The sequence below is a fragment of the Bos javanicus genome, chromosome 7, assembly GCF_032452875.1.
Source record: "Bos javanicus breed banteng chromosome 7, ARS-OSU_banteng_1.0, whole genome shotgun sequence".
Lineage (NCBI taxonomy): Eukaryota > Metazoa > Chordata > Mammalia > Artiodactyla > Bovidae > Bos > Bos javanicus.
The window spans coordinates 30,402,439-30,626,517 of record NC_083874.1 but is presented as its reverse complement, the minus strand read 5'-3'; the positions used below and the strand labels follow the sequence as shown (position 1 = coordinate 30,626,517).

General features: G+C 41.3%; 2 protein-coding genes across 3 annotated transcripts; one reads left to right on the top strand and one right to left on the bottom strand.

Annotated features, from left to right (window-relative positions):
* The first annotated feature begins 11,470 nt into the window (after positions 1-11,470).
* Positions 11,471-182,249, top strand: SNX24 (sorting nexin 24). Of its 2 annotated transcripts, none has more exons than XM_061422955.1 (7): positions 11,471-11,615; positions 105,620-105,703; positions 123,501-123,605; positions 174,027-174,121; positions 175,823-175,855; positions 176,372-176,436; positions 180,701-182,249. In XM_061422955.1, exons 1-7 carry the CDS (start codon positions 11,556-11,558, stop codon positions 180,766-180,768), a joined length of 510 nt encoding a protein of 169 aa, XP_061278939.1. In that variant the 5' UTR covers positions 11,471-11,555; the 3' UTR covers positions 180,769-182,249. The 2 variants fall into 2 exon arrangements, with proteins under 2 accessions (XP_061278939.1, XP_061278940.1); XM_061422956.1 differs by lacking the exon at positions 11,471-11,615 and adding an exon at positions 88,939-89,167.
* Positions 182,250-195,094: 12,845 nt separating this feature from the next.
* PPIC (peptidylprolyl isomerase C) lies at positions 195,095-209,477 on the bottom strand. The gene is made up of 5 exons (XM_061422954.1): positions 209,258-209,477; positions 204,001-204,114; positions 203,163-203,256; positions 200,269-200,453; positions 195,095-195,832 (listed from the first exon to the last, which is right to left on the bottom strand). The coding sequence occupies exons 1-5, from the start codon at positions 209,372-209,374 to the stop codon at positions 195,704-195,706; spliced, it is 639 nt and encodes a 212-aa protein (XP_061278938.1). The 5' UTR covers positions 209,375-209,477; the 3' UTR covers positions 195,095-195,703.
* Positions 209,478-224,079: the final 14,602 nt, after the last annotated feature.

Below are 224,079 nucleotides of genomic sequence, written 5' to 3'. Positions count from 1 at the left end.
CTTACCCAACAGGGTCCTTAGGGACAGAATAATCTGTCCCTAAGATCTGCTCTTAGAGCCCTGAGGCTAAGGATCAGGGATGGAGGGGAAGAAGGCTTGCAGACAAAATCCGTTTTTTTTCTTTTTTCAGCCAGCAAAAGCTTAGATCTACCCCCACGACAAAGATGCTGTAGTTAAATGAATCTTGTCAGAAAACTAGAGACTTTTAAAGAAGCTTGGGGACAAATGAAGGGTGAGAGAGAAGTGGGGCAGTTGCTTAGGGAGAGTTTGTTTCCACACAGAAACACATCGAAGAACCTTAAATATGTTGTAGATTAAGGGAAGTAGTAATCAATGGAGAAAAAAGGAGAGAAAAGATCTTGACAGCAATTGTTGGAACAGTAATCATACAGACAACTGGTGAGGGCATGACACTGCAGTGGTAGCCATAAGGGAGATAGGGGGATGGTAAGGGGCCAGCATCACTCGTTCACTCATGTAGTATTTGTTCAGTCTCTGCTGTATCAGGCACGGAAGTAATGGATTGATTATCCGGGAAGAACAAGAAGGTTGTCTAGAATGATGCCTTGATTTCTGGCTTTGATGACTTAGGATACTTCTGCTTTGAATAACTGAGATAGTATGGGAGAGTTCTAGGCATGTTATATTGTTTCCACCATAGTTTATCACAGGATAGTGATAGAGTTCCCTGTGCTGTACATGCAGTAGGACTGTGTGTATCCATTCTGCATGTAATAGTTTGCATCTGCTAACCTCAGGCTCCCAATCCATCCCTGTCCCACCCACCATGTTTTTGATGTACCTTTGGGCATCCAAGATGAAAATACATGAAAACATAAGTCAGGACTAGATGTTGTGTCATCAAGTTAGAATGTGAACATGCTCTGTTCCTTAAAACCATGATTATTAATGAATGCCTTTGCTGAGGACAAAATATCACATACAAGTAACATCTAAGGGAAGAATGGAGGTGAGTAAGTCAGGTAAGTGCAAAGAGCCTCAGAAAAAAGGGGGAGTTTCTTCCTCTGAACAAAAAGGAAGGGAAAGAAGGCATTTGCATTATTGGGAAATAATGCCTGAATGCTTTTATTTTCTCAGTGAAATAGAAAATTAAACCATCATTAGGGAATACCAGCAGAAAAGCCAAAGAAAAGGGTGGGGGAGTGGGCACGGGGCACAGGAAAGTGGTAGGTGGCTAGAAAACAGAAACCGAGAAGAGTCAGAGCTATGGAAGAGTACCCACTTTCAAATAAGTTTGGAAATCATGAATTTAAAATGGAGTCAACCAAAATATCCATTTTTTTAAGCCATGAGAAAGCAAGACAAAGTCTGATTTATTCAAGATTAGGGATTGTTGGTGTATGTAAGAAAGCGAAGTGGGGGAGGATTTTGAATGATTTAAAAGACCAAAAAGATGAAGGTAAGTGAGGTGACAGGCACAGATTGGGGAACGTAGCTATGATGAGGTGAAAGAATAGTTTGGTAAGACGAAACAAGTCAAGAAAGCAGTCAAAGGAAACCTGCGTTTAAGAAACGACATTAATTGGTGTATTGCCACCTTTTTAAAAGAATAACTTCAATATGACAGCTGCATAGAGCTCTTACTGCAAAGCATAGAGCTCATAGTGCGGCAAAGGTTATTTCTGTGGGTTCTTCAAATTTACTTTTTGGTTTGCTAAAGTATTGAAAGCTTTTTGCATGTCAGCAGATAAAAATTGACTTTAGTCTTTTGAATTTTAAGTTAATGTCTATCTCATCAAATCACTCCATGTACATAGTCTGAAAACCAAACTAGCATCGGAAACACATAAGACACAGTGGTGCCCTGCCCCACAAACCACGATTTCCCTGGTCCTTTACCTCAAAGATAACCTCTTTCTACACTGTTTCTTCTGCCATTTAAATACCTTCACATTTCTAAGTAGAATGCATATCCTGCTGCCGTTTGAATCATCACTTTTAGACATCAGCCACATCTTTTTTATGGCAAATGAGAGTTTTTCTTTTATGCTACCATCCGTCTGCTTCATAACACTCGTCTCCCAGTGTAAAGTTTTTGGTTAAATCAGTATTCAGTATTTTCATTTTTAACGCCTTACAAATGTTCACTGCTGAAAGTTTTAGTATATTTAATTGTGATTGTCTTTAAAAAAAAAACTTTTTAGAACAATACTAGAATTACGTAAAAACTGAGGGTAGTACACTTGGAGTTATATGCTGTATACCTTGCTTCTCTTATTATTAACATGTTAGTGTAGTACATCTGTTACAGTTAATGAATCAGTATAGTTATATTACTATTAACTAGCATGTATGCATGCTGTCATGTCCAACTCTGAGACCCCATGGCCTGTATCCTGCCAGTCTCCTCAGTCCATTTGATTTTCCAGACAAGAATACTGGAGTGGGTTACATTTCCTCCAGGGAATCTTCCCAACCCAGAGATAGAACCCGTCTCCTGCATCTCTTGCATTGGCAGGCAGATTCTTTACCCCTGAGCCACCTGAGAGGCCCATTGTTAATTGGAGACCATAGTTTATTCAGATTTCCATTGTTTTTGTCTAATGTCCTTTTTCTAAGATTTCATGCAAGATACCACATTACATTTAGTTGTCATGTCTCCTGTTACTCTTGGTTGTAATGGTTTCTTGGACTTTCCTTTTCTTCAGTGACTTCACTGGGTTATTTTGTTGTTTTTCTTGAGGTAGAACATACCTTGATTTTTTTTTTTTTTCCCATTGGGCTGGTGCTTTTTTTTTTTTTTTAATCTATTGCCAGTTTTTTCCATGTCTTCCTACAGTACATTTCCCACAAGACCATTCGGATCAAGTAATTCAACCATTCCAATTGCTTTCCCTAGGGCTTGCTCTCCTGAGGATTTTGGTTTTCTCTGAACTGATGCTCTCTGAGCATGTTGTATGTCTGGATTTGCCCCGAACTTTGGAATTGCCTGTACCTTTATCTTGGGATCCATTCCCTATATCCTGGGTTTCATGCTTTCTTCCTTCTTGATTTATTCCCTTGTGTTGGAATAGTATGTTCTCCAGTAGTTTCTTTGGTTAAAAAGAAGATACGGCAGAAAGTATTATGAAAACAGCTCTCACAATGTCCACCTCTTGAGTCAGACTGCTCTGGTCTGGACTGGTTCTTTCTTTGCCTGTTGTACAGAGGATCCTAAAGATTCCCTTTGCTTCTCCCCCTGGCTTCCTATTCTCTATAACCCACATTTTCCTCTTTCTTGATTTATTCCTTCATTTGAGTAGATATACAGTTCTTGAAAATGATGCATAGAAACTTACTTTTGAGACTTTATTTTGCCTTCATCCTTGATAATTTAATTGGTCATATGTTGGAATTCTGAAGACATTGCTTCCTTGTCTTTAACCTTGCAGTGTTGCTGTTGAGAATTCCAAAGCCATTCTGCTTTCAGATCTTTTGTATATGCATTTTCCCTTCACCCCTACCCCTTTCCAGAATGTAAGATGTCATTTTTTTCCTTCAGTGTTCTAAATCTCATACAGATTTCTTTAGTATGCATCTGTTTTCATCCTGTGTGAGTGCTTTTAATCTGGAAACACAAAATTCAGTTCTGGGCATTTTCTTGAGTTATTTCACTCATGATTTTCTCCCTTCTATATTCTCTCTTCTCTTTCTGGAAGACTCATTATTTGGATATTGGATGTTCTCAACTGATGATGTTTATTTTCTTATTTTGCATCTGTTATTTTGTTCTACTCTCTGAGTTTACCCTCATTTTCTAATTGGATTTAAGTAGCTGCTTCTTGTTTCACAGATGCAATGCCTTCCTGTATCTCTCTGAGAATATTAGTGATAGTCTTTTAAAGTTTCTTTTTTCCTCCTTGTTTCTGTTTCCTCAAAATTAATTTTCTGTTTTTATCTCTCGTGTATTAGCTGCTTTCCTCAGATACTTGTTAATTTTTGGATGTCCTCAAGATTAGCAGTGGGAACTGAAGCTGATTGGAAGCTCTGTCAAACTTAAAAATGTTTTTCCAGGTTTCTTCAGGTATAATTGACAAAAACTGTATGTTACGCACCCAATCTAGCTGGCTATCAGGTCCTGCCTCATATGAAGGCCGCCAGCAGTTGATGGGTAGGGCTGTGTCCCAGTGGGGCTGACTACTTAAGACTGGTGTTGACCTACTCCTGGGTGTGTTAAGCCCCTGGTGTTGGTAGGCTAGAGGGAGGATTCCAAGATGGTGCTTGCCAGCATCAGTGCCCCTGTGGTAGAAATGAGCTCCCCGGAATGGCTACTGCCAGTATCTGTGTTCTCAGGTGGAGTACCAGTTGGTCCTCCAAGATCAGGAGGAGTGTCTAAGCCTCCTTTCAGATCGTTACCTCTGTGCTGGGACTGGAGCATGTGAGGACTTGCATGTGCCCTTTAAAGAGGGTCTGTGTTTCCCACAGCCCTATGGCTTCTATACGCAAGCCCCATTGGCCTTCGTAGCCAGATGTTCTGAGTACCTGTCTTCCCAGTGTCGGACCTCCAGGCTGGGAAGCCTGGCGTGGGGCTTGCACCCCTCACTCCTAGGGGAGAACCTCTCCAGTTGTGATGATCCTTCCATTTGTGTTGTTGCCTACTCCAGGAAGCTGGGTCTTGACTGAAGCAACACTGCCCCCTCTACAAGGTCTCATTGTGGGTCTGTCTTTATACTTTTAGCGGTGGAAGGTCTTTTCCACTAGTCTTCAGATCATTCTCATCAATAGTTGCTTGTAAATAGTCTTAGTTTTTTGTGTGTTTGTGGGAGGAGCTGAGCTCAAGTTCTTCCTACTCTGCCATGTTGGCCACACCTATCAAATCTGAAAATCACTGAAGAGTGACCTCATTGGGCTGTTTGTAGGGAATTTCCAATGTTGGTGTTTCTAGAGTTTCCTTTGCTTGGGCTCATCAGATTTCCCAGAGAATATCTTCCACTTTCTTGCCTGGAAGGTAAAGGCATAGCTGCCAGCCTCTATGAGGTTTTAATACTCATCATTCAACATGTGTATGATCACGTGCCCCCAGGCCTCTATTTTTTGATGAAAGTTCCCATGCCCTCAGGTGGGCAAGTCATTGTCCAATGTAAAGACTCTTTTTTTTCTCTCTCTCCAGGAAATATCCTCTGGAATTATGCCAATCTGGAAGAGGGGATTGAAGGATTTTCCCACTCAAATTTCACTCAGTCTTCCTTCTAGCCAGCCTGTCTCCCGTTCTAGATGAGGTGTATCTTCTCTGTCCCCTCTCACTGAGCCTTTTGGGTATTGTCCTGTGTAAATCAGGTTGATTTTCTGCTATCTCACCACTGGCTTAAATTTGGCTTTTTCTTGTTTACCAGAATGGTTGCTTCTCATTCATCTGCTTTCTAGTTTATAAAAATCTTTTTGTTGTTCTCTCTTCTGCTTCTATCTTTATGTTTTTTGTTTTGTTTTGTTTTTTAAGGAGAAATTCCTTTTAGTTTTACTGGGTCTAGAAGCAGTGAAGTTAATAATGTATGTTCAATTCGTTATCTTAACCCAGAAATCCTAACAGTTTCGTTTTTTTAAGTGCAACATAATATTCATAGTGTAAGTACACCAAAATATTTTAATCCATAACGTGACAGAATTCTTTTCTCTGCTCATGGTTACGTGGCAGCTAACCTCCATGGGAGCCCCGATTAATTCTTGCCACCTGAGACTCAAGCCATTATATAGTCCCTCCTACACTGAATAGGCTAACCTTTGTAAGCAGCAGGATATTGCAGAAATGATGGAGTGTAAATTCTTAGGGTAGATGTAGTCTTCACCCTGAGCTCTATTTCAGATTTTTTGCTTTGGAGGAAGCCTCTGTCTCTAGGGAGAGGTCTGAGGGCCAGGAGCTGAGGCCTCCTGCCAACAATTAACATTAACTTTCAAAGCATGTGAGTGAACCACTTTGTCAATGGCTCTTGCAGCCTGGTGGACTCTTGAGATGACTGTAGCCTGGGTATATGTCTTGTCTGCATCTTAAACTGCTCCCAGATTCCAGGACCAACAGAAACTGTATAAGTACTTCTTGCTTTAAGAAGCTAAAATTTGGGGATAACTTGTTACTCGATAATAGATAATTTATATAGTGGGTTGTTTTGTTTTTTTTTTTGGTCTGCTTGCATTCTTCTGGAAATTCCCTGTTCATACTGTGTCCATTTTTTATAGTGCTATTAAGAAATATTATATATTCTTTACACAAAAATGTACACTAATCCTTTGTTATACATGTTGCAACTATCTTTTCAGTTTATTGAACATTTTTTAACTTAATGGTCTTTGTTTTACATTAATTTAAAATCCTTATTTAGCCTTATATAGTATAATCTTTCCCCCAAAGTCATTGTTTTGGTTTTTGTAATAAGGTTTTGTCTACCTTGAGGTGTTTTACAGTTCTTTTTTTCCACAGAGCTTTTTTACTACACGTGGAATTCATTTTAAAAATAAATTTTACTTTTCTTTCAGGTGGAGAGCCAGTTATTCATAAACTTTCATTACACCATTTATTTATACTATTTTTAACATTTACTAAAACTTTAGTAATTATTTATTAAAACTATATAAGCACTCAGCTATTTATTGAATAGCTTTTTTTTTTTTGTACCCTCATGGCTTTGAAATACCATTGTTGTTTCGTATTATGTTCCTATATTTTAAGGAATCTATTTCTGAGCTATTTGGTTCCCTTCGTCATGTGTCTTAATTTTAGCTCCCCTCCGTCATTTGTCTAATTTTGCTCTGGGATCATACGGGTTTAATACCATGACTTTAGAGTATGTTTTGATGTCCTACAAATAACTTATCCTCTCATTCTTTCTTTCCTTTTTTTGTTCAAACCTGCCCTGGCTATTCATTTTTCAAACAAGCTTGTCCCTTTTCTTAGCATGTTGGTTATTTGATTGTATTGGCTCTGTAAATTGTTTTGGTGAAAACTTACCCAAATAAAGCAACAAAATATTGATTCTTCTCATTCAGAAATGTGATACAACTATTTTCAAACTTTCTTTTGTGTCCTTGCATAGCTTTTTAGTTTTCTTCATATAAATCTTGCATGTTTCTTAAATTTATCTTTAGAAATTTGTAAGTTTTTAATATTGTTATTCATGAAATTGTTTGGTTTTTCCCTATTAGTTTCGAATTGGTTAATGTTGGTGTGTGTAAGCAAGTTATTGTCTATGAAATCTATTGATTCCTATGTGATGATTTACTCTCTGGCACCTTATGAAACTTTTATTCTAACAAATTTTTAGTTGATTCTGTTTTATGTATGTAGATTGTTTCATCTACAAATAACCTTAGTTTTATATATTCCAATCCAGTGTCTGTACCTGTTTATTTTGCTCTTCTTTTTGTACTGAGTGGGACCTCCAGCAAAATGTCAAACAATAATCATGAAAGAGTTATTAACACTATTCTTATGCTTCCTCCTGTGATGTTTAATGGGATATTTCCTGTAGGGTTGTGGTACTTCTATCAAATTAAAGCTAGTTTGGGGGTGTTCTTTCTTTTTTTTTTTTGCTGTTTCAGGTGTACTGATTTATTAATGTTGGTTTAGAATTTACTGGCATACTCATTTATCTTTGTTGTTTTCTAATCTGACAATGTTGAGATATATATCAACAGATTTTCTAATGTTTAACTGTCTTTATATTTCTGGAATAAATCTTGTTTGGTCATGATATGCTAGCCTTAGAATGTTGAATAAATAATATATTTTAGATAGATATTGGTCAGGACTTATAAGTTGGTATTTAAAACAGTTTATCATTAAATATGCTGAAATATTTATCTACCCAATACTAGGTGTTGTATTTTCAGTGCATGGATTTCATACTCTGATTCCAGCAGAATTTTTTTCTCTCTTTCTTCTTTTTCCCCTCTCCTCCCCCACCCTCCCGCCACCCCTGCAGTGGAAGTGCAGAGCCCTAACCACTGGACTACCAGGGAAGTCCATATTCTTATGTAATGTTTTTGCCTTTATTAACAGATATTAAGTGTACAACTTCTTATATAGTATTTGCCATGTATTTTTATTAACGTTGTGAGGAGATACTATTTAGCTGACCTGTCGGAGCGTAGAGAAGATATGTAAGAACATCAGAATAATACATTGCCATGTTCTCTTACTTTAGTGCTATTCTCTTCTTTCCTTTATAGTGGTTAACCCACAGAACTTGATTAGAAATTTAACTCTTCTAATTATTAGCTAGAATAATAATTACCTCAGCTGGTAAAGAATCCGCCTGCAATGCAGGAGACCCCAGTTCAATTCCTGGCTCAGGAAGATCCCCTGGAGAAGGGATAGTCTACCCACTCCAGTATTCTTGGGCTTCCCTGGTGGCTTAGATGGTAAAGAATCCACCCAGGTCAGGAGACCTGGACTCAACCCCTGGGCTGGGAAGATCCCCTGGAGAAAAGAATGACTACCCACTCCAGTATTCTTACCTGGAGAATGCCATGAACAGAGGAGCCTGGAGGGCTACAGTCCATGGGGTCACAGAGTTGGACACAACTGAGCGACTTTCACTTTCAATTTCATAGTTATTTATCTTCTCTGAGCTTTAATTATGCCATCTGAAATAATTGAAATAACAGTTACAGCTGAGCTTTTAGTTCCTCAAGAACACACCTGAGAACCTGTATATATTTTCAGCAAGGCAAAATTAAATTATATACAGCTATTAGTAGAATACAGCAAAAAAGAAAAAGAAAAAAAGATTCATTTGGACCACTGGTCAGATCTTCTTGGACCCATACATTTCTGACTCTTAAATTCAAAGGTAAATAGGTGAGCTATGTCGCCAGACAAAAATACATATGCCAGGCTACTAGCAGGCTGTTGTGAAAGGATCATATAAAAATCATATTAAAAGTTTCATCAGCAATCTATAGTGCAAGGATTTTATGATTACACAATCCTCATTTACATTATACTCTTGAGGATTACACAATCCTCATTTACATTATACTCTTGAGGATTACACAATCCTCATTTACATTATCAGATCAGATCAGATCAGTCGCTCAGTTGTCTCCGACTCTTTGCAACCCCATGAATCGCAGCACGCCAGGCCTCCCTGTCCATCACCAACTCCCGGAGTTCACTCAGACTCACATCCATCGAGTCAGTGATGCCATCCAGCCATCTCATCCTCTGTCGTCCCCTTCTCCTCTTGCCCCCAATCCCTCCCAGCATCAGAGTCTTTTCCAATGAGTCAACTCTTCGCATCAGGTGGCCAAAGTACTGGAGTTTCAGCTTTAGCATCATTACTTCCAAAGAAATCCCAGGGCTGATCTCCTTCAGAATGGACTGGTTGGATCTCCTTGCAGTCCAAGGGACTCTCAAGAGTCTTCTCCAACACCACAGTTCAAAAGCATCAATTCTTCGGCGCTCAGCCTTCTTCACAGTCCAACTCTCACATCCATACATGACCACTGGAAAAACCATAGCCTTGACTAGATGAACCTTTGTTGGCAAAGTAATGTCTCTGCTTTTGAATATGCTATCTAGGTTGGTCATAACTTTCCTTCCAAGGAGTAAGCATCTTTTAATTTCATGGCTGCAGTCACCATCTGCAGTGATTTTGGAGCCCAGAAAAATAAAGTCTGACACTGTTTCCACTGTTTCCCCATCTATTTCCCATGAAGGGATGGGACCAGATGCCATGATCTTCGTTTTCTGAATGTTGAGCTTTAAGCCAACTTTTTCACTCTCCTCTTTCACTTTCATCAAGAGGCTTTTTAGTTCCTCTTCACTTTCTGCCATAAGGGTGGTGTCATCTGCATACCTGAGGTTATTGATATTTCTCCCAGCAATCTTGATTCCAGCTTGTGCTTCTTCCAGTCCAGCGTTTCTCATGATGTACTCTGCATATAAGTTAAATAAACAGGGTGACAATATACAGCCTTGACGTACTCCTTTTCCTATTTGGAACCAGTCTTTACATTATACTCTTCAACCAATCTTGAAATTGTTTCTGGGGGTGGAGTCTGCTGTCATCAGTAGCCATGATTTTAAAATAAAAACAGGAATACTACTTCTTAGTCCTTTAAAGTCCTACTGTACATAACACTTCTTCACACGAAGCTTAAATGAGACATGGGATGTAACAACATCCCACATGTTAACTGCTGTATCCCACTGGTTTTGTACAGAAGAGCATTTAAATGCTTATGTAAAACTTTGAAGAAAAATGTGTCTAGCAATATACCAAGAAGGGGATTTAAAAAAAAAATTTTTTTTTTAAATACTTTCTCTAGAATCTAGGGGGTAAGGCAGGTAAGTACATGGCACAGTGTAATACAGTCACAGAGGCTAAGGGGAACCTACAAGCTGGGCTCTGAACCTGGGCAGCGTGGAGCCCACAGAGCTATTTGTCACATCTAGAGGTGTTGGCCAGTGGAAGAAAAGAGGAGGGCTGGTCTTCACAGGGCCCAGCCTATGGGGTTCTGAGGGGCAGACACAACCTGGAGCTGCCTGAGGTTAAGGTCCACATCAGACAAGGTCTTAAAGCAAAAGGCCTGATTAGTCCTCTTTTCCATGACTAAGGTCTCATCATAAACTTAAGAGGAGTTTCAAGCTGAAAGGCCCCCCTGGCCTCAAGAGCAAACTAGGCGCAGCCATTTACCTGCAGCCCAAGAAGCTCTCTGTGCAACTCACCTTCAAGTTTCTATTCTGCTCCCTGCTCAAACCTAAGAAAGAAACTCGTGGTTTGCAAGGGTATCCTGATAACCACATTGCTCAATTGGAGCACTTTTATCTTTCAGGTACTTTCAGGTAATTAGCTTCTGGCCCGAGGGGCACATTCCAGCCCTTGCCTTTCTTTTCTTTTTTTTTTCTTTTTCTTCTGTTTTCTCTTATAGTTAAGAAAGTCTATACCGACAGCATTTTAGAACTGGAGCAAGAAGTCGGAATGTTTGTCTCCGTGAGCAGCCGATTTTCGGCCTCTGCATTCTGTGGTTCGACGGCTAACTCAGAACTAGACGCTGAATTCTGTGGTTCGACGGCTAACTCAGAACTAGACGCTGACCCTGGCATCGAAGGGGAAGAGTAAAGTCTTGGTAAAAGTAGTGCAGGGTTCGCTGCAGTTCATGCCAACCGAGAGTTAAAGCGAAAACTCAACCAACCAAAACAAAATCCAGAAGCTCCATGCTTTTCTGTTCCTTGTCTTGCGATCTGTTACGGGTGGTGTTTTGCAAACTGCAAATCCAGTGCCTGCTCGAGCCTCCAGGGCAGGGAGCGCCTGGGTGCGGCCCTGTCCCCGGCGCGGTGGCGCGCACACCCCTTTTCTGCAGACTCACAGGTTTCCAGGCCCCGCCTCCTCCGGGCCCAGCTGATCTCCGTCGCCCTTCGGGCCTGGAACCCAGGCGCCCGGAGAGAGCCCCAGGCCGCCCCGGGGGCGGCGGGCGGCGGCGGAGCCGGGACCGAGCCGCGCGGTCTCCTGATCCCGCCGGCTCGGGGAAGGGAGGCGGGGCGGCCGGGCCGGGGCGGGGCGGTGGCCACGGCCGTGAGCCCGCCCCTCCTCGCCCTCCGCCGGCCGGCCGGCGCGACCATGGAGGTCTACATCCCGTCCTTTCGCTACGAGGAGAGTGACCTGGAGCGGGGGTACACGGTAGGTCCGGACAGGGCCCCGCGAGCCGGACCTGGGGCTGCCGAGCCCGGGAGGTGCCCCCGGCCGCCGCCGCCCCTGCGCGGGGTTGTGTGTGTGTGTGTGGTGGTGGGGGGGGGGGGGGATTCCTTCGCTCCCCTCCCTCCTCTCCTCCCCTCCCCCGGCCCATTGGGACGGCTGCGCCCGGGCGCGGTTGTCAAGGAAACGGGCGCCCCCTCCCAGGCGCGGCGGCGGCGGCGGCGGGCTCCCGGGGCGCCCCGGTTTGGTCCCTTCCCCCTCCCAGCCCCGCTCCCGGCCTCCGGGCTGCAGCGCCGGGAGTCGAGTCCTCGGACGCGGCGCTTGCCGTTCTCCCCGCCGCCCGCCCCCTGGAGCCCGGGATGGGCTACACTGGTTCTGGCTCAGCTGCCCGCTCCGTCCAGACAAGTGGCTTTTGCGACGGGCTGATGCTGTTGGTTTCCAAGTTCGGTAGGGATTCATTCAGATGAAAAACATGCTCATTAAGAAAAATAATCATCTGTAGAATTTATTCGCCCAAGTGAACACATGTGTTGCTTTTAGATGAATTCCAAAGTTTTGTTTGTTTGCTGTTTCTAGTTCTGCAGTGCCTTGAAATGGCAAAGTCAGGTATTCACTGAGCACCTGTTCTATACCTAGGGGGACTGCGGTCTCAGGAATGAGAAACAGGGTCCCCGCTTTCACTAGTGGAGGAGTGGCGGGGAGGAGTGGCGGGGAGGGCAGGGACCGTGCCTGGAGCCTCTGGGTGATAAGTTTAGTATGGGGACAGTTGACTTCCCAGTGAACTTAGACATCTTCATCTAGACAGTCATTGCTAGAGGGGGAAATGCCTCATCCTGGAGTTGACCTTGGTAAATTTTATTTCCATTTAGAGAGTTGGTAGGCTTTGGAAGGACTTGCGTAGGGCACTATGAAGGATTTTTATTTTATTCACTTCTAATTCACTCGCTAAACTCCAGTGCATTAATTTGGCAGAGCAGTATTTTAATCTCAGTCTTTAAAGATTGTTGGGTTTCGGTCATAGCTTATTTGGACCCTTGTTTTTTCATAAGGAGGATTAATTCACCTTCTCAAAGGAGTTTTTAGAATTAAGAGTAGTGATTGCAAAAAGAAAATTCAAGAAGTATGTGGGTTTCTAGAATTAGTAGACTGCTGGGTCCATGTACCCCCAAAACAAGTTCTCAAAGTCCCTTCCTCTGGTGTGGGGACGGGGAGACTTCAACCAAGGGAGAGCTGAGCTCCGGGGCCCTTATCTATATAAACGAATTATGAATTTGATTAAAATTATACCATGTCTTATTTTTAAAGGGAGGGGGGATGAATTTGAATGTGAACCTATTTAGGCTTTTTCCTTCCGCCTAAACCCCTGGTCATCTTTCATTCTTTCAGGTGTCTCCCCTGTCCCGCCAGCCCCCGTCAGCATCAATAGTCATGGGAGGCCTTCCATCTTTAGGGCGTTCTTTAAGGATTTGGAGATAAAAAGGCTGCTTGTCACAGCCCTTGGTCTCAGTAGTCCAAGCTAAAAGTTAATTACCTTCTCAAATAAGCACTTAAGTGAATCAGAATGATTGATTTTCTTCCATTAGAGGATCTGTGTTTTTTACTGGTGTTATGGCCAGCCATGTGCCAGACTCTAGGTTGTGGATTAAACTGATTTGGAAGGCACCTTTGTCTTGGTAAACTTGGTAGTTAGAAGATTACTTCTGCGAGGAGAGCTTGTGTGCTTTTTAAAAGTGTATTTAAAAAAAAAAACAATGACTTCCCTGGTGGCTCAGACGGTAAAGCATCTGCCTGCAATGCTGGAGACCCGGGTTCAGTCCCTGGGTGGAGAAGATCTCCTGGAGAAGGCAATGGCAAACCACTCCAGTATTCTTGCCTGGGAAATCCCACGGATGGAGGAATCTGCTGGCTACAGTCCATGGGGTCGCAAAGAGTCGGATGGGATTGAGCCACTTCACTTTCAAAAAAACAATCCTAATGTATTTAGGTTGGTAGCAGTTTGTTACTTCTGCAAGTGATTTTTTTTCCTTTGTGAGTTTGTGAAGCAGATACTTTGTATCCTTGGCATAATAGTTTTGTAATTGTTTAGCAGTTTATTCATTCAGCAGGTATTAACTGAAGTGCCTGCTGTGCCTCTCTGTTCTGGATGCTAGGAAATTAGCAGCTTCTTACAAAAACCCAGAATTTAAAAGTTTAATCTCAGTTCTAATCTCAGTTTCCTAGGTAAAGTCATGTATGTGCATGCATGCTAGGTCACTTCAGTTGTGTCCAATTCCTTGGTAAAATCATGTATGTGCATGCGTGTTAGGTCGCTTCAGTCATGTCCAATACAGACCCCATGGACTGTAACCCTCCAGGCTCCTCTATCCATGGGATTCTCCAGACAAGAATACTGAAGTGGGTTTGCATGTCTTCCCAACCCAGGGATTGAACCAGACTCTCTTAAGTCTCCTACATTGGCAGGCAGGCTCTTTACCACTAGCACCACCTGGGAAGTCTCCAAACAACGTATATTTTACTGTAAAAGGTACATTTTTACTTTAGTGACTGTGCTTTAAACTTAAGAAATATTAATTTGCAATCTAACAAGTTCAGTGATAGGACATTTTAAGTAGAGGATGATTTTCTGTCCTTGCTTCTTGTCCCATGCCCTCAGAGATAAGGCATAGGGATAGTTTCTTAGAGACTTTCCCCCTATGCTATGAAAACATGTTTTTTTCTTTTTTAGAATAAATAGCAAGATTTCATTATAGCTGTCATTGTATAACTTATAGATATCTTTCGGTGCTAATATGGACAGGATTGTATCTTTCTTAGTGATAGCAAAGGGATATTTCACGGAAGGAATGTACCATAATTTGTTTACACAGATCTCTGCTGATGGCCGTTGACATTTGCTTCTAATTTTTTAGCAACTATGTCAAATATGTTGAAATAAGACATCCCCTATACATGCCTTTTTATGCAAGCTACTGGGATTTCTGTAGAACCATAAATAGAAGGGGTACTTCTGGCCCTCTAAGTTTTTATCAGTATTGCTCAAGCTCTGTTATTCAAAAAACATATGCAAAGTTATGCTCTGTGTACAAAGTAATTTACCTTTAAAGAGTGAATGTGTGCCTTTTGATTATTTAAATATTTACTGTGGGCCTGCCCTGTGTTCATTAGGTGGGGAACTGAATGGTGGAAGGATCTTGTTCCTTCCTTGGGGACTCTCAGCCCATCCTGCAGGGGCCAGGTGGGGAAGAGTTAGGGTGCTAATGTCAGCTAGAGTCTTGAGGAAGGGAAGGAACTGGGCAGTTCTGCTCTGCCTTAGGGTGGTGTGCTGGGGTGGGGGAAGGGTGCTCAGGAATGCTGACTTTTGAAATCTGATGAGGTTTTTGCTGGGATTGTGAATTCTAAAAAGAGGAAGTACGGGGCAAAATTTCTTCACCCAGTGAGGGGGGAAAAGGCATTTTAAACTCCCAGATTCACCAAAAAAAATAGACAAAAGCAACAACTAAAAGGACACTTCTACATCATTGTAGTTTACAAAGAAGCAGCAAAGGATATTGTAACAAAGTGCAGGTCAACTCTTCCCATCCCAGGCCCACCCTCCACTGTGTGTTTATTTAATATCTGTTCCCGTTCTAGGCTGTAAGCTTCTTGAGGCTAGGAGAGTGTCAGTCTCCTATGCTTATCCACGTTGTCCCAGGCTCATGCATATTGTCCAGGGTTTATCCATAGTGAAAATTCACTATAAATAGTGAATGATTGAGTCTTCTGATAGAACAAAGTCAGTCACTGGAGAGGAGTCACTGGGCTTCAGTGATCCTGAGGTGTGAAACAGCTTCTCGAGTTGGACTGGGCTGGTGCCGAGTGATTCCTGATGGAGAGAGGTGTGGAGGAGAGACCAGCTCGCTAGCTTTGAGAACCATAAAGGGGTCTGGACTTCAGCGTCAGACCGTGGGATGTCGCTGGAGTTTTAAGGAAGGAAGTAACATGACTAGCTTTGCATTTAGAAGGATGACCCTGGAGCATTAATCATGGAGGAGATGCTTGCAAAATGACCAAAAAGAAGAGGATGAGGGCTGAGCTAAGGCAACTGGGCAGGGAAGGGGGCAGGCCTTACAGGAATCCCCAGGGTCTGGTGACTAGATTTGAGGCAGCAGGGTGACTCCCGCGAACAGGGGTGCCAGTGACCAGAAAAGAATGGCACGCAGTCAGTTTCATCTGGGGGCCTGTTGGGCCTTTTTGTGGCAGATCAAGCTATTTTGTTCTGGAATTCAGGATACATAGAGAGATCAAGGCTAGAAATATGGCTCCAGGGGGTCTTTTAGCATCAAAGATGGAAAAAACCATATAAGTTGATGCTCTTCCCAGGAAACACATGTAAAAGTGAGGAAGGAGGCAGGACTGAAGGTAAAGCCCTTCTCAACACAGCAGCCAAAGCAACAAGGAAACCCAGGGGTGTGAGGGGTGTGAGGTAGGAAGAGAAAGGGGTGTGAGACAGGAAAAGAAAGAAGAGTAGATGCTTTACAAGGAGCACAGTGCTGGATGTGACTCTCTGGCCTTTCCTGGAGAGGATGGAGCACAGTCCACTGGACATGAGAGTAAGCAGGTCCTGGGTGCCCATCCTGTAGGCTAATATTGATATTTTCCATTTTCAGATACATGGTTGGTAAAAACAAAATGGGCTTCCCTCATAGCTCAGTTGGTAAAGAATCTGCCTGCATTGTAGGAGACCTGGGTTCAATTCCTGGGTTGGGAAGATCCCCTAGAGAAGGAAATTGCAACCCACTCCAGTATTCTTGCCTGGAGAATCCCATGGACAGAGGAGCCTGGCGGGCTATAGTTCATGGGGTTGCAAGAGTCGGACACGACTTAGCGACTAAAGAGAGAGACAGAAGAACAAAAGAAAACTAGAAAGACTGTTCAGGGAACAACATAAAAGTCTGAATGTATTAGATTTCATTTTCCATAGCTGTAAAAATCAAGGCATTGAATTAAATAGATTTTCAAGTCCGTTTTAATTATATGTGTGTGATTGAGTGTGTTGTGCTTATACAAATATGTCTTTTTCTTGATATCTCAACTCTTTCACTGCTTTACTTTCTATCATGTTTCTTAGTGCATAAGGCACCTCCATATATACATGGTCATAATATTGAGATCTATGTAGGGATAGTTACTTTAATATTTTCTGGGTTAAAATACACAAATTGAACAATATAATGAACCACCATTTGCTCATTACTCACCTTCAATATTTTACAATACTTATTTCATTCACCACCTTTCATTCTTCCATTTAAAACAATTCTGCAGTATTTTAAAGCAAATCCAAAATAAAATCTCACCTGTAAATATTTTACTGTGAATATCTGTCAGCTAGACTTTAAAGAAACATAACCAAAAGGTAAATGTTACTGCAAGGTTAGCAAAACCTTAATATCATCCCAACTCTTAGTTGTTTTTGTTGTTTTTAATATAACCCCAGTGCAGATATTGCCTGAGAATTTACAGTGATCGTTGGCAAGTATTATTACTGCCATTTTATATTTGTGAGAATGAGACGGAGGGATTGAGTAAGGGGGCCCAGCCACTTCCTTTCTCTGTTTCCCTTCATCCTCAGAGAAGCTTCTACCTAGTGACAAAATGGTAACATGTTTCAGATTGAAAAAAAAAACAAACACTGTATTCTACAACATCCGGAGGAAGAGAGGATGCTTCTTCAGAGCAAGGGCACTTTTCTTCCTTTGCATCTCATTATCCCTAGTTGGTTCCTCAACCGATGCCATTGCCAGGGGGATTCTGTGTGCTGATTGGCTGTCTTCACTATGCTTATTACAGTCACCATGGCAAGGATAAGTTAACCAGATGGAGTGAAAATAGTTAGGGGGCATCTCTGGAGCTAGGAATGAGGTCAGTTCATTCCGGCCACCTAACCCTGTAGACACCGCAGTGGGAGAAGCTCAGAAGGATGGTGAAGCCACAGTGCCCACAACAGTATCTTCCAGTCACCCTTTCTTTATAAGCATCTTTGATGCTGAAGGCCTCCATGTAACAAGAGCGTAGCTGGCACAGTGCCTCACACATGGTAAACTCCTAGCATAAGCAAACATTAAACGCGTGTTGAGTGATTAAGTCAACCATGTGTATGTTCCTTACTCTGAAAGACAAGACATGCAGTTTGAAAATATTCTTGACCATTAACAGAATGCTACATTCGCTTGGAAATTCAAAATTTTACAAGACGATTGAATTTTGCAAGGGATGGTGCTTAGAAATTGATCGATTCTTTTCAAATAAGATTTTGATTTTGAAATAATTTTAGATTTGCAGAAAAGTTGCAAAATTAGTACCAACAGTTCCATATACCGCTCACCTAGCTTCCTTTTTAACATCGTCCATTGCCATGGTAATGTCAAACCGAGGAAACTAGCATCAGTACCTTGCTAGCTAACTAAGCTCCAGACGTTTTTGGATTTCACCAATTTTTCCACTCACGTCCTTTTTCTGTCCCAGGATCTCATCCAGGATACCACAATGCTTTGAAATGATGCTGTGTTTGTAGTCCCAAGTTGTAGCACCCTGTCTCTAAAAATGAGGCAGGCGTGTTATTAGATATGAACCTGTATGGATTAAATCAAATTTTGATTATTCCAGATGCTTCCTTGGAAATTTTTGCCATTTGGCAAAGCCCTGTTGATAATCTTCCACCCGTGTGTGACAGAAGCTGACACAGCATCGCAATGACAAGCACAGGCCATGGAGAGACTCAGGCTTGTGCCTCAAATCTTGCTCTCCCGGCATTTAGCCCAAAGCCAGGCTTTGAGCAGGCTTCTTAATCTCCCTGTGCCTTATTTTCCTCATTTGTAAAAGAAAATACTATGGGTTTCTTTGGTGGGTCAGTGATGAAGAATCCGTCTGCCAAGGCAGGAGCCGTAGGTTCCATCCCTGGGTCGGAAAGATCTCCGGGAGAAGGGAATGGCAACCACTCCAGTTCTCTTGCCTGGAGAATCCCAGGGACAGAGGAGCCTGGTGGGCTGACGTCTGTGGGGTTGCACAGAGTCCGACAAGACTGAAGTGACTTAGCAGCAGTAGCAGCAGCATTATGCCTAAAAAAAACAATTTATACACCTTCACTAAAAAAATACCTTACCGCTAAAAATGCTCACTTTCGTCAGAGCCTTCAGTGAATGATAATCTTTATGCTGGTCGTGGGTCTTGCCTTGATGTTGGTGTCTGCTGACTGATTGGAGTGATGGTTGTTGAAGGTTGGGGTGCTTTGGCTATTTCTTAAAATAAGACAGCAGTGAAGTTTGCTGCATTGATGAACTCTTCCTTTCATGAATGATTTCTCTCCAGCAGGCAATGCTGTTTGATAGCATTTTACCCACAGAACTTATTTCAAAATTGGAGTCAGTCCTCTCTCACCCTATTGCTGCTTTATCAACTCAGTTTATGTCATTTTCAAAATCCGTTGCTATCATTTCAACAATCTTCACAGCATCTTCACTGAGAGTAGATTCCATCTCAAGAAACCACTTCTGTTGCTCATAAGAAGCAACTCCTCATCCCGTTTATATCTTATCATGAGGTTACAGCAGTTCAGTCACTTCTTCAGGCTCCACTTCTCGTTTTCCAGCTGTTTCCAGTACATCCACAGTGACCTCCTCCACTGGAGGCGTGGACATCTCAAAGTCATCCATGAAGGGTTGGAATCGCCTTCTTCCAGACATCTGCTTATGTTGATGTTTTGACTTCTTACCATTAATCATGAATGTCCTTAATGGCATGTAGAATGATGAATCCTTTCCAGAGGTTTTCCGTTTACTTTGCCTAGCCAGATCTATCAGAGGAATCACTGTCTATGGCCGCTATAGTCTTACAAAATATGTTTCTTAAGAAATAAGACTTGAAGGTTGAAACTGCTCCTTAATCCATGGCACAGGCTGTAGATAGATGTTATATTAGCAGGCAGGAAAACAGTATGAATCTCTTTGTCTCCATCAGAGCTTTCGGGTGACCAGGTGCATTGTCAATGAGCAGTCATATTTTGAAAGGAATCTTTTTTTTTCTGGGCAGTAGGCCTCAACAGTGGGCTTAAAATATTTGATAAGCCATGTTGTCAACAGACTGTCACCTCGGCTTTGCTGTTCCATTTAGAGAGCACAGGCAGAGTAGATTAAGCATAAATCTTGAGGACTCTAGGATTTTCATAATAGTGAAGGAGCATTGACTTGTCTTCAATCACCATTTGCATTAGCCCCTAACAAGAGGTTCACCCTCTCCTTTGAGCTTTGCAGCCAGGCCTTGGCTTCTCCTCTCTACCTATGGAAAGCCCTAGATGACATCCTTTTCCAATAAAAGGCTGTTTCACCTGCACTCAAAGTCTGCTGTGTACTGCCAGCACCTTCATTCATTATCTTAACTGGATGTTCTGGATAACTTGCCGCAGGTTCTACATCAGCACTTACTGTTTCACCTTGCACTCTGATGTTATGGAGACAACTTCTTTCCTTCAGCCTCATGAACCAAACGCTGCTAGTTTCAAAATTCTCTTCTGCAACTTCCTCACCTCCCTCTGCCTTCACAGAACTGAAGAGAGTTGGGGCCTTGCTTGAATTAGGCTTTGGCTTAAGAGGATGTTGTGGCTGGTGTGATAGTCTATCCAGACCATTACACCTTTCTCTGTGTCAGCAGTAAAATTGTTTACCGTTTTTAATCATTTGTATGTTCACTGGAGTAGCACTTTTAATCTCCTTCAAGAACTTGTCCTTTGCATTCACAAGTTTGGTTCGCTATTTGATGTAAGAGGTCTAGTTTTTAGCTTATCTTGGCTTTCAGCATACTTTCCTCACAAAGCTTTCATCATTTCTAGCTTTTGGTTTAAAGTGACAGGTGTGTGACTCTTCCTTCCACTTGTTCACTGAGAGGCTATTGTAGGATTTTTAATGAGCCTGATTCCGGGTTATGTCTATTGTGTGTATTGCTGTGTCTCAGGGACTAGGGAGGCCCAAGGCCAGGGAGAGAGATGGTGAATGGTCAGTTTGTGGAGCAGTCAAACTTCACATTTATCCATTAAGTGTGCTGTCTTATCTGGGCACAGTTTGTGGTGCCCCCAAACAATTGCAGGAGTAGCATCAAAGATCAGGGATCACAGATCACTGTAATAAAAATAATAGTAGTGAAAATGTTTGAAATATTGCACAAATTACCAAAATGTGGCACAGACACGAAGTGAACAAATGCTGTTGGAAAAATGATGCTAATAGACCTGTTTCATGTAGGGTTGCCACAAACCTTCATTTTTTTAAAAATGCAATTTATGCAAAGCCCAATAAAGCAAAGTGCAATAAAATGAGGTCTGTCTGTACCTACTTTTTAGGATGGTTTAAGGATGGGGAGAGAATCTTTACAAAGTGCAAGGAATGCTGTCTCTAGCTATGTTCATGATTTATTCATATTATTTCAAGTATGAACTGCCTTGATGTTTACTTTTTTTTTAAGTTTTTTAATGTGAATTAATAATGTAAACCAAAGTCCAGAATAAATATTTGTGCTGTATAAGACAAACTTCTTGTAGATACTTTGAAGTACTACAGAAGGAACAGTTACATTTAACCAATTCATATTCTTATTACAGCTTTTGACTATGTTCAATTCAGATTTAGTTTTCTAGCCTTATTTACTACATTTTTTTTTTCCTTCAAGATCCTAGCGACTAATATCTTTACATAAATGTTAGAATGTCTTCTGGAGGGCGTGGGGATACACATTTCCCATCTTCTCCATTCTCTTCCATTCCCCACTGCATTTCTCCAAAACAAGTGAGTCATCAGGCACATACCTTGTATTCTTACGATGGTTTTGCAAGTACTCATTCAGATTTTTAATGCGATTTCCTGCTATTTTGCTTCATATGTGTCTGTTCTAATTTTCAATTGTTGTGTGTCTTTGTTAACTTCCTTGCTTTCTAGTATAACAAGATGTTCCCAGTAAATCTTTTACCTTTCCAGCCCCAGATTTGGAATTAGCTTTTTCTCTAATGGTCCCTGGTTCCCTTTAGTGGGAAATGATTCAGGGACCATGATCTGGACACGAGATACATAGAGTCAGCTTTCTGGGTCTCTGTGGGCTTTGCACCCTTTGAATCCGGATGCCAAATGGGCCAATGTGGGGAGCTGATTGTGTTCCCTGTATTGCGCCCTTGTATGTGAAGGACTTGAGCATACACAGAGTGTGAGGTTGGCTGGGGCTCCTGGAACTCATCCCCCAGGGCTTCCAAGGGCTGACTGGGTTTATGGAGATTTCTAGACCTTTTTCTGTGGTCTAGGTAGGAATTTATCTTATTAGTCTCTTGTGTCTTCAACTGTGTCTTCTTTTTCTCACACCAAAAATCTCAGTACAGTTGTCCCTTGTTATCTGTGACCCGTTGGTTCCGGGATCCTGTCTGCATACTCAGATTCGAGGATGTTAAAGCCCTGTGGTCAGCCTCTGATAACACCAACTAGCTACCCATTCTTATTTTATTTTATACTCTTGTTAAGTGTTAAAGTGTTAGTCGCTCAGTCATGTCTAACTCTTCGCAACCCAAGAATGTAGCTCACAAGGCTCTTCTGTCTATGGAATTCTCCAGGCAAGAATACAGGAATGGGTAGCCATTCCCTTCTCCAGAGGATCTTCCCCACCCAAGGATCAAACCCAGCTCCCGTGCATTGCAGGCAGATCCTTTACTGTCTGAGCCACCAGGGATGTTTAAAAATTAATTTTGTTTTGAACTTGTGTAAAGTATCTGCTGCATTGGGTGTATCTGCAGAAATCTAACTTCTGTTTGTGTCCTCTTCCCCCTAAGAGGGTGCCATCGATGTCCATTAAGAAAAAAGTTATTGTTTATCCTTATATTTTGAATAAATATGCACAAATACAAATATACTTGTTCCCCTACTCTTTTTCTTAAATAGTAGGACACTAAGACATCGTCTTCCTCCTGCTTTTTTTTTTTTTTTTAATGTAATAGTATATCCTGGAGATGACCCCACAGACATATGCAAAGATACTGTGTTCTTTTCTATAGCTCTTTGCTTTCTGTTGTTGGCTGTATCACTACCCTTGTCCATATTCTTTTTGTGTGTTTGTCAGTGTCTGTTTAGATTCCTAGCAGTGGGTTATGAGATCAAAAGGCAAATGGGTATGTAATTTTGCCAGGTATTGTCAAATTCCCTTCCTGGGATTGTGCGACTCTGCACTCCCATAGCAGTTTATGAGAGTGCTGGTTTCCTCACAGGCTTGCCAACTGAGAATGTTGTCAGACTTTGGGATTTTTGCCAATCTGATAGGCGCACAGTATCTCCGTGTAGTTTGCTGGCTGAATTCTGATGACTAGATGGGGCGTATTTGAAACAGTCTTGTGTCCCCTTCTTGTTGCCGCCTCCCCCCAACTTCCCCCCCAACCCCTCACTTAAGGGAGTAGTGTGGGTATTTGAAATACACGGTTGTCCTCTTGTTGATTTTTATTTAAAACACAGATTACCCCAGGTTTTCACCTTATAATTTTTATTCTAAGGTAGAACCAATATGTGGGTTGAGTCTCCCCATCTGCTTTTTCTTAGTTCTTCGAATTTAGATAAATTTAGGAATTTAGAAGTTGTTTTAGAAACTGTGAGCTTCTCTTTCTTCTATACCTTCCCTGTTCTCTCTACCTTGCTCCTCCTCCTAAGTCACTTGAGTCGTGTGACCCCATAGACGGCAGCCCACCAGGCTCCCCCATCCCTGGGATTCTCCAGGCAAGAACCCTGGAGTGGGTTGCCATTTCCTTCTCCAATTCAGGAAAGTGGAAAGTGAAAGTGAAGTCGCTCAGTCGTGACTCTTAGTGACCCCATGGACTGCAGCCCACCAGGCTCCTCCGTCCATGGGATTTTCCAGGCAAGAGTACTGGAGTGGGGTGCCATTGCCTTCTCCTCTCTACCTTGCTAGTGGAACTTATTTCAGATTACACAAGCCGACCCCCATACCCCCATGGTGTTACACAAGCCCAGTAGAGCAGACATTCGTTCTTGTGGTTCTTATATGCCTCTCCTGTCTCAGGCAATGCACTAGCATTGGGGGTGCAGGGTAGCTGACTTCAGGCTTGTCCTGGAAGGATGATGGAAGTTTGCCAGTTTGAGAAGGGGAGGAAGATCATTTCAGGTCCAAGAAAGGGCCTGGGGAAGGATGAAAAGTGTGAGTGGTTGTAAGGAGGGTAGGTGGTGGGGGCGGGACTGGAGTTTGAAGGGTGGGTTGAGTGGTTTAGCGTTGCTGTAGATGCCCAGATAAAATGTTGTCCTGGAAGCACTACAAGTGATGAGAGTCTTTGTTTGCTTTTAAGAGGAGAGAAATATCAGAGGCACAAATAACCAAAAACATATGATAAGATAGTGTCACTGGTAATTAAAGAAGGGCAGAGTTGAAAATGAGTTGTTTTTTTTTTTTTTGTAATTTCAATAGGCAAAGTGAAAAAGGTTGATAAAAACCAGTACTGATGGAAATAGGGGTGAGGGGAGACAGGTTCTTTACTGTCTGTTGGACAGACCTCTCTGAAGGGGCAAAAAACATGAAGATATTTGTGTCCCATGTAAATGCTCACTGAAGGGCAACCTCAGCAGAGGAGGATTTTAGTAGTCACGTGGATAGGAGGACCTGTTCTGTGGGTGCAAGTCAGCTTCTTTCCCCAGCCACCCCTCTCTCTCATCCCTAAGGAGCTTATGAACAAGTAGCCATGGTGGCAGGGATGGAGGTTATGCATCACCTTCCATTCACCAAGGCCAGCCTGGCTACAGCCACTGATAAGTGCTAACCTGTCATTGCTTTGCCCTGTTGGAGAGGTCTGGCCACATGTCCTTCTTCACATGTCCTTGTCATCATTTTCCAGTCGTGTTCTTTCCAGTTCTCTGATCATCCAGCCAGATCATTGCTTACAGCCTATGAATCGGTACGTGGTAGCATGGAAGGTAACATCTGGTTATTTCTCCTTCCTAGCTAAGTGAACCACCAAGTACATCGCTCATAGTTCTATTTAATGAATAATTAAAATTATTCTAATTCTTAGGATAGATTTCCCTTCACCAGCGTTGTCCCTGGATGTCCCTGAAAGGGGCTATATTGTTGCAGGTATCCACTTTCAGGTAATGCCTGCCTTTGGTGCAGGACCATCTGTCATCATCGTCATCCTTTAGTCACTAAGTCGTGTCTGGCTCTTTGCAACCCTATGGGCTGCAGCATGCCAGGCTTCTCTTTCTTTCCCAAAGTTTGCTCAGACTCATGTCCATTGAGTCTGTGATGCCATCCTACCATCTCCTCCTCTGTCACCCCCTTCTCCTCCTGCCTTCAATCTTTCCCAGCATCAGGGTCTTTTCCAATGAATCACTCTTTGAATCATGGGGCCAACGTATTGGAGCTTCAGCCATCTGTAGACCAGGCTCGAGTCTTCTTCTATCACTTGATCATGAGGAATTCCCCCAAGAGGCCACAGGTTAGACTAGGAGACAGAATGTAGTATTGCTGGAGTGGGAACCTTGGGCCATTTGGGCCACTTCTGCAAGTAACTTGATTGGACCGTCACAGCCTTCTTGGGCCCCATCACATCTGTACCACACACATTTGATGATGTGTGTGCCCAGCGTTATAGCCTGGTGAGTCTCAGGTAACACCCAGTTCATGAGGAACAGCTCAGGGTGCTTGGTAACTTAGTCCATCACTAAGTGTGCAAGCTCTGCTCAGGCTCAGTAGCAGGTAAAGAGCTGTTTCTCAAAGGAAGAGTTGGTATCCACAGAGGGTGGCAGGGCTTTGCTCTAGAATCCTACAGGCCTGTGCTGTGATGAGCCTACAGTTCAGTTCAGTTCAGTCGCTCAGTCATGTCCGACTCTTTGCGACCCCATGAATCGCAGCATGCCAGGCCTCCCTTTCCATCACCATCCCCCGGAGTTCACTCAGACTCACATCCTACAAGGTCCTGCCAAAGGCTCCAAACATCGTCCCCATGTGCTCCTGCCCTTCTGGCACCACTGGATATGCTGGATCATCATGGAAGTGGCAAAGCAGGTTGAACAGCAGCAGGACTGATTGCAGAGCCTCCCCTTGTTGTGGCGTCCACTCAAAACTAGCAGCTTTTTAGACCATTGGTAAAGGGACCGGGATATACTGTGTCCAAAATCCAAAGAGGCCCGTCACATTATGGAGGGCAACTTGCTTTATTCAATCTACCAGTTTAAATATTAATCTCATCCCAAAACACTTTCATAGAAACACCTAGAGTAATATTTAACTGAATACCTGGGCACCTCATGCTGAAATTAACCATCACATTTCCTTCTAAAAGTAAAATCAGACACTTTATCCGTATATAAACATGGTGATGTTGTTCTCCCTTTTGTTCTTGTTCAGATGAAAGTAACATGAGAGGATGAGCTCTTATATTTGATTATCTGACATTTATTTTAAACTATGATTTAGTCCTTCCTGCAGTTGGAAAGTTTGCTCTTCAAATACATACTATGGAAAGTTTGTTCCTCCATTCTTGAAAAGTGATCATAGTGCAGGGAATAAAAGTTTATAGAGATGGTCTGTTTTCCTTGTTTATTGTTAGTGAACAATTAGATCTCATTGTCAGTAAAAATTGATGGCTGCAGCTTCCAAACTATCGAGCTTGTGCTAATAAATGCAACAGTTGTCCATAATTTGGTGGTAAATGACCTTTAAATGTAGATGTTTACAGAGACTGTCCTTGGGGAACAATTTAACTTCCAAATGACACCCATGAGTACTTGTTATCATTTAAATATGCTTCCTTTTGTCAATAGCAGAATAACAAATACTGGTTAGATTTCTAATGTTGATTCAGATACCAGGAAACCTGCTGAATAAATTAGTGTACATTTGATTTATATTGACCAAAATTTTTTACAGTGCTGTGTTACAGGTCAAGGTGACATGCATTTGAATGCATTTAGAGCAGAGGCCATGCTTGACTGACATGAATGCTTACCCTGTTTTTAATTAACTTTTAAATATTATCCTAAAATTCCTTCTCAACTACCAATTATTAGGTAGAGGATTGAAATTAACTTAGGACTCTGGTGGACACCTTATTTTAAAAATCAATAGTCTTGATCACTCCCATAAAAATTATTGGAGTAAATTATTGCTACATTTTATCTTATAATTTCTAGGGAAGTTAGATCTGTTTTTCTCACCGTAGACTCTGAATTTATTGTCTGCAGGTTTTCTATTGACAGTTTTGCAGAAATAATCTGAGAGCATGGAAAACATTTGGCAAAGTAATGAACGAAGTCTTATGTAGTACAGGAAGTATTTTATCAAGCAAACACATTTTTTTCAGTTCCATGAATTTTTTTTTTTTTTTTTTACTGATGTTGTATGTGCCTAGAAGGGGGATGGTTTTCACAGTAAAGATGTGGATTAATTTTGTCAGCCATTCATTAGTAGTCCAAAGTAGTATATGTTTTTGGGAAACTTTAATCAACACATGACTTGCTCTTTGAGAGAATATCTTCATAATGAATGCTGCTTCTTTTGCATATAAATATTGCTGGAAAGAAAGCATTTTGTTTTCAGTGTAGTTTTTTTCACTTATGTCCTTTGTAAGAAGGTTTACATAATTCAGAATTTTAGAACTGAAATGTGCAAAGGTTTTTATTCTTCTAAACTGTGAATATTTGTTATCAATCAAAGAGTGTGCTTTGGGAATTTTGGGATAACCTTCTGAGCTTTGCTTCTCAAGGAAAGGGAGCCCAAAGCTCCTCTATTTTAAGACTTTTCATGTGAACATTTACAGCTGTAAGCAGAACTACCCTCTAGAGCAGGGGTCCCCAACCTCCGGGATTTAATGCCTGCTGATCTGACCTTGGAGCTGATGTAATAATAGGTATAAAGTGCACAATAAATGTAATACACTTGAATCATCCTGAAACCGTTCCTCCTGCCCTCACCCACCACCATCCGTAGAAAAATTGGCTTCCAGGAAACTGATCCCTGGTGCCAAAAAGGTTGGGACCACTGGTCTAGAGCAAAGAGGATAACAGCTGTGCCCCCCGCCAGTGAATGGCAGAGTCCTAGGATGTCGGGTTAGTTTCAGCCACACTGTAGCTTTCGGCCCAAGTTTCAGTGCCCAGAACAGCCTCAACCTCATATGGTCAACAAGGTCAGAAGAAGTGACAGTGTTGAAAATGTGAATAAGTGAGAAAAGGAAGTGGAGATAATAAAATTGAAAGTGGTGAGAGAATGACCCGTGTTCCCTGTGTGTATGAGATGAATCATTCAATAGCAGGAATGATTCGGAAGGACCGAGCGGAGAGTCAGGCAGTGTTACTCGTAAGTGGACAGACACTTGTGACTGACAGGTGGGAAGACTGGGGTGTCAGCAACAACCTCGGGACAAGGCAGGGAGTTGGAGAAAAAGGCCAGTGGTTGATGTGACAGTGCTGCTGGTGGATGATTCACTGGGATGCTGTCCAAAGGAGGGACTGAACTTCCAGTGCGAACAATTAGCTGCTAAAGCTGTGGTGCTCAGCTCTTGCTGCACTTTGGAATCACCTGGAGATCTTTATAAGCTAGAGATGCCTGGGTCCCACCCTCAGAGTTAGATGGGTCTGGAGCATGGGTTGAACACTGGACTTTTTTAAAGTCCCCTGGGTGATTCTGAACTGCACTAAAAGTGTCCCCACAATGCTTGTAGAGATCACTAAGGCAGGTCACTTGCCCCAGCACATCTTAATAGCAGAATTGGTTCTTAAGAGAAATTTCAGGCTCCACTCCCAGAGATTCTCAGGTGCAGCTAAGGTCCAGGCTTTGGTTGAGCCCGAAGGTTGAGCCCTTCAGGTGATTTTAATTTGTAGCTAAGCCGGCAAACTACGGAGTAGCTGGTTTTGAAAAAGACGCCCTGTAGAGTGTATATTTAGCATGAAGGAGAAACGTCAAGTTTGTCTTAAAGCTCTAAAGGCTGATTTATATTCCGATTCAGCTGAAGTACACCTATGACTGAGTGCTTAAAACCCTCTTAAGTCTTTGGATCCATGAACAAATGAACTTAAGAAAAGCGTTCATGATGTCAGCAAGTTTGAGGAACTTCTAAGGCAAGTAAGTCGCTAGCAAGCTTTGGAGTGAAATGGATCTGGTTCCACGTTCTGACTTGTAACTTCCCAGCCAGGGAACTCGTCGTCACCCTCCCTTGGCTCCCTAAAGCGCTGGCCTCAGTTTCCTCTCAAGGACCCCATGGGACTCGCTGTGTGGGGCAGCTATTGTTATTTCTAATCCTTCTAATTAAATTTTTGCCAGTAGAGTTTACTATGTCATCAAATATTTTACCTTGCTTTCATCTATTAGGAAATTTTTTCACCTTTGAGTAGTTTCATATTTTATTCGCTGCTTTAAATGAATGATTGTTTTTTATTTATCTTAGATTTTTATTGTATTTATTTATTGAGTGATTTACAATGTTGTGTTAGTATCAGATATACAGCACAAGGATTCAGTTTTATATATATATATATATATTCTTTTTCAGATTATTTTCTGAAATAGGTTGTTACAAGATATTGAGTATAGTTCCCTGTGCTATACAGTAGGTCCTTGTTGCTTGTTTATTTTATATATAGTAGTATGTATATTTTAATCCCAAACTCCTCATTATCCTCCCCTTTCCCTCTTGGGAACCATAAGTTTGCTTTCTATGTCTGTGGGTCCATTTCTATCTTGTAAATAAGTTCATTTGTATCTTTTTAAGTGAATTAATTTTCAAAAGCATTATCAATAGACTCTTGCAATGCTTTCAAATTAGAGAATGACATCTGAAGTGTGCTTATCACCCCATATGTAAAAATAAATGAAGAATGTTGATTATGTGGTCAAACAACCAATTTTTACAGCTGCTATCTATTGACTGATCACTGAGTGCCCGATGAAATTCCAGCCCCTCTCCTTCACCGTAGTCTCTTAACAGTGTTTGCAGGTAAAACTGAATTGCTTTCCTTCTTTCTCCTGATATAAAAAGGTCTTTTTGTAAGAAGTCAGACAGCCAAAGCTAAATCTGTGTTTTAGCACATGGCTCTGACCTGGCAGTGGGGCTGGGCCAGTCCCCACCCAGATCCATTCTTGTACTTTGCTCTGAGCAGAAGTAGAACTTTTGACTTCTGACTCATCAGCTTTAGCCAGGTTCAGATGACACCAGTTTGAGTAAATGTCATTATAACCTGGATTTTGTGTTAGAAGCTGCTTCTTCGGCCAGGGTTTGCTCCTTTAGTTAGTTCTGGGTCTAGAAAAGTTCTGTGGAGTTCATCTTTCTGTGATCTAGAAGATCCGTCTGAGTGATCTTTCTGTGATCTGACTTCGGAGGCTGACAGTCTGCTTTATTGGAAGCTTAGGTCAGAGTTCATGTGATTAGGGTGAGCACGTCTGTGCACAGGGTGCTGTGTAGGGCCTCAAGGGGGCTGGCAGGGAGAGCCCAGCATGAGTAGCAGGCACAGGCCAGAGCTGTGAGAGGGGGCGATGGGTGCGGGCTGGGGAAGCAGGCATGGAGATGTGGAGTGTGAGGCTCAATTTCATCAGCCCTAGTATTTAGTTCAGAGAAGGCGATGGCACCCCACTCCAGTACTCTTGCCTGGAAAATCCCATGGACGGAGGAGCCTGGTGGGCTGCAGTCCATGGGATCGCTAAGAGTCAGACACGACTGAGCGACTTCACTTCGACTTTCATGCATTGGAGAAGGAAATGGCAACCCACTCCAGTGTTCTTGCCTGGAGAATCCCAGGGACGGGGGAGCCTGGTGGGCTGCCGTCTCTGGGGTCGACAGAGTTGGACACGACTGAAGTGACTTAGCAGCAGCAGTATTTACTTACACTCATTTATTCAGCCAGTGGCTCTTTTTCCTTTTGGCTGTGAGGCTTGTGGAATCTTAGTTCCCTGACGAGGAATTGAATCCAGGTCCTTGGCAGTAATAGCGTGGACCAGCAAGGAACTACCCGACCTGTGGTTCCTGAAGGCCGCAGTACACCCTGTGTTGCACAGGGTACCAGGAATGCCATCACTTTGAGCAGTTTCTTTCCAAAACCGTCAAGAAATTCCAGAACTCTCGTTCAGAAGATTCTTCCTGTTTGTGAACACCATGTAATCAACTAATCTTGTGTCACTTCATGGAGAGCTAAATGTATAACTACATTTATGATAATAAGCTTAAATGTGAGCGAACTGTTAACCTCAATTTTCTCATCTTTAAAACAGGTGAACAGTAATACCTCACCATAAAGTCATTGCCAGTATTAAATGGCATGAGGCATGTGAACTGTCTGGCAAGATGTCTGCCTCAGATTACATTTAGTGCAAAAAGAACCGCCACTGTAATCAGGCCTCTCTCTGCCTTCACACCTTAGCTCAGTCCTTCTCTGAAAGCCAGGTAGGTACGCAGTGTAGAAGCCTGTGTGAAAGACAGCCAGGACCAGGGCCTTCCAGGTTTCCCTGGGGAAACCAGGGAGCGTTGAATGGATGCGATTGTCCAAGTAGAAAGGAAAATTGATGTGTGTCCTTGGGTGCTGACCAGTATCAGCGTGTTCTGCTTAATACTGGCCCATACAGCATGGCACATCCCAGCTGGTGCTAGTGGTAAAAAACCCACCTGTCAGTGCAGGAGACAAGAGAGATGCAGGTTCAATCCGTGGGTGGGGAAGATCCCCTGGAGGAGGGCATGGCAACCCGCTCCAGTATTCTTGCCTGGAGAATCCCATGGACAGAGGGGCCGGGTGGGCTACAGTCAGGGTCACAAAGAGTCGGACACGAATGATGTGACTTAGCCCCATGGACCATACAGAACGAGAGCCAGCTTTTGTGAATGAGGCAGATACTTATGTTTATTATGTAACCTTGACCTCCTTGAGAGGACTTTCATGAGAAGGGAAGTAGCAATACCACTGAAGAGTGGACCTTGGATGCCTTCCAGCCACTCTCTAACCATGTGTTTAATGGTCTCCAGTTGCTTAAATCCTCTGAGCTTTGGCTCCCATAAATAGGGATAATAGAAACGGCTTCATATGCATTTGGGATTATTTTAATCAAATGAAATAATAGGTGTAAATCCCTTAACGTGTGATTGGTTCTGTAGTAGTTAGTTTTTGGCATTTTTTAAAAAAATTTAAATCTACATGTTGGATTTCTATGGCGAGTTCCCTGAGTTAAGCTTTTGTGGGATTTCTGATTTGAATACATTTGATACTGTAACCCCCTCTCCTGATCCTTCTCTTAACGACCAAAGCAAAACAAAAACAACAAAAATAATGCCTTTCAAGTAAATATTTGATAGAAATTCCAGTGTAGCAAAGGGATTTGGGATTCATGAAGTTGAATTCAAGTTTGACCTATATTTGTTTTATTCATGAACTGTTTAGAACTTTCTCATGTCCAGTAGATGCACTCCATCAAAACCAATGAATGATAAAGTTTTACCAAATGCAAAATTTGGTGCCATGAATAAAGTTTGTTTAGAACTTGAGAGCTCAACTATTATGACTTTGTTTTGATGGGGAAAAAGTAGATGAGTCTTATGGATTGGCCGTGCAGATATGCAGTTCTAAAAAATCTCCTTTTAATATTTTCCCATCATTTGCTTGAGGCTTATGGAACAATGGACTGGTTCCAAATTGGGAAAGGAGTACATCAAGGCTGTATATTGTCACCTTGCTTATTTAACTTATATGCTGAGTACATCATGTGAAATTCCAGACTGGATGAAGCACAAGCTGGAATCAAGATTGCAGGGAGAAATATTGATAATCTGAGATATGCAGATCAGTCAGTTCAGTTCAGTCACTCAGTTGTGTCTGACTCTTTGCGACCCCGTGGACTGCAAAATGCTAGGCTTCCCTGTCCATCACCAATGCCCAGAGCTTATTCAAACTCATGTCCATCACGTTGGTGATGCCATCCAACCATCTCGTCCTCTGTCATCCCCTTCTCCTCCTACCCTCAATCTTTCCTAGCATCAGGGTCTTTTCCAATGAGTCAGTTCTTCGCATCAGGTGGCCAAAGTATTGGAATTTCAGCATCAGCATCAGTCCTTCAAGTGAATATTCAGGACTGATTTCCTTTAGGATGGACTGGTTGGATCTCCTTGCAGTCCAAGGGACTCTCAAGAGTCTTCTCCAACACCAAAGTTCAAAAGCATCAATTCTTTGGTGCTCAGCTTTCTTTATAGTCCAACTCTCACATCCATACATGACCACTGGAAAAACCGTAGCTCTATACCAGTGTATGGAGAAGGCAGTGGCACCCCACTCCAGTACTCTTGCCTGGAAAATCCCACAGGCAGAGGAGCCTAGTAGGCTGCAGTCCATGGGGTTGCTAAGAGTTGGACACGACTGAGCAACTTCACTTTGACTTTTCACTTTCATGCATTGGAGGAGGAAATGGCAACCCACTCCAGTGTTCTTGCCTGGAGAATCCCAGGGAGGGGGAGCTTGGTGGGCTACCATCTATGGGGTCACACAGAGTTGGACACGACTGAAGCGACTTAGCAGCAGTAGCAGCATACCAGTGTATATGATTATACAGTGGAAGTGACAAACAGAGTCAAGGGATTGGATCTGATAGACAGAGTGCCTGAAGAAGTATGGATGAGGTTCGTGACATTGTACAGGAGGCAGTGATCAAGACCATCCCCAAGAAAAAGAAATGCAAAAAAGCAAAATGGTTGTCTGACAAGGCCTTACAAATAGCTGAGAAAAGAAGAGAAGTGAAAGGCAAAGGAGGAAAGGAAAGATATACCCATTTGAATGCATAGTTCCAGAGAATATCAAGGAGAGATAAGAAAGCCTTCCTCAGTAATCAGTGCAAAGAAATAGAGGAAAACAATAGAATGGGAAAGACTAGAGATCTCTTCAAGAAAATTAGAGATACCAAGGGAACATTTCTTGCAAAGATGAGCACAATAAAGGACAGAAATGGTATGGACCTAACAGAAGCAGAAGATATTAAGAAGAGGTGGCAAGAATACACAGAAGAACTATACAAAAAAGATCTTCACCACCCAGAAAACCACGATGATGTGATCACCCATCTAGATCCAGACATCCTGGAATGCAAAGTCAAGTGGGCTTTAGGAAGCATCACTATGAACAAAGCTAGTGGAGGTGATGGAATTCCAGTTGAGCTATTTCAAATCCTAAAAGATGATGGTGTAAAAATGTTGCACTCAATATACCAGCAAATTTAGAAAACTCAGCAGTGGCCACAGGACTGGAAAAGGTCAGTTTTCATTCCAATCCCAAAGAAAGGCAATGCCAAAGAAGGCTCAAACTACCGCACTCATCTCATATGCTGGCAAAGTAATGCTCAAAATTCTCCAAGCCAGGCTTCAACAGTATGTGAACTATGAACTTCCATATGTTCAAGCTGGATTTAGAAAATGCAGAGGAACCAGAGATCAAATTGCCAACATCCATTGGATCATCAAAAAAGCAAGAGAGTGCCAGAAAAACATCTCCTTTTGTTTTATTGACTACACCAAAGCCTTTTACTGTGTGGATCACAACAAACTGTGGAAAATTCTTAAAGAGATGGAAATACCAGACCACCTGACCTGCCTCCTGAGAAATCTATGTGCAAGTCAAGAGGCAACAGTTAGAACTGGACATGGAACAACAGACTGGTTCCAAATCAGGAAAGGAGTATGTCAAAGCTGTATATTGTCACCCTGCTTATTTAATTTACATGCAGAGTACATCATGTGAAATGCTGGGCTGGATGAAGCACAAGCTGGAATCAAGATTGCTGGGAGAAATATCAATAACCTCAGATATGCAGATGACACCACCCTTATAGCAGAAAGCAAAGAAGAACTAAAGAACCTCTTGATGAAAGTGAAAGAGGAGAGTGAAAAAGTTGGCTTAAAACTCAACATTCAGAAAATTAAGATCATGGCATCCAGTCCCATCACTTCATGGCAAATAGATGGGGAAACAATGGAAACAGTGACTGACTTTATTTTCTTGGGCTCCAAAATCATTGCAGATGATAACTGCTTGCTACTTGGAAGAAAAGCTATGACAAACTTAGTATATTAAAAATCAGAGACATTACTTTGCCAACAAAGGTCCGTCTAGTCAAAGCTATGGTTTTTTCAGTAATCATGTATGGATGTGAGAGTTGGACTATAAAGAAAGCTGAGCGCTGAAGAATTGATGCTTTTGAACTGTGGTGTTGGAGAAGACTCTTGAGAGTCCCTTGGACGAGATCCAACCATTCCATCCTAAAGGAAATCAGTCCTGAATATTCATTGGAGGGATTGATGCTGAAGCAGAAGCTTCAATACTTTGGCTACTTGATGTGAAGAACTGATTCATTGGAAATGATCCTGATGCTGGGAAAGATTGAAGGCAGGAGGATAAGGGGACAACAGAGGATGAGATGGTTGTGTGGTATGACCAACTCAATAAACATGAGCACGCTCTGAGAGTTGGTGATGGACAGGGAAGCCTGGCATGCTGCAGCCCATGGGGTTGCAAAGAGTCAGACATGACTGAGTAACTAAACTGAGCTATGCATTCTAAGGGGAGTACAGTGGGACAGAAAGTGTCTGGTCTTGAAGCTAACCCCGAGCTGGGTGCTCACCTGGATCAGCCTCTTCATGCAGTCTCCTCATTCAGAAGGTTGCGGGAATGCTGGCACCATGAATCTTGAGGATAAATATGTAACTGAAATAATAAATGAAAAGCACATTGTATGGTGCTGGATATATAATAAAAAATAGTCACTCTTACTATCCTGGATCCGAAAAAAAGGAGGAGAGTGATAGATTTCTTTATTGCAGCAGCTCACAAAAAGCGCGTGTTTCCCCTTTTCACATATCTTCTCTACCTCTGGCCTAGGCATCCCTGCTTTCCTGCTCAGTGCCACCTGCCCAGGGGTTCAGATCCCTTGGAGTTTACAGCGCACAGGAGGAAACTGTTTGGCCTGCCAGGTAGATTGCACATAAGCCTTCTGTCTGGAGCTTATAATGAAGAGTGCTGTGATTCTCACATTGTGAGAGGTGTGTGTAGAGTTATTCTTGTTGGGACCAATGTGCCAGCAGCCCCCGTGAGCAGGGCTCCCCCTGAACCAGCTGGACCCTAAGGGCTCTAGCCTTGTTGCTACCCAAGTGATGATGGTGGAGGGGTATTATCTAGTACCATGTGGGAAGTTCCTGGAATTTGGAGTCATATTTGGAAGCTCTGCACCCAGTTCACTGGGAGTCTAATTTAGACAACCAAAGAGTTTTCCAATATTGCTATTAAACATTGGAGAGGAACTTGAGACAGAAACTCGGTACCAGGGATATAGCTCAGCAGAGAATGAATTTTGCTCATTGGAGGAAGTGTTTTGTAAGCATTAATGTCTGGTAATGTGCAGAGTTAAAATATAGGAAACATTCTCATATTGAATACGGGTATAGAAAAGGGTAGTGCTAGTGATAAGAACCTGCCTGCCAATGCAGGAGACATAAGATTCACGGGTACAACCCCTGGGTTGGGAAGAGGTCCTGGAGGAGGGCAGCCCACTGCAGTGTTCTTGCCTAGAGAATTCCATGCACAGGGGAGCCCATCGGGCTACAGTCCATGGGGTTGCAGAGTTGGACACGACTGAAGTGACTTAGCATCTATGTGTGCGTGGAACCAAAAGTTCCAGAAAAAGTTTTATTAATAATAATGAAAAATGATTTAAAATCTTGTGTGTGTTAATATTATGTGAAAAGTAGACTAAGTGCTTCTTCTGTTTGATTTGTCCAGTGTTTGCTTCCTTTGGCTCCCCTGGCTCTATGCAGGAACACCTCCTGGCCAGACACAGAACTGCAGAGCTATGACTTTCTTCCTGAGTTTCCTCGCCCCATTTAGTATTTTTGCCTTCTAAGCAATCCCACTGATGTTCCTCAAGTGATGTATGGGCTGTTCTTAAATGAATGTGGGTAGGCCCTTGATTCTCAATGGCTTCCATATTGTCATTTTGAAAGTATATATTTTCCAGATTTTTAGATTTGGAGAGTTTTAAAAAGCAGCATTTGCTTTATGTTAGAGATATTTTCTAACATTTGTTTAGCTTTTGTTTTAGCATCAGTTTATATAAAAATAAAGAAACATTAGTCTTTGAAAGTCCCTTAACATTATTTGAACTAGTCAGTTGCTTAGTTAATATATTCATAACATTGTAACAGTTCATTTTTAGGGATAGTTCCATGAAAGATAGATGGAGATGGTTAATGGTGACTGCCTTTTAACCTCTTGTGCTCTTAGCCTTAACATATAAAAGAATCAAAGCTTTTATCTCTTATAAAGTAGCATAATTAATCAATATAACTTAGTAAATCAAGTCTTCGAATGCCTGCTTGGTGCCCACTCTGGGCAACTGATAACAATAAGGCATGATTCTAACCCTCAAGGAGTTTGCAGTTTAGTTCCACACATATGACTCAGCACTCATGAAGCTACAGTGAACACTTTATGATAGTATGTAGGAAAGTGACAAGGTGTATTGAATGGAGGTTTTGAGAATGGCATCAGTGAGGACTGAAGTACTGGGAAGACTTCCTACAAGGAAGTGGGCTTATGCTGCATTCTGAAGTGTAGGTAGGATCTAAATAAGCATATGAAAGGATAAGGCTTTTGTGAAGGACCCCCCCCCCCACCCAAGTTAAAAACATGAAAATGAATTTATGTGATGGAAGATGGGAAGAGAGCAATGTCTGGTGTGCAGGAGGTCATGGTGAGTGGAGAGTGAAGGACTCCAGGTGCCTGGGGCTGAGCCCGGCATCAGAGGTCCCTGTGGAGGACTGCCGTTTTCTATTTCTCCTGGAGGGTGACCACCAGCAGTGTTGAGGCGTCAGAGTCCATTCCACTCTCGAAGGGTGGTGGGGAGAGGAGGGCACGTTTCAGTAGGTGGAATGTCTGAATTGCTTGGGGGTGGAGAGGAGAGACCGCCCGTCACCAGTGTCAAGTAAGAATGGGATTGGAAACTGTGAAACTGTGAAATCTGATAACTTTATGCAGAAATAGATATCTCCATATCACCTACCTGGTGCCGGTAAGTAATATCTCCATATCTAGAAGACAGTTTTAGGTTATAACCGTAGAGATTGCCAGGAGAAATACCAATAATCTCAGATATGCAGATGATACCACTCTAATGGCAGAAAGTAAAGAGGAACTAAAGAGCCTCTTGATGAAGGTGAAAGAGGAGAGGGAAAAAGCTGGTTTGAAACTCAACATTCAAAAGAAACTAAGATCATGGCATCTGGTCCCATCCCTTCATGGTAAATGGAAGGGGGAAAAGTGGAAACAGTGGCAGATTTTATTTTCTTGGGCTCCAAAATCACTGTGGACAGTGACTGTAGCCATGAAACTAAAAGATATTTGCTCCTTGGAAGAAAAGCTGTGACCACTCTAGACAGCATATTAAAAAGCAGAGACATCACTTTGCCAACAAAGGTTCATCTAGTCAAAGCTACAGTTTTTCCAGTAGTCAGGTATGGATGTGAGAGGTGGACTATAAAGAACACTGAACACCAAAGAATTGATGCTTTTTAACTGTGGTGTTGGAGAAGACTCTTGAGAGTCTTTGGATTGCAAGGAGATCCAACCAGTCCATCCTAAAAGAAATCAGTCCTGAATATTCATTGGAAGGACTGATGCTGAAGCTGAAGCTCCAAAACATTGGCCACCTGATGCGAAGAGCCGACTCACTGGAAAAGACCCTGATGCTGGGAAAGATTGAGGTCAGGAGGAGAAGACTGTCACAGAGGATGAGATGGTTGGATGACATCCCCGACTCAATGAACATGAGTTTGAGCAAACTCCAGGAGATAGTTTAGGAGAGGGAAGCCTGACGTGCTGCATTCTGCTGTTGCTGCTGCTGCTGCTGCTAGGTCGCTTCAGTCGTGTCCGACTCTGTGCGACCCCATAGACAGCAGCCCACCAGGCTCCTCCGTCCATGGGATTCTCCAGGCAAGAGTACTGGAGTGGGTTGCCATTGCCTTCTCCGTGCTGCAGTCTACGGGGCTGCAAAGAGTCAGATACAAGTTAGTGAGTAAACAACGTAAGTCTGTATGTGCATTTTTGTAAAGTACCTATGTTTGTTGTGGACGAGGTTCATTCTTTATTTTGCAACATCTAGACTTTCTAGATGTCCTGAAGTGACAATGCATGATAAAAAGTAAAGCTAATGAATTCACCCATTTGTAAATATCTTTGTTACAATTAATTTTTTTAAAAAGGCAGCATTTCAGGCATGGACTTGCTAAACCATCAGGACTCGTTCAGTAGGTTGGCAGCAGAGGGGCAGAAGGAAGTATAAAGGGAGGCATGTATGTGGATGTGTTTAATAACAACTGAGTGTCAATGTCTTTTCTGTCCTATACGAATGCATTGTTAAGTAACTCAGTGGGAACATACCTTCTTGCTAATACTTTAATAGTTTAGGTGGATGGTGAATCCTCCTAGAAGCATTGTACTTTGTCTACTCTATTGCTTTATGACTCATTTTTAAATTGAACGTTAAGGGAATGTAGTATTTAAATCATAATTCTGCTATTATCTTTATCTAGAGGCCCTTTGCCATTTTTGTCTTTTCTGAAATTTTTGTCACCAAGCAAGGCAGGGTTACATTTCTTTTTTCCTTCCGGATTGAGTTGGTGTAATGTGTTCTTCGGAGAAGGCAATGGCACCCCATTCCAGTACTCTTGCCTGGAAAATCCATGGACGGAGGAGCCTGGTAGGCTGCAGTCCATGGGGTCGCTAAGAGTCGGACACGACTGAGCGACTTCACTTTCAGTTTTCACTTTCATGCATTGGAGAAGGAAATGGCAACCAACTCCAGTGTTCTTGCCTGGAGAATCCAAGGGACGGGGGAGCCTGGTGGGCTGCTGTCTATGGGGTCACGCAGAGTCGGACACGACTGAATCGACTTAGCAACAGCAGCAGCAGTGTGTTCTTGGTTATCAAAATACCTGTAGCTTTGGGACCTTGCTTAGCTGGTAAAAAATCTGCAATGCAGGAGACCGTAGTTCAATTCCTGAGTTGGGAAGATCCCCTGGAGAAGAAAACGGCTACCCACTCCAGTATTCTGGCCTGGAGAATTCCATGGACTATGTAGTCCATGGGTTGCAAAGAGTCGGACACAGCTGAGTACCTTTCACACTTTGGAATCTTGAAGTGGTAAATATTCATGATGTGTGAAAAAGCAGGATGCATATGAAAGCTGGAAGGACACATCAAATAGTAAACTGCTTGTGATTATGCATGACTTTTGTTTTCTGCACAGTGTAGTGACATGAAAATGAGGATATCATGTTCATTAAACTTAACCTTGATGTACAGAATGTTTCCAAAAGGGGTTGATTTCCTAATGAAGGAAATGTAAGAAATGCAGGTTCAATCCCTGGGTTGAGAAGATCCCCTGGAGGAGGTCGTGGCAACCCATTCCAGTACTCTTAACTGGAAAAGTCTGAAAGGCTACAGTCCAGAGAGCCACTAAGAGTCAGACATGAGTGAAGTGACTTAGCATGCACAAAAGCCTCATTTCAGTTCAGTTCAGTCACTCAGTCATGTCTGACTCTTTGCGACCCCATGGATTGCAGCATGTCAGGCTTCCCTGTCCATCACCAATTCCTGGAGCTTGCACAGGCTCATGCCCAGTGAATTGGTGATGCCATCCAATCATCTCATCCTCTGTCATCCCCTTCTCTTCCTGCCTTCAATCTTGCCCATCATCATGGTCTTTTCTAATGAGTCAGTTCTTTGCATCAGGTGGCCAAAGTATTGGAGCTTCAATATCAGTCCTTCCAATGAATATTCAGGACTGATTTCTTTTAGGATGGACTGGTTGAATCTGCTTGCAGTCCAAGGGACTCTCAAGAGTCTTCTCCAGCACTACAGTTCAAAAGCATCAATTCTTTGGTGCTCAGCTTTCTTTATAGTCCAACTCTCACACCCATACATGACTACTGGAAAAGCCAGAGCTTTGACTAGACGGACCTTTGTTGGCAAATAACTGTCTCAGCTTTTTGGTGTGCTGTCTAGGTTGGTCATAGCTTTTCTTCCAAGGAGCAAGCTCTTTTAATATCATGGCTGCAGTCACCATCTGCAGTGATTTTGGAGCCCAAGAAAATAAAGTCTGTCACCGTTTTCATTGTTTTCCTATCTGTTTGCCATGAAATGATGGGACCGGATGCCATGATCTTAGTTTTCTGAATGTTTTTTACCCTGTGTCCAAGGGCAAAGCAGAAGCCCCAGCAAGATGGTAGGAGGGGTGAAATTGCATTTAGAATCAAACCCTATACCTGCCAGAGATGCTCAGAGGGCTCAAACAAGACTTTGTGCACACCAGGAGACCCCACAGAGACTGAGCCAGACCTCCCTTTGAGAGTTTGAGTGTCTTCTGTGGAGATACGGGTCAGCAGTGGCCTGCTCCAGGAGCAGGGGCTCTGGGTGCAACAGACCTGGGTGTGGCATAAGCCCTCTTGGAGGAGGTTGCCATTAACCCCACCATAGAGCTGCCAGAACTTACGCAGGACTGGGGAAACACTTTTGGAGGGCACAAACAAAACCTTGTATGCACCAGGACCCAGGAGAAAGGAGCAGTGACCCCACAAGAGACTGACCCAGACTTGCCTGTGAGTGTCTAGGGGTCTCCAGCGGAGGTGTGGGTTGGCGGTGGCCTGCTGCAGGGTTGGGGGCACTGAGTGCAGCAGTGCATGCATGGGACCTTTTGAAGGAGGTCGTCATTATCTTCACTACCTCCACCATAGTTTGGTCTCATGTCAGCAACAGGGAGGGAACCCAGCCCCGCCCATCAACAGAAAATTGGATTTAAGATTGACTGAGCATGGCTCTGCCCATCAGAACAAGACCCAGTTTCCCTCTCAGTCAGTCTCTCCCATCAGGAAGCTTCCATAAGCCTCCATAAGAGTGCAGACAGAATGAAAACCACAATCACAGGGACCTTGTCTAACTCAATGAAACTATAAGCCTCATTTAGTGATTAATTAAGACATGGCTTCCCTTGGTGGCTCAGGGGTAAAAAATTCTCCCTGCAATCCAGGAGCCACAGGAGATGAGGGTTTGATTCCTGGATTGGAAGATCCCCTGGAGAAATCATGGCGCCCCACTATGGTATTCTTGCCTGGAGAATCCCATGGACAGAAGAGCCTGACGGGCTACAGTCCATAGGGTTACAGAGTCAGACACGGCTGAAGCAACGTAGCGTGCACACATGGGACTATTGTGGTGGGCCAGGCTAGGGTAGGGCGTTGGAGAAATGACTAGATGAAGGTTTGGATTGGGCGGTACTGTGAAGTGGACATGAGAGATTCCAGAACAGTGGTCTTGAGAAACTGTCTGGGATGGGTAACTAAGAGAGAAAGGTAAATACAAGAATAAAATGTAGCGTCCCCGACCTCTGGTCTCTTCACTTGGCACTCTCTGCCCTATATGCCTGAATGTACGCCAAGCCCTCTGTTGCTGGAGGACCTGGGCTTCTCACGCCTCTGAATCTCACGTTCTTCAGTCTGCAAGAAGCCTACCCCACTCTCCCACCTGCAGTTGCTTTGCTTGTGTTTTCCCTTTCTGAACCAGTTCCAGTTTCACTTCCTCCTAGGAGCCAGAGATGAGACTTTCACCTTTGCCCCAGAGTTGGCTTCTTATTCCTTCGACTGTGTCTGCAAGTCTGTAGGCCAGGCCCTGAAGGTGGCTTCACACATGTCCACTGCTTGGATGATGCCTGAGGCTCAATGTGGTTCTGGACAGGAAAGGCAAGGGGAGAGGGCTGTTACCTGAAAACTGTGTTTGCGTCTTGGTGGATGTTGAGCCAACAGATACAGCCAAACCACAGATCCGGAGAAGGAAGGATTTATTGGCTCGTAGCAAGTTAGGAGAACACCAGGAATCTTTCCCAAAGCAATGTCTCCCTGGACAGCAAAATTGGGGAAGTTTTCAGCTGAGGATACGTGTGTGTTCATAAAGGAGCTTGAGCAGAGAATTCACATAGAATTGGGGTGAAAGTCCACAGAGTCCAAGCTTTAGTGGATCGAGGTCAGGAGGGTCAACGCCATCATTCCATCCTCCATGTGGTGGGAGTGTTAGTTCCTGCAGAGCTCTAAGACTATCAGATTGTGATGTGTATCCCTTAAGGAGGAACTGGGACTCTAATTGCTGAACTATTGTTTCTTGATGGCTTTTCCTTTGTTTCTGCTTTCTCTCACTCCCCTTATGATCATTGATGAACATGTTCAAGGACAAGAATCTTGGCCGGCCTTGGATCACAAAATGGCTGAGGCCAGAATGGTTTCTCTAATGTCAAGAAAGTCATGCCAGGGACTTCCCTGAATGTCCAGTGGTTAAGACTCTACACTTTCACTGTGGGGTGTGTGTGTTTAATACCTGGTTTGGGAACTAAGATCCTACGTGCTGTGGCCAAAAAAAAAAAAAAAAGCAAGCCATGACTGGTTCTCCTTCTGCGGGGGGTGGAGGGGGGCCTACCCTATCTGCTTACAGCGTCCTACGACAGAATCACGGTCCACCAGGGAGGATCCATGCACAGTACAGCTGCCATGAGCCAAAGAATTCCTGGATAGTGAGAGAGCATCCTCCTTGGGACCAGGGGTGGGAGAATGGTATTTTGAGGGGGAGGTTGGTGCCACGCCCTTTTTTGGTCACAGAGCTTGATACATAGGTTTCCGGCCCTCTCTTCCAAGTTCCTGATTGGTTGTCAGCCCAGTGGCAGCGCATGGGTAGGCAAGGCCTGCTATGTGGTTGGGGGCCCGGCGGTTGTTCTAGAGTGAACAGAGAGGTCAGGAGGACAAAGTGAGGATGAGGAACCTTCGAGGAGCCGTTTCAGCGTGGGGGTTGAAAGTCAGGCTGCAATGAATTGGGGAAGTTGGAGACAGGGTGCGGAAAATGGAGGGTGGGCCCTTCCAGGTGCTCTGACAGTGAAAGGAGGGAGAGAAAGCCCAGCGATAAGAAGGAAAGCAGGGTCAGATCAAGGCCCTTTCTAAATCAGAACTTCAAGGGCGAGGGGTGGGACACTGGTGTGAGAGCCTGAGGATTCTGAAAGTGGGAGAGAGGATGGAAAGGGGGCTTCCTGCCAGGCAGACTGCTGTTCTCGGAGTTGCTTTTCTTTTGACCAACTTGTGCAGATGACTCAGCCGTGCAAAGATCGGCACTGTGAGTAGAGAGCACATCATCTAATAGAAATGCAACGCAAACTACATAGGATTTAAAATTTTCTAGTAGACGTATTTTTAAAAGTGACAAGAAACAGGTGAGATGAATTGTAGTAGATTTTATTTAGCCCAGTAAATCCAAATAGTATTTAACTCATCATCACTATAAAATTATTAATGAGATAGTTTATGTTTTGTAGTAGTTCTCTAAATCAGATGTGTTTTACACTTAGAGGATGCCTCCCTTGGGACAAGTCACGTTTCAGATGTCCAATAGCAATTTGAGTGCTGCCATACTAGACAAGGCAGGTTTGGAGAGTAGAAGTCAAGATATTCATTTCAGCTACTGGTGAGAATTTAATCTCACCATTATTTGTCTATATGGTCAAGCTGAGTGCTTTCCAGGCTCTTAGTTTCTGCTCAGGTAAGGTTATGTCATGCTTGTGGTTGAGCTGGCCTTGGGTAGCTGGAGCTGTGGAACTAGGAAGCTGTATTCAAGGCAGCTCAAGTCACTCTTCAGCTCAGTTCCCAGCTGCAACCACTTACTAGCTGTGACTCACAGAGCAAGTTACTTTACCATTCCATGCCTCCGTTTCCTGGTCTCTAAAATGGGGATAGTAAATGACAGTCTTTATTATATGAAATTCTGTACTTGTGTCATAGTGTTGTTGCAAAAGTACGTGTGAAGGGCTGACCTATACTTAAGGCCTCACAAAGTTTAAAAGAGGATGTTCAGATTACTCTGTGTCAGTGTTAGCCATCATTATAGATTTTTTAAAATAAACTTTTCTAGAAATTAGAACTTTATGAAATGTTTCTCGAGGTTGGAGTTTAAACAAAACACCACCTCCTTCAGTCTTGTATTTTCCTTTCGAAAAATATGAAGGCATCCATTCACTTTTAGTCGTGTCCGACTCTTTGCGACCCCTTGGACTGCAGCACGTCAGGCCTCCCTGTCCATCACCAACTCCCGGAGTTTACTCAAACTCATGTCCATTGAGTTGGGGATGCCATCTAACCATCTCGTCCTTTGTCGTTCCCTTCTCCTCCTGCCTTCAATCTTGCCCAGCATCAGGGTCTTTTCCAACAAATCAGTTCTTTGCATCAGGTGGCCAAAGTACTAGAGTTTCAGCTTCAGCATCGGTCCTTCCAATTAATGAATATTCAGGACTGATTTCCTTTAGGATTAACTGGTTGGATCTCCTTGTAGTCCAAGGGACTCTCAAGAATCTTATCCATCACCACAGTTCAAAAGCATCAATTCTTTGGTGCTCAGCCTTCTTTATGGTTCAACTCTCACATCCATACCTGACTACTGGAAAAACTGTAGCTTTGACTAGATGAACCTTTATTGGCAAAGTGATGTCTCTGCTTTTTAATATGCTGTCTAGGTTGATCATCTCACATACTGTCTAGGTTGGTCTCTCACATCCGTACATGACTACTGGAAAAACCATAGCCTTGACTAGATGGACCTTTGTCGGCGAAGTAATGTCTCAGCTTCTTAGTATGCCATCTAGATTGGTCATAGCTTTTCTTCCAAGAAGTAAGTGTCTTTTAATTTCATGGCTGCAGTCACCATCTGCTGTGATTTTGGAGCCCAAGAAAATAAAGTCACTCACTGTTTCCATTGTTTCCCCATCTATTTACCATGAAGTGATGGGACTGGATGCCATGATCTTAGTTTTCTGAATGTTGATTTTTAAGCCAGCTTTTCCACTCTCTTCTTTCACTTTCATCAAGAGGCTCTTTATTTCTTCTTCACTTTCTTCTATAAGGGTGGTGTCATCTGCATATCTGAGGTTATTTATATTTTCCCGGCAATCTTGATTCCAGCTTGTGCTTCTTCCAGCCCAGCATTTCACATGATGTACTCTACATGTAAGTTAAATAAGCAGGGTGACAATATACAGCCTTGACATACTTCTTTCCCAATTTGGAACCAGTCTGTTGTTCCATGTCCAGTTCTAACTGTTGCTTCTTGCCCTCGTACAGATTTCTCAGGAGGCATAAAGCTTCACATTTACTTAATTAAAATATGTGGAGCAACAATCAGCATATCATCCTTAGGAGCCACCTGAAGGTGGGTGTTATGCTCTGAAATCTTTCACAAGTGAAATAGGCTTGGATGTAGAGTCTATGGTGTTTCTGAGAAGCATGCCACTGACAGGGCAGCTTGGTTCTAATTGCATCCCAAGTTGGGAAAACTTTTTTATTTTGAATATCTGAGTAAGAGCTGTTAGGATGGAGCTGGTGACAAAGGAGAGGGGAACAGGAAGTAGAAACTTTGTAAAAGCTGCAGCTCATGTGCTCTTCATCTGTCAGTCGCCCATTTTTCATATGAGCTTTTGCAATAACCTGGTCGTGGGAACCCATCCTTAAGTGAGGGTTGCAGAAAGCAGCCTGTCTGCTTTTCCAGCTCACCCTTTCCAACTGAGCCCAAAGTTGAATTTTGCCTCTAAAAGTGGAAAATGGGACTGATAAAAAATGTTTAGTCTGCCAGGCCTTGTTTTATTTATCATATCAGAAAAGAAGAACAATGTTGTGTTGCGCTGTGGTCAGAATAGAAGCCAACCTTGCTTGTTCGCAAAAGCTCAAATCCTGGAGATAAGGGGGCAAAATAATAGAGTACAATGGAAAGAGTAGAGTGTAATTATTTGTAGCTTGTCAAGGGAAGCCCTCTCAAGCCCCAAGCGATTCAAATCTGGGAACTCTGCACAATTCTGTAAACCAACCCCAAGCAGCATCAGAGAAATCTCCCCTGACCCGCAGACAGGGCTGAAATTGCATCCGTTTGTCATGCACTGAGCATGCCAGCCTCGCACAATATCATTTGGTTGCAAATGGGCCTGCCCCCAAAGCCCCGAAATACATTCTGCGGTATCTGACTCTTGGCCTGCGATTTGTCATGTCCCCGCTGCTATCAGCGTACAGTAATTTTAATAGATTCTGATGGCTTCCTGGTAGAAACACAGAATGCATCTGGTTTGGGTGTAGGACCCCAAAGAAACTCTTCTGGCTGAAAACAACAGGAGTGCACACACAAAACATTGGCAGTGCATTTTATTTCATTTAAAATTGGTTTTAGGTTACAAGCTTGTGTTTTCTGAATTGTAAAGAAAAAAAAATTCCCTGCACAGTTTCATAGAGGTCAAACATGCTTGTTTTTCTCTTTAAAGCGGTTAACTCTTTAGACATGTATGGCTGGCAGCAGTCTCAGCTTTTAGAAGTCACAGCTGTAAGGATGGAATCAGTCTAGTAAATGTAACTGTTTCTTTAACCCCCTTGCTACTCTGCATATGGTCCATGGAGCAGCAGCAGGCCTGGGAGTTTGTTAGAAATGTACTCTTGGGCCCCACGCCAGACTAGGGGAGTCACTCTGCATCCTCACAAGATCCCCAGAGATGCACAGGCACAGGGGAGGGTGAGAAGCTGAGAATCTCAGGCTTAGCGCTTCCAGTCAGAGAGCTGTGTTCAGATTCCATCTTTCTGACTGTGTTTGACTTTGAGCGATTTGTGCTAAAGCTCCAGCTTGCTCATCTACAGAGTGGGTTTTATATAACTACAGCATATGGTTATTTTGAGGATGAAATTAAGTTATGGTTGTATACAAATATATCTCTACCTATACCTCTATATATGGTGGTGGTTGTTCAGTTTCTCGGTTGTGTCCGACTCTTTGTGACTCTATGGAGTGCATCACGCCAGGCTTCCCTGTCCTTCACTATCTCCTGGAGTTTGCTCAAACTCATGTCCATTGAGTTAGTGATGCCACCCAACCATCTCATCCTCTGTATTTATGTGGTGCCTGTATTTATACGGAAGGCTTGCACACGTGCTACGTCGCTTCAGTCATGTCCAACTCTTTGCAGCCCCATTGACCATAGCTTGCCAGGTTCCTCTGTCCCAGGGATTCTTCAGGCAAGAATACTGGAGTGAGTGGCCATGCCCTCCTCCAGGGGACCTGCCCAACCCAAGGATCAAACCCATGTCTGTACGTCTCCTGCATTGGCAGGCAGGTTCTTTACCACTAGTGCCCCCTGGGAGGCCCCAGAGGGAGCATATGATAAATGAAAGATGGGTAGTGGTACCTCCACGGATTTTGCCTTAAGAACATGAAAAATTGGTCTAATTGTGAAGTAATTTACCTTCAAATACTTCCCACAGTAGAGGGATTATGACTTTGTTGAAGAACTATAGCTGAGTGTGACTAAACTTAGTCTTCCTCCTCACGTAATCCCCTGTCTGCTCACCTTTGTTCCACAGTGCTGTTCTGTCATGACTTAGAGTATATGGCAGAGTGATGGACAGTGCCAGTCCCTGGAGAGGTAGATTAGATGCACCCACCAATTCCTGGAGGCTTGGTGCCACCTCAACTTCTGCCAGGCCCTGGTTGTAGACGATGCCCAGCCCCCTGCTCCAGCGTGGAAGAAGCATGCTGTCCTCCATAGGCCCTATGTTCCGGTCCCACTGTGGGTGCTCAGGGCTGTCTGTCTTCCCAAAACCTCTTGATTGTCACAGGCAGTGGGTGCAGGCACTTTCTGCTAGTGTGGGCCTGCTGGGGGAAAGTACAGAGACATAAAGTAACAGGCAGATATAAAACAACTTTTCTTTTTTAAGTTAGAAAACACTGATTTTTCCTCCCTTCATCTCTTTCTCCCCCGCCTCCCCCTTCTAATCTCTCAGTCTCTGTAAATAAAAAATTTGGGGCTCACTGGCTTTTAAAATTATATACCCATGGCTGATTCATGTCAATGTATGGCAGAAACCACTACAATATTGTAATTAGTCTCCAATTTAAATAATTAAAAAATTATGAACAATAACATAAAACTTTAGTTAAATTACTCAAAGATAATATTTTATTTCTGTATCTGGACCAGGTAAGGCAGTGGAAGATATAAGGGAGAAATGGGAGGGGGTGAGGAATTGGGGAAGACTGGGGTCAGAGACAGGGGAACATGGTATAGGAGGGGATAGGTGAGCAGAGAGGAAGGGATGGTGTGCAAAGCAGGAAGTATAGAGGCAAGAGGGAGAGTCAGATAGGCTACCAAGGTTTGTGCAGGATCAGTTGTGAAAGTGAAAGCCATTCAGTCGTGGCCAACTCTTTGCGACCATGTAGACTATACAGTCCATGGAATTCTCTGGGCCAGAATACTGGAGTGGTTTCCATTCCCTTCTCCAGGGGATCTTCCCAACCCAGGACTCAAACCCAGGTCTCCCACATTGGAGGCAGATTCTTTACCAGCTGAGCCACCAGGGAAGCCCGAGAATACTCGAGTGGGTAGCCTATCCCTTCTCAAGGGGATCTTCCTGACCCAGGAATTGAACCAGGGTCTCCTGCCTTGCAGACAGATTCTTTACCAGTGGAGCTAAATTAGCTAGCACATCTATGTTTCAAAAGATAGGAGGTAACTGTCCCTCAGTGAGATTTCCTCATCTTGAAACTGCATGTAAAATCTTGCACATTATATGTATGTATGTTTCCATGGAGGTCTGCAGATTTTCACATCCGTGACCCCAAGAAAGGCTGAGAGATCGTTTATTCTAAATCACAATTCCAGGTGACCTTCCTGTCAGAGATGAAATGGCTGTCTAAGTTGTATTTCTGTATATTTGATTTCCTCTTTTGTTAAGCAGTCTTGTTCATGTTATAGCATCTTTCTGTATTTGTTCATATATGGTTAGTATCTAGCCCAATTTCTTGATGAGTCTTGAAATGAACAAATGGCATATCTTCCTGAATAGTACATCTTTTTTCTTTAGAGATGGTTCTCTTTTTGCCATAACTCTCTGAACTTCTGTTAATGTTTGTGCATTATGTTAAGGAGTTAATGCATCCAGTAGGCTTTCAGAACTGTCAGAAATGTATTACCCAAGATTGTCATATCATTGATTCTTACGTTAGAACTTTGCCTGGATAGATTGATAAATATTTTCTGTGGTAATCTCATTGGTTGTGTAGAGGGAGCAGATTTAGTGTCAGAGTATTAATGACATGGTTTGATTTATTCAGTTGAGTATCTGAGTCCATTTTAACTTATGAAATTAGAATTTGGACATCTCAGATGTGAAATACATTTTCGAACTTTTCCTTGGGTTCATGTAGGAGTACATCAGTTGATATGAATTATGAGTCTTCTTTCTACTTATTGTGATGTTGAATTACCCTCCGTTTTTTAAAAACTTTTTATTTTATATTGGGATACAGCTGATTAATAATGTTGTGATGGTTTCAGGTGAACAGTGGAGAGACTCAGCCATACTTATACATGTATCTGTTCTCCCCGAAACTCCTCTCCCGTCCAGGCTGGCACACCACGTGCTGTGCGTCAGGCCCTTGTTGGGCCCTCAGCTGACAAAACATTCATCAGACAATCCATTTCTCTCCACAGTAACGTCTGTGCTCAGCACTTGCAGTCCAGCTGCAGCCGACTCATCTTAAACTTTCATAGGGCTTCCCTGGTGACTCAGTGGTAAAAAATCCGCCTGCCAATGCAAGAGATGCAGCTTCGATCCCTGTGTTGGCAAGATCCCCTGGAGAAGGAAATGGAAATCCCATGGACAGAGGAGCCTGGCGGGCTATAGTCCTTGGGGTCGCAAAAGAGTTTGGACACGACTTAGCGACTAAAACAACAACAAACTTTAATAATACAGAGTAAGCAATAGAGACTGTTCGATATGTCAGGTAAGACTAAGAGAAAGGTTCTGACAAATGAGATTGAACACAGACCCCTCACAGAGATGCTCTCCAGTCTTGGCACCCATACAATTCCCCACCCCCCACAGTTCCTTGACACCTGTTATTCAGTATCAGCATATTAAGCAGAGAAAGGGCAGGTCATAGAGGTAATGGGACCAGAAGAAATGTATTTTAAATTTTATTTTGAAATAGTTTCAAATTACAGAAAGTTGCAAGAATAATACAATGAAGTCTCATTGCTTTCTAATGAGATTTACCAGTTTTAAACATTTTGCCAGTTTTGCCTGATTTTCTTCCCTGCCTTCCTCTCTTAATATACATAGTTTTTCTTTCTGAACCATTTGCAAGTAGACTGTATACTTTATACCTCTCTTAACTTAACCACAGTGACGCTGTCAAATCAGGAAATGTAACATTGACCCAGGATTATCTGGTAGGCTGTATCACGAGCTTGTCAGTTGTCTGAATGATATCCTTTAGAGTAGAGGGCCCCAGTTTCCAGGACCTAATCCCTGATGATCTGAGGTGGAGCTGATGTAATAATAATAGAAATAAAGTGTGCAGTAAATGTAATGTGCAAGAATCATCCTGAAACCACTCCCACCTTGGTCTGTGGAAGAATTGGCTTCCACAAAACTGGTCCCTGGAGCCAAAAAGATTGGGGACCCATGCTTTAGAGCATTTTATTCCTGCTGGTACAGAGTCCAGATAAGCGTTTTATTTAGTTGTCATGTCTTTTCAGTTTCCTTTAACCTGGAATTCTTTCTCAGTCTTTCTTTGTCTTCGATGACACTGTTGCTTTTTATAAAAGACAGTTCAAATAGACGATCCTTAACTTTAGTTTTGTCCACTGGCTCCTACTGGGTAGACTCAGGTCGTGGATTTCAGCCTGGAAATCCGCATTCATGTCACTGTGTCCTTGGTAGGATTTCACATTCACAGGCTCTTGGTATTTTTGCCCCAATTGATGATGATTGTTTCGAGCACTTGGTTAGGTTTTGTTGGGTTTTACTGTTGTAGATTTACTGTTTATAAGTAACATTCGAAGAGCCATTTTATGATTACATAAATGTTCTCTTCCTCTCGAGGGTTCCTCCCTGATTCAGCACCCACGGATGATTCTTGCCTGAGTAACTTTTTCTGTGATGGTGGCAAAATGGAGATTTTCTAACTCCATCATTCTTTCTCGTGTAAAGAAGAGGTTTGCCTGTAGAGGGGCTTTTAACAATTAAGGCCCTGATGTTATCCTCTGTTTGACTAAAATTGATTGTTTTTAAGGAAATGTGCCCTAGATGTGCAGTGAGTATAATCATAATCTTTTTTTAACCTATTCAAAAACATTATTAGTTAAAACTTTTATCCCTTCAATAACTTCCAGTAAGAGTTATAAAACACAGCAGAAGGGTATGAAATAGAAACTAAAAGCCTCTTTTCTTCCCTTTTGCTCATCTCTCAGAGGTAATAGGTATGTATGTCCTTCAGACAAAATATAATTATTATTCACTAAATTGCTTTTTCCCTTTTTAAGTTCATTTGGCTGTGCCGGGTCTTAGTTGCATCCTGTGGCTCTTGCTCCCTGATCAGGGATTGAACCCAGAACCCCTAAATTGGGAGCTCAAAATCTTAACTACTGGACCACCAGAGAAGTCCCAAACTGCTGTTTTTAAATTGCGGATTTATGTATCAAGTCTTTTTGACCTTCTAAAATCTTACCCAACACTTTTTGCCTGACGATATTTTTTCTTTTTCCTGTTTGGAATTGCTCAGGAGTGTTGACTTTAAAGTGCTTATTTATTTGAACATTAACATAGTCTGTTTTAAAAAATACTGATGGGTAGGTAACTTTAAGAACTCTCTGTAGAATAGTGTTAAATAATAATAATAAAAGCAAGTTAAATTTAAAAAAGAAGTTGTCAAAAAGCTATATATAGTATGAAACTGGGGGGAAAAAAAACAAGTCAGCTTTATTTTTTCAGGTACAAATATACCAACATGATAATCATAGTTATCTCTAGGGAGGATAATGTAGAGAGGGGAAAATGAGGGAATTTTAACTTTGTTTTGCTTGCATTTTTTCAGTGACAATATATCCATATAAAAAAAATGAAATATAGTCTATTTGCTAAAAGTATAAGTTTTGCAGTTACCTCAAATGTTCATTTGTCTCCTCCAACACTTATTCACTTTCCAGTAATAATGCATCCTCCCAAAAAAGGCCTCTGATTATTCTGGGGAAATATTACCAGATCTTCAAGTTTTATTAAAAATTAAATTGGCTTTGGTCTGAGTTATTTATGAATAAACTGACTGTTTCAAACTCATTATTATGTTCAGCTGTATTATTCTTTGAATAGATTTTTTGAAATAGCCAGGAAAATTAATGTTTCTGTGAAGGAATGTGTGGTGAGTGCTAGATACTGACTTATGGGCAAATGCATAAGAACAAAGAATGTGTGTAAGTTGGAGACAGTCTAGTGACCAACGCTTCTGCCATTGAAATATGACCAGTAAGGGTAAGAATATGAGTGTTGTGAGGTCGGAAGCATATGTCTTTAACATAGCACCAACGAACAATGGAGTAGTCCTTGTAGCAGGTTTATTTCTTTTTATTTTTCTTCCAGTGATTTATTTTGAAGAAATATTATTAGCGTCATACAAAGAGTACTTACATTCACTCAGACTCACCAGTCGGTTAACATTTTGCCCCTTTCTCTTTGTTCTCTCTCTTTCTCACACACACTGCTGTTTATTTATTTTGGATGAATCCTTTGAAAATAAGTTGCACAGTTACTTTCACCCCTAAATTGCAGCATTTCGTTCCTTTGACCCAGTGGTTAACTACAGTAACGGTCTTTGGCCTGGTTAAGGTATTAAATTGATAGTTGCAAAATGATTTTCTAATTCCATCATTCTTTCCATGTCTGTTAACTGGCATTCTTCCGTGAAGAGGAGCTTCTCCCCTTCCTAGTTCTCCCCTTATATCTCTATAGACTTTTTTAAATTAAAAGTTTTTTTTAATGTGGTCATTACTCTTTTAATGCCCAAATTTGTCCCGTGGGATCTCATTCTAAGTCGACGCTTGTGTCCTTTTGACATGACCCTATTTGTCTCCGGTCACCATTTCTTGCTTTCTGTTCAACAAGATATGAAGGTTCACCATGGGCTTGCCCAATTCTAGACTCTCCCAAGGACCCTGCTTCCTTTTAGCGGGGAATGACATCTAGAAATGAAGTTATGGATGCTAAGTGTGCTATAGTTTATCATTGCTACCAGACCCTTTCAGTTGCTAGAACAAACAAATATAGTTATATAAAATATATTGTAAACTTATTATACATGCATGTGTGTTATATATATGTGAGTATATATTATACATACAATAGTCGTATGAATATATACACTTTTAAAATTTTGACATTTCGTGTATCTCTTTTTTATTCATACATAGAATTTCCAGCATTTCAAGCCCCCAAATCGTTCTAACAGTAAGCCTACCAAATAAAATTTAAGACCTTTATGAAATCCTCTTTATCCTAGAATATGACCTGTTATGTTTGTGTAGTTAGAGTACTGTGTTCAAAAGTTAACTTGAATTATTTACTTCATATTGTTATGTTAAAAGTTTAATGAACATTTAGGTTCTTTGTTTATGTTCAATTTGTGAGTTTTTTTTTTTTTTTAGCTTTTTTGTTTAATTTAAATTTATGAATATATAGGACAATTTATTTGGTTCACAATGATATAAAAACGTACTTTTGGAAAAGTGAGGCTCCCCTTGCATTCTATGCACATGTCTATAGGAGTTAGTGTTACTGTTCTGGTTTATACTTCTTGTGTTTCTTTTTTTGTACACACACACACACACACTTATCCTAATGTATCTCCATTCCTTAGTTTACCATTCATAACAATTAATTAACAATCTTATAAATATATAAGATTAATATGTATAATCTTTCTCCTTAATTTTTTTTCAGTTGGTATGTCCTAGAAAATGCTCCATATGAGTTCATAAGAATCCTCTTGATTTGTTATGGGTACATGGTCCTTCATGTGTGGCTACTCTCCTATGGATGGGCATTTGGGTTTTCATTGTTCTGCTCTTACAAATAATACTTTTGCAGCAACTTTTAATGAGCAACTGCTATGGACACAGCATTTTCTCAGTACCGCTTTGTGACATGTGCTGTTCTGTGCTTAGTCGCTTCGGTCACGTCCAACTCTTTGTGACCCCATGGCCTGTAGCCCGTCAGGCTCCTCTGTCCATGGTGATTCTCCAGGCCAGAATACTGGAGTGGGTTGCCATGCCCTCCTCCAGGGGATCTTCCCAACGCAGGGATAGAACCCAGCTCTCCCACTTGGCAGGTGAATTCTTTACCATCTGAGCCACCAAGGAAGCCCCTTTGTGACACAGTGAAAAAGGTTTATTTTCTGCCCTTGAAATGCTACAGTCCAGTGGAGGGAAGTTTTTAGAAGTGGACTAGGAAAAGAAATGGCCCAGTATCTAGTAGCTTAATATAATCTAGATATTCTCAGTAACTTTTAGTTATCTAACTGTACATTCTCATAGAGACAACATGAGGCAAATATATGGGAGCACATATTATGCTGTTGTCTAGCTTCCAAGTAAAAATAAAAGGAAACTTTTTATGGTAAATACTCTTCAGTAAATCAGCACTAAATAATTATATTGAGCTATAAGTGCTAGGTTTTATGAAATTGTCTTAGTTTAGCAGCGCTCTCTAGATGTAAAATATAGTTAGGGAAATTTTTCTCTTATTGGTATTATTCAGCCAAAGTCTGAATAATAAAACAGGAAAGTCTGTCTTATTTATTTTATCTCTTTTTAAAGCTTTTTATCTAACTTGCATTCCTGCACGGTGAAAACAAATACGGTTGCATGACCCATTCATAGTTCTGGAGGACTTGTTGCCTTGGTTTCAGACAATTTGTTTGATTTTTAAATAGTCTTTAGCATCACACTCACATGTTTAATGAATGTGCATGCCCACATGTTCAGTCATGTTTGACTCTTTGCAACCCCATGGACTGTAGCCCGCCAGGCTCCTCTCCATGAGGGGATCTTCCCAACCCAGGATTCTAACCCAAGTCTTCTACATATCTCCTGTATTGCAGGCAGATTCTTTAAAGCCAAATACCTTTTTAGTCTCTTATTACAGATGTAATAATTACTTATTACAAATGTAATAAATTACATTTATTCTGTACTTCTTATTACAGAATATTTAAGTAGATGTAGACATGTACTCTGAATATGTTGGCATTGCTACATTCATTGTAAATCACGTGCAGTGCATTATCCATATGTGATGGCTGCCTTTTTGGGTTTTGGTTTGTGGTTACCCCTGGACTATACCTTTTGGCTCAGGGAACTTAGAGAGTGAACGCATGGACATGGTTACAGTTCTAGCTGACTTGAGCAGTATCTGGCCTCTCTCTTTCTGAGTTCTCCTTCCTCACTGTGTAGATCTGTCCTACCCTTGACCCTGCCTGTTGCCTAATCGCACCCTGGCATTCATTCTGCCATGGTCAACCCCTAAAACCTATGGCTGTTAATTTTTAGAGAAAGTTTCAAATAAATACTCCCTATGTTTAAAGGACAGTTTTGTCAATCTTATTAACTTGTTTCAGAGGTAGTTTACTTTTTATTTTAATTGGGCCAACCCCCCTCCCCAACAAAATCTATGAAAAACTTAGAGATTATACAGTTTTTTAAAATATTTTCATTAATTTATTTGTTTGTGTCAGGTCTTAGTTGCAACACGCGAGATCTTCCTCGCAACATGCGAGGTCTTCCTTGCATCACACGAGATCTTGCATTGCCATGCACAGACCTTCTAGTTGTGGCCTGGAGGCTCAGTGGTTGCAGCACACAGGCTTAGTTGCTCCATGACATGTTGGATCTTAGTTCCCTGACCAGGGATTGAACCTGTGTCCCTTGCATTACAAGATGGATTCTTAACCACTGGACCACCAGGGAAGTCCCAGAGATTATATAATTTTTAATAGTTGTGGAAGAAATGGTGATCTTTTGTTTTTAAGTTACTTTCAAAGAAAGTAGTATATATCAGTAATAGAAAAGTTATGGAGGAGTAAATAAAAAACCTAAGGGATGGGTTTAACCATTAATTTGTTTATGGCTAACTTACTCCATTTACATTAGTTATATGTAAAACACGTCTCATTTTACTATGATATCATGTCTAACAAATGTAATACATTATAGGTTGGTTTAAAGTTCCAGTGATTTAGTGGTGGAGAAGCGAGTTCACTGTGTGGATTTACGTATCAGCCCCTCTGAGGTAATTCACACCATTTTGTCTCCTGCATCTTGGGCCAAGGGTGTAGGCACCCTGGGGTCCTGGTGACTTGACACACAACCTGGGCTGTGTTCTTTGTGTTAAAGACCCTCAGCTGTCACCCCTGAGGGGTGGACCTCTGCATAGTGTGTTCCGTGAGAACCAGTAGTCACATCCATTTCAGGTCAGTGCCCTGCCTGGTTTAGCAGTTGTCTCTGCCACCTTCCCTGTGTCTTTCCAGCCAGCCAAAGAAAATCTCCCCTTCTCCTTATTTGAGCCAAAATGAGGCTGTTTCAAAATAAATTTCACTTGGAAACAAAGGCAAAGACCAAATTGCAAAGACCAAAGACAAGAAAGAAATTGCAGCAGGATAGACGTGGGTAAAGTTATGAAGCAGAGTTGTTTTTTTAAATCTTAGGATAATGAGGTTGCAGATCTTTGGCACATGCGTTGGCATTTTCCTTTTCTGTGTCCATGGCAGACATCGCTAATCAATCCCACCACTCTTTTCTGTTGACTCATCCTTGGGAACCTTAGCAGTGCAGTGCAGCCATCCTTGGCAATCCGACTTGGCAGGTGAGATGCTTATCCTGTTCTTAAGGTAACTGCATTCTGTCAACAAGTTCACTTCACAGTCAGAAATTACCAGGCACATGTTCGTGGCATTCTGTCTAATTCTGCTTGACTGAGGCCGATTTAGCTGCTGCTGGCCAAGGCTTGTCTGCTCTCATACTTTAGTGGCCTCCATGGCAGGCAGCCAGCCACCATTCCTATTATCTTGGAAACCTCTTGTCCTGTCCCAGCTCTTCTGTTTCTTTTTTTTTTTTTTAATTAATTTTTAATTCCATTTCTATTTTAAAGTTAGACCACCTATACTTTACTAAATTTCTGATGGCTCCTCTGTTCACTTGCCCATATTTTCCCCACCAGCTTCATCTAGAGTTTATTTCTCTCCCTGTAGCCAGATTCAACAATAGCACATACATAGTTGGGAAAAAAAGTCTTGTAAGTCTTGCCTTTTTCCTATGATGCTGCTGCTGCTAAGTCACGTCAATCGTGTCCAACTCTGTGCAACCCCATAGACGGCCTCCCACCAGGCTCCTCTGTCCCTGGGATTCTCCAGGCAAGAATATTGGAGTGGGTTGCCATTTCCTTCTCCAGTGCATGAAAGTGAAAAGTGAAAGTGAAGTCGCTCAGTCAGGTCCGACTCTTCGCGACCCCACGGACTGCACCCCACCAGGCTCCTCCGTCCATGGGATTTCCCAGGCACGAGTACTGGAGTGGGTTGCCATTGCCTTCTCCATTTTCCTATGATAGACCACAGCTTATTGTAATAGGACCCAGCTTATTTGTAATATCCCACAGCTTGTTTATAAAGCAGGTAGTTCCTCCCAACTACTATTTTCTTGGTTTATACATTTAAAAAAAATTATCACGTAATGCGACTGCCCTCAGCCAAACATACTGACTCAGTGAGGTCTGAGGGTTAACTCCAACCACTGAAAATAAATGCTTATGGCTTTTGGAAAATGTGAACTGAAGGTTTAAATCTCCAAAACCCCATGTGTGTCAGTTTCATAGCACTTCATAACTTAAAGTAGAAAGCCCTAAATGTGGGCTTTCCTCTAGCTTATTTCTGACATTAGATCAGTACCGTGCTTTAGAGTATCCTGCTCACTGAAGTGTCATTTAACATGAGGGGCATGAACATACGTATTTCAGAGAGCTCTGCTTATGCATAAATTTCAGATCTTCCTTGCCTCATAAGTATGCCAGTAGGTGTCACTGTGTACATTAAATGGAGATCAAAAGCTGTCATTAAGCGAATTTCCAAACTTAAGCATCATTATGGTGTTTTTCAGAAAGACAGCTTATGAGAGTAAGCAAGAACATTGTTACCCCTTCCTGTTTTTATTTTTTTTAATTACCTTCTTAAGCTGTTTTAAGAAAATATGGCCCGATTCTTTCTTTCCCCATCATGCTATGTTACTCTTTTCTATGAGCTTTTACATACATGCACAAACATTTGTTTTGGGTACATTCATGAGAAGCAGAGGACAGTATATAACCTACTAAATGGAAAGAGTGGATCATTTTGCACTTGTGTATGTCACTTTGCTGATGTGGAACTTGATCATATCAGCTGTTTGTGGGGAGGGGTATGATTTCTTCATTCCAAATATTTTGTTGTGACAACATAAGAGTATTTTTAAAAATCTCCTAACAAGGTGCAGTGAGTTAATCTGGATAGGCACAAACATACACATGGGCACCTGAAAATTTTTTTTTAATGATTAATTTTGGATATTCTCCATATTTATTAAGCTGCTTTTTAGATTTCTAAAATTTTTTTCTAACTAAAATAACTGTTAATTGATCATATTTCCTATAATATTAGTAGAACTTAATTCTTTAAATATCTGAGACTTTATGGGTTCACTGTTCTCCTGAGCCCTTCAAAAAAAGTGAAAGTGTTTGACTTTTTGTCTTCTGTTGCCTTTGGCAGGGGTCGGGGGCGGGATGGAAACATGCTTGTTTATTCATTTATAAGGCTTTAATGTTAAGATCCGCGGCATTGATTTAGTAGTTACAAATCAAGGTGATACAAATGTTCTTGTGTGTGTGTGTATTGTGATCTGTGTGTGTTGGCTGAAATGTGATTTTCCTGTTCAGAAGGTTGATGTTACTGTTACATAGGGACTTAGAGAAGATTCACAGTGAGCATGCCTGTTTGAAACTTTAAGGCATAGAAGTGCTCCTATGGAGTCAGTGTTAAATTGCCTTCAACTTTATTTTCCCCCGACATATATTATAAAAATGGAAGTGTATTCTATTGATGGCAAGGGGAAAGTTGGCTGCGATTAAAATGCAGCGGGTCTGACTTAGAATCCCTTTCCATTTTTAAATAATAATCAGAACCCAGGTTCTGTGCAGCTGGCCGTGTGCCTGGGGTCAGAGGCAGGCTCTGGTCAGTCCACCGGCACTCCCAGTTGTGTATTTATGGCAGAGCGCAGGTCAAGGAAGGAAGGGGGTGGTGGTAATGTGAAGGTTAAATATGGGTTCTGATGAATCAATAGCATTTCATTTCTTAGAGGAAAAAGTGAAATCAAAGTCAGTATGGAAAAATGTAAATATCTGTCAAATCTTAATGACTATGGATGTGTCTGTTTATACTGTTTTCTGCCCAGAAACTCTGGTGCAATTGGTCAGGTTGAAGGCCTGGACATTAATAATTTCAAACACCCTTCAGGTTTATAGACCAGAGCTGTGAATTACCAGGACTTTTCGTTACCAAGCAGGACTTTTATTGTTGCTTAAAGCTCAACATTCAGAAAACGAAGATCATGGCATCTGGTCCCATCACTTCATGGCAAATAGATGGGGAAACAGTGGAAACAGTGTCAGACTTTATTTTGGGGGGCTCTAAAATCACTGATGGTGACTGCAGCCATGAAATTAAAAGATGCTTACTCCTTGGAAAAAAAGTTATGACCAACCTAGATAACATATTCAAAAGCAGAGACATTACTTTGCCAACAAAGGTTCGTCTAGTCAAGGCTATGGTTTTTCCAGTGGTCATGTACGGATGTGAGAGTTGGACTATGAAGAAAGCTGAGTGCTGAAGAATTGATGCTTTTGAACTGTGGTGTTGGAGAAGACTCTTGAGAGTCCCTTGGACTGCAAGGAGATCCAACCAGTCCATTCTGAAGGAGATCAGCCCTGGGATTTCTTTGGAAGGAATGATGCTGAAGCTGAAACTCCAGTACTTTGGCCACCTCATGCGAAGAGTTGACTCATTGGAAAAGACTCTGATGCTGGGAGGGATTGAGGGCAGGAGGAGAAGGGGACAACAGAGGATGAGATGGCTTGGATGGCATCACTGACTCTATGGACGTGAATCTGAATGAACTCCGGGAGTTGGTGACAGACAGGGACGCCTGGCGTGCTGCGATTCATGGGGTCGCAAAGAGTCAAACACGATTGAGCGACTGAACTGAACTGAAGAGCTTTTTGTTACCAAGCAAGTGGGCCAAATGTGGTGATGGGGCAGTTTCCAAATCGAAGTCTGGGAGTTGGAGTCAAAGAACCTTAAAAGTGGATCCCATCCATTGGTGGATGTGTACATGTTATTTGGTGGCTAGAGGCTTCATGTATAGACATTATTGGTGGTGGGCTATGCTGCCCATTTTCGAGAACTTCTAGGTGTGAGAACTTTTCTCTTTGCCATTCCTGCTGGATTAACTTTCAGCACCTCCTGCCAGCCTCTGCTTTGTCTGAAGTAACCTGGTCTCTGCTCTTGCCCTGCAATGGTCATCAGTGTCCATCTGGGAGCTGTCATGATGACTTTGGAGTTAGCACAGTGCATCCCTTGCTGTTGGTAGATTTCTGGCATCAGATGCTCCATCACTAACTTCTAACTTCAGTGGATTTATTTCTTCAACTATCATGAGGTCAATGGAAATTTTATTGCTGCACCAGGAAAAAAAAAGTCTTCACATATAGTCTATTGATTATGCTTCTGTTGAGTAATATAAAATTCCTTCAGTAGTTACTTGAGCTTCACTTTTTGTTGGGTGCTTCTGACAATGGTGAAGGAATTCAATGAAATCTTGAGGACAGCATATGCTCTTCTAAGGATAATCCTCATAGCAGAGGAAGGGGAAACTTTTTAAAGAATGATTTACTCACAAGTGGAAAAAAAAAAAAATAAGGGCCTTAGTAGAAGCAGTTTTTAAAAATGTGAAATACAAAACCTTCTTTAAAAATTAGAAGCAGGGAAAACACAAGTCTTTGCATTGGAAAGTACACATGTTCAAATTTCAGTTCTGTAAGGTGCACGTCTCAGTGCTCCTCTCTCAGTTCATCCCACCCTCTTCTTTTCCCACTGTGCCCACAAGTCTGTTCTCTGTGTCTGTGTGTCTGTTGCTGCCCTGCAAATAGGTTCATCAATACCATTTTTCTAGATTCTGTATATATGCGATGATATACAATATTTGTTTTTCTCCTTACTTCACTTTGTATTCAGTTCAGTTGCTGAGTCATGTCCGACTCTTTGTGACTCCATGGACTGCAGCACACCAGGCCTCCCTGTCCATCACCAACTCCTGGAGCTTGCTCTAACTCATGTCCATCGAGTCAGTGATGCCATCCAGCCATCTCATCCTCTGTCGTCCCCTTCTCCTCCTGCCTTCAATCTTTCCCAGCATCAGGGTCTTTTCCAATGAGTCAGTTCTTCACATCAGGTGGCCGAAGTATTGGAGCTTCAGCATCAGTCCTTCCAATGAATATTCAGGACTGAATTCCTTTAGGATGGACTGGTTTAATCTGCTTGCAGTCCAAGGGACTCTCTTTTCCAACCCCATAGTTCAAAAACAGAAATTCTTCAGCACTCAGCTTTCTTTATGGTCCAACTCTCACATTGATATATGACTACCGGAAAAGCCATAGCTTTGACTAGACGGACCTTTGTCAACAAAGTGATGTCTCTGCTTTTTAATGTGCTGTCTAGGTTGGTCATAGCTTTTCTTCCAAGGAGCAAGCATCTTTTAATTTCATGGCTGCAGTCATCATCTGCAGTAGTTTTGGAGCCCAAGAAAATAAAGTCTGTCACTGTTTCCATTGCTTCCCCAACTATCTGCCATGAAGTGATGGGATCAGATGCCATGATCTTAGTTCACTCTGTATACCAGGTGGTAGGTTCATCCACCTCACTAGAACTGACTCAGATTTGTTCTTTTTTATGGCTGAGTAATATTCCATTGCATATATGTAGCACTTCTTTATCCATTTATCTGTTGATGGACATCTAGGTTGCTTCCATGTCCTGGCTATTGTAAATAGTGCTGTAATGAACATTGGGGTGGTGGTGGTGATGTTTAGTTGCTAAATCATGTCTGAGTCTTTCTGATCCCATGGACTGTAGCCCACCAGGCTCCTCTATCCATGGGATTTCCCAGGCAAGAATACTGGAGTGGATTGCCGTTTCCTTCTCCACGGGATCTTCCTGATCCAGGGACTGAAGGCATGTCTCCTGCATTGGCAAGCAGGTTCTTTACCACTGAGACATCAGGGAAGCCTGATTGGGGCACATGTGTTTTTTAGAATTGTGATTTTTTGAGGGTATATGTCCAGTAGTGGAATTGCTGGGTCATATGGTAGCTTTTGGAGAAGGCAGTGGCACCCCACTTCAGTACTCTTGCCTGGAAAATCCTATGGACGGAGGAGCCTGGTAGGCTGCAGTCCATGAGGGTCAGACACGACTGAGCGACATCACTTTCACTTTTCACTTTCATGCATTGGAGAAGGAAATGGCAACCCACTCCAGTGTTCTTGCCTGGAGAATCCCAGGGACAGCGGAGCCTGGTAGGCTGCCGTCTATGGGGTCCCACAGAGTCGGACACGACTGAAGCGACTTAGCAGCAGCAGCAGCATGGTAGCTTTATTCCTAGTTTTTTAAGAGAGCTCCATACTGTTCTCCATAGTGGCTTATCAGTTTATATTCCTACTAACCGTGCAAGAGGGTTGCCTTTTCTTCATATCCTCTCCATCATTTATTGTTTGTAGATTTTTAAAAATTAGTTAATTTTAATTGGAGGCTAATTAGTTTACAATATTGTGGGTTTTGCCATACATTGACGTGAATCAGCCATTAGTATACATGTGTCCCCCCGCCCCAGACTCCCCTCCCACCTCCCCCCAATCCCTCCCTCTGGGTTGTCCCAGTGCACTGGCTTTGAGTGCCCTGTTTCATTCATCGAACTTGGACTGGTCATCTGTTTCACATATAGTAATGTACATGTTTCAGTGATACTCTCGCAAATCATCCCACTTTCTCCAAGTCCAAAAGTCTGTTCTTTATATCTGTTTCTCTTTTGCTGTCTCACATATAGGGTTGTCGTTAACCATCTTTCTAAATTCCATGTATATGCGTTAATATACCGTACTGGTGTTTTTCTGTCTGACTTATTTCACTCTGTATAATAGGCTCCAGTTTCATCCACCTCATTAGAATGGACTCAAATGTGTTCTTTGTAATAGCTGAGTAATATTCCGTTGTGTGTATGTACCACAACTTTCTTATCCATTCGTCTGTTGATGGACATCTAGGTTGCTTCCATGTCCTAACTATTGTAAACAGTGCTGCAATGAACACTGGGGTACATGTGTCTCAATTCTGGTTTACTCAGTGTATATGCCCAGTAATGGGATTGCCGGGTCGTATGGCAGTTGTATTTCCATTTTTTAAAGAAATCTCCACGCTGTTCTCCATAGTGGCTGTACTAGTTTGCGTTCCCACCAACAGTGTAATTGGGTTCCCTTTTCTCCACACCCTCTCCAGCATTTATTGCTTGTAGACTTTTGGATCGCAGCCATTCTGACTGGCGTGAAATGGTACCTCATATTGGTATTGATTTGCATTTCTCTGATAATGAATGATTTTGAGCATCTTTTCATGTGTTTGTTAGCCATCTGTATGTCTTCTTTGGAGAAATGTCTATTTAGTTCTTTGGCCTGTATTTTGATTGGGTCGTTTATTTTTCTGGAATTGAGCTGCATGAGCTGCTTGTATATTTTTGAGATTAATTCTTTGTCAGTTGCTTTGTTTGCTATTATTTTCTCCCATTCTGAAGGCTGTCTTTTCACCTTGCTTATAGTTTCCTTCGTTGTGCAAAAGCTTTTAAGTTTAATTAGGTCCCATTTGTTTATTTTTGCGTTTATTTCCTTTACTCTGGGAAGTGGGTCAAAGAGGATCTTCTGAGATTTATGTCAAAGAGTGTTCTGCGTATATTTTCCTCTAAGAGTTTTATAGTTTCTGGTATTACATTTAGATCTCTAATCTATTTTGGGGTTTTATTGTGCATAGTGTTAAGAAGTGTACTGCTGCTGCTGCTGCTAAGTCGCTTCAGTCATGTCCAACTCTGTGCGACCCCATAGATGGCAGCCCACCAGGCTCCCCCATCCCTGGGATTCTCCAGGCAAGAACACTGGAGTGGGTTGCCATTTCCTTCTCCAATGCATAAAAGTGAAAAGTGAAAGTGAAGTCGCTCAGTCGTGTCTGACTCTTAGCGACCCCATGGACTGCAGCCTACCAGGGTCCTCCATCCATGGGATTTTCCAGGCAAGAGTACTGGAGTGGGGTGCCATTGCCTTCTCCAAAGAAGTGTACTAATTTCATTATTTTACATATAGCTGTCTAGTTTTCTCAGCACCACTTATTGAAGAGACTCTTTTGTCAATTGGATATTCTTGCCTCCTTTGTCAAAGATAAGGTGCTCCTAGGGTATGGGTGTATCTCTGGGCTTCTGTCTTGCTCCATTGCTCTGTATTTCTGTTTTTGTGCCAGTACCGTACTGTCTCAATGACTGTATTTTTGTAGTATAGCCTGAAGTCAGGAAGGCTGATTCCTCCACCTCCATTTTTCATTTTCAAGAGTGCTTTGGCTATTTGGAGTCTTTTGTGTTTCAATACGAGGTGTGAAATTTTTTATTATAGTTCTGTGAAAAATGTCATTGGTAATTTGATAGGGATTGCATTGAATCTGTAGATTGCTTTGGGCAGTATAGTTGTTTTCACAATATTGATATTTCCAGTCCAGGAACATGGTGTATCTGTTTATGTCGGCTTTGCTTTCTTTCATCACTATCATATAGTTTTTTTGTATTCAGGTCTTTTGTCTCTTTAGGTAGGTTTATTCCTGGGTATTTTATTCTTTTTGTTGCAGTAGTGAATGGAATTGATTTCTTAATTTCTCTTTCTGATTTTTCATTGCTAGTGTATGGGAATGCAAAGGATTTCTGTTTATTGCTTTTGTATCCCGCGACTTTACTAAATTCACTGATAAGCTCTAGTAATTCTTTTATAGTATCTTGTTAGTTTGATTAATATGTGTCTCAGTATGTTTTTCCTTGGGTTTATCCTGTATGGGACTCTCTGCTTCTTGGATTTGACTGACTATTTCCTTTCCCACGTTAGGAAAGTTTTTGACTATAATCTCTTGCAAAAAATTTTCATATCCGTTCTTTTTCTCTTCTTCTAGCATTCCTATACTTCTGCCTCAGTTATTGTGTTATTGGTTTTTTTCTAGAAAAAAATTTTAATTTTACTAATTGTGTTATTTATCACTGTTTGCTTTTTCTTTATTTCTTCTAGTTCCTTGTTAAATGTGTTAAATGATTTTCTCCATTCTGTTTTTGAGATTTTGGATCATCTTTATTATCATTACTCTGATTTTTTTTTTTCAGGTAGTTTGCCTATTTTGTCTTCATTTATTTGATCTTGTGGGTTTTTACCTTGTTCCTTCATTTGCACAGTATTTCTCTCTATTTTCGTTTGTCTAACTTTTACTGTGCTTGGCGTCTCCTTTCCCCAGGCTATAGGGTCGCAGCTCCTCTTGCTTTGGTCTCTGCCCTTGGTGGGCGTGGTTAGTTCAGTGGCTTGTGTCGGCTTCTTGTTGGGAGGGCCTTGTGCCTGCGTCCTGGTGGGAAGAGGTTGAATTTTTCTTCCCGCTGATGGGCAGGGCTGTGTGAGGTGATTATGTTCTGGGGTGTCTGTGGGAAGCCTGTCTGCTAATGATTGGGTTTGTATTCCTGTCTTGCTTGTGGTTTGGGTGAGGCATCCTGCTCTGGGTGATGCCAGCAGATGGGTGGTGCCAAGTCTTGGATACAGGTGGAGGTCTTTGTGGGAGTTCCCACTGATTAATACTCCCTGGGATCAGGAAGTCTCCAGCAGTCTGGTGTCCTGGATTCAGGACTCCCACCCCAGAGGTTCAGGTTCCACCTGTGATTGAGGAATCAAGATCCCACAAGCCATTTGTTATGGCAGTAAAGGGGATTAAAACAAACAAAAAACAAAAAACAGGAAACAAAAATGAATCCCAGACAAATGGTAAAAGTAAAATCAGACAAATAGTAGAAACAAAAGCAAAGGAACATAATACACACAGGAGCATACACACGCATACACACACACCCCCACCTAAAACAGACCAAAGAAAGCAAAGTTCAAGAGAGTGAGTCAGTGAGCAAAGGAAACCAAAAATGATATCAGCCAATTAAAAACAAAACTAATTAAAACACAAAACAGAAAAAAAAAGACAAAGGCAGAGTGCCAAATGAGGAATAAAGCAAGGAAAACAAAACAAATATGAAAAGTAGAAGAAAAACAAAGTTAAACAGAAGTATATTAAAAAGATCTGTATATATTAAAGAATAACTGCAACAAGAAAAGAACAACAGCAAAAAATAAAGAAAAAAAGAACCACAGAAACACAGAAAGCCAAAGTAGAAGTGGAAATATACAAAGGAAATTAAAAATGTGATTAAAAACAAAACCAAAAATGTTCTCAAAAGCCTCAATGAGATAACAGGAATGAAACAATAGCCACAGCAACAAGAAAAAAAGAAGAGAGGAAAAAAAAATCCGGAACCAACTACAGAATGAATCAAAATACAAGAAGAATAATAAATGTTTTTCTTGGGCCCCAGCTGTCACTGTCCTTTCCCCCATTGTGAGCCACAGCCCACCTCTGCCTCCCTAGGAGGCCCTCCAGTACTGTGGCAGCTGGTCTCTGGACCTGCTGTAAGGACAGCTCAGGCTCTAATCTAGCCCTACTCCTGCATGTTCTTGTGTCCAGTGTTCACAGCTGCGAGAGCTAGGGCTTTTTCTTTTGTGTGAATACTCACTGTCATTTTATGTAGTCCATAGACATAGAGTCTACCTGCTAGATCATGTGGATTTAATGTGCAGCTTGTACAGCTGGTGAAAAGGTTTTCGATCCTCTTAGTCACTCTTCCTCTGAAGCTCGTTTGTGGTTTTATCCCTACATCTGCATGTGGATCATCCACAGGAGTTTGCTCCTGAGGCAGCCCTGGAGGGCTTGGGTCTGCCCCAGTGAGGACTGAGCATGGAGGTAGTGCAGCTGCTTGGATCACGGGAACCCCAGCAGCACCCGGTGTGCAGGGAAGCCAGCAGCCGCAGGTGCAAGAGATATGGCACTATTAGAATTCTCTTCTAGCTTCTGGCAGCTAGTGCTTATAGGGCCTCCCTGACTAGGCCCTACTCTATTGCTCACTGCCTCAGGCACTCAAAGGGCCCCCCTGTCTAGGGATTTTGTCTACTGGTTGGCTGCCAGTGCTGGTGTTTGCAGAGAGAGAAGCTACAGTGATGGTTTCATCCCTGCACATGACTCAGCAGTGGCGCCCTGCCTCCATGGCTGCCCAGCATTCCTCCAAAAGCACTCTGCACCATGGACTTTGTCCCCACAGCCAACAGCAGTCCTTGCCCTGGGATTGCTGTCCAATCCCCATGCTCCTCTAGCTCCCAGCCACCATGCATTCCGGCGGCTTTGTGTCCCTGTCCAGAGTATGTAGGGCTGTGGCACAGATTTTCTGTGTGGTTCTCACTCCATTCAGATGGTCACAAGTGAGCTGCTCCAGTCTCCAGCAGTCTCAGATGCTTCCCCTCTGTCCCAACCGATGCCCCCATGTGGGGATCTGACCCCTGCTTCAGTTCCTCACCCCCCAGGTGCAGGTCAAGTCTTATTCATTCTCCTCCTCCTTTTCCCTTCCTTCCTTCGTCTTACTGAGTTTTGAGTGGAGTTATATCTTCCTTTTTGATGGTCAGAGGCTCCTGACAGTACCCAGCTGGTTTTCTGCGAGATCTGCATCTGAAGATATACCCCTGATGCATCCGTGGAGAGAGACATACTCCATGTCCACCGGCTCCTCCACCATCTTGACTGTTGTTGTTGTTTTTTTTTTTTTTTTTGAGTGAGAAAAAGACCTGGATACTTAAGAAAAAACTATGTATTGGAATATAATTGCTTTACAGTGTTGTTTGTTTCTGCTGTATAATGAAGTGAATCAGCTGTATGTACACATATATCCCTCCTTCCCACTCCACCTCCATCCTACCCCTCTGGTCATCACAGAGTCCTGAGCTGAGCTTCTTTTGGTTTAAAGGAGGTTCCCACTAGCTGTCTTACATATGCTAGTTTTTATTATGAGGAACTATTCCATACTACTCAGCAGTGGCCACAGGACTGGAAAAGGTCAGTTTTCATTCCAATCCCAAAGAAAGGCAATGCCAAAGAATGCTCAAACTACCACACAATTGCACTCATCTCACACGCTAGTAATGTTCAAAATTCTCCAGGCCAGGCTTCAGCAATACGTGAACCGTGAACTTTGAGATGTTCAAGCTGGTTTTAGAAAAGGCAGAGAAACCAGAGATCAAATTGCCAACATCTGCTGGATCATGGAAAAAGCAAGAGAGTTCCAAAAAAACATCTGTTTCTGCTTTATTGACTATGCCAAAGCCTTTGACTGTGTGGATCACAATAAACTGTGGAAAATTCTGAAAGAGATGGGAATACCAGACCACCTGACTTGCCTCTTGAGAAACCTATATGCAGGTCAGGAAGCAATAGTTAGAACTAGACATGGAACAACAGACTGGTTCCAAATAGGAAAAGGAGTACGTCAAGACTGTATATTGTCACCCTGCTTATTTAACTTATATGCAGAGTACATCATGAGAAATGCTGGGCTGGAAGAAACACAAGCTGGAATCAAGATTGCTGGGAGAAATATCAATAACCTCAGATATGCAGATGACAGCACCTTTATGGCAGAAAGTGAAGAGGAACTAAAAAGCCTCTTGATGAAAGTGAAAGAGGAGAGTGAAAAAGTTGGCTTAAAGCTCAACATTCAGAAAACTAAGATCATGGCGTCTGGTCCCATCCCTTCATGGCAAATAGATGGGGAAACAGTGGAAACAGTGTCAGACTTTATTTTTGGGAGCTCCAAAATGAATACAGATGGTGATTGCAGCCATGAAATTAAAAGACGCTTACTCCTTGGAAGGAAAGTTATGACCAACCTAGATAGCATATTCAAAAACAGAGACATTACTTTGCCAACAAACGTCCATCTAGTCAAGGCTATGGTTTTTCCAGTGGTCGTGTATGGATGTGAAAGTTGGACTGTGAAGAAGGCTGAGTGCCGAAGAATTGATGCTTTTGAACTGTGGTGTTGGAGAAGACTCTTGAGAGTCCCTTGGACTGCAAAGAGATCCAACCAGTCCATTCTGAAGGAGATCAGCCCTGGGATTTCTTTGGAAGGAATGATGCTGAAGCTGAAACTCCAGTACTTTGGCCACCTCATGCAAAGAGTTGACTCATTGGAAAAGACTCTGATGCTGGGAGGGATTGGGGACAGGAGGAAAAGGGGACGACAGAGGATGAGATGGCTGGATGGCATCACCGACTCGATGGATGTGAGTCTGAGTGAACTCCGGGAGTTGGTGATGGACAGGGAGGCCTGGCGTGCTGCAATTCATGGGGTTGCAATGAGTCAGACACGACTGAGCAACTGAACTGAACTGAACTGAACTGATTCCATACTACTTAGTTTTGAAATTCTTGAAATATAACTTGTTTTCTTTTCATTTAACTAATACTTGTTGTTCCTCCTTTATGCCTTGTACTGTGGGTGACACTAAGGAGAATGTACAGGATACATCAAAAGTAATTTCTTTCCTTTGGAATATAGGCTATTTGAAGATACTGCAGTTATAACAGCAAAAACCAGTATATGGTTAAGGACAAAATGCAAAGAGATAATAAGTGGTCTTGGAATTCAGGAATGATTGGCCTCGTCCCCTACTGCCCACGTTCTCCTTGTTGCTTTAAAGCACTTATATTCACAATTATATTAACTCGCCGTAAAGCAATTACATTCCCCGTGTTGCTCCTCTGGTGGCTTTGTTCCGTACTGTTCCGTACTGAGGTTTACCTGGCCTCTGACTCCCCTGACTTTGTCTCCTGTCATTGCCCCTTGGGCTCTACATATTTCTTTCAGGATCTTGACCCTCCGTCCTCTCCCCTAGGGTGTCTTGCGTATCTGTTCCTGTTCTGTCTGACCATGGCCTTGAGGGAAACACGGCGCCCTCCTCCATCGTCGTCCATTTGGCGTCACTCTCTGTGTCTTGCTTCTTAATGGTGTCTGTCTTGATACTCTGTAGGTACCTAAATTCAGGAGGCCCCAAACTGATTTCATTGCCTCCTTTCTTTCTCTTTTCCAGAAACAAGCAACATTTTTTTGCCCTCTGTATCTTTGAGTCTGGGTACCACCATCCACCCAGGTTCCTGACATAAATCACAAGATGCTCGTTGTTTCTTCCTCAACTGGGGTGCCACGATTTATGGGAAATGTCTGTGGCCCCAGGTCCCTGTTCCCTGCCTCCTCCATCTCCCCTGTGTTCTCACGTGGCAGTGTCACCTTGGCCCTCTAGAGGAGCCTCTCCCTCATGGTGTCCCTCCACGCCCTCTTCTGAGTTTGCCTTTCTGCTTGCTCTTGGCCTTCTACAGCCCAAAGCTTAGAGTTGTGGGTAAGGGTAAGAAAAGCCCCTTCCTGATCTCATCCCAGTCTGCCTCTTCACCTCCTCTCAACAATGCCCCCACCTTTCTCCCCTCTCCCAAAACTCAGCAAGCCTCACCTCCCGCCAGTTTATGAAGGTCACACAAATGTTTCGTATCAGTTCTGGGTCTCTGTCTTTGTCCGTGTTGTTCTGTAGTCTGGGGCCGTGTCTGCCCTGTAGCCAGGGAACCCAGGCAGCACCCAGCTCAGACACTCGGTTCTCTGCAAATTACGGGCTAGCGGCCCCGGGTAGAATTGTTCGTGCTCTCTCCTGTGCCTCTACTCTATCCTGTTTATGTCTCTTTTGTACTGGTTTTTGCATTGTGTTATAATGATCAGTGACTTCCCTGGTGGCTCAGACAGTAAAGCGTCTGCCTCCAATGCAGGAGACCTGGGTTCAGTCCCTGGGTCGGGAAGATCTCCTGGAGAAGGGAATGGCAACCCACTCCAGTATTCTTGCCCAAATGGCAATCCACTCCAGTATTCTTGCCTGGAGAATCCCATGGACATAGGAGCCTGATAGGCTACAGTTCATGGGTCACAAGGGTCGGACACGACTTAGCGACTAAACTACTACTACTACTATAATGATCAGTGAGCAGACGGGTCGCCTCTACTGGTCTATGAACTCTGACCTGAAGATTATGCTTTATGCAGCCACTTATACCCTGTGTACTGGGCATCTTCACGGTGTTCAGTTCATCTTTTTTTTTTGGATGAAATAAGAGTCATGTTGAATGGAGTTTAAAAACCTGGGGAGTTTTTGGCCATGTGTTTAATGTTGAGTTTTGTTTCCTAAATATTCTTAATTTTGGTTTACTGTAGTATATCTGCCCCTCGCTCCTATAAAATACAAATACTTTGTGAATCTGTTTGAGAAGGGTATGTTTCTAAATTTCCCTACTTTTGATAACATGCTTTGTTCCACTGATGATGTGGTCCCATCTGGGTGGACTCCTATTCCTAATTGAAATACTCCATTTACTGTACAAATGCGTCTGGTTCTCTTCTTTTCCTAGTTATAGAGTATTTTCTAATAACTGCATCAAAAGATGTACAAGTGTAATGCATAATAAAATGAAAAGCAATTTTATGAATATTGTGTCTGGTGGGTCCTAGAGTAAATGACAAGAGGCCTTGTCCATACAACAGTATGGACAAGAGACCTTACAACTGTTTTTTGCAGCCTTTGTAAAGTCTTGAATTAGGTGGGTTAAGTTGAACACAGTTTTAAAAACTAGAGCAAGAGAGTGAGTGAGTGACAGTCTCTCAGTCACGTCCAACTCTTTGCGACCCCATGGACTGTAGCCTGCCAGGCTCCTCTGTCCATGGAATTCTCCCAGCAAGAATACTGGAATGGGTTGCCATTGCTTTAATCACTTGTTGAAGTAAAGCAGTCACTGAATGGAATGTTTTGTTTTTAAAAAATTATTTGTTTGTTTATTATTGTAAGGTCATTAAATGTCTAAATGCCTTTTTTACAAACCCACAATTATATGCTCTTAGGTTTTAAACAAAATGTCTTATAGCTTTTGTGTATACTTTATAGACTCTTAAATTACTAGTAATTTACATAATCATCAGTGATTTGGCTTCATGTGTTTAATCCTGTTCAACATGCTATTTAAAATAAACTCTATGACCAAGGAAACACAGTTACAAATGCAGAATGTTTCTTGATAATAAATCCAAGATTAGTTTTGCTTTTGACTTTGACTTTAAGCTCCATGGAGTTTAAGTGAAAAAAAAAAAAGAATGCCATTAGGTTAAGTCATAGGCCATGTGGAAGAAGACAGCCTTGGTCTTCAGGCACCTGCCCACCCCTGAGCTGTCACATTGTCAGCTTCTGGGGGCCTGGTGAGGGTCTTGGCTACAGGCGTCATTTTAGGTGAAAGATAGTTCAGAAAAGTTCTTCGAAGTCCTTAGTATCTTCAGAGGAAGTATACGTTAGAACGTAGTGTGTATTTATAACCCACATTCCAGCCGTGAAGATGTGAACCAGGACTCCAATAGACATGTTTGATTTTAAGGGTTTTCTGGTAGGTGAGGGTCCTGACTTCACTCTGAGGTTATCAGCAGGGGCAGAGGGTAGAGAAGCGGGTGGGACCCTGGGAGGTGGGAGAAGTGTGTGAGAGGGTCCATTCCTGACAGTTGGGTTCATTCTGCCAGTGCACACGAGATGAAGCCTGAGATTCTAGATCTTTACTCTGTTGTTTAGGGGTAGCCTGTCTAAGCCACTCATTCCAGAGGTTCCCTAAATACAGGTAATACTGGCTAACTGCATCCAGAAATCTTTATGGTAAAGTGTTGCAACTTTCTCCTGGGAACACTTACTGATCTGCCCACATTTTCCAAGCCCTAGTCCTTACCTTCCACCTCAAATGTTACTCCTATCTGTAAGATTCATAATTTTGGTTTTCAGATTCACAGAGACTACTTAAGAATTTCAGTTTAAATGAATTTCACTTGGCCATTCACCAGCTTCCGTAGTTAAATTCCATCCCATGTTATATTCTAGTTCATTGAGTTGAGGATGTCTTGGGATGAATCATTCAACCACAGTTAAGTACTTATTATATGGAGAGGTTTCAATTAGGTACTAGAGGCAGAATTAGAATAAGAACTTAGAGTCAAGGGGAAGATATGCATATAAAAGCAAATATGTATAAAACAATGAGCCACAAAGACATCAGTGTGTATATAAAGAGCCTTAAGACCTCAAAAACCTGCATGGGGTGGGATGTTCCTCTGCATTCTTAGGGTGGCCACAAAATTTATCATCCAAACTGACATACTTCGAAAGTGAAAGGGCGGTTTTGATCACTGGGCTGGGATAAGTGCGTTAAACCTGGGCTCTCTGGGGCTGGTGGGGGTGCACGCTTGCTCTCTGCACTTATCACTTGCACCTGACTCGGTCTGGGTTTCACCATGCTGCCATGTCTATTTCCTGTCGTCATCTACCTTGCACAGTTATATATAATGGTCGTCATGTGCCGTATTAAGTGTTAGTACAGCAGGATGGATCTGATTTGAGCCAATTTTTTGCTTTCACGTAGGAAGCATGTTTAGTGCATGAAACAAAAGTATTTGGAAAATAACATGTGGCCTGTGGCAGAACCATTTTATATGGTGTGATTTGTGAAAAGTCAAAAAAGTATTTCTTGAAACACCTGACATGTTTGAAATAAAGATACTAGAGTGATCTGGTGGCATTCATTTCAACCACTCCACCCCATGCTTGTGGGCAGCCAGGTGCTCAGTTGGATCTTGAGGATCAAGAAGGTGGAGGGTGGATGAGAGGGTGTGAGGGGAGATGAGGCCACTGTCTTCAAGAAGCCTCAGCTCTGAAGGGGCAGGCAGCTGAGTTTGAGCAAAGTGTTACTGGAGCAAAGTGTTACAAGAGCTTTGCCAGAAAGAAGGGATCAGAACCTGGGTGAGGTGGGGAAGGAGAGCTTTGCCAGCAAGGAAGCTGCAGAAATGAGTTTGAAAACCCTCTGTATTTTCAACTCCATTTTTTCCCTCTTTAATCTACGTGCTTCTCTTTCTCTTTTTCTCCATTTCTTTTCTTTCTTTCTTTCTTTTTTTTTTTTTTTTTGTATTTTAGCCTCGCTGCATGGTATGGTTCCCTGACCAGGGATCAAACCTGGACCCTTAGCAGTGTAAGCACCAAGTCCTAGCCACTAGACCACCAAAGAAGTCCTTCCGTTTCTTTCTTTTATTCATGTACCCTCTGCCTTGGGCTTCTTCCATCCTCCGTCCTTTTGTTTTATGGTTTTTAAACTCAAGGTATACACAAGGAGATGGGAAGAAAAGAATAACAACAACAACAATTTTCTTAATGTTGCCTAGTATGCTAAGCAGTGTACATGCATGATCTCTTTTACTCCTCTGAACAATTCTTTAAGGTTTGTATGTGGTCAGAATCTCCTGTTACAGATGAGAGGAAAGTAAGGCTCATAGAGGGTCAGTAATTTGATGGGGGCCATACAGGAAGTGGGAGGGATGGAATTTGAACCCAGCTCCTGCTCATTTACTGTACTGTGCCCGTGTTCCCTGGGTTTGAATATGATGCCAAAAATTCAGCTTCTCTGTACGTGCATGCTAAGTCCCTTTGGTCGTGTCTGACTCTTTGTGACCCCAGACCATGGGATTTTCCGGGCAAGAATACTGGAGTGGGTTGCCATGCCCTCCTCCAGGGAATCTTCCCAACCCAGGGATCGAACCCACATCTCTTATATCTCCTGTGTTGGCAGGTGGGTTCTTTACCACTGGTGCCGCCTGGGAAAGCCTCTCTGTACACTGGTGCCACATCAGTTCTTGGAGACAGAGTTTTGGGTGAAGTAGAGAAGGATCGGTTCATTGCCTTGCCAGGCAAAGGGGAACACAGCTGGCTAATCCCTTCAAAACTGTGTGTGCCAGCTTTGGAACAGTAGTGACAAGTTTTATAGTAATGGTTCAAAAAGGGCGTATCAGCTCATGGACATTCTTCTGATGGGCCAGGGGTGAGGTCAGTAGGCATCAGCATCGTCAACTTTCAGCTCCAGCTGTCTGGGGTATACATGCTTGTGGGCAGTATACCATCATTAATCATTAACTTCTCCCAACTGGAGGGGGTTTCTGTGTCTGTAAAATTGTTGTTTGTTGTTGAGTCACTAAGTCCCATGTCTGACTCTTTGTGATCCCATAGACTGTAGCCTGCCAGGCCCCTCTGTCCATGGGATTTCTTAGGTAAGAATACTAGAGTGGGTTGCCATTGCCTTCTCCAGGGGATCTTCCTGACCCAAGAATCGAACCCAAGTCTCCTGCATTGGCAATTGGATTCTTTATCATTGAGCCTCCTTCGAAGCCCCATCAGCAGAATAGCTCAAAGATACTGTTGTTGTTGTTGTTTTTAATTTAAATTTATTTATTTACAGATACTGTTGTGTGTATCCCTTGGTGGGGGAACAGGACCTTGCCCAAGGCTGCTCTTCCCTGTTTCTCCCTGGTCTCTCATCCCCTCCCTTCTCTAATTAACAACTGCTTGAATCTGCCCACTGGAATTCTGGGAAGGTTGTGGAGACTGATTGAAGGCTGTTGCCTGTAGTCAAAGACATGGGGGACACAGAAAGGCCTTGTGCCCAGGAGCCCCACAGGACCCTGCATAGTATCAGATACAGGCCACCAGTGCTACAGGGCATGATTTTGATAGACAAGGGAGAAGGTTCCTCACTTACCTTTTCATCCTATGCCATCTTGCCCACCTCCAAAAATTTTTCCAGAGCATTGAACTTGGCTTTACTTTGCTGATCTCCCTTTCTCAGGACTGGAGCGCAGGCTGCAGGCTTAGAAGCTTCAGCAGGAAACATGATTTTAAAACAAGTGTTTCTTTTCCTATTCACCTTAAAGTTCTCTTTAACTTTTATTGAAGTAAAAAGGCTATTTAAAGAAAAATACTGAGTCCAGATAAGATGCAGATGTGGACAGGTTGTGAAGGTGCTGTGGGAATGCGTAATCTAGGAGAACACGCCTGCCTCAAGGGAGGAATTAAAGACAGAAGATGAAAGCCAGACAACCCTCAGGGTAAAGTTTTAGCATTTTTTCAGCTAGGAGTCAGCGAGGGCTGGTGATTCTGTCCCATTTGCTGCCTTTTCCTTCCTTTCTGCATTTTCTTCTATGTTTGTGGCAAAACGTTTTGAATCTATTTGGCTTAATAATTCTTCTATCAGACATGTACTGATTTATAACTTTATAGTCGACTTTCTGCCTGCATTGGCGGTGGGAATGGGAAATTGTTGAAATGGTTATCTTTAAAACAAAAAAGAACACTTTGTAGGCCAAGGGCCTTAATCTGGTGTTTTTTTAGTCAAGTTACTCGTCGTGACCAATTCTTTGCAACCCCATGGACTGACTATAGCCCACCAGGCTCCTCTATTCATGGAATTTTCCAGGCAAGAATACTGGAGTGGGTTGCAATTCCTTCTCCATTTTAGTTCTTAGAAATAACTAAATTTTCCCATTTCTTTAAACTACGTAGTTACGGCCCACTAAGTGGTAATTCTCTTTTTCTTTTTTTTAAAGGACAGCGCAATTAGATTTTAGCAAGATTGAGATTTCAGTGTCTTTTGGTCTATTTGTCAGGACAGACCACAAGCAGTTTGCAAGTGTCCATGAACAAATCAGGTTAGCAATACATTGAAACCAGTGCAAATAGATTGTCCTCATCACCACGTAGACAAAACAGGCAGGAGATGGGCTTGGTGCTGTAAGCACAAGTGGCATGATATAATGAAGTTGTATTCCATTAAGCTCTTGTGCACGGGGAGCAAAATGTCATCACCTGAGTGTGGCTGCATTTCTGTGATACAACCTCATCTGTTCCGTCAACTAGTTTTGCTCTGATCAATAAGCAGTTTTCTGTGGCCTTTCACTGCTGTCAGATGTCATTGAGTGATGTAAATGCACGTCAGAAACTAGAAACTTGACAGCTCACCCAGAGTGGGAAGGGAGAGAGGAGCGGGAAATCACAGCAGAAGACATGGTTGACAGCTGACATCTCCTCAGGGTAACTGACTGGATACTGTAGCAGCCAGCGCTTCTCCCCATAGGAACAGGAAGGAAGAGGATCCCGGAACATGTAAAATACAGAACAGATGTCCTGAAATAATTTAAGGGAAAAGTTATTATTGTGAACTGAAGCATAGTGATTGTGTAAATTGTTTAGGTAAAATCCACCAAAAGTAACTAGCTGCTCTTTACTTTTTGACTAAGAATGATCTAGGCAGATGACAATGTATTTCTACCCCTTTTCTCCATCACCCACTGCCAAGACTACAATTAGGAAAGTTTGTGTCAATCCAGAAAGAGATGTAGCCAAAAAGACTTTTGTTATAACAGTATCCATGTAAGACAATGTTATGTAGCAGTAAAAGGAGGGAAAGGACCATCTTCATATCCTCCTGTGGGAAAATGCTGGGCTCCATTGCTAAGTGAAAAAGCAAGAGGTGGAACGGTGTGTGCTGTGCTGCCTTTGGTGTTAAAGGGAAGAACGTAAGGCTGACTCAGTCAAATGCGCTCATAGCGAGGCTGAAAGGGCCTGTTCTCAGCATCCGAAGCAGGGTGCAGGGTGCAGCCTGGTCACAGTGTTGGGTTCCAGGGGAGGCTTCACTGTGTATGTTTTCATATCTTTTTTTTTAAAAAAGCTTTTAAAACCATAGGAACATATTACCTATTTAAAATATTGAATTATAAAAAACATTTCTTTATTTCGCATATGAAACTGTGTTAAACGCGTAAAAGGAAACACAGTAGTTAATTACCATATTTAACAAAGGACACACATTCCAAGACCAGTCTTTCTAGACTCTTCATTTCCAAAGTGAGTCAAAGACATTAAGCTGTATTCAATGAGGGGTCATTAAATACTAGTTCAAATAATTTTAGTAGCATTGACTAAAATTCAGGGATACTTAGGTCATGAAAATGTTTTTTTAAAACATTTGTTGAGTGCTTACTGTATGCTAGACACCCTACAGTGTACTTATAAGCATTAACTCATTTAATTAACACCTCACAGAGAAGGTGTTATTTCTATTTAACAGGTGAAAATGTTGATGCCCAGTGAGTTTAAGGAACTGTAGGCTAAGAGTCAGACACTACTGAGCAACTAAACTGAACTGAACTGAACTGAGACACCCAGCCAATAATGCTGGAGTATGAACCTGGGTTTTTGGTCTCCAAGGGTAAGTCTAGGGTCTGAGTAGCAGAGTGGAGAGAGCTATATGCAACCCAGGCCTTTGTAAACCCTGAGGACAATGGCCTTAGCCTGTCCATCTCATCAAGGTAGTTGAGTCACTTAGTCATGTCTGACTCTTTGTGGCCCCATGGCCTGTAGCCTGCCAGGCTCCTCTGTCTGTGGCATTTCCCAGGCAAAAATACTGGAGTGGGCAGCCATTCCCTTCTCCAGGAGATCTTCCTGACCCAGGGATTGAACTCGTGTCTCTTGCATTGGCAGGCGAGTTCTTTACCACTGAACCATCTAGGAAGCCCCATCAGGAATAGAGCACGGTGTTAAATCGCAGGGCTGTCCTTACGTTCCTAGGTTTCCCTGTTAGGATGACTTCCTTCCAGCTCCTCTTGCAGTCATAATCATATACTTACAAGTAATTCATCTCTAGCTCTTCTCTGAGTTCCGTCAGGGAGAGACGGTCTCTCTGCCCCACTGTATGCCAGCTCAGAGCCTGATCCACCAGGGTACTTAAAAATTACTCGCCAAGGGCATGCCTTATTTTCAGAGGCAGGCCCTGTAGTAATGACTGGATCACATTACATTGGTGTGGTTATCTTTTGCAAACTACCTAATGGAATAATCCTTTCTAGTGCATGCTTTTCACTATTGAGGAATGCAGCTTTGAGGCCAGAGAGGATTGAGGGCTTGTAGGTTCAAGGCAGAAGGATATCAGTTTATTCTATAAATAGTCAACCATCACTTTACTATTGGAGTAGCAACTGTAAAGAGAGATGATTAGGAAGTTACAATCATCAGAGATAAAGTTTACTTTGACAGTGGGAAATGTAATTAAAAGAATCCAGTATAACAGAGTTGCATTGGAACTTCCAGGATCTGAGGCACTCTTTGCCTCCTGCCTGGGTGTCTTGAGACCTCCCCTCTCCTGGGCTTATCCCCTGGGCTACAGTCCAGGCTTCTGCTCTTTGCATGGCCATCACGTCGCCACTCATTTTGCTGTCGCTTTTACTTTTGAAGTTCTTTTCCCTTCATTTCAGGACCAAGGTTATAAGAATATGGTGGTGGTGGTGGTGGTGGTTCAGTCGCTGAGTCGTGTCCGACTCCTTGTGACCCCAAGGACTGCAGCGCACCAGGCTTTCCTGTTCATCACCAACTCCCAGAGTTTGTTCAGACTCATGTCCATTGATTTCATGATGCCATCCAACCATCTTATCCTCTGTCATCCCCTTCTCCTCCTTCCCTCAGTCTTCCGCAGGATCAGGGTCTTTTCCAGTGAGTCAGCTCTTCGCATCAAATGGCCAAAGTCTTGGAGCTTCAGCATCAGTCCTTCCAATGAATATGCAGGGTTTCCTTTAGGACTGACTGGTTCAAAATAGGGCCATCCCGACTGGTCTTCCAAGCCCTAGCCTGAGGCAAGACAGGTATTGATGAGTGAGTGGTGGGGGAGGGAAGGATATTAGATGGGGTGACTCTGTTGAGAATGGAGACAGAGTAGGTGGTTCCTGGCCATTTCTCCCTTTAATCAGACTGAGGTGGCGAGCAGGGCAGAGGGATTCTACTAATGGATATGTGAAAAACTCTGCTTTGGTTATTATCAGTCCCTTCCCTATCCATCCCCTTTTGAAGACTGGCTTGCTCTGTCCTCACGCGCTTTCCACAATGCATGAATAGGCTACCCATACTCCCAGTCATGTGCTGGGTAGGAACCAGGCCCTTGGTTGGTACTTCCTTCCTTTACTTCAGAATTATGTCACCAGCCTAATCATTACACAGTTTCGACAGAACCCAGAGTTGATCTTTGTAACATGGAATCCCAGTTGTAAGTGGAATGCATCACTTCATCCTGATGAACACAAACCTAGAGCTTGTAGATTATAACCCATCTTTACCTGGATCCCCATCATCAGATACTTAGCATGTAGAGTTTATCTGGGGGCCTCAGAGTTCTTCCCCTATGGTATCCTTTATGGGACAAGTGAAATAGTCTGATTCTCTTTCAAAATGCTCTTCTCTCAGTGTCTTACCCCGATGGTGACTTTGGTTTTCGTATATCCATTGATTTTCACTCTTTTCCATTTCACCTAAGTGGGCAACTGACTTCACCCTTAGTCCGGCACTGAGTGGGCCCTGAGAATGCCTTCTGCTTTTGCATTCTCCTTCTGCCAGCCTTTATAGTATTCCTGACTCCCATTCTCCTCTCCCTTCACCCCAGCCCCACCCCTACTTTTTTCTTGATTTGTTTTGTTTCCTCTGGGGACACCTGCAAACTGCCTTCATTGCCTGAGGGGGCCTCCACACGTCCCCTGTGAGGTGGAGGACAACCAAGCCCCTCTATTCCTTCTTAGACCAGTGCCCGCAACCTACAGTGGTTTTCTCTGTTGTCTTAACCAGCAGAACAGCCTTCTCTTGGTCTTGTGTGGGTGACGAAGGGAGAATAGCCATTGAAGAGAGGGGTCTTAAAGGGTCCTCATGATTTCCTTTTTAAAAGGCCAACTATTCAACTTTTAAAGGGTGAGTTTCATAATTGTTATATGACTGAGTTCATTTTAAATTCGATATATTGTAATTATAAAATGCTTACATGAAAATGTCCGGAACATAAAATTTTCAGTGTGAAGCAGAACATTGGGCGAAGACTTAATAACTTCCTACTCAGTCCTCCCCCATCCACTCTGAACCCTTTGGAATGCAACATTTTGCAGTCAGCATGATTTTTCTGCACATCTGATCATGTTGGCTCCTGCTTACTAGCAATGAGAAGCTCCTCGTTGCTCATTTGGTAAAGGCCAGTCAGTCTTTAGTGTGGCTTAAGGGGCCCAGTGTGGTCTGGCCCCTCCCTTCCTAAGGATCCTTTTTCCTGGCCCTAACTTTTAGTCTCACAGTCCAGCTACTCAAATCAATCTTCCTTAGTTAAAGTAACCTTGTCCCTTGGCCCTGCTCACCTTCCCCTGAGGCTTCAGGTCTCAGTGTCTGCATCACGTTCTCAAGGACTTAGCCCTGACTGGGGTGTCCTATTTCGGTAATTGTCCTTTCTGGCAGAGCATGTGTAAGGCTATTCATTGTGCTGTTAGTTCCCTGAACACAACAGCATCTAGCACATGTTTGCACATAGAAGTGAACTGTACAGTTTCACTAGATGGATGGATGGGTAGATAGGCAGACAGACAGACAGACAGAGTGGGATCAGAAGTGAGAGTAAATGACCCTTCAGGGTAGCATAGCTACCTAATATCAGAATTAACACAAAACCCAGAGGACTTTGCACTGTGTCTGGTTTTTGCTTCTTTGTTCAGAGTCTGTGTCCACACGTGTGGCTTGTTCATTCTGACTGCGTGAGGAAAGTGTGCTCCTGACTCTGTTCCCAGGGTGAGCTGGATCTCTGCTTTTTGTTCCCGGCTCCTCTGTGGATTTGGATCCTTTGGGTGCATTTTATGTGGCCCTTCTTAAGGTTCATCACTGGATTTGTTCTCTTGGTGTTTCAAAGCTGGAGGTCGAATGTTTACCCCCTTGTCTTAATTCTTTCAAGTGACTATTTCAGATTTTGTGTTTATAATTATTTGTGCTTTTGTGTTTTAGAAGCTTTTACTCTGGATCTCGGTCTCAGGGCCTCCTTGTAAAATGCTTTTCTTTGAATAGTTAATCTGAGGTCTTTATCTTTAACATTCTGCATCTCAGATTTTATGTTAGTTATTTCTCTGGCTTAATGACGCTCTGGCCAGTGTTGACTCACTCTAAAGAAAGGGGCTGTTTACTTAACAGTGGCATGCAGTCTGTTTTCCCCAAACACAATCTTTGACCAGAGATTGGGTTGAGTAGTAGTCCTTCTTCACATAAGCTGCCTGGAAGCTGTCCGTTCAGCCTTATCTGGTGGGTGACTTGAAGTGTGGGCTCATTATGCTTGCATGGCAAATTCTTAAGTCACAGTCCTTTTTCTTAGCTTTAGACTATACGGAAAATTTACTAGCTGGCCTTAATTTTGTTATTGGGGTCGATATAACTTCACCGTGATTCCTGTACTCATTTGCTCGGTAAATATTCAAAGATTGCATTTGTTCCCCCAGGGTAAACATCTTTCCTTGCTCCTCAAATGTCACAGGGAAAGACCTCTGGTCCTGCCATGGCTTCTCCATGGAAAAGACTCTGTCTCCTGTGACAGCGATGTTTTTAAAATGTAGCTTCCACCTTGAAGGGTGATTCAGTATGGACATAGTATACAGGTTTTCAACTTAGAATTAAAGGAAGAACCATGTGGTTTGTTTGCCTGATGGCTTCTGTTTCCCATTTTTTCCCCCTTGACTTCTCCTTCATGAAGGAGGATTTGAAGAAACCACTATAGCGTGGTTTTGAGTTTGCAGTTGTCCCTTCAGATAATGGTAGTAGTGATGATGCTCAAGGCAAACTTCAAAGCTTCGGTGTAAGGGTGAAAAATCATAGGGACGGGGCTTCTGTGGCCTTATTCAGCAATTAATTTTGCAGAAAAGCTACTCATGATTGTATTCCAGAAGACAAACCCCTGATTAGCTATGAGGCTTCTGAAAAGTCATCCACTTTTCTCATTCTCAGTCTTCTTATCTTTAAAATAATGACAGTAACCTGCACCTTCTGCCTCTCATGAGTTAAATAATATCATAATACTGAGATAAAGTTGAATGGTCTGAGATAAATGTTGAATGGTCACTACATGCCGACCAAATGTTTCAGAGGCATTTTGGTTTGGGGACAGTGGCTCCATTCAAGTTTGTTGTTTGTGACTATATAGCAGACGTTCCACTATTTACCTATAGATAGAAAGCCATATTAGGTAGTTTGGATAACTGTCTAAGAAGATGTATCCTCCATTTCATATGCACAGCTATTCCTCAGGACATTTTGGAAAATTAATTTGGTTTATATCACTGGATAGCACTTTTATATATTGCTTTATATTTATATTAATTATATGTTTATTTTTCACTAAATTTTAAGCTTTGGAAACTGTGTGTGTATAATACTGAGCCTACCAGTGATTAAGCATTTAATAAATAGTTCATAGAACTTTAGGCTGAAAGAGTACTTGGTAGCCATCTAGTTTAACATTCTCACATATTAATATTTATAGAGGTATGGGAAAAAAGGAGATCAGGGGAGTTAAGTCCTTTACCAAAGTCATAGAGTCCTGGAGAAAGAGCAGAATGTAGCCTTTCTGAAATGTCCTTTCCTGCTCTTTCCAGCACAGAGCACTGCCTTTGTTTTTGTTTGTTTGTTTTTTTAATTTAAATCTGCTTTATATATCTTACAATGTACTTTTTTTTATACAACGAATTTTTATTTTTTTATTATTGTTTTTTAAGTAACTAAAATAAGTAACTGGACTTTTTGTTGTTGTTGTTTCTTATATGATATTATACATGTTTCAATGCCATTCTCCCAGAGCACTGCCTTTGAATAAAGTTTAAATGCAGGTTTGAAGACAGCATGCTCTATATATTGTTTTAAATATGTCTCCCCATATACAGATTCAAGGGTGTATATGTTGAATCCATAGAAAAATTCATTTTATACTCTTAGTGCAATTACAACTTTTTACCACTTATTAAGATTTCAGAGATACAAACCAGTAGATCAGTAATTGCTTTCTTGAATCTGCCTTTAATAATTACATTTAGTAAAGCTGTATCGAAAATTAGAAAGGCAGAGACTAATGGAAAACTAGATTTTTCACTGAATTAGAAAGCAGGACAATCCATATATTGACAACACTTCAAGTTGAAACAGATCAGGAAAACTGTTTTGGACTGTTTGTGCAAAGAAGCAAGCCTGGGTCTTGATGGGCAGTGGCACACGCATCTTATGGAAGCAGAGAAACTCTAAGAGATTTCATGTAAATTGGCATGTTGAGAGGAGAGAGTCCAGGTCTGATTTAGAGACAAGTCATTTGAATCTTTTAAAGCCTGGAATTTCTCCTTCATGCTAACAAAGCAGTAAAAAAAATGAAGAATTGTGTTAATGAAGTAGGAATATCTTTGGATTAAAGAAAGCACAAAACTCAGCGGGAGGCCATATCTTGCAGTCAGAAGCAGACCTGGGCAGGAAAGTGGTGAGGGCTTCTTTTAACTTGCTTCTGGAGGGTTTGGTGCATGTTTTTATTTTGTTGCCAGAAAAATTAGTCATTTTAGTTACATTTATTTCAGAAAGCCTATTAAAGAGATCCCAGCAGTAGATTAACTCCAGGTTGTTTACATATTAAGAAAAATAATTTAAATGAGATATAATGATGTTAACTAGAAAAGCAAAACAAAACTGGCACCTCAAGGACCTACTGAATAGCGCATGGAACTCTACTCAATGTTACGTGCCACCTCGGCGGGAGAGAGGTTTGGGGGAGAATGGATACATGTATATGCCTGGCTGAGTCCCTTCGATGTTCACCTGAAACCATCACAACACTGTTAATTGGCTATACCCCAATACAAAATTAAAAAAAACAAACTTGGCACCTCTTCACCTGTCAGACGGACAGTGTGCTTTGTCACAGTAGCAAGAGAAGGGTCTGCGTAGCCAACTAATGGGTCCGCTCCCCGCTGGCGCCAGACTGGTTGCAGAGTTCACCCACATCAGGACCCAGCACACCCTTTCATACTGTAGAGGCACAAGGTTGTTAACAACTTCAGAAAAATGCCTTTTGAAGGACCTGCTTTTACATGTCCCTTTATCCTAGTTATCCTAGCTGCATCCTTTTAATAGCAGACTGTTGGCCACATCCATCCTTTCCTGTGTAAATCCAAGTATGTGCTCACAACCTCTGACAAAGGGAGGTCGTTCCCCTCCAAGGCAAGAGGAAGTGTCTAGGAACTAGAGAACTCAGGTGAATAGTCACATACAGGGGCTACTGCATTCGCTTTCAGACCAAGGAAGAAAGAGGGGTGAGCATTTTGGAAAAGAAGAAGAAACAGTGGGATGAGACATGAGCAGAGAACGTGTGGTCTAGTCTCTCTGAAAGACATTGTCTGGCCCAGATCAATTTAGGGCTTACATTTGAAGAGCACCCTGATTTCACACCAGATGGTGCACATACAGTAGGGAAGAGGGGGCATGCGTGCATGCTCAGTTGTGTCTGACTCTTTGTGACCCCATGGCATATACATGGCCCACCAGACTCCTCTGTCCATGGGATTTCCCAGGCAAGAATACTGGAGTGGTTTGCTGTTTCCTCCTCCAGGGGATCTTCCCAACCCAGGGATTGAACCCTCCTGTCCTGCATCTCCTGCATTGGCAGACGTGTACTTAACCACTGAGCCTCCTGGGAAGCCCTAGGGGAGGATAGCTGCTGCTGCTGCTAAGTCACTTCAGTCGTGTCCGACTCTCTGCGACCCCCATAGACGGCAGCCCACCAGGCTCCACCATCCCTGGGATTCTCCAGGCAAGAACACTGGAGTGAGTTGCCATTTCCTTCTCCAATGCATGAAAGTGAAAAGTGAAAGTGAAGTCGCTCAGTCGTGTCCAACTCTTCGCAACCCCATGGACTGCAGCTTACCAGGCTCCTCTGTCCATGGATTGTCCAGGCAAGGGTACTGGAGTGGGGTGCCATTGCCTTCTCTGCTGAATTTGCTATTTGGTGAGACAGAGAGAACAAAACAACAAACTGAATAGAATCTGACCCTGAAGACTGATTTTGAACAATAGGGTTCATATGCACAGTTAGTTGTGAATGAGTTAACATTCATTTGCCCTGATCATTGGTTATGTAAAACAGGGCATAGAATACATGCATATGGCACAGTCCCTGCTGTGGAGTGGATGTGGAGAAAAATACATGTGACAAAGCAATATACAGTTGTTATTTTATACGTAAGTAAAATACTAAGACATTAGAAAGCATCTGGTCAACACCCTCATGTTATAGATGATGAAAGGGCATAGTACTCAGAAGTGGTTTTTCTATCTTTATAGCTAATAAAGATCAAAGAGGAACCTGGAATTCAGAATAGCTGATTTACAGCTTATTTCCTCTTACTAGAGAGAATAGATGGGGAAACAGTGAAACAGTGTCAAACTTTATTTTGGGGCCTCCAAAATCACTGCAGATGGTGATTGCAGCCATGAAATTAAAAGACACTTACTGCTTGGAAGGAAAGTTAAGACCAACCTAGATAACATATTAAAAAGCAGAGACATTACTTTGCCAACAAATGTCCGTCTAGAAAAGGCTATGGTTTTTCCAGTAGTCATGTACGGATGTGAGAGTTGGACTGTGAAGAAAGCTGAGCACTGAAGAATTGATACTTTTGAACTGTGGTGTTGGAGAAGACTCTTGAGAGTCCCTTGGACTGCAAGGAGATCCAACCAGTCCATCCTAAAGGAGATCAGTCCTGGGTGTTCATTGGAAGGACTGATGCTGAAGCTGAAACTCCAATACTTTGGCCACCTCATGCAAGAATTGACTCATTGGAAAAGACCCTGATGCTGGGAGGGATTGGGGGCAGGAGGAAAAGGGGACGACAGAGGATGAGATGGCTGCATGGTATCACCAACTCGATGGACATGAGTTTGAGTGAACTCCGGGAGTTGGTGATGGACAGGGAGGCCTGGCGTGCTGCGATTCATGGGGTCGCAAAGAGTCGGACACGACTGAACAACTGAACTGAACTGAGAGAGTATTATCACTCAAAACTTGAGAAAACAATATGAGATATATCTTCAATGCAGAAAAATTGGAGGCAAAAACCTTGAAAAGTAAAAAGAAAAAAAAAACATTATTCATTCCTTCAGAACATTTTAGTGGTTTTTTTCTTTTGACTTTTTTAGTACATAATATGTACGTACACTCATGATTATATATTTCGTTAAACACAAAAGTGTACTCTCTCTATAGCTTGCTCTTATCTTTAACAAGATTAAAATCTCATTTCATGTTAATAAATCTTCTATGGCATGTGAATGTGCTATGTCTATTAACTCTTTCTACTAAATATTAGGTTGTTCACATTTTTATAATTATGGATATACTTTTTTGCTTTTGAAAGTCATATTTCAACTTCAGTTTGGTGCCACTGTGTTGAGCAAATAATTCATATCAACTTATATTCACATGTTAATTGAGAAATAATTATCCTTATACATTTTTGTTCTATGTTCTTCATATGTATCTTTGCAGATTGATATACTTTTGTAGTCTGTCTCTGAAAAGTTATATAATAAAATGGATATAGCTCCTCTTTTCTACTCTCAACTATTTAAATTGAATGTACTATTTATCTCTGAGGGCCAAGCAGCTCACCCATCTGGAAATGCTTTCGTGTTTCCATATTACACTGATCTTGTACCTTTCAGTTTGTAAAACTTAGGATCACTTTGGCAAAGCCTTGATGAGGAGTAGAGTGCTCAGACACTCACAGAGCAAACGTTTGGAAAAGGGAATGGACCAATTGTGGCTGCAGGTGTTAATTCCCTAAATGGCGAACCAGTGTCTTTAGTCCAGGAAAGGACTTCATCAGAGAGTTCCCTTCAAATCTGTGTTGTGCTCTGTGGGGGAATGCCTGGCACAGGGTTCACAGTTGCACTGACTCTGCCTGTGCAGAAACACAATGAAGAGAAAGAAAGCAGATGATCACGTCCAGGTGTTGAAGGTGATTTACTTGTGAGTGTCTAGTACATTAAATCTAGAGGTAAGGCTTAGGGAAAGGCTTCATCCTTCCTACCCTCTGGAGCAGTTTTAGACTTTTCAGATGCTGACTGCTTTAGATTTAGCTCAGGCCCTTGGGGATGGGAGAAATTAGAGTTAATGCTTTTTTTTGTTTCTCTATAGAGACCACATATGTCATATTATTAAGGTAAAAGTGACTCATACAAACAACAGAATCTTGCAAAATGATTCTATTTTTGCAAGTCAACCCTTTTTCTTGAATTCATCGTTCTGTATCTTTAAAGGAGTCAGACAAATTAAGTGATTATGATATATCATGTAACTAGGAAAATCTCTTTGTTAAGGGTAAAAGAAATCAATACAAAGAACTCTTGTAATATTTCTTTTTTCTTTCCTCTTTAGCAGCTCCTTCTATGTGGATTTAGAAATGCTGATTCTACATGAAGAATGGCAGTGATACATGTTGAGGCCTGGCCTCGTTAGACTGCAAACTTCTCTCTAAAAGTCTTTGGCAGTGGTGTGTGTTACATGGATTTAGAAAAGGTGATGCTTGTTTAAATACAGACATTTGCTTGTAAGTTTTTTATTAGATAAACTCAGTTTTTAAATAGTCCTGTATCAATAAATTTTTTAAAGTAGGTTAATTTGAATTGTTTTTTTAAATCAAAATATAGTTCATTTGCTTTCCTGCTGACTCAGACGGTAAAGAATCCATCTACACAGTGGGAGACTTGAGTTTGATCCTGGGGTTGGGAAGATCACCTGGAGAAGGGAACAACGACCCACTCCAGTAGTCTGGCCTGAAGAATTCCATGGACAGAGGAGCCTGGCAGGCTACAGTCCATGGGGTCGAGAAGAGTTGGACACGACTGAGTGCCTTTCACTTTTCATACATCATTTACAGTGTTTCGCTAGTTTCAGGTGTACAGCACAGTGATTCACTTGTGTGTGTATATATATATTCTTTTCCATTATATCCCGTTATTGATGATAGATTATTACAAGACACTGAATTTAGTCCCCTGTGATATTCAGTAGGACCTTATTGTTTATCTATTTTATATATGTGCTAAGTTGCTTCAATCATGTCCGACTCTTTGCGATCCTATAGATTGTAGCCCTCCAGGCTCCTCTGTCTATGGGATTCTCCAGGCAAGAATACTGGGTTGCCATTTCCTTCTCCAGGTATTTTATATATAGTAGTGTGTATGTGTTAATTCCAACCCCCTAATTCATCCCCTCCCCTGCCCTTCTCCTTTTGATAACCATAAGTCTGTGAGTCCTATTTCTGTGTTTTGTAAATAAGTTCGCTTATATCTTTTTGTTATTCCACGTATAAGCCATATGTATGATATTTGTCTTTGTCTGACTTACTTCACTTAGTATGATAATCTCTAGGTTCATCTATGTTGCTGCATATGACATTATTTCATTCTCTTTTAAGGGCTTGACTGATAGGTTAACTTAAATTTGAGAGAACAAAACTCTTACTAAGTTCGGTTCTGTGATGCAGCTTCATAACCTGCCCTTGCCATCTCAGTGCTGTCCAACCATTCTGTCTAAACTTCCAACTCCACCCCCTCTTCCTCCTCTCTTCCTGTCCTGCCACAGCACTCCAAGTTCCTTTTACCTGGTTCTGTTTTTTCCTCCCATACCAGATAATCACTTTTTAAAACATACTGTATAATTTACTTATTTTAAAAATATATCTATTGTTCTCTGTCTTCCCTGCTAGAATGTAAATTTCATGAGGGCAGTTCCCTTTGCCACTTTACTTCACTGATAAATATCAGACACTTTGAATGGGAATTAGCACATAGTAAGTGCTCAATAAATATGTGGATAAATAAATATCATCATCATCTGTTTTTAAACCAAACATATATTGGGGACATAAAATACTTGATATTTTTTCTCATTTGGAATTTTGAAAGAAGGTTGAGAATTCTACAGTCTTTAAGAGCTTCCTTCCTTTGTGTAGGTGGGCATTTTAAAAATGTGGATGCCTGCCTTCTAATACTGTTTATAGAACAAAAAAAGCTTCTTTCCCTTCAGCAGGAATAACAGGGTGTCTCTTCAGCATCCTTGCTTGTAAAGTCTATAAAACAGTCTGTATTTTATTACAGAAACAGAGCTTGACCTCTCCACCTGCTCTCTGCCCATGTTTCAGGCCTGAACAGCAGAGCTTTGAAGCTGGCAGGCATATTGCAGATGGCCTGTGCTCAAGTAAACTTCCTCCATGGGGTCCACTGAGGACTATTTGTTCCGTACTGAGAGAACACAGGAGGGTCTTGGATCTTAAATTCTTGATGCCAATAGAAAGAAAACTCGTCATGAATAAGCAGTAGTTCTTCTCCACCCAAGCTTACCCTTTGCACTTTCTTTGAGTTAAAAAATAATCATCTGTCTATCCCTATTTATCTATCTGCATATATATGCTTGTGTGTATATGTATATTCATATAGTGTGTGTGTGGAGAAGGCAATAGCACCCCACTCCAGTACTCTTGCCTGGAAAATTCCATGGATGGAGGAGCCTGGTGGGCTGTAGTCCATGGGATCGCTGAGTCGGACACGACTGAGCGACTTCCCTTTCACTTTTCACTTTCCTGCATTGGAGAAGGAAATGGCAACCCACTTCACTATTCTTGCCTGGAGAATCCCAGGGACGGCGGAGCATGGTGGGCTGCCGTCTATGGGGTTGCACAGAGTTGGACACGACTGAAGTGGCTTAGCAGTATAGTGTGTGTGTGTGTGTGTGTGTGTGTGTGTGTGTATGTCAGTTGTGTCCAACTCTTTTGCAATCCCATAGACTGTAGCCTGCTAGTCGCCTCTGTCCATGGAATTTTCCAGACGGGAATACTGGGAAGGGCATTGCCATTTTCTTCTCCAGGGGATATTCCTGACCCAGGGCTCCAACCCCTGTCTCTTGTGTCTCCTGCATCAGCAGGCAGATATTTTTTTTTTTCCCATTGTACCACCTGGGAAGCTCATTTATATAGAGAGAATACACATTCTAGTCTCTTCCCAAATATCATTGGGAATATTTGAACTTTTGAGTTGCATGATTTTTTGTGAGGATGTTTTTTAAGACAGAAGCATAGTGCATCATAGAGCTTCATGGTGTGTTAGAGAATTGGAAGTTATTAATGGCCTCAGATTCCATTTAGATTTGTGAGAAACCCAATGACATTTGGGAAGAGACTAGGATGTATAGGGCACCAGCTTTGTGTCTGGTGAAGTGCCAAGTGTTTTATATACCATGTCTTACATATTTACTCTGCCACCGGCCTAAAGAAACAGATATTATCATCCTCATTTTCCATATGAGGAAATTGAAGCTCAAAGTGAATAAGCAATATCTTTAAGGAATCAGAGCTGGCAAGTGACAGATCTGGGTGTCGGGTGTGTCTGACTCTAGATTGGCATTCTTTGTACAATACCATGTAGCTTCTCTACAGTGGTGCTAATTATTAAGATGGGTAGTTTCTTTTTAATAAAAGGGCTATATTTCAAAACTCTTTTCATAGCACTCATGCCCTCATGAACAGTATTCTTTAGACCAGCTACCACAAATTTTTCTATAGGAAATGATCTGGTTCTGCACTGTCTGCTCTATCATGTCTAACTTACTGATTTTTCTCTGACAAAAATAATTCGTCTTACTTTTTTTTTTACTATCAGACTGCTGAACTGGGCTAAGTTGTGGACGTGTTCTTCCCAGTGTGTTGTCTTGCTGTTAATTACTTGTTCACTCTCCTTCCCCTCTTTGCTTCCTCCTTTATTTCCTGTATTCAGCCTACTTCGTTGCCAGATATTTTTAAAGGCTGGAGAAAGAAATGGCAACCCAATCCAGTATTCTTGCCTGGGAAATCCCATGGACAGAGGAGCCTGGTGGGCTATAGTCCATGGTTTCACAAAGAGTCAAACACAACTCAGCGACTTAACAACAACAACAACAAAAACCCTAAAGCTGGGAATGTGCTTGATACATTTGATGGTCAGTAAGCGACTTAGCAGCAGCAGCAGAAGTGGACTGGTGATGGGCAGGGAGGCCTGGCGTGCTGCAGTCCATGGGGTCAGAGTCAGACATGTCTGAGCAACTGAACTGAACTGAACTGAACTGAAGGGGACTGGTGTGCATAGACCAGGATAAGTAAGAGGGGTGTATTAGGAGATGTAGAAGAGAGAGGGGCTCTGAAGCCTGTGGGTGTAGGGCTTCGTAGGCTACAATAGGGACTGGAATTTTACTCCAGGAGTGGTAGAAATCCATGGAATGAGTGCAACAGAGGAGTCATGTGATCTGGTGGAGGCCTGAAAAGGGCTACTGTGAAACAGATGGTTACAGGGCATGAGTGTGTCAGTGAGACCAGTGGGGAGGTTGTAGAATGAATTTTCGGGCCTGAATGAAGGAAGGCTACTGCAGACTCTCCAATGACACAAGGCTTGGCAGAAATGCTGGCTTATGATTTGGGTGACAGCATAAGTTTTCAGAAAAGTTGCAGCATCCTCATACGATGGGTGGAAATGGACATGGTCCTTTGTAAGCCTGACCTCAAGTTCTCACAATCACCTGTTCCAGAATTCTCGGGGAAGACCTAGTGCTTTTGTTTGACCTCAAGGTTCACCGTGAGCCAACAGTGAACTAGAGCTTCCAAAAAGATTTAGGAGAATACGGGTCAAAGATAAGGAATCTTACACTAAGATCGAGGGAAGTCAGGATTCCACTGGGTCTTAGTGGATGGGTCTTGTCAGCAATACAGGGTTCTGAGTGGGCGCTGATATAGGTGAGTGCAGAAGCCACAGGTTTGCCCTGCAGGCTCAACCACCTCTGCTGATGGGAGAAAAGTCCCTTCTCCCTTGTGGAGATGGATGGATGTGGTCAGTAGCTACACTCCTGTGGGGTCATCTTTTTTTCCCTCTCTGTCCACCAAGTCTCCCTCCCCCGTGCTGATACAGAAACAGCTGTGAAAGTGACTAGATGTTGATAATGATATTAATAGATAACATTCTTGTTTGGGTTCTTGCTAAATGCAAGATAATATGGTAAATTAGTGACATGATAATCACATTTAATCCTGACAACAAACCTATTTGAAAGGTACCATGGTAAGCTTCATGTTATAGATGGGAAAATTGAGGTTTGTAAAGGTTAAATAATTTGCCCCAAATCATGCTACCCAAGCCCAGCAGAGAACCATAGAAAACACAGGATTCAAACCCAGGCAGTTTGATTCAAGAATCAGAAGTCTTAACCACTGTGTTATCCTGCAAAGCTGGTGGGTGAAATAAAAATATTATTGTTGCAGAAGGAAATGGCAGCCCACTCCAGTATTCTTGCCTGGAGAATCCCATGAATGGAGGAGCCGGGCGGGCTACAGTCCATGCAGTCACAAAGAGTTGGACATGACTGAGCATGCACGCACTGTTTCATGTAACCATTATATGGGACAGAATCTGTTAGAATGAAGGTGGCTTATGATGTTTAAATGGAAAAAAAAAATTACAAAAAGTAGGTATGATGTGATGACTCAGAGTCTTTTCTATCCTCTGTTATTTGCTTGTTTTCTGTAATGAACATGTTTAATTCTTCCAGTAGGAAAAAGGTCTTTATAAAATGATGAGAAATTGTGTTCCTAAGATCTCATAGAAGCACAAAAAGAAATCTACAATAAAAACATATATATGAATAATTCCTACCAAAATATTATTGTCATTTCTGCATATATGGGCTAAACAGGGTTTTTTTTTTATGAGTTGTAATCTATCTTTTATAGTTATGAGAAAATCTGTGTTGAGTTTTAAACTACCTCAATTGTAGATTTTGGAGACATAATCCATTCACTAACTGGGAATGGCCATATTTTCTTAAGTCCTGGATTCTATATTTTAGGTGAACAGTGACAAACTATATTTTAACCAGAAGGTGGGTCTTCTGAAGGACAGCTAAAGGAGCTAGAGAAGTTTCAATCTGGAAGGGGAAGACTTTAAAATGCAGCTAAGTTTTCTCATACTAGAGTGGAAAACCATAAGCACTGATATGGCCTCAAGACTGCAGAATAAACTTCTCTTCCTAGATAATCAGATCCTGTCTCCTGACATTAGATCACATTCACAATTAGATGATTCCCAAATGTATATCTCTGGCCAAGACCTCTCCCTAAGCCCCAAATGTGTAAATTCAGTCCACTGAACATATCCACTTAATGTCTATCTAACACGTGTCTCAAACTTAATGCAACAAGTGCAGAGCTCCTGTTTGCACCCCCACCCCACCCCCTACTCCTGACAGTCTTCCCAGCTCAGTTACTGGCACCACCATCCTTCAAGTTGCTCCGATTCCCAAACCTCACCATTATATTTGTTTCCATTTCTTTCTTTCATTCTTTTTTTTTTTTTTTAAGAATCTCCACATTTAATTATGTTAGCCTGTCCTTTGTTTCTACTTCTCCTCACCTCTCTCCACTACTATTCAGACCTTATCTCTGACTCTTCTCCCTCCGCATCACTTTAGGCACATAACTATGTCAAGTATTTAATCTTCCACCTGCTGGGACCATCCTGCCCCCACACCCAGATATTCTCACTTCCTCTAGGTCTGTGATAAAAGAAATAGTGGATCTCCCAAAATGTCTGCGCCCTAATCTCCAGAACCTGTGAATATGTTTCCTGATATACAGAAGAGACTTAATGGAGGTGGTGAATGTTACAGACCTTGAGATCACAGAGACAATTTAGCTTATCTGGATAGGATTAATATAATCCCATGAGTCTCTCGTTTAAAAAGAAGGGGAAGCAGAAAAGTAGGTCACAGAAACAGGACATGAGAGTCCTGATCTCCTGTTGCTGGCTTTGAAGATTGAGAAAGGAGACCATGAACCAAGGAGTACAGGTGGCTTCTAGAAGCTGCAAACTTTGCCCTTAAATGAGGGTCAGCAAGAAAATGAAGACCAAGTCCTACAACCACAAGGAAACAGAAACGTTTTCTCCGAGTGAACCACCAAAAGGAACCCAGCCCTGCCAATACCACGATTTTAGCCCAGTGAGTTGTTGCTCAGTCGCTAAGTCATGTTCAATTCTTTCTGACCCCATGGATTGTAACCCACCAGGCTCCTCTGTCCTCCAGTGTCTCACAGAGTTTACTCAAATTCATGTCCATCGAGTCAGTGATGCTATCTAACTGTCTCATCCTTGGCCACCCTCTTCTCCTTTTGCCTTTAATCTTTCCCAGCATCAAGTGGCCAAAGTATTGGAGCTTTGCATCAGGTGCCCAAAGTATTGGAGCTTCAGCATCAGCATCAGTCCTTCCAATGAATATTCAGGGTTGATTTCCTTTAGGATTGACTGGTTTGATCTCCTTGCTATCCAAGGGACTCTCAAGAGTCTTCTCCAGCACCACAATTTGAAAGCGTTAGTTCTTCAGTGCTCAGCCTTCTTTATGGTCCAACTCTCACATCCGTACATGACTACTGGAAAAACCATAGCTTTGATTATATGGACCTTTGTAGGCAAAGTGATGTCTCAGCTTTTTAATATGCTGTCTAGGTTTGTCATAGCTTTCCTTCCAAGGAGCAAGCATCTTTTAGTTTCATGGCTACAGTCACCACCTGCAGCAGTTTTGGAGCTGAAGAAAATAAAACCTCACTGCTTCCATTTTTCCCCTTCTATTTACCACGGAGTAATGGGACCAGATGCCATGATCTTAGTTTTTTTTGAATGTTGAGTTTTAAGCCAACTTTTTTACTCTCCTCTTTCACCTTCATCAAGAGGCTCTTTAGTTCTTCTTCGCTTTCTGCCATTAGAGTGGTATCATCTGCATCAGTTCAGTGCAGTTCAGTTTAGTCGCTCAGTTGTGTCCGACTCTTTGTGACCCCAGTACGTGACTACTGGAAAAACCATAGCTTTGACTAGATGCACCTTTGTCAGCAAAGTGATGTCTTTGCTTCATAGTTATAAATTTTTTTTAATTTTTAATTGGGGAATAATTGCTTTACAGTGTTCATAGTTAGCAATTTTTCATTCCATTTCAGAGCATCTTACAAAGCACCAAGACATTTATTATTTGACAAACTAATACAGTAGGTATCGTTTTGTCTTCCGTATTTATTAATGAAGATACTGTGGCTCAAAGAAACTTAGAGATTTGCCCAAGTTAGGAAGTAGTGCAGATAAAATTCATTTATCTATTTTCCTTCTTTCAAAGCAGGTCATAAAATAAAATAATAAGATTCACGTAGCATCTATCTTTGGAGAAGGCAATGGCACCCCACTCCAGTACTCTTGCCTGGAAAATCCCATGGTTGGAGGAGCCTGGTAGGCTGCGGACCATGGGGTCACTGAGAGTCGGACACGACTGAGTGACTTCACTTTCACTTTTCACTTTCATGCACTGGAGAAGGAAATGGCAACCCACTCCAGTGTCCTTGCCTGGAGAATCCCAGGGACGGGGAAGCCTGGTGGGCTGCCATCTATGGGGTTGCACACAGTCGGACACGACTGAAGCGACTTAGCAGCAGCAGCAGCAACAGCAGCATCTATCTTCCAGAATGCTTAATTGTTTAACCTAATATGCCATATAAAATTTATTGCCAGAACAATTCAGGTAAGCAAAGAACTAGCAGCATTCACATTTTATAGGAAATCTAAGTTAAAGTTATATGATATTGAAACTAATGAAAAACTATGTTAACCAATCAATATGTATGACCTAATGTATTTGAGTGCATTTTTTCCTTCATCCTGAATTGATTGATTGGGTTTGTGTCATAGATGTGGCTGAAGAGGAAAAGAAAAATGAAGACTTTTCATAATCAAGTAATCAGTCAGGGAGCTGCAGCTAAAATCAGTCAGTAGTAGGGTTTACACTGAAAACCTGTAATTCTGTAAATATTAATAAACTCAAGAGAATCTTTCCTTTATAACCAGAGAGATGTAAAACAAAAACATTTAGCAGAGGTTATGTCATTTTTAGGTTATCTGAAAGTACTTCATATAGACAGAAAAAATTTCAACACTTCATAAACATGTAAAAGGAAAAATAAAATGTCTATAAATGTCTATAAATGACCTTCTAGAACCAGAAGTTAGTTGAAAAGTTACTAATTTAAGCAATGTTACTGTAAGTATTAATAATGTATCTGAATCTCCATTTCTTGGTGTCTTGGAAAATCTCTGTGTCCCTGATAATCTCTTAGAAATATGAATTGAGTTGATTCCACTCCTGTATTAAACTCTCCTCTACTCCATTTTCACTATGTATATGATTTTAATTTCATAATTAAAATCAACTTTATGACTTTATATTTGTTACTGTGTAACTTGAGCAACTTTCATTCACCAGCTTTTAAGCAGCATGCTTTGACTGTCAATTATGTAAGATGGAAAGATGTGGACCCTGTTTACTTGCTTTACATCCTGTTCCTTCCCCATTCATCTCTTGTTTTCTGCTAGTTATGACATTAGTTTTTACACAAAAAATATTTGCAGTCTGTTCTGTAAAAATAATTGTCTTCTCTGTTGTATAGATTGATTACAAAAGCTGAGTACAATAATTAATGTTCCCATATGATAATTATATGTGTGTGTGTACAGATATTTATTTATGTTTTCACCATGTAATCAAGCTTTTGGAATTGTAAAGAAGGAAAGGAAGCCTTATAAATTGTTAACCTGTACTGCTCAGTGGAGAATGTTTCAAGCATTGCTTCAAATGGACAATCTTGTTCAGGTTTTTTTGTGTTTTTTTTTTTTTGTGGACCATTTTTAAGGTCTTTATTGAATTTGTCACAATATTGTTTCTGTCTTATGTTTTGGTTTTTTGCTGTGAGGCATGTAAGATCTTAGCTCCCCAACCAGGGTAACCCTCACCCCCAGCATTGGAAGGTGAAGTCTTAATCTCTGGACCTCCAGGGAAATCCTGACATTCTTAATTCTCTAAACTGTTTCAGATCGTGTTGCATGTATTTTGCTTTATATTTGGAACTGTACATTGTATACAGTTTTGTTTAGTTGGTTTTCTTGAAATTCTTAAGCACTTTTTTTTTCTTAACAGAGAAAGGTGAATGCTTTGATGCTATCACTAAAACCTCATGAATGATAATAGGTATTAATCATACCCATTTTGTTCTTGAAAGCATTCTTCTTGGAACCCTTTGGCTTCTTACTCTAATTTGAATACTTTTTAGGCTGCATAATTGGTATTTTAAGATTCCCCAATATCTGCATATTGTTTCTAGATTTCCACCATTTCTTGGCTGCTTTTTTGAATTCTTTTTTGAAAAAATCTTCAAAGAGAATTTCATAAACATAAACATAGTACATAAAATATTCTCTCTCCTGCATGTCTGAGACAAGCACCTTCCCATCTTCCTGGTGGAAAATTTGCCTAGTATGTATATATATAAAGAAAAGTCATTTTGAAGCTGATAGTGTATCTTTATGTGTATTCTTAGTATAATGCTTTAGTATATCCTTATTATAATGCATTAGTGATCCAAACTACTTGGAAGACTGGACTTAAAACTTTAATTTTATATAGAGTTTCCAACTTTATTTGTAAAGCACCTAAAAGTTATTTATTAGACACTTTTAGGTATGAAAACTTTTCTTTTCTTTGGTTGAAAATAAATGACTATGAAAGATACGAGCTTCTGAAGACAGAGATCATTCAACCTAGAATATAAGTTAAGTCCTTCTTTAGCTTAAGTTTATTTTGTTTTTTTAGATACATTCCTGAAAAAACTGGGTGTAAACCAAATTATAAAATATTTTATCATTAAATTTACAGTTTAACTTCAGAGATGTTATCGAACTGCGGGGAAAAAAAAAAAAACTGACTCTAACGTGTAGTCAAAACCGCACTTACAAATTGAAATCTTCTCTTTAAAGTAGTATTTATTTTTCTTTTCAATTGGAAGTCTAAGGACTTAATAATGTTCTTAGGACTGTGGCCAGAATAGTCACATGAACAGTATAGTTTCTGTTTTTTAAACAAACTTAAATGAAAATCTTAATATGTTTATTTAGTTACATGAAGCTTCCCTTGCTTTATACAGGGGAATTTCTAGACATCTCTGAAGGCAAGGATATCTCCAAGAGTAGAGGGCTAGATGGATAGGTCAGGTCTCTATGTGATTTTACGTAAGACAGTTGGAATGGAAACTTATGCTACTATAAACCCTGGGCAAAATATTCCCAATTTGTTCTCATTTCCTCATCATACTGCCAAAGTGACTGGTAGCCAGTGTTGGTCAGAATGAGCCAGGCATTCCATATCCTTTTGGTAACTTAGTAGGGTAACTTAGTACATTTGAGGGGGATGAATTTGGTAACATTTTTGGTAATTTATCTTCTGTATGTATGTGTGTAAGTTCATACACAGGAACAAGAATGAGATGTGTATGTCTGTACACATACATTAATCATTAACATATATAAATATATGTAGGTATATGTAGACATAAATAAATATATATGTACATATTTATATAAATGTATATAAATGTATTAAAAATATACAGTGAAAAATACTCCAGTAACTTAATATTCACCTTGATTAGGGTCCTCATTAAATAAACTGTGGTAACAACATACATGGTAGTACTATGTAGCCATTAAAGAATGAAGTATGTCAAAATGTGCTCATTAATGAAGGTGTCTATGTATTAAGTAAATAAAGTAAAGAATAAAAGTAGTAGAAAAAACAAAAGTAGTAGAACTATATGCTCTAGCTACAGTCGTATTAAGAAAATAACATATTTTATATGTACATAAAGAGTTAATATGAGTATAGACAATTTCTGAAAGGCAACAAGTAGCTTAAACAGATCCAAATAAGAAACTTAATATGGTTTTATCCAAGTCTCTTATGTATTAAACATGCTTTTCAGTTTATTTCCTTTGGACTTTTGAAAAGTCTTCCTTGTAAGCATATGTTTTTGTAGCAAAACCATACACACTGAGTTTGGGGGCAGCAATGTAAGGAGATTGACTGAGGAGGCGGTATGGACACAGATCCTGGCAGGAGAAGGATTTTTTTCTACTCTGCAGAATTGTATGCTTTCTACATAGATCAGTGTTTGTTTGAGAGGAGCACAGGCTGTAGTTAGGGGTGAATTCCTCACGCCAGCATCACCACCACCCTCTCTGCCAGGGGCCCTAGGTTCCTGCAGAGCTGCCTTAGAAGAGACTGTATGGAAGGCATTGTTCCCCCTCCAGAGTATCTCCCCCAGTGAACAAGACTATAAGGGAGCCTGTTCATTGGGCATCAGTATTGTGCAGTGGTTAAGAAGGCAGATTCAGGAACCGAATCACTGAGTTCAAAATGTAGCTACCATAGGCAAGGTACTTAACTCATGCCTCAGTTTCCTTGCCAGTAAAATGGGGATCATACTACCTATCCCGTGGTGGGTTGTTGTGAAAATTAAATGAGTGATTGTCATGATAAAGGAGCTTGGAGCAGTGCCTGCATATAAGAATTATAAAAGTCTTTGTTATTGTTGTTGTTATTATTGGTCTTACTATTTAGGAAAAATTCCTAAACACTTTAAAAATAATGATTAAATCATACGTTGATTTTTATATATGCCACTTTACATAGAACATATTTACGTAACCGAAATATATATGCATTGACTCACAGGGTTGGTTATTTATAGAAACATTTGAAAAATTTGCTCTCAAACTTATCTTTCTTTTCTATGTGATGTCTCTGTTTTCTGGCAGCTTTTCAGGTTTTCTTTCTTACTGGTTTTTAACAATTAGATTATGTTTTGCCTTGGGTTTTTTCCCCCTGTTTCTTGTACTTGGGTCCATTGGTCATCTTGGACTTACAAGTTTATAGTTTCTATCAAATTGGGGAAATTCTTGATCAAGATTTCTTCAAACATATTTGTCTTTCTCTCCAACCTCTTTCCCCACATCTCACCTCTGCTATGAGTACTCTGATTATACATGCACTTTGATGTTTAAAGTTGTCCCATGGTTCACGAATGCTTTGTTGATTTAAGTTGCTACTGCTGGATTTTTAACTTTACTTATCTTTTCTTTTCTAGTGTCTTACCTGCTGCTAATCTCCTCCAGTATATGTATATTTTTATTCACAGACATTTTTTACTCTTCAGTAGGACCCACACCTGTTATCTAAGCCTTGTTTATATCTTCCATGCCTCCACTTAACATAGTCAACCTTTCTTCTAGGTTCTTGAACATAAGAAATTTTCTTATAACAAGTTAATGCTTTAATCTACTAATTTTATCATCTGTGTCATTTCTGGACTAGTTTCTATTTACTGTTTTTTCTTTTCATTATGAGTTGAAGTTTCTTGCTTCTTTTCGATTAAATGCCAGGCTTTGTACATTTTGGAGAAGGCAGTGGCACCCCACTCCAGTATTCTTGCCTGGAAAATCCCATGGATGGAGGAGCCTGGTAGGCTGCAGTCCATGGGGTCGCTAAGAGTCGGATACGACTGAGCGACTTCACTTTCACTTTTCACTTCATGCATTGGAAAAGGAAATGGCAACCCACTCCAGTGTTCTTGCCTGGAGAATCCCAGGGACGGGAGATCCTGGTGGGCTGCCATCTATGGGGTCGCACAGAGTCGGACATGACTGAAGTGACTTAGCAGCAGCAGTTTGTACATTTTGTCTTGTTGGGTACTGAACGTTTTTATGCTCTCAAAAATATTCTTGAACTTTGTTCTGGCAAGTGGTTAAGTTAGTCAGAAACAGTTTATTCTCTTTAGGTCTTGCTTTTAAGGTTTGTTACTTTGGATTAGAAAAGCTTTTAGCTTACAGTTACTTTAGCTCTACTACTGAGACAGGACTCCTCTGAGCTCTCTAACGAGTGCTCCCCGAATTAAGAGGTATTCACCTTGGCTTTTGGGAGCAAGAACTGTGCCCTGGTGTCTGTGAGCTCTGAGCACCGGGGTCTCTAATCTCTTCCTGTCCTTGGGTAGTCTGCTCAGCCTCACGTGCTGATGAGGATTCAGCTGAATGCTGGAGGGAGACCTCTGGCAAGTCACAGAAATTCCCTTCATCTGTGGCTCACTCCTCTCCAGAACTGTGCCCCGGAAACCGCCATGGCTTCCTGCCGCTCTCTCCTCCCTGTCCCTAATTCAGGCCACCTTGTGGTTATCCTAGGGGTAATCTTAGGAATCACTGTTTCCTATCTCTCGGTGTCATTCATTTCCTCATGTCCAGTGTCTTCATTTCCTCATGTCCAATGTCTTAAGAGCCAGTTCTCCCACTTATTTTGTCCAATTGTATAATTGTTTCTCCTTCTCTGGACTCTCCTTCTCTGGACCTTAAATATGGGGTGGAGGGGGGAGGAACACAAACAAACAATCCTCATCCACCCAGTCTGAAATTCCAGAGGCAGCCACATTCAACTCCTGCATACACTTTTTCCTGGTATTTCCTGTCAGATTTTGTACCCCTCACTGCCTCTGTGTTCAGAGAGACCTCTTCTTACCACAGTGTCTAAAACAGCACTCTTGTCCAGCTCTGTGTTATCCTGCTCTACTCTTCACTGCACTTTTGTTTCTCGACTTCACCGTGTTTTTTTTAATCTGTTTATGATCTGCCTTCCTCACTGGATCCTATAAAGGAGGTGTGCTCCGTGAAGTCTGGGCTCTTGTTTGTCTTGTTCTCTGCTGAATCCGAGGAGCGTCAAGCGACTCCTGGGCACAGGCACATTGTAGTCCTTCAGTAAATATCTGTTAAATAACTGAACGAACGAATTCCAGATACCGTGCATTCATTCCAAACATCATCTGTGCTGCCCCGACCTTAGAGCTAGATAACAGCTACTAGGAGTTTGCCAGGAAAGGCAAGAGGGAAAATGTTTTCCTGGCAGCAGGGACAACGTGTGTCAGAAACTATTAAGAAAAAAAATAAGTCTGCTGTGGAATTTAGGAACATAAGATTTATTAAATGGACTCCATTTCTTGATTAATATTGTCATGGAAATTCTGATTAAGAAACCTCCTTTCCAAGGTGTTTTCCCATTTAAAAGAAAAACGTCTTAACTGTATTAGGTATATTGTGCATTTAAAAAATAGCAACCTAATAATAATATTAGAATTAAAATTTATCACATACTTTTCTCTGTGGGTCTATGTCTGTTACGTACACCCCAGCCCCTCCCCCGCAAAGTGAAATTTAGTGATTGTGTGAAGTAACTGTGGAACTTGGTAATGAAGCCATCTGGTCGATAGAAGGGGTGACATTCCATGAGGCAGCTGCTGTGTAATGTGTCTTATCTGTGGCCTTCAGGAGGGAGCACCTGAGGGGCAACCTAGTAAGCTGAACCTTTCTGAGTCTTCAGCTTTCTCCTTCTATGGGTTCTTCAGCAAACGTGCCAATTAAAGTGGTGGTTTTTGTGATGAAGCCTCAAGTAACTGAACTCAGAACGTATCTCCGTCTATTTCATACAGCTCTGCAGATGGAAAGTACTTTCATTGCTCCCACATTGTCCTGATTTAAGTCTGAGACCTGACTCTAGAAAGGAGACTCTGATTTCTATTAACCAAGCCCCTGAGTTGAAGCTGTGCTTCTTTTGTTTGCATTTCCCAGGGTGATTTTCTCATTGTATTCCTGGCTTTGAAGGGTCTTTGAAGAAGACAGATTTACTTTAGTGAACTAGTAAACAAATTTTTTTTCTAAAAAATAATGTATATATGTCTTGGAGTCTGAAGCATATGCATATGTTTCTTGAAGAAAATATTTTCACTGACTCACCAAAGAAAAAGTATTTTTTAGAGGGATTTCTTGAGGAAAAAAGAACAGTTGGTTAAACTGATAAAAATTGAACACTTATTTAATAAAAGCAGGTTTCTTAAACTGAGTCATGGAACAGAAGATTTTGTTTCTAATTGGAAGAAGTACAAAAATATGAACACATTTTGTTTGATGATGTAATTTCTGGCTTTCCACAACAGTCATATGTACATGTAAGGCAGAAATTTAGAGCCATAGAGAGGTATTTTCATAATGAAGGAGTGTGATCTTGTATCTCATATGCTTAAATAGTTCTTTTTAGGGTTAGCAGAATGTGTTTAACACTCTTTAGTGTCACATGACCTCAACTTTAGTTTTGTTTCCTTCAGAAGGGCAATTGAAATGGGAAACCAGGCTTACTAGGTCATGGAACAATTCTCCTTCATCTTGGTGATGACAGACTTTCCCTCAGCGAAGCAGACAGAACCAAAGACAAACTCTTGGAAATACAGAGCATCTGCTCTTCAGCTCCTGCCGAGCATCCTTCCCCCGCCTACCTTAGTGTTGTGTTCTCATGAGCATTTCACCATATTCCTCATCCCTTGTCCCCAGTCTTGACCCATGACCTAAGAATCAAGAAAGTGTCATGTTACTGCTTACTAATTAGTGCACCCAGAGAGCCTTTTCGCTGGCCTTTCAACCTCCTGAAGGTGGGAGCACAAGCTGTCACTCGTATCATGCAGGGAAAACGAACCTTTACTACATTTTCCCCATTTTGCAAACAGCAGAATAAGCCCAGCTGAGACTGGAGATGAATATGCAGGTTAGAAAGAAATTAACCTAAAATGTACTACTGTTTGCTTGGTTGTCTTAAAGATGACACAGCACTGCCGTCATTGAAATACCCATAATGGGCTGTGATTTCTGGCAGACTGTTTCTGTGGCATCACACTTGTATTTTGATGCCATCCTATGCATTTAGTGAAATTTTAGGAGAGGAGTGTTCTCTGGTTAAAAAGTTAAGGAGCATTTGAAGGCATTTAAGTTGCCGCTATTTTTAAACACATTTGCAGGGTTGCTGTCATTTGTTAGTGAGCATTTGGCTCCAGGGCTCATTAATCAGTGCTGTTGGGCCAGGGTCTCCTGAGCCTTCTGGGTTTTGGGGGATCAGCTACTGTAATTAAAGGGATGAAATATATCATGGTCACAAACTTACCACATCAGACAACTGAGGGTTTGGAACTGGTGGAATTAATCTTTTTTTATTTTTTTCCTTTAGGTGTTTAAGATAGAAGTTCTAATGAATGGAAGAAAACATTTTGTTGAAAAAAGGTACAGCGAATTTCATGCCCTGCACAAAAAGGTAACTTCTCCCCCCAGCTCTTCTCTACAGGGCAGATGGTATAACATTAAGACTGCTTTCTGTGGTTCCTTAGAGCTTTAATAGTTCTGAGAACAGTATGATTTCTTTTATCATGAAGTAAATTTCCTTTTAAAATGAATTGTTCAGTCCTTTCAAAGGTCTGCTTTCTGAGTAGGTGGATTTTCCGTTAAGATCTTTTGCATAAATAGATGTGTGATGGCAAACTGGAGTGTACTATGCTGGGTGTTGTAGGTTCAGAAAGAATAAGACCCAGATCCTATTTTATCCATAAAATATACTTAAAGCTTTACAAAAATGGAGGGGAGTCAAATGATTATTTTATAGAAATAAATTTATCAAAATCAACTTATACTCAAATATATCTGGAAAAGATGACATCTATGTCTCCTGTATTCAAGGACTGTTTGGGGATCATGTAAAGTGGGCTCAAGGCTTTCTTTTGAATTATCAAGGCCATGTTACAAGACTGGTTTTTCAGTTCTCAGAACCATTTTGTTAAAGTCTTTGAGAAAAGAAATAAGAATGCAAAAGAAATAGCTGAGGTTTTGGAAAAATGGTCAGTGAAACATAGAAGAGAGAATACTTCTTTTTTTCTATCAAATTTTAATATTTCACAGGTTATAAATTATTATTAAAGTGTTAAAATACCTTAATAACTAGAAATATCTCATGAAATTCCCCAGAAAATCACCACATATGAGTTAACACAGTTTTAGCATTTTTCTTTCATATATACATATTCATATCTTTGTATATGTATATATGTATGTGTGTATATATACTTCCTGTATATGAATATGTATTATTATATACATACACATATATAAAATGTGTGGCACAGTTCAATTTCTTCAAGGTAAGAACTTAGATGGGGGGAGAAAAGCTGGATGGAAAGATAGTATGTTCAGAAATAATCTATGCTTTTATTTATTTTATTATATTTTTATATATTTTTATTTTATTTTATTATGTATTATATATTTTTATTATATATTATATATAATTATATTTTTATATATTATATTTTTATTATATATTTTATTATATTTAATCTATGCTTTTAATTTCATTAAGGACAACTTAAATTTTTCTGGGAAATATCAGTGCGTGAATGATGTGGTAGTGGGCTAACTCTGTATTAAAAGCTGTGTAGCATTTCTTTTGTAGCATTTTTTAAAACTTAAAATTTTTATTTTATAATCAGAGTATTGAGTAAAAACTTGAAACAGATGATACTGGGAAGTGAGTAAGCCTCGTTCCCCCCTTGTTTGAGGAGCTATCAGTTATCTGTACACTTTTCCATTAGGATAGCAAGGGATAATTAACACTGAATTTTCTACTTAAAGTTGTGTTACATCCAGGTTTACTTCCGCAAGAAACAGCACAGGCGAAGCACAGACTTAGGCTGGGCATTGCCAGCCAACTTTACAAAAAGCTCCCCCCACCCAAGGGCCTCACAGAGAAACAAACGTGGAGTCTGGGCTTCACCTCCTTCTCAAGGAATTCTGGTTTTGTTCACTTGTTTATTGAGGAAACAGATTCTAGAGAGATTTCTGCTGGGGACCTTATGAAATGTGTCCATACAATGAAATTAAAACCTGAATTCCTCCCCCTCCCCGGCCTCTGATGCAGTAGTCTGGACTCAGCAGCCTGTCACATGCAAGCCTCCTTCCTACCCTGCCAGGTCTCCGTGACCCCAGCACAGCCCAGCTGTCCCCCAAGATACTTGGGGGCCAACTCCACACGAGGCACAGCTGGGTGACTGCCAATTAGGCCCGCCCTGAGCAAGAGGCTGCCCATGTGCTTATCAGTGGAGAGTCGCTCATGCTCTCTTCTCTATTACGATTTATTTTCTTCTACAGAAGAGGACCCTCTCCCCAGTGATTATAGGCAAGGTCTTAGATTCTCAGAGTCAGAAAAAAATTGCTAGATTTCCTAGGATGCTTCTCTCAACTTCTGTAGTTCTGTTAATATTTGAGCTATTCTTGAAATTATATCATCAAGACGATTAGAATTAAGAGAAAATAGAAATTCTCAAATCTCTCAATTTTGCATGTTTTTAGCAGCCTCGTTAAAACATGATTACAGGGATTTGGAGAAAAAAATAACATTGTGCAGCAGAGTTTTTTAGTGGGGAGACACTGAATCGTATGTTTTATAGAGCAGAAAGTGGCTGTTAGAAGTCCTCTTTATTTGTCCCATTTTAATTGTATTAGATTTGGCAAAAAAGTAACTAAAAAGCAATGAAGTGCAAATAAAGACAGGGTGTAAAAATAAATATAAATCTGTAATCCTGACTGTAAAGTTGTTTGTTAAGGAGGATTGACATGGGCAAAAATTTAATCAGAATACACAAGCTTTACTGATTATTGCTGCCATGTTGTACAATTTTATCCTTTTATTAGAATTTTGGTACTCCGGTTTCCATGTTTGAATTTTGTTGTGTGCTTTGAATGTTCTGTTTTTACATAAAATACTTTCTCTTTTAATCAATTATTTTTTTTTTTTTTTTGAACATTCAATTATTTCTGCAATGGGTGCAGTTTGCTCTGTTGCCAACGTCCTGGTTTCTCTCACACTGTACTTTGTATTTCTCACTTATTAAAAGTTTTTAGCCAATGTTCCCAAATTAATTCTAAAATCATATATGAACTATTAATAAGTGCTTTGTACCTTTAAAATAATAGATGCTTGGTTCATATCCATTTACCACAAACACACAACAATGCCTTCTGGCTTACTGTCAGGCCCACTTAGAGCCAAACTAAAACCGTTACTCATTTGACAGTTTATCTAATTATCTGAAGATGATTATTATACTTCTCTCAAGCTCATAGTTTTCTATAATTATCCTTCTCTCAAAACATTCTCATCCTCTACATTTTCTTAGGATTTCTTTCTAATTTTTTGAAAAAGTCAGGAGGTTTTTTTTTTTTTTCTTTCCTATGTGCTTTATTTTCCTCCCGTCAAGTAAGCTGAGTTTTTTTAGATAATAAAGCTAAGTCTTGCAGAAAGCTTGGAGGTGGGGGAAATAAACCATTGTTACTCACATATATTTCTACTGTGCTGCTATAATTACTGTTTTCCTTTCTTCCTTGTCTTGCAGTTTTTTAAATTTTATTTTATTTTTATTTGGAGGATAATTATTTACTTTATTGTGTTGGCTTCTGCCATTCATCAGCATGAATCACCCATAGGTATACATATGTCCCCTCCCTCTGGAACCTCCCTCCCACCTCATTCCCCTCCCACCCCTCTAGCTTGTTACAGAGCACCAGCTTTGGGTTCTCTGTGTCACACAGCAAATTCCCACTAGCTATCTACTTTACATACAGTTATGAATGTGTTTAAATGCTATTCTCTCGAATTATCTCACCTCTCCCACCCCCACTGTCTCCAAAAGTCTGTTCTGTATGTCTGCATCTCCATTGCTGCCCTGTAAATAGGGTCATCAGTACCATCTTTCTAGATTCCATATGTATGCATTAATATATGATATTTGTCTTTCTCTAACTTCACTTTGTGTAATAGGCCCTAGGTTCATCCATCTCATTAGAACCAACTCAAACACATTCCTTTTTATAGCTGAGTAATATTCCATTGTGTATACATACCACAACTTCTTTATGCATTCATCTGTCAGTGGACATCTGGGTTGCTTACAAGTCCTAGCTATTGTACATAGTGCTGCAGTGAACTCTGAGGTACACGTGTCTTTTTCAGTTATGGCTTCCTCAGGGTATATGCCTAGTATTGGGATTGCTGGGTCATATTGTAGTTTTATTCCTAGTTTTTTAAGGAATCTCCTTACTGTTCCCAATTTCTTGCATTTTCTAATGGAACAAATGCTACTGTGTTGCAGGATTCCCTCATGGTGATAATATGCTATAAAAACTTAAGTGTAGAATTTCTGGTGGCAGAATGTTTCTGAACCTGCCTTTACCTTGGAGCAGGTTGAGTGCCTCCATTTCCCTAATTTTAATATGGGAACAATGAAAGTGCTAACTGCATAGGATTGTTTTACAGACTAAATGAAATCGTGTGCATCACATGGTCAACTTCTGATGATTAATATTCCTCATTACATATAGTTTTTTTTTCCTCCCATATCCAAGACGATTTCAAGCTAGAGTACAAAAGGAGCATTCTCTGTCAAAGAGTATGACTATTTTTACAGCTTTGGCTATGTATTGCCAAATTATTTTTTTACAAAATGATTTTAGCTGGTTTATAATGCAACCAGCAAGCATGAACTTACCTCATCAGCTTTGAATATTAGCCCCCCTACCATGGTATTTGTTTACTTAGCAAGCAATGTGTGTTGCCTTGTTGCTGTTTTAATTGGTATTTCTTACATTTATGATTGTAGTCCCTCTTTTTGGAATTCCATTTATGTGCTTACCCATTTATCCGCTAGGGCCTCCGTTGTTTTTGCTTGTTACTTTGCATAGCCTATTAATAAAATATTAGTCACTTGATGAAACTACTTTTCACCATGGACTTTTTTATTTTGGCTATAATGTTTTAAATTATAAAAGTTTAACATTTTTATGATCTCAAATATATGTCTATTTTCGCTTTTTCAGATTTTATGTAAGATTGGTTTTTCTTCCAGCACTCTGGAAGAATTCGATTTCACTTTCTTTTAATTTTTCTTGATTGGTTAATTTTTTAAACTATGAATTTTGGATGACTTGAATCCAAACAAATGTTTATTAAATTGCAGATTCCTGGGCACCACCAGGCATGCTGAATTGAATCTCTGTGATGGAGCCCAGAAATCTGCATTAAACCAGCATCCCAGATGACCTTCATGTCAATGAACCTTGAGAATTCCTATTGTGTGGTTCCGTTTTTAAAGGCATCTCTTAGACATAACCCTCCCTATATTACCCCCATCACACACACTGAAGCCACAGGGTTTGAAACCTTGGAAGTCTTTCCTACCTTTCTCTTCTCTTTCATTTCCAGAGTGTCAACAAGCCTATTGATTCATTCTTCCAAACTAATATAATATGTGCCATTTAATTTTTCATTTTCTGCTCTTATCGTCTCAATTCAGTGTCTTGTTACTTCATGTCTTTCTTAACTGTTTCAGATCCTTTTCCTTTTATTTATCCTCTGGTACAGATAATCTTCCTAAAGCACTGTTTTCATCTTCATTTTTTAGCTCAAAAACATTGAAATGTGCCTGTATTATCTACCAACTCGATGAAACGCACATTGACTTTCAAAACCAGAAATCTTAAACTGTGCGTTAGTTTTCTGTTACTGTTGTACCAAATCATCACAAACTTAGTGGCTTAAGACATTTGTTATTTCACTTTGAATGTGTCAGTAGGGGTTTGTTTGTTCTGGGGGGCTCTAGAAGAGAATCCGTTTCCTTGCCTTTTCCAGCCTCTAGAGGCTGTCACTTTTCATGGCCTTCTTCTGTCTTCAAAGTCAGAAAGCACATCTTCTGTTTCCATTGTCACATTTCCTGTCATCACATCTCCTCTCTCTGACCTAGACACTTCTGCCTCCCCCTTGAGATTACATCTGGGCTACCTGGATGTGCTTGGTTGCCCAGTTGTGTCTGACTCTTTGCGACCCCGTGGATTGTAGCCCTCCAGGCTCCTCTGTCCATGGGATTGTCCAGGCAAGAATACTGGAGTGGGTAGCCATTCCCTTTCTCCGGGGAATCTTCCTGACCCAGGGGTTGAACCTGCATCTCCTGCATTGGCAGGTAGATTCTTTACCTGCTGAGCCATGAGGGAAGCCCAGTCTTCCCATCTGTAAGTACTTGTTTTAATCACACCCGTAAGGTAATATATTTAGAGGTTCTAGGGATTAAGACATGGACATCTTTGGGAAGACCAGGATTCTATCTACCATATACCCCTTTACTGGCCAGCTGTATTGCTCACTGCTTCTCCTAAGAAAACGGTAGTGGCAGCCAAGCCAGTCTTCCCCATCAACGCAGTATATGAAGATCACTGCCTCTCTGACTTTGCCATACTGCTTTCTCTCTGTGTTCTCATCTGTTTAAATAAAACTGAAACATTTCAGGTTCTTCTTCAAGGTGAGTTTCTTTTATTCCTGAATCTCTCTGTCCTTGGAACTCCTTTCCCTTTTAGAATAGAGATTTCTACTTAAATTAAAAACGGCTATGAGATAATTTAAACTTTTTTGTTGTGTTAGTCACTCAGTCATGTCTGATTCTTTCTGACCCCATGGACTACAACCTACCAGGATCCTCTGTCCATGGAATTTTCCAGGAAGGAATACTGGAATGAGTAGCCATTCCTTTCTCCAGGAGATCTCTCTGACCCAGGGATTGAACCCAGGTCTCCTGCAGTGCAAACAGATTCTTTACTATCTGAGCCACCAGGGACGTCCCAATTAAAATTTAGTTATCCCTAAGTTTTATCTAACTAAAAGACACATTTTTAAAAACTAAGAACTGTGTCCTTAACTAGACTATCCAGGTGATCATTTTATATTGCATAGAAATATCCAGTCAATACTAGGAACTAAGATAGTGTTTGTAGCTGAATTATACTTCAAAAACAAACTCATAGAAAAGAAGTCAAATTTGTGGTTACCAGAGGTGGGGGTGGGTGCAAGGTCAGGGAGTGTGTTGGGGGAAATAGAATTGGATTAAGGTAGTCAAAAGAAACAAACTTCCAGTTGTAAAATAAATAAGTACTAGGGATATAATGTACATTATGATAAATATAATCAATACTGCTTACATTATATATGAACATTGTTAAGAGATTAAATCCTAAGAGTTCCATCACAAGGAAAAATATTTTTTTATTTCTTTAATTTTATATCTATATTAGATGATAGATAGTCACTGAACTTATTGTGGCAACCATTTCATGATGTATGTAAGTAAAATCATTGTACTGTACACCCAAACTTACATAGTGCTATATGTCACTAAAATCTCAAAGAAAACTAGAAGGAACAAAATGAATGAATAAATAAAAATAGGAACCATGTCTTATATATTCCTCACTGTTAGTGTTGGGCACATATTAGGCATTAACTAAGTATTTGGCAAATGAGATATTTGGAGAACATTATGCATTTTTATGAATTACTGGAAAAATATTTGGTCAACAAGAACAGTTTTTATTGTGGGAGTTTAGTTTACAGTAAGTCTAACCACTTCCCTGGTGGCTCAGACGGTAAAGTGTCTGCCTACAATGTGAGAGACCCAGGTTCAGTCCCTGGGTTGGGAGGATCTGCTGGAGAAGGCAATGGCAACCCACTCCAGCGCTCTTGCCCAGAAAATCCCATGAACGGAGGAGCCTGGCAGGCTACAGTCCATGGAGTCACGAAGAGTCGGACACGACTGAGCAAGTTCCTTTCACTTTCGCTTAACCCCAGGTTACACTTGCCTCTGTTCTATAGGTCTGCTAGTCCTGGGTGGGAAAGCACAACCACCACACTGAACCCAAAACAGACCCCCACCCTGTTCTTCTCTGGTCACTCTTGGCATGCATGTGCGTGCTCAGTTGCTCAGTCGTGTCCGACTCTTAGTGACCCCGTGGACTGTAGCTCTCCAGGCTCCTCTGTCCATGGGATTTCCCAGGCAAGAATACTGGAGTGGGTCGCCATGCCCTCCTCCAGGGGATCTTCCTGACCCAGGGATCGAATCCACATCTCCAGCATGGCAGGTGGATTCTTTACCACTGTGCCACCTGGGAAGGTACCCTCTTAGCATAATATCTTAAAACAAAAGTTGTAGGGTTCTCTCCTTACGGCTCAGACCCAGGCTGTGACAGGGTAAGACAAGAGCCTTCTCCACGCTCCCCCTAGCCCAGGCTCTGCCCCTCTGCAGCCAAGGTGTTTGCACTGTCAGTGTTGGGTCCCCGAAAGCAGCTCTGCCTTCCTTGGCCCAAATCCTCGGTGTGGAGAGTAAACATCCCCGCCTGGCAAACTGCTAGACAGAGTTCGCGTGGCCTTCCCAGCTGTTTCCTGTCCATTCTCAACCAGCCTTTAATTCACAAATGCATGATACTGGATGCTTGGGGCTGGTGCACTGGGATGACCCGGAGGGATGGTATGGGGAGGGAGGAGGGAGGAGAGTTCAGGATGGGGAACACATGTATACCTGTGGCGGATTCATTTTGATATTTGGCAAAACCAATACAACAGTATAAAGTTTAAAAATAAAATAAAATTTAATTTAATTTAAAAAAATAAAAATAAATAAATAAATAAAATAAAAGTGACAAATGACCTCAAGTTCTTTTAGGGAAAAAAAAAAAAAAGGGTTTCCAGGAAATCTGGTGCTGGTTCCTTCCTAAATGAACAAGTTCTTGTGCCTGCCTACTTTTGGCTTGTGTAGACTATTGCCTTCTCATATTTAATTTAACAAAGTCCATGATTCAGAAGGACCAAAAAAACTGCCGTATGGGGTTAAACTGGGGGTGTAGCACCTTGTGAACTGTCCTTCAAGGGAACCCTGAGACGATAGGATGACAACATGGAGTAAAAGACTGAATGCCCACCCCCTACCCACCAAGAAATGTTCCCCACTTCTTTCTCTAACATTTTTTTCCTTTTCATCATTTTATTCCCATGCTTGGGGAAAGTATTTCTGTTCCTTTTGGTGGAAAATGGTTGCTATCACCAGTGTACATATGGCAGGTCTTTGTGGGGTAAGTTCTGTGTAAAGTCCTTTAACAGTATGAAAAGGGAAGGGAGTGGTCCTGCCAGGCAGAGGGGGATTGTGTTTGTGGCATCGTGGAATCTGGTTGCTATCTGTGGGGATCAGAAAGGCAGTTGGTCTGGACATAGCCTGGCCTGGACAGTTAATCATCGGATGGAGCTGCAGAAGAGTGTTTTTCTTGTAAGCAGCTGAGCCCTCCTGGAAACATATTGTCTTGGGTTTGTCTCTCCTCATCTCGAGCCATTCATTACTCACCTACAAATGCTGTCACTGAGACCAGCAACTACGATGATCGGCTTCCTCAGTACTTCTGACATAAATAAAAAGGGAAAATCTTTTCAGTACTATATCCTCAAGATTTTTTTTTTTTAAGAAGGAGAGAGAGAGACAGATAATGGAGTTGATTTTCTATTCTGAAACATAAGAAATGTTGTGGTTCAGTTGTGTTAAAGGAAATTTCTTCATGTTTAAAGTAAAACTTAAGAAGCTTATTACCACAGGATAATTAGCATTTTTTGGCTTTGTTCTTGTTTGAGAAATGCCTCAGATAGTGTAGTGATGAGGTATATGTTTATTCCCTTACAGATATTCATCAGTTATTCCTTTCATCCCACCCAGGACTGAATCAGTCTCATCAATAAATGAATATGTTATAATATTTCCCATTGAACATAATAGAACCCACTTTGACTCCATGCTTCCCTGCTATGTTCACTGCCTTGCTCTCCTCTCTCAGTATGATTCCTGGGAAGAGGAGTCTCTGCCTTCCTGCTTACTGGTGTTTCTGACTTTGTAGTGTCTGCACAGTCTTATCGTGTCTCTTCTAGAAACACTTTCTTAACTCAGCTTACCATTTCACTGCCTCCTCACTGCTTGTCTAGCCTCTTTTCTCTGCCCCTCAGAGTTGGGTGTCTCAGACCAAGGCCTTTGCATTAGTTTTCTACTGCAGCATATAGTGGCCACAAACTTAGCATCTTTAACAGATAATTTGTTACCTCAGAGTTCCCATGGATCAGGAGTCTGGGCACAAGCAGATTCTCTGCTTGTGGTCTCATGGGGCTGAAATCAGAGGCAGCCAAGGCTGTGGTCTCATCTGCAGCTCAGGGTCGTCTTTACTGTCCTATCCTCATATGAGTGGAAGTCAGTTCCTTGTGGTTGTAGGACTGAAGTCCCTTTTCTTGCTGACTGTTAGCCAGGGACTGTTGTCAGCTCCTCGAGGCCATCCTAAAATCCTAGCCATGTGTCCCTGTTATTTCTCACAGCTCACTTCTTCCAATCCAAGCCTCTGCTAGGACTGGGTCTCATGGAGTGGAACCCAGTCAGAGGAGTGACTGTCTTACCTCATTTACTGGTCTTCTCAAGATCCAAGGAAGGAATTTTACAGACATGTAAAAGGAGGCAAGGTCTTGGGAGCTTCTCAGGATTCTGCCCCTCACAGCCCTTTTCTATGTATCTAATTCCCAATGTCATGGCATCTAGCTCTGTAGCTCTCAGTTCAGTTCAGTTCAGTCACTCAGTTGTGTCTGACTCTTTGCGACCCATGAACTGCAGCACGCCAGGCCTCCCTGTCTATCACCAACTCCTGGAGTTCACCCAGATTCACGTCCATCAAGAGGCTTTTTAGTTCCTCTTCACTTTCTGCCGTAAGGGTGGTGTCATCTGCATATCTGAGGTTATTGATATTTCTCCTGGCAATCTTGATTCCAGCTTGTGGTTCTTCCAGTCCAGCGTTTCTCATGATGTACTCTGCATATAAGTTAAATAAGCAGGGTGACAATATACAGCCTTGACGTACTCCTTTTCCTATTTGGAACCAGTATCACTCAAATATTCTCCCTCACAGTTTACAGACCCATATCCAACTGCCTACACATTATCTCTGCTTGGATACTGACTTGAAATCACAAAAATGGAACAATTGATTCCTTTGTGTTCAGTTCAGTCGCTCAGTTGTGTCCGACTCTTTGCGACCTCATGAACTGCAGCACGCCAGGCCTCCCTGTCCATCACCAACTCCTGGAGTTCACTGAGACTCACGTCCATTGAGTCAGTGATGCCATCCAGCCATCTCATCCTCTGTCGTCCCCTTCTCCTCCTGCCCCCAATCCCTCCCAGCATCAGAGTCTTTTCCAATGAGTCAACTCTCCGCATCAGGTGGCCAAAGTATTGGAGTTTCAGCTTCAACATCAGTCCTTCCAATGAACACCCAGGACTGATCTCCTTTGGGATGGACTGGTTGGATCTCCTTGCAGACCAAGGGACTCTCAAGAGTCTTCTCCAACACCACAGTTCAAAAGCATCAATTCTTTGGTGCTCAGCTTTCTTCACAGTCCAACTCTCACATCCATACATGACCACTGGAAAAACCATAGCCTTGACTAGATGGACCTTTGTTGGCAGAGTAATGTCTCTGCTTTTTAATATGCTGTCCTTTGTGTTAGGAATATGTTTTCTTGGATATGATAGAAACTTGACCAAATTTCTTAAACAAGTAAGAGATTAATAATTCTCATATTGCAAGAAAACTAAAGGCAGGTAGTCCAAGTTGATGTAGCAATTCTACCATATCCATGTTTCAAGCTCCTTTTATCTTTCTGCTTTACTGTCTTCACCTTAGCACATGACTTTCACCCTCTGGTTCCAACATAGCTGCTATCCCTCCAGCATTACTTCCATGTTTCTGGTAGGAAGAAAAGCCTTTTCTCTTTTTTTGAGGAAAAGAGACCTACTCAGTGGACTAACGCTACATTTCTGTTTTTATTTGTTTGTTTTATTGTCTTTTTTAGTTTTGATTATTTATTTTGGCTGTGCTGGGTCTTCACTGCTGTGTGGGCTTTCTGTAGTTGTGGCTCCCAGGCTCTGAGGCACAGGCTCCGTGGTTGTGGCACACAGGCTTAGTTGTCCCTGCAGCACATGGGTCACACCTGTGTCTCCTGTGTTATCACGTGGATTCTTCACCACTGAGCCAGCAGCACACCCCCTACACTACATTTCATTAACAGCTTCATCACATGGCAATCCTAATTACCAAGGAACCGGGAAAATTAGGATTTATAGTCACTAAGCGTTTGTGTTTTGTTTTGTTTTACAAGAAGGAGGAGGAAGTGAATATTGGATAGGCGGCCTGCAGTACCAGCCATATCCTTACTCATGTGATGTGTGATTTTGCTGCAAGTGACTCTAGAACCAAAATAATGTTTACCGTAACACATACTCCTTTATTTTTCCCTTATGTAATGACTAGGGCTAATGTAACAGTTACATGAGCCTCAGGGACCCCGGCTTTTATGACTTTCCTCTTCTCAACACATCGCTTCTGTCTCATGGTAGGAGGTGACTGCTCTGGGTCTAGCCCTTACATGGGTGCCAGCAGGAAGAAGGAAAGGAAAGAAGGAATAGTCCTTCCCCGTAAGAACACTTCTTGGGCTTCCCTGGTGGCTCAGTAGTAAAGAATCCACCTGCCAATGCAAGAGACACAAGTTCGATCCCTGATCCAGGAAGATCCCACCTGCCACAGACCACCTAAGCCTGTGTGCCACAACAATTGAGCCTGTGCTCCAGAGCCTGGGAACTGCAACTACCGAAGCCTGTGCAATCTATAGCCTGTGCTCCATACAAGAGAAGCTGCTTCAGTGAGAAACCTGTGCATCACAACTAGAGAGAAGCCCCTACTCACCGCAATAGAGAAAAGTCCAGGCAGCAGCAAGACCAGCTCAGCCAAAAATACATAAATAAATTCATTTTTAAAAGCTTTTTTTCTTTAAAAAAAAAAAAAAGAAAGAAAGAATACTTCCTGAAAGTTGCACAAACGTTACCTGCCTTTGTCCAGAATTCAGTCATTCAGCTACACGTAGCTTCTAGGGAGATTGGGAGATGTAGTCTTTATTCTGGGCAGTCATGTACTCAGCTGAAAATCAGGAGTTCTGTTCTGTAGAACTTCAGGGTTCTACAGAACAGTCGCTTTGGGGAGGCAAGTAGTGTTCTCTGCCACCTACTCTAAACCTGGCATTCTACCACCTTTTAGTAAACAGGATGCTGCCAGATGAGGTCAGAAACCCAAAAGAGTCAAGGTCAGGGAGTCATTCTAACCACCTCCACTTTCCACGTCCTCTCCCAGCCTTCAGCTTCTCCCCACTCCACTGCCAGGACCATCGTCCCCATCACCGTCCTTGCCTGGACTTCCATAGGAACTGCTAACTGATCTGCCTGCTGTGATCCCACCCGCTACAGTCCATCTTGCTCATAGAATCTAGCATAATCTCTTTAAAGTAAAAATTATATCAAGTCATTCCCTTGTTTAAAACACTGTGTTTCCCACGTGAAATGACAGTCCAGTTCCCACCGTCACCTCCAAGGCCCTACACTGTCTGATTCTGCTGCCTCTCGGCCTCAGCTTTTTGAACAACAGGCTTGGTCCTTGGTCCTCCCTTTCCATTGCTCTGCCTCTGCTGGAACGTTCCTTCTCCAGTTCCCTTACCTGGTGGCTCCCTCCCAGCATGCTTCAAATGGCTCCTCAGACATTCTCACCTAACACAGGCCCTTCCCCAGTGCACACACCATCTGTTATTGTCTGCCTTCACCCTGCTTTATTAACTCATTTCTTGTTTTTTGTCTTTCCGGGAAGCCTCACAAAGGCCAGAGCGTCTCTAACACGGAGCAGGAGCTTGGTGTCTTCTGTTCCATGACCTTCTTCAGGCCTCTTTGTTTTCCCTGGTACTTACTTTTATTTTTTATTTTTTTCTGATAGACCAAAGAATAATGTACTTTAACAGATCTTGAATTTGTCCATCTTACCCATGCTGTCTCTTGCATGGAGTCAGCCTTCTTCCGGGCAGTTGCCTTGTCCAAGTGCTCTGACCTTCTGCTCTAACCTAGACAGATAGTTCTCAGGCCTGCTGTGCACAGCTGCCCTTGGACTTCCCTTGCCATGCTGATGGCACAGAGTTAGGAGTCCTGATACCATTTTTCCTCTTCCTTGATTTAATTTCTCAGTTTTCTGGAATTGCATGTTTACTTCTGTGTAAAGAAGGAAGGGCAGGTAAACCTTCTCTCACACTTTATTGATGATATGCTAGTTATAGAAATCTATATCGAATTAGATCTTTGAAGCATTGTTCTAGCGTTCATTATTGCTGATGACAAGTCGGTTGCCATTGTGGCTCTGCTTCCTTTATTTGCCAACTAATGTTTTTCTCTCTGTCTTCTCTTTTTCCTTGATATTCTTAAATCTCAACAGATGAATGTCAGTAAATGTAGATTCTTTTTATACATTATGCTGGCAGTGGGTTCTTAATCTGGAGACATATATTAGGTCATAGAAAAACTTTTTTCTTTGAAACTGTCTTTTACTCTTCATTACTTTCCTATTAAATCCCCTGGATTAATCCTATATGTGTTTTATCTTTTCACCTACCTTTTCTCTCATTTGCTCTTTGAGAGACTTCCATGATTTTATATTCTGCCTCTTTTAATTTATTAATTTCTGTCATGTTCTTTAATTTCTGAAATCTTTTTTCTCTGATTATTTCCTTTTCATAGCAACTGTTCCTGTTTAATAGGAGCATTATCTTCTCAAATCTCTCTGCAGATACTAAATAGAATTTTTAAAGATCTCTTCTATTATTTGATTTATGTTCCTTTTGGGATTAGTTGCTCCGTTTGTTTTTTCTTATCCTTTCTCCTTTGTAGTGCTTGCTCTCCTATGAAAGCAATCCTTGATTGTCCAACCAGTTAGATGAATTATTCTAGGTATTTGTCACTGCTTCCTCCACTTTGAATGCATAAGTCTGGTCCCTCTGTAGGGTGTTTGTCAACTGAAGGGCTTCATTATAGGGAATGAGGGGAGAGAGGCAGATTCTAGGCTGGGAACTTCATGAAAACCAGAATGACCAGAATGGCAAACACCCTTCTTCAACCCAAACATTTCATGAAATTTCCTTAGGAATGCTGACCCTCTTTTTTTTTTTTTTAATTTATTTCTCATTGGAGGATAATTGCTTTACAATGTTATGTTGGTTTCTGCTGTACAAGAGTGTGAATCAGCCATAAGTATACATATGTTCCCTCCCTCTTGAACCTCCCACCCACCCCCACCCCTCTAGGTCATTGCAGAGCACCAGGTTGAGCTCCTTCTGTTATACAGCAAATTCCTACCGGCTATCTATTTTGCTGCTGCTGCTAAGTCGCTTCATCCGTGTCCGACTCTGTGCGACCCCATGGACTGCAGCCTACCAGGCTTCTCCGTCCATGGGATTCTCCAGGCAAGAGCACTGGAGTGGGTTGCCATTTCCTTCTCCAGTACATGAAAGTGGAAAGTCAAAGTGAAGTCACTCAGTCGTGTCCAATTCTTAGCCACCCCGTGGACTGCAGCCCACCAGGCTCCTCCGTCCATGGGATTTTCCAGGCAACAGTACTGGAGTGGGTGCCATTGCCTTCTCCCGGCTATTTTACATACATATATATGTTTCAGTGCTACTCTCTCAATTCATCCTACCCTCTCCTTCTCCCACTGTGTCCACAAGTATGTTCTCTATGACACTGACCCTTTTTTATAGAATAGGGGTGTGCATGCTTAGGGATAACACTGGACTGCTGTTTATCTCTGTGGTCTTTGGCACAGGCTAAGACATAGTCTGTCCCGCTTCTTGTTCCCTCCTCCTCTTAACGCCAGTCCTGAGCACACAGCCTTTCAGGCTTCTGAGAAGACTGACATCCAGACCCTTTGCAGTCTACTTCCCGAGGAGGTCTGGGCTGGGGCTTCCTCTGCTCCAGCCTTTTCTTTAGCATCATGCTCCTGCTTTCTATTTTTTACAAAGCTGTTAATCTCTTGCTTGGTGATTTCTCCTTCCTCCTTGCCCTGTTCTCTGTGTTGTTGTGAGTCCTATTTCCATTGGCATTCTTTTTTTAGTGTCTACCAGGATTAAATTCAGGTCTATGAAACAGAAAGTCCACATGCCAGTAACTTTAAAATAGGAGGGTGGGGGGACTTTTTGTTTTTGTCAAAAAACAAGTCAGGTTGTTGTGGCAGCTCCAGGAGGTGCTCAGGTACTGACTCTATTTTTTCTGCTCAGTCATCTGGACACCTGTCTTCCATCTTCAGAACTCTCACTTCATGGTGGCAGATGGTCATGGCAGCTCCAGCCATCACAGTCACCTTCTAGGGAGGAAGAAGTAAAGGGGAAATAAGACAGATGCTGCAAGTCAGCTGAGTGTGCTGCACTTAGTATTTATGGAAAACTTTTCTTTATGACTTCTGATTACCTTTGGCCCCCACTCTTTGCAGGGGGATGTGGGAAATTAAAGCTGAATTTAGCTGAATACAGTATTATTTCCAATAACTTAGGAGTTTGATGAGCAAGAGAAGAAGGATAGATTTGGGTTTGCAGCTAGCACTTTTACCCTGTTAGCAGCACTTCAGGTGTGAATGGAGGAAGCAAACACAGGCTCAGCCTAACACTTTGAACTAGAAGCACTGATCTTTTAATTGCACAAGATTCCTTCTTTCAGCCTAGACTGGTTAGTGGTGAATATATGCTTATGAATGAGAAAAAATTGTTATTACAGTTTTAGATCCTGGGGTTTAGCTGCTGTATGTATTAATATTTTCTTAGAGGTCATTATGCCATTTCTTCTCATGTAAAGGGGCAGTTTAGTAGGGTTTCCAAGTTTTAAAATTAGAGCATTAAAATATTTCCACTTTAGAGGCAGTGTGTTAGTTTTTTATGCATTGCTGCTGTAAGAAGTTAGCATAAACTTAGTAACTTAAAACAACACAAGTTTATTATCTTATGCCTCTCAAGGTTAGAGATCCAAATTGAGTTTCATTGAGTTAAAATTAAGATATGAATGGATTGTAGGAGGTAATTGATTCCTTTCCCTTTTCAGCTTCCAGAGGTCACCTGGGCTCATGACCTTTACTTTGTCACCTAAACCAGTCATGTATCATCTTCCATTCTCTGATTCTGGTCCTCCTGCTTCCCTCTTATCAGGAGCCTTACGATTACATTGAGCCCACCTGTATAATCTAGGATAATCTCTCCATGGTAATATCACGTAATCAGATATACACAGTAGTAGCTGGCCCTATAAGATAATATTCACAGGTTTAGGATGTGGTGGAGAAGGCAATGGCACCCCACTCCAGCACTCTTGCCTGGAAAAATCCCATGGACAGAGGAGCCTGGTGGGCCGCAGTCCATGGGGTCACTAAGAGTCGGAGACGACTGAGCAACTTCACTTTCACTTTTCACTTTCATGCACTGGAGAAGGAAATGGCAACCCACTCCAGTGTCCTTGCCTGGAGAATCCCAGGGACGGGGGAGCCTGGTGGGCTGCCGTCTATGGGGTCGCACAGAGTCGGACACGACTGAAGCGACTTAGCAGCAGTAGCAGCAGCAGCAGGATGTGGTAGTAGGAACCTGCAACAGGCAGCTCTAACTCAACTTCCAAAAGAATTTTCCTTTATTTATATAGTCCCTTAAAACTGCTGCCCAGAAAGGCCAGAGAACCCTTTAGCTGAGAACCATCACTCAGTTTTTGTGAGCAAAATTTAGACCTAATGCTTAGGAATATTGGAAGGATCAGTCTTTTTTTTTTTTTTTTTAAGTTCTTTTTATTATAGAACTTTAAAGAAACCCTCCATATGATGTGGTCTAGTTCATATGGCATTCCAGGAATGATGATTATCAGCAGTTGCATTTTGTTTTGCCTTTTTCTGTGAAAAATATGTAGAAAGACCTTTCATCAGAAATGTACTTCTTCCAACCATAATGTTATTGTATTCATTGATTTTGGAAACTATAAACTTCTATGCTTTCTTCATAATTCACTTATTGAACTCTTAATTTTTCAGAAAAAAAAAATTCCAATCTCTTATACCAGTTGATGTATAACAATAAAAACAACTACTAAAACAGAGAACTCATGTTCTGAAACATGAATATTTAGGACAGCTAAAGAAAGAATTGTCGATGAAATTTCAGTGTATATATATTTTACTCTTTCTTTTTATTGGAGATCACTGTGGTTCACTTTCTTTTATTGGCTTTTCCCACAAATAATGTCTTTATAATCAAAAGACATTTTCTTTTTTCATTTCTGTCTTTATAGCTTAAGAAATGCATTAAAACTCCAGAAATTCCTTCTAAACATGTTCGGAACTGGGTCCCAAAAGTCTTAGAACAACGACGACAAGGTTTGGAAACATATTTACAGGTAAGATGTGTTTCGAGCCTCAATTAATATAATGTCACTTAAAAGAATCATGTATCTCAATGTTTTTTCTCAGAACTTATGGGTAAGATGCAGACCGTATCAAGAAGTAAAACATTCTGAATGAAAGGAAAGTTTAAAATTATAAATATGTTGTTGGTTGGTTCTTTTATCTTTGATTAGGTTCCATTTTAAAATGGTTATGTGAAAGTGAAAATTTGGTATAAAAGTAAAAACCACTTTACAAGATGTCTATTTTTCTGTTCAACCCTACAAATTGCTTTTTTGTTTTTAATTTTCCTCTTCAAGATTTGTCTCTTCCTCATAGCCTAAGATGGTAAAGCATCTGCCTGCAATGCAGGAGAGCCGGGTTCAATCCCTGGGTCAGGAAGATTCCCTGGAGAAGGAAATGGCAACCCACTCCAGTACTCTTGCCTGGGAAATCCCATGGACAGAGGAGCCTGGTAGGCTACAGTCCCTGGGGTTGCAAAGAGTCGGACACAACTGAGTGACTTCATTATTAGGGCTTCTCTGGTGGCATATTGTCCCTAGCCTTTAGATGTTGAGATGTTGAGAGAAAATGAGAGAAACTGCATTTTCAGTGGGCCTGGCTGGTACACGTCTGGAATCAAATTGAGAATAAGTATGTAAAAATTGCCTCTGACGAAGTACTAACTTCTTCAAAAAGTAGAATGTGTGTCTTTAAAACAATCCACAGGACTCTCTTTCCTGCAGCTATGAGGAGCAAACAGATCTACCTAAGTCAGATAAGACAAAGCAGTCTCTCTGCTGAGTGACAGAAAAAAACAAAAGGAAAGAGTGAGGCGATGTCAACTTCTCTGAGTTTTAAAAAGTGCTAGTGGCCTCAGGTGAATAGTCAGTGTAGCCATTATTAATCCAAGGAGTGCCATGTGGAGTAGGCGCTGAGAGGAGGGCGGGGGGCTTGGGCGCCTGTGTTCATCAGGACGTGAGTCCACTTGAGGGGCTGACGCATGAGGCTGACTGACCAGGAGTGAGGGGTTGGTGTAGGGGAATCTTGGCTCTCAAAAACGAAGAGCTGGGCATCACCTCAGAGTTCTGAATTTACCATGATGATCTAACCAGGACATGTTTCTTCAAAGAAGTTGGTGTTTGTCCACAGCTGTCTTTGTAACCCCCTTCAGCGTTAACCCTCGGTGGATTCTGTTTGGGCAGGCAGCTATGGGCTGCAGGAAGCTTACGTCTGGTGTCCTCTACAGAGCTTTTCTGGTTGGTCATGCTTGAATGACTAGTAGCTAGAAGCTCAAGAGAGGCTGTTGACACGGGCTTGTACTTAGTGATCAGTTCACAGGCCTCTCCCCCAGTAGAAAAATTGTCAAGGAGCCGTCCCTGGCCTCCCACAGTTTGCTTGGTCTTTACGGTGTTCACAGGTGAAAGTTGGTGTGTGGAAACCCCCAGAACCCAGAGGACGGCTGTCTTCACTGCTTTTGTTCTTCTGCTTGGGGATGTGGTAGATGGATCCTTCACTGCCTCTCCCAGCAGTGGGAGATTAAGGGAAGTAGAGACTGCAAATGACAGGGAAGTGTGTGGCATGCGCCCTGAGACTCTGTATATAGAGCCATGAGACTTCCAGAGCCTCGGGCTGCAACTGCAAAACCAAACCCAAAAACCCCAAAACGAGACTTTAGATGTTGTATGCAAAGGTAAAAATGCATGTTCTCTATAATTATATGGGCTTGGTAAACAACACATTTTAATTTGTAAGCCAGATTTTCCACAGATATTGTATATCTTCAAGCTTCAGTTCTGAAGAAAGCTTTGCTCTTTCCTCCCATTGTATTTGACACATGACTCCCATTACTGCTCAGTGTAAACATTTTAAGATGTTTGTACTTTGGATATAAATATGCAGATAAAATCATCTGGCATAGAGAGGAGTTTACAGTGACACTCAAATTGAGCTTAGAATTTTCTATTCTCAGAAACAGAGCTTGAAAGATGTGGTTGAATGACTGAGAGGGCTTGTTTGCTCTTGTGCGTTTAATATTCAGTTTGTTGTCAGTTAAGTCCTGAAGGAGTTCAAGGATGCTTTCTTTTCTCCCCCTTTTCTCTGATTTTATCTGTGTGCTGTGGGAGCCAAATGGAAGTTACAGAGATGAGTGTGGATGAAAGGTGAGTGCAGATGCTTGATCAGTTCCCAGGGAAATGAAAACCCTGGCTTAGGGGTCACTTCTTAATATCTTTTGGTGTTTAAGTCTCTTCAGAAGTAAGACAGTTCCCACTATTCCTTCTACTCACCTGTGTAACTCCAGTTTGAATCCCACTCACCCTCTGTTGGAGAAGGAAATGGCAACCCACTCCAGTACTCTTGCCTGGAAAATCCCATGGACAGAGGAGCGTGGTAGGCTACAGTTCACGGGGTTGCAAAGAGTTGGACACAACTGAGCAACTTCACTTCACCCTCTGTACCAGGCTGAACCCCTGAGTGTAAGTGCCACTAGCACTTCTTGGCAGGCACCACTCTGCAGAGAATCCATCTCAGCTTGAGGTACATAGGATGGCGCTGTTCAGGCCCATATGCTTGAGAAAGTATCAATACCCCAAGCCATAGCATCTTAAGCTCACAGAGATCTCAGTTCTAATCCAATCCAGCTTGTCTCCTGCCCTTGAGTTAAGTTCATGAGCATCCCTCTGGTCTCAGTTTACCACCCATAAAACAGACAGATTAACTCTTGGAAGGGCCAGAGAAAACCCTTCCTTTTGTCCCCAAAGCAACTAATATGCTCTAGACCGTGGATGGGTTCAACACTACTACTACTAGTAAGTCACTTCAGTCATGTCCGACTCTGTGCGACCCCATAGACGGCAGCCCACCAGGCTCCCCCGTCCCTGGTATTCTCCAGACAAGAACACTGGAGTGGGCTGCCGTTTCCTTCTCCAATGCATGAAAGTGAAAAGTGAAAGTGAAGTCTCTCAGTCGTATCCAACTCTTAGTGACCCCATGGACTGCAGCTTACCAGGCTTCTCCTTCCATGGGATTTTCCAGGCAAGAGGACTGGAGTGGGGTGCCATTCCACACATTTCCTGAATTGGCCCACACTGCTCTTTTATTTTAGAGATGGAGAACCAGAATTCCAGTGGGGTTAAGCAACTTGCTCACTTCCTGGAGTGTATTAGTTAAAGAGATAGGATTGGAATTTTAATTTCTTAACTCCCAGGTTAGACTCTTTTTTTTATGTATTGTAGGTTTTCTAAGTCAGGAGAAACTTTCAACCTTAACATATAGTTTGTCTTAAGGATATGATAATAAAAGTAAAAGAAAATAGCTTATAAACCATCACAATTTAACTGGCTGTCTGTCCCCAACTTCTTTGATCAATAGTTTTTTTTATATCTTTGACTTCAATATTTAGAATCCTTTAAAAACTGTGAGTAATGTATCTATTTTCTGTGTCAAGTCATCTGGATAGAAACAGAAATCTTAAGAATAAATTAATTTGGGTTTCCCATATTTATTTGACCATCAAACATGGTTTATGTAATATTTTCTCTCTCAGTTTGAGAGGATTTTCCACCTTTCCTAAGACCCCACTGAAACAAAGGTATAAAAGCTTCAAAAGAAATAAACCACAGCAGTTAGGTGGTAGATGGGCAGGGAAAAGAGGGGATCATCAATGGGAAAAAAAATTACATTTGACAGTTTTCTAGAAGATGGAATGTTCTGGTAGCATGCGATGGGTGCTACAAAGTGAAAAGCAAAGCTCAGCCGTGAGAGCCTGTGTGGATGTGGGAGGCAGCCTACTCACAGCTGTGGTGGAGATAGTCTTCTGGACTTGGAGTTGGCAGGTGAGGCAGAGGCTGAGGTGAGCGGTGAGACTGAACACAGATGGGTGCCCAGACTCCTTATTCTGTCCAGAATACATCCTCATGTTTATGACCAGGTCCAAAATTTGTAAAGACTATTTTCTTGAAAATAAAACAACGCAACAAAATATTAAACAGAATGTCTGAGGAAAGCTAAAGCTTCTAAGGTGGACATCAGGGCCCCCAAGTTGACAACCCCCTCCTCTTACCTCAAGGAGAAGCCCATCAAACTGCACGCTCCACCCACACGCTCCCCTCAGAAGGAAGCGCTCCTGCTGACTTGAGGAAGTCCCCTCAAGCTGCTTTCTGCAGTGAGGTCTGATCACCAGGGATCTCCAAGCATTGAAGAAAAAGGCCAAGATGAATGAAAGCACTAACTCTTCAGGAAAGAGATAATTCAGAACACAACATATATCATAAATCTCAAGAGCTTCCCAAAGGTATTACACTCAAAAAATGACTTTAGGGTACTGTGTGAAAGGACCAGAGAACACACGAGCGTTTTTAGCATTAGTTGTTTTATCCAATTGATTAAAACTGTTTTATCCAATTGATGGGGAGCTGCCCTTCCTAGTTGGGAAACCGTTCCACAGAGTATAGCGAGAAAAGCTCCAACAGAAGACAAAGAGACACAGTGGTCAGTTCAAGTCTGATGTTCTCTTTCCTTCTGGAGGTCCAGGGAGAAGGAAGAGGAGAAAATACAGAAGTGGGGGAGAAAATAATCAAACGAGAAACACTTAACAATTTCACTTTTACCCAGACAAGGTTCTCCAAGCGCAGAGCACAATGAATGAAGAAACCCTCTAATGCCTAGACATAATCTGGCAACATTTCAGTACTTCATCAAAGATGAAGACCCTTGATTTTTCTTCCAGAAAGAGAAAACAGTGGTTAGCAAGGCTGAGGTTTAGTTGTATCTTCACTTATTTATTTAAGGCTGATTTAATGGGCAAGTCTCTTATCATTCTTTATTAGCAACTTTAAATTGGAAGCTCTCATGATTTTCAGACAAGGAATTTCACCAGAACTTTGCATGAACAGCACACTTGTGCTGTTTATTGCAATAATGTGAAATTTATCTTTCTGAGAAAGGGATCCATGTCTTATGTCACTTATTCAGGAACAGCAGTTGTTTATGTTTTCATCTTTATCACATAGAGTGATAAGTTATTAAAGTTTTGGGAGCTGACCAGAAATAGCTCATAGCAGCTCATGATAAAGGATAACCGAAGCTAATATTTTAATCTCTTAGAATAAAGTTCATTTGAAGAAAATAGTGCCACAGCTGGGTCAGGCTGGGTAGATGCAGAGTGGTATCATTAAAAGACCCTGTTTAGCTGACGAGGCTGCCCCTCACTCATTCTTTAAATTATACTATGCAGTATAATGTTCAATTTGGTCAGACGTCTGAATTAAAAAGTACTGTATTTTTTACTTTTCCAGTAGTGCCTGAGGTATCTGTTAAAATTGACCATGTGCACTTGCAAATTTCTAATCCCTTGAGTGCAGTGAACTATATATAATCAGATGACATTTTTAAAGCGAATCTCCTGTATCTTAACTTGACTGCTTGATCTGTAAGAAAAAAGGTATGTTAAAATTAAAGCAGTCCTAAGGGGAAAGTTCATAGCAATACAGGCACACCTCAAGAAACAAGAAAAAAGTCAAATAAATAACCTAACTCTACACCTAAAGCAACTAGAAAAGGAAGAAATGAAGAACCCCAGGGTTAGTAGAAGGAAAGAAATCTTAAAAATTAGAGCAGAAATAAATGCAAAAGAAACAAAAGAGACCATAGCAAAAATCAACAAAGCCAAAAGCTGGTTCTTTGAAAGGATAAATAAAATTGACAAATCATTAGCCAGACTCATCAAGAAACAAAGGGAGAAAAATCAAATCAATAAAATTAGAAACGAAAATGGAGAGATCACAACAGACAACACAGAAATACAAAGGATCATAAGAGACTACTGTCAACAATTATATGCCAATAAAATGGACAACGAGGAAGAAATGGACAAATTCTTAGAAAAGTACAACTTTCCAAAACTCGACCAGGAAGAAATAGAAAACCTTAACAGACCCATCACAAGCACGGAAATTGAAACTGTAATCAAAAATCTTCCAGCAAACAAAAGCCCAGGTCCAGACGGCTTCACAGCTGAATTCTACCAAAAATTTAGAGAAGAGCTAACACCTATCCTGCTCAAACTCTTCCAGAAAATTGCAGAGGAAGGTAAACTTCCAAACTCATTCTATGAGGCCACCATCACCCTAATACCAAAACCTGACAAAGATGCCACAAAAAAAGAAAACTACAGGCCAATATCACTGATGAACATAGATGCAAAAATCCTAAACAAAATTCTAGCAATCAGAATCCAACAACTCATTAAAAAGATCATACACCATGACCAAGTGGGCTTTATCCCAGGGATGCAAGGATTCTTCAATATCCGCAAATCAATCAATGTAATACACCACATTAACAAATTGAAAAATAAAAACCATACTATTATCTCAATAGATGCAGAGAAAGCCTTTGACAAAATTCAACACCCATTTATGATAAAAACTCTCCAGAAAGCAGGAATAGAAGGAACATACCTCAACATAATAAAAGCTATATATGACAAACCCACAGCAAACATTATCCTCAATGGTGAAAAATTGAAAGCATTTCCTCTAAAGTCAGGAACAAGACAAGGGTGCCCACTTTCACCATTACTATTCAACATAGTTTTGGAAGTTTTGGCCACAGCAATCAGAGCAGAAAAAGAAATAAAGGAATCCAAATTGGAAAAGAAGAAGTAAAACTCTCACTATTTGCAGATGACATGATCCTCTACACAGAAAACCCTAAAGACTCCACCAGAAAATTACTAGAACTAATCAATGATTATAGTAAAGTTGCAGGATATAAAATCAACACACAGAAATCCCTTGCATTCCTATACACTAATAATGAGAAAACAGAAAGAGAAATTAAGGAAACAATTCCATTCACCATTGCAACGAAAAGAATAAAATACTTAGGAATATATCTACCTAAAGAAACTAAAGACCTATATATAGAAAACTATAAAACACTGGTGAAAGAAATCAGAGAGGACACTAATAGATGGAGAAATATACCATGTTCATGGATTGGAAGAATCAATATAGTGAAAATGAGTATACTACCCAAAGCAATTTATAGATTCAATGCAATCCCTATCAAGCTACCAACAGTATTCTTCACAGAGCTAGAACAAATAATTTCACAATTTGTATGGAAATACAAAAAACCTCGAACAGCCAAAGCGATCTTGAGAAAGAAAAATGGAACTGGAGGAATCAACCTACCTGACTTCAGGCTCTACTACAAAGCCACAGTTATCAAGACAGTATGGTACTGGCACAAAGACAGAAATATAGATCAATGGAACAAAGTAGAAAGCCCAGAGATAAATCCACGCACATATGGACACCTTATCTTTGACAAAGGAGGCAAGAATATACAATGGATTAAAGACAATCTCTTTAACAAGTGGTGCTGGGAAATCTGGTCAACCACTTGTAAAAGAATGAAACTAGAACACTTTCTAACACCATATACAAAAATAAACTCAAAATGGATTAAAGATCTCAACGTAAGACCAGAAACTATAAAACTCCTATAGGAGAACATAGGCAAAACACTCTCTGACATACATCACAGCAGGATCCTCTATGACCCACCTCCCAGAATATTGGAAAAAAAAAAAAATTCCCCACCTATGTTTTCATGATTACTGATATAGTTGGGCTGAGTACAAGCATCCTTTTTTTGTTGTTGTTTGCTTATATTCAAATAGTATATTTAATTTTTATCCATGTTTTTTATTAGTTCCCTTTTTGCTGAATTTTTCTTTCCTTGCTTGCTTTTGGATGGGTGGCAAATTTCTTCCTCCTTTTTCTCTTTCCGTTTTACCCCCTTAGTATGTATGTATCCTTTCAGTAATTCCCTATTATCTTTAGCTGCCTCCTGAAATTTACAAAGACCTTATAGTGTTTTAAATCTTATCACCTTGAATGTAGGATTCTGGGTTGACAATTCTTGTTTTCTTCAGCACTTGGAAAATATTTCAAAACTTCATTTTGCCCCCGTGGTTTCTGATTTAAATATCCACTGTCATACTAATTGTTTTTCCTGTATATGTAAGATGTTGCTATAAACTGGCTGTTTTCATTGTCTTTGTGCCTACTCTAGCATGGTGAAGGCAAGATGTTTTATTTATTTTGTTTATTGAAACAATTATTGTTCAAATACTGTCTAATCACTTAAACATCTCAGGGCACAGAATGGATACTCTTACGTGCTGTGCTGCGCTTAGTCACTGAGTTGTGTCTGACTCTCTGTGACCCCAGGGACTGTAGCCTACCAGGCTTCTCTGTCCATGGGGATTCTCCAGGCAGAAATACTGGAGTGGGTTGCCGTGCCTTACTCCAGGGGATCTTCCCGACCCAGGAAGCAAACTAAGGTCTCCTGCATGGCAGGTGAATTCTTTACCAGCTGAGCTACCAGGGGAGCCCTGGGTACTCTATATAAATATTAAAGAGAGAAAGAAATATAGAAAACTTTGATGCTTGAAAAATAAAAATCAAATGGCATTTTTTCAAGATTTTGTCTTTGTCTTTGGTTTTCAGAAGCTTAACTATTATGTGTCTTGGTTTGTGTTTAAGTTTTTCCTGTTTGGAATCCTACCAACTTGTTGAATCTATCGGTTTATCTCTTTTGCCACACATGGAAGTTTTTAGCCATTATTTCTTTGGGTACTTTTTCAACCCCTTTCTCTTACTCCTCTCTTTCCAGGACTCCAATAATGGGAATGTTCTATTTTTTATTATAGTTGCACAAGGCCCTAAGACCTTTATTTATTTTTACTGTTTCTTTCCTTTGGTCAGATTAGATACTTTGTTTTGTTTCTATCTTCCCCTTCACTGATTCTTTTCTCTTTTCCTTCCATTGGGCCATTGAACTCTATACTGAGCCCTTTATGTTATTGTATTTTTAGGTTCCAAAATCCCCATTTGCCATTTGATTTTTCTTTGTAGCTTTTACTTTTTGCTGATACTTTATATGTATATGTCTGTGTGTGTATGTATTTTCCCCCCCTTTTTTTAGCCATGTTGCACAGCTTGTAGGATCTCAATTCCCTGACCAGGAATCGAATCGGGGCCACAGCAGTGAAAGCACCAAATCCTAACCATTAGACCACCAGGGAACTGAGACTTTTTATTTCTTTGTTGAATTTTTCTATTTCTTCCTTTTCCTTCAAAGATGCTCATGATTACTCATGGAAACATTTTTATCATGGCTGCCTTAAAAAATCATTGTCAGATAATTTTAACATATCTCTGTCATCTGAGTGTTGGCATGTATTGATTGACTTTTTCATCCTGTTTAAGATCTTCCAGGTTTTTGATATAATGAATGATTCTGGTTGAATTCTAGACATCTTTGTGTGATGGTATGAGACTCTGAACCTTATTTAAATCTTGGTTGTTTTAGCTTGCTTTCTCTAATACTGGTCAGTCAAGGCAGAGGACTCCACCTTCTTTCTACCAAGTGAGGATGAAAGGCCAGATTTCTCACCTAGCATCACTGACAACTGGGTTGGGCTGGGTGCTCCTCATCCCTGCTGAGAGGATGGGAGTTCCAGCTCCCTGCATGGTCTCCACAAACCCTGTGGGTGGGGGCACATTTCTGGCTGTGAGGATGAAAGTCCTGGCTGCTTTCTTGGCCTTCTCTGACACCACCCCAGCACGGGATACTTCATTACCAGCCTTACAAGGATGGAGGTCTAGGCTTCCCATGAGGACGTGACTGGCATGAGTGGCAGCTGGCCACAGTTTCCTTCTGTGGTGTGTTGGCTACAGTAGAACAATTTAGAGTTGGAGAGTTTTCTGTCTTGCTAGGTTGTCTTTTGTATGGTTTTGCTAGAGGAATCGGGATTTTACTGGGACCTTATTTGTCTGCATATGTTGGTATTTCCTGGTTGCTAGTTTTTTCTTCTCCAAGTCAAGATAGGTGAGGCAAAATGAAAACCCAAGAAAGATAAAGCTCAGCACTGTGTCATTTCTTGGGTCCTAAAAAGTCTCTTTTCTTCTTTCAACCTGTCATAATCTTCTTGTCTGCTCTATGTACAGGGCCCAGTGGTTTTAGTTGTACTTAGCAGGATCAATGGGAAAAAGTGTATCTGCTCCATCTCATTGGAAGTCGAAGCCATACATTGATTTTTGAACTTAATATTATGGGTTTTTTGTTTCCATGAATTCTGTTTTCACTTTTTTCCTAATCTGCCTGGGTTTTACATTTTTTTAATAGTCCTTGTATTTTTGCTTACATTTTCAAACCTCTTTTATATTTTATCTCTTTGACACATTAACTCATTTCCTCAGGAAAAATGGTCACCACCACGTATCATCTGAATTCAGTGGACCATGTTTAGTTTTTTTCTAATTATATTTTATAAATAATTTACAGAAATCCATTAGAACTTTTATCAGAATTTCAACATGGCAAATCCAAAGTCAGTCCACATTTCCCTGTTTTTCAAAAGGACAGCGTCCTTTGAACAGTAAACCTAACTGTTCATCAGCTTCTATGTATGAACATGAAACATAAATCATCTTATAGATACTGACTCCAGATTTTTATATTCATCTCTAATAGGTTCCAGTGTATCATTGTTTCTGATTCTTTTCTTTGGAGATGCATTGTTCAAACCCAAAACCACAATGGTTAGTAGTTTTCTTGAGGAGACAGTGGCTAATACCTTTGCCACATAATTACAAAATATTTTCATTTTTAAATCTACAAATACCAACTAGAATGACTGAATCAATGAAATTTTTTTAATGTTTCTGTATTATCTGTTTCCTTTAGTAATCTTTGTATATCCTATAGTATTGTCAACTAAGACTTCATAGTTGAAGTTTTCTGTGGGTCTTTTTTGCCACTAGAAGGCACTAATTTAAGTTACCAACCTGTGAAGGGGCCAGTTTGTGGGTTTAAATTCTCAGAGGATGTTTCTTCTCCTCTCCTTTGCTTCCAAGACTACTCTTCACAGTTCCTTATTCTCCCCTCCCCTGGGGAGAAAACAGCTTTACTTGGAGCTCATCTTTTAGATTCCCTACACCCTCTTGCCCTGAGCAAACCTCAGGCTTTATCTTCATTTCTTTTGTCCATATACTCCCCAACCAGATGCTCAAAGTTACAGAGTTCACAGTATGTCCACAGGACAGGGATATGTGATTTTAGGATCTTAATGATTCCTTTCCAAGATAATCTGAGCCATAGGAAGTTTTAAATGCCAAATCACTTTTCACAGTTAGCCAGGCTCTATTTTGGAGACTACTTAATTTCCTATAACACATTCTTCAAACATACATGGAAAGGTTTGGGAAACGAGTTTAATTATTTTCCCGGCTATAAGAGTTTATTTGACAGTGTTTGCTTCCCAAATCAAAATGGATTTTATATTTCATTCATTCAGGGGTGAGAATGTGTTTAGGCAGCAACCTCTGGTAGGGTCCATCGTGGTAGAAAGTGAACGGTCATACAGATTTCAACTCAACCTAACTGGAACATACCCTTCTTAAAATTCAGCAGTTATACTTATATACATGTGGTATAGAAAAGACTTTCAACATTCCTACAAGATAATCCCCAGAGAGGTTGCATCATGACCTAATCCTGGTCGGCTACAGTCCATGGGTCACAAAGAGTTGGACACGACTGAGCGACTTCACTTCTCACTTTCACTTTTTTATACTTATATACATGTGGTGTAGAAGAGACTTTTAACATTCCTACAACATAATCCCCAAAGAGGTTGCATCATGACCTAAACATGTTTTTGTTTTTAATTTTTTATGTAGCCTGTATATAGGCTTAATGTTACAGAGTTCACAGAATAATAGGGTCTCTCAGCATGCCTTTGACCCTTTTTAACCACCAGTGCTTGGACAGTAAAGAATCTGCCTGTAATGCAAGAGACTCAAGTTTGATCCCTGGGTTGGGAAGATTCCCTGGAGAGGGAAATGTCAACCTGCTCCAGTATTCTTGCCTGGAAAATCCCATGGACGGGGAGCCTAGCAAGCTACAGTCCATGGAGTTGCAAAGAGTCGGACATGAATGAGTAACTGGCAGTCAGTCTGTCTGTGACCCTTTTTAACCACCCCCAGTGCTTCAGAAGACATTTTCTTATAAATTAGGTTGCCTTCCGATTTCCACTGGGCCTGTATTCCAGCCCTTTATCTTTCTCTTCCATGAGCTTCTTTACTTTTCTCAAGATAGGATTCTCTGGTAACGTGGTCCCCTTCCCTAATGTGCACCAAGAAAGGTATTTTCTTTTGAATAAAGTTCGGTTAACATCTGCTCTGCTGCCTTATCACCTGTTGCTAGGTGCCAGGGCTTGACAAGGTCTTTTACCCCAGAATCAGGTGGTCATAAGGTGACAGGCCAGCGTGTCTGGTGTCACCATGGTGTCTTCTCTGAAGTTCTCTCTTTTATTTGATGAGCAGTACTTACTGTACTAGTTGCCCTTAAACATCTTATGAACTACATTTTCTTACTTCCAGACTACAGTGTATTTGTGGACTTAATTTTCACAACTATAGACCACTGACAAATTTGACATTTTACTGTTAGATTACTAAAAATATCTGTTTCATGACCAAGAGCTAGTACTAGAAATTAGTATTCTTTGGTGGGGGGAGCTTTTATCCAAGTCTTGTTTGGACCCCCCCAAAGGTTTTTGGTTTTTGTCAGTCATTCCATGAGACTTGCACAGTAGGCATAACTGAGTGGAGAACAATAGACTAAATGATACTGAACTGAGATTCAGTTTTTAATGTTTTCAGTGTCCACTTACCAGGTCCGCAGCTTTCTCTTGCTTATGTCAGCAAACTTGCAGACCACTACGTATCACACTGCTGGGATTGTGAGCAGTCAGTACTGCAGGCGTTAAGCTTGGAACAAGTTTCTAATTAAGATGTTAGAATTATAGTACTCTCTAAGCTAATTTTATTTTTTAAAGGAGTTTTCTCATTATTATTCATGTAATCATAGATATCTATAAAGTTAAAAACTATCTCTTACACACAATCTAATTTTATTCTTTCTTTTCCTCCACCTTTCATTTCTGTGGTTTTTAAGTCATATGTCTGCATATTTGTTCCTAGCCATTCAACTCTAGCTAAGGACTAATTGAAATTTTCTCATTTAATCTGGCCTTGATTCGGTAAAGGCCTTGATGAAGCTGAGTCAACTCAGTTCAGCAGAGAAGCCCTGTGCTACCCCAGTGACCAGCATAGGACCTGATAGCCCAGGTCCTTAGAATTTTGAGTTTAATTCACAGATTAAGAAGTGATACTATAGCAGCTTCACTTCTTATAAGTGACTTTTTTTAAACTGCAACTGAACTAAAGAAGAAGACGTTACATACATTTTAAAGTAAATAATGAACCTTATTATTCTCAACAACAGACGAAAATCAAGCCTGAAATATACAGGCATTAAGTAGCCCCACCATGGAGGTGGAAGACCTTATGTTTTTTTTTTGTTTTTTGAGAGATGTACAGCTTGAATTTCATATAATCCCTGTAGAAACCCATAGAAGTAAGAGGATCTGTGGAGATCCCGCTTATAACATGAGACAAACTGTTCTTTGTTCTCGTTAAAGATTGTGAACAGTGTGTTAAATAATATTAATGGCCAGGATTGTCAGTACTTAACAGTACTTTCCTTGTACAAGTGATTTTATTGATTGATACAGACTCAGTGTAACAGGAGCAGATTATTTTTACTGATTTTATCGAAATCTTAACCAAGTTTGTTAGTGCACCACGTATCTTTAAATAGATCTAGATGATGACGTAGATTAAGAAAAGCAAACCACCATCCATCTCTTTTTGATCTGTTAATAACTTAAATCCATCATTGCTAGCAAGTGTTTTCAGATCCTGTTGTGCATACATGTTTCTCTTGTCCCTGGTTAGAAATCCTATAACCTTGTTTCAGTGGCTGGCTTTTCGTACAAGAAAACCCTAACTGCTTATCCAGAATCTGGCAGACAAGTTTGTCATCAGAATTGTTGAAGTAATTGATGAAATACAAAGGAAAAAGTAAAACTGTACTAATCTCTGCTATTAAATTTCACTTTTGTAGGCAGTGAGCTGTGTATTTTTAGGTTTTATAGTAGTTCTGTAAGAGTATTTTTGTGCTAAGTTGAAAGTACTGTATGAAGGCTATAAATAATTACTTAAGACAATGTATGATATTTCTTCTCATTATACTGTATTTTAAAGGTTTTCATTTTAATTACAGAGAATTGTGCTGTTTAAGTTCAAATGTCCTTTTTTCCCTAGTGATTTACCTACTTCCCATTGATCTCAAAATAATACTTTGTTTAAAATAATTTTTAGTGCAGAAAAATTTTTTAATTTTCTAAAGGCAGTCACACATATTATTTCTTTAAAGATCACAGTATACTTTTCCTTCAAGGAAATAAACCAGTATTTTAAAAATTCTGATAATGCATTCTTGCTCACCTTGGTGGATAAATCTGGTGGAAGCCTGTCCTACAAAACTATAGATAATGAACTTTCAGAGGTCAGATGGGTCAGTGGAGGTGTGCTTAGTAATGGCTATTTAAGAAGCGTTAGGGCCTTCAAAAATGTTTCTGATTTCATGAAGAAGACCTGTGTAAAAGAAGGAGATAGAATGGAAATATGCACCACAGTGCACTGTGACCTGAAGCTTTGATCAGACTCAGAACTTAAAACTTTGGGAGTTATTTCCCAAACCTGTGAATTATCAAATATTGACCACCCAATTTGGCAGTCGGCACCGATTTAAAAAATTACTCTAAGGGGTCAATAATTAAGGTTCAGTGCTCTGAACAAGAACACTAGGTTAGTAAGATGGATATTTGGGGTTGAGTCTTCCTCTTGAGCTGGCTATGCTTTGCTGCCAGCTCATGGGTGCATGCTTTTTCTAGAAAGAAAATGGGTGAGGTGTGTGTGGTGAGAACACGCAGACCTGCACTCATTTATGCAAAGCCAGCTCAAAGCCCCTCCTAGAAATAGGTTGTTGGTGATGCCATTCTAGGCTCACGAAGAGAAAGATAGACTGCATATTACTTCTTCACGTCCAAACTTCTCTTCAAAATAGATGGATTTAGATGATAAAAACTTTACACCTTGAGCTAGCATTATATTTCTTTAACTATCGGTTCCTTTAAGGTGGCTATAAGGTGTCTTGAGTCTCTCTTTACTACTACTGCTGTTTTCTATTCAGAGAAGATTTTAGGAAGCCCAGCATTATTCTTGAGATACTTTTGTATTTTATCAGATCCATTGTAATGAATTCATGAATTTTTAAAAACTGGCTTTTATAGTGAGGTTCACTTTTAGTTTGATGACTGTAGTTTAATCAAAGGAAGAATATTGTATATCTTTTCTGTGGTCATTTATTTTCTGATCATTGTTTCTGTACAGGCATCAATCATTCTTTCCTTGCAGGTTAACATATTTTTAGTATTACAGTATTTTTTGTTATTGTTCTGATTTCCACATATGTTCATACTCAACAACATTGAAAAACACAAAAGAATAAAAATAATTGTCTGTGATTCTTCCACTTAGACCACTGGTTCTGGACTGGGACATTTGATGATGCACAGAGATATTTTTAGTTGCTACAGCTGAGGATGGGGCTGCTGCTGGCATGCATCTAGTGGGTACTTCAGGAATGCTAGCCATCCTACTGTGCATGGGACCGCCCCAAACAAACAAGCATTTGACCCCAAATGTTAATATTGACCGGGATAAGAAACCCTGATTTAGACATCTCAAAATTTTAGTGTGCTTCCTTTGTCTTTTTCCTGTGCGTATTTTTAATCCTGTGTTTTAAAATGCTTTTACATCATCTATAATGCTTTATAAACTCCTCTTTTAAAAACAGATTATGAACATTTATCATGTGTTAAGTATTCCTCTAAGAGAAGGTTTTTTTAAAAATGATTTTAACTTTTATTATGGAGAATTTCAACATATAAAGACTTGGCAGAATAATGTCATAAAATCTTATATTTCCAACATCAGCATCATGGGTTGATAATCAACCATTGTCAATACAGGGGCAATCTAACCTGACCTGTATCTTACCCCACCCTCCCATGTTACTTTGAAAAAACTCCAAAATATTTTTATCTATAAATATTTCAGTATATATCTCTAACAAAAAGTTTCTTTTAAAAAATAATTTTAATAAAGGCTTCATAATATTTTACCCTATCCTGTGGATATATTATAATTTATTTAACTAAGTGCCTACTGTTGAGTTTTTCTTTTTTTTTTTTTTTTACTTTTAAATAAATCTTTATATGACACAATCTCCTTGTTCTACAGGTGAAGTAGAAAGTGTGCAAACTAAGCAAGGCGAGAATGAGCACAAGACCCTTAATTTCATTAAACACTGTGTAACTGGTAAAGATTAATGTACATATCTCTTGCTAATTCTTTCCAATTACTTAGTTCATATAAATTCCCAAGCCTGGTTAATTATGCTGAAGTCAGGTAGTAATTTTGAGCAGTGTTCCGACGACAAGGGAATTTTCCTGGTATAACCTTGCCCTCTCACACAGGCTCTCAGCAGATTAGGCGCTCAGCCTGGAGTCCATTCATTTTCTGCTCAGGCCTAATTGCTGCCGACTGGCTGCCACAGGTACCTGGATAGTCTGTGTTTAAGGAGGCAGGGACTTGTGAGAACAAATAAGGAAAGATTAATTGTTTGTTTTGTTCCCTCCCAAGAGAAATGTGGGTGCTTAATCAAGAAAAATAATTTCTTCTGTTGATTTGGCTTATTTGGAGAAAAGATAATCGTGTAAAGCTAGGCGCAAAAATGATGCCTTTTACAAGAGGTATTGCCACTTACCTACACAGGAGACAAGGACAGAGGGAAATGAATGTAAGACACTGATGAAATGGATGAGGATGGCTCACATTTCTCATCGTAAGTAATCTGGCTGTTGGGCTTTTATTTGTACCAATAGTGCTAGCTAGTATTGTCATTTGTTTTGTCTGGCTCTTCGGAAATCTAATCAAGGAGACAATAGTGTAAAAAAAATCAACAACACTTTTCCAAATTGTTCTTAATTGCTGGAGTACAAAGTGAGCTAAATGCTGTGATGTTTCCAATTAAAGCACCTGTTTTAAGCAAGCACTATTAAATCTATCTTTCCTGATCTGATAAATAAGCAATCAAAGAGTGGAGCAGATTAATTGAGAGCCATTAATTCCAGATTTCTTATAAGAGGAAGTGTGAACCAACATTATTAATGAGCTTTGGCAATTTTGCGCTTGATGCCTGTGTCACTTGTATCTTCTGGTCCATCAAAAAAAAAGGAAATTTATTAAGTGTTATCATATTGCTTGTGATCTTTCATACCTACCCCAAACCATTTGCTTTCTAAAATCTCAAGAAATATTAGAGGGACTTTTGATGTGTTCTGAATCAGAGTTGACCATTGAATCTGGAAGGTGTAAGTGAGGGAATTAAAAGAGAAATGTATATTGTCCCTCTCACAGGAAGTGGTACAGCTATAAACACAAGAGTTTTTACACTAGGCGGGAGCCGGCAATTTTTTTCTGTGAAAGACCAACTAGTAAATATTTTAGATGGTGTGCCCCGTATGGACTGTCACACTCCTCACCTCTGCCACTGTGGTGTGAAAACTGCCCTGGATGATGTATAAAACAGGGAGAGTTCCAGTTATTGTTCGATCGCTCAGTCGTGTCCAGCTCTTTGCAACTCTATAGACTGCAGCACGCCAGGCATCCCTGTCCTTCACTATCTCCCGGAGTTTGCTCAGACTCGTGTGCATTGAGTTGGTGATGCCATCCAACCATCTCATCCTCTGTCAGCCCCTTCTCCTCCTGCCCTCAATCTTTCCCAGCAACAGGATTTTTTCCAGTGAGTCGGCTCTTTGCATCAGGTGGCCAAAGTATTGGCGTTTAGCTTCAGCATCAGTCCTTCCAATGAATATTCAGGGCTGATTTCCTGTAGGATTGACTGGTTTGATCTCGTTGTCCAAGGAACTCTCAAGAGCTTTCCCCAGCACCACAGTTTGAAAACATCAATTCTTTGGCACTCAGCTTCTGTGTGTTCCAATAAAACTTTACTTATAAAAGCAGGCAACAGGCCAGATTTGACTTTGGGGCTCTAGTTGAGCCCTGGATTTAGAGGCCAGTGGCAGATTTGGGTAGACGGGCAGCAGCAGATGGCTGGAATGAAGAATGTGGCCTGGCATCAGGTGAATATGGGTTCAGAGTCCTGAATCTACTTGCTGCTGTATAAGCTAAGGTAGTTAATTAACTTCTTTGAGCACTAGTCACCTTTTCTGTAAAAAGGAATAAGAAGATACACCTCATAAAGTTGTGAGTGAGGATTACATAAGCTAATGTACATGAAGCATTATCCAGTTCCTGATATAGAAGAGGCATACAATCAAAAATAGCTATCATTTTTTCCCCATCAAATCCAGGTCATATGTGACATGTTTGTCCTTTTTTCTGAAATTCCAGAATATTCCTAGGACTCCACGGAGCCATGGGGATTAATGCCTAATCTTATTTGGCCATGAAAATTAAATTAGAAAGTATTCTTTTAGGAACCCATCTAAACAATTCAGCTAAAACTGTAACTAATTAAAAATGCTGTTGGAGGCCATACAAGGCAGAAATCTTGAAGATGATGCAGAATGTTGTCATGGGGAAGTACCAGTGTTAATCTTCTATCCATTCACTCCTGTGTTCATTAATTCATAAAATAAACATTTTTCAAGAGCTATTCACGATCAGATACTCTGTCTCAGGCTTTATGTTTATTACTTCACAATCCTCACCACCATCCGTGCTCATTAGCATCATCTGGTATTGAAAGTCAGCCCGCTTAAACATGGACCGTTCTGTATAGAATGACACCCGTAAGCCCATCTGTAAACTACCTCCATTTCCCTCCTCAGACAATTGGCAGGCATTTCAGTTTGAATTCTTTAAAGAACCTGCCAGTCAAGGGAGAGAGTTGAGGAGTGCTGGGGTGGGAATCTTGTCCCTAGGGGAGCAGTTCATGCAGGACTCTCGCTAGCAAGTCTCCGAGGTGGAGTGTTCATGATGACCCACTGGAGTTAAAAGCAGTCATGCAACTTGCAAGTATATTGATATTTTTATTCTGATAAAGAAGTAAGTTAAGCTTTATTAATGTTGCTGTAGAGGGAACTCCCTGGTGATCCAGTGGCTAGGACTTTTTGCTTTTACTGTCCGGGCCCGGGTTCAGTTCCTGGTCAGGGAACTAAGATCCCCCAAGATACATGACATGGCGAAAAAAAGAAAAAGAAAGAATGAAAAATTGCGGTACAGACCAACACTGGCCCTCTTGCAAGCCCAAACATCAATCAGCCTGGGGTCCACAACCAGGAGCCCTCATTTGCTTGTACATTCCAGTCTGTTGCACTTTGTGATGCTTGATTAGGTCGGTTTATGATCTATATTACCTCCTTTCAGCTAAATCTCACAGAAGTTTGTTGTTGTTTGGTTGCTTAGTCATGTCCGACTCTATGTGACCTCATGGTCTGTAGCCCACCAAGCTCCTCTGTCCATGGGATTTTCCAGGCAAGAATACTGGAGTGGGTAGCCATTCCCTTCTCCAGGGTATCTTCCCAACCCAGGGATCGAACCTGTGTCTCCTGCAAGGCAGGTGGATTCTTTACCACTGAGCCACTGGGGAAGCCCTAAACCTCATAGAAGATTCAGTAGCTTAATAGGAGCCCTGGAAAGAGGTCACAGATTGAAGAGAAAGCTAGGAGATGCTTGCCCAAGTGCATGGTGAACAGCAGAAAGATGCGGCCCTGATCCCAGCACTGCTTCCGGTTCTGCAAGCTCCAAGACCCTCACTTAACCTGGCCCTTCAGATGAAAGGAGTAGGAACACCAAGTAGGAGAGAAAGTAGCTTTTGAAAGAACACAAGCCTGTGAGAGAACATGATGAAATTGGATGTTTGAAAATTTTTCTGTCATTGTGGGATTTTGTTGCCAGAATTAATGTTTATAGCCTGAAATTCTCTCCAGCTCCCTTAATACTTGGAAACAGCATTTTCTAGCCTGTTCAAAAATCTTTCACAAGAAGAGTTTCAGCGACTCTTGGACCCAGATTTTTCTAAACATAATATTTTGTAATTCTGTAAGAACAACTGTGCAGCATCAAGAAACAGGGATTCCTGGCCACATCTCATTAAAAAATTAGCCTTTGTGGTGGCGGAGATTGGAAGTTGAAAAATTACTATTATGATTTAGTAAGTACAGTCATTGGATCTATTTGTCTTTTTGAGATACTCTTTTCTACAATAGTGGTCATTAAAATCAAATATTATGAAATAAACAGAATTTTAAGTCACTCTTGAACACAATTAGAGAATAATCACTGTATTTCAACCTAAGAGAGCTTAGTCATATTACTGTCCTGTTAAAATATCATTATCTGGAATTTTTAATAGGAACAGAAATCGTCTTGTATCATTAATACGTGCCATAAAAGAGAATTTAAATATTAGTTCATCTTTATATGACTTTAAATTTTCCTTTTGTGTATGTTTTAAATAGAATATAATTAATACAGTAGTATCTTTATTTCATGTATAATTAAGTAAGTATTAGAGTGAGGACCCAGCCCTTTTTCACTGGAGATGTGTATGATGAAAATTGTTTGGGAGACATGGACACACTGCTCCAGGTCACTGGAACCTTCTGTTCCATTCATGCCAGTGTGTTTTAAGTAAGTAAAATGTGTTTAGAATTTTTAAGAAATATTCTTCCTGTGGTTCTTCTTTATTAGAGAATATGCTGTATTTATTTTAAAAGACCTCTCCCAATTCAGAATTTGGCCAACTCCCATCTTGCTTGTACTAAAGGAAATCAACCCTGAATATTCATTGGAAGGACTGACGCTAAAGTTCCAATATTTTGGCCACCTGATGCAAAGAGCTGATTCATTGGAAAAGACCCTGATGCTGGCAAAGATTGAGGGCAGGAGAAGAAGAGGGCAACAGAGGATGAGATGGTTGGATGGCATCACCGACTCAGTGGACATGAGTTTGAGCAAACTCCAGGAGATAGTGAAGGACAGGGAAGCCGGGCATTTTTTCACAGGGAATTCTTGCTTCCTCAATGGGAAATTGTGGCTTTTATCCCATTTCTTCTGATCCTGCCCCTCATAGTGATTCAAGAAGACTTGTTACTGTCTCTTGTCCCAGAGTGCCTTTTAGGCAGCGGACACGCCAATAAATTGAATTCTTTCCATTTTCTCCCTCATCCACCTGGGCAGGAGAGTAGGGTCACAACATCGGAGCAGAGGGTAGGATGTTGGAACTCTGATCATCTGTCTCTGTTATGATTTTAAACCATCCGTGATAGGAGAGTCACCTCGTATCTACCAAGAGCTTCCTTACATTCTACACACACAGCTGAACCCAGCATGTCATACCTAGGATGCTCTTGGGCTTATTTTAGGTACTACTTGTTATCCTGCTGTTGGAGATTCCTATCCTGTTCTGGAAAAATCTGGACCATTCTTAGGTTCCTTTATGAAATCACCCTTTCACTAAAAACAGTCCCAGGACTGTGTCCTGGAAGCTAGCCTCCATCAAGCAAGGGAGCACTTTCCTTCTTTGTCACCTGCCATTTTCATTGTTCAGTTCTTTATTCCTTCCTGATCGTCATGGTAGTTTCCTCAGTAGCTCCAGCTATTCTGCACAGTATCCAGGGACATGTGCCTTCTCAACTTCCTCTCTGTTCATGATACTTACCTACCAAGAATTATGTCATGGCTCCTTGCTAGCTACTGACTGTGATGTGCTTAGGCCAGATACTCAGAACCACAGCCTTACTCTGCATGGATCTTACTGCCTATGAGCCTACTGACTGCCCCTTGTCTTGGCTCCTGTGTTTACCATACCCTGCACCTGGTATCACCTCTTTTCTCATCTCTGTTTACCAAAACATCCCACAAGGTCATTTCCAGGACCTCCTCTTTATGGGTCCTTTTTCAGTTCTCCACACCCAGATGTAATCATCTCAAACCCAAATACATTATAGTTGGCTGTTATCCCACTGCATTTTTACCTTCTGTTATAGCTCACTAACTTTATTTCTCTACACTCAGTTTTCAGGCCTGCATGCCACCCATCTGCCTCCCCAAACATGTAACTTTAGCTCAGCCCACCGTGACTCCTGGGGCTACCCTAGTGGCTCACCAGTTAAGAATCCACCTGCAGTGCAGGAGACCTGGGTTTGACCCTTGCATTGGGAAAATCCCCTAGAGAAGGGAATGGCTACCCACTCCAGTATTCTTGTCTGGGAAATCCCATGGACAGAGGAGCCTGGGGGATTGCAATCCATGGGGTTGCAAACAGTCAGACACAGCTGAGCAACTAACACTTTAACACACACTGTAATGCTACTTCAAGACTGCCAGATAGATAGTTTGGTTTTAATGATATTTGATATTACTCTAATTCCTTCTTTTGTTATTTTTGCTCCTCTCTGATAGTTTGGGATAAAATATTAGATTCAAATGGAAATGTACACCCAGGGCTGGTTCATGTCAATGTATGGCAAAAACCACTACAATATTTAAAGTAATTAGCCTCCAATTAAAATAAATTTTAAAAAATGATTCAAATGGAATATCTGTTTTGATTATGCAGTATTTCATTGTGTGATATTCTCTGAGTTGATAGTGGTACTTTTGTATTATTTGTTATGTGCAACATTTAAAATTAGGCTGCATAAAATTTTAAAAATCTATTCAGCAAGAAGGTCACCACAAATTCAAATCATAAGACCAATAGGCTAAAAAAATGAACAATATATATGACAAAGGTCTGATTCCTATGGTATGAAAAGTCCTTTTATAAGTTGCTAGGAGGAAAATTATCAAACAGGAAAATGAGCAGAATTCATTCATTAAAAAGTCATTATAAATGATTAGTAAAAAAAGAAAAAAGAAAAATACTTTATTAGTAATCAGTTCAGTCAGTCGCTCAGTGGTGTCCAACTCTTTGCGACCCCTTGGATGGCAGCATGCCAAGCTTCCCTGTCCATCACCAACTCCCAGGGCTTACTCAGACTTATGAGATAGTATATTTACTTGTAGATCTGCAAAGATTCAAACAAACCGTTTATACTCACTGTTGGTAAGGAATAGACATTCTCATATACCTTTGAGGCATCTGCCCATTGTGGCAACATTTTGGAAAAGAAATTTGACAGTTTTGTCTGTGAATTTATCCAACAATTATTCTTGCATAATTGGGCTATGCTGTGTGTAAGGCATTTATTTCATTGTAATATAAAAGTTTCCCAGTAGGAGTAACATTGGTTAAAAATGTATTGAAATAGCCATACAGTGGAGGATGATACAAAGTACGCAATAGCAGTTCAAAAGAATGGTGTATTTCTATATGTACCAATAGGAAAAGATGTCTAGGACCTATGGACTGATACAGAAAGAAAGAAAAAAAGAGAGAGAGGGAGGGAGGTAAAGGAAGAAAAAGAAAGAAAGTTCTCCAAAGACAAAAAAATGTTTAAGTAATACTTTGTCTTATGACCAGTAACATTCACAATGTAGAGCTCTGTGAGGACCAAAATACAGGAAAAGCTTATAATCAGAGTTCTAGAAAGCCAGCAACTAAAAGACCTTATCTTTCTATCGTTGAAGTTTTAAGCCGTTTTAAAATATATGAAATCTGTATTACTTATTCTCATAGCCACAACTTTTCACTGTCATTCTTCTTCTTGGCAAGACAAACCACATGAGTTTAGTAATCCTGTTGTACTATCACCAGCCACGTAAGAAAATCTGCTGTGGAAGTATATGGATGACATTCGCTCTTCCCGATTGATGCTATTTATTTTTCATTGGCACAAGGAAGATTGCTAAGCATCCCCTGGTCAGGTTCTGCCAGCCTTTTACGCCCAGTAATTACATTGTTCCGTGTCTTTATCAAGGCATCCCTCGCCAGTAAGTTTTTGGGAGGGACAAGTGTCAAGGATGAGAAGCCACAATGAAGTGCTCGGGACTGAGCAGAGATTACACTGCTCAGGTCATCCTACAAAACTTGTCAGTTTGCTGCCCAAATAAATGCCTCGAGTGTGTAAAACGCAGAGCATAGTGACCCCAGGAAGAAAAATCAATTGCAATTCATATTTCATATGTCTGTAATTGCTTGTGAAAGCAAGGCAGCGGTGTGTTTGCAGGGCAGCTCTTCCTCGCCTGTTGTCTGCTTTCTTTTCTTGGTTCTAATGGTCACGTCTTTCACATGCTCACATTTACAGTGAAGCAAAATTTGGGGCCTTTTTTCTTTCTGGTCCACATTACCATTCTTATTACTGGTGCCCTGTACTGGATTTGATCCGTGCATTGAACTGTAAACAGGCTGAGATCACGCAGTAGAAATGGCTAGTTCACATTGCAGTTCTTGAAGGTTTGGGTGTTTTTATTATCCGTTCATCCGTTTTGTTTTGAGGTGAGAGAGGCAGGTTGTGGAAAGCATTATCTTTCATCAGGAGAATTACTCATTTATTAGGATTATAAACAACAAAAGTGAATTCTGTGTGCATGTGGAGGTGATCATAAATGCTTTTTTTTTTTTTTTTTTGTAATAAAATCAGAAGAGGGGGTTAAAAACCTGCTTAATTTTGAGAATCACCCAGTCTGTCTACCCTATCAACCCTCTCTTGCTCCAATTCCCTTAACCCAGCTCTTTCTCATGTGAAGCTGCTCCTGAATTCGTAACCCTTCTCTGGACTGAGATGTCATAGGGATAGAGAAAATGCTGCTCACTTTATGGATTACTGTTAAGTCAACAAAACTTTGGCAGCATTGATTAACTTGACAGTGAGTACAGCAGTACATTTATCACTTATGGCTGTGCTGTAGAAAATCTAATAAGAGGCAAACAATTCCCTTTAGAGCAGTAACAGGTTCACTGTGGCTAACGGTGCATGCACTGGAAATTTCTGCCTTTAAATTATACCCTTGCTGCTGGTTGGGTCATTGACTCAAAGCTTCTGCACTTCCGTAGTCACGCTGTTGTTATTAATTTCATCACAGTTATTTGACTTAAATGCATGTTTAAATTTTTATGTATATGTAATGTTTTTAAAAAGCTGAGAAGAGGATTAAATACAGTTCTAGAGTGATAATCTTAAAGTAATAGCTAGAAATAGAGAGCTCTGCTGTATGAAGCTAAGATCACAAGGAAATCACTTCCCACAGTTAGTGCTATATAATTTAGCCTGTTTCATAAAGGAAAACATGGAGAAAATTTTAGTCTCAGCTAAATAATTTGTAAAGAAAAGTATTTATGATAGTATTAGATGTGAAATTATTACAAACATGTACTGGTAGAAATTTGATAGGATTTTTTTCATTTTTTTCCTTCATACTAAAGATATCCCATTAAGACTGAAAATTTTCTTCCCTTCTATCCATTAAACAGCCTTACTCATTTCATCCGTATATCATTAAGATCCTTCACAGTGCACTTAGGTAAACATGTGAAAAAATAGGATAAAATATGTTTCATGGATGATACTAATTGTATCTAATGATCGCAGAGGTGTGGGTAAGTGTGATGAATTTAGTAGATCAGGGTAAGGAGTAAGAAAATTAGGTTTTTAAACTGTTATAATGGTTATGTAGTAAACTGAAGACTATTTGATTCTCACTCTTATAGTATACAGAAAATCTGATAATCTGCTAAAAAAAAAAAAAAAAAAAAAGCCACCACCTTGTCAGGGCAGTTCTTATTTCACATGGCAATGTTTTTCTTTCTGTTAAACTGTGTTTTAACAGAAAGGTATTCTGTTCTAGAAAGGTATCTAAATTTATCATTTTTAAAACAAAAAATTCCTGTGATCTGCTTAAAGTCACAATTCAGCTGGAGAGAATTGGTCAAAATGGGGGGAAAAAATCCATTTTTTTTTTTTTTTTAGTGCTTTGTGTTTTGCTAGGAAACAGTCTTGAATTGAGGGCTCTTATATGGTCGCATCTGTGAGATGATATAGTTTTCTTTGTTGGGAGAAAAGTATTCTGCCTGAATCAATTGTCAAGAGGTTTAATATAATAAGGCAGCTTGTGATATGACTAAAAGAAACACCGTGCACAAGAAATTCCCACAGCAGTTTGTTTTTAGCAGAAAAACTGAGTTCACCTGAAACATGAATACATTGAAAGCCAAGACTTAATAAGACAGAGCTTAGAAAGGGTTGCTGTCCCGAGGTCTGTGTCAGTGATCTCATCCACTTGTCTTGGAGATTCTAAAAGACATATGAACCCAAATTGCTTTTTCGTGAGCTTTGAGAAGTACTGGCTTGAATCAGTAACATTCAAGCCTGTTGATGTTAGCGTTTGGATTTAATTCAATGAGAATGTGTTTTCGTTTTTAATCTATAGGGCAAATGTAATGTATCTCCCTTCTGAAAACAGTCTTTTCTGCCACGTCGACCACTCTGGATTTCACAGGTTTCAATAGGAGTGCCCCCACCACTTGCCCTAGTGAACAGAGGCCGGGTATTGATTAACTATCACGCTGGCATCAGAACTACTCTTAGGATTCAATTTTTTTGTTGTTTTGCATATTTTATTGATCAAAATGGTAAATGAGCATCAAGCGTGCAAGAAGACGATGAATTGTTTACTTGCATAAAATAACCTTTCAATAAGGGAAGATGCATGGCTTACACTTTGGTTCTGTTCTGCGGCCCGAAGCAGATGGCATTCAGCTGCTATTGATTTGCTTCCATAGTTAAGGAGCAGCCTGCAACCCTGCATGCCCACTGTGAGAAGGGGTGTAGATTTGGGGACCAGAATGGAAGCCAAGAAGGAACTGATTGACCCTCCCTAAAATCCTAAGGAAAAAAAAGAAACAACAACAACCTTATTTGGAAACCATGAATATCTACTAAATGGAAACTTGAATTAATGTCATCATATGTGGGCTGATGCTTTTAAAGGAACAACATTTGTGGTCATCACTAGTGCAGGTCTCTCTAGTGAATAACAGATAGACTAATCATCACAGAATACTGATTATAAGCATTTATATTTAAAGGAAACTAAATAAAATTTTTTCTCCTTTCCTTTGGGGTAGAATTATGTAATCTTCACATGTCTCATGTGATGTCCACGGCAGAGCTTTCTGGCCTTAACATAAATGTACACATAAGTTGGGCTGACAGCCTCCCTCTTATTTACAAGTTGTGTGATTTCCATTTATACAACGGTCCACCCAGATCCTTTGTCAGCAATCACATTTGGTTTTAAAATGTCTTTCCATAATAGGTAGTTACAGATGTTGAATTTATAAATATTTTCCTTGAAGCTGTGTCCAACAATGACTTTACATCTCAAAAACGAAGGATAGGCTGACCTACCAATTGTGGCTTTGTTTTTTTCCCCTTCCAGATGCATGAAATACTGAAAACCACTTGTCCAAAACCATGGGAACAAATAGTAGATATATTAACATAATACAACAGGTATTTATTACTCAATAATGCATATATTAGTCAAGCTTAGCTAAATATCTTAATTTTTCTTGCAATTTATAATTTAAATATGAGTAAAATCTTAACAAAAAATTGTGATGAAGCTGCTTGCCCTTTATAGACCTCCTTCACTGGGTTCCTTCTCATAAATAAACTGTTATTACAAATGACTGTTCTGAAAGCATTTTCCTGTTACTCTTTATACTTGAAACGTTTATTATAAGCGGTGCTGCTTGTTTGTGATGGGAGAGTGGCCAGTTTACTTTGCTTGGTCCTGAGTAAATGTTAGCTTTGTCTCTTCTCTACTCTACCCCTACCCTGGTGATAAAGATTTGGGGAAATGAATTTAATTTACTCTGTTACAAAAAACAGTCACCCTTTATGTTTCTTTCTCTTCTCTTCTCTTCTTGTAGTACCAGAAAACCCAACTAATTTCTCAAACCTTTCATGCAAGAGAGAAGCTTGGAGAGCAGAAGGCATTAAGGTGAAAGAGGCATGCTGGACATGCTGGTGTCCTGAGTGGCTGTCGTGCCCTTATGGACCATTGCCATGTTTTATTTACTGTGTCCCTTTCGGAGTCTAGTATGATGCAGAGAGTACCTACTCTGTGCTTCTTCTGTAAAATGCAGCCCTCATTTCCAAGTTAAAGAGAGAAGACTAGTTGGCATCAGGTTTGTCAAACTCAAAAGAACCCTAAAGAGAGGGAGGCCTTTCTCTTCCCTGCTCCTGTGAGTAGGGGAACAGGACACATCTGGGAAGGGAGAGGCAGGCCAGAACCTCTGCTACAGACAGTGCTCATGCCTCTCTCAGACAAACGAGAGCTGTGTTCATGAAGCCAGAAGGTAATCAGCAAGCTGAAGTTGTCAGTGACACTGCAGGAGAGGTACTAGGATGCTTCGAAACCAAGCTATCAGCACAACATTTGTGTGGCAATATGTTGATGGTGGAAAAAATTTAAGCAAGATGATTAAGGTTAAGATTGACGGGCCCAGTTAGTTAGGCATAGTTATTGAAATCTACTTAGAATTTCTCATGTCGAACTTGTCCTAATTCTGGCAAGATATGTAATTTGGGCCAATTTAGTATATTTTGAGCAGGTAGTTACTGTTTCTAGCTGACATACCTTTCTGTGTATAAAAGTGGTATGTATGTTTCATTAGTTTTTCATTAGGGAAAAAAAAAATCCCCCACTCCATTTTCTTGGCAACATCTAACACCAAGTATCATATCTGTTTAGCAGTCCTTTTGAACTTTGCTGGTGGCATAGTGTATAAGAATCTGCCTGCCAATACAGGGGACACAGGATCCCTGGTCTGGGAAGATCCCACATGCCCTGGAGCAGCTAAGCTCGTGAGCCCACACACTGCAGCTACTGAAGCCTGTGCACCCTAGAGCGCATGCCCTGCGACAAGAGAAGCCACCACAGAGAGAAGTCCACACGCTGCAAGTAGAGAGTAGCCCCCACTCACCGCAACTAGAGAAAGCCCTTGCAAAGCAGCAAAGATGCAGCACGGCCAAAGTCAATAAATAAATAATTTTAGAAAACAGGCTTTTTGCTGACCCATTAACAACTTCATCAGCATCTTTCAGTATTTATTTAGCAAAATCAACTGATAGTGAGACTCCTGAAGATCAACTGCAGGCGAATGAAAAGACAGAAAAGATACACTTTTAAATAGCTTTATTGAGATACGAACTATATACCATGAAATACACATAAATGTTGTACCGTCACTTTTAGCAAATTTATAGTTATGTGACCATCAACACAATCCAGTTTTAGAACACTTCTATGTTCTAAATCACCCCCCAAATCACCCTCATGCCTACTCAATCTACTTCTTTTCCTGCCCAGTTTGAGCAACTCTTATTATAAACTTGAAAAAGCAAATGCATGTTAACAGCTGAAGGTGCCACCCTTTTCATATTCATTACTCTTTGAATCTCATCCGTTTGCTTCAGGTTTGGGACGTGACTTCTTGCAATGTAGACCATCTTGAAAGATGATAGCTTTAACTCAAATGTGGCTTTTTGAACCTGTACCCCCAAACAGTGAAGAGAACAAAATGAAGATAGGAATTTGTGGGAAAGAAAGGCAGGAAAGCAGTAATTTAATTCATTATCTTTGTGCCTGAGTTGTTTTCTTTGGGGCATACATTTGTTTTCCAGGGAAGAGTGACTGGTAGATAATAAAAATCTCTTCTGCATTAATTTTATCCCTGCCTCTCAGATAGAAATGAATGCTACTGGGAAAGAGAAGGGAAACTGAGGTCGTCCAGCACCAGCTGTGTTTCTGGCGCTCTGATGCACCTAGGTGTGGTGGAACTGAACTGAAGGAGCTGACGTGTCAAATCCCAGTGCTGCTTATTCACTAATGAATATCGAGGCCGCCTTTTGAACAGCTCTTTTACTATATATTTGATCGTATTCCATTTAGCATGTAAAATGTAGTATTATGCAGTAAATTAAACTGCCTTATTAAAGTGTTAGTACTTTAATATTTATTAATATATTAGAAAATATATATATATATTAGATTGAAGGCAGGAGGAGAAGGGGACAACAGAGGGTGAGATGGTTGGATGGCATCACCGACTCAATGGACATGAGTTTGAGTAAACTCTGGGAGTTGGTGATGGCCAGAGAGGCCTGACGTGCTACAGTCCATGGGGTCGCAAAGAGTTGGACACGACTGAGTGAGTGAACTGAACTGAAAGTATATATCTAATATATACTTTGCTACATTTACATTTAATACTAATACTCTAGTATTAAAGTATTGCAAAGCTTTAGGATTTAGGAAACTTAATTATTTTGCTATGGGGGAAAAAGACTGATGGGCCATCTAAAATACAAAAGCATTTCTTATGGAATAAATTTTGTAGTTATCAAAATACATAGCTTACTGTCAACAGCTGAGAAAAAAAGATGTCAGTGTTCAGTATATACTTATTGAGTATCTCCTGTGGGTGCTGCCTGGCGCAGAGTAAATTATTCACACCTAATCCTTGTCTTTGAGAGATTTGGTTTGGCCATTCAGTACCTAAACAAGTAACTAAGAAGTGGTATGTGTGACATTATCTTGTACAGTACATTAAGTATTTACCGATTCATTAGATATTTCCATTTTGAAAACTATTTTTTAAAATGGTTTATTTTTGGCTACACTCGATCTTTGTTGCTGCACATGGGCTTTCTCTAGTTACAACGAGTGGGAGCTACTCTCTAGCTGCCATGCATGGGCTTCATGTGAGTCACTGATCGGAACAGACTTTCAGGCCAAGATCAAGAGTTAGCTTATAGCATTAGCATGACTCAGACTTCATCAAAATCCTTCAAACGCATGCAGCAAAGTAATGAGCAATTATCTTAGAGCTATGATTGTATCGCTTCTATTTTTATTTATAGTGAAGTTACTTGAAAAGGTATACTGTGGGGTTTGCTAACTATTCCTATTAATTGTGATAGTCATTCATCAAATTAATAACAGAAGGCCACTGAAAAATCATTGAAATCCATTGGTTTGGTATAGCATCAGCATCAATGCTTTTTTCAGAGTATCCTTTTCTGCATAAATTAGTGAAGAAATGCCTGTCTATTGAAACTGGGTTTACTGGTAGAAGGTTCAAACAGAAATACAGATCCATCACCCTTCTCTCTGCAGCCCGTTCCTGCCTTACATGTATATGATCATCCAACAATCCGTTGAAAGTCTTAACTTGAGAGGTTTGAACCCTTAAAATATAATTAGTCAATTAGTTCTTAAGCACTTACATTTCAGAGTGTATTCTAAGAGCAGCTACTGTACAGCAAAAAAAAAAAAAAAAAAGCATTTTCCTTTTTTTTCTCCCCGATTTATCAGATTGATCCTTCTTTTATCTCTGCACAAATGACGCTGTTAGTGGACCTGGGGATATCTAAGCTTAAAGAAGCTCCTAAAAGATGAGAACATTAACCCCAAGTGCACTGAATTCCCTGAACGTCTTGCATTCTCCTGCTCAGACTTGAAGTGGGTACCTGCTGTTTAACGTAATTAGTTTCAAAGGGAATGTCAGATCCGTCCTCAGGAGTTTACTCTGACCCAAAAACCCTTGTAAGAAAATATCAGTGAGACAAAACAAGAAAAGTTATCACAGTGGGGAAGCTCCTTCTAGCTGCATTATTCGTTACTCGGGGGCATGTTTTAAAAGAGTCCTATTTGCTGTCTGGCTCAGTAATTTTCTGGTTGCAAACTTGTGCTCAAGACAAAGTTGCTCTAGCAGGTAGCTTTTTTCCTCTTCTAAAAATGAAGACATGGTGGGCTGAGTACAAAAAAAAAAAAAAAGAAAATAGAAAACAGCTGACATTTTAACAATGGTTTTAGCATTTCTTATGAAAGTAAGATTTAAAAATTAAAGACAAATTAAGCTTATTAATTTTCAACCTACATTTTCCCCATTAAAAAGTATACTGAAACAAGGCTATTTCCAGCTTCTCTTTTTATCCATATTGACGTTCAGCTTATAATGAGCTGTAATTAAGAGGTTGAAAGGGGTCTCCTTTGAGTAGCAGGGTAAGTCCGACAACAAATGGCAGAGTCACAGTCCTCTTAGGCTTCTTTTCCCTAAGACATAGATGAGCAATTGCTTAAGACTTGTTGTAATTTGTAATCCACTAGTCTCATGACCCTCTTTGTTTATTCCCCTCTGTCACCCTCCTTTGTTGAGTCTTGCTGATCTATTCAGCCACACCTGGGCTGAGCTCCAGAGCTTAAGGGAGGGGCTGTGTGCCCCCTTCTTGCCAGAGGAGCAGCTGACCCTTGAAGGACCAGAAGGTTATTAAAGAAGGGACTGAAACTGCCCTTTAGGGAGGCAGTGCAGCTGGGAAATAGTACAAGACCGGATGCTCAATTCACCCACCTCAAGGGGCACACTGTCCACCTTAGGGGATGTTATTAACAGCTAGTCATTTGACATCACAGAGTTATTTTCCCATAAAATGTTGTTGATCCTATCTACCTCAACGGTGGTGATGAGCATTAAGTGATCCTGTATATGTAGGACTACTTAGCAAGCCATACAATATTATGCCAGTATTATATATTACTGTTTTTCTTAGCAAATCCCTTGCTTAATTTCCTGTCTATAAATTCTTTCTACAACATTCTGCAGCAATTGGGCCTCAACTACATTTGGTCAAATATTTGCTGGGGTGGTACCTGTTATCTCCCAAAGCATAATCTTCCATCAGAGACTTCAGTCATCAAGTTTCTCTTTATATTTGGTCAAAATTTACCTCCTCAGTATTTGTCTCTGTTGCGTTCTGCCTCTGGAATAACCCTCACGCATTCAAAGCCCTGTCTTGGATGCAGAGATAAAAGAGCGAATAACGCAGACTCGGTCCTGCCATCTTGGACCTGGAGTTGAAGGGACAAAAACCAAGTAAACTTATAAATGAAATAACTGCAGGCACTTAGGGAATCAGAAAATAAGGGAGCAAGGAAAAGACGATCAGGGAGTGAGAGCAAGTGCTTGAATGGTCAGAAAAGGCACCTCTGAGGTGACATTTAGACTAAGACTGAGGAAAGTTAGTCATGTCGAGCCCGAGAAGAAGGCTATGGGAACCACAGAGGCAGAGGCTGTGGTCGAAGGATCACAGGCCCCTGGTGGCTCTGAAGGCCACTGCAGCTATCGCTTTATGAGCCAGTGGGAGGGGAGCTCCAGATGATGCATGTAGAAGGTGAGGGGAAGGAAGCCTCTAGCTTGGCAGCTGGGTAGGGCTGCGCTTTCAGTGGCTAAGGTGACAGGGTGGCAGAGGAGGGGGTGGCAGGTTTATTTATTAATTTTTTTAAGGAATCATCAATTTCTGGTTTGCACATTTTTAGCTGAAGGGATCTATAAGAAACTCAAGTGGAGATGTTACATAGGTAGTTCTATGAGTCTGGAGCCCAGAATAGAGTTCCAGCTTGGAGATAAGAATTTGCGTCTCATCAGAATAAAGGTATTAAAATCCATGGCAATTGATACACTCCGATTAGAATGTGGGGAGACATGAGGGCACTGGCTAAGCCTTGAAAAAATCCCAGCATTTTTGAGGTCCGGTGGTAAAGGAAGAGACAACAAAGGAGAGTGAAAATGAGATAGGAACCCGGAAGAGTTACAGAAACAAAGAAAGGAGTTTTTCAAGAAGTGGGAGAAGGGTTGTTTGGCTGAGTGATGGCTGCTCAGAAGTTGAGTATGGTGAGGACAAAAGTGGCTGTGGAATTTAGCAACACGGAAGAGATCTGTGACCTTGACAAACTGAAAATCGTGGCAACCAAAGCCATTTTTGTCCAAGGTAGAGTAATGGATGAAGTAGAAATAAGAAAACAACATCTGTAGTACACTGGTAAGAACTTATGCCATGAAAAGAAGCAGAGAAATAAGCTGTGTTCTCTGAGAGATTTTTTGTTCCTTCGTTTACTTGGTTCTGTGAGATCCTAGAGTATGTTTATAAGCTGATAGGAATGATTCAGCAGAGATAATAATAGAAAGATGAATGGATGGAATTAATAGTGAATAGGCAGAGGAAGGAAGGGTTATAACTAAAGAAATATCTGAGAAAGTCAAGAGGTGGACTGAGCGCTAGAATGTAACTAGAGGAATTGGCCTCTGAGAGAAGGAGGGGCACTCCCTCCACTGTAGAGAGAAGGAGGAGAGGATTGTGGAAGCGTGATGTGGCTAGAGTAGGGGTAAAGATGAGGGATGTCAAGTCTGGTGGCTTCTGTATTCTCCTTGAAGTGTGAAGAGCAGTTCTCAGCTCAGAGGGAGGGTGGAGGAAGGGGTAAGGGAGATTCAAAGAGAAGACGGGAAGGTGTGGCATGGTTGATGGTGGTTCCTCTGGAGCAGTGGTTCTCAACATGTGGTTCCTGGACCGACAGCATCAGCATCACCTGGGAACTTTTCTGAAATGCAATTTTTGAGATCCCATACCATACCTATTGGTGGCTCAGATGGTAAAGCCTTTGTCTACAATGCAGGAGACCTGGGTTCGATCCCTGGGTCAGGAAGATTCCCTGGAGAAGGAAATGGCAACCCACCCCAGTACTCTTGCCTAGAAAATCCCATGGACGGAGGAGCCTAGTGCAGGCTACTGTCCATGGGGTCGCAAAGTGTCGGACACAACTGAGCAACTTCACTTTCACTTTCAACATACCTATTAGACCAGAAACTTGGGAGGTGGAACCCAGCAATGTGTGTTGTTTTTGTTTTTGTTATTAACCTCTTTACCATTGATTGAGTTGTAAACTGCTGCAATCAGTGCTGAAATCTGAGACTCACTCATCCTTATCCTTCTCTCGGCTTCCCCTTGAAAAGGAAACCTGGAGCAGAACCACCCCAAAGCCCAGAGGGTAGAAAGACATGCAGGGGATGCAGGGAGATGGGAGGAAGGAAGCAGGAGCAGTGTGCAAGGTTAGATCTGGGGACACACTCGCACTCCCACAGGCAAGGACCAGGGGTGTCCCTCTCTCCCCAGTCAGCAGCCTGAGAACATTAGGGAAGGGCCAGGTGTCCACAAGACATTTCAGTCCTTCCTGTCATGAAGCATCGGCCAAGAGGGGCTGAGCCAAGGTCACTGGCCTCTGCCTTCAGGGCACATGCGGCCTGAGCCAGAGCAGCTTTGATGGCGGCCACCAGCTTCAGAAACTTGCTCTCCATGTCCATGTAGCCATCACCTCCCTTCTTGGAATGAACCGGCTTCCCTGCTACGAACATTTCAAAGAAGCCAGTGACCTGGTGAGTCCCCTTGCTGCAAATGTCCAAGCATCCAGGGAACCCATCTTCTAACTTCTTTTTGAGCTGAAGATACTTGAAGTGCCAGAGTACTTGAAGATACTTAAGTGCCACAATAAACCACTTGGATGATGACCGCCACAGTTCTGGACCACAGTCCACTATAGCGAAGACTCCAGATTAGAATCCCAGGGAGGAAAAGTGAGGTCTGCCAGAGATCTGTGTTTTAACACAGATGATACTGACGCTAGTTGAAGTTGGAGAACCATTGTTCTAGAGAAAAGGAGCAAGACAACATTTTGTAGTTAAGACCTTGAATTTAAAGTGAAACCAGTTTCTTTGTACTGTGTGGTTTTCTCTCAGTGCTTAGCAGCTGGGGTTGAGGCATGGGTGAGAGATGCCAGCATTCAACTAGAACTAGGAGGTCCTAAGTACACAGAGGTGGGAGAGGGGGCCTGATGGAATTGGAAGCACTTCAGGGAACTGATTATGATGGTCAGTCATGCAATCTGAAGCTGAACAAGGAGACTCTTATTGACCTTGTTGAAGCATGGAGGAGCTAAGAAAATTGCCTATGATTAATTTTAAACAATTTTCCTTTCTTCCTAAGTATTCTACCCAGTACTGAAATAGTGAATTAAAAGTAAAATAGCAGAGTTGGGTTTTTTCTTTTCTTCTCTCTCTTTCTTAAAGTATTCTACTCAGTACTCTGCTCTTTGGGCCAAAAACTGGACTTTATGATCTGCAGAGGCAAGAAGTCTGTCTCAGGAGAGGCTTGTGTTCTACCACAGGTAACAATCCAGTGAAAGAACTTACCTGAAATTGGGGCTTCTCTTTCTCAGGCTTATTATTTCCTCAAGCATTGCCAGTAGCAGGTAATGCGGCTTGCTATGCTATGCTGCCCATAGATGGCAGCCACCAGGCTCCCTCGTCCCTGGGATTCTCCAGGCAAGAACACTGGAGTGGGTTGCCATTTCCTTCTCCAATGCATGAAAGGGAAAAGTGAAAGTGAAGTCGCTCAGTCGTGTCCGACTCTTATCGACCCCATGGATTGCAGCCTAACAGGCTCCTCCATCCATGGGATTTTCTAAGCAAGAGTACTGGAGTGGGGTGCCATTGCCTTCTCCGAATTTCGGGTTTTGTTCTCGTAATTCAAAATCATCAGGGATTGGATCTCTGGGTTTTTGGCTTTTCCGTCAGGATCACAAAATAACATAAAGTCAGGGACTGTACGCATGTTCCAGGCACGAGGGGAGAGGAAAGGGGTGGGAAAATGAGCAAAAAGATGAGAGACAGCAGAGCCTCAATATTCACTCTCAGGAAACATTTTGGGTCTTTTCCATTCGATGACTACCACTGACATCTTAGTGGCCAGGTCTGTGCCATGTGGCAAGGGAATCTGGGAAATACTGGGGGGAGGGGGAGCGGATGTTATTTTTTGTTATTCTTGTTTATTTTTTTTTTTTTTTAGCTTGGCAATTTGCCACCCCCAAAAAACAAATTGGTGTTTCATTAACAAGGATGAAGGGGAGAATGAATCTGCGTTAGGCAACTGACAGTCTGTCACAGCCTCCAGTGGCGGAAGGCAGACAGAGAATTCAAGGTTATGTGTGAAACAGTTGTCCCTGCCATCATTCTCTGCCTGCTTCCTGGGAAACCTTCGAGCCTATCAGAAAAAGACTGGTGTAATCTGAAAACTACCAGGAAGGGATCCATACTCATTGTTGAATGTAAATTCCTGAATGAAAGTAAAGTGAAAGTCGCACGGTCGTGTCCAACTCTTTGTGACCCCATGGACTATACAGTCCATGGGATTCTCCAGGCCAGAATACTGGAGTAGGTAACCATTCCCTTCTTCCCAATCCAGGGATCGAACCCAGGTCTCCCGCATTGCAAGCAGATTCTTTACCAGCTGAGCCACAAGGGAAGCCCATAAATTCCTGAATAGACGTGTATAGTTTAACTCCAAGTCATGGGAGGACTTATTTCAGCATTAGATTTGGGGGGAAGGGCCAGAGTAGGTATGTTCTTTCCATGGACTCGAGCACAGGCTCCTGCTTGGACATACAATGCAATGGCTAGTAGTCATGTGTAGAGGCCCCCTGTCTCATCTTTTGTACTGTTGTGGTTTACCTTTCTCAGTATAGTCCCTTTGGGCTACTGCCCACCTGTGTATTTTATGTGAACAATTTCATTGACTGCATTCTGCACTGCTGCCAAGAGGTCAAGGGCCCCTCTCCCACTTCCATTATTCTTTCCTATAGAGACTTGTTTTTAACTATAGGCCTATGAACTGTCTCCACAAGGGCTACTTTTCATTTCTGGTACATTTCTCTGAGGACTTGCTACTGCATCCTGAAATACGTCTGTGTCTCACTCTCTAGCTGCTTCCCACTGAGTGTTCCCACTGAATTCTATGCACTATCAACTTTCAAGTTCAGCTTCATTCAAGGTTCTTATATTCACGTAAAACATTACTTGTATAACTTCAGCATTTTAAAAGGAGAGTCAATGCAGTACTTATAACAACTATAAGTTGTTGTCAGTTACTGTTGGCAGTCTTTCATTTAAAATTTTAAAAAGATATTTGCCCAGTACGCTATATCCTACCTGTAACACAATGAGAATGTGTATACTTCAGAAGGCCTAGTTGATCTAAACTACATCTCCAGCAAAGGAGATGCAGACATAAAGAACAAACTTAGGGTCACCGTGGGAGAGGGAGAGGGTGAGATGACTTAGAGAGTAGCATTGAAACATATACATTGCTGCTGCTGCTGCTAAGTCGCTTCAGTCGTGTCCAACTCTGTGCGACCCCACAGACGGCAGCCCACCAGGCTCCCCCGTCCCTGGGATTCTCCAGGCAAGAACACTGCAGTGGGTTGCCATTTCCTTCTCCAATGCATGAAAGTGAAAAGTGAAAGTGAAGTCGCTCGTCATGTCCGACTCTTCTCGACCCCATGGACTGCAGCCTACCAGGCTCCTCCATCCATGGGATTTTCCAGGCAAGAGTACTGGAGTGGGGTGCCATTGCCTTCTCCAAACATATACATTACCATATGTAAAATAGATAGTCAATGGGCATTTGCTGTATGACACAAGGAATGCAAAGCAGGTGCTCTGTGATAACCTCGTGGTAGGGTAGGGGTAGGGGGGAGGAGGTGGTGGGGTGGGGAGGGAGGTGGGAGTGAGGTTTAAGAGGGAGGGGACATATGTATACCTATGGCTGATTCATGCTGATGTATGGCAGAAACCATAACCATACTGTAAAATAATTACCCTCCAATTAAAAATTAAATTAAATTTAAAAAAAAAACTACACCTCTTCAAACTCAGTGCTTGAACTGTGTCACAGTATACAGTATGTGAAGAAAGAGAATACTAAATAAATCAGAGGAATAAAGCAGATAGTTGGAAGCATGTTTAAGTGACTTGAGAGAGCAAATGGTTTTCAAGCACTTTAAACACTTTAAAAACATCAATTCCTCAACATGCATAGGCTATGCTAATTGTAAATCTTTCATTAAAAACCAGTCTCTAGAGGCTCTCTCCAGGCAACATCTTGCAAGCCTAGTTCTGATTACTATTTCTTCTTTAAAGTAAAAAGACAGTGCTTCCATAAGCATATTCTATAATTTGTATTTCAGTTGGTATCATACCATATTCTTTGAATAACTAAATCAGTTTTCAGGTGCTTTGTAATATATGGTTTTATTCAAATGTATTAGTCCCCTGATCTCAGTTTTGACTTATAGGTAAGTAGCTAGCTTATAACTGCTTTTAGAACTTTTTTTCTATTGGATGATCAAGAACATGATCATCTGTGAATGTTCTCATAAATCTGACATTATCTATAATGTGTAATTGAGCCACATTGTTCTTCAGCATATAGTTAGGTAATTTAAATAGATCAAAGGTATATAAGATGTCACTTTAAAGCATTTTGCCAAGTCAAAGAAGAATTGAGTTGGTCAGAGGTTGTCAAATAGATTTTGAAATATTTCTGTCTTTGCTTTTTTTTTTGTCATCAGTTTGTTTTTTTTAATATAGGACAGAAATTAACGGAGTTTATTGTTTTCCTTCTTGGAGTCCTTACATACTTGTAAGAATTAGTTGAAATCTTAAGAACTTTTAGAAAAATATTTTATTTATTTATTGGGCTGTGTTGCATCTTATTTGCAGCAAGCAAGCTCTTTGTTGCAGCACACAGGCTTCTCTAGTTGTGGGCTCTAGAGCACATGAGCTTCATTGCCCTGAGGCATAAGGAATCTTAGTTCCCCAACCAAGGACTGAACCCTTATTCCCTGCATTGGAAGCCAAATTCTTAACCACTGGACCACCAGGCAAGGCCCTACAAAAAAAAAAAATTTTTTTTTTCCTACAAAATTTTTAAATCCAAAGAAAGAAGTGTTATTTTAAGGGAGCTAATTTCAGTGGTTCCTTTAAATTTATTTATGGGATAAATTAAATCTATAAAAACAGTAGAAAAATATGTATTGGAAAAGATAAAGGATTCCAATAAAATTTACTAAGAAAAGAACTAAACTATGTAGCCCAATGCTGTTGTGTGTGCAGTAAATGTCAGCAAATATTTCCAGAATGAATGAATGACCCAGTGAATAGACAACATTTGTAGATCAGTAGTTTTACAGCAGGTGAGACCTGGGTTCCAATCGTGCTTGACCCCTTACCCTTTGAGAAAATATGCACAGGTGATTTTGCCTTTTCTGAGCCCCAGATTCCTCATATGTAGAATGTGGATAATGAACATATCTCATAGTACTGTGAAAATTAAGTAAGATTAAATAAGAGCCCAGCACAGACCAGGCATTAAATAAAGATTATTGTTATAAACCATATGAAAAATGCCATATGTGGTAGGTTAAAATTGTCAAAAGCTAGTATGACTCAATCATATCACAAAATGATTTTGTTATTTCACACACAATAAGTGATAACTTAGCGCAACCTAATGATATTGGGAATTTTTTTAAGGAAAGTAACACTTGAGCTGAGACTTGAAAGAGAAGTAGGAGTTGGCCTATTGAGAAGGTGGGAAGGGCATTTCTAATAATAGAGCTATCCCCTGGTAAAAGTGGAGCTTCCCTCATAGCTCAGTTGGTAAAGAATCTGCCTGCAATGCAGGAGATCCAGGTTCAATTCCTGGGTCGGGAAGATCCCCTAGAGAAGGAAATGGCAACCTGCTCAAGTATTCTTGCCTGGAAAATCCCATGGACAGAGGAGTCTGGCTGGCTATGGTCCACAGGGTTGTAAGAGTCCAACATGACTTAGTGTCTAAACCACCACCACCAGGTAAAAGTATAACCAAGTCTAAGGTGGACTATTTGAATAGTATTGTTTGGCCAGATTGGGCCTTAATGGCTTTTATAAACCCTGTGTGCACTGTAATCAGAATAATAATCTATTAACCTAGGACTATATGGCACCCCACTCCAGTACTCTTGCTTGGAAAATCCCATGGACAGAGGAGCCTGTTAGGCTGCAATCCATGGGGTCGCTAAGAGTCGGGCACGACTGAGCGACTTCACTTTCACTTTTCACTTTCATGCATTGGGGAAGGAAATGGCAACCCACTCCAGTGTTCTTGCCTGGAGAATCCCAGGGACAGGGGAGCCTGGTGGGCTGCCGTCTATGGGGTCGCACAGAGTCGGACACAACTGAAGTGACTTAGCATAGCATAGCATATTATCCTTATCAAAAGAAAAGTTGGAGCATAATACTTCAATATATGCATATTTAGTAATGTTTTTTACATGTACTGCTATAAATCCATTAAAAATTAGAAGAGATATTTCTTTTTCATTATTATTTTCAATCTTTTAAATATATTTTAAATCTTTTTTTAATATTTGTTTTTCTGAATCACAATTAATTATCTTGCTCAACTCCCCACATGCTCTGTAACCCACTTTGGAGACCACTGGCCTATGAAAATCCATTGAACGTGAACAAAAGTTTTCCTCCTGCTTCCCAACCATGTTTTGTGAGAGTTTAGGGTTTGTATTTTCTGCATCTGCATGATCTCATGACTCCAACCTGGAAAAGTAACATTTTCTCCCTGACTATATCTGTCGGGGATGTGTTTCCTCAGAGCAGAAGCAAAACCACTCAGGGAGTGCATACCTTGCACCTGGTCTAGCCTTTCCCACAGATAAAGCCCTGCAGAAGATGAGTTCATGAACCAAAACTGCAAAACAGAAGAAATGAACAGACACAAAAACAGGACTAAATCCCAAGAAGCTCAAGTACAAGCATGATTGAATGGAAAGCCCAAATTAAAATGTCTAAAATAGTTGAAGGCATAAGAAAAGATCATGAACCTATGAATAGCAAAACAGGCAGGACTGAAAAGGAACCAAATATGAAATGAAAAATCTGGTCATCAAAATTAACTCTGTGGATTAAGAGGCCATTTGTGCTCATGCTTAATTACTCAGTCATGTCCAACTCTGAGACGCTATGGACTGTAGCCTGCCAGGCTCCTCTGTCCATGGGATTTTTTAGGCAAAAGAGAGGCCATGATGCATGATCACTGGATCTGAGGAATGCCATTGCTGTTCCAGTTGTAGTCAAAACATAAATCATCTTTCACATGACGCAGAAGCCCCAACCCACCTTTATAGTTCAGGCTCTCCTATGTTATTGCTCAGCTTTATTTTCCTCAGGCACAACCTCACTGACCTTTCTGTTTTCCTAATGCCATGCTTCCACCTTCCACAAGCCTTTGAACACACTGTGTTTTGAACAGTATGCTGTGCTTTGCATCTGAAATATCCCACTCCCTTTATTCTGTTAGCTCATTCAACCCTCAGCTCAAGGGTCACTTTCCCAGGGAAGCTTTGTTAATACTTCACAGGTTAATGGGGGCTTCCCTAGTAGCTCAGCTGGTAAAGAATCCACCTGCAATGCAAGAGACCACAGTTCAATCCCTGGTTGGGAAGATTCCCTGGAGAAGGAATAGACTACCCACTCCAGTATTCTTGGGCTCGTCTGGTGGCTCAGCTGGTAAAGAATCCACCTGCAATGCAGGAGACCCTGATTCGATTCCTGGGTTGAGAAGGTCCCCTGAAGAAGGGATAGGTTACCCACTCAAGTGTTCTTGGACTTCCAATGTGACTCAGCTGGTAAAGAGTCTTCCTGCAATGCAGGAGACCTGGGTTCGATCCCTGGGTCAGGAAGATCTCCTGGAGAAGGGAAAAGCTATCCACTCCAGTGTTATGGCCTGGAGAATTTCATGGACTGTATAATCCATGGGGTGGTAAAGAGTCAGATATGGCTGAGCATACATATACATAAATAGGGTGATTTGTTACTACTGCTTAGAGAAACAGATTCCTTCCCTTCAAGGTACTTATTTCAGTTTGTAATCTCATATCCATCCCTGTGATTATTTGAACACTATCCATCTTCCCCACTAGACTGTAAGTCCTGGGAAAACAAGATCATGTTTGTTTGGTTACCCATTATGCCAGGGATTGTACTTAATGCCTGGTAAATAAATATCTTTTTTTATGAATAGATAGTCTAGAAACATAAGAGACTTAAAATTTGATATTAGAATAGCTCAAAAGGTGGTTGTTTTCCAGTTTCTATTGTTCCCTGGTTTTCTTTTTATCCGTATTACCAGAAATTAGATTTCTTCTGTCAGATATTCCTGAGGCCAAATCACATTGTTTCCTTACACAGATTCTTTACCATTTTAAACAGACCCTTGTTAGAAGTCTTCAGCTTTTCATGCAGGTCCTCAGATTTCTTGTAAGATAGTCTATAAAGCCCTGTGAAACAATAGCAGATGTCTGTTTGAATCTCTGAATAGTGCAGTTTCCACCAGAACCAGAGCAGACTCATCCTAGGAAGGCTGGCACACAGAGAAGGGTGTGTGCTGAAGTGGGTGCCTCCGAAGCACATCTGATTTTTATTTTTCAGATGATCATGAGCCTTCTTAGATCTGTTTACTGGCTGACTTTTTAAAAATAATGTTCCTTCAGTAACCTTCCTGTGGTTCATTTTGTGAAATCGTGAGCGAGTGCTGGGGAGGAGGTACATGGAGGACTGAGGACCGCAGAGCCTCTTTGAGCTGGTAGGTTTGGTTCCCAAAGGACAGAACACTGAAGCCCACTCACTGCAGTGCAAAGGTATTGATTTTTCTCCCTCCCTGTTCTCAGCTGCACCTCTGAAGTCAGTATGGTGTGCAGTATCTTTCCTGGTAAAGAGAGGAAAAACTGTCACGAACTTGGTCACCCCAATCGGACATTTCAAACCAAACGAGATGCAGTAGGAAAAGAGCTTTCCAAGCTCTTGGAAACCTCCCGGCTTAATTCAGTACCCTGACTTTTGTGACCAGGAGGTTCCTTCCAGTTCATAACAAACCTTGATAGACAATGGGAAGAAATGTGGTGGGTTTTTTTTTTTTTCCTTTGATGTTTCAAAAAGAGAATAAAAGGATCAAATCAGTGAAAACAATATAGCTTTGTGCAGGGATCTTGGAAGGTTAGCACAGTGGTCTTGTCCAAGTTTTCAACAAGATTCTCCGTTCCTGTTATAATTGGCTGCTGGCTAGGTTTGGACCTAACTAGAATGCCAGCGTTCGATTTCACTGTGTCCTCGGTGGAGATATGTCACCGTTTATGCTTGCCTTAGTGACAATTTTCTAAAATGGAAACTCGTGGGAAATCATTATAGTGTTTATACGTCTCCCTTGTCGGACAGCATTATCCTGTGATATTTTACCAGTGTTTTCCACTGCATGATGGCATCTAGTGAAGGTTAAGGCAGCACGGGTCCCTCTGTAATTTTGTGACTGCATTTTACTTACCGAAGAAGAAAAGATAACTGACAATTAAGTGTTTGGGATGTCACAGAAAGAACATGTGCAACTAATCAATGCTATCCTTTGGGAACACGATTTTATAAAGCTGATAAGGTAGAAAAATCGGGATTTTGTGATTTGTGTTACATGATGATAATTGCACCTTTTCGATAAAAGAGACATTTCTCCTGGAGTAAACACTTAGCTGGCGGAGGATGCTGGTACCAATGCTATTGTTTTTCTGCCCCCTTTAGGCAATTTTTGGGTAAATATTTTCATAGAGACTTTTTTCCCCATTCTTCTTTTAGAGTGATATTTTGGTCTATAATAAGGAAGGTCATTTATTCTTCTGTGACTGAGTAACATGGTTGTAAAGAATGACTATTTTTTTGCTTCTTACAAGGTACACCCAATCGCCTGTGTTCATGTTTATCAGAGTTGGATATCGTCTTAGCAAAGTCTGATGATCTATCACACACTTGTTAAAATTCTTTGATTTAGCCCCATTTCCTTTGTGCATCTTAATAACAACCTGTTTTTTAATGTACTTCCTTAGTGGCAAATTGGATGGAACTTTCTTTACTGTGGCTTTTCAGTTAATTTGGTAGCATCTCCAGTCTGCATGTGTATGAAAGAGTAAGTAACAGACATTCAGAACCCAGATATTTAGAAGCTCTTAGGAGCCTACTCTTCCCATATATGCACCGCTTCTCCTAGTTTTATGGCCCAGGTTTCAGCTAGAGAGAGATTCCTTCTCTGCTGGTTTAGACAGTAGTTTCTTCTTGTTCTAGCAGCTTTGGAAACTGCCGCCCTCCTTAAATGGTTAACCTGAAGGCCACATTATCTCCTTGGTCCTCCACCACCCCCTTCCATGCTTGGTGGGTAACCTCTTCATATGGAAACCATTCTGAATCTTTTAGTCATTTTCACTGCTTGCCTCTAGCTTGACTGAGTTTATTTTTATTTCTCTTTCCTTGGGGGTTAAATAGTGTTGCATTCAGTGGAGTGAGAGGGCTGCTCAGCTCATTTTAGATCTTTGTGGAAATAGCACTTTCTTGCTGACCCGCCACTTGCAGCCAGCAGGGCTTTTGACCTACTATCCAGCTTGCATCTGGGTGCTTCATTCTGCCTCTTACAGTAGTTGACTTGGTACTTTAACCTGTACATTTTAACGGGATTATTTCTAACTTTTTCTCCAATGTGTTACTTTCATTTTGAATTCTGATGTTTTACTGCCTAAATTAGCTACCAAACCATGCCACCCTCCTTAACAAAATGATTGCTGCTGCTGCTAAGTCGCTTCAGTCGTGTCCGACTCTATGCAACCCCAGAGACGGCAGCCCACCAGGCTCCCCTGTCCCTGGGATTCTCCAGGCAGGAACACTGGAGCAGGTTGCCATTTCCTTCTCCAATGCATGAAAGTGAAAAGTGAAAGGGAAGTCACTCAGTCATGTCCGACTTCTAGTGACCCCATGGACTGCAGCCACCAGGCTCCTCCATCCATGGGATTTTCCAGGCAAGAGTACTGGAGTGGGTTGCCATGGCCTTCTCTGATTGCCATTGCCTTCTCCGATTCTGCCTTTGTTAGATTAACTAACAAAATGGTTAGTTAATCTAACTCACCATCTCAACTTGCATCTGGTGTCAGGACTCTACCATCAGAGTTATTATTAATCAGTTAGAAAGCACTCAGCCAGGGACCCAATACTGCCCAGCAATTCAAACTCCCCCTCTCATAACAGGTGTGGCGTACTATCATATACTCTGCAGAAATAGAGTTTAAATCTTACTTTCCCTCCTTTTTGGCTAATTTAGGAAACCTTCAGCACCATGGCTTGTTGCATTCTAGAGTTACATACAGAAGACATAGATGCCATAAATATGAACTGCTTTCTAAATCCAGCACAGCGATAGATTTTGGTCTTTCAGAAAAACATCCTTCACCGGGGTTGCCTCATGGCCAGACCCACAGCCTAGAGCTGAAAGCACTCATGAATTCTAATAGCAAGGCGGCACACACTCCAGCGGGGTTCTAATTGACAAAGAGCTGGAAAACTGAAACAAGAAGGCGAGCGTGTCCTTCGGCGGGCTGGCCTTCGGCGCAGGCTCAGCAGTGCTTCAGGCTCCAGGCCAAATGAAGAGTGCCCAGCAGTGCTGCTCCACACCTGGGCTGAGAGGAGGCACCCTTGGCGCGGCTGTCAGAGGGCTGTTGGACCCCCTACCACTGGCAGCACAATTATATATGTGTGCGTACATTTCAGCAAGCAGGATTCTCAGCTTTCATCATTTTCAAGGGGATCCACGAATCGCAGAGGACTAAGAAGTTTTGCTAAATAGACAATAACCCAAACCTCCAAAACCAATCAGATAGATTGTTGAGAATTGATACAGCAAAAAAAATTCAAAGAAAACAGAATTAACATTTATCAAATGCTAATTATGCCAGAGACTCTTAGAGACATCACCTAATCCTTACAATGACCTTTAGGGTAGGCAGAGGAGATGCTCAAACCTAGGTCTTGGTCTAAATCTACATATTCCAGCTACACAACTTACCTCTATAAAGAATGAAAATGACTAACCATTGAAGATCAATCAAAAATAAAGATAAGCAAGCTAAAACAATAGGGAAATGTGATTTGATATTTAAAATGTAGTTTATATATTATATATATAATAGAAAGTGAAAGTGAAGTCACTCAGTTGTGTCTGACTCTTTGCAATCCCATGGACTGTAGCCCACCAAGCTCCTCCATCCATGGGATATATATATATTAGTTAAGAGCTTATCTGGTGAACTGTTTGATGATTTAGACCAGACTGGGGTCCCAAGCATGTGGAATGGCCTAGGATCCAGCATCAGGAAGGAGTGGGTTTTTTTTTATATAATATATACTTTTAGTAAGAGCTTACCTAGTGAATTGTTCTGGTGATCTAGACCAGACTGGGGTCCCAAGCATGTGGAATGGCCCAGGATGCAAAATCAAGAAGGAGTGATTCTTCTTGAGCAGCAGCTTTTTGAGAAACTGAGGAATATTTAAATGAAATAGGTCATGAGGCCCTTCTTCACTGATGGGTCTCTCATGGAATGAGGTCATGTGTTTCTGAGCCATAAGATTTGGTTGAGCTCAGCTGCTCTTCTGCATCTTTGTACTAACTGATGACAGTCGTTTCACTTATACATATTTTATTAAATTAGTTCTACTCTATTCTATCTTTGGACTTAACTATTTTTTTTTTTTTTATCAGTGTACTTTTATCTTTATAATTGGTGACAAATACCCTTAATAGTAGTTGGTTGTGCTACTCATTATTCCTTGCCCTGTAGCCTCTTTCTAGTCACAGTATATGATACGCTCCCCAAAATTCCTTTTGTTTCTCTTGTAACAGTCTTTATTTTAAAGTCTATGGACTTAACTATTATTTTCTTACAAGACTTAGCAGAGTTTAGGGAATACTCCCTCCACATAACTGAATGCTTAACTAACTGCCCAGTGCTGCTTTCTTAAAACTGTAAATCCACATTGGTCATTGTTTTATGGAAAATTTTATTTGAGGCTATTCAGCTTCCCTGGTGGCTCAGATGATAAAGAATTTGCCTGCAATGTGGGAGACCTGGGTTTGATCCCTGGGTCAGGAAGATCCCCTGGAGGAGGGCATGGCAACCCACTCCAGTATTCTTGCCTGGAGAATCCAATGGACAGAGAAGTGTGGTGGGCTACAGTCCATGGCATAGCAAAGAGTCAGACTCAACTGAACGACTAAGCACAGCACAGTGAATATTTAAATAAAATGCTCACAAATTTCTAAAGTCTTCTCTTTTCTTTTTACCCCAGTATATCTGACCTAAAACTGTGTGACCATCTATTTGGAGTACTCTGTTCAGGGAGGGTGAGCAGGATTAATTCCTGTCTTGGTGTTGCAGTGTAAACAGCTTTTTGCCTGTCTTTTGTCATTAATGATCATGCTGTAGATGTACCCAGTGCATTGTAAGCCAATCTGTCAAGGCAAATAAACAATTCACCTTGTTAAAATTCCCTAAATCTTGCATTAATAAAATGAAAGTAACCCCCTGAACACTCAGGAGATGTCTTCCTGCATACTACAGTGATGGATGACGTGTCTAAAGATCCTGGAAATTAAGTAGTTCAGGTCATTAAAAGTGTCCCACACTTGTTATTGATTTAATTTATTTTAAAAGGTGGGGGTGGAGATAAGAAGGGTTACCCACTCCCCTGTTGTGTGTGTGTGTGTTTTTAATCTGAAAGCTACCACTTGTTCACATAATTAAAACTATCACCAAGGTGAACAGCTCTGTGTTTGTTACAACATGAAGCTTTATTATTCAAATAAGTATATCATCTTCTTAAACAAATATCTACAAACAAGTAGATAATCATTGCATCTTGTATTATGGCAGAAATTCCTTAGAACCACACATGTATCATGATTCCTGAAATCTTTTATTTCTGGGCACTGAAATAATGACCTTCTGAGTACCCCCCAAAATGTCCTCAGTTAGATAAACATTTAGATAGAGGTCAAATGAATTGAAGGAAACTAACGGAAATAGTAATAGAAGTATGCCTCTGAATAAAGGACCTGTTTTTTTTTCTCTCCATTTTGTCAATTTTTCATTTTTCTACTTTATAATCAAGAAAAGAGTAAACATTTGAGAAAGATGAATGGATGGATGAGCGGGTGGGGAAATGGATGGATGCGAAAGTATTCAGAGGATGCAGACCCTGTGTCACTATATTCTAAGGCAAGATTAAGTCATGTGTGTTTGTGTTTACTTGTTTATCGCCAATTTTCTACACCAGTCCACACTCCACTGGACACATAATATTCATTGTCATATCCCAGTGCCTAACATAATAGGTGCTCAGTAAATATTTGTTTAATGAATAAAGTATCGGAAAAGGCAATGGCACCCCACTCCAGTACTCTTGCCTGGAAAATCCCATGGATGGAGGAGCCTGGTAGGCTGTAGTCCATGGGGTCGCTAAGAGTCAGACACGACTGAGCGACTTCACTTTCACTTTTCACTCTCATGCATTGGAGAAGGAAATGGCAACCCACTCCAGTGTTCTTGCCTGGAGAATCCCAGGGACGGGGGAGCCTGGTGGGCTGCCGTCCATGGGGTCACACAGAGTTGGACACGACTGAAGTGACTTAGCAGCAACAGCAGCAGAACTGGGTAACAGAATTCCAAAACATGGTGAGAAATGGGGCAGCTCCAGATTTAAATCATAACTAAAAACAATACATTATGTAGAATTATGTGTATACAAGATACATGCAGTTTGGTCTTTTGTCATTTGTTATATACGTTTTGCATCACCTTGCGTAGCTATTCCTGATCAGCTGTGTGATGACATTTCACCATTAATTCCCATTGTTTTTTAAATAGTGTATGTATTAGGGTAAAAAAAAAGCCATACTAAAAATGACCCTTAAAATAGTTATATTAATTTTAGAAATGATTGCACAATGTTTGATGCTTTTCCCATGGTCTTCGTTTTTTTTTAAAAAAGCAGGGGAGGGAGGTGCAATCATTTCTCTGGCAGACCCTTTCAAAAATAAATATATATGAAAATGCACTCTTACAGTTCTCTATTCGATCCCTCCTGGAAATTGCATAATTTGGGTATCTGAGAACTGACATAGTTATGCCATTATGGCAGCTATTTAGCAGAGCTCCCTAAATGGAAGAACTCTATAGATTTTTTTTTTCAGTATATACACTGATTTACACTTAGTGGTAAAATTGTTACTGACCCTTTAAGTGGAGCTGTCCAAATAGCAATAAATGTCAGTTGATCCTGTTGCTGAAATAGGTAATAGCTAAAAGATCTTGACTAAATCTTCTAGTTAAAAAAAACATGTATAGCATTTCCTGAACAATTGTGGCCTCTTATAGATACACACATACACACACACACACACACACATACACACACAGTCAAACCGTTTCATCACTAAATAAAGACTTGATGAAACTGTCTTAGCAGTATTGTTGGTGTTCCCAGGTTTTGAAGTACTCTGGATTAGAACCTCCTTAAGGCAGGGAACTGTGTCTACCTGGTACCCAGCTGTCTTGCCCCCTAGTCAGCATCTAAAGTATAGAAAATGCTCTGTAAATGCTGGTTAAGTGAAGGAATAGATAAAATGGAGCATTTGCTGACACCGAATAGCATGTGTATTGGCCTGAATTCTTGGTGGGTGAAATAGGCACCACTCTCATTTCACTTTTGAGTAATAATGCTGGTAAGAACTTTGATGGATGGTTATGACTTTTCAGAATAGTGTATTTGATTGATTGTCTAGCAAACTTCACTTTCTTAATTGTTTTCTACTTTCACAGGCTGTCATTCTGGAAAATGAAGAACTTCCCAAGCTGTTTCTTGATTTCCTAAATGTGCGACATTTGCCCTCTCTACCAAAGACAGAGAGTTATGGGTAAGAGTTGTTGTTTACCTATTGGACATTAAGTTACTTTGCAAACACTTATTGGCCTAAAAAATAACCCTAATGATGCCAGAAGGGCCAGCCTGGGCACACCCATTCTTCTGGCTTGGGACAGCACTCGCTCGCCCCCTACTCGTAGTCAAAGGAATTGCTCTTGAGTCCTCATCTCCATATTGTGGCCAAGGGACCAACTAACTTGGGTTTGGACTTGAGGAATTGACTTTTTAAATTATTCTGTTACATGGAATGATGTTACATGGTGGGAATTATGGCTCTCAATAGCCTGTTCAAGAATTGATATGTTTATTTGTGGGCTTCCCTGGTGGCTCAGCTAGTAAAGAATCTGCCTGCAATACAGGAGACCCTAGCTTGAGTCTGGGGTCGGGAAGAAGGGATAGGCTACCCACTCCTGTATTTTTGGACTTCCCTGGTGGCCCGGATGATAAATCCGCCTGAAATGCGGGAGACCTGGGTTCGATCCTTGGTTTGGGAAGATCCCCTGAAGGAGGGCATGGCAACCCACTCCAGTATTCTTGCCTGGAGAATCCCCATGGACAGGAGCCCGGTGGGCTATGGTCCATGGGGTCACAAAGAGTCGGACATGACTGAGCAACTAAGCACAGCACATGTTTATTTGTGGATACCTGGGCAAAGTCTGTATCCCCTTGACACATTTATTCATGTAAGTTTAAAGCTATAAATGATCTTAAAAATGATTTTACCCAACTCCCTTCATTTTATAGTTGAGCAAACTGAGCCACAGGAATAAAGTACCTTTCTCCAAATCTCCTGCCTTGTAGCTGGCAGAGCCCAGGCCTCTGGCATAAACTCTTTCCCTGCCTCCCCACTGCCTCCCTCAAGAACTTTTGAATGCAGAGCTGCATATCCTAATCTCTCTTTACCAAGAAACCAGACATTTGATATTATCAACAGTCAAGAAAAGTTCTTCCAAAGAGTTAACTCTAAACCAAGCCACTCACTCAGCTCTGGGCACCTGTGATGATCTGACCTCCAAAGGCCATCAGCAACACCCCTGACATATTAGATCTATTCATTCAGAACTCCATCGTCACAGACTCTCTGCAGATCCAAGTTGGGGAGAGTGTTGGAGCCATTTTCTTGCTGTCTCCAGACCTGCCTGAAGGACCCACACTAGCTACAAGATGTTTAAGCTAACCCCACCCAAAGGCATGTTAAACCCCAGCCATCTGCTGGTTGAGAAGCCACTGAGACCTGTCACAGCTCCCTCACTGGCAGCGTTCACTCAGGGCCACTTTTCAGTCACCTCAGAACAAGAACCATATACCCCACTCACCAAATCACGTACATGGCTGGTGTATTCCTGTTTCAGCTTGGTGCATTTGCTGGGAAGTTGGGCTTCATATGTGGTTATGTATTTTTAAGAAGTAGTAGGAATGAAGTGAGTGAAGTCTTTTCTCCATTATATAAGTCCAAAAGCAAAACTGTAGGATTTTTGAGTGATCTTCTTCAGGAAAACTGAAATATAAGAATATTATCATCTTAGGATTCCTCAGGGGGAGGCATCAGCCATGCTGTGACTCTGTGAAAATACCAGTCTCTTTCTCAACATGTCTGCCAATTTAGAGCTCTAAGAATACTAGCTATATCTTCCTTTGTTAGCATAAGCACTGACCCAGCTTTTATTGTCTTTTTCTTTTCAAAAAAATTTAGATCTTTTGATGAGACAGAATCTGAAGAGTCAAGGTAAGAACAAATACCAATCAGGAGTTATACAAACCGAGAAGAGGACTGTGGTTTTATTAAGTGTTTCATTATCATCATCTAATTGTTTCAAGTCAAGATTTTCTTTAAAATCTTTGGTAGAAAATTCGTTTTAAAATGACAGATCTTTGATGGGAAGTTACAGAAGTAGCCAGTTCTATTTAAGGGTGGAGGAATAAAACCCTACGTTGTTTCATACATGAAATAAGAATACTATTTCATCAATAGTCGTACTACAAGATTTCAAAAAATAAAACACTTTGCATCAGTGATTTATTGTATATCTGCTTCCGATTCCACAAAGACATGAATGGAAGATGAGCGTGCTGCTGGTGATTTGTTCCTCCAGCTCTGCTTGCTATTATTCACCCACACCGTTAGATACATGAACCTTGAGATGTCCCTGCACAGCAGTTTGATCCCCTCAAAGCTAGTTTGTAGTGTTTTCTGTTTACCGTCGTCCCCTGATGCTGACATGCCTGTTCTTGACCTTTCCAGCAAACTGTCCCACCAGCCGGTGCTGCTGTTCCTCAGGGATCCATACGTCTTGCCTGCAGCCAGCGGTAATCAAACCTGTCATCTGCTAACAGCTCTTTACTGATCTGACCCTGCACCACATAAACCACGTTTTTAATACAGGTCTAACAGAGTGACATTGGTCCAGGGCTTAATAATCTGCCAATAAACCAGTGCTCTTGGTGTAAGAGACATTCAGAATTTTAATTGGGGCAGGCCTTTCAGGAGGAAATGTAATTTTTCTTCCTCTCTCTCCAGGCTGTTTTGAATTAGAGTGATAAGGAGGTAAAGGTATTAATTTGCGGGGTGGTGGTATTTTAGACTATGCCAGTTTTTATCCAGATGCCAGGTAGGGTTTGAATCCAAGGCCCTGGTCCTTTTTTTTTTCAATGCTTCTTTCCCAAAGCTGTGTATATATATACATTGCATGTGTCTCCCTTTCCATTTAGATTACAGCATCTTTGACAGTCAAATAAAAAGGTTGTATGTTTAAGTATAAGGGATTAATTTAAGTGTAATGTTGTATTTTAGCCCAAGTCCTTTTTTTGTGCCAAGAAATTTAAATTATTCAGAGTCCCTCTCAAAGTGTTCCGATATTCAACTCTTTGTGAGTATATCTCAGACATTGTCTCATTTAATTTCCTTAACCACCTTAGGAAATTGGCAGGGCAGTTATCATCGTTGGATCTTGAGAAAAGTGGATCTCAGGGAGGTCCCTGACTTGCCTGGTTTCACAGGTCTGGAGCATGGATCTCTTTTTGCCTAATCTCTCCTTCTGTGCTCTCTGTGTATAGTGGATTTGCAGCCTTTGTTTCTGCGAGCAACTAAATAGCATAGCAGCTAAATAGCAATAGATAGATTATCTGTGGACACCTTCCCTACATTCTAGCAATAAGACCTTATCCCCAGCAAGAGAGAAGGGACTGTTTTCTTGTGCTCAAGTCAACCACTTGCTGTCCATTTAAAGAAGCCTGGCTCAGACACAGCCCCACTCTGTGGAGGACCTTTCTAGAAGAAAGCTGCCTTTTATCATGCAACAGTATACACATATGGTCTTGTAATAGTATTTTCCCTATAAAATTCTTTCAGTGAGGAATAATTACCTTTCTTTAGCATTTACTTCTAATGTGCACCAAATATGCCTGGTGTGTTAGGTTGATATTATATTAACAAGATGTTACATTTAACAAATATCTATGTAGCCTAGTCTAGAGTACATGGGCAGTGATTTATAAAGTAGTCTTTCTGCTTTTAATAATGGTTCCACAAGCACTCTCCCCAGGTATTGTTTCTGCTCAGATATTTTGTGCCTTGGACTGAAATTCCTAGAAAAGTGTCGAGAGTAGAGTGATCATTGTGGACTAGTAGCCAGTTTGCTATCTAGAAGAGGGAAGATATTTTGTGGTCTTTGAACTCGATTCATCCAGGTTGTTAAGTAGCATGTGCTATGCACTTGGCTTGACCATGAAGAATGGCAGAACTTTCTGGGAAGGAGTATCAGGGGCAAAAGTCCGAAGCTGGAAAGAGTAATAAAGTATGGATCATTGGTAGAATGTTGATGTAGTGGAGTGACTTGCACCAAAGGGGAATTCCTGCTTGAGAGTAAGTGAAAATCATGAATTTGATGTAAGGAATGGAACCAGGTGTGAGAGAGCCAGTCACTAAATCTCCTTTCATGGAACTTTGGCTGGACCCGTGTCATAAATCAGATTCCTATTGTCTTAGAGGTATTATACCAGTGATGCATTCTTGCAGTTCTTTAGCATTTAATTTAAAGATAAATTTTACTTGTGTCACATATTCACATTGTATGGCTTTAAAACAAAATGTTGAGGTTACTTTTCCAGAGGATGCAGAATCTGGAAATACTTTCACACAGACACTGAGACCCATAAAGTCAGAGGAGTGTCTGTCTTTAAAATTTTGGCAGTTAAGCACTGTCCTCTTCTAAAATGCTAAAAATAAAGCATTATTCTCTTAGCATGTGATTTTTGGCCTTTGTTTAGGTTTTTCTGGGGAATTCCTAATAACTCTTGCCCGGGTCCCCAGGGCCAGCTGTGTGACTACTCTCTGTGGGCTTTCTCAGCCCTCCTCTTCCTTGACCTCTCGGCTTTAGCCACTGGTGACCACGTTCCCTGTCTTCAAACACCACCTCCCCTTGGCTTTCCCACATTTCTGCTCTTCTTCCTGGTTCTGGCCCCTCTCCTGAAGGCTCTCCTAGACTCTCTGTTCTACTTTTACTTTCTTTGGAACAATCTCCTCCTTGCTGTGGCCTTGATGACCTTGAGTGTACAGTTGAGTCACAGTATTATTTTTCCATCTGAACCCTCTCTGTGAGCCCCAGACTCGTGCCATGGTTGACATGGCCCTCCATGGGCTGGCCCTGGCTCATGTTTCTGCTGGGACGCCCTCACACACTGATCCAGCCACACTACAGTTCTTCCTGGGTCCCAGATGTAGTGAACTCTCCCCTCAGGGTGCTTGCCATTTCTTCTTTCTCGAACCCTCTTCTCATTCTCACACATTGTTGGCCTTCTCCTCTTTCAGGTCCAACTTCAGGGAACCTTTGCTGATTCTCCTTTTGAGTAACCTCCAAGGGCCCCTCCACCCTGTTCACTATTTTTTTTTTATAAGCTTCACAATAAATGTTTCTAAAAATAAATGAAAACCAACAAAATAACAACAAAATCTACCCTAAATCACATTCCTTCTCATCACCTCTCAGTGAGAAGCAAAGGCAAGGGCAGTTTTCTGAGGAACTCAAGCGGTCCTGGAGTAATTAATTGCTTGTGTATTAGAGATATTTTTAAACACATTTTGTTTGTTTATTCACTTATCTCCCTGACTAACATGTAAGTTCCAGTGCTTCCATGGCAAGCGCTGTTATTTGTAAACCCAGTAATTAGGCAGTGTCTGGTATGTCATAATAGCTGGGACAGAGGATCAGATGGTTGGATGGCATCACTGACTCAATGGACATGGGTTTGGGTGGACTCTGGGAGTTGGTGATGGACAGGGAGGCCTGGCGTGCTGCGGTTCTTGGGGTCGCAAAGAGTCAGACACAACTGAGTGACTGAACTGAACTGAACCCTGTGCCAAGTTCAGGTCCAAGCACTTTGTTTCATTCACCGATTTTTACAATGACCTATTCGGTAGGTACTGTTGTGAAATCCTTCACTAATCCCATCAAATCCATTGCCACCTTGCTCCTGACTGCTGTCTGAATGTCAACCACAGACAACTTTTCAAAACGATTAATTTCTGTCTCACTTTGTTTAACGTCCCTCCACAGCTTCTCCTTGTTTTTCAGATGAAGCCAGATTTCCTGTCCCTTCCTAGCAGGCTTGAATTGTCCCCCTGCCCTCACTGAGGCCACTCCTCTTGCTACCTTAGCCTCCATGCAGGTCTCTGAACCCTCCACAGGGCACCCACCTGCCTCAGACTTCACAGCCGGTCAGCTCCCTCTCCCAAGCTCTCTCCTCTAAGAGCCTCTCTGTTCCCCTGATGAGGTCCAATGCCCTTGTAAGTGGTTTTATGTAGTGGGTCCTCTGTACAGGTTAAATTAATAGGTGAACATACTTAGGGATCTCTTGCTTTCCTCATATAATAACTACATTTATGTAAATCCTGGGTATAATTATGTATAGATGTGATAGATTGGTTCCCTGTTCAATTTATCCATTCATGTCTTACTCTGATAACTAAAATGTGATACAACAGAAACTACACCTCTGAATTTTCTTTGTGTCTCCTATAAAAAAGGAGCTGATTTTTCAAGTTTGACAAAGGGAGCCTTTTGTCAGAGATTGGCCCTTTTACATTAGGAAGACAGGCTCCCGTCCTCCTGCTCTCTAGAAACTAGCATAATAGAACAAGCAGATTCCAGACACCTTGGGCTAAACGCAGCTGTAAACCACAATGGAAAAACTGCCGCAAAGTATTCCCAGTAGAAATCTTAGAATTCCTTCAAGTATATTGAGATTTTGTTAGAAATTGAATTGCCAGTGTAATCTATCTTCCTTGTGAGAAAACATTCAGATAAAGAGCTGGGGCCTGGCAGCATTAACCATTAGAACATCCCTTAAATCAATAAGCTACAAATCTGGCCTCACATTCCTGCAACTCGCAGTGGTACCCTTAAGTGACTCGAGGCCAAAACAGCATGTCTGATGTCACATCTGAAACGAGGGCGAACTGTATGGCGATACACACCCGTAAGTTATGCCTAGGCCTTACCTTGTTGTGTTCTGCAAAATGCACGTATGTTTCATTGATGTGCATAAGAAAAGCAGTTTTCCTTTTGTTTTTCAGATTTTCCAAATGTGGTTATTGAAGGAGTTCTCCATGGGATATTTTACCCTCATCTACAGCCCAGGTAGAAATCCTCCATGGCTAGAAGAAGCTGAAGCAGGTTTCGAAGTCATAGTCAAGGAAATCGATACCTACCAAATTAACCTAAACTCTATGACATAACGGCTCTCTCGCTAGTGGTAAAATTCACAGTCCCAGCTTAATTCAGAGCAGGGACATTTCCATTAGAATGGTGCTTTTAAAAATAGAAACCGAATTGGGGCAGCGCTCAGGTTAAGGCCAAGTGTTTAAGAAGTAGAATGTAGCTGCCAATTTAGAAACCCCGGGAAAAGAAGACTAAAGAGGATCTTTGGGACCTCCAAGTGTAGCAAAACAGTTCCTCTCCACTTCAATCACACCGTTTGCTAATTGAAAATCTTACCTTGAATCATTGTGAGACTGATCAGCTTTGGCAGCTTTTTTGGTTCAGATTCTATGACACACTAATCTTTTCATCGTGAGATTTTTTCCTCAGCCAGTGATAGATAACATTCTGAAATGCTGGCACCAGGAGAGCGTTACAGAAACACACTGCTAAATGTGAGGAAGGAACTAAACTGGAAATGAAATTATACTGACCATACTAGGGCATTTTAAAAATCATGGCATTTTAATTTGCATTACAGTGGAGTTGCATCATTTGCAGGGATTCGCTTCTAATGTCAGCACATAAGATAGAATGGGGGTCTCAAGATTATCCTTGAAAGCCCTTTAGAATGGTGCCATATTGGAAATCTCCATCCACCACAACCAGTTTTTTCTCCAGTGTTGGAAGAGACAACTGTTGAAGATAACGGTTGAAGACCAATTAAAGTTGTTGGTGTTTGTTCAGGCACTGTTTTGTAGAAGAAACACATGCCTTTAAACACTAGAATTATACTTAGCCTTGCAAGATGCTTGCCCTATAAAAGATAAATGTGAACGGACAGTGACTGCGGGAACACCAGATTGACAACACTCATCTTGGTTTACTCAAGGGCATCCATTCATTGAATAGGTGGTATAGTTGCCAGATTGATCGTTATTTTCCTTATTGCTTATCATTTCCTTTTCCCTGACCTCATATTTTGTATTAATAAAATGAGTTTATGATGCACCTCCACTGTACATCTTAAAGACATTCAGATTTTGTCTAATAAAGGATAAAGGCATATATGCAGCCTGTATATGTGTGCTGTATTTGGGCATTTCCTTGAAAACTAACTAATAGCTAGCCTATTTATGATTATTAGCTTAATAAGCTTCTGTGTAGGAGAAAAATATTTAAATTCAAAACTAATAAGTAAATCATGGTTTTTGACTAAGCTCTAAACATACAGGTTTAAAGCTTGCTGCAAATTCTTGATGATGTATTTATGCTAGATGTGTGACAACATGGGAAAGAAAGTAAGAACTGAATAATCAAGTGTCATCAACCAAAAATGACTGAAGAGTCAAGTGTTGGAGATATTTTTTAAATGTTTTTGTTATTAGCTATTTTGAGTTAAATAAAAATGAAGAACCCAAAGTATTTGAATATGTCTTCTACTGGTAGGATCTTATAATGGAGACACAAGCTGTGTCTTTTCTTTTTTCACACATGCACACACACACACTTCTCCCATATTCACATAAACATTTATTTCTAATCCAACAAGGTAAAAGTTAAATTACCTCACCTATTAAGCCAGTAGATATGCATTAAATAATTTATTTGCCAAGATAGTAAGAATTAAAAATATATATATAAAGATCAACCATCATTGGTAGCACACTACTGAAGGAATCTTTTGTGAGAATTAAAATCTTTTTTAGTGATGACTTTCATTTTTAATTTAATTTAAATGTTTATTATGCCATATTTCATTTCAATTCCATTACAGGAAATAGAAACCACAACTACAGTAGGTGTTTTAAGCAGAATGGAATCATAAGAAACAGTGCTTACAGAATCTTCTAGAAGGATGCAGGGAATGACCTCCTGTGTGCTTCTAGGCACAATTTCCAGAATACCCCAGCAATTTCCAGTACCCTCCTTCCAGGGAAGCTACAACCTCTGTCTTAAGGAATTCAGGGGGCAGAAAGGCTGCTATGGAAGGTACTGAGGTCCAAAACAGCACGTGTACTTGTGATCCAGGGATCAGCACATAGATTCAGGAGGTACCTGTTAGCACCATAACTGCCTCAGGGCAGCACCCAGGAAGCTGGTGACTGGGCACAAGAACAAGTGTCCAGCTGTCACCACCTACACTGCGGTTGCCTCTCACACCCATGGCTTTGCTTGTCAGCAGCCACAGCACAGAGCAGCAGGATGATGGTATTCACCCACTTCCATCTTCTTGTGTATTGCTCATGAAAGCACAAGCAATTGGCAGAAGCTTCTTCTTGATCCCCAACTTCAAGGGAGTCTGGGAAGGAGTTGGAACTGCCTGGTCTCAGCAGCTCAGAAATTCGTGTTGGAAAGAGGATGGAATGCATTTCCACAGTCAAAATTTTCATAAAAAGATAGATAAAAAGAAAAATCTTCTCCCATCCTGTCTCCTCGATTCCCAGTTCCCTTCCTAGAGACACCACTGTACTTGGTTTATTTGTGGACTTTCAGAAATTCCCATCCACATGCCAGCAAATACTGAGTATTTGGTATACATATATTCTTCTGTTTCTCCATTTTTATAAGATGGATTTTTCATATCATGGATTCATAGCCAGGAAAGAAGTAAGGAGTACAGGGAAGAAAAGAGAATAAAGAGAAGGAAAAGAAGCCCTCTTACCACTTACGCCAGGATATAGAGACAGCCCTCACACTCCCTCACTCCCCAGTTCTTGGATTTGGTGCTTTGCTTGGGGCTGGTCTCAGGATGGTTCCCGCCTGCCCATTGCTGTTTCACGCAGAGCCTTTCTCAGACCTAACCTCCGCCATCTGGCTGGTTTGCATATGACGGCCCCGATATCCTTTCTGTTGGTGTTCTTCTTTCTCCTCCTCCTCTCCCCCATTTCAAACAGCAGGCTGCGTATACAATCCCAACAGCACTGTGGCCATCACCACATGGTAAATTCTTCAGTCACTTCACTTTGAGAAGTGTGTAAGTCTTATGATCACAGTTTAGGAACAACAAAGGGCTTTTATCTCATTTGTCAACTTGGTCAATTGATAATGGCTGTCTAACGTGCTCAGGTAAGGATTCTGACTCACCAACCAGAGTGGATACTATCCAAAACAAGCAGAAAATAACAAATGTCAGCAAGGATGCAGAGACCTGGAAACCCTTATACGTTGCTAGTAGGAATGTAAAACGGTGCAAACTCTGTGGAAAATAGTATGGCAGTTCTTTAAAAAATTAAAATTACAATATGATCTAGCAATTCCGCTTCTGGATATATACCAAAGGAAAAAAGTGAAAGCAGGGACTTGAACAGTTATTTCTACAACCAAGTTACAAATGAGTTTCACAATAACCAAAAGGTGGAAGCAACCCAAGTGTCCACTGATGGATGAATGGATAAAATGTGGTCTATACATACAGTGGATTATTCAGCCTTAAAAAGGAAGGGAATTCTGACACCTGCTACAAGATGGATAAATCTTGAAGACATTATGCTAAGTGAAGTCAGCCAGTCACGAAAGGACAACTGCTGTATGATTCCACTTATTTGAGGTGTCTAGAATAGTCATACTCCTAGAAACAGAAAATAGAGTGGTGGTTGCCAGGGGCTGGGGGTGGGGAGAGATGGGGAGTTAGTGGGTTTCAGTTGGGGAAGGTAAAGTTCTGAAGATGGATGGTGATGATGGTGGTTGCACAGTGATGTGAATGCACTTTCTGCCACTGTAAAAAAAAATGATTAAAACGGTAAATTTTATGTTGTGTATTTTACCACAGTTCTTTTAGAATAGACTCAGTGAGTAAGGGTGTGGTGACCAATTAGTGATATTTGTCAAGGGTGCTATTCTCATATCCCTGGTAACCTATGAGATTCTAAAAACAATAGTTCTGAGCCAGAGATGTGCATCAGAATCGCCTAAAACTGAGTCAGTAAATCGGGGAGGCGGCGGGTGGGGGCCTGTCAGTGGGTACTGAGAGAAACTTCCCAGTTGATTCTGACACATACTTAGGGTAGGAACCACTGTTTGACGCTTTGAAAGTGTGAGATGGTTTCTGAACTCCCCTTCTTTGGTGATTATTGACTTCCCTTCCTCCTGCAGAATCTACTATGAAATAAATGAAGATTTAACTCTCCTAGTATTGCATTCATTCTGGCTGCGGTAACAGAAATAGCATAGACTGGATGGCTTATAAACAACAAATATTTATTTCTCTCAGTTCTGAACTCTGGGAAGTACAAGATCAGGGCACATGTGGTATGTAATACGGGGCTCTGTTTTCCCTGTGTAGTTATGTGGTGGAGAATTTACCAGGGATCTCTCTGGGGCCTCTTTCACAAGGGCACTAATCCCTAATCACCTCCCAAAGGCCCTACCTCCAAACACCATCACTTAGGGAATTTAATTTCAGCATATTAATTTGGGGGTGTGGATGTGGACCCAAACATTCAGTCTATAGCAGGATTCTTTGAAGAAGCCGAGACGATGACAGACAAGTTTGTAGTGGTCTCAATTGATACCATATAATGAATATATTCATTTATTCATCCATTCTTTAAATGAAATTACAGCATGGTGTTAGTTATCTAAAGAACAGAGAGACATAATCCTTGTTTTCCAGAATTTTTAGCCATTTATGAGGGAGTATCTTTCCATTTAACTGAACTGGATATAAGGTTCAGTGATTCAAACGATCTTCTCCAGTCTTTCTAACTCAGCTTTGAAATGATCAATTTTCATCTCGGCTTTGTTTCAGTTTTCATCCTTGATGATAATGATAGATTTCGAATTCAGCAGCAGAAACCCAGGAAAGTAACAGACAGTAACTCAAAACAGAAAATTCTGCAACATTTATGTTTTCTGTCCATGAAGATGTAGAGTGACCGTCTGGATTCTGAGGGTAGAGAGGTGTTTATTTTTGTGTGGGAGGGAGGAGGGCACATTGAAATGTTAAGTCTTTGGAATACATGTAATTGACTAAAGAAAAATGTTGTTTTATATTCTCAGAGTATAATTGCAAGTCTGACCTATAAGATGTGAAACATTTTCAGTCTTCTTTTACTTGAACATCAGCCATGGTGCCATCAACAGTGTCTCCAGCTCTGATCATCTCTTAGATGGTCTTATGTACTGAGCACCTCTGGGTGTCACCTGTTGTGATACTAAGGCTTTTCATACTTGATCTCATTATAACTTGACACAGCTTTTACAAGTTTTTATAGAAGAAGAAATTGAAGATCAGAGAGATTAGCAAGTAACTAACACGATAAAGCACTAATCTGGGCTAAGTTCTGTCCATGGATTATCCCATAAAAGCCTTCCAGCATCTTCCTGAGGTATGTGTTCTTATTTTTCCATTCTACAGTGAAAAAAATGAAGGCTAGAAAGGCAGAATAGCTTGACTAAGGCCACCAGGTTATAAAAGGGATCAGGATTTGCACTGATCATCCACAAAATTTGAGCTGTCTCTCTCCCCCATCAGCCTCCCGTTAGAACTGTTTTGTTTTTTTTTTTTAAACTGTAATGTGCATTTTTGAATCACATTTGAATATTTAAGTCAGAAAAGTGTTGTGACAGTTGCTCGTATTTCTACCCTACATTATACATCAGTGCTTTTCCATCTCCCTTGATTAAACCGAGGGAGTGCTCTGTGCTCTCGGCTGCAGGATCCTCTTGGGCCTCTCTCAGCTTTCCACTTTCACTGTAGTCTGTCCTTCACACAAGAGCCAGAGCCATCTTTTTGACATGTCCATCAGGTCATGTCACTCACTTGCTCAAAATTATCCAGTCGCTTCCATCCCCACTTAAAATGGAAACTCCTACCACCCTCTCCAAGTTCCTCACCCTCCTCTTCCTGGTACTTATCTCACCGGTGACACTAGCCTTTCTTTTCCCAGGACTTGCCAACCTTGGTTCTCGCTCAAGCCCTTTGACCCTGCTAGTCTCTCCCTGAAACAGTCTTCTCTTAACAGAAGGCTGGCCCACTCTCACCTGTTAGGTCTCAGCTTAGATCTTATGTAGCACCCCAACTCTCACCGTGCCCCCTTCTTCTCTCAGAGCACACTGGTACCATCTTCATCTGTTTATTTAATGTCTTTCTCCCCAGGGAAGCTGGGGAGAGCTGCACGAGGGCAGGGGCAGCATCTGACTTGTTTACCCTGTTTCTCAGAGCAGAGATGGGTAGATCCCAGAACCACTGTTGAAGGAGTTGGTGGCCAGCAGCCTGTGTTCCCATCCCGTCACCCAGCTCAGAGCTGGCTGGCCTTCAGAAATGTTTGTGGCGTATGTAAATGACCTTGACCTTGCAGTCAGGATTTGCTAACATCTTCCCAGAATCATTTGCATAATTATTCATTACCTCCTGTTTGTTCTAAAACAGTGGTTTTCTACACTTTGCTCACCAATTTGATACAAGTTCTAATGGCTCAAATGATTTCTTAAATGTCTATCCTTTACAAATGCATTACTAAGCTAATTCAGTGATTAAAAACCATGGTTTTGTGACATCTCAGGGCAGTGGTTTTCCAAGTTCAGACCTTGGATCAGCAGCATCAGCATCAACTAAGAACTCGTTAGAAGTACACATTCTCAGGCCCTTCCCTGGACACTTGGGGAGTGGGACCCAGAAATCTAACAGGCCTTCCAGGTGATTCTGATGTACACCAAAGTTTGAGAGCCACAACCCTTCAAGCTGCATATTTTTTTCAATGCTTAAACTTTTTTTTTAATTGAAAAAACCACAATACTTCTAGGAGGAGCAGGCACAAAATCAGACAATGCCAGATGGTCACGACGAAAGGCTGATGACACCTTTAAGACACCAGCCCATTAGCAGCTTAACAAAACCAAAAAGGTATTTTAAATGTAGTAAAAGATAAGAGATATCTTACACTTAGAAGTTATTTTCTTTTACATGAGCTTTATATCTTGGTATCAAAATTTTTTTTCATCACATAAGGCATCATGATGTTGTTCTAAATCTGTGATATCTTTAAATGTGAATCTGAGTAAACTAGAATCCTTGACTTCACGGAATTTATAGAATAATGTGATATTAGAGGGATAAATAACCCCCCAAATGTGTCAATGTGAAGTGTGTTACATGCTATAAAGAAAAAGAGGTTTACTTATGTGCAGGGAAGATATCTAATTTAGCTTTGGGTGGGTCAGGAACCTTCTCTGATGTAGTGACATTGAAGTAGAGACATAAGGATGTTAAGAGGCATTAGCTGACAAGAATTGCGGGGAGGGGATGTCGCAGAGACATCAGCAGGTTCCAAAGCCCAAATGAGGAGAGAGCATCAGTCAAGGTCCCCCGGGAAAGCTGGTGAGTTAGAAAGATAGTGAGGGCTGGGGCTGGATCCCACAGGGCCCTTCTTGTGACGTGGAGGAGTTTGGTTTGCAGCCTGTGTGCCATGGGAAACAACTGACTGGTGTTACACAGGAGGGACATTTTATTTTATTCAGCTCTATTGAGGTATAATTGCCAAACAGTGACTTGTTTGGGGTTTTTATACCCATTTATTTTTCTTGATCAGGCAGTGAAATTTTTAAAAATAGGAATTTTTAAAAATCCTTCAACTCACAAGCATCAGCAAACAATATGTAATTTAGAATAAGGTATATGATGTGTCACACTTGATCTGATTTATTCTTAAAAGCTCATTCTGGCCACCTGTAGAGAATGGACTGACTGGACAGGTGCAGGATCGGAAGCAGAGAGGCTGTTAGGGGGCCACTTGGATAACTTGGATGAGAGGTGGCCTATTTTAGGGGTGTGGCTGTGGAGAGGGTGAGACGGATATTCGATATGTATCGAAGAGCTACCCATGAACTTGCTGATAGGCATGGATGTGGAAGGTAAAAGGAGGGGAGAGAGAAGTTGGTAAGGGTGAGTTGGTTAGAATAATTGATTAGATGATAGTGCCTTTCATTGATCTCAGAATGGGAGGTAGGGGCCTGCTATAGATTGAACATTTGGGTCCTGCACCCCACCCAAGGACTTCCCTGCTGGCTCAGATGGTAAAGAATCTGCCTGCAATGCAAGAGACACGGGCTCAGTCCCTGGGTTGGGAAGATCCCCTGGAAGAGGGCATGGCAATCTACTTCAGTATTCCTGCCTGGAGAATTCCATGGACAGAGGAGCCTGATGAGCTACAGTCCATGGGGCTGCAAAGAGTCAGACACAACTGAGTGACTAACACCCCCACCCAAATTCATATGTTGAAACCTAGTCCCCAGTATGATGGTATTTGGGAATGAGGCTTTAGAAGGTGATCAGTTCTCAAGTGTGGGGAATTCACTTGTCTCTTACCATGTGAGAACACAGCAAAAAGATGGCAGTCTTGGAACCAGCAAGAGGGCATTTGCCAGACTCCAAATCTGCTGGTGCCTGCATCTTGGATCCCAGTCTCCAAAATGGTGAGAAATAGGCGTGTGTTGTTTATAAGCCCCGCACCTCCCACCGGTCCATGATGTTGTATTGTAGCAGCCTGAACTAACATTAGACCCCTATCTCCAGGGAGCCCCAGGTTCCTGGATAAATCCTCTGCCAGGTCTTGGTGGCTCCTGGTTTGCTGGTTAGTGTCTGCCCAAGCATGGAAGCAAAACTAGATGCAACATTGATTCAGCGGCAGAAGGAAACTAAGCTAGATTTCCCTCATCGTGGTGATAGATTTATGCTGCTGATCTATCTCTAACTTCATGTCCAGTTCACAAGGGTCAGGAATATGCTCCAAAGCAGGAACAAAGCCAAGCACAGAGAGCAGACCTGTGACTTTGACCACAAAGGACTTCCTGTTGCTGCCTAACTGGGTTTACATGTCGTGAGTGGTGTGATTGTGCAGTTTTCTCAATGAGCCACATAAATGGCCCAAAAAAATGAGGATTCAAGTGAAAGGTTTCCAAAGTGGACACCATGACTTCCCAACATAGTACCTACAACTCAAGAGAGAGTGGTTTCTCATTGCTTCTCAGGTCAAATCCATAGTGCTTAGCAGAGGACTTGGCTTCACCAACTGCCAGCAGCTTGGCCCGCTCATGACCAAGGCAAGTCACCCGAGCCAGCTCCCACCCACCATGGGCACTGCCACTGAAGGCTCACCACCATCTGGGGCTCTCCCCTTACTGCTTGACACCCACATCACTTTTGCCAATCTACTTCTGTCATGCCCTTCTAACCTCAATTCAGAAAATAAAGAAGAAAAAAAAAAAATATATATATATATATATATATTTTTTTTTACATAACAGCCTTTGAAAAAGAGTAGAAGCAGTCCAAAGACAAATGCCAGTGTTGAACCATCTTTCTTAGTCCTGGGTGGGTGGGTGTTAGTCGCTCAGTCGTGTCCAACTCTTTGTGACCCCATGGACTGTAGCCCACCAGGCTCCTCTGTCCATGGACTTCTCCAGGCAAGAATATGGAATGGGTTGCCATTTCCTTCTCCAAAGGATCTTCCCAACCCAGGGATCGAACCTGGCTCTGCCACACTGCAGGCAGACTCTTTACCAACTGAGCCACCAGGGAAGCACAACTCTTCCTAGTTCTGAAAGAGTTTAAATACCTCTTTATAGTATAATTATAGGTGTATTCTTTTTGGTTACCATTTCTCATCATTCTTGTTGAGCATCAATTATGCATGAAACACTGCCTAGGGGGAGACAAGGAGTGTGGTCTAATCTTTGACCAAGAGCAACTTCTGGTCCAAGGAGGAGACAGGAGATGTCCAGGAAGTTAACTGCTAGAACAAGGTTTGAAGAAGTCTCCAGTGAAGTCTCATCAGAGGAGCGAGCCCAGAAGGATGTGTTGGGGAGAAAGAGGGATGGGACAGGCTCTCTAGGCAGAGAGAGCAGCTTGTACAGGCTTGGAGGTGATTTAAACGTTCTGGGGTCTTTATAAATAGAGAGCTGTACTTCAGCATGGCAGGGATAAATCGAGTCTTGACTTTGCTCCAAGCTGACTAGTTCTTAGTCCTCTCCTCAAGACATTCTGTCTCAATGTAGGTCCTAGTGTCTAGAGGAAGCATAGGAAGCAGACCTGTCTTTGTCCAGGTTGGAAGGAAAAGGTTCAAATTTTCAAATTGAGATATCTATCCAAATGACAGGATATAATATCTATCACTTGAGACAGACAGTGACCTTAGTTTTAATAGCAGTATAAAGGCCCAGTATGCTTCAGGAAAAAAGTCCTTCACACCCTCTGAAATGTGGAAACTTACATGATTCCTAATAAAAGTTTAGAAATAGGTAATAGAAGGGATATTGGCATGTTGAATCCTCTCTAAATCCCCCAAATTCGTGACTCCCAAGCATCCTGATGGATCTAGTGATGGGTTTACAATTCCATTGGTGGATTCCATAGTGTACTTTGCTTTGACTCTTACGATGTGTCAGATGCGGCTTCCCCAGGGGCTCAGCGGTAAAGAACCCACCTGCCAGCACAGGAGACTCAGGGTCGATCACTGGGTTGGGAAGATCCCCTGGAGGAGGACATGGCAACCCACTGCAGTATTCTTGCCTGGAGAATCCCATGGACAGAGGAGCTGGTGGGCTATGGTCCGTGGAGCTTCACAATCAGACACCACTGAGCGTGTCAGTTAACCTTTTCCACCCCCAGACAGGAGTCCTGTGACTAGTTGCTCTGATTCTGTAGCACTCCCACTTGATTTTCCATCACACTATAATATCAGTAACTCTAGCAAATCTCTAAGTAGGTGATGTTATATTAATATCACCCCTAACACTTAGACTTGGCCAAAATGAAGTCCACAAGATGAATTGCAGACTTCAGTAAAAGCAGTTATGTACTTAACAGCACCAAATTTTTCCATTACAAATACTGTTTTTACTTTTTCTTGATTAAAAAAAAAAAAAGTGCCTGGAGGGGGCTTTGAATTTCTAAGCCTTTGAATTTCTAAGCCTTCCAGATCAAAGATTTCTTCAGCTGTCTGAATTATAGGAATGTTGAAAAACAAAACCAAATCCTTTTCCTGCTATAAAATCCTTGCCATATTTTTGTCTTTAGGTAACTCAAAACGGCTGAACTAAAAAATGAGGTTGGTGAGTTCTGAAAATTCATCAGAAATAGAGTAGTCAATAATTTTGAAAGTGTCATTCTAATTAATCTGACCCAAGAATAAATTTTACTAAATTCTTATTTGATAATCCAGGAAATTGCTAAATAGCACTTAGAATAAAACAACTCATGGCTAAGGATGCCAAAACGTTTTAAATTGTTTATTAAAGTGATTCAAGACTAAGTTGTAATAATTTGGGCATGGTGGTAGGCGCAGCCAGTATAATTTTCCTGATTCTACTCACACCCTTGGCTACATTATGTGTCCTTTCAGCAGCACAACTAGCCAATGATGAGCTATTTCAAAAGCTCTTGCAGAAAGCATAGGCTTTCATAAAGTAGTAGTTTATATGGAGTCATCAGTTTGCTAACATTTTCAGTATACAGCCTGACCCTCAGGATAAATGGCTTCTACCAGGGGGATGATGTTAACTCATTGGTCATCTGCTGTAATAGACACCCTAACAGTTTATTCAGTAGAGAAATCACATTATGCTCATAGTCATGAAAAAACTAGATGGCAAATACAGTGAAAAGTACATGTTCTTTGTGCAGGGCAGTAGCAATGGCTTATGTGCTTTCTGACATTTGAAGACTTAAGGCCCTTTTTATGTAAAGACGACATTTGATTCTAATTTCCTCCTATGTTACCTCTAAAATTTTTTTAATATTTTTTTTCTAAGTAGTTTATAAAGAAATATAGAGAAAAGTTAGAAGACAAAAAAGTTTAAAAATTACAAACAGAAAAGAGTTTTAAAAATCCTACCATTGGCCTTTGTTTTATGTCACTCTACATTTTGTTGATTTTGTTTTATAAGAATGTATTTACATAATTGAGATCGTGCTGCATACAGAATTTCTCCTTTTTTCCCTAAAAAGTGTAGCATTAGTCTTAATGAATGCATGCTATTGCTTTACAACCATTTAGGGACATTCAAGTTGCTTCCAGTATTTTGCTATCATAAATAATGCTGTAATTTTCATCTTTATACATAAAACTTTTCCAATATTGCTGTATTAGACAAAGGCTTTGGGTTGTAAGTCACAAGAAATCAATTCATCCTGGCTTAAGCAAACGAGGGAATGTAATAGGTTGGGTAACTGAAAAGCTGGGGGTGGAGATTGGCTTCAGGCATGGCTGGATTCAGAGACTGAGCAGCGTCTTCTAACATCTATCTTTCCATCTTCCCTTCCTGATTTCATTCTCACGCCTGCTCCTTCTCCTCTTCCCTTAACTCTGTCCTGGTATTTCCCACAGAACTCTCACAGCTGAGACTCACTAATTTGGCTGGGGTCAGACACACATCCCTGAGCCTGTCACTGGGGCCAGGGCAAGGGAATGTTCCAGTTGGTCCACAGGACCTCCCCACCTCTCCCACCTGACTCTTCCACCAACCTCACTCTGCACACCTGGACCCTTGGCTGTTTCTGGAACTCTCTAGTCTGCTGTTCATCCAGGGCCACAGCTCTGGTCCCCTCTGCCTCGCTCACTCTGCCCCAGGGTCCCGATGGCTTGCCGTACCCTCACTCCCTTCAGGTCCTACCCAGCGACTCCCCGACCACCTCTTCACCCTCTAGTCACTCTCCTGGCCTGTTTCTCTTCATGGACGTATAACCACCTGATGTTGTTATATATTCACGTGGTATGTATTTGAATTATTTGTCTCCTTCCAAGGGAACCATGAGAGCTGTTTGTTTGCAGCTCTCTCCAGCATCTAATATTTATCAAGTGAGTTAATGAATGAATTTGCCAGACCAGGCATATACCTGTCTGAAGGGTCAGCACACCCTAAGGATAAGAAATGCCTGCGGGGATGACATGATTCCTCAAAGAAAACCGGTGGCCATCTCCAGATCAAGGGGGACTGGATGCCAGATTGACCAAAGCAGTGTCACATTTTTAAGTTCAGATCACTTTCTACAGCAAGGTCCCAGGAGTGGAACGTCAATGGATACGAATGTTTTGAATATCCAGGTATGTACTTTAGCTTTATTGTTTAGTCAGTCGTGTCTGATTCTGCAACCTCATGGAGTTTAGCCTTCCAAGGTCCTCTGTCCATGGGATTTCCCAGCAAAAAATATTGGAGTGGGTTTCCATTTCCTTCTTCAGGGGATGTTCCCAACCCAGGGGTCAAACCTGGATCTCCCTGCATCCTTTACCATCTGAGCCACCAAGGAAGCCCTCATACTTTACCCTTCCGGCCCCATAACCTCCTTATGGTAGGCAAAATAATCTTAAATGCAGATCACACCATGCCCCCACTTAAGCCTGAGAGCTCTCCATTGTACTGGAAATAAAAGAAAAGCTGTGCTCTGGCCCCAGGCCCCGAATGCTCTGCTCTCAGCCTTACTCTCTGACCCTCTGCCTACAGCATACTGGCTTTTCTTGGCCCTCTCATTGCACCTCAGGATTCTCATATTTTCTCTCCCCATTGGGATGAAGGCCCATATCCCAGGTCTGGCCTGACAGCTACCACTTCTGTCTCCTCCAAGCTCAGCTCAAATGTCCCCTCAGGAGGCCACCTGAACAGCCCCCACCACCCACATCCCAGCCATTCCAGCAAACCTGTTATGTTCTCTCTACAGTATCAACACCCTTTTATATGGCACCTCATTTAATCTGTCTTCATCACTAGAACGTCAATTCCATGATGCCAGTCCCTGTCCACTGCTGTGTTCCCAAACTCAAAACTTGCATGTTAAAGGGATTTTAATGAATTTGTTTGGGAAAAATAATGAAAAACTGCTTTTAGGAGGCTTGCAGCAATTAACACCCCCATCAACAGTACAAATACTCATCATCTTATCTCTCATTGAAGCAGTTTTCTTAGAACAGTGCTCAAGAGATGGAATTCTAGGGGACCCTCACAGCTTGAGCCCTGCAGGAAAAGCAATGGGATCGATCAAACCACTCCCGTTTGAACAGAGATTAGGTACACTCTGGTACAGCCAGGTATGTTACAACAAGAGCCACCAATAGGATTTTATTTTCCCATCCAGTTTAAGTATAGCCTGAATCTTCATCCCTATTATGTAAGTGAAAAAAAAAAAAAAGATTCCTTTCTGTGGCAACTAGACGCCAATGAACTTTTTAAACATATTATATTGAGTAAAAAATGGGTGAATAATCAGCTCAAGTGTCTGGAATGTGGATGGGCATCACTTCTGTGCATTCTTATCACAAATTATCCAGTTGTGTTAATATTTTGAATTGCAGAACCTTTATTAATCTGTTCACTGGTGACATTAAAATGCATATATTTCTGTACATTAGTTTTTAAAAAGAACTTTAGGTTAAAAAATGTCTTTCAAAAATAATTGATTTATATAAAAAGTATTTAATATAGAGAATAAGCACCTTTCAAAGGCAAAAGTCCCTGTGACAGATAATACTAATCAAATCTCCCTTTGAAAAGAATTTCTGTTTGAATACAAAATAATACACTTCTTGTCTCTTTCTTTTTCAAACAAACCTTCAGCATCACTCAATTTGGGGATCACACTTAATCCAGCAAGGTAATGATTGTGTGTCTGTTCTTCCAAAGAAGATACCAAATACAAAGTTTCTAGTTTAAAAATAGCACCACTGGAGGAAAGGGATAAGTCTTTTAAGTGCAAAGTCCCTAAACAAGTGATTTACCAAAATTCATGATAATTAAATTTTGAGTGGTTGGTTGTTATAACCTTTCTGTAATCTGGAGTGGAAAACAGAATAAAGTTGAAAAACAAAGCAAAACAGTAACTTTGAAGAATCAGCCCATACACACACACACCCCTGCCAGACTGTGTTCTTTGCTGTCTGCCAGTTCCATCACCAGTCAGAGACCTCTACCACAAAGGGCGTTTTCACGTCTATCTTGCCGCTGTTGACAATGGAGCAGTCGGTGAATGGGCGGTCATGCCCGTCAGTTGCCTGCAGTTCTATGGAGTGGACCACTGTCTGGTGAGAGAAAAGGAGACCCATGGATCACTTCTGACCAGCAACTATGATGATCAAGAGGTAAAATCAATGTGAAGTCTGAGCCCTAGTGGGAAATAAGTTTTCATTTTATGATTACAAAAACCATGCAAGCTAACTATGGAAAACTTAGGAAATTGATATATAACAGTAAAATTTACCTACAAGCTTGCTGCTCAGAGGGCATATTTGTGTGTTTCCTCTCTTCTTTTTATTAGCAACCTAGCTCTAATAAAAACTATTTCTATTCACTAGTTACAGCCCAACTTACGAGTTAACATGGAATTTAAGATAATTTCAGCTCCACTCTGTAAGAGGTCTAAGCAAAAGAAAATGAGCCAGAAAGCAGATTTAGTAATGGAGCCAGTTCTGGGTTGGCCCATTTTAAAGCTGACTCCAGTGATCTACATGCTGTACGTGTGTGTACCCAGTCACCTAGTTGTGTCTGACTCTTTGCAACCTGATGAACTGTATGTAGCCTGCCAGGCTCCTCTGTCCATGGGATTCTCCAGGCAAGAATACTGGGGTGGGTTGCCATTTCCTCCTCCTGGGGATATTCCTAATCCAGGAATTGAACCTGCATCTCTTGCGTCTCATCTCCTGCATTGATTGGCAGGCTGATTCTTTACCACTAGTGCCACCTGGGAAGCTGAATCTACAGGTTGAGTCTGATACTAATGTAATCTCTACCCCAAGGGCTTCCCTGGTGGCTCAGACAGTAAAGGATCTGCCTGCAATGCGGAAGACCTGGGTTTGATCCCTGGGTTGGAAAGATTCCCTGGAGAAGGGAATGCTACCCACTCCAGTATTCTGGCCTGAAGAATTCCATGGACTGTATAGTCCATGGGGTCACAAAGAATCAGACACAACTGAGTGACTTTCACTCACTATCCCACCGGTGGTATAAAGACCCCTTTCTCTACTCTGGATGGTTTCACAGCCCATGGACCACTCTGTCTCATACAAGGCAAGGACTAAGCTGCTGCTGCTGCTGCTAAGTCACTTCAGTCGTGTCCGACTCTGTGCGACCCCAGAGACGGCAGCCCACCAGGCTCCGCCATCCCTGGGATTCTCCAGGCAAGAACACTAGAGTGGGCTGCAATTTCCTTCTCCAATGCATGAAAGTGAAAAGTGAAAAGTGAAAAGTGAAAGTGAAGTCGCTCAGTCATGTCCGACTCTTATCGACCCCATGGACTGCAGCCCACCAGGCTCCTCCATTCATGGGATTTTCCAGGCATGAGTACTGGAGTGGGTTGCTATTGCCTTCTCCCAGGACTAAGCTGGTAGATCTCTAATGAGTTTCTAAAATAGGTTGAAACAAAATAGCAACAAAGTTTCTCAGTGCTTTGGACATGGTGTCAGCTAATCCAAATTAATTTAAGATAAAAGATCAGCATTATTCTAATAATAATACATATTTCTAAATAGATTGTGTGTGTGGGTTCATATGTGCCTATGTGTACCTAAAGCAGCAGCTACATACCTGAATTACCTGTGGCAGGTTATAAACTGCTTATTTAATGGTTAAAATGGAAATTTCTATGTTGGGTATGCTGCTGCTGCTGCTGCTGCTAAGTCGATTCAGTCGTGTCCGACTCTGTGCGACCCCATAGACGGCAGCCCACCAGGCTCCCCCGTCCCTGGGATTCTCCAGGCAAGAACACTGGAGTGGGTTGCCATTTCCTTCTCCAATGCATGAAAGGGAAAAGTGAAAGTGAAGTCACTCAGTGTGTCCGACTCTTAGCAACCCCATGGACTGCAGCCCACCAGGCTCCTCCGTCCATGGGATTTTCCAGGCAAGAGTACTGGAGTGGGGTGCCATATTTGACCACAATTTTTAACATGCTTGTTTGCAGGCCCACCTGTGAAGGTTCTGATTCTACAAGTCTGGGGTGAGGTCCAGTGTTAAGAAAACCACTTAGACAATCTCTGGAGGTTCAGGGGGTGGAAGTCAGGAGATTGTGAAAATTCCTTGAAACTGTATAACACACACACTTTCTTATTCTCCTTCTAGAGACAGTTTATAGTTTTCAATAGTTTCTCAAAGTATTATATGACTCATAAAATGTTCAGGACTCTTTGTCTAGGACCAGGAAGCAGATCTTCCAGGATGCATGCCAATAGTGGAGGGAGGTTAAAAAAGCAAACCAGGGCACCAAGACATAAGATCCAGAAGACTGGAAGGAAAACCATGACCAGAAGAAGGAAGCCCCAGATGCATACTCTTCATTTTTCTTACAGCCTAGCATTAAAGTGAAAGTGAAAGTGAAGTTGCTCAGTCATGTCCGACTCTTTGCAATCCCATGGACTGTAGCCTACCAGGCTCCTCTGTCTATGGAATTTTCCAGGCAAGAGCACTGGAGTAGGTTGCCATTTCCTTCTCCAGGTGAATCTTCCCGACCCAGGGATTGAACCCGGGTCTCCTGCATTGCAGGCAGATACTTTACCATCTGAGCCACAAGGGAAGCATTATGTTGTATTTAAAAATGCTCACTTGAATCAGTTTACATTTAAAATACTTGGAATCTGATTAGACTCAGCAGTCAAAACTCCAAACTGTTTTAACACATGCGTGTCTATGTTTAGCTCATTTAAAAAGCAGTAAGAGGCTGGAGACTAGGATTCCTTGCTATTCAAGAATACATTCTTTTGAGGACACTGGCTCATGAAAATGTAGGCATGTCCTTCACTGTGACGGGACCTAAAGTGATATATTAAGTGACAGGTGTTTGCCCCATTTGCTTCTCATCCCGCTTGTTATTTAATCATTAAGTTTTGTCCAACTCTTTGGGACCCTGTGGACTGTAGCCCACCAGGCTTCTCTGTCCGTGGGATTTCCCAGGCAAGAACACTAGAGTGAGTTGCCATTTCCTTCTCCAGGGGATCTTCCCAACCAAGGGATCAAACCTGCATCTCTTGGACTGGCAGGCAGATTCTTTACTGCTGAGCCACCTCGGAAGCCCTATCCCACTTGCCAATGAGAATTATTTGACAGTTCTGGTTGAACACATCTTTGCCTTGTAAGGGAGGTTCTGAGTCAGCCAGCTCAGTACCTGCCCTTTAGTTGGGTAGAATCAGAATAACAGGTAGAAGTTGTGGAAAAACTACAGTGAGTGAGATTAGTTTATTTATGTTTGGATGAGTTCGCATGAAAACAATGAAATATGGCAGAGGGAAGGGACTCGAGGATGCTCCAGGGTTGTACTGGGCAGACCTTACAGCTGCCACTTGAGGAGCTAGAAGAGCATCTTTGGGCAGCTGCTAAGGAGGAGAAATGCAGGGAGTGGAAGGGAATGAGGATTTTAAGAATTCTTCCTGTGGATTATGAATTGGGCCCCTTTGATGTTCTTTGAGACACAGGAGCATAAATTTGAATTCTCTTTAGGAATTCTGGTGATTATACTGTGTGCCTCTGAAAGTGACTTATATCTGTACTGAACTACATGGGCTCAGGGTTTTAAAAATATTTTAAATTGTGGTAAGGAACACATGGAGAAGAAAATGGCAACCCACTCCAGTATTATTGCCTGGAAAATCCTATGGACACAAGAGCCTGGCAGGCTACAGTTCATGAGGTTGCAGAGAATCACACACGACTGAGCAACTGAGCACAAGAAATACATAACATATAATTACCAGCTTAGCCACTTCTAAGTGTAACTTTAAGTTCATTAGTTTAAGCATATTCACATTATTGTGCAACCAAATCTCCAGAATTTTTTCATCTTGTAAAACTGAAGATTCATAGCTATGCTCATTGAACACCAGCTCCCCATTTCTTCATTCCCCAGCCCCTGGAAACCATCATCCTGCTTTATGTTCCCATGTACTTGACTACTTTAGATCCCTCATTTGAATGGAATCATACAGTCTTTTTGTGACAGGCTTACTTTACTTAGCAAGACATTCTCAAGATTTATCCATGTTCTAGCAAGTGACAGGATTTCCTTTCTAAGTTTAATGATATTTCATTGTACCTACAGGATTTCATTTGGTTACATTAAAATGGCTTTCCAATTATATCTAATAGTATGATAAATTAAGGACTCAACTTCTCCCCCAGCTTCTGCTCCAATACTCCTAACAATTAAAATACTGTGTGTGTGTGTGTGTGTGTGTGTGTGTGTTAAGTCGCTTCAGTCATGTCCGACTCTGTGAGCCTATGGAGTGTAGCCCACCAGGCTGCTGTGTCCATGGGATTCTCCAGGCATGAACACTGGAGTGGGTTGCCATGCCCTTCTCTAGGGGATCTTCCCAACCCAGGGTCTGAACCCACATACCATATATACTTTATTCACCTTTGAAGAGGCCAGTCAGCATATAATTATGGCTCTCCAAGAAGCATAATTTGAGAGCAAATCACTAAGAGTACTTTCATTATAAAGCTTTGAATGAGGAAAAATAATATATCAAGTTACCATTCCATCGAGGACTTTTCCAAATACCACATGTTTGCCATCCAGCCAGGTGGGCTTGGTCAAGGTGATAAAGAACTGAGAGCCGTTGGTGTCAGGCCCAGCATTGGCCATGCTGACCCACCCAATGCCATAATGCTTCAGTTTGAAGTTCTCATCTGGGAATGTCTCACCATAAATGCTTATACCTGGGTGAGACAAAACAAAAAGGGTAGAGTCAACAGATGTTTTACAAAAGTAAATTCTTCAAAGGCAAGTATAAGGTTTGAGTAGAACTGGTTAAGAGAACCCTATAGAAGAAGATGGGAATGAGGAAAAGATACAAGAGCAATTAAGCAGAAGATAAAATTTACTCCTTAAGGAAACAGAGCACCAGGGACCAAAGAAACAAACAAAAGCCTTAAGTATCACACAGGAAGGTAAGATGCCCTCTGGCCTCAAACGAACACCCAAACCTTGACCAAGCAAGTCAGTGATTTCACTTTGAAATGAGAAGGAAGGGAAGGGCAGGATGGCATGGTAATGTCTGATGGAATGATGGGTAAGCCATCCTAGTGACCCCATCTCTGTCCTGAGGGTCAGGTCACTTGTCCTGGGTCACTCATACCTCAGCAGCCAAGCCAACTGCAATATACACTTAATATACACCCTTAGCCAATCCTCATAACAGTCCTATAGGATAGGTTCTCTCATTTCCATTGTGAACGGGAAAGTTATCAAACTTATCAAATGGGAGCTTATCAAACTTGAAAAAAGTAAAACTTGAACTTCTGGCTCCAACTCTGGTTCTCTAAGCACTTAGAGCCTCGGTACTAAGAAGAATAGTGCCAGCCTGGAAGTCATTAGGCTTGATGACTTCAGGGTACAGAGGGTGACAGCAACTGGGAGCAGCCAGGGAGCCAGCCTTGAGCCAGAGGCAGGCATAGGGGCTGGAGATCTAGCACAGCACATTTTCCCTATAAAACATCAATTCAGACCATCTGCTCCATCCCCCAACCCTGAGTGCCTGTGACACCCAACTTTTGCACTGCAGGGCACCTTATCCATCAGTGGCCAACCTTAAAGTCCTGGCTCAGTTAGCTCTCATGTTATCTCCTTCTTACTATGCAGTACTTGTGAAGGACCAGGCAAAAAAGTTCCTTAAGACTTGGCTCTTACATGGGCATTTTTCTTCATTTTATACAACCAAAACCTCTTCATAGCTAGCATAGTTAACTTTTCAAACAGGTTATCTAGAAAGTGTTGCCGTAGAGGAATACTAAGGACATTTTGTGAATCTTAAGGTATACATCTTGGGATATACAGCTTCTAAATAATAACTGGATATTTTAACAACTTCACTCCTTTGTAACCCTTATTTTATATTTATCTGAGTAATTAATATTTAATAATTTAAGGAACCCTGCCTTTTTTTTTTTTTTTTGGTAAAAGAGGTCAAATATAATTCATCTTCCTAAGGAAAAAAAAAAAAATCCAATCCTGGCTCAGTTAGAAGGACCAGAAGTGAATACCAAAGGTAAGCAATTTATAGCTGGTCGGTAAGTGACATACAAAGTAGCCTGGCAGGAAAGTTCTGCCTACAGAGAGGTCTAGGCTAAATTTAAATGATCCAAAAGGTCCTATCTCCAAAACTCAGAGAATTTTAATTCTGTACATGCCTGTGCATGTGCACACACGCACACACACACACACACACATACACACACACAAGGCAGAGAGAGAAAGAAAGACGAACAGAAGAGAGAACACAGGGAAGTTCCATCACCATTCCTGCCGGGGCCCAGGCAGGACGGCGGAGTGCCAGTCCTGAGGGGACCGGCACCGGAACTGCAGGCTTTTCCACCGGAGACCCAGCTCTGCAGCAGCCCCATTCAACCAAGTAACCTGAGCACGTTCCTCTGATCCAATCTACATTCCCATACCCAGCAGCATCTCCACCGGTGTCTTGGCAAATTCAAGCATTTAATGACAGCCATTTTGTTATTTTAAAAAACCATTGCAATAAACATAAAATTAACAATAGTGTTTGAAAATGGCTTGTTTCTTTAAAACATTAGCCATTTACTATCTACCAAACCCAGTATTTGCTGAATTAAAAATCTTAAACCTGAAGTAAATAAAAATGCGGTGTAGTTCCATATTGTATGTATGTTCAGGAAAAGAACTCACTACATTTTGAGGAAAAGACAGACCAGGGAGCTGGGCAGCTGGAATCCTCAATGAGAAACAATAAGCTCAGATATATTTGAAATTCTGTAAACTGAATTATGGGTTCTTTATTGAATTCTAATGGTGTTGATAAAAATTAATTTATACTATAATTGTGACAAGTGGTCTATTAATTTTTTATTACTGCAAAAGCTGATGATAAAAAGAGAATTCTGAAAGAAGGAGGTAAATTCACCTGTGATCCTGCCACCTAAATACCAGTCTCATGATTCTGGCATGATGCTTCTGGACCCCCCCCCCCAACCCCCCCACCCCCGCCGGCAAAATGCACTTCTGCAGCTGGCTGTCCCCCTCCAGGGCACACGGTTTCTCAGTCTACTTCTCCTTGCTATGACAGACATCTTTCCATATTGCTACCTACCAGGAGTCTAGGATTGTCATAACTGCAAAACAGCCTACTAAATGAATACATCTCCACTAAAGAAGGATAATGAACACCCAAGCAAAGACTGTTTAAAATTAGGAGGCCTCACTCATTCGCACCTACCAAGATTTTGTTAGATGAGGCCCCCCCAACCAAAAACTCTTTATCTTTCTGGAAGAATTAGTTTGTCTTTTTGACTTTGTTCCTTGAAGCTGGGAGTTCAATATGCTGGGCAAATATACCATCTTAGTCTTAGGTTTCACTTGGGTAAGCAGGAAAGGAAAAGTTTAAGAGACAACATTACCACCAGTGCCATCTCCCCGGGTGAAGTCTCCTCCTTGAATCATGAAATCTTTGATGACGCGATGAAATTTGCTTCCTTTATATCCATATCCTTTCTAAAGAGATTATGTCAATTGAATACACAAGCAGATATAACCCATACTGTAAGATAAACCCCAGTGTTTATCTGGAAATGACAAAATGAGAAAATTACACACAATATCTACAGAACTAAAGTAGGTACCTACAACAGTTTACTGACAGATATTTATCATTAGCTGACTGAAAAATAACTAACTATGGAAGTAAAATACTAACATGCACAAGGAAAAAGAAGTCTGCATTTTCACTTAATGACTTTCACTTTCTAGAACCTTGAGGAAACTGAGTGCTTAAAGAATACAGATTTTATAGAAAAACAAAGTAAAATATTATTAGATGTCTTGGGTTCATCTCATCTACTAATTTAATACTTATTTTCCCAGGTACAACTTTTTTTTTACATTTACATTTTTAAAAAGGTGTTTGTTTTTAATTGGAGGATAATTGCTTTTCAATATTGTGTTGGTTTCTGCCATGCATCAACATGAATCAGCCATAGGTATACATGTGTGCCCTCCCTCTGGAACCTCCCTCCCACCTCCCACCTCATCCCACCCCTCTAGGTTGTCACAGAGCCCCAGTTTGAGTTCCCTGAGTCATGCAGCAAATTCCCACAGGTTATCTGTTTTACATATGGTAGTGTATATGTTTCCATGCTATTCTCTCCATTCAACCCCCAGGATACATCTGTATGTTTGGCTTAAAAGGAGGAAGATTCAATTCTGTGCACAGTTAAAGGGGATAAAACTGAGATATACCTCTCCTGTTGCCAGAGCGACAAAATTTTCCACAGTCTTGGGCACGACTTTTCCAAAGAGGCCAATTACGATTCTGCCAACATCTTTATCTCCAATCCTCACGTCAAAGAAGACCTGCATGTGGTTGAAAGGTGGAGCACAAGGTTACACTGTGGAAAAGCCACAGTACAAGGTGAGTGCATGTGACAGTCTGAGAACGGACCCACGTGTGAGGCCCCGGCCACCAGCGTTTTATAAAGGAGGGGGTGAAGGAGCAAGAGATAAGGGAGTTCTGAAACCATCTTTGTGGGTGCATTTCCCTCGCAAATATTCATTCACCAAACCATTATGGAGCACCATCACTGAGTCAGACACTGTGCTAAGAACTGGGTTTAAAGTTGGACTCAGTACTGTCAGAATGAGCCAGTAACGTCTTCAAGAATTCCTCTCCCCCAGGTACCCCAGACACACACTGCTGTCGCCTCGTTTCCTAGCTCTGTGGACAAAGCTAGGGGTTGAGAGTGGAGACTACTGCTCTTCTGAAAGGTGATGCTCTCCAGTCTTGGCAGGAGAAAAAAAAACTGGTGAGGAAATAAATAGTCTAACCGTCCAGATTTATTTTTTTGTAACTTCGAGCAGCACCAAATTCCCAATGAGTTCTCAATAGATGTCTGTTGTCAAGGGGGCTGTGAAAGATGATCAAAACACACAGCCCTGCTCCAAAAGGCCTGCCAGTCGCGTCCAAACACACTAAGACACGCAGGCCTCTGCTGCGTCCTAAGCACAGCAAACATCGCACGCTGGTCCTGACAGAACCATTTACCCCGTACACTTAAGACACCGAATCCGGTCCTCACGCTCCCAAAGTTGCCCAAGTAGAATGTGCCCTTTCTCTGTCACAGCATTTTAAAACAGAAGAGAGCAAGCACAACTCCAGAAGTCAGTCACTTCTTTCTTTGCAGATAAGCCTTAAAAGTTCTCTTGGACTTTTTTTTAACTGTTTCACCTAAAACACAATTATATACGTTCTGCTTCACAAATCACTGTGTTAAGATAATTTCGAGACAGAACGTTTGAAAAGGCCACAGAGTCGAAGGGCATTCTGTTAGCAAGTTTAGATTATATGAACCAATTCACTATTTGAATGGGTAAAAAAAAAGACATTCAAGAGATGGCTTTAAAAAAATTTAAGAAGGTGTCAAAGAGAAAAGATGTCATACAGTTTGGAAAAATCGCAAAGTAAAGACTGTCAAGCTTTAGTTCAAGACAAGAGCCTCTGCCAATACATCAGGACGTCTGTCACAGAATGATGTGATATTTAGTGTTCCATATGGCATTTTGCAATTTTACATGGCCAGAGCTACAAAAAACTGTATTATTTACGTGGTAAAAGTTTAGAGAATGCATAAAAGACCAGGCCCTTGCGATTGGGCAGTGCAGTGAAGGAGGACGATTCAGGAAGCTCTATTAATGCCCTCAAGAGCCTGGCATGCGGCCTGGGTCAAAGAAGCAGTTCTCCAAAGGGATTTCCAAACCAAGGAGTAAATTCAGTAACAGGCAATAATGAAGAGGCTCCAAGACAAGAACTGGCTATGTAATCCATAAGGAAGCACCACATAAGCCTGCCAGACTTTTAAAATAAAGAAGAGAAAAGAAAGCCTGTGAACATTTCAACAGCAAAGAGAATAAAATATGGGAGGACAGCATGAAAAGATGAAGAAAAAGTGTCTGTGTCACCCAGCGTAACTCTCCAATAACCATCTTGTTTTCCTACATGCGGCCTAGCACACGTATTAATACGATGTTTTTTCCCAAACCACAGCGTCCTTCAACTTCTTGCATGATGGCATGAAAATACAGCAGAGTTTCCCTAACTCTAATGGAAACAATAAAATCAAATCTTATTAAATACTTGTCAAAGATCTCTGCAGAAGGCATTGTAAGGGTACAAGTGGAGGAAGTCCCTGTCCTCAGGGAGATTATGGACAGAGACAGGCCAAGTACATGAACAGCCATAGCACAAGGCTGTGGGTGACAAGGACCCCAAGAACACTGAATACTAGTGTGCTGGAGGGATGCTGAGGGCTGAGGGAAGGCATCCTGACAGAGGTGTGATGGGATGCCAGCCTGGAAGGAGGGGAGCAGTCTCCGGGGACAAGAATGGGCACAAGCCCCACCTGGCAGTTCTTTCTGGAACCAAAGCACTGAGGCAGGAAAAGGGATCCATGTGCAGAGAAGCAACACAACCCTTCTGACCACAACCAGCTGGGAAGGAAGACTCTCACCCATTTCAGAAGGCGGAGGAAGGATCTGGCTAAGAGTTCCAAGTTTTGTTAGGCAATACTAGGAACATGAAAGACAGAATTTCAATTTGAAGCTGCATTCACTTGGACTGCCATTTGTCATGAATGTGGCTCTCTCTGTCTAGGCAATTTCTACCTGAAGGGGTGGAAATGGCATTTTTAGATCCCCAGTGCCCAGCACAGTGTCAGCTGAAGCAGGTACTAAAAAAAAAAAAAAGTCAGGCAATACTGAATGAAGACCAGGGCACACGCACACCTAAACAGAGGGTAAGGTGGGCCTGGGGTGGCTGCCAGGCAAACCCTCGTACCCTGAGATTGTCTCTGACTTTGCTACCTGTCCTTGGGAACAGGCCCTGTGAAAGGGATGAGGCTGCAAAGTCCCACAGAAGAGGAAGCACAGAGATAGTCACTGTGATGGGAAGTCAAGCTTTACAAGAAGGTATGTACAGATAAAATGTCATGGTTAGAGGTGGTGATTATCTGTGGATATCAGAGCAGACTTCCTGGAAAAGATGGCGCTTAAATTCCACATTGCACTTCAAGAGCTGGCCCCTTGGTCCCTCCTTTTTTCCCTTGAGGCTGCCCTTGAAAGTCATTTGAAAATTATGGGCACTAGAGGGTGGGAGCCTGGTGGAATGCAGTCTGTGGGGTCGCTGAGTGTCGGACACGATTGAGTGACTTCACTTTCTTGCATTGGAGAAGGAAATGGCAACCCACTCCAGTATTCTTGCCTGGAGAATCCCAGGGATGGGGGAGCCTGGTGGGCTGCCATCTATGGGGTTGCACAGAGTCAGACATGACTAAAGTGACTTAGCAGCAGCAGCAGCAGAGGGTGGGAAGAGATAGGGGAAGAGGCAAGAGGACCTCACAGAGCCTGCCCCAAACCCTTGTAGGGTTAACTGTGCTTCCATTTCTAAAGTAACTGGGGAAGACACCCAAGTGCTGGAGCCGCGAGGTCAAGGAAACTGTTCTCAAACCAGCTCCACCACTTATTGGCCATGGGACCTTGGGCAACTCCAAGCCCCTGCTCATCTGTACCTGCCCTGCTGCAGGAGGATTAACAAGATAACACAAATAACACTAACAGTTGACCTCTTAAATCAGGAACTTCAATCAGGGCTAAGCACTTTACCTGCTCTATCACATCTAATATGCCAGCAAGTATTATTTCTATTTCCACTTACAGAGGAGGAGCCTCAGGCATTCTTGGTAACTTGTTATTACCTCAGGTGAAGCCTCTTAGCCACTCTGAGAACTGCAGAAAGTGACAGCAACCTGTGACTTGAGCACAGCTGCAAAGATGGCAGCATTATTTTCTACACTCTCAGATGCCTGATGCTGTACAGAACCCATGGCATCTGCTGGAAAATGCAAGGGTGCAAATGCCAACTGGGTGGATTTTGAGACCAGTGAGTCTCCGAGACTGGGCAGGAGGCTGAGGTGGTGGCTGGCAGCAAGATTCACAGACAAGAAAGGGCCCTGGGAGGGACAGCACTTCGTATCTCTCATTTACAGATTCTTGTTTTCAAACACTATCAGAGGAAAAGCTGAAGACTGCTGGGGAAAACATACAATACACTAGAGTGATGGCCAATTCATCTACTTGTCCACACTCAGAGAAATCATTTTGAATATTTCCACTTCCCAACGGAGTAGTTGTCTTAAAATGCCCCCACTGAAAAAGTAATTCAGCAGAGTCGAATCTGTGGCAGGACGTGCCTGCACAGTTAGTTTTTAGAACTTAATGACAAATGGGGTGGGGAAAAAAAGGAGATAGTGTTAAGTGACTATTCCAAACCTAGAGTGCATGAAAACTCACTCAGTGAATGCACCCTGGCTAAGAAGCCCCACTCTTCTTCCCCTCTCCCTGAGGTTCCCAACCGCAGTTCGTTTATCACCGCACCCCGGCAGCAGGGCCTTCCTGTTCACTCTTCACTCTCAGGCTACATCAGGTGTTGGGCTGTACCTCTCCTGCCCGTGTCCTCCCCGCTCCTCTGGTGGGGTCTGCACTGGAGGAGCACTGCTGAAGCACCCAATACTGTCATTTCTTCTGGCAGACAGGGGACCGATTGTTAAGACCACCTGCAGCTGCTCCTTCTTCCAGATTCTAAGACACTCCTGCCAGGGGGTTTTCGAGAAGTGGTGATCAAGGGCACCAAATCACTCCTTTCCTCCCTCTGTCTCTCCAGGCATCTTCTAACCTTGGGTAAACGTGCTGAGAAAAGACCCGAAGCTCTAAGGAGGCAGTCTAAGGCAGATCTCCACCCCACCACCTCCCATCGAGATTGAAAGGCTGGCCTCAGTCATGCAGGGGCCTCCTGGGCCTCGCTCAGCAGCATCCCAAGCCCTGTGTCTACTCCCCAGTCTGAAAAGCGCACCTCTCCCTCCCTGGCGGGGATTGATGGTGGTTCCTAAACACGAAAGGGAGGACAGTCCTTGGTTAAGCAAGGCCACGTAACGCCTACCCTACCCCAAGCGACAGGGGCTGGACCTGGGGCTCTGAGAGGCCGGGTGACATCCGCGGGGGCGGCCCAGCTCCAACCCCTCCTCTCGCAGCGCGCCTCCTTCGCCCTCCTGCATTCTTCCTGCTTCTATTCCCAAGTCTCCGCCACGCCGAAGGAAGTCCTCGGCTGTCTCCTCCCTAGAGAACGGGCTCACCGGTTCCGGAAGCTTCTCCCAGCTCGCGGGCTGGTGGCCACGTCGGATCACCAGCCCAGGAGATGACGCTCAGACAGCCCGCGGCGGGGGGTGCGCTCGGCCTAGCGCCCCTAAAGTCTCCCAGGAGAGCGAGGGCGCCCCCGCCTCACGCGCGCGCGGGGACCCCCACCACTACCACCTAGCCCCGCGGCCGCCTCCCATCCTCTGCGCCTGGGAAGCCCCCTGATCGCCGCCCCTGACCCTGAGGTTCCAGTCCCCAAAGCTCCCCCATCCCCCCGGGCGGCACGAGGAGAACTTGCTGCCCGCTGCCCGGTCACCTTGGCCGTCACCGAGGGGCCTCGCTTGCGGAAGCCCGAGGCTCCCGCGGACGGTACGAGGGCGCTGAGCCCCACGCAAAGCACGAGAGGTAGCAGCGGCCGGAGACCCGGGCCCATGATGAGCGGTGGCGGTGGCGGTGGCGGTGGCGGTGGCGGTGGAGGCAGCGGCTGGGGCGCGACCGCAGACTCCTGGACTGCCGGCGGGACTCCTGGCCCGCTGCGCCTGCGCGCTCCCGGCTCGAGGGGCGGGGGTGATGGAGACGCGGCGATCCGGGCAGACCCGGAACCTCGGGCGCCTCCTCCCAGGTTCAGCCCAGCGACCCGAGCTAGGGACTCGGAGAGGCGCTCCGCGGAGCGCGGAGCCGAGTCCAACCGCCGCGCGGGTGGAGGGTGCACTGGGCGCGGGCATCCGGAGCAAGCCGGCGCTGCTCGGATGATGCCTGATAGGTCCGGACCCGTGAGTTGAGGGATGCAGACTGGGGCATCGCCGGGAACTTACAGCGTAGACGCGTATTAAACCTGATGGAAAGTCGAGGGCTCTCCGGGCTCCGGGTCATCCTGGCATCTTGCTTGCCGCGACGGGTCCCCCTCTGTGACCGCAGCCGCCGTTGGAGCCGAGCAACCTCTGCCAAGCCTGCCAGGTTCCAATGTTCCATCAGAGGCTTTAGCTAAGTTCTGGACTTCTCTCAGAACTCTTGAGACCCTGGGTGTTTCTACTCGATTACACAGGACGAATGACCTCTAATTGAGATGATTCAAATTGGGGATATACTTTTTACAAACTTAAAAATTATGTTTAGAAATTAATGACATGGGGAAATACTCATATTTTTAAATGAAAAACTCATGTTGCAAAATCGGACCTCGATTGTGTAAATGTATAAAGGCATTTTAAAAACGGAAAGAAATGTACCAAAATATTTACAGAAGCTATGGTGATAGGATAATAGGTTTTTGTTTTCTTTGCAATTTTCTGATTTCCCAGATGTTCTACATTGAACATGTAAGTATTTTATAATCAGGAAAACGTTTTAAAACTCAATGCTGTTTGCCTTAGGACTTCAAAGAACTTTTTTAATGTAATACAGCCAAAATTAACTACAAATTAATGATAGTTTTCTCTTGGTTTTCTTAGGGGCTAGTGCCATGACTTTCAAGCCAAGATTTTCCTTGGGTAAGCACATAGGATTCCTATGTGTAACTAAATGTAGGTCTAAAATTACACTGGAACCATTTATTATGTATACAAAGGGTAACCACCACGTTTGAAGGCTGGGCAGAACACTTGTGAGCTATTTTGGTATTTCAGTCCAGTGAAGGGTCTAATGGCTTTCCTCATCACTCTCACCCCCCAATGAAGAAAGAATCTCCCTTTTGTAGCAAGCTAAGGGTATCAGAGGGCTTATGCCTGTATTTATTTCTCCTGATTCAGATCTAGTACAATGTCAGGTATATAGTGATTTCTCAACAAATATTTATTCAGTGAGTGAATTTTTATATTGGGAAGATTAATACAAATAAAGAGAAGTGAACAAAATGTACATGTACAAATCAACAAATTATCAAAAAGCGAATAAGCTAGAACCCCACATATCTAAAGAAATGAAATATTCACTAGCTCTCTAGAAACTCCTCTTGTGTTCACTTGCAGTTGCTAACACTTTCTTCTCCCTAAATTAACCACTATCCTGACGACTTTCAATAAGGTTTAGTTTTAACTTTGTGTGACTGCAATCTTCCGTGTTCTTTTTGCTGAAATTTATGAAATTCATCCATGATTTTGTGTGTAGCTATTTTGATGCATAGGACAAGCTAGGGGCTGAATTTTTTTCCATACGAATTCCATTGTCTCAGCATAATTTATTGAAAAGTGACTTCTTATTGCTCTGTAATGCTACTTCTGTCATGGAATAAATGTCCCTACATATATGGGTCTGGCGTGCTCCCGCTTTTCTGTCCCATTGATGTATTTGTCTATCTTCATGCCAGCACTACATTGTCTTAATGAATAGTCTTATAATAAGTCTTCATAGTTAGTAGTAGAAGTCGTCTTACTTTGTACAATAGATTTCTGACTATTCTTGATCCTTTCTGTGTTCATATAAACTTGAAAATCAGCTTGTCAGTTTCCATAAAATGGGATTTTAATTGGGTTTGCATTGCATGTATACCTCCTTTTGGAGAGACTTGGCATACTTGTAATATTGTGTCTTCCATTCGTGAACATGGCATAGTCCTCCATTTATTTCCCTCTTCTTTAATTTCTCTCAATATGATTTCATAGTTGTCTGTCTAAAAACCTTATACATATAATGTTAAGTTGATTTCAAGGTATTTGGTCTTTGTTTTGTTTTTTGCTATTGTAAATTATATCTTTTTAACGTTTATTTACCTGTTTGTTAGTATTATATCATAGTGAAATAAATTGTGTATATTAATCTTGAATAGGCTAGTTTGTTAAATTTATTAATTACAATATTTATCTGTGAATTATTTAGGATTTTCTATATAGACAACTATATTATTCATAAATAATAACAGTTTTATTCCTTCCTTTCTAATCTTTATACCTTTTATTTCTTTTTCTTGCCACCAGGACCTTGAGTACAAAAAGAAGTGACTATAGGATGAGTCATTGTTTGGGGGTTAAATTTTGCCCCCAAATGGGTACATCAAAGTCAGAAACCCCGGTATCTGTGAATGTGACCCTATTTCCAAATAGGGTTGTTTTTTTTTTTTTGGCAGATGTAATCAAGTTGAGATCCTATTGAAGTAGGTTATGTGACTAGTGTCCCTGTAAAAAGAGGAGAGACAAAGAAACCATCCCCCCAGGGGAAACACCATGTGAAGACAGAGAAAGAGATTGGAGTGGTACATCTGAGTCAAGAAATGCCCGGGGTAGCTGGCACCACCGGAAGCTAAGAAGAGGCCAGGAAGGACCCTCCCGTAAGGAGAGCGTGGCCCTCTCAGCACCAAATTGCGGACATCTAGCCTCCAGAACTGTGAGACAATACATTTTTGTTGTTTTAAATGATCTCAGTTTGTGGTACTTTGTTATGGCAAGTCTAGGAAACTAATAATACACTTGTCTGTCCTAATGCCAGAGGAAAAGCTTTCAATATTTTACCATTAAGTCTGATATTTGCTGAATATTCTTTAAACTGAGGATATCCTCTTTCAGCTTAAGAGAATTCCTTTTTAGTTCTGATTCGTTAAGAGGTTTTGTCACGAATTTGATCAACTGAAAGCATGTACTGAAAGCAACCAGAAATAATCACATGATTTTCCCTTACTCTGTTCATGTGAATTGCATTGATTTTCAAATCTTCAGCTATCCTTGCTTTCAGGAGTGCACCCAATATGTATTAACCTTTTTTTTATATTGCTGTATATGTATATAAAGCAAATTTAACAAGAACTGAAAAAAGGCATTTCTCCTGAAATGAAGTTCAGGAAAAAATACCAGTAAATAAATTGATTTGGCTTTCCAGTTCAGGCCAAGCAAATCACCAGCTTTCCATTTTTATGTTAATGGATAATTTTGCTATTTTTTGTTCGAATATTTGCATCTATATTCACAAATCAGACCAGCTTAAAAAAATTTCCTTTTTGGAATTTCCTGTCAGTGTTTTTTTTTCCCTTGGTCAGGATTATTTTAGCACCTTAACATGAATTGGCAAATGGTTAGGGTTTTTCCCTATGCTCGGAAAAGATATGTGAATGATTGCCATTATTTCCGCCTTGATTGTTTCTTTTAAGCCATCTATGCCTAGAGTTTTCTTTATTGTAGTTTTAAATTATAGGTTAATGTTTTTAATGATTGATGACTATTTAAGTTTTGTATTCTGTCAATTTTTACATGTGTATTTTGAGAAATTTACTTCATTTATATTTTTAAATTTATTTACATAAATTTGTTTAATACATCTTTTTATAATTTTGTAGGTCTGCAGGACTTATAGTAAAGGTGTTTTTCATTCCTGACGTTGACTGTTTTTACGTTTTTTCTTTTCAACAGCTCCATCAAATGAGTTTAGGATTATAATATGTTTGATTTTATTTCATTAGTTTATATCTTCATTCCTTCCTTCTCTTTCTTTGAGTTTAATTTCCTATTATTTTCTATCTTGTTGAAATAGACTCTATTTTTTTTTCACTTAGCAGTATGCATTAACATTTCCTCCATGTCATTTCAGTTCAGTTCAGTTCAGTCGCTCAGTCGTGTTCGACTCTTTGCCACCCCATGAATTGCAGCACTCCAGGCCTCCCTGTCCATCACCAACTCCCAGAGTTTACCCAAACTCATGTCCATCGAGTCGGTGACGCCATCCAGCCATCTCATCCTCTGTCGTCCCCTTCTCCTGCCCTCAGTCCCTCCCAGCATCAGGGTCTTTTCCAATGAGTCAACTCTTCGCATGAGGTGGCCAAAGTATTGGAGTTTCAGCTTTAGCATCAGTCCTTCCAATGAACACCCAGGACTGATCTCCTTTAGGATGGACTGGTTGGATCTCCTTGCAGTCCAAGGGACTCTCAAGAGTCTTCTCCAACACTACAGTTCAAAAGCATCAATTCTTCGGTGCTCAGCTTTCTTCACAGTCCAACTCTCACATCCTTACATGACCACTGGAAAAACCATAGCCTTGACTAGAAGGACCTTTGTTGGCAAAGTAATGTCTCTGGTTTTGAATATGCTATCTAGGTTGGACATAACTTTCCTCCCAAGGAGTAAGCGTCTTTTAATTTCATGGCTGCAGTCATCAACTGCAGTGATTTTGGAGATTTTTTGATTTTTTGGAGATTATATTTTATTTTCATTTTTGACATTGACTGTTTTTATGTTTTTTCTTTTTTTTTTTCCAACAGTTTCATCAAATGTGTTTAGGATTATAATATGTTTGATTTTATTTCATTAGTTTATATCTTCAATGAAAATAAAATCTCTAAAAAAATAAAGTCTGACACTGTTTCCACCATTTCCCCATCTATTTCCCATGAAGTGATGGGACCCGATGCCATGATCTTAGTTTTCTGAGTGTTGAGCTTTAAGCCAACTTTTTCACTCTCCTCTTTCACTTTCATCAAGAGGCTCTTTAGTTCCTCTTCACTTTCTGCCATAAGGGTGGTATCATCTGCATATCTGAGGTTATTAATATTTCTCCCAGCAATCTTGATTCCAGCTTGTGCTTCTTCCAGCCCAGCATTTCTCATGATGTACTCTGCATAGAAGTTAAATAAGCAGGGTGACAATATGCAGCCTTGACGTACTCCTTTTCATATTTGGAACCAGTCTGTTGTTCCATGTCCAGTTCTAACTATTGCTTCCTGACCTGCATATAGGTTTCTCAAGAGGCAGGTCAGGTGGTCTGGTATTCCCATCTCTTTCAGAATTTTCCACAGTTTATTGTGATCCACATAGTCAAATGCTTTGGCATAGTCAGTAAAGCAGAAATAGATGTTTTTCTGGAACTCTTTTGCTTTTTTGATGATCCAGCAGATGTTGGCCATTTGATCTCTGGTTCCTTTGCCTTTTCTAAAACCAGCTTGAACATATAATGGCTTAATAACTCATGTGTTTTTTTTATTGCTGAATAGCTCTCCATTGTATGCTATACTGCTGTTTATCCATTTACCTACTAAAGGACATCTGTTGATTGCTTCCAAGTTATGGAATTATGAAAAAAGACACTATTAGCTCTGATACAAGTTTTTATACAGACGTAATTTTTCAATTCCTTTGGATAAATACCTTGTAGAGTGATTGCTGGATCATACGGTAAGAGTATGTTTCATTTTGTAAGAAACTGCCAGTCTTCCATGGTGACTATACCAGCAGTGAGTGAGAGTTCCTGTTGCTCCACGTCCTTGCCAGCATTTGGTGGTGTCAGTGTTTTCAATTTTAGCTGTTCTAATAGGTGTGTGTGTGTGGCAGGGTTGGCAGGGGAGGGTGGGTGTAGTATTTCAGCTCTTAATGTTGTGTAAGCCAAATTCTTTTTTTTTTCCTTAAATCCATGAATAACAACATTCCTGAGAAGAAAGAATCCTGAAAACTATGATACAAAGAACTTAGGTTGTGTTTTTTCCCATTTGTTTAAACTAAAAACAAAACCAAGAATAAGTTACCCATTTCTCCCATCCCCAACTCCCACTGCTGGCAATCACCATCTGTTCTCTGTATGAGATAAGTTGTTTTTTTGTTTGTTTGCTTTTGATGTTTTTAAGATTCCACCTATGAGAAATAATGTGATACTTGTCTTTCTCTCTCTGATTTATTTTCCTAAATTCATCAAATTTTTTAGCCTTTCTTCTTTTACATCTATGTGCAATTAAAATGATAAAATTCCCCTTAAGAAGCACAACTTTAGATGCTTTCCACATCTAAAATTTTGATATGTATTATTTTCGTTATCATTCAGTTAAAAATATTTTCAAATTTACACTTTAAAAAACTCCTGTTGCTTGCTGCTGCTAAGTCGCTTCAGTCGTGTCCGACTCTGTGCGACCCCATAGACAGAAGCCCACCAGGCTCCCCCGTCCCTGGGATTCTCCAGGCAAGAATACTGGAGTGGGTTGCCATTTCCTTCTCCAATGCATGAAAGTGAAAAGTGAAAGGGAAGTCGCTCAGTCGTGTTGCTTAGAAGTATAGTTTATTTCCAAAACATAACTCTTTAACAATCCTTTTATTAATAAGTCCTAGCTTAGTTGCATTGTGGTAAGAAAGCATTCTCCTTATTATTTCATTCTTTTAAAACATTTGGAGACTTGGTTAATGACATAAGATCTGGTCAGTTTCGGGGGTAAACAGTTTCCTGTGTATTCAGTGTCTTCTGCCCTTGCTGCCCTTCTTGCTGGACTCAATATTCTGTGTATGTTCATTAGATTGAGCTTGTTAATCCTGCATTTCATATCACTATCATTCTTGACCTTTTATCTGCTTGTTATAAGGGTTATAAGAGTTAATATAGGAGTATGTTAAAATCTCCCATTATCACTATAAATTGTCAATTTCTCCTCATAGATTTGTAAATTTTTCTTTATGTGTTTTAAGGCAACTCTATTATTTATGAGTGAAAAAAAATAAAATATTATTTTTGATAAGTTGGTAATTTTTTATAATTATGAAATATCACTCTTTACTTCTGGTAATGCTTTCAGCCTTGAAGTCTGAATTATAACTCACCATCTTTCGTCTACCCAATGCATGGTTTATCTTTTACTATTATTCTACTTTTAATCTATCTGTCCTTATATTTCAATATATCTCTAGTAAATAACATAAATTGTTTCTTTAATAAAGTTTGGTATCTTTATCTTAGGCAGAATATATAGCCTGTTTACATTTAATGTATTTACTTCATGTTTCGATTTAAATATAATGTCTTCATATTTTATTTCTATTGGTACCCTATTTTATGTTTCTCTTTCTTCATTTTCTAGCCCTACTCTGATTTGATGGAACAGATTTTAGTAATCTGAATTCCTCCTATACTAGTCTGATATTTACTCATCCTTTTAATACTCTTTCAGTAGTCTTATTAGAGATTACAGTATGCAATCTTGATTTTTCAAAGCCTAGTGTTACTTGTTAGTTTTATTTTCTTTCTGGATAATATAAAACCTCAGAACACTTAATTCTATTTGCTTTCATGTAATTTTGTGTAGGTGTAGTCATGAATTTTATTTTTATCCCCACAACTCATAATCAGTTCAGCTCAATCACTCAGGCATGTCCAACTCTTTGTGACCCCATGGGCTGTATCACGCCAGGCTTCCCTGTCCATCACCAACTCCTGGAACTTGCTCAGACTCATGTCCATTGAGTCGGTGATGCCCTCCAACCATCTCATCCTCTGTCATTCCCTTCTCCTCCTGCCATCAGTCTTTCCCAGCATCAGGGTCTTTTCCAATGAGTCAGTTCTTCACATCAGGTGGCCAAAGTATTAGAGTTTCACCTTCATGAATACTCAGGACTGATTTCCTTTAGGATGGACTGGTTGGATCTCCTTGCAGTCCAAGGGACTCTCAAGAGTCTTCTCTAATGCCGCACACAGTTCAAAAGCATCAATTCTTGGGCACTCAGCTTTCTTTGTGGTCCAACTCTCACATCCTTATATGACTACTGGAAAAACCATACCTTTGACTATGTGGACCTTTGGCAGCAAAGTAATGTCTCTGCTTTTTAATATGCTTGGTTAATATCTAGGTTGGTCATAGCTTTTCTTCCAAGGACCAAGCGTCTTTTAATTTCATGGGTGCAGTCACCATCTGCAGTGATTTTGGAGTCCCCCCAAAATAAAGTCTCTCACTGTTTCCATTGTTTCCCCATCTGTCTGCCATTAAGTGATGGGGCCAGATGCCATGATCTTCGTTTTCTGAATGTTGAGTTTCAAGTCAGCTTTTTTCACTCTCCTCTTTTACTTTCATCAAGAGGCTTTTCAGTTTCCTCTTTGCTTTCTGCCATAAGGATGGTGTTGTCAGCGTATCTGAGATTATTGATATTTCTCCTAGCAATCTTGATTCTAGCTTATGCTTCATCCATCCCAGCATTTTGCATGATGCATATGAGTTAAATAAGCAAGGTGACAATATACAGCCTTGATGTATTCCTTTCCCAATTTGGAACCAGTCTGTTGTTCCATGTCTGATTCTAACTGTTGCTTCTTGACCTGCATACAGGTTTCTCAGGAGGCAGGTAAGGTAGTCTGGTATTCTGATCTCTTTAAGAATTTTCCACAGTGTGTTGTGATCCACACAGTCAAAGGCTTTGGCATAGTCAATAAAGCAGAAGTAGATGTTTTTCTGGAACTCACTTGGTTTTTCGATGATCCAACGGATGTTGGCAATTTGATCTCTGGTTCATCTGTCTTTTCTAAATCCAGCTTGAACATCTGGAAGTTCTCAGTTCACATACTTTTGAAGCCTTGCTTGGAGAATTTTGAGCATTATTTTGCTAGCATGTGAGATGAGTGCAATTGTGCGGTAGTTTGAACATTCTTTGGCGTTCCCTTTCTTTGGGATTGTAATGAAAACTGACCTTTCCAGTCCTGTGGCCACTGCTGAGTTTTCCAAATTTGCTGGTTGGAACTAAATCAAATCCTTTATGATTATGCAGTGGGAGTGACAAGTAGATTCAAGGGATTAGATCTGATAGAGTGCCTGAAGAACTATGGACGGAGATTCATGACATTGTACAGTGGGCAGTGACCAAGACCATCCCCAAGAAAAAGAAATTCAAAAAGGCAAAATGGTTGTCTGAGGAGGCCTTGCAAATAGCTTAGAAAAGGAGAAGCTAAAGGCAAAGGAGAAAAAGAAAGATATACCTATTTGAATGCAGAGTTCCAAAGAATAGCAAGGAGAGATAAGAAAGTCTTCCTCAGTAATCAATGCAAAGAAATAGAGGAAAACAATAAAATGGGAAAGACCAGAGATCTCGTCAAGAAAATTAGAGATACCAAGGGAACTTTTCATGCAAAGATGGGCACAATAAAGGACAGAAATGGTATGGACCTAACAGAAGCAGAAGATGTTATTAAGAAAGGGTAGCAAGAATAAACAGAAGAACTATACAAAAAAACATCTTCACGACCCAGATAATCATGATGTAGTAATCATTCACCTAGAGCCAGACATCCTGGAATGCGAAGTCAAGTGGGCCTTAGGAAGCATCACTACGCACAAAGCTAGTGAAGGTGATGGAATTCCATTGAGTTATTTCCAGTCCTACAAGATGATGCTGTTAAAGTGCTGCACTCAGTATGCCAGAAAATTTGGAAAACTCAGTATTGCCTAATAAAATCATATACATTTAGATTTATCCAAATATTTGCATTGTCTTTGCTCTTTATTACTTCCTGTACTTCTAACTTTATACACTGATCATTTTCCTCCTGCCTAAAGAATTCTATTTGGTATTTCCTTAAGTGGTAGTCTGCTGGTAAGAAATTATTTTATTTTTATCTGTAAATGTCATTCCTGAAGGATATTTTTGCCCAGTATAAAATTATTTTCATTCAACAATATGAACATGTCATTTCTTTTGACTTCTCATTTCCATTATCTCTATTGAGAAATTTGCTATTATTCCTTTGAAAGCAATCTGTCTTTTTAAAATCTAAATGATTTTAATATTTTTCTATATTTTCAAAGCAGTTATATTAGAATTTGCTTAAGTACAGATTTCTTTTTATTTATCCTTCTTGGGATTCATGGACTTCCCTTGTAGCTCAGTCAGTCAAGAATCTGCCTGCGAGGCAGGAGACCCAGGTTCAATTCTGTATTGGGAAGATGCCCTGGCAAAGGAAATGGCAACTCACTCCAGTATTCTTGCCTGGAGAATCCCATCTACAGAGGAGCCGGGCAGACTACAGTCCATGGGTCACAAGAGTCAGACACAACTTAGCAACTAAACCACCACCACCTCGGTGTGTCATAGCTATTCTTCCAAGGAGCAAGTCTTTGGGCTTCCCTGGTGGCTCAGCTGGTAAAGAATCCACCTGCAGTGCAGGAGACCTGGGTTCGATCCCTGGGTTGGGAAGATTCCCTGGAAAAGGGAACCACTACCCACTCCAGTATTCTAGCCTGGAGAATTCCACGGACTGTATAGCACATGGGGTCACAAAGAGTTGGACGTGACTGAGTGCCTTTCCACTCACTGGGATTCATGGGCTTCCTAATTCTGTGACTTGATGTCTCTTACCAACTTTAGAAAAGTTCAGTCATTCAAAAATCACATATAAGCTGTGCCACTACCTAAAGCAATTACTTTCATTTCTGTGCATTCCTTCATGGTGTCCTTCACATGTTTCTAAAGCATTTTTGTGATACAATAGTGGTGTAAATTGTATAATTTAAATAACAGATAAAAGGTAAGATTGATGTAAAATGTGTACAGTATATATTGCATCTATGCAAATGTATTGCATATATGAAATGTGAAAAGGATTCGCTAGTGTGTCGGCAGTTATCTTTTGTAGTATCAAAATAAACTGGAGGTTTATGTTTATAGCTTGCCACTTTTGTTGCAGTTTTGATTCATCATAAAGAGTAGTGTGTTTCATTTACTAATGATTTATGAGTACCAAGAGTACAGTTTTATCATATTTAGGTTTTTTCCTAGTATGTCATAAGCAAGTGTTACATTTCTGCTGCTTTTAACATAAAAATGGCTCTCCCAGCTACCTCTCAGTGTCATTCAAAACACTTTATTTCTTTGCCATTGTGTTACTTTTTCCCTCTTTTATAAATGACACCTTAGTTGAGTCAAATGTTACCTTCCCTCAAACTACAAAGAAGCTTTGCTAAATTAAATTCATGTTTAGAAAATAAATGCTGAAGGCTTTCGTTAATTCTTGCATTTGAATGGTGAGTTTTGGCCTGGAAAATTCCTTTCAATTGTTGGCATGAGGGCGAAGTCACCTTAGATCACTAAGAGGTGCTAGGGTCTGGCTAGGACTCAGTATTGGAGGGAGGTCACTGGGACTCTCATTGTTTCAATCTTTAATGTGCATAGCACGTTTTTTCCTGGAGCTAATTATTTACTCAAATGTTCTCCCTTCACGGACCACCCATGCCAAACTTCAGTGACAGTCTTCAAGGAATTAGAAGGTCACCTTGCCTTTCTTCTCACCTTCCCAGAGCTCCTCTGCAGGCCAGAAGGGAAGCGGGAGCATTGACTTCCGTTGACATTTACCCACGCTAGGCACTGGGGTAAAAAAACGAAGATTTGAAGATCCTTGGTTCCTGCCCTCAAGGAGCTTCAGAGGTAGAATGTGTATATGAAATGGGTTTAAACTATATAAAGTGATTTTTCTTTCATGCCAGTCAATGGCTTTGAGAGTATGAGGTGGAGATCAAGCCCATTAAAAATGGCCGTGGAGGGGCAATCTCAGCTTCATTGAGTTCCTACTGTGTGCAAGACCCTGTGAGCAAAGGATTATTAGAAACATATAAAACTGAGGAACTGAAGTTCATCTGAAACTTTAATATGCCTGTTTCTATGAATTTCAAGTGTGAAATTACACAATTATCTAACTTAAAGTCGGTGGCCACAAATGGTTAATTTAGGGAACATAGAACAAACTGTGGAAAATTCTTCAAGAGATGGGAATGCCAGACCACCTTACCTGCTTCCTGAGAAACCTGTATGCAGGTCAAGAAGTAACAGAACTGGACATGGAACAACAGACTGGTTCCAGATTGGGAAAGGAGTATGTCAAGGCTGTATATTTTCACCCTGCTTATTTAACTTATATGCAGAGTATATCATGAGAAATGCCAGGCTGGATGAAGCACAAGCTGGAATCAAGATTGCAGGGAGAAATGTCAATAAGTTCAGATATGCAGATGACACCATACTTATGGCAGAAAGTGAAGAGGAACTAAAGAGCCTCTTGATGAAAGTGAAACAGGAGAGGGAAAAATCTGGCTTAAAACTCAACTTTCAAAAAATGAAAATCATGACATCCAATCCCATCACTTCATGGCGAATAGATGGGGAAACAATGAAAACAGCAAGAGACTTTATTTTGGGGGGCTCCAAAATCACTGCAGATGGTGACTGTAGCCCCGAAATTAAAAGACGCTTGCTCTGTGGAAGAAAAGCTATGACCAACCAAGACAGCATATTAAAAAGCAGAGACATTACTTTGGCAACAAAGGTCCATCTAGTCAAGGCTGTGGTTTTTCCAGTGGTCATGTATGGATGTGAGAGTTGGGCCATAAGGAAAGCTGAGCACCGAAGAATTGATGCTTTTAAACTGTAGTGTTGGAGAAGACTCTTGAGAATCCCTTGGACAGCAAAGAGATCCAACCAGTCCATCCTAAAGGAAATCAGTCCTGAATATTCATTGGAAGGACTGATGCTGAAGCTGAAGGTCCAATACTTTGGCCACCTGATGTGAAGAACTGACTCATTGGAAAAAAACCCTGATGCTGGGAAAGGTTGATGGCAGGAGGAGAAGGGGATGACAGAGGACAAAATAGTTGGCTAGCATCCCCAGCTCAATGGACATGGGTTTGAACAAGCTCCAGGAGATGGTGAAGAACAGGGAAGCCTGGCATACTGCAGTCTGTGGGGTTGCATAGAGTTGGACATGACTGAGCAACTGAACAAGAACCATAAGTTGGGTTTGAGTATGATGATTGGGAAGGGGTGAGAAGTGGAGAGCAAGTGAATATGGTTCTTACATCTTAGAGTGAAAAAGGAGATTGATTAAACACTGATTGTATTCCAGAAATTAGGGGAAATCTATTTACTTGAGAGAACTAAAATTGAATGCTGTGAAACCCTGATGATTCTTGCTGCACGCTGCATTGATCTGAGTGCTGAATGTATCTACCTTGACAGGTTCAGGCAACCTTTCAAAAAAATTCTTTGAAAAAAATCAATTATTTAATTGATCTATATATTTATGTTTGCTCCTATTCACTGTTATTTACTATTCACCTAGGCTGCCAACTTTTAAACAATCTTGGTACAAATGTTTGGTCCTAAACATTAGCAGATAGATGTGTTTTATATAACAGTTATGGAGTCCATTAACATGAAGCACTAAACCACAAAAAGAAACGAAAGAGATTTATAAGCATGTGAAATGCCCTCACCAGAGACAGTGGAAATAAATCCAAAGTCAGAGGAACATTTATGAAGTTACTGCAAGCAGATTTATCTACTTCAAAACATGTTTTGTGGGACTGAAACATACCTAATCTACTATGCTTAAGTTAAAAGGTAAAATCTACAAATTGACTCTCATTTATTGGTTTGATGGTACCCCCTATATTTAAGGAAACCTAACTGTTGGAGAAGGCAATGGCACCCCACTCCAGTACTCTTGCTTGGAAAATCCCATGGACGGAGGAGCCTGGTGGGCTGCAGTCCATGGGGTCGCTAAGAGTCGGACACAACTGAGCATCTTCACTTGCACTTTTCACTTTCATGCATTGGAGAAGGAAATGGCAACCCACTCCAGTGTTCTTGCCTGGAGAATCCCAGGGACGGGGGAGTCTGGTGGGCTGCCATCTCTGGGGTCGCACAGAGTCCGACACGACTGAAGTGACTTAGCAACTGTTGCAGAAGAGAGAAATCTCCATTTAAATATTTCTCTGTCATGTGCATTCTTGGTAATAGAAATTGCCCTAATAATTTTTCTTTAAAAATTAGAAATTTGGGAAAGCTTAGATTATTAGTACTTTCAAGTGACTTTAAAAGACTTCTAGCACTACTGTTTCACAGAAATACCCAATTCTGAGCCCAAGTGCTGGTAACAACAGTAGTCTAGAGGGCAACTTTTTCTTGGCTGCAACTAGAGATATTATTAGCATCTTCAGAAGCAAACATCATCTCCCCCACCAAAAAAAGTTGGCAAAGTAAAGTGGTGGCATTTGTCTCCTCGTTAAAACATCAGATTGACAAAGTCCATGTACTACTCCGTTTCAAAAAGTCCCAGCTCTTTTAAACACTGGCATTCTTATCATTTTGTGCATTCACTGCTGACTGCTGGCTAACGGTGTCTGTGTGGAGTTCTCCTTGAGTATCTTTCCCCATCAACTGATAAGCCAGTCGCTCCTAGGATTTCTGGTCAAGAGCAGTGCTCAAGAAAGAAAGCTGATAGTACATATTTGAAATTGTTGCAGTCCACATTCCTTCTCTTGTTCTGTTTATTTGTTTCTTTCTTTCTATTTGAAGGTAGGTCTAGAGGCTACTTACTGCGCTTTCAGATGGAGATGGCCCGGGCACAGAGTGGCAGTTTAATACACTTTCCTTGGGAAGGAAAGACACCGACCCTGTAAATCTAGCCTGTATTTGCTGTCGTAGGGCTAATCCA

Excerpts from the sequence above, each read along its gene's own strand:
- PPIC (XM_061422954.1), bottom strand. The coding sequence starts at position 209,374 with ATGGGCCCGGGTCTCCGGCCGCTGCTACCTCTCGTGCTTTGCGTGGGG. Across the intron at positions 203,257-204,000 it reads TCGCTCTGGCAACAGGAGAG|AAAGGATATGGATATAAAGG; the intron begins GTATATCTCAGT and ends TAATCTCTTTAG. Across the intron at positions 195,833-200,268 it reads GAAAAGTCCTCGATGGAATG|ACAGTGGTCCACTCCATAGA; the intron begins GTAACTTGATAT and ends TTCTCTCACCAG.
- SNX24 (XM_061422955.1), top strand. The coding sequence starts at position 11,556 with ATGGAGGTCTACATCCCGTCCTTTCGCTACGAGGAGAGTGACCTGGAG. Across the intron at positions 11,616-105,619 it reads ACCTGGAGCGGGGGTACACG|GTGTTTAAGATAGAAGTTCT; the intron begins GTAGGTCCGGAC and ends TTTTTCCTTTAG. Across the intron at positions 174,122-175,822 it reads CCAAAGACAGAGAGTTATGG|ATCTTTTGATGAGACAGAAT; the intron begins GTAAGAGTTGTT and ends AAAAAAATTTAG.